Source organism: Dasypus novemcinctus, chromosome 2 (genome assembly GCF_030445035.2).
Source record: "Dasypus novemcinctus isolate mDasNov1 chromosome 2, mDasNov1.1.hap2, whole genome shotgun sequence".
NCBI lineage: Eukaryota > Metazoa > Chordata > Mammalia > Cingulata > Dasypodidae > Dasypus > Dasypus novemcinctus.
In genome coordinates this window covers 90,500,391-90,775,135 of record NC_080674.1, presented here as the reverse complement: position 1 = coordinate 90,775,135, position 274,745 = coordinate 90,500,391, and the positions used below count along the sequence as shown (strand labels likewise).

The following is a 274,745-nucleotide window of genomic DNA, read 5'->3' as shown; positions in this document are numbered from 1 at the left end:
TGAACCAAAGTTTAAGAAACATTGGTTTGGTTTTAGAGACAAGGTGAAAGAGAGGCAGCTCTCTCCACCTGAAGGCCTGTCTAACCCTGAATAGAAACACACAGTCAGCTTGTCTAGGCACTGACAACAGCTTCAGAAGCCAGTGCTGCTATTTTGCTGAGATTTCTAACCTAATCCTCCACTGGGGTTTGTGGAAGACTTTTGTTGAGGGTTGAAACTGAACATTAGTAGAATATTTTTACAGTTTAAGATACTATGAAAAACTGATTTATTTTGCAGAGTTCACCAAAGGAACATTTTTAAACTATCTGGACACATTGCACCAGGTTAAATTAAAACTGTTAAAAGAGGTGCCCCTGAATTTGCATTTTAAGAAGTACACTAAAACATATAGGGCAGTCAATCTATACATCTTTTTGTATTACTGGTTCACTACTCTTCTATACAATAAAAATTAGATGGCAGTTATTTAGCTTTTTTTTTTCCTACAACAAAGCATTAACCTAAATTGAGAAGACCAGATTCAACAATAAAGCATTTTATAACCAGAAAGCAACTATTTCTCAGATATTTTTTTCTTTAAGAACTCAAGTCTTCATGTGCTTTGTGCCCTTCCAAGCTATGGCTAATATTCAATATAACTTAAGAGTGCACAGTTCCATTCCAAAGAAAAACTTCATCACATCAAAACATTATTTGCATATTCATAAGATTCCACCTTCAGGCAGAGACATGAGCTCTTTTTCTTGCAAACTATTACATCAATAGAAATATACAAATAAGCATCAAGAAAAATGCGAATGAGAATATTAATGAAAAAATGTTCACTCACCAGTGCACAGTTTAATATCAGGTGGAGAATATGTTTGCTTGATTACAAAGTAAATTTTAAAGGGAAATAATTGTGCTCATTGTTCATATAAATATTTAATCACCATTATTACTAATAATTGCTAATACTGATGACTGTACTTCTGAGCAATTGTTTGAATTTGCTATAAAATATACTAACATGACTTTCAGAAAATATATTTAAATTTCACCTAAGGGCTGTTTTTTTTTTTTTAGTCATAATAACACACCAAGGCATGGTTGGCAGCACTTTGCTTTTTCGAAGTCTCTACAAACTCAAATGTAATCCAGAAACGACTATTTTCCCATGAAAATACAAAATATCAACTGCTTGAAACTTATTTGCCAGAAACCTGATAATGCGATTATTTTTCCAGTAATTAATAGTTATTTTTATGAGATATTATATTTCCTTAAATTTTTACTGTGAAGATAATTTTATAATCACTACCAGGCAAAAAGGAATTTTTCATCTTTTAAAAAAATTTAAATTTCTCCTTTCTTAATAGCATTTTCAACATATTTAGATGTATCTATACTTTGTCCTTCGTTAATCTACATCAGATATTTGTAAGTATTTCCTCCAAGTTAAAAGTGATTTTATTCATTCCAGCTAATACAAATCCTGGAAAGTAAGAAATACGTGAAAACAACTAAAATCTTTAAGGGCTTTGATTTGTTAATCCCTTAAAATACTTCCATCTGACCTCACTGAAGCAGTTACCATGTGGCATGAGCAATGCATTTTGAACATCCGTGGGACACAAAGCCTGCTACTGAGTGAGCCCTTCCTAAATCACTCTTTGGGTATCACACATACTAATTTGCTCATTCGGATGAACAGGATCCTTCATCCTGAAACAAAAATGTTGAATTTCTTAAACATAATCTTGCTATGCCATTTCAAGAATCCTATAAAGTCAGTTTGAGGTGAGGTTATCACAATTTCCATGAACTTAGAGTGCCTGAAGTTGTAGCTGGTTAAGAAACCAAAGAGAGACTGCTGCAGTTGGCAAAAATGCTGTGAAACCAAGGTCATTACTTATTGGTGTCTAGGCTTAGAGCTTCTCTAACTTTACACTGCAACCTTGGGGTGTCCTAAAGAAAACATTTTCAGGGTCAGCAAAGTCCTTTGGTTGTATTTTCATCAAAATTGAGGATCAGTAGGTGGGAATGCCATGCCCCAGCCTTGGAATACATTATAGAGTGGGCAGAGAGCACTTTTGCACAGCTTTTGAGGGCCTTTGCCATCAGGTTGTTAACTTGCTCCTTAGCCTCAGTGCACACCATACTGACTGTATTCTTTAAGCGGGCTCCTTGTGAAGCTGTGGAGTGGTTTTAAAATTCCATTCCTGACCCATAAGACCCTCGGTGATCCTGTGCCTGCACCCTGTGTAAGCTACTTTCCCCATTCATGCGCTGCAGGTACAAGTCCATTGTTCACATTTATTAACTAGACATATTGAAAAGGACTTTTTTTTTGGTACACATCTAAAACACTTCTCTCAATTTAAAGTTCTCATAGTTGTGCTAAGACTTTGATATATCAGGCCACAAGTGAGAAAATAGACTACATTTAACAAAATTAAATTCTTATTGTCATTCTCAAATACCAATTTTAAAGGAGTTGAATGTATCTGAACTGTAAATATTTTTAAAAATAAAATGACCAATTCACATGATATTTGAAAAAGAAAATGTCCAAACCTCTCATATTTATTTCAAAAGAAATATAGTGCTCTAGCAAGAGTTATTGTTGAAACTGTATTAAGGTTTAGTAGTTAGACCAAGTCATAACATGCTGAAAGTTTTCCTGTATGTCCTATATTTCTCAGCAAGAATTCACTTTTGCACAACAACTTTATTCTTAATTCACAAAAGAAAAATGGTTTCACCACTGATAAGTAAATTAAAAGTTAGCTTTAAAGGAACAGTAACCATTTCAAAATTGAAATGGAGAAATTTTCATATTTGGGTGTCAAAAGAAAAGTCCTACATGGTCATTTGCTTGCCTAAAATGCATAAAGTTGCTTTATGAATCTTCATATATGACACTCTATTATATCTCTTAAAATTGTGCTCTTTATCTTCCAAATTTGGAAAATGCCAATTGGTTTGGACCTAAGCACCACATAAGAGGATTTTGGTACTTTGGTGCTAGAAAAGAATGATTAATTGAAGAGGGAAGATGATTTCTGAAATAGATTAAATGTTTGTATGCATGTATAAGATGGAGCATATATAGTTATCTGTTATATTAAAAGAAAACACTGCTGACATTGATTACTAGCCTCTCATGCAGATGAAGCTGAAAAGATAATTTTGTAATCAATAACAAAATTGTCAGTATGTATGAGTGACGTTTTTTCTTTGGTTTGTGGCTATAGCTTCTTTTGTAGATCCTGCAGTTTGCTGTGTCTTTGCCCTTTAGGCTCTGTATATGGACAAAATATTCCAACCACCACCACCAATACCCATAAACTATCTCCAGGGCAGCAAGATTTGCAGAGGCCAGAGTCTTCATTTTTATTACTCTGCTGCATAGACAAACTGAAATGATTGGTTTGGTCGAAAGTTATGGTCAGAATTGTTCTCAAAATATCCTCTGACTTTGTATATGAAGCTATAGTGAAGGCATAGTTTGTAGCTTAAAGGACTAAGGAAAACTAATGTATTCCAGTTTTGCTGGGAAAAAAAGAATGTCTAAGAATTAGTTACTGAAAATATATTCCTAGACTCCCTAGAAGACAGTTGAACAGGGAAGAAAGCAGAAGACCTGAGTTGACTAATCTAACTTTATTAGGCACTTTTTTTATTATTGACCATTCCACTTCATGTTCAAAATTTAAGTAAATAGGTGGACCAATGAAAAGTGTTTGTACCGTCAGTGAAAAAGGCAGGGGTATACCAGTAAACGGTAAGTTACCTGAAAAGTTCTTTGGAGACAGGTCTCCTGCTTAGGTCCCTTTATTGATATGCTGTGCTTAATTTCCAAAATTGTTTAATTCAAAAAGGGAAAAAATAATACTTTTATGCAAATATACCCTCTAGTCTTTTAAAAATGTATTATTTAATTAGTGTCTTCTAAAAAATAATGTAATAAGCATGTGCAGAAGCACTACTCCAGACAAAAGATAGGATCATAGTGAAAACCTACTACAATTAACCTTGTGCTTCCCACCAACCCATCCCCAACTTGTGACAGCCATATCTTTCATCTTGTTTTATAATTCTTTTGTTTCCTTTTTTTTATATAGTACAGTGCATTTATAAATATCCATTAAAAATGTTTTATTTTGTTTTTAACTTTAAAAGGGTATCTTGCTGTATTATTCCCCTCTACTTTTCATACCAGATTGTATTAGGCAACAAGCTCTCTTCCTTGATGCTTCATTTGTAAGGGTAAGTAGGGTACAGAGTATTCAAAACATCCTTGCATCTTGTGCCTTTGGATGTATTCCCTCTGGTCCTTCAGGCACAGGGATCTTTCCCAGCACAATCAACAACTATGGGGAAGCGGATTTGGTTCAACGGATAGAGCTTTTGCCTACCACATGGGAGGTCCATGGTCCAAACCCAGGGCCTCTTGACCCATGTGATGAGCTGGCCCACACGTGGTGCTGATGCACACAAGGAGTGCCCTGCGACGCAGGGGTGTCCCCCACGCACAAGGAGTGCACTCCATAAGGAGAGCCGCCCAGTGCAAAAAAAGTGCAACCTGACCATAAGTGGTGCCACACACATGGAGAGCTGATGCAGTAAGATGACACAACAGAAAGAGCTTCCCAGTGCCATTGACAAGAATACAAGCAGACACAGAAGAACGCACAGCAAATGGACACAGAGAGCAAAAACCTGGGTGGGGGGGGGTGGAGTTGGGAAGGGGAGAGAAATAAATAAAAAAATAAATCTAATTTTAAAAACCCTATGAAGATAATTAGGAAAGAAATGTGTACAGGATTGCAGTTTATCTAGTCTGTTGTTGGTTTACAGAATCTTTATCGCAACAGCCAGGTAACCGCCCACTTAATCTGGATGCCCCTCCATCATCACCTTTGATGGGAATACTCATGAGAACAGCAAAACTGTGCAGTTACCTTAAATATAATTATTGTATCCTTTACAGCTTTTCATATTGCAGGCCACAGAAATGCAACTGAAAATGGCTTAAACAATATAGAGAATTTACTGGCTCACCTGATTGTAAGGTAATATCAATAGAAGGGGCTTCAGGACTGGTTTGATTTGCTGACTGACAGATAACAAAACAAAGTTTGTTTCTTTCTTTGAATTCAGCTTCATCCTAAGGTTGGCTTCTCTTGTGGCAGCAAAATGACTGAAGGAAGAAAAGGCTCTCTCTGGAAACTACCACAGAAAAGTCAGGAACCTTCTTCCTTAGAGGCCCCTAGGAAAGCTAATCTCATGTTTTACTGATTTGAATTAGGTCACTCACATTCCTTATCCAATATAAGAATCAGTGGAATGCCAAACACTGATTTGCTTAGACCTGAGTTACCCGAAGTAATCATTGTAGCAAAAGGGGTGGGATTACTTAAAATAATCAGAATCCACCCTTGAGCTGGGGGTGGGGTCATTCCTCTACCAAACTATAGGGAGGTGTGGAAGGGATGTTTGGAAACAACCATGCCATCTACCTATACATATATACAAATATTATGCAAAGGGCTTTATAAAAAAATGACCAGTTTCTCCCCAGCAAGGAACTGGTAGAGAACTCTAGACCAGGTAAGGTAAGACCACGTTTTGTGTGTGCACTGGTTCAGTCTGAATTCTTTTTCTTGTATTGTCCAAGTTCACATAGATTTCTTCTGTATGGTTTACACACAAAAAACATTTTACCCATGCCAGGCTATAATGGGATGTTGTTTTCTTGAGTTTTGGGGTCCTTATTACTGTTGGCAGAAATTTCTTAAATCTGATTCTAAAATTATTCCAAGTTCACTTTAAGTAAAAAGTCTTTATAATATTTTTTTTCCTCCAATATACTTTTCAAAATTCCTGTTATCAGTTACTTAATACCCCCAAACACCAACTCTTTTGACTTATATAACCCTGTCTCTAAAAAGTATACTCAGGGGAAGAAGATATGGCTCAACAGATAGATTGTCCGCCATACTGTATGGAAGGTACAGGGTTCAATACCCAGGGCCTCCTGACCCGTGTGGTGAGCTGGCCCACATGCAGTGTTGCCATGCTTGAGTGCCATGACACGCAGGGGTGTTCCCACATAGGGGAGCTCCACACGCAAGGAGTGCGCCCTGCAAGGAGAGCCACACTGTGTGAAAAAAATGCACAGCCCACCCAGGAGTGATGTCACACACACAGAGAGCTAATGCAGCAAGATGACACAACAAAAAAGAGATGTAGTTTCCTGGATTCAGAAGAACACACAGTGAATGGACACAGAGATCAGACAACGGGGGTGGGGAAGGGGAGAGAAATAAATAAAATAAATCTTAACAAAATAAAAAATAAAAAGTATACTCAGAATCCTTTAGCCAGCTTACCTTTGTGTTCTGCACACAATGATGGGAATTGTGCTTTCTACTGTCTCCTTGGCATGAACTTCCAAATGTGCTCCTTGCTAATTTTCCTGCCTTGGACAGGATATCATGACACTTCTAGTGTATTAGTGTTAAATATCCTCCCTAACTATGCCAATACAGGGTAAAAATGTGTTACTCCTTCAGTCTCACCATCAATATTATCTAAGCTTATTTCTCAATGAAACTCTGGATAAATATATAATATAATATGGGATGTGTTTGAGTTATATCTTCTGATATCCTTTGAATATAATGATTGGTCAAAAATCAAGACTTTTAAAGAGAATGAAGGATGAACATATCAAAAATATTTGTAAGTAATTCTTTGATTATTGTTTTTCCTTTGTTTTAGTTTTGCCTACTCAAAACAATGTATTATTTATATTTCTTTTTAGTTGGAATGCTTTTTGACTAAGTAGAAGAATATCAATATCCTGGGGTATATATCGCTCTAGCTGAGAGCAAATAAAGGCTTCTGGGTGCTATGCAGTGCAGAGCCAATACAGTTATCATAAATTTCACTTCTAACAAAAGACATCGGGGTTCACAAAATTGTTTAATTTGCTTAGGGAGGATGAAACTTGTGCCTCTGCAAATTATATCATGAGCTTTATGTTGAATAATGCTCTAGAGAGATACTTTTTTCTCCATTTATACCTGAGTAGGAGTTAGCTTCTAGTTTATTTCAAGTACATAATATATGTGAAAAAGTGCTTGCAAATTAGAGGAATTATTGTAACACAAGTCTGCCTTAAGACATACAGGCTCTCAAGTTAAACAGGAATTACATTCTTTAGCTAACAGATTTATGGAATGTAATGAAATTTTGCCAGTGAGTAGTAAGAATAGACTGCATAGTCTATTTCAATAGAGAATGGGAAAAAGTAAGTAGTAGACAGTGTTCAGAAAGTACAATGGAGTACGAGTCAGAAGCTTTGTGTGACCTTGAGCCACTTGGCTTCTCTGAACTTCAGCTATTTTTGTAATCTGTAAAATAGGAATTCTAGGTCATATTATTGTTAGGATCAAATTATATAATAAATGTGAATGCATTTTATGCCTTTCAAGGAGCTATAGTAATCTCAAGTACTATTAATAAGAGGTTATATCAGAAAATATGGGGGCTATCCTACCAAGGCAGAAGAAGTAGGGTGAGAGAAATTCTAGGTATATTAGGTAGGCTATGTTAATTAAGAAAGCCTTTGTTAAGTGTTTTATAAACACAAGTAAAAGTTCTAGGGAATGCTTAGGGGAAGTGTGTAGAGCAGAGTTTCTTAACCATGGTGCCCACGTGAATCACTGGATTTTGGTGCAAGTAACAAGGTCAGGATCCCACCCAACATATGTATTTAAAATAACAAAGTAGACAAATTATTTTGAGGGGAACCCTCATTTAAGAATCATTGCTCTACAACAGGACTCAGTAAACTTTTTTCTGTGAGATCCAGATGGTAAATATTTTTGCCTTTGTGGCCCACGTAAGGTGTTTGCCCCTCATCTTTATTAAAAAACAAAACAAATATATAAAAAAAGTACTTGCTTAGTTGTACAAAAATGATCCAGGGGCCCAATGAGACTCTAGAGAATGAAAGAGCTCACATCATCATAATTAGAAAATTAGTAGTACATGATACATATATAGTGTAATGTAACTATCTGTTTGGATGCTTCTCTTTCTCATTACTGTGAAATCTTTGAGTATAGATTCTTATCTTATTCATTTTTTTATTCCTAGAACCTGGAATATTTCCTGGAACTTCACAATCACTCAATAACTATTGAATGGATGGGTGGAAGAAAGACAGTCTATTAAAAAAAAAAAAGATTAATATCAAGGACTATAGCAGTTGGAGAATTTACCTCTTAGAAGGGAAGTGACACTTTCCCAGTTAATTTCACCAATGTAAACAGTAAAAATAAATAAATATATTTACTGTCCTGCCTTAATATATGTTAGTTTTGACTATGTTAAGCAGATAATGACAAATATCTCTTTTATTTGTTGTTTGGAAGAAACTTGGTCTTGACTTCATGGTAATTTTAGGAAGATGGAAACTCATGGGGGTGAGACTAGGAGTGTATTTCTGATGAGACCATAAGTTTGTCTATAAAGGAAAAACTTATTTGGGAAGACATGTGATCTCTAGAGTAAGGGTTGTACTGAAGATTTTGGATTTGTGCTGGGTATAATAACACTATTAAGTCTTAACTGCAACTACTTATATGAATGTATCATATAATTCAAAGCTATTGATACTGAGAATTTAACCATGGTGGTCAAGAATGACATAGTGGGTTTAAAGTCACCTAATTGGCTTAGAACAGATCTGTCTCATGTAGTTTTACCTCTTTGTCTTCTGGATATAAAATTTTAAGATCTTATCTCAGATCAAACTATCCCATTACTGGTACATACTGTGCTGATCTGGTTTCTACTTTGACTGTATTTCAGTCGAGTGTATTGTCTTCTTTAGTGAGTCTTTTCAGTGGGTTTATAGCTCCCATTGCTTAGATTTCCTTTACAACAGCCTTACTCCATCTCACAGGACAACATTTACCTGGGCATTTGACTACCACTCCTTCAGTTAAATGAACATATTTTTTTGAATTGCTGTAGTAGCTTTTTAAGAGTTACCTACCTCTTAGTGTCAATCACACCGATTTCTCATGTTCTTTGAATATGCCATGCTCTGTCTTGAGTCCTGCCTCAAATGCCCTCTTGATTTCCTTAATAGTGTCAGTTTTTATATTGGCAATGTTGAATTTTACCTGAGCTCTGTGATCCTGGAAAATAGCAATGATTAAAAATCCCTCACTCTCATTCATGTTCCAGGACATGACTTACAGCAAAGAATCACACTTCCCCATAGGATTCAGGTAAGATTCATGAATGCCCCCCTTGTTTACCTATGACAAGGCCGGACATGGACCCTCCAGTTCCAATTCTTTGTCTCATAAATGATTGAACTATTTGTAACACTGACCTATCTGGATAAATTGCTTGACTTGATCAAACTTTTCTCAGCCTTCTTTGCTTCTTCCAGCTCTTGACGCTTGGCCCAACTTGAAGCTGAAAAGCAGCATAGGCTCTCTTTACCAGCCTCTTCAGAAAATCATCTGACTGCAAGGAATGACATTCCTGGATCAACTCTCTGATCACATTGCCTGCTTATTTCACTACCCTATACCTGGAACGTTCTGTTCTTCCTATTGCGATGGTTTCCCACCCCTCATCACAATTATCAATTTGAACAAAAATCATTCCTTACCTAAGTCTGCATTTGTTTTTGTTTCATAATAGCCTTACTCCAGCAAGGTTTCCTACTCCCAGCATTGGTTTAGATACTCCACTGTGGGATCCCATAATGTCATGTGTTTATCTTAATTAGAGCAAACAAGGCTATATACTTGTCTCAATTCCTTACTAAAATGTGAGCTCCTTGAAGGGAAGCTCTGTGTCTGGTTTATCTTGTAGTCATGTCACCTTGAAGAGTTCTAGGGCAGTAGTAGAGATGAAATTAAAGCTTAAGTACCTAATTATTTAATTAGAAACAGTCAGATTTTTTTCCCTGTAAAGATGGTCTGAGAATGAATTTCTGAATAGCCACTTCCTTGGGTAAACAATCTGAGGTGTGTGGGGGGGTCAAGGTGAGGATTATATCTCTCCTTCTGCATAGGAATAACATTCATACCCAGAATGAGCCTTACTTCAGTTAATATCGGATGAATGTCTGGCAGCAAGCACTGCCATCCTCCCCTGTCCCTTATAAAACTATATAGGAAAGCAATTTTGATTATTGTAGAGGCCATCAGTTCTAGAAAAATATCTCAGAAGAAAATGTTTTTTAAAAATTCCTGCTGGCTCAAAAGAGTGACTTATACACTTCAGGAGAGAGAAGGAATACCAACTTCCATTTATCAAATACATAAAATGCTAACTGTGTTATTTTATTGAACCTTTATGACATGTATCACCATGATATGATTTATGCTGCTACATCAGAAATTCTGCTTCCTCATTCTCCACGCTAGCCAAGGGATCCAACCTAGCTTTGATAACTCCAACTGATGGCCTCAAGGTAGTTAACATAAGAGATTGATTCCTATATTCAGAATTAGTCCCTGACCTATGTTAAAATGTCTTTAGACCACCAAATTTTGTTTTATTTCTTCCCTCAGGGATGCACCATCTCTGTTATTCAGATTCCTTGTTTTAAGTTTCTGCTCCATTACTGATCTCCTCACCTACTTCGATCTCTGACTTTCTGATACCCAAACACTTTGCCAGGGTACCTGTCTCTGTCCAATCTTCTTTAGTGCTTTGTAGCATCTAGGCCTATCTAAATGCTTGCCATCAGACCCTTAGACACTACTCATCAATTTCTATATTCATCTATGTACCTCCAATCCATAATTTCTCTTCAACTGGATAATGGCAGATCTGGGTATGTGAGGTAGTAAGGCTTTGTTGGAGTTCTCTGTATGGGGTTTGTATTATTTTTGCAACTGTCCTGTGAGTTTGAAAGTATTTCAAAATAAAAAGTTAGAAATACATATGTCAATAGAATAGAAACGAGGAACAAGAAAGTCAATGGAGAGTACAATATGGAAAAAATAGGAAAAGTAATTTACAGCAGAGAAAACTGACAAATACTACCTTAATTAGGTGGTCAAGCTCAACATCTTCCCATTATATTTATGGGAAGCTACATGGTTTATTAAATTCTCTCAATATTATTTTTTCAGAATAACGGACATAAGAAAATCTCAGTTTCATTTTTTCCCAAAGCCTCCCTTATCTCCCTATATTTGCTTACTCTATTCCAGATCCACACATTAGTTATCATTCCAGAATTTCTTCGTTGCTCTTCTCAAATGGATTCCTTGTTTTCTGGATCAAATATCTCTTTTTTGGTTTATTTTCATGGAGATACAGACATTCTCTGATATAATTTCTCCTCCTTTTTTTTTTTTTTAAGGTTTTATTTTTCTCAACTGCATGCACCTAGTTTGAAGAGAAAAATATTCTACAAGGTATGTTAGGAAAAACCACAGTCTTTTTGTTTTTGATCCCTAGAAACCAGGTTCAAGCCAAAAGTATATGTTCTATCTTTGATTTTGGTGCAATCCTCAGGAAAACAATAGTGAGGGAAAAATAAAAGTAAGGGAAGGAAAGAGGGGAGAAAATTACAAAGTGTGCATTGCCTACCTGGTTTCACATTCTTGTTAAGTACAGAGGTTAGACGGTCTTAAAGGATGTCTTCCAGGAGGTCATAGGAAAAGAGTGAAAATTATCTAACAGTTCCTGTCTCCTCTTGGTCAAAGTTTACTCCACTGGATATCAACTTCCTAGCATTTCTAGATTGCCCAGGCAACTTCTGAAAAATTCAGAGCCCAGGAAAGGTGTATTAATATCCAAGGATTAAGCCACAGTGCACCCAGTGAGCCAGTGAGCACATCTGTGCTAATAGTACTCTACCTGCCCACCAGTAAGCTGAACTCTGTGAACCTTGCCAATCAGTAAGCCTGTAAGATTGCATGGGTGCTGAATGGATCTTCACTGGCAATAAGAATGACACCAGGGGGAGGTGAGATGACCTTTTCCCAAGGTGTATGGCAAAGAAATTTTGGATTGCTCCTATGAGCAATGTAAGAGACCAGGAACAGTTGCCTTATCAGATGAGACCAGGGGAGTAGGAAGAACACCACAATGACATGGTCTTTGACATGAAGTGGCCATGAGTCATGAAGATCAATAAACCTTCATTTCATGGTGATTAAAATCTTTGCCCTGTGACTTATGAGAATGCAGTTGGTGCCAGGTGATCTTCCTGAAGTGTCATCAGTAGCAGATGGCCAATGAATCCAGGGAGTTCATACATTCAATCACCTGTACACATACCTCACTGTTACTCCTCACATATACAACCACTTCTACCTTTTTAAGCTAATTATTTTCATATTTACTTCCCTTGTTGTAGCAGTTTGATATAATTGATGAATTCCAAAAGAAATATTGGATTATGCTTGTAATTTGATCCGTCCCTGGGCATGATTGAGTTATGATTAGAGCGTTGAGTCCCCACCCAGTCCCCACCCCTTGTGGGTGGGGACTCACAGATGAAAGGCATGGCGAAGAATAGAGTTGGGGGCTTTTTATGTTGGAGTTTTGATTTTGGAGTTTGATGCTGAAGACTTAAACTGGAGCGCTGGGAAGTCAGCATGCAGAGAAAAGTGAAGCCAGCCCCAGAAAGGAAGAAACCTTGAAGCCAGAGTAAAGCAAGCCCCAGGAACGTAGGAACCCAGGAAGCCTGAACCCTCACAGACATCGGCAGACATCTTGCTCCAAATAGACTTTGGTGAGGGAAGTACCTTATGCTTTTTGGCCTGGTAGCTGTAAGCTCCTACCCCAAATAAATACCCTTTATAAAAACCAACCAATTTCTGGTATTTTGCATTAGCATCCCTTTGGCTGACTACTACACTTCTTTATATGCTTGAATTGCCAATTCCTGATTTCTTTGTTTGGGGGCGCATTCTCTTGGCTTTCCACTAAAGACGATGAGGACTTAGTTCTCTTTCTGCACTTCGTGCATAACATGAAAACACCCTTTATAGCCCTATACTCCATCCTGCCACTACAAGGTAATTTTGGTTGAAAAACAATGAGTATTTACCTTATCATTTAAACATGATGGGGAAGAGAGGATTTCCATAATGGTGAAATAAGGACTTCTGGAAATCTTCTTCTCCATAAAAGTAAGGAGAACGCTGGAAAAAATGGTCAAATTCAGCCTTTTCAGAATTCTGAGAATTACCATAGGTGAGAAACCATACAAGGAGCATTTATCAAAGAACACCTGAATCTCAGTAAGTCAGTGAGCTCTGTGGCATTTTAACTTGCACTAGTCCCATTCTTCTCTCCCCAGCCTGTAGCAACCATGAAAGAACAGTAGCTCATCAGCCACCAAAGGAGATAGACCTGGTTTTTATCTCCTCAAAAATTCCTGTCTCCAAAGGATTTATCACTATTTGACCTGTGTCAGAGGTGACTCAGTAGGAAAAGTCCTATCACCAGGGCATTTGTCAAAAACAGATACAATTCTTTAACTTTGCAACTGTCTGAGGCAGTGATATCAATAGGAGCAAAGAAGAGGATAGCCAAAAATCCTAAAAGGAATATCTGGGAAATGAGATGTCAATAGCAAGCATTGAAAAGCAATGGCATATTCCTAGGAATACAGAAGGACATATCCATATGCAAGGTTATGTGCCTGCCCAAAAAAGACAACTAAAACTCTAATTTCTCACCTCTGGCTGACCTTGAAGCTCTGCATAAGCACAAAATGAAGGCTAAGGCAGAACTGTAAACAATCAGAGACCCAACACACACATACAGACCTTTAGCAAAGGTTGGAATAATTATTCATTTAAGGCATTTAAGAAAATTTATGTCCAATTATTAGTAGACAACCAAGCTAGCCAAGGAGAGATATCAGGGGCTGAATACAACAGAGCATATAGACTTTACAGAATTCAACTAGTAAAGTCATTAAACAAGACAAACAGCAACACAAACAACAAATAGCTGCAATAATAAACCCTGGGGCAGTGAAGGATCTGATTTCCAGAGTTGCCACATTATATTATTTAAAATGGAAAAGAAACAGGAAATCATAGCACATACATAGGTTAAAAACAAACAAACAGTTAATAGGAACTATTCTTGAGGAAGCCCAAGTGCTAGACTTACTATACAAATACTTTACATCAGCCACTATAATATATTCAAAGAACTAAGTCTAAAGAATTAAAGGAAAGTATGAGAAGGATGTCTTACTAAATAGTGAATATAAATAAAGAGACATAAATTATAAAAGAAATCTAAATATAAGTCTGGGGTTGAGAAGTACAATCAGAAATGAAAAATTCCCTAGACGGTCTTACCTTAGTTTCCCAGTTACTGTGACAAATAGCACACAGTGAGTTGGCTTAACAACAGTAATTTATTGGTTCATGGTTTCAGAGGCTAGAAGCCTTACTTTCTTCTGGGGTTGGTAGCATTCTGGCTGGCGAGTAATTCTTGCATTGCTTGGCTTTTCCATCACATGGCAATTTCTTCTCCTTTCTCTCCATTGACTTCCAGCTTCTAGCTCCTCCCCATGGCTTTCTCCCCCTATTTCTGAATTTCTTTGGTTTATAAAGGCCTCCAGTAATCTTGATTAAGATCCAACCTCATTAAATTGGGCCACAGCTTAACTAAAAATAATGTCTTCAGGATATCCTACTTAGAGTGGGTTCACATGCACAGTAATACACATTAAGACCAAAAGCATGTTTAAATTTGGTAAACAATTAACATTTATGAATCACCACAGGGTTCAATGGCAGATGTGAGTTTGCAGAAGAAAGAATCAGTGAGCTTGAAGATAGGTCAATTGAGATTATTCACTCTGAGGAACAGAAAGACAAAAGCATACAGAAAATTGAACAGAGCTTCAGAGACCTGTAGGACATCATCAAGCATCTAATATATGTGTAATGGGAATTCCAAAAGGAAATAAAAAAGAGAAAAGGACAGAAAGAATATTTGAAGAAATAATGACCAAAAGTTTCCCAAATTTGATGAAAAACATTAATCTACACATCTAAGAAGATCAAAAAACTTCAAATAAGGCAAACGCAAAGAGATGTACACCTAGACACACCCTTGAAAGATAAAGAAAGAATCTTGAAAGACAAAGAAAGAATCTTGAAATCGGTAAGAGAAAAAGGACTCATCATTTCTCAAGGCATAATCAGTAAGATTACTATCTGATTTGTCATAAGAAAATATGGAGGCCAGAGGGCAATGGGAAAACACATTCAAAATGGTGAGAGAAAAAAAAAACTGTCAACCACATCAAGCAAAGCTATTCTTCAAATATGGAGGATAAATCAAGGTATTGCCAAATGTGTTGGTTTTGTAGGGCTGCCATAACAAAATACCACAAAACTAGATGGCTTAAAACAGCAGATATTTATTGTCTCACAGCTCTGGAGGCTAGGAGTCCAAAATTAAGGTGTCAACAGGTCCACACTTCCTCTGATGTCTCTAGGGAATATCCATTCCTTGCCTTTCTCCTGACTTCTGGTGCTCAGTGACAATCCTTAGATTTCAATCTCTGCCTCAGTTGTCATATGGCCAGCTTCTCTTCTCTCTTTTTCTCTCTGTCCAAATTTGCTCTTCTTACAAGGTTTCCAGACATTAGCAGAATTGTCTTACAAGAAATAGTAAACAAAATGAAAAAACACTAGATAGTAACTGGAACTCATAGAAAAAACAAAACAAAACAGAGAGCACTGATAAAGGTAATTAACATGTAAGTTAATATAAAAGACAGTATAAATACATTTTTTGGTAACTCTTTTCTCCTAATTTTAAAGAAATATGCAAAAATCAATAACCATAAAACTCTGCCATAAATGTATAAAGATGTCATTTGTATGACAATAGTAACACTAAGTAGGAAAAGGAAACCAAGGTATTTTGGGAAAAAGTTTTTGTGTAATATTGAAATTAAGTTGGTATTAATCTGAATCAAGTTGTTTCAAGTTAACATTTAATTGTAATCCTATGGGCAATTAGTAAGAGAATACTTGTATAAAATAATAAAAGAAATAAGTGAATTAAAATGGTAATCTAGAAAATATTTAACACAAAAGAAGGCAGTTGCGGTGGTTTGAAGCTGTATGTTCCCCAGAAAAACATATTTTTAATTCTAATCCATTCCTGTGGGTATGGATCCATTGTAAGTAAAACTTTTTGATGAGGCTACTTCATTAATGTGTAACTCATTCATTCCGGATGGGTCTTAAAACTTGTAGTGGAATCCTTTGTATATGGGATGAATAAGTGAGAGAGAGAGAGAGAGACAAAGAGAGAGAAAAAGAGAGAGAGAGAGAGAGAGAGAGAGAGAGAGAGAGAGAGAGAGAGAGAGAGAGAGAGAGAGAGAGAGAGAGAGAGAAAGCCATGGAAGTAAGAAGATGAAAGCAATGAAACCCAGAATAGAAGGGAGAGACCAGCAGATGCCAGGAAGAAAGCATTGCCTTGACAACTTTATTTGGATATTTTCATGGCCTCAAAAATGTAATCTTTTAAGCTAAAATATTCCCATTGTTTAAGCCAAAACCATTTCATGGTATCTGCTTTCAGCAGTCTAGGAAACTAGAACTGATTTTGGTACCAGGAAAGTAGGGTGCTCCAATTGCAAATACCAAAAAAATGTAGAATTAAGTAATGGGTAGAGGTTGGGAGAATTGTGATGCACTTGATAGAAAAGGCCTAGATGGCTTTGAAGAGACTGCTGGTCGAAATATGGATGCTCAGGCTACTTCCGATGAGGGCTTAGACAGAAATTATGAATGTGTCATTGGAAACTAGAAGAAAGGTGACCCTTGTTTTAAAGTGGCAGAGAACTTAACAAAATTGAGCTCTGATTTGAACTTGGATACTTGGCTGGGGAGATTTCCAAACTAAATGTGTAAAGTGTAGCTTGGGTTCTCCTTGTAGCTTATAATAAAATGCAAGAGGAAAGGGATAAGCTGAGACCTGAACTGCTGGGCCCAAAGAAATCAGAAATTGATGGTATGGAAAATTCTGAACTTGCAGAAAGCAAGAATAGTGATTTGGAACCAATTCAGGGCAAGTCAGGTGTGGAAATGCAGTTATCCAGGAAGAATCTGTAGAAAGTCCTTCTGTATAATGGTTTGGATCCTGTGAACCACATGCAAAACTGACAAGCTTTTTTGAGATCTATAGGAATGGAACCACTGCCAGCCCAGAATAAAAGGAACAGAAAAGGGGCACATACAAGGAAAAGTCACTTTAAAGACAGGGCCAAGGAAGTTGAGGTCTAGACCAAAGACACCTAATCAGGCCAAGAAAGTGAACCCACCCATGTGTCTGGAAACGGTGAGTCTGGTCTGGCATTTTGAGAGTGTGGGGCTTCCGCCTCATTGTTCAGGAAGAGTGCCTACTACCCCACTGTTTCAGAGGATGGAGCCTATTCTCTGGGGATTGTGGAGAGCCTGGCCATCATCCCAATGCCTGAAGAATATGGAGCCTTCACCCATGTGTTTTGGGAGAACATGGGAAGGGTGGGGCAGTGCAAGTTCTTGGAAAGGGTGGGGTAGCCACTCTATTAGGCCTAGAGGACAAAACATTGTTCTGTAGATGACTCTCAGACCTTGAAATCTAGTGGATTTCAGAATTGTTTCTGAAACAGTTTTCAGAATTGTTTGGGACCCATCACCCCTGTTTTCATGCCAATGAGAATGGAAATATTTATCCTATTCCTATCCTTCCTTTGTATATTAGGAGCAGATAACTTGTTCTCTAGCCTTCACAGATCCACTGACTGAGGAGAATTGTGCCCCAAGAAAGACCACACCTATAGACAGGATGAAACTGTACTTAATATTGTTACTGAAATAACTTAAAGTTTAGGGGATATTGTGATGGAATAAATGTATTTTATGTGTAGAAAGAACATGTCTTTTTGGGGGCCCAGAGGGTGGAATGTGGTGGCTTGAAGCTATATGTACCCCATCAAAGCATATTCATAAATCTAACCCTTTCCTATGGGTGTGGACCCATTATAAGTAGGATCTTTTGAGGAAGCTACTTCAGGTAAGGTATGACTCACCTCATTCAGGATGGGTCTTGATCCTCTTACTGAAGTCCTTTATTAACAAATAAGAAAGAGAGCAAGAGCAAGAGTGAGTGAGAGTGAGCATGCAGGCCATGGAAGCAAGAAGATGAAAACAATGAAACCCAGAAGAGAAGGGAGAGACCAGCAGATGGTACCATATGGCTTGCCATGTGGCAGAGGAACCAAGGATCTAGCTGGTCTTTGGGAAGAAAGCATTGCTTTGATGATGACTTGGTTTGGACATTTAACAGAGTTAAAATTCTAACTTTGTAAGCTAATAAATTCCCAATTTTAAGCCCAAACCATGCCTTGGTATCTACTTTGAGTAGCCTATGAAATTAAAAAGCAGTAATGGACGAATAAAAGGACAAAAAAGATAAAACATATAGAAAACAAATATCAAAATGGCAGAAGTAAATTCTACCTTGTCTGTAATTCCATTAATATAAGTGGATTAAACTTGCTAAAAAAAAGGCATAGATTAGCAGAATGGATAAAACAACAACAAACATGATCTAACTGTATGCTGAATACAGGAGACATACTTCAGATTCAAAGAACCAAATAAATATAAAGTAAAAGGATGCAGAAAGATATACCATGGAAACAGCAACCAAAAGAGAGCTGGAGTGGTTAAATTAATACCATTTAAACACTATTTCCAGCAGGGTTGGGAAAGAAATCTTGATTACTCTTCCTTTCCTGCTTAACTTCTTTATATAGAACTAATAATTGCCTTTTTTTAATTGCCCAATTTTCCATGTATTTACCTTTGATTCAATCTCAACTCCTCACAAGTTTTCTAAATCTCCTCTCAAAATATTCAGCTGCATCAGATATTCCATCAATTTCATCTTTCTAAAGAAGTTTCTCACAGAATCTTCTGCCATGCTCAAATATGAATGGTTCCTTTCAATGCCTGAATTTTTCATCCTGATATTTCTCTCCACACCAGCATCATGATTATTAACTTTATCTCTCTGTTAAGTTGGTAATACTGTTTCTGGTTTGCCATGTCCACCTCTTTTTCTTGGTTTATTCTCTCATATTGATAGAACTCAGCCTCTAGTAGCTTCCTGAGAAAAGGGCACAAGAGAAATATATATTTTTTTAGACCATACCTGCATGAAAATGTATTTATTCTAACACAAATCTCAATTAAAATTTGGCTTAATATAGAATTTTAGATGAATTAACTTCTTTCAGATGTTTGAAGACATAGCCTTCAAACTTCCTTTACTCCAACAAGAAGTATGAAGTAATTTTGAATCTTGAATCTTGTATGTGATCTATTTTTTCTATCTAGAACACTGTCTCCAATGTGCTGAAATTTTACAGTGATATGTCTTAGTATGAGTCTAGCTCATCTATTCTCTGGACTTTTATTTCACTGAATAGATAAAGTAAAAATTTAGCTTACATAATAAAATTTGTTGATCAGGACAAGGAACACAGGAATAAAACTGAATTAGCAAAACTCAAACAGCTGCCAGCCACTGATCTAGAAACACCATAGAACAGCTGAGGCTTGGTTAACTCACGAAAGATAAGGAAGAGGTGTTTAACGCAAATGAATGGATTGTTTGTTTCAACAGGTATTCGATCCCAGTTGTAGTGACTAAGGCAAAGAGACAGGGACTGACATAAAGAAGTATTTGTATTTAAAGTTGGTAGTTCTGGGTCATTTTGAGGAAAAGTTTCCATTTATCAAAATAAAATAGAACATTGGCTTTAGCCAAAAGTTCTAATGTGTGATCGTCTTTCAAGCTCAGAATGCCTTTTATTTTCCCCAAGGCTACAGATTTCTGCCACTTTCACCACCACAAACATAAAACCATTTATTTTTGTGAGGCATAAGTTCCTTGTAAAATTTAGTTATATCTAAATATGATTGGAATATAAAGAAATGTGTTCTATATCAACAGTCTGTTGCTCAATTGTTTTGTTTTTGTTTTTTTTTCTTTTTCCTGAAGCAGAAATCAAACTATTTTCAAAACTTAGTGAATTTTAAAAGACAGCCACTAAAAGTAAAAAGAGATTATGGTGGATGTGAAGAAGGATAGACTGACTTGAGAAGAGGCAAATACTTTGATCAAATATAATTTTATTTGCAATATCATATCTCTATGTAAATCTTAAACAAAAGAGTGGGAAGGCAGGTAAAATATTTCAAGTCAGCTTTCAAAACTTACTATTTCCTCTTCTTCCAATCTGTGATGATTGACAAAGGGCAATTCACGAAGACAGAGGGCGCTTTTTTATCTTATCATGGTAAATGAACCTGGTAGACACACCTACACATGATTATTCTATTCCCAAATTACTTTAATTATTAGGATAAAAAATATTTTTTATTGTAAAATTTATGATGATCATATTTCTAGATTCTCAAAGGATATTCTTTTTTTTTAAGATTTATTTTTATTTATTACTCTCCCCTCCCCCTGTTTTCTATTCTCTGTCCATTCGTGGTGTGTTCTTCTGTGTCTGCTTGCACCCTTGGTGGCAGGGGGAAACTGTGTCTCTTTTTTGTTGCGTTATCTTTCTGTGTCAGCTCTCTGGGTGTGCAGTGCCCCTCCTGGGTGGGCTGTGCTTTTTTCACATGGGGCGGCTCTCCTTGCAGGGCACACCCCTTGCACATGTGGCACAGCACTCCTTGCACACAGCAGCTCTATGCACGGGCCAGCTCACCACATGGGTCAGGAGGCTCTGGGTCTCAAACCCTGGGCCCTCCCATATGGTAGGAGGATGCTCTATCAGTTGAGCCATGTCTGCTTCCCTCAGAGGACATTCTTGAACTATCTCTTATTCAACTCTTTGAAAAACTGTTACTTTTAAAATCGCAATAATGAATTTACTTGGTTAAAATAGAAAGGGAAAAAAAGCAAGGTGAACAAGAAATGAATTGGTAACTACTAAAGAAATTTGGGGAACAGAAATCACCAAATATTTGGAACTGCATTTTAATACTGAGCAGGTCAAGGAACAGATGTGAAGCTGGAAGTCCAACTGAAAAATATTTGTCTGAGTCACCACTGGTAACAAGTAATTTTGAATTGAGAGGGTGTGTACCTCTTAAGATTTCTTCTGAGCTTTGCCATTTATTCTCACATCTAAAATATTTTTTTAAAAAGTCAAGTTGTCCTGATCTTTTGGATTTAGCATTTATATCCTGAATTCCCACCATAGGGTACATGTTCTTCAGAGGAGGATAGCCCTACAGATTTAAGACTTTAATTTCTACTAAAAGTAGAGCTCTGACACTTTTCTTCCCACTTATCCCCTGATGACAGTATAGTCTGCAGTGACGTGCTGAGTGATGAATCATACAGGTCTAAATTAACTCAGTGATGCTTTTTAATGTTGACTTCTGACTCACAAAAGTACACTATCTTATGAGAGGCTCACACAACCAGGCTTCAAATAATCACATGAATAACACCTATTATGGGGATTTTATTAAAGTATATAAGTGGTTTGAATGGGCACATGCTCTTGAAACCTCTACCTCATGACCATAAATTAGTTAAAATAAATCTCCACGCTGCTACCAGGAGTGCAGTTAAAAACTGCTACGAAGCACACAATTGTTCCAGGTAGTATTCACATGAAAGTTGTTCTTGTCATGACATGACAAACACCAAATTCATTCATGAAACACCTTTCTTTGACAAGTGTGAAGCAGAGATAGAGCCGAAAGAGACACAATTGTATTTTATGTAGTTCTCTCCAATATTTTATGGTAGTCTTCAACTTACAGAAAAGTTCAAAGAACAGCATACTAATTTTATTTTTAAATATTTTAATTTCACTTTTGAGTTGATATGTTTTTATCCAATAACTCTTTATAAGCTTTCATTTATCTAAGTGTTTGAGTATTTGCCTGTTTAACTGACTATTATTAATTTTAAATATTATTGCATTATAATGAAAAAAAATGAAATTTGTAAAGGTTTTACTTAAAAAAATTATCAGTGTTTCACTCAAAAAATCAGCAGGCCAAAGAGAAATTGCAGAGAACTCAGTAAATATCTTGAGATGAATGAAAATGACAACACAACGTGTCAAAACCTATGGGACACCACAAAGGCAGTGCTGACAGGGAAATTTATAGTTTTCAATACTTATATTAAAAAAGAAGAAAGAGCTAAAATCAAAGACCTAACTACACACCAGGAGGAACTGGAAAAAGAAGTAATTGCAAACCAAGCCAAATAAAAGAAGTAATAAAGATCAGAGCAGAAATAAATGAAATTGAGAACAACAACAACAACAACAAAAACAATAGAGAGAATCAACAACACCATGGGTTGGATTTCAAAAAGATCATCAAAATAGAAAAATACTTAGCTAGACTGACAAAGAAAGAGAGAACATGCCAATAAATAAAATAAGAAATGGGAGGGGAGACATTACCACTGACTCCACAAAAATAAGAGAGATCATAAGAGGATACTATGAACAACTGTATGCCACCCAACTAGACAACATAGATGAAATGGACAAATTTCTAGAAACACACAAACAACCTACACTGACCCTAGAAGAAATAGAAGATCTCAACAAACCAATTACGAATAAAGACATTGAAACAGTCATCAAAAACCTCCCCAAAATGAAAAGCCCAGCACCAGATGGCTTCATAGGTGAATTCTACCAGTCACTCAAAGATGATCTAATATCAACCAGTCTTGCTCAAGTTCTTCCAGAAAATTGAACAGGAAGGAACACAAGCAAACTCATCAACCTAATACCAAAACAAGGTAAAGATACTATTAAAAAAGTAAATGACAGACCAATTTCTCCTATGAATATAAATGCAAAGATCCTCAACAAAATACTTGAAAAAAAAACAGAATACAAAAGAACATTGAAAGAATCATATACCACAATGAGGTGGGTTTTATCCCAGGTATGCAAAGGTGTTTCAACAGAAGAGAATTAATTAGTGTAATAAACCACTTAATAGATTGAAGAAGAAAAATCACACAATCCTCTTGATTGATACAGAAAAGGCATTTGACAAAATACAGCATCCTGTCTTGAAAGAACACCCCAAAAGAGGGGAATAGAAGGAAGTTTTCTCAACACGGTGAAGTGCATAAATGAAACACTCACAGCTAGCATTGTACTCAATGGGAAAAGACTGAAAATTTTACTATTGAGATTGGTAACAAGACAAGGATACTCACTGTCTGCACTGTTATTCCATATGGTACTAAAGTTCTAGCTAGAGCAATTAGGCAAGAAAAAGAAATCAAAAGCACCCAAATAAAAAATGAAGAAGTAAAACTTTTACTATTCATTGATGATATGAGCCTATATCTAGAAAATCCCAAAAACTCCACAACGAGTTTACTAGAACTAATAGAGGATTTCAGCAAAGTGGTGGGATACTAGATAATATGCAAAAATCAGTAGTGTATCTATAAATACTGATGAGCAATCTGAGGAGGAAGTCAGAAAAAAATTCCATTTATGATAGAGACAAAAAGAATCATATTCAGGAATAAACTTAACCAAGGAGATAAGAGACTTGTACTCAGAAAACTACAATTATTGCTAAAACAAAACAAAACAAAACCAAGGAAGACCTAAATAAATGGAAGGACATTCCATGTTCATGTACTGGAAGATTAAATATCATTAACATGTCAATCCTAACCAAAATGATTTATAGATGCAATGTAATCCCAACAAAAATCCCAACAGCCTTTTTTTTTTTTTTTTTGCAGAAATAGAAAAGCCAATTATCAATTTTGTTTAGAATGGTAAGTGGCCCTAAATAGCCAAAAATGTCTTAAATACAAACAAAGTTGGAGGACTCTCAGTTCCTGACTTTAAAGTATTTTACTTAGCTACAGTGATAAAAACAGTATGGTATTGACATAAAGATGGACAGATTGACAAAGGAACCAAATCTAGAACTGAGAAATAGACCCTCACATCTGTGGCCAAGTGATTTTTGACAAGGCTGTCAAGCCCATCCAGTAGGGCCAGAATAGCCTATTCAACAATTGGTACTAGAAGTACTGGATATCCATATCTAGAAGAAAGAAAAAGGACCCCTTTCTCACATTTTCTACAAAAATAACTCAAAATGTATCAAGGACCTAAATATAAAAGATACAACCATGAAACTCCTAGAAGAAAATGTGGGGAAACATCTTCAAGATCTTGTGGTAGGTGATAATTTCTTAAACTTTACACTCAAAGCACAAGCAATGAAAGAAAAAAATAGATAAATGGGATTGCTAAAAAAATTAAACACTTTTGTTCTTCAAAAGACTTTGTCAAGAAAGTAAAAGGCAGCCTACTAAGTGGGATAAAATATTTGAATTTATTGTAAAAGTGTGAAAATTAATAGAGTTGATGGTAATAAATTACAGTGAGTATAACTAACACTGCTGATTTAAAAATGTGATTGTGCCTGAAAGAGGTAGTCTGTGGATGTAAATGTCAATTGAAAGGAAGCTAGAGAATAATCTAGGGAGTATATAACAGTGATGTCAGTGGTGGATGCAGATTGTGGTTAATAGTATAAATATAAGAATGTTCTTCTTTTACAAAGTGTTAAGAATATCATGATATACAGGAAAATTACAACTAATGTAACCTATGGATAACAGTAATAGTGTAATATTTTTGAAACAATAGCAAGGAAGCTATATCAACTCTAAGGGACAAAAATAGGGGAGTACTAGGGAGTATAGGAATTTTCCCTTTGGAGTAATGAAAGCATTCTAAAGTTGACTGAGGTGATGACAGCACAACTCTGTGATGAAAATGAGAACCACTGAGTGTTCACTTTGAATAGATTGTACAAAGAATGGGACTGTATAACACAGGGAATTCAGTGATGGAAACAGACTGTGGTTAAAAGAACAAATATGAGAATGTTCTCTCATGAATTATAACAAATATACAATCCTAATAAAGGGCGATAGTATGTGGTTGGGTTGGGAGAAAAATACATTAAAGATAAGATATGGGCTATAACTAATAGTAATATTTTGACAATGTTCTGTCATAGTTTGTAACAAATATTTCACAACCATGCAAGGTGTTGGTGGTGGGATGAGGTAGGGGAGCCCTGTATGATGATGTGCATGCTTGTTTTTTGTTGTTGTTGTTGCTTATGTTTGTTTGTTTGCTTTTTAAATTCACAACTTTTCCCATTTATATATTGTTTATGTATGTTCATATATGAATATATACTTCAATAAAATTTTATTAAAAAATTGTCAGTGTTTTCTTGTGGTCTCAAAAATGATCCATTTTTTCAAAGTTCCATGGACTTTTTTTTAAAGATTTATTTTATTTCTGCTCCCCCTCATTGTTGCTCTTGCTGTCTGCTCTCTGTGTCTGTTCACTGTCTGCTCTTTGTATCTGCTCATCTTTTTTTTAGTAGGCATCAGGAAATGAACCCAGGATCTCCCATGTGGTAGGTTGGTGCCCAGCTGCTTGAGCCACATCCTCTTCCCGCCATGGATTCTTTTTTTTTTTTTTGCTTCTTCTTTTTTTTTTTTAATCTTTTTTTTAAAAAATACATAAATCACACAAAATGTTACAATAAAAAATATAAGAACTTCCCATGTACCCTACTCCCCACACCCCCCACTCCTCCCTCATCTACAACTTCTTTCATTAGTGTGGTACATTCATTGCATTTGATGAATACATTTTGGAGCATTGCTACACAGCATGGATTATAGTATATATTGTAGTTTACACTCTCTCCCAGTCCATTCAGCGAGTTATGGCAGGATATATAATGTCCTGCATCTGTGCCTGCAATATCATTCAGTACAATGCCAAGTCCCGAAAATGCCCCAATATCATACCTTTTTTTCCCTCTCCCTGCCTTCTCAAGTCCCAAAGCCACTGTCTTCACATCAATGATATAATAACTTCCACTGCTAGATTCACAATAATTCTATAGTAGAATACCAGTAAGTCCACTCTAATCCATATTTTATTCCTCCATCCTGAGGACCATGGGATGGCAATGTCCACTCCACCTCTAAATCAAGAGGGAGCTTAGTTCCCACATGGCTGATGGATGGAATTCTGCTTGCAGCTGTAGACTCTCTTGGTTCCTTCATATAGTGGTTGACCATCATCACCTCCCAGTTAGCTGACCTAGGTAAGTCCAACAAACCAGAGAATAGGTGTTGAAACTCTGCTGAAGCTCAGGGCCCAGCTGGCACATAGACCAGAGATTCAAGTTTCCTGAGCATACACCAACCCCAGTGCCAACCACTGGCTCAGTAAAAGTTACAGAAGAGGCAAGTGGAGAGAGGACATATCTGAGTCCAACTCCATCACACACAGGAGCACAAATTCCAAAGTAGGGCCCACTGGCAAGGCACTGAACTCTAGAGCCATCTGTCATAACCATAGGACCTGGGTGTCTCCATAGCCTTCAGGAGCACCACTACCTAGGGTTGTATCTACTTTGGCCATCCCTGAGTTCCTGCTGAGATTGTGCATAAGCACGACCCTGCTAATGACCTCTTGACTCATTTTGAAGTCTCTTAGCCATATGAACTCATTTGTCTTTACCATTCCCCCTTTTATTCAAGGTCTTTTTCTAGTTGCATCATCAGCTGGTGCTTGGCAGTAATCCCTCAGCACCAGGGAGGCTCATCCCCAGGAATCATGTCCCATGCTGGGGGAAGGTAATGCAGTTACATACTGAGTTTAGCTTAGAGAGGGGCCACATTTGAACAACACCTCTATGGATTCTTTTTTTTTTATTCTATGATCTCTTTGGGTTTTTTTTCAATGTTACATTTAAAAAATATGACATTCCCATATATCCTCCACCCCTCCTCACCCCACTCCTCCCACCTCTACAATCTCTTTCATCACTGTGGCACAATCATTACATTTGTTGAATACATTTTGGATTACTGCTGCACCACATGGATAATACTTTACATTGTAGTTTACACTCTCCCCAGTACTTTCAGTAGGTTATGGAAGGATATATAATGTCCAGCATCTGTCCCTGCAATATCATTTAGGACAATTCCAAGTCCTGAAAATGCCCCCACATTACATCTCTTCTTCCCTCTTCTTGACCTCAGAAACTACTGTGGCCACTTTCTCCACATCAGTGCTACAATTTCTTCTATCACTAGTCACAATAGTTCCATATTAGAATATCAGTAAGTCCACTCTAATCCACATTTTATTCCTCCATTGTGTGGACCCTGGGATGGTGATGTTCACTCCATCTCTATATTGAGAGGAGGCTTAGATTCCACATGGATGATGGATGTAATTCTTCTGCTTGCAGTTGTAGGCACTCTCAGTCCCTTGGTATGGTGGTTGACCATCTTCACCTCCCTGTTAGGTGACTTGGGTAAGTCCAACGAACCAAAGTGTAGAAGCTGCAACTCTGCTGAGGCTCAGGGCTCAGCTGGCACATAGACTGTAGAGAGATTCAAGTCTCCTGAGTATACACCAACCCTAGCGCCAACCACAGGTTCAGTAAAAGTAACAGAAGAGGCATGTGTACAAAGGTCACATCTGAGTCCAACTCCATCACATTCAGGAACACAAATTCCAAAGTAGGGCCAACTGATATGGCACTGAATTCTAGAGCCATCTGCCATGACCATAGAATTTGTGGGCCCCCATAGCCCTCAGGAGAACCAGTACCTGGGGTTGTATCTACTTTAGTTGTCTCTGGGTCCATGGATTCTTGAAAGACATTTATGCTCTGTTTATGGGGTACAAAGTTAAATACATATCTAATAACTTAACCTTAAAAATTATGCTGCTCAGAACTACATAAACATTAATATTTATCAATATTTCAAATACTAATAAAATTGATATTGTCTATTTCTTTCATATATCTTGTTAATATAAGTTGTCTGACACATTTTCATGATCTGCTATTATACTCACAATCACTTACATCTGTTAGATAAATATTCCTTAAAAAAAAAAAAATCATTGTCTTTTTCCGGTTTAATATTCTTTCCTTGCCTGGGTCTACTCTGACCAACAGTAATAATGTAATATTTACTCTTGTTTTCTTTTTTATCTTTATTTTTGGGGGCTTTGTCTGAAACATTTTAACTGACATTTTACTGTAAAATATTTTAACTTTCTTTGATAATGTGGCCCTTTGTAAGGAGAATATAATTGACTTTGTATTTTGAGTATCTGAGAATGTTTATTTTTTTAATTGAAAATTTTAACCCATTCAAAGTTATTGTTATTGCTGGCATCTTTGCACATAACATTTGTCATTTTGTTTTTGTGTTGTTTTCATATGTTTTTGATATTTCTATTAGTTTCCAAGTTTACTTTATGAAAACTAAAACTTACCTATTTCTTCTAGTGATTTTGCTGGTATCTGTTTTCTTTTTATCATTCTACTAACGTTTATCATCACATTAAGAAAATGAATCTGCTTCCTAAACAAATAAAACATATCAAATAAAACAGAATGTATAATAAGAAGAATTTAGGACCCCCATTACCTAACATCCTTAATGTCAAAAGAGTATATTTAAATACAAGTCACTTTTGTAGTGATATCTTTTCATTAATTTTGCTACCTATGGATAAGTCTGCTTGATCTATATATTCCAGTCTTTCTTCAGACCATAAATATTCTTTTATTAGGTCTGAAATTACTGTTTCATTTTCATTTGTTCTAATCCCTTTATCAGGAGCATCCATTTTAGTTCTCTATTCTCTGCTTTCCCTTTTTATGATCTTCTCTTTAATAATTTTCCCTTTTTCCATTATGATAGTGAGTCTTCCTACATATAATTTAAGCTCACTTTTGTAGCCTTCCAGATCTTTTCTGGTAGTTCCTGTCTAGTTAAATAAAAAGGCAGAACTGCAAGTGTGGAGGTGGGGAAAAATAGAGCCTGACTCTGTGCTACAGCATCCTGCAGCTAAATTTTAGAAAGTGAAATGTCCTTTTGACATCTGATATATCCTTGACTAAGATTACCAGTTTCTATACTACTGGCACACTGCTTCTTGTTATTTGTCTTTTAAAGGAAAGGTAGAGACAGATGAAAGCACAGGAAAAATAATTAGAAATACTTTCGAGGAAGGTTATACTTAAAACTTGAATTTTGATTAATCGAAAAGGATATAGATTTCCCTGTACTAAGTATAGCAGTCTACAAACAGTAATGACTAGTCATTAGTCAAACATTAGTTAGTGTAGGGTATAGGAAACTGGATGAAGTGGTTATAATTGGCATTTGATACAGACCCAGAAGACAAGAGAGAAGACTGAGATAGATTTAGGACTGACATATTCTTAAGAAGCTATATCTGACTGGAGGTTCACAGATTGTCTAGTGAAGAGGGATTAGAGTTACTACCAGAATAATGCAACATGTTACATATAGTTTGCTGTAATATTCTTGCTTAAATTATTTAGTTCATTTTACAGTCATAATAGTTTATTTTGGGTTATTACTAAAGCCCAATTAAAAGAATTCATGAGATATTTTTAACTTGAAACTAGTGGATCCCATTTATAAATGTCATCTAAATACTGAGACTATAAGATAGCAGTCCAGGTAGATAAAGTGTTCTTACAGTACTTACAATAATAAATTCTGCTTCTGTCTTCTTTGTGCACTGTGTTCTACTCTTACTTCATAATTGGTACAACACCTTAACTGGTAGCACATTATAACAGTGAATTCATGTAAGGCAGTTATTAACATCCAGGAGAGATTTGTTTAAAGAACTCTACAAATTGATCTAGACTTTCATTTAGTGGGTGCTTTGGTTTAAGTTTTCCAATTGAAACTTTGAAATAATAGGATAATATCTATCAAATTCATGCAAAGATAAGGGGCTTTAGTAAAGTATAAAATGATGAACTCTTTGACTACAATATTGTCATGTAAAAAGGCAGGAAGGAGATTTCTGCTTCCAGAAAGATAGCATAGACATGTTTGTCCCTATTTCTCTTGCTAAACACAACTAAAAACCCTTGTATATTATATATAAAACAAATATACTCTGAAGGGTGCAGAGAAGAGAGAAGACCAACTAGGAAATTTGTGTTTTGTTTATACCATCATCTAGTTGAGGTGTAGTAAGGCCTGATTCAGATCAAGAAGTGTTTGAAAGATTAATTTATATTCACAGCTGTCTCAGGAGAGGGCAGCACAATGGGAAACACTAGGATTATTCAAGAGGCAGAGAGAGAGCAAGTGGAACTGAGGAAGTGTCTTTACTGTGGTTTCTGTGAGAAGTATGCAAGGGTGGGCAAGAGTACCTTAGTGTGAAATTGAGTAGTGATATTTGTAAGTGGTGCTCCCATCAGTTTAAGGTTGTTTGCTTGCAAGCAGGCTGGTGGCAGAATTATCTAGGAGTAACAGATAAATAGGTAGGCCATGGCCACCTCAAGGTACCAATAGATGCTAAAGCATCAATTTACAGAAGCAAGAAAACGTGGTTAATAAACCTCGGTGCCTGAGGAATGATACGATGGTGGGTTCCAAGGGTTTTCTTCTTGCCTTATGTATCCTATACTTGAAGCTGAAGAAGACAACAACCCAGAAACTTCAACAGGCACATAAAAAAAAAAAAATTCCCCAATCAAAACCTGCAACCTCTGTCCAAAGAAAAACTGCAGTTTAGCAAGACAGAAAACTTTTAGACAATTAACATGCTACTCCAGCCAAACACAATAAAATAAATATGGCCCTACACTCACCGACTACAACATAGGTTAAATGGGGGAATCTAGATTCCATCCTTGCAATGTTGTAAATAGGTGCCCAACATCCCTAACAGGGTAGTGTCAGGCAAGGCAAGTGGGAGCCAAGACTTTCATCCCTGCCAAATGGTAATGGGCCTTCTCACTCCAATGGTGTCAGGGTAGACAACATGGGAGCCTGAACTTCCACCCAATGTGGGAGTAATGAGGTGCCCTTCTCCCTCCCCACTGGATGTTATTAGAGAATGTCTAGTGGAGAGTCAAGCATTCACCATCACACAGTGGTAATGAGAATGTTACAACCACTATGTTAGTGGAGACCATGTGAGTGCCTGGAATTTCAACACTCACCAGCAATAACAAGGAATATTCCCCCACTGGGTGTTAATGGAGACCAAGTGGGTAACCTGAATTTCTACTTGTACCTAGCAGTAATAAAGTGTGCCCTCATATTCCCATTTGGAACAGTTTCCAAAAAAAGTCAGTTAAAATAGTTTTCAATATTTTCCAGAGTTCCACAACATAATACAAAACCGTCAGGTTTCAATAAAAAATCACTCATCGTTTCAACAACCAGGCAGATCTCAAACTGAATGAAAAAAAATAGATGATTAACAAATGCCAACACTAAGATGACAGAGATGTTATAATTTTCTAACAAAGATTTTAAAGCAGCCATGATAAAAATGCTTCAGTGAGCAATAACAAATATGCTTCAAACCAATGAAAGAATAGAATGCTTGAGCAAAGAATTTGAAGAAATAAGTAAAAAACAAATGAAAATTTTAGAACTTAAAAATACAATAACCAAAGCACAGTGTATGGACTCAGAAGTGGAAATGAGGAAACAGAGAACAGAATTGTGAAGCTGATGATAGAACAGACTGAATAACAGTAACAGAGATAAAATAGACAAAAAAAAAAAAAAAAAAGAACAAGCCTCATAAACTATAACAAATGATCTAACATTTGTGTCTTCTGAGTCCTGGAAGGAGAGGGGAAAGTAGATGGTGCTAAGAAAGTAATTGAAGAAATAATGGCTGCAAATGTCACAGTGTTGGCAAAAAGAGATAAATCTATAGATTCAAGAAGTTGGGTAATTCCTAAGAAATCCAAGCTGAACCCCACAATAATTAAAGCTCTGAAAACTAAAGACAAATGAAAAAATTGTGAAGGCATCCAGAGAAAAATTACCACTTACTTAAAGGCAGAAAACACAACGAGAGTGCATTTAATATCAGAAACCAAGAACAGTAGGAGGAAATGGCACAATATTTTTTATGTGCTGAAATAAAAAAGAATTGGCAACCAAGAATCCTAAATCCAGTGAAAATAACCTTCAGGAGCAAAGGGAAAATCAAAACATTCTCAGATGAAGGAAAATTTAATGAAGGAGAATTTTCATCAGCAGGCACACCCTAAAAGAAATGTTAAAGGAAATTCTCAAACAGAAAGGAAATAACAAATAAAGTAACCTTAGAACATCAAAAATGACTAAAGAACATGGTAAAAACAATATAGTTTCCTTTTTTCCCTTGATTTTTCTAGTTTATATTTGACATTTGAAACAAAAAATATAACACTGTCTGATGAGGTTATAAATGTATGTAGAGGAAATATTTAATACAAGTATATTTTAAGTGCGGGAATGTTATGTGTTGAATTGTGTTCTCCCAAAAGATGTTTGTCCTAACCTCTGTCCCAGGAATATGATCTTATTTAGAAATAGGGTCTTTGAAGATGAGATTATTTAAAATAAGACCAAACTGGATTAAGACAGGCCCTAATCCAATAGGACTGGTGTACTTACAAGGACAGAAGAGTTTGGGCAGATAAGCAAGAGAGAAGATGGCCATTTAAGACAGAGACAGAGATGGGAATTATACTGTCAAAAATCAAGGAATGCCAAAGATTGACAGTAATAGCCAGAAGTATGAAGAGAGGAAGAAGGATTTTTTTTTATGACCCTTCAGAGAAAGCATGATTCTGCTGACACGTTGATTTGAGGCTTTTAGCCTTCAGAACTGTGAGGCAATAAATTTCTGTTGTTTTAAGCCACCTAACTTGTGGCACTTTGTTATGACAGACCTAGGAAACTAATATAGGGAAGGAAAAGGGATGTAAAGAAAGGTAACATGTTTATATTTCACTTGACCTTATAAAATGAGAGCACCACTAGACTGTGATGTTAGTATGTATCATGTAATACCTAGAGAACCACTGAAAAATCTATGCAAAGAGATACACTCATTATGTATTAAAATGGAAATCTAGAAAACATTCAATAACCCAAAGGAAGGCAGGAAATATAAAACAGACATTTTTTAAAAAGAGAGAGAATAAACAGAAAACAAAAATAAAATGCGGACTTAAACCCTAATGTATCAGTTATTACATTAAAAGTAAATAGTCTAAATACATCAATTAAAAGACAGGCACGTATTAAAACAAACAAACATGACTCAACTATATGCTGTCTACAATAAATTCACTTCAAATATAATGATATAGGCAGGTTGAAAGCAAAGATGTGGTAAAAGATCTATTAAACAAATATTATCAAAGGGAAAGTAAAAGTGGTGATATTATAATAAGATAAAGTAGATTTCAGAGAAAAAAAATTACCAGAGACAGAAAAGGATATACTATAATGATAAAAAGGACGATCTACAAAGAAGACATAGCAACCATAAATGTGAATGCACCAAACAACAAAGCTCCAAAATATGTAATGCAAAAACTGTAGAAGTGAATGGACTAAATCCACAATTACAGTTGTAGACTTTAACACCCCTGTCCTGGTTTGAGTTTTTTGTAATTCCCAGAAAATTTTGCTCTTGAGCAAATCCATTTTTGTATGTGTAAGTCTATTTTATGTAGGAGATTTTGGTTAGGTTTGGTTAAGGAACGTTTTGATTAGATCACCTGATCAGATCACTTTAAGACCTTTGATTGGATTATGTCAGGAAGGCATGACCCAGGTTGGGTCTCTGCCCTCTTGCTGGGATCTTATATAAACTGAGAACTGGAAGCAGAAACACACAGTAAAAAAGAACTCTGAGACTAGAATCAGTAGTGCACAGAGACATGGAAAGAGGCCCTTGGAAACCTAGGAGCAGCTCAAAGCTGACAAAGAAAGTGGCCTGGAGGAGAAGGCAGAGATCCAAACAGAAAGCCACTACTTTGCTACATCACATGGCAGGAATCCAGGATCCAGCAGCTGACCTTTGGTGAGAAAGCATCTCTGATGATGCCTTGATTTGGACATGTTCACAGACTTGGAGCTGTAAGATCTTATTCTAATAAATTCCCATTATAAAAGTCAACACATTTCTGGTACTTTGTATTGATGGCCTTAGCAAACAAAACCAACCCCTTTCTCAACAATTGATATAACTAGACAGAAAAGGATATAAAATGATATAGATGAATTCAACTTCACCATCAACCAACAAGATCTAGTCAGTATTTCTAGAAAACTCCAACAACAACAGCAGCATACAACAGCAACAGCAGCAACAACAGCAGAATACACATCGTTTTCAAGTTCCCATGGAACAGATACAAGCTTAGACCAATACTAGGTCATCAACAAAAACCTCAACAAATCTTAAAGGTTGAAATCATCCAGAGCATGTTCTCTGACCACAATAGAGTTAAACTAGAAGTCAATAACAGAAAATAACAGCAAAGTTTCCACAGTCTTGGAAACTAAATAACACACTTTTAAATAATCCCTGGATGAAAGAGGAAGTCTAAAGGGAAATTGAAAAATACATTGAACTGAGTGTTATAAAAAGATAACTTACCAAAATTTGTAGAACTCAGATAAAGCAGTTCTGAGAGAGAAATTAATAACACTAGATGCATGCCTTTTGAAAGAGGAAAAGTATCAGGAAGCAGATGTGGCTCAAGCAGTTGGGCACCCACCTAACACATAGGTTCAGTTCCTGGTGCCTCCTAAAGAAGATGAGCAAGACAGCAAACTGATATGACAAGCTGATGCAACAGGCTGGCGTGATGAGCTGATTCAATAAGATGACACAGCAAGATGATGTGATGAGGAGACACAATGAAGAAACACAATGATAGACACAACAAGAAGGGAGTGAATGTGGTTCAAGCAATTGGGTGCCTCCCTCCCACATGGGTGGTCCCATGTTTGGTTCCTGGTGCCTCTTAAAAAGAAGATGAGCAGACACTGAGAATACACAATGAACAGACACAGAGAGCAGACAGTAAGCACAAACAATGAGGGGAGGGACAGAAATAAATAAAATAAATCTTTAAAAAAAAAGAACAGTATCAAATCAATGTATAAGCTCCCACCTCAAATACCTAAAACAATAAGAGTATAGAACACCCAAAACAAGCAAGATATAATAAAGATAACAGCAAAAATCAATAAAATTGAAAACATAAAACAATAGAAAGAACTCAATGAAACAAAAAGCTGGTTCTTTGAAAAGAGCAATAAAATTTACAAGCCTCTAGCAAGACTTAAAATATAAAGAGAAATTACCAACAACAGGAATGAATAGAAGATATCACTACAGATCTTACAGACATGAAAAGAGTAATACAGGAATAGTATGGATGGCTCAACACACATAAATTTGACAATTTATATGAGATTGACCAATTCTTTGAAAAGCACAACTCATGAAATAGATCATTTGAATAGTACTGTGACTATTAAGGAAATTGAATTGATCATTTAATAACTCCCCACTTACGTGTGTTTTGAAGCTATATATATCCCAGAAAAACATCTTAAATTTAATCCATTCCCACGAATGCAAACCCATTGTAAGCAGGACCTTTTGTTAACGTTACTTCAGTTAAGTTGTGTCCCACCTCAGTCAGATGGGTCTTAATCCTCTTACTAGAATCCTTTATAAGAGAATGAAATTTAGACAGAGGGGGAGAAAGCCATGGAAGTAAGAAGGTTAAAGCAACAAAGCCCAGAAAAAAGCAGAAAGACAAATAGATGCTGCCATTGCCTTGCCATGTGGCAAAGGAGACAGGGATTGCTGACAGTCAGTCTTCAGGAAGAAAGCACCACCTTGCTGATGCCTTGATTTAGACATTGTCCTGGTCTCAAAACCATGAGCAAATAAATTCCCACTGTTTAACCCAACTCATTTCATGATATCTGCTTCCAGCAGCCTACGAAACTAATAAACTTCCCAGTTCATTTTATGTAGTTATTATTACCCTGACACTAAAATGAGACAATCAGACAAAGACAAGACAAAAAAGAAAACTACAGACCAATATTCCTCATAAATATAGATGCAATAAAACATTTAAAAATGATTAGAAAATAGAATTCAACAATATATGAAAATAATTATACAATATGAGCCAGTGAAGTTTATTCCATGGATGCAAGGCTGGTTCAATTTAAATTCACCATACTAACAGGCTAAAGAAGAAAACTCAACAGTCATATCAAGTGATGCATAAAAAGCATTTTATGAGACCCATTTGACAAAATTCAACACAAATTCATGATTAAAACTCTCAGAAAACTAGCAACAGAGGATAAATTTTTCAACTTGACGAAAATCCTCTACAAAAACCTTAGTTTCCATTACACTTAATGTTGAAAGAATGAACACTTTCCCCCTAAGTTCGAGGATAAGGCAAAGATGTTAACTCTCACCACTCTTTTCAGCATAGTGCTTGAAGTTCTGATGAGTGCAATAAGGCAAGAAAATTAAATAAAAGACATACAGATCAGAAAGGGAGAAATAAAACTCTCCTTATGTGCAGATGGTATGATGGTCTAAATAGAAAATCCCAGGAATCTACAAAAAAACTGCCAGAACTAATAAATGAGTTCATAAAGGCTCAAAATACAACATAAACACAGAAAAATCCACAATGAACACATGGACAATGAGATTAAAAATAAAATTCAGGGAAGTGGATGTAGCTGAAGTGGTTGAGTTCCTGCTTCCCATGTACAGGTCCTGGGTTCAATCCCTGGTACCACCTAAAAAATAAATTTAAAAGTAAAATAAGGGAAGCAGACTTGGCCCAGTGCCTAGGGCATCTGCCTACTATATGGGAGGACCGCAGTTCAAACCCTAGGCCTCCTTGACCGTGTGGAGCTGGCCCATGTGCAGTGCAGATGCTCACAAGGAGTGCTGTGCCATGCAGGGGTGTCCCCACATAGGGGAGCCCCACGCACAAGGAGTGTGCCCCATAAGGAGAGCCACCCAGCATGAAAGAGAATGCAGCCTGCCCAAGAATGGCGTCGCACACATGGAGAGCCTACAAAACAAGATGACGCAACAAAAAGAAACACAGATTCCTGGTGCTGCTGATAAGGATAGAAGTGGTCACAGAGGAACACACAGTGAATGGACACAGACAGCAGAGAACTGGCGGGGGGAAAGGGGAGAGAAATAAAGAAAAATAAATAAATCTTTAAAAAAAAGTAAAATAAAATACCATATATAATTGCTCAAAGAGAAATGAAATAATTAGGTATAAACCTAGCAATACTTGAATGGGACTTACTTGCAGGCAGAAAACTACAAAACATTGATGAAAGAAATTTAAAAATGATGAGATATACCATGTTCATGGATTGAAAGACACAACATAAGAAAAATATCAATTCTCCTAAATGATATATAGGTTTAATGCAATTCTTATAGAAATTCTAGTGAGGTTTTTGTAGGTATAGATAAGATTATTCTAAAGACTACAAAGAAAGTCAAAGAATCTAGAATAATTAAAACAATTTTGAAAATATTTAGGTAGGAGGAACCAGTCTACCCAATGACTAGATTTATTATACAGCTAAGGTAACTAAGAATGTGCGGTATTGATGGAAAAAATGGACAAGAACCCAGAGGTAGACCTGCACAAATATACCGAACTGATTTTTTACTAAGATGCAGAAGCAATTCAGTGAAGTAAATGTAGCCTTTTCAATGTATGGTGCTAGGGCAATTGGATATCCATAGGCAGGAAAAATCAACCTTGACCCATAATACACCCTATACAGAAATTAACACAAAATGGGTCCTGAACTTTAATGTAAAATGTAAAACAATAAAACTTTTAGATAAGAACCTATAAGAAAAATTGGCATCTAAAATGACACAAAAGTTCTTAGACTTGACACCAAACACATCATCCATAAAAGAAAAAACTGATAAATTAAACTTCATCAAAATTTTTGAAAATATTTGACCAGCAAAAGACCCTGTTAAGAGAATGAAAAGACATGCTATAGAACGGGAGAAAATGTTTTTAACCACTTATCTGCCAAAGGACTTGTATCCAGAAAGAGCTTCAAAGCTCAACAGTAAAAAAGCAAACAATCCAATTAGAACATGGGCAAAAGACATAAGAAGACGCTTCACCAAAGAAGATATACAGATGACAAATGAATGCAAGAAAAAATGTTCAACATCATTAGCCGTTAGGCAAACGAAAATTACAATGACAATGAAATATCACTAAGTACTTATCAGAATGGCTAAAATTTCAAAATAAAGGGCAATGTCAAAATCTGGCAAGGATGCAGAAGATGCATTCATACATTGTTGGTGGTGATGTAAAATCGTACAGCCTCCAATGCATAACAGTTTGAAAGTTTCTTAAAATACTAAACATGCCAGTACTTTCTGACCAAGCAATTGCCCTCATGGGCATTTATCCCAGAGAAATGAAGACTTAAATTCACACTAAAACCTGAATATGGATGTCAATAGTAACTTTAACTGTAACAGCTTGTGGTGGGTTGAAATATGTACCCCAATTTAGACATGTTCTTAATCTTTTTTTTTAAGATTTATTTTTTTATTTATTTCTCTCCCCTTCCCATCCCCCCTGGTTGTCTGCTCTCTGTGTCCATTTGCTATGTGTTCTTCTGTGACCGCTTCTATCCTTATCAGCAGCACCAGGAATCTTTTTGTTGCGTCATCTTGTGTAGGCTCTCCGTGTGTGCAACTCCATTCTTGGGAAGGCTGCACTCTCTTTCACGCTGGGCAGCTATTCTTATGGGGCGCACTCCTTGTGTGTGAGGCTCCCCTACGCAGGGGACACCCCTGCGTGGCACAGCGCTCCTTGTGTGCATCAGCACTGCGCATGGACCAGCTCCACACGGGTCAAGGAGGGCCGGGGTTTGAACCGGGGACCTCCCATGTGGTAGGTGGATGCCCTATCCATTGGGCCAAGCTCGCTTCCCTGTTCTTAATCTTAATACTTGTCCCTGTAGGTGTAACCCATTGCTAATAAGACCTTTTTAAGATGTTATTTTTAGTTAAACTGTGGTAAACTGAACCAGGGTTGCCTTTAATCCAGATTACGGAAGACTTTATAAAGAAAAAACATGGGAAGGAACCAGAAGCAAGAAGTCTGCAGGAACCCAGAAGAGAAAGGGGAGTATATCACCATGTGCTAGGAAACACCAAAGATTATCAGGAAGCCAGCACCAAAATGCCATAGTCTGCAGGGAGAAAGCAGGCCTTGCCAATCTCGTGATGTTGTACTTCTGGCCTCTGAAAACATGAGCCCATGAATGCTTGCCATTTAAGCCAACCCATTGTGTGATTAGCAATCTGGCAAACTAAGACATAGCTCAAAATTGGAAACAACCCAGATGTCTTTCAACAAGCATATAGTTAAAGAAACTGGTACACCCATATCATAAAATATTATTCTGCAGTAAAAAGAAATCAACTATTGATACATGCAACAAAATAGAGTAATCACCATAGAGTTATGCTAAGTGAAAAAAGCCAGTCCCAAAAGGTTACATACTGCATGGTTTATCTATAAAACATTCTTAAAAGTACAACATTTTAAAAATGGAAATGAGATTAGTGGTTGTCAGGGATCAAGGAGGGAGTAGAAGCAAGAGGGAAGTGGGTTTGGCTATAATAGGGTAATGATCCTTGTGGAATGAAAATGTTCTGTATCTTGATTTATCAATGTCAATATCCTGGTTGTGGTCTTATACTATATTGTGCTACATTGTACTGGCAAAATGTTACCATTGAGGAAATCTGTATAAAGGATGCACTAGATCTCTCTATTATTTCTTACAACTAAAATGTGAATCTACACATATCAAAACAAAAGTTTGATTTTAAAGTGTAACTAAAACAAAACAAAAACAACAGGCAGGATATTTGAGCATTTACCAACAAATCATAAAATATCCAAAACGGAAAGAAAATTTGGTAGGGGTGGGAAGCAATAGAAGACAGAGAGGAAGGTGAATCTTCCAGAAATAAAGAAACCCTCATGGGCAAAATTCATCCTTACACTAACATGTACATAAAGTACAGTGAAGTACTTGCTCTGGTGAAATTAACTGACCCAGGTCCTCTAGTTGTGGCTTACTAAAAGATCTTGTTCTGAGAAGAGGAAAAATAAAAGGTGAATCTTAAATTGATAACCACTCTTTCCAAGGCATGGCTTATTTACCTCAGTTTGAGACCTTAGAGTAAGATGCCCTCTGAACCTTCTAGGATTTAGCAGTGTCATCTGATTTTCTGAGAGGTCATTTATTTTGCAGTTCTAAACATATAAAGTGAAAATTGCTGGAAGTTGGGAATCCTGTCTCTTTCATCTCTTATTTGGCTGGTGCTAAACAACTATAACAGAGAATTTCCTGCAGTTTTTTTTATATAGCTTAATGGACAAATCAATGGCTTTTTCTTTAGCGTCTGCTGCTGTTCAACAACATTTCACATTATTTAATGCCTGCTCTGCCATTAAATTAGCTACAGTCTGAATATGGTTTTCCTAATATGATAATAATGGCTAATCCTTACAGAGTACTTACTACAACCCAGGCATAAGTCAGGCACTATTTAAAATTTTTTTTTTAATTAGAGAAGTTGCAGGGTTATTACAGAATAATCATGCAGAAGGTTCAGGGTTTCCATATTACCCCTCCCCATTATTAACAGCTTGCATTAGTGTGGTGCATTTGTTACAACTGATGTAAGAATATTATTATAATTGTACTACTAACTATAAGCCGTGCTTTACACTAGCATTCACTGTTTATGTTGTACAGTCCTATGGTTTTTTTTAAATGGTTATTCCAGAACATACAAACAACCTAAAATTTCCCTTTTAGCCACATTAAAATATGTAATTCAGTTCTGTTATATATGTCACGATATTGTGCTACCATCACTACCATCATTATCAAAACTTTTTCATCACCCCAAACTGAAACTTTGTACAATTTAAGCATTAACTCCCATTCCCTGCCCTCACCCCGGCCCCTTGTAACTTATACTCTAGTTTCTGACCCTAAGAATTTGCTCATTCTAATTATTTTATGTCAGTGAGATTTGATAATATTTATCTTTTGTGTCTGGCCCCTTTTGCTTAATGTGGTGTCTTCATGGTTCATCCATGTTTTCACATGTATCAAAATTTCTTTCCTTTTCATGGTTGAATAATATACCTCTATATGTAAATACCACACTTAGTCTATCCATTTATATGATAGACATTTGTGTTGCTTCCATCTTTTGGCAACTGTGAATAATGCTACTATGAATATCAGTGTGAAAATAGCTGTTCAATTCCCTGCCTTCCATTCTTTTGGGTAAAAGTCTACAAGTGAGTTTCCCAGGTCATATGGTAACTTCACTTTTTGAGAAAACATCAAACTATCTTCCACACTGGCTGCACCATTTTCCATTGCTACCATCAATGAATGAGTGCTCCTATTTCTCCACAGCCTTTTCAACACTTGCAATTTTCCATTTTTTAAATAATAACCAGTTTAGTGGGTGTGAAATTGTATCTCATTATAGCTTTGATTTGCATTTCTCTAACAGCTAATGATGTTGAGCATCTTTTCATGTGCCTTTTGGCCATTTGTATATCTTTTTTGGAGAAATGTCTATTCAAACCTTCTGCCCATTTTAAAGTTGGGTTGTTTGTCTTTTTATTGATGAGTTATAGGAGTTAATTACATATTCTAGATATTAAACCCTTATCAGACATATGGCTTCCAAATATTTTCTCCCTTTCTCTAAGTTGTCATTTTGCTTTCATAATGAAGTCCTTTGAAGCACAAAAATTTTTAATTTTGATGCAGTCCCATTTATCTAATTTTCCTTTTGTTACTTGTGCTTTAAAGTCAAAGAAACCCTTGCCTAACACAAGGTCTCATACACTATTTAAACACTTGATTAATTCATTTAATCTTCATAATGACCTTATGGGTTAGATTCTGTTATTATTACCATTTTAAAGATAAGGTATAGAACAGTGAATTAAGAAAGGTTCCAAGGACCTGGAAGAGGGCTGCCTAACCAGGAACATCCATGTTGGACAGTTGCTTGATAAAGAAATAAACTTATATTGTTTTAAGCCATTAAATTTGGCATTGTTCATTGTTAGCCAAACTTGAGTAAAGACAAGTCATTATTATTAGAATTACTGTCCAAGTTCACTTCTATTTTCAGTTCTTTTCCTTTGTTCATACCAGCCCAAGCCCTTTATTCCTGAATATTTTGTTCTCAGCCCTCTTGTCTTTATTCTATTTTATTACCCACCTGTTTAGTAATTTCACACTTCAACCATCAGTGCCATGTTTCTCTCCCTTTCTTCTCCCTGTTATAGAGGAAAAACACTTCCCTCTGTCTGCTGGCTACCTCTGTCTAAATGCTCACCTGTAAACCCTTCAGATTAGTCATGGTCCAAACACAGATGTCTTCTTCCTTCATCCAGATCCAACCATCCCTGCTTCTGTGCACCTAGTCTGGAAAGAAATCTTGAATTTATCTTTGACTCTTCTCTATCCTCATAATTCAACCAATTATCCTAGTATTCTCATTCTACAGCACCTCTAGTTTCCATGTGTACTGTCACTATTCATTTCTAGAGTGCATGTCTACTAAAATTTGAGATGTCCTCCTAAATGGAATTTGAAAATATATCTGCTTGACTGCAGTCTCTCTCTTTCTTCAAAAATCAAATCTCTCATTAAGTAGTGCAAAAGTTACTAATGGTTAACTGCTGCATTAATTTTAATGTCAGTTTGACATTCAAAGTCCTCAAAACAATTACAATAGTAGTAGTAGTACTATTAGCTTTGTCTCATTCTCTTACACCTCAATACATATTTTATGCCCCTGCTAAGCATTGCAACAGCCCAGGGCATTTTTAACTACATATCAGGATCTTGCTGTCTCTACTCATGCTATGTGGTTTATCAAAATAATGCCCTTTGCAATGGCAGGCACTTTCAGCCTGCACGGACTGGACTGTTGGACACTTGTGGATCTATCCCCAGGATAGGAGGGATCTGGTGTCCCGACAGCCTCTCTGGGCAATGGTGTGGGGGGGTACTTTTGGCCTACAAGGACTGCTGGCTGTTAGGTGCTTGTAGATCTACCCCCAAGCCCTAATAAGATAGGAAAGGGCTGGTGTTATCTCAGTCTCTCCAGACGATGGCAGATACTTTCAGCCTACAGGGGCTGAACAGTTGGGCACTGGTGGTTTTGTTCCCACACCCTAAAGGGCAGAAGCCTCTCAAGGCAAATGCAGGTATATTCGGCCCACATGCATTAGATTGTTGGGTATTCCAGAGGGTCCATCCCCACCCCCATCAAGGAGGGGGAGCTGGTGCTATGTCAGTCTACCTGGGCAAGTGCGGTCATTTTGGACCCACACAGCATAGATTGCTGTCCACAACTGCAGCTCCATCCCTGCCCAAGGACAGGGTGTGAAGCTTTATCAGTCCCTGGGCAACTAAAGACAGTCTTGTCCTCTACAAGGTTGTGGTTCTGTCCCTACCCCTGACAGGGGAGAAAGGTAGGAGAAGCTTCATCAATTCCTGGAGCAATGTGGGCAGCTTCACCTCCACAGATTACAGCACCAACAACAACCTAGGCCCCTAAGACATGACCAGCAAGGTAGAAAAGACAAGAAAGCCCTAAACTAAAAGGAGAAAGTGCACCCAGAATAAATACATCTAGTAAGCCAGATGCCAAGACACCAACAAAAAATTATAATCCATACCAGAAAGAAGATATGGCCCAGTTAAAGGAACAAGATAAGCCTCAAGATGACATAAAGGAGTTGAGACAACTAATCATAGATGTTCAAACAAATATCCTTAATAAATTCAATGAGATGGCTAAAGAAATTAAGGATATTAAGAAAACACTGGCTGAGGACAAAGAAGAATTTGAAGACATACATAGAAAAATAGCAGATCTTATTGAAATTAAAGGCACAATGAATGAAATTTAAAAATACCCTGAAGGCATATAACAGCAAATTTGAGGAGACAGAAGAAAGGATTGGTGAGTTTGAAGACATGGTCTCCAAATGTGAACATACAAAAGAACAGATGAATAAAAGAATAGAAAAAATTGAAAAGGGTCTCAGGGAACTAAGTGACAGTAAGAGATGTACAAACATACATGTCATGGGTGTCCCAGAAGAAGAAGAGAAGGATTCCCAACCCTATTGAAGGACACAGGCATCCATGTCCAAGAAGCATATCGTACTCCCATCTGAACAAATCTGAATAGACAAACTCCAAGACACATACTAATCAGAATGTCAAATGCCAAAGACAAAGAGAGAATTCTGACAGGAGCAAGAGAAAAGTAATGTATAACCTATAAGGGAAACCCAATAAGATTAGTGCTGATTTCTCATGAGAAACCATGGAGGCAAGAAGGCAGTGGTATGATATTTTAAAGATACTGGAAGAAAAAACTCCCTGCCAAGAACTTTATATCCAGGAAGATTATCTTTCAAAAATGATGGTAAGTTAGAATATTTGCAGATAAACAGAAACTGAGAGTTTATAAAAAAGGACGAGCTTTGCAGGAAATACTTAAGGGAGTATTATGGCTTGAAAAGGAAGGACAGGAGAGAGAGGCTTGGAAGAGGGTCTATAAATGATGATCGTATCAATAACAGTAATTGAAAGTGCCAAAAGAGTGTTGAAAATAAAATGACAGATAAAACCCAAAGGTCAAAATGGATGAAATAAGAACTCTTTTAACAGTAAAAACATTGAATGTTAATGGATTAAACTCCCCAATCAAAAGACACAGACTGGCAAAATGGATAAGAAAATATGAGCCATCTATGTGCTGTCTAAAAGAAACTCACCTTAGACCCAAGGACACCAATAGAGTGAAAGTGAAAGGTTGAAAAATCATATTCCATGCATGCAATAAACAAACAAACAAAAAAGCTGGGGTAGTTGTACTTATATCAGGTGACATAGACTTTAAAAGCTAAACTGTTATTAGAGACAAGGAAAGGCATTACATATCAATAAAAGGAGCAATTCACTAGGGGAAAAAAATCATAAATGTATATCCACCAAACCAGGATGACCCCAAGATATGAGGCAAGCACTGGCAAAACTGAAGGGAGAAATAGACATCTCTACAATAATAGCTGGAGACTTCAATACACCATTCTCAGCATTGGATAGACCATCTAGGCAGAGGATCAATAAAAAAGAAGAGAGCTTGAATAATATGATAAGTGAGCTAAACCTAATAGACATAAACAGAACATTATGTCCCCAAACAGCAAGATATTCATTCTTTTCAAGTGCTCATAGATCTTTCTTGAGGATTGACCATATGTTGTCAGAAAGCAGATCTCAATAAACTCAACAAGATTGAAATTATACAAACCACTTTCTGTGATCATAATGGAGTAAAGTTGAAAATCAACAAGAGACAGAAAAAGGGAAAATTCACATATATATGGAGATTAAATAACCAATGGGTCAAAGAAGAAATTTTGAGAGAAATCAATAAATATCTTGAGATGAATGACAATGAGAACACAACATATCAGAACCTATAGGATGCAGCAAAGGCAGGGCTAAGGGGAAAATTTATAGCCCTCAATACTTACATTAAAAAAGAAGAAAGAGCTAAAATCAATGAACCTAACTACACAGCTGGAGGAACTAGAAAAAGAACAGCAAAGTAATCCCAAGCCAAGGCATGAAATAAACAAAGATCAGAGCAGAAATAAGTGAAATTGAAACAAAAAAAAATAGAATTTTAAAAATGAAAGTTGGTTCTTTGAGAAGATTAACAAAATCAATAAACCCTTAGCTAGACTAAGAATAAAAGAGAAGATGTAAATAAGTAAAATGAAAAATGAAAATGGGACCATTACTACTGACACCACAGAAACAAAAGCAATCATAAGAGGATACTATGAACAACTTTATGCCAAAACACTAGACAATGTATATGAAATGGAAAAATTCCTAGGAATGTACATACAACTTACACTGACCCTAGAAGAAATAAAAGACCTCAACAAAGCAATCAGAAGTAAAGAGGTTGAAAGAGTCATCAAACAACTCCCCAAAATGAAAAGCCCAGGACCAGATGGTTTCACAGGTGAGTACTACCAAGCATTTAAAGAAGATTTAATAGCAATCCTACTCAAACTCTTCCAAAAAATTGAACAAGAAGGAATGCTACCAAAATCCTTCTTTGACACCAATATAACCCTAATACCAAAGCTAGATAAAGATAATACAAAACAAAGGAAATTATAGACCATTTCTCTAATGAATATGTTTGCAAAAATCCTTAATAAAATACTTGCCAATCTAACCCAGACATGCAAGTATGATTCAACACAAGAAAGTCAATGAGCCTAATACACCACATTAATAAAGAAGAAAAATCACATGTTCTTATTGATAGACACAGAAAAGGTATTTGGCAAAACACAGCATTCTTTCTTGATAAAAATACTATGAATGATAGGAATTAAAGGAAATTTTCTTAACATGATAAAGGCCATATATAAAAACTGTACAGCTAACATTGTATTTAATGGTGAAAGACTGAAAACTTTCCCGTTGCAATCAGGGACTTGACAAGGATGCCCACTGTCACCACTGTTGTGCAATAGTGCTAGAGATTAGGTAGAGCAATCAGGCAAGAAAAAAATAAATAGAAGACATCCAAATCATAAAGGAATAAGTAAAATTTTCACTATTCACAGATGATATGATCCTATATCTAGAAAACTGTGAAAAATCAACTAAGCTGCTAGAGTTAATAAACAATTTTAACAGTTTCAGGATACAAGATCAATATGCAAAAATCAGTGGTGTTTCTATACACTAGTGGTGTGCGATCTGAGGAAGAAGTCAAGAAAAAAAATTCCATTTACAATAGTATTTAAAAGAATCAAACATATAGGAATAAACTCAACCAAGAATGTAAAGCACTTGTATTCAGAAAACTACAATGCATTGTTAAAAGAGATTTTAAAAGACCTAAATAATTGGAAGAACATTTCCTGTTCTTAGATTGGAAGACTAAATATCATTAAGATGTCAATTCTACCCAAATTGATATACAGATTCAATGCAATCCCAATAAAAATTCCACCAGCATTTTTTAAACAAAAATAAAACACAATTATCAAATTTATTTGGAAAGGTAAGAGACCCTGAATAGCCAGAAACATCTTAAAAAAGAAAAGTGAAGTTAGAGGACTCTTCCATACTTTAAATCACATTACCTAGGTACAGTGGTAAAAACAGCAAGGTACTGACATAAAGATAGACACATAGACCAATAGAACCAAGTAAATGGTTAAGAAACAGACCTTGACATTTATGGTCAAGTGGTTTTTGACAAGCCTGTCAAACCCACCCAGCTGAGACAGGACAGTATGTTCAACAAATGGTGCTGGGAGAATTGGATATCCATAACCAAAAGAAAGAAAGAGAACCCCTATCTCACACCTTATACAACAATTAACTCAAAATGGATCAATGACCTAAATATAAAAGCAAGAACCATGAAATTCCTAAAAGAAAATACAGGGAAACATCTTAAAGACTTGGTGGTAAGTGGTGGATTCTTAAACCTTACACCGAAAGCTCGAGCAATAAAAGAATAAATGTGAACTCCTCAAACTTAAACACTTTTGTGTTTCAAAGGACTTCATCAAGAAGGTGAAAAGGCAGTCAACTCAATGGGAGAAAATATTGGGAAACCACATATCCAAAAAGGGTTTACTGTGTGGAGCTGGCCCACGCACAGTGCTGATGTGCAGAAGGAGTGCCGTGCCATGCAGGGATGTCCGCGTGTAGGGGAGCCCCATGCACAAGGCGTGCACCCCATAAGGAGAGCCACCCTGTGCAAAAGAAAGTGCAGCCTGCCCAAGAATGGTGCCATACACACAGAGAGCTGACACAAGGAGGTGATGCAGCAAAAAGAAACACAGATTCCCGTGCTGCTGACAACAACAGAAGCAGACAAAGAAGAATACACAACAAATAGACACAGAGAACAGACAACTGGGGTGGGGGGGGGGGGGAAGGGGAGAGAGATTTTTTTAAAATTTTAAAAAATTAAAAAAAAAACAAAAAGGGTTTGATTTCCATTTTATATAAAGAGATCGTACAACTTAACAATAAAAGAGCAAGCAATTCAATTAAAAAATGGTAGACATTGCTCCAAAGAGGAAATATGAATGGCTAAAAAGCACATGAAAAAATATTCCATATGGCCAGCTATTAGGGAAATACAAATCAAAACAACAATGAGAGATCATCTCACACCACATAGAATGGCAATTATTAATAAAACAGAAAACAATGAGTGCTGAAGAGGATGTGGAGAAATAGGAACACTCCTTCACTGTTGGTGGGATTTGTAAATGGTACAGCCTCTGTGGAAGATAGTTTGACATTTAATCAGGAAGCTAAATATAGAACTGCCATATGATCCAGCAATTCCTCTACTAGGAATATATCCAGAAGAACTAAAAACTATGACACAAACAGACAACTGCATACTGCTGTTCATCATGGTATTACTCACAATTGCCAAAATATGGAAACAATCCAAGTGTCAATCAATCAATGAATGGATAAGCAAAATGTTGTATATGCATACAATGGAACACTATGCTGCAGTAAGAAATGAAATTGGAACATGTATGATAACATGAATTAATCTTGAAGACATTATGCTAAATGAGGTAAGCCAGACACAAGAGGACAAATCTTGCATGGTCTCACTAATATGAACTAAAAGAATAAACACAGTGGAGTTAAAACCTAGAGTATCGTTTATTAGGAGATAAAAGGAGGGTTGAGAACTACTGATGCTTAATGTATGTAGAAGTTTTAATTAACTTGACTGTACAGTGTGAAAATGGATAGAATTAATGGTGACACATTATAGTGAGTAGCAGCTGGTTTATAAATGGGATTGTGGCTAAAAAGGGTAGCCTGGGCAAGTAAATGTCAATTGAAAAAGAGCTAGAGAATAATTTAGGGACTGAATAACACACTGAACCCAGAGGTGGATGAGTATTTGATGGTACAGATGCAAGAGTGTCCTTCTGTGAACTAGAGCTGATGTATATCACTACCTCAAGGTGGTTAGAATATGGAGAAGCATGGGAAAAATACAATTGGTATGTTCTCTGGTCTGTGGTTAATAGCAATACTGTAATATTCTTGCATCAATGCCAAAGATGTACCATATATTGTTTTGTTTTGTTTTCCAAATTCTACTCAATTTATTCATTTTTTAAAAAGACATTACATTAAAAAAATATGAGGTCCCCATTCGCCCCCACCGCCCCCACTCCACCACTCCCCCCATAATAACACTCTCCCCCATCATCATGTCACATCCATTGCGAGTGGTGAGTACATCTCTGGGCATCGCTGCACCCCATGTCCCGTGTTCCACACCATAGCCCACATTTTCCCACGTTCCATCCAGGGAGCCATGGGAGGACATACAACATCCAGCGATTGTCCCTGGGGCACCACCCAGGACAACTCCAAGTCCCAAGAATGCCTCCACATCTCTTCTCTTCCTCCCCTTCCCTGCACCCAGCAGCCACCATGGCCACTTTTTCCACATCAATGCCACATATTCTCGATTATTAACCACAATAGTTCATGAATAGAAATATCATTAAGTTCACTCTGATCCTTACTGTATTCCTCCTTCCTGTGGACCTTGGCTTGGTTGTGTCCATTCCACATCTATGTCAAGAGGGGGTTTAGATTTTTGTTTTAATAAGGGAGAGTATGGAAAAAGTGTGCCAAATGTACCCTATGGACCATGGTTGGTGATAGCAGTCTGATGATATTATCTCATAATCTATAACAGATATTCAACCATGGTGTGGTGTGTTGGTGAAGGGGTGTTGCATGGGACTTCGACACATGCGCATGATTATTTTGTAAGTTTACAACCTCTGTAATAAAAACATATTTTAAAAATCAGGTGGGTTGGGGGAAAATACACCAAATGTAAGATATGGACTATAGTTAGTAGTAATATTTTGATGATGCTCTTGCATAGTTTGTAACAAATGTATCACAACAATTCAAGGTGTTGGTGGAGGGGTAATGTGATGTATGGGACCCCTGTATGATGTTGTGCATATTTATATTGTAAGTTCACATTTACTACACATTTATTGTTTATGTATGTTCATATGTAAATGATATACTTCAATAAAAAATATATTTAAAAAAACAATGCCCTTTGTCAAGGTCCATCTCAAATGTCACTTCTTTGAATACTTTGTGAGAAATTTTTTTATTACAAAAACCTCAAATACATAAAAAATGGACAAAATAGTATCATGAACCCCTGTGTACCTATTATATAGCTTCTATAATTATCTACTCATGCCCAGTCTTGTTTCACCTTATCTCTACTCACTACTTTTCTTTTATCAGATTCTGCTGAATGTAATTACTCCCTCTTTTTTGTATATCTCTTATAGCACCAATGTTATTATAAGCATTTAATAATTATTCTTATGCATTTTATAGTGTCTCTGACAGTTGAAGTCCCTTGAAGGGAGGGGCCCATGGGTTGCTGTCCTGGAACACCTCCCAGCATAATGCTTTAAGCTGAATAAGTGTGCAACAAATACTTTTGAATTTTAATTGAAGTGCTTAATGCTATTGAAAACCAGTTATTTTCTCCAGAGTTAACAATTATATCTTCAGATGAAATTATCTCTATACAAAGCAAACATGAGGGAAGTGAATTTTGCTCAATGGATAGAGCATCCGCCTACCACATGGGAGGTCCAGGGTTCAAACCCAGGGCCTCCTGACCCGTGTGGAGCTGGCCCATGTGCAGTGCTGATGTGCGCAAGGAGTGCCCTGCCATACAGGGGTGTCCTCCGTGTAGGGATGCCCCATGTGCAAGGGGTGTGCCCCGTAAGGAGAGCTGCCCCATGCGATAAAAGTGCAGCCTGCCCAGGAGTGGGGCCACACACATGGAGAGCTGACATTAGCAAGATGACACAACAAAAAGAGACACAGATTCCCGGTGCTGCTGATAAGAATACAAGTGAACACAGAAGAACACACAGTGAATGGACACAGAGAGCAGACAACTGGGGGAGGGGAGAGAAATAAATGAAAAATAAGTCCTTAAAACAAACAAAACAAACACCCACACAAAATAAAGCAAACATGAGATGAGCACCAACGCTATTTTTAAATTTTCTGAGGAGATCCATGTGCTTCTTCGGTAATCCAATACCCTATTTGGATTATCTCAATAATCACTTAATTCTATGCTGAGCCTTAGCTCAGGGTGACATTGGATAAATCATGTGGAATTAGCATAATGAATATATTCTTTTTGCCTGTTTCCCTATTAGCAAATTGCATCTTCCCATGCTAGCTCACAAGAGAATTAGGAGATGAAATAGGGTAGTCACCTATTGATCATACAGGCTATGAACCATTCAGAATTTCTTTTTTGTCCTCTCTAGATCTTTTGCCCAATTTTATGTTTTTATTACTCACTAGTTCTTTAAGAGGGTGATGCAAAGAGAGAAAGAGGAAGTTAAGTTTAAATTATTTAGCAGAAGGATCAATAAAATATTTGACAAGGTGGAAAATTAAAGCCATTAACTAAATGAAGATCATCTGCCCTTTATTAACATGGATGATAAGGAATTTCAAATTACTTAGAAAAAGCCTTTACTTAGGTTTGTCTGTGTTTGTGTATCTGAATGTGTGTATTTTTAAAAAACATGGACAGCTTTAAATTGTTCAAATTGATATTTCATAGATTTAAGAACTTCATCATACCTTAAGAGGACATATAGAATTGATGTGAATGTCACAAATCCATTCACTATTCTTCCATAGTAATTTTCAACAGTGAGAATGAAGTTGTGTGTTGCATTTAGTTTCTATTATGTGTTCTATTAGGACGTTTTAGAGTGAAATACTAGATCTAATATTAAGCCAAAAATGGGTTATAGAAAAGACAATACTAAGGATTCTATAGGAAAAATTTCATTATTAATCTAGGTTGTTGTGGTAGAATAAGCCATGTAAGTAACAGGTGAGCCTAAGGAATTACCTGTACTGTCATTTCAGGATGAAAGTGTAGTTTTCTACTTATCATGTGTGTATTTACTCTTACAAAATAATAATATGCTGCATTTTGGGGGAGGGAGGACAGGAATATATACTGTGGTGCTATTGACTAATTTGAAGACTTGCCAAGGTCTAAAGATGTATCTTCATGAAAACCAGGTGCTTTATCATAGCTGAGGGAATAGAGAGAAACTGGAGAAGTCCCCCAGCCCACTTTGTATTGGGCAGAGCCATAGAATTGTGCAGAGATGCCTCAGGGTCACACTAAGACATGATGGTATCTCCAACCCCATTCCCAGGTCAACCAGCTCAGTTCTGCTTTCATTAGTATTAATGAGTTCTTGTGAATAGTTGCTTCATTTTTTATCTTTACATGTCAGTACTTATTATTAAAAGAAAAAGGTTTGAAAACCACTGACCAGGTTTTTACCACCACTCTCACTCAGCTCTAAGATTTCACTCGCATCTAAAAACTCTGATATATCAGTTAGAATCCCATATTTAAAAGTCCAATTACAGATTTTAAATACATTATAAATACAGTTTATAAATACATTATGAGTACGATGTTGTCTTTTTTTTTTAAGAAGGAACTGGGACCTGAACCTGGCACCTCCCATGTGGGAGGTAGGTGCTCAACTGCTTGAGCCACATCTGCTCTGACGCTGTCTCTTGAAGTCCTCCTTTCAAATATTTTAGTTACCAGTTCTTCACCCTTGGCAAATTATTGACCTCCTTTCCCAAGAGTTCATTTTTTTTTAATGCATAACTCTCCTTCCCCCTTAAATCGTCAGTTGTTCTTCATGGCTTACCAAATGATCTCTACAGCCTGGCATTTGAAGTTCTAGATCACATGGCTCCAGGTCATGTGGTCTCCACCAGTGCATGCTTCATATACCTTAGAAGGCAGCAGAGCTTCAGGGCCAGGACAATGTTTTACACACACTGTGTTGAATTAAGCCTCATAGAACAATATCAAGCACAAAGTCTCTGCTATTGTCTCTGTTATACTTCTCATTGTTAGTTCCAAGTAACTAATTTTTAACTTGGTTGAGGGAGAAAAGTATTTGATTTTTCTTCTCTTTAAAAAAAATGCTACTTACTTTTTGTGGCAAGTGAACATGCGTATTTCTCAGTTCCGCATTTCTTCTGTCTTTCAAGAAATGGTTTATTTCTTTCCCATTTAAGATATATTTTTCAGGTCTTCACAAAAAACAAGCAATGTATTTAACATTAAGCCTGAGGTAAACTGTAAGCATGGTAACAGTTAATAAATGCTTAATGAAACTTCTGAGAGCACTTAAGAAAATAAAACTATGATTACATTTTTCTTATAAATCTAGTACTTCTAAAAGATGCTAAATGAAGGACTGGAATTCTTCATATATCATGCAGGCAAGAGAAGAGTTCTATCATAGTTATTTATGCTACTAAATATTCTCTTTATTTTAGGAACACTTTAAAGGAGGTACTCTTCACATTTAAAACCAAGATATTATGTTTGAAATTTTAAATTAAAAGTTTAAAAATAATGTGGTACATTTTAATCTAAAATAACTACAACTATGTAAATAAGCCTTAATTGTTCTCTGTTTACTTCTATTCCTGGAAGGCATCCAAACCAGTCTTGGCACCCATTTTCTAGAGATAGCGTGCAGCTTATCAGCTTGCTTTCATTCACGTAACCATTAGGGCAATTGGATGCACTAAATAGAAACATGATATATGACAGATTCTGACAGTCTATGTAACTTACCTTAAATACTTTCTGTTGACAGTCTAGTGACTATATTTATATTTATGCATATTTATATTATATTTATGTCTTATGTATACTTATATATGCTTCATTTATATAGTTACATATATATGTATTCTTTAGAAACTATATTATAGTTTGAACATTATATGTCTTTAAATATAGTAGATAGTTTCCTCTTACTTGAATGACTGTTTACAGTTTAATATATGAGTTAGCTACACTAATCACAAACATAAAAACTGGTATTGCTTCTACATCTTTCATCCAAGTTGGGTAAAGTAGCAGAAGGAAGTGGGTTCAGAGGTTCTGGAAGCAAGGAGAATGCCAAGAAAGAATGCTGAGTTCTAAACACAGCCAGTGCTGAGTCCAATAGTTTCTTTAGAAACTGTAATACATTCCAGTTTTCCTTTGGATTTGGATTTGTAATTAGTTGAGGTTATGCAAATATTTTCATTAGTTTTGCATAGTAACTTTTCTTTTCCCATGTCCATTTCCTCATAATAAATGCATTGTCATAAAAAGAAATAAGTAAAGAGAAATCAATAATTTGCTGTTTTTGCTTCCTCTAGAGTATAATACCCAGAGTTACCCATATGGGAAGCAGCCAATTGTAAATCAACTGCCTCTTGGAGTTCCTGTACCTTAGAAGCCATTGCTTGTTTCTTCCCATCCACTGTGTTGTGATGCCTTTATCATGTCTTTCCTAGAAAGTAGTCATATAGACTTCTTATTGTGCCCTAATTTCAGCTTCTCTGAGAGATTATCACGTCTTGAAATCTTTAGTTTTAGTTAGGCCATCCCAAACATAACCTCAAATTTGGTGAAAATCAGTCTTGCACTTTCATATGATGTGTTGACAAACAAATAGAATGCATCTGATACACTATTCCTACAGTAAGAGTTTAAAGCATATATGATAGAAGAAAAGCCAGTAGGCCTGGTTCATTTCAACACCAGCAAACTTAAAAGTCACAGAATGGGGACTGGACTTTCATACCTACTCACTATCCCTGTTTGCATGTCTAATACACATCTAAAACTTAACATGTTCCAAATAAAACTCTTGATTTCATCCATCTCCATAAGCCTGTTCCTCCCTCAGTCATCTTTATCTCAGTAAATGGCAACTCCATTACATAGGAGAAAAATCAGAGTTCTCCTTGAGTGTCCTCATTTTACATTCCATAAGCAAACTATCATTTGGCTCTAAATGTGAAATATATTTGGAATCTGATCTGTTCTCACCATTTCCATCACTATTTCACAAGTCCAAGTTCAACATGTTTTGCTTGGTATCCCTGACCATCTTTGTTTTCTCACAATTTATTCTCCTAACGGTAGCCCGAAAGAGTATTTTAAAATAAAAGTCATGTCAATCATCTGCTACAAAATCTCCAATGACTTCCCATGTTCAGCATAATATCCAAAGTCCTTACTTTAGACTTTACATGATCTAGTCACTGACTATTTCTCTGCCTTCATTTCATTCACTCTCCCGTGTTGTTCACTTTGCTGTAGCCTTGCTGTTCCTCGAACACCAAGAGCAAGTAAGTCCTGTGAAATCAGGAACCTTGTTTATAGCCTTTCTCCTCTCAAGTAAGCTGCATGCGTTTAAACCTCAACACCCAGAAAAGTGCTTAGCATACAGTAGGACTCCAAAAAATAAATTACTGAATACTTGGTAGTTTTTTAGTGCTTTATTGCCATAACCCTGGGAAAACAGAGACAACAAAGAATGGAGGTCATTGAAAGAAAAAAGGTAGGAGCAGGAAAAGAGGAGTCACAAAATATATGTTGGTTAACATTTAAGTTAGGAATAGAATTCAAAGATACTTTGGTAAATTAGAATTAGGAATAATAAATAATGAAGTCCAATGTCTTGATTTTAAAATAGTCATTCAGCAAAAAGAATTATATACTGTAAGATAGCAAGACATAATATCCATAGAAACAGTAGAAGTAGTAGTAGCAGCCAGAATTGTTTTATACATTTATTTTGCCTAGTACTGTGCTGAACATTTTATTTATGTTACATCATTTTATTCACTTTACATTATTTATTACACTGAAAAATCCTATAGGAAGATATTCTTATTATTCCCATTGAAGCAGGCTAGAACAGGGACCTGAGTGGGAGAAGGGTGTTGTAGGAAAGAACTAAGGTGATAAAGACAAAACAGTCAGTTCTGTACAAAACTCCTGCTCTCTGTCGCCCATCTTTGCCTGTGCCTGACCGCAGAAAGTCCCACCAAAAAGGGAAGAGGTAACCGCCCTAGGCCAAATGCCTGAAGACAATAATGAGAAGCCCATCTGTACCCCTCCCCTGACTTCCACTCAGGAAGCAGACACTCAAAACCAAAGAAAATGTATTTCCAAAACTTTTCTGCATACTCAGAACCAATGGGAATGGTGTAGTTTACAAGCCTTCCATTTACATGGAGGAAAGAAGGGAGGGGGGAGACCAGCCTTAAAAAATGCTGCAGCCCCAGCCAGAGGGCACATCTCACCCTTGAGCACACCCACACTCAAGTCTCCAGTGTGTACTCTTGCTTTCTTTCCTTTCTCATTACACCCTTTACTTGCTTACTTAACCTATGGTCCATCTTTGAATTCTTTCTTGCAATATGGCCAAGAACCTGAAAACCCACCACTGGCAACATCTTTGGCGGGCCAACCAGGAGAACTGGTAATACTCCCCACCACACAATGAAGACTGGAGCCTAGGCTTTTAATCAGAACCTGTCTAAACTCTCTTTTATCTGTCCACCATTTCCTCCCACCATTTTCAGTCACTTCTTTTGTCCACTCACCTTTTCCTTGCACCATTCCCTCCTACCATTTCAAACGGGTTTCTGGATTGGCTTTCACATGATATAATCCCAGTCTACCCGGAGTGTTCTGGCTCCCTCTTCGGAGGTGGCAGGGGCTAGTCCCCATGCCATACAGATTCAAGGAGACTCTGGGCAGTGGGTGAAACTGTCCTTGGGCCTTGACTGGGGACAAGTCATGTAGAAGTCTGTTAGGAGTCTACCAGTCCCCAAATCTCTTCACCACATGGTAACATTCTCCACCCCAACTTTTGGTAGTTTCTGTCATTTCTCTTGCACCATCCCTTCTACAAGCCCGTCAGTTCTACCTCTCAAGTCTTGGTCTTATCTCCACAGGACATAATCTTGGCCTGACAAGGTTTCTTCCGTTTCTTCTTCAGAGGTGGCAGGGGCTAGTACCCCTACATGGAAGATTCAAGAAGAACCTGGGTAACGGGTAAAACTGCCCTTGAAGCCTGACTAGGCTTGAGGTCACCTTCATACCCTTCATTGTTCCCTCCTCCACTTTCCTGTGATTTCCCTATCATTTCCTTATGCCTTCCACTCAGAATATAACTACCACTTCTTGTGGCACCTCCTCAGGCCAGTAGTTGACCCTTTTAAATTAGGGTGCCATCAATCTTCTGACTACTGCTGTCCTTCTCATTGTTGGGTTTGTGAATGTCTCAGAAATCGAAAATGCATTTGTTAGTGAGGCTCCAAGACTCCCACCCTTGGACATTTTCAATGGTTTGTTTCTTCCTCAGTGCCTTGGAGGCCCTGAGATCCTTGTTAATTCATTACCTCCAGGGCCCCCAAGGCTATCCACCTGCAAGCCATAGAACAAGCAATCTTTGGCTTCTTGATGTCTGCTTTAACTGCAAACCTTGGTTCCTGATAGCAGCCATAAAATGAGTTCTGACTTCCAGTCCCTAGTCATTTGGTCAATCTCAAAGTCTTTCTCATGGCCATTTCCTAAGCCCACTGCAAAAGTGAGCTGAAAGAAGAGTCTCTAGTCAGCCCCTTTCCTAGGGAGGAAGTCTGGTATGGTAACTTTGGTCTGGGAACTGGATCCAGACATCTCCCAACACCTCAAGGGCCCTGGGGATACCCAGTGGCAAAGATTACTGATCCCTGGTACACTGAGATGGTGAGCAGTCTCCATTCAGTCAAGTCTAAGAGTGGGACACCACTAAGACTGACAAACGCAGTCACCCTCTCCTGGGATAACTACAATCCTATACTCCAGTTAGATCTCTTGTGTAAGAGGGAAGGAAAATGGCTAGAAATACCCTAAGTCCAGCATTTTTTAAAAAAAAGATTTATTTCTCTCCCCTCCCCCCCCCCACCGGTTGTCTGTTCTCTGTGTCTATTTGCTTCGTCTTGTTTCTTTGCTTCTGTTGTTGTCAGCGGCATGGGAATCTGTGTCTCTTTTTGTTGCGTCATCTTTTTGTGTCAGCACTCCGTGTGGGTGGCGCCATTCTTAGGCAGGCTGCACTTTCTTTTGTGCTGGGCGGCTCTCCTTACGGGGCGCACTCCTTGCGTGGGGTTCCCCTACGCAAGGGACACCTCAGCATGGCAGGGCACTCCTTGCGCGCAACAGCACTGCACATGGGCCAGCTCCACATGGGTCAAGGAGACCCAGGGTTTGAACTGTGGACCTCCCATGTGGTAGACGGACACGGTAACCACTGGGCCAAGTCTGTTTGCCTAAGTCCAGCATTTTTATGGCTCTATATCAGAATGAGAGCCTGAAGGATTTTTATCAATTGTACTATGCACAAGGCAAACCTTGAGCATGGGAAAAATCCCCTCCCAAAAAGAAAAAAGATAACTTAAATGATCCCTTTCTTAGTAGCCCAGTCCAGCAGGCCACAGCCAAAGCAGAGCCTCTTCCCATCCAATGAAAAAGCTTGCAGGGCCTTATCCCTTATGAGAGGTAGCTAATGGGGATGCAGCCCCCAGAGCAGCCCCAATTTGTGTCTCATCAGTTGCAAGTATTCCTTAGATCCCTCAGCTCCATGCCTAGCAGCTGCCCAGGAATTTCCCTGGAGGGCCAAGGCTGGAGGATCTGGGCAGGTTTTCTGCTGTGGGCAGACAGTGTATGGTTTGTGTGAAGATGATTCTAAAGTTGGGTCTTTCCATGTTCTAAGCAAGTGTGTAAAATTCTTTCTTCTTTTCTAATCTGTGCTTACTCTTAACTTTTCCATCTGCTTGTGTCTAGAAGCTTATAAATCATATTTAAGGTTCACCTGCTACTTTTGTACTTTGAGTTGTGAAACTCTAAGAATATATCGGCTATATCTTCTTAGGTTGTATATTGGATAACTGGTACAAACTTGGAGGGTACCCCCTTAAAAAAATAAATTAATTTTCTATTACCAAGTTGCCTAGTCATAGTATAATTGGATAATTATGTAAAATAACCTAAAAATGAGTCTTTAAATTTCAATGCTCTCTTGTAATAGATTTGTTTTGTAAAAAAGAAATCACAAATGGAGTTAGTTCAAGTGCTGGAAAAGTGGAAAAACTTAGCACATTAATGTTACTAATAAAATAGTTTTAGTTGCTCGGTTGATAAACATATGTGACCAATTTAGTTTTTTAAAAATTAATTTTAATATTTTATTTAATCTACTATATCAAAGATACTATGATTTCAACAATATAGAATTTAAGTTTACATTATTTTTTCATACATCTTCAAAATCTATTGTATATTTTACATTAAGAGAACATCTCAATTTAGACTAGCCATATTTCAAGGGTTCACAGCCACATTACCTAAACTGTCTGAAAAGACACTGGCCTATACTCTGCCACTGTCCAATACATCTACTTGAAGACAGAGTGTGACTGTCTGCCACCCTCCAAACTCTATGTCCTATCATAGATTTAGATCTAGATATACAACTAGCAGAATTTATTATAAAAAGCCATGTGAGGTCAGCATTGTCTGGTACTAGAGAAATGGCAACAAATACGGCTGACAATGGGAGTTAATTCAATCATTCATCTATGTGCAGATAAAACAATAGTAAGTGGACAATCTTTTTTTTGGGTAACAATTTCTAATTATTGTCTGTATTTTCTTTTATATATATATACTGTGTATTTGCATTTGTCTTTCCTATGACACTTGTAAGGGAAGGAACTACATCTACCTTGTTTGTCATTGAACATAGAGTAAATGATGAAATACTTGTTAAACTAGCTTGTCATTTCATAATCAGTGTTTTCCAAGTTTCTCAGTGAAAACTGAACAGCTGTTTTCTTTTCAGAAGTTTCTAATAGCCTAGCCCAATCATTAAAAAGTAATCTTGAAATTTCCCACTAGTTTGAATCACATTTATTCTATCTTTATCAGACTCTCTTCCTCCAACATACCTCTCAAGCAGACTGACTGAGGCTTCTTTGGCAGACCAAGCCAAGTTGAACACCAAAAATACAATACTGTTGTAGCAATGATAAAGGAAAACCTACAACTGGTAAATGTCCTATTCTAAAAAAGTGAAATAAAAGTGCATGCAATATCATGACTTATTACTCCCAAAACAACAACAAACCCATTCTCTCTAATGATAGGAATAACACTATTATAATGTCATCTTGCTAATCTTGAGATTACAGAAATAATTTCATTTAGTATATGATCTGAAAGAATTCAGGAGTCAAAGTCAAAAATGCCTCTTACCTTTTTATTCTTACATAATAGAATGACACTGTGATAAGATTGGTATTATCCTGTAGTAATTTATACTAAATTTTGTAATTTTAGCACACAAAAATTCCTAATCAAGTGTATCTCATTTCAGAAACTACTGGAATGCACATGCATTTCATATCATTTAAAACATTTATATATCTATTGTGTATAAATCAAACTTTCAAAAACTGAATCATGTTTAGAATGCACTTAGGAAAATTACTTTCCTCTTCTCTTTTTTTGGTAAGTGTTCTGAAATTGGGGTAACTTCAGCATCCTCATTATGTTTTTTTTTCCTTTTTTCTTTTTATGGTCACTTCGGTAACGACTGGATTCACTGCCTTGGAAAACTGGGTCTTAGTCCTGATTGTTCCAGTGCTTTGTCTTCTTTTTTTTCTTCTTTAGTTCTTCCTCCCAGAGGCCATCACATTATTACTTGTCTGTAGGTCTGGCTCTACCTTTGTGGTGACATCTGCAAAATCTTCTAGCTCTGCGGTACCATCTTCCACTTAATAAGTCTCCGGGTCTTCCCTTCTTCCTCCCTTCCTCCCTTCCTCCTTTCCTCCTTTCCTTCCTAGAACATTTATTGCACGACTAATCAATGAAATCCTTATGAACTGGATGCTACAACAGCTGCCCTCTTGGGTTTAGGAATCCATGCCTGAATCTGCGGTTGACAATTTTTAGGTGCCTCATTCAACCTGAACCAGTGGTAGTTAGTCTTTTAGCCTTGGCACTCTAAATATACTTTTCTCTTGCACTTGGCAATGTAGCCACATTTGCCACAGGTTGACATCTGAAAGAGGTAGGCCTTAGAGCTACAGTGGTGGTATAAGCTGTGCCTCTTAAAGCAACGCTTTCCAAATGATGATGTTCCCTTGGTATTCTTGTTTCTGTAGTTGAACCTAAGAGGCCAGAAAAGAAGGCACTTCCACTATCTCTGGGTCTTTTTTCGTTTTCCTTTGGAGATTTTTCAATAGCTTCTTCAGTGCTGGTTTCCATTACTTCTTTAGAAAGTTTAGAGCACTTGGATTGTAAACTAGTGATATTTAATTTTCTCCAAATACAGAATACTCCAGCAGCATCTGAGTCTAAATGAAATATTTCAAATTCTAGTTTGTCACCGACATTTATCTCTAGGATCTGCCACTGCTCAGCCAGCATCTGCTCAGGTTTCGGGGTGGATGCATTGAAACACCCCTGTATTAAACAGCCAATGTGGCTGGAAGACAGTTTATTAACTGTACCCATACGTTTTTGCCCCGGCTCAGGGCTGAAAATAACAAAATCTGCTTCAATGTTAAGATGAATGTGTCCTTGATCATCATAAATATCTCCCAGTTCACCTACTACTTTGATGTCATATGCAATGAAGACATCTAAAAGGTCAGGAAACACTCTTTTGAATTGCTAATTTCTGCCTGTGGTTTTCCCAGTGGGAACCATACTATCACTCTCAGAATAGTGCAGAAGCTCCGCATCCAGCTGTTCTTAATACCTGAGCATTTCCAGTTAAGTTAGCATAGTGACAACAACAACGTCATGTGCCTCCAGGGAGGTCCCGCCAGCAAGCAGGAGTAGCACCCCCTTACTCACTAGGGTGCAAGCTGCATTATAGGTTGACAACTCTAGACAAGGCAGGACACCAGCTGATCCCACCAGAAGCCCCACAGAAGCCACCTTTGGCCATAACGCCTCTGAGCAACCTGTAGACAAGCGGGTTGTCAAGCTTCTCTCCAATTTGTTTTTTTTTAAATTTATTTATTTATTTCTCTCCCCTTCCCCCCCTCCCCCATTGTCTACTCTTTGTGTCCATTTGCTGTGTTCTTCTGTGACAGCTTCTATCCGTATCAGCAGCACCAGGAATCTATTTCTTTTCGTTGCTTCATCTTGTTGTGTCTGTTCTCCGTGTATGCGGCATCATTCCTGGGCAGGCAGCACTTTCTTTCGTTCTGGGTGGCTCTCCTTACAGGGCGCACTCCTTGTATGTGGGGCTCCCCTACACGGGGGACACCCCTGTGTGGCAGGGCACTCCTTGAGCCTATCAGCACTGTGCATGGGCCAGCTCCACACGGGTCAAGGAGGCCTGGGGTTTGAACTGTGGACCTCCCATGTGGTAGACAGACGCCCTATCCATTGGGCCAAGTCCACTTCCCCCAATTTGTTTTGAAGTGAAAATTTACTAAGAGTAACTAAGAGTTTTTTAAAAATCATTAAATAGATGCCTTTATATTATAAAACAGCAAAAAGGATAATGTCTGAAATTGCTGAAACTGGCTAAATTTAGTCTAGATTTGCTATTGTGGTGGTAATTCTAAACTGAACTTGCATTTGCTTATGGTTATTTCAAGACTAGTCTCACTTTTGTGTATGCTTACCACATTAATGGTAATCCTAGACCAAACTTACCTTTGTTTATGGTTATTTTGAGATGAGCCCCACCCTTAGTAGACTATTATGATGGTAATTCTAAACTAAACTTTCCTTTGTTTATGGTTATTTAGAGACTAGCCTCACCCTTGTGTATGCTTACTATTGTGATGGTAATTCTAGACTAAACTTACCTTTGGTAACGGTTATTTAAAGACTAGCCCCACCCTGCATATACTTGCCATTGTGTTGGTAACTACTCTGCTCTCCTGTTTGAATCCATAGAAACTTCTGCTCCCCATGATTCATGGGAAGGCAGATTTAAGAGATCTGTCTCCCATCCTTTCACTGGTGTTAATAAACATGCTTTCTCTAGTGACCTTTGTAGCAGTTGGATATTATTGACGAGTTCCCAAAAGAAATATTGGATTATATTTGTAAACTAATCTTTCCTCTGTGCATGATTAAATTATGATTAGGACTTTGATTGGACCACCTCAGTAGGGCATTGAGTGCCTGCCTCTTGGTAGGCAGGGACTCACAGAGAAAAGACATGGCAAAGTACAGAGTTGGAGGTTTTGAACTGGAACCCAGAGAGTGAACACACAGGAGAAGAACACAAAGGAATAAAGATGACTCCTTAGACAGGACAAAAGCTCCAGGAAGAGAGACAGAGTCATTCACCTGAGAGTCTACAGCTGGCCTTGTGGAGAGAGCACAGCAGCTGAGCCCAGAGAGAAATAGAGCCCTGGGAAGAGAGGAACGCAAGAAGCCTGAACTTTTGTTAGACATTGGCAACCATCTTGCCCCAACACGTGGCAATAGACTGGGGGAAAGTAACTTAGGCTTTATGACCTGGTCACTATAAACTTCTATCCCAAACAAATACCCTTTATAAAAGCCAACAGGTTTCTTGTATTTTACATCAGCACCTCTTTGGCTGACTAATACAACCATCCTGGTGTGGACTCCAATTCATCTGCTCCAGACAAGAACGCAGAGGGACCCAGGAGGATTTCCTTTGACTTGGCACCCCAGGTGGGATCCCAGGACCTTTTTCAGAAGATTGCCGCCCAGTGGAATCTTTGATTCTTGGGGTTGGACATCTACTCTTCCAGTTCAGTAACCACAGTAGTCTTGCCATCTCGGAGAACTGGGGAGTGGGGGATCTCCCACCCATGTGCTGAGGATCCTGAAAGCAGCAGGTCATAAGAGAAACCAGTTTTCCCTGAGACTTCAAAGACCTCAGTGAGTACTTAGCTTTGGTAAAATGTACTGCAATTGGTGTTGCTTATCCAAGGTCTGTCAAAATCAAAATGGGAAATGAGCAGAACTCTGAAGTAAAGAAAAATGTTGTAGATTGCATTTTAAAGTATTGGGAACAATTTGGTAATAAGCCAAAGACTAAAAAGAACAAAATTTTTGTGCAAAATTGTATGGTCACAATGCATATTAGACAATCAGAAATAGCCTTCAAAGAGATCTTTTGAACATAATGTTATTTTACAGTTAAACTTATTTTGTAAGAAAATGAAAATTATAAGAAACATTAGTATTTATTTTTATACCTCTGGATGATAATATCAAATTAACAAATGAATATTCTTAAAAGAGTTCTATTCCAATTGTTATAAATTAAATAAGTGCTTATAGATATAAATAAATATACCTAGAGCCCAAATTAGAGAAGCTAAGTGGGATAGGACAGCATATAGAAATCTGAATATAAAAACTATTGGAAGAAGAAAAATTTAATCCTAAACATCTTGACCTATCCTGCCTTCCCCATGGTGTCTTTGAGAAAGCTATGGGGGAAAGGCTAGGTGTGATAAGATAGGGGAATGTAAATTAACCTTAAAACTGTCTACTAAGCTGTGAAATTAAGAATAATAAGGACAGAGGAAATGTTACAGAATAAACCCTGTTTTGCAGTTTGTCCTGTAATACCCCAGTTTTAGGGCAAATGTTATAAATTAAACCTTGGTTTGCATGGTTTACCATATTAACCAAATTTAAACCTTTTAACAGCCTTGGAATAAGAATAATTAATAATCTAATTGCCAAATTTCAGAAAGTAAAGAAAAAGTCCTTGGAAGCCACGGAAAGATTTTTCTAAATTATAATTAAAAACAAATTCAACAATTATATTACAGAATGTGGCATCAGTATGCTTTTAAGGTTATTCATAATTTTAGAATACTACTAAAAAAAGAGTTTTTTAGCATCTTGTGGAGAAGGGAAAAATAACATTTCTTGCATAAGCTATAATTGCTTCAATTTTATTTGGCTTGGGTATGATCTCCTTAGGTTTATAGGATACTAATAAAATAAATTAGCATTATATTTATTAAAACTTTAAAATGATGCAAATTGTAAGTTTGTGTTTAATGAAATTAAGTTAAAGAAGAAACACAGATCTGTCCTAAAGTTAAATGATAGAACAGAAAGAGGAATGTAAGACAAGACATAAATGGATAAAGTAAATTTCATTGGTTGCTAACTGTAATTTAATAAGCTTATTTAAAGGTGAAGTAACTAGTCTATGTGGTTATGGCTGGTTACAGGAAGTTTGTAAAAGGATTTTCTAAACTGAAGTATTTCAATAAATAGATAATTCCAGGAAGGCTTTATTAATTAGAAATCTGAATTGATATTGATAACAAAAAGTAACGTCATAACAGGGAAATCTGTGAGAAGCCACCTCAATCTGCATATTAAGGTGGTTGTAGGGGGATGATAATCTTGATTCCATTGGGAATCTTAGGTTTTCATAAAATAATTGAGAAAGTACTTTTTTCCTGTAAAATACCTGTTAATTAACATAATCATGGTAAGGGTGTAACACTAAAAAGTAAAATACTAAAAATAGTTAAGTGCATTTGATTTTAATGTTATAAATTGCATTGGAAGTATTTAGAAAGTGTATAAAAATCAAAAGCAATAGACTTCAGGGTTGACAAAGTCTCTTGTGCATTTAAACCAGGGCTCCAGTACTCTTCATGGTTCCTCCTCATTTGAATCATTGGCAATATTAGTTACTATGACCCCTAAAACAATAAAAATATCTACCAAATCTCCTGGTAATCCTCCTGAAGTAAATGGAAATACATTTCTGTTTCAGGCTCCAATGGCAGCCAGTGATGGCTCTAAATCACTAGAACATATTGCCTCCAGATTGGCTCTGTTTCATAGTGCCAGGGGACACTAAGAACCAGGCCAATGAAACACTGGAGCCTACAATTCCTGTTCACTCCAGGACCAATGGTGCTGCAGCTTGCTGCTTGTGTGATGGCTATAACAAATGGAGCAATAATTACTAGAGTAATGTGAGTAGAACCTAAACAGACACAACTGGCATTACAGCCTGCTCCCATGGAGAGATGACATGTATGGTATTGCAACCTGGAGCTTAATTATTAACTGCAGCTCAAAGAGGAACTATGCATTGATTAGTATTAAGTGCTGTACCTATACACCTCACGAATATTCTATTCTAGGTTATATACAGAGAGATCTTGAACATGTTAAAAGTCTTGTCAAACTTGATACATTTTCTAAGTAATTAATGAATGTACCTATAAGATGAAAGAATGACTCTCTTAAGTACTGTCATTATTTTGCTTGTTATATGCATGTCTTGTTATTGCCTATATTATTTTTGTGAGTTTATGCCTAGGGCATCCCCCAAAATTATATGAAGACTTTCCTGACCCCTAATCAGCAAGAAGTAACCACAGAAAATGTTATGATTAGGCTAATGTGTCAACTTGGCCAGGTAGTGATGCACAGTAGTTTGGTCAAGTAAGCACTGGACTAACTGTAATACAAGGGTATTTCAAAGACTTTAATCATCAATGAGTTGATTGCATAGGTGCTGGTTACCTCTACAATCAACTGAGGAACTTGTCATCAGCAATGAGTAATGTATTATCCAGTCACTTGAGGTCTTAAAAGGGGAAGTGATTTCAGCACTCAGAGAGAATTCCCATCTGTACTTCAGACAGTCAGCTTTTCCTGGGAACTCATCAACAACCTTCATTGGAGCTTCTGGTTTGCAGCCTGCCTAAAAGAATTTGGACTTGTGCATCCTCACAGTTTCATGAGGCAATATTATAAAACTTCATACTATTTACAGATGTCTCCTGATGGTTCTGTTTCCCTAGAGAACCCTGACTAATACAACTTGGTACCAGGAGTGATTCTTGAGAAACAGAATCTTAAAAATGGGATTTCTGAATTGGTTCTGTGATTTTTGCAATTGGCTTTCTACTCTTATTCAATTCAAGGGCACTAATGCTTCTGTTTCCAATAATCAAGAGGCCACTGACAGTCCATGGCATGAGTTGGCAATAAAGATACACAAAACATCACTATTGGATATGGTTACAGAAATGCTTATAAGAAGTAAGTCTCTGGGTAAGACTGTTTTTAACAACTAAACAGACTTTTGTGGAGTTAAAAGTTCAATGATGTTGGCTGGCTGTTCCTAAATATACTGGATACAGTTACAAAAGAAAGGGTCGAGTTGAAGGCTTCAAATTTGTAACTTAAGTGTTGCATGATGTGAAAATTTATCTGAAAGAAAATCTTGTTTTGTGTGGTCACATACTTGAGATCTCTGAAAACCAGACTCAGAATCTCATGGTAAGAGGAGCAGCGTTAGAAGGGTAAATAAAATCTCAACCTTGCAGGATGGTCTGCTGATTTGCAGGATGGCCTGCTGATAGAGTTAGGGCATTGATTGGAAAGAAGTGGAACCCTTAGGATTGGGATGATGATGATATCAATGGGAACATCGAATTCTGCCATGGACTTACTGAATGTCTTATCCACCACCATGCTATACCACACAGCATCACTTCTAATCAAGGAACACACTTCACAGCAAACAATGTGTGGGAATGGGAACATGCTCATGGAATTTATTAGTCTTACCATGTTCCCCATCATCCTGAAGGAGCTGGACTGATAGAACAGTGAAATAGCCTTTTAAAGATTTAGTTACAGTACCAACTAGGTGACAATACCTTGCAGGACTGGAGCTATGTTCTCCAGCAGGCTGTATATGCTCTAAATCAGCATCCACTATATGGTACTATTTCCCATGTAGCCAGGATTCATGGGTCCAGGAATCAAGGGGTGAAAATGGGAGTGGCACCACCCACTATGTCCCCTAGTGACCCACTAGGAAAATTTTTGCTTCCTGCCCCTGCAACCTTAAACTCTACTGCTCTACAGGTCTTATTTTCAAAAGGAAAAATGCTTCCATTGGGGATCACAACAATGATTCCACTGAACTGGAAAGTTAAGACTGCCACCTGGCCACTTTGGGATCCTTGTGCCTCTGAGTAGGCAAAGAAGGGAATTACTATACTGGCTAGGGTGATTAATCCTTATTATCAATGGGAAATAGGACTGCAACTACACAGTGGAGATAAAAGAATACAGGAGATTCCCGAAGTTGTCTCTTAGTACTACCATGTCCTATCATTAAAGTCAATTGCAACAACCCAATCCAGGCAGGACTAACAATGATCCAGAATCTTCAGGAATGAAAATTTGGGTCACCCCACTAGGTCACTCCAGCCAGCTGAGGTGCTTGCTGAGAGTAAAGAGCACATGGAATGAATAGGTAGTAGAAGAAGGTAGTGATAAATATGAACTTCGTCTATGTGACCAGTTACAGAAACAAGGACTGTAATGGTCATGAATATTTTTTCCTTGTTTTGTTATGAGTATGTTTGGACATGCACATAAAACAAGTATCTTTGCTGTCTTTCTTCCCTAACCTTTCCCCTTATCATATGAAATAAGTTGTATTAGTTTCATGTCATAGTATTTAAGGATGTCTAGTTTAAGAATGACTATTACCCAAGGACTTACACTCTATTCTAGAAGGATTTAGTGTGCTTCTGGTTGTATGCAAGACAGTTGAATATTTTTAGTGGAAATATATATATCTTCTATTTTTTTTAAAGATTTATTTTTTAATTATTTCTCTCCCCTCCCCCCCCCACCGCAGTTGTCCACTCTCTATGTTCATTTGCTGTGTGTTCTTCAGGTTTGCTTGCTTGCTGGGAATCTGTGTCTCTTTTTTTGTTGCATCATCTTGCTGCGTCAGCTCTCTGTGTGTGCGGTGTAACTCCTGGGCAGGCTGCACTTTTTTTTGCATGGGATATCTCTCCTTGTGGGGCGCACTACTTGCATGTGGGGCTCCCCTATGCAGGGGACACTCCCATGTGGCATGGCACTCCTTGCGGGCATCAGCACTGTGCAGAGGCCAGCTCACCACATGGGTCAGGAGGCCCTGAGTTCGAACCCTGGACCTCTTTATGGTAGGCAGACACTCTATCAGTTGAACCATATCCGCTTCCCTGCTATTGTTTTTATTTAGAGATTAAGTATGGTTTACGGTGAAGTGTATAACTGCGAAGTTGACAACGGGTGGACTGTGATGGTTAGGCTAATGTGTCAACTTGGCCAGGTAATGGTGTCCAGTTGTTTGGTCAAGCAAGCACTGGGCTAACTATAATACAATAGCATTTCGTGGACTTTAATCATCAGTGAGTTGATTGCATAGATGGCTAGTTACATCTAAAATCAACTAGGGAGCTTGCCATCAGCAATGAATGATGTCTCATCCAATCAGATGAAGGACTTAAAAAGGGAAGTGATTTCAGCAATCAGAAAGAATCCCCATCTCTACTTCAGATAGCTGGCATTGCATGGAACTCATCAAGGACTTTCATCAGAGCCTCTGGTTTGCAATCTGTCCTATGGAATTTGGATTTGTGCATCCCCAAAGTCATGTGAAACAATTAAATAAAATCTAATACTATTTACAAATTTTCCTGTCAGTTTTGTTTCCCTAGAGAACTCCAACTAATACAGAAGATGAAACCCTCACCCATTCTCACATGTGCTAGTACTCTAAACCATCAAAATGGAATTTTCTTTCTTTGTGGAAACAAGGCTTATCTCACCTTACTACCCCCTTCTCTGGACAGGCTTATGTACACTAGGGTACATCTCCTCTTCCATATCTTATGGACCCACCTACCTAGTCCTCCAATTCTCTATGTTCCTAACCTTTCTTGGCTCATACCACTTTTAGGTCCACTCTCAAACTTTCTCTTTATTCTTTTAATAAACCCTTGCGCATTTTTAAAGCCCTAATCAGGTTTTTTTCTTCCAGGTTGGATACTTAACAAAGCAAATTAATGATCATGTGAGATTTCCTACCAGTTCCAACCACCATCCCAAGCACACCTCCTCTCAGCCTCAATAGAATAGCTAGAGAGTTTTACACCCCATCAGGCAGGGAATACTGCCCCTAACCAGTAGGAAGCTGCTACAGAAAAATGACTATCGTCCTTCAGTTTCCCCTTGAGAATAGGGGAGTAAACTCTGAGAGGGGAGTTGAGGCAAGCTATAACTGGAACCTGAGGAGAAGAAGGGTGCTTAGGAAAGCACTAGGGCAATGAGGACAAAATAGGTCTGTGTAAATCTCCTGCTCACAGTCACCCATCTTTGCCTGTGCCTGACAGTGGAAAGTCCCCCCAAGAAGGGAGGGGACAACCACCCAAGGCCAAATACCTGGAGACAATAGAAAATGAGAGGCCCATTTTTACCCCCTCCCATAATTCCCACTCAGGCCAGCAGACATTAAGAACCAATAAAAATGTTGTGTTTCCAATCCTTCTGCATACGCAGAACCAGTGAGAATGGTATAACTCACAAGCCTTCATTTTCATGGAGGAAGGAAGGCGGGGAGACCAGCCTTAAATAAGGATGCAGTCCCAGCCCCAGCCCCAGCATGCATCTCACCCTTGAGCACACCTGCACTCAGGTCTCAAGTGTGTACTCTCGAATTCTTTCATTTCTCATTAAATCCTTTATTTGCTTGCTTAACTTGTGGCTCATCTTTGAATTCTTTCTCACAACATGACCAAGAGCCTGGAAACCTAACACCAGCAACATCTTCTTAAACATGAGGAAACTGAAGCTTAGAGAAGTTAATAATTTGATTGAAGTCAGGAATAAAATCCAGCTCTGTCAGAGTTCAGAATTCATGCCTTTAAGCATTGTACAATATTTTTCCAGGCCTGGAGGAACTGAAAATCTGATTACAAGAGAAAGAAAAAAATAAGAGAACATGAAATAATTAGCAAACAATAATACCTCAATACATAAAAGAGCTAAACGTTATAACTAGTCTTCCTACTCCAAAATTCAAACTATCAATTTTTAAAAATTATACATATTGGGAAAGTTAAGCATACCTAATGGCACTTTTAAGAGAGAAAACTTACTTACGACCTCAAAATCCAAGGGTTTGTTTTGTAATTGAATATATGAAAGTTACAGAGGTCAATCATTAATTTTAAAAGCTCTTCTTGAGTTTACTCCTTAGATCCATTGATCCTTACTTTCTGTATCTCCCAGGAGATCTTCCTCTTTCCTTCTCTTCTCTATGTACCACCCTCTCCCTTAGCACTTGGTCCATCTCAGCAAACATACACAAGGGTGAGGTTAAGTCTACAGTAACTATAAACAGGGGTGGGACCACTCTACCCAGTAATTCACTAATTTCAGGTATTAACCTTTTGCTATTTCATAATATAAAGGCACTTATGTCTTATGTAATGATTTACTAATCAGTTATTTGTTGATTATTAACACTTGGTTACATTATTGCTAGTGCTAAACATCAATTTTATAGTTTTGCATAGGTTTAATCACTAGAAAGAAAAGGATGGAGATATTTTGAAGCAGTGGTCCCAGTTTTACAAAAGAAATCATTTTATAATTTCCTGGACAGTTACGTAAAGCTAAGAATTCAAGACTGGAGACAAATGTCATGCTTCTCTTACTTTAAGCAAATATCCAAATTGCTGAACATGAAACAGTGGCACATGATTAAGTTCAGACTTTGATTGTTCAAATTATAAAATTTTCAGCAAAAATGACGGGAAAGAAAACATGCATAAGTATCAGCATCAGGCTTTGCTATTTGAAATATTTATCTACTTAAAACTCTATTCAAAGAATTATTAATATAGGATACAATCAGATGTGAAAAGAGAGTAGCACCTCTCTTTGAAGTAAAAAAAAAAATCCCTTGGTCCAACTAGGGAGTGCTGAGTTGGAAAAATTGGTAGCTTGACACTGTAAGAAATAAAATTGACATGAACAAAGGTTAAGAGGGATTATATTTGTCAAGAGACTCCTGGATGAACTGTCTGAGGGCAGTGGCATGTCACATCTTGTCTTGGACAGTTAATGATTGGTAATGTTGGAGGAATAGGTCTTTTGTAAGATCATTACAGCAGTCCTAGTTACAACTGCCTCAGGATGTAATGACTGGTGCAGATAAGGAGACAAAATACTTCAGGTGAAATAAGACTCAATCCAATCACCTTTTTCCTGATTAACAGAGAGAAGCCAAGAAGTTTTACCTAGAAAGCACTGAGGGTGAGCCCAAGGGCAAGAACACCAAAGTTGCTTTTGGTTATCAAAAAATGAGGGTTGAAGATTTTGCTTGGTCTCCAATTCTGTGCATGTATAGACTATACTGCTCAATTATGAACACAGCTGATTTTGAATTTACTTTTCTTATTTAAGCATCTTAGAAGAGTGAGAGGAGAAAATTAAACTGGTGACTTAAATGAGGCTACATGAAAGTTTTTATTGCTCCTGAACTAAATGAAATCTTTTTTGATCCTTGGAATAATGGATATGGTCCTATACAGTTTAGGTACCTCAAGAATGTCAGAAAGGCAATAGGAACAGCATCCTTTTCAAAGAGTGCCAGAGGTCAGATTTAATGCCTGGGTACATTGAAGGAGTATTTGTTTTTCTCGCATATTACTGCATACCAGTTATTGAAGTGTGTTTAGAGCTCATGAGTGTTAATCTAGAGAGGACACAGAAGAGCGCCTATTGAAAAAAAGAAAAAACACCAAGAGGATCAGTAGGATGGAAAATAAAGCTTTAAATTGCATACGTTTTACCAGTGAGTTTCAAAAATATTTTTCACTGGTTTAAAATATATCATAATTGTTGAAAAGGTGAAAGTGCCTAGCTTACTACACACTACTCTTTGAAAAGAATTAAAGTATGTTATTCCAATTATAGAGCAAGTTTATTATAGAAATTTTGGAAAATTTTAAAAAGTATGAAAGAGAAAATAAGTCACCTTATGATTCAACTATCAAAGATGAACACTTAAAATACAGTTTCTTCATTTTTTTAACAAATATTCTAAATATGGCCAAAAGTCATCCAGCAAAGTTCTTTTTATGCTTTTACCAGTAATAGATTTAAAAACTAACAATGAACCTATTCAAAAATTATTTTAGAAAGTCCTATGTGCAAACTGGAGACATCACTTAAACACCTAGAGACACTATGCATGTTGGGGCATTATAGTAGAATCGTTATAAGAATGACCTTTAAAAATGCACTTCTCATAATGAAAGAATAGCTCCTATTGAGTAAACTCTTTCACAGATAATAGTAATAAAATATACACACACACACAAAAAAAAAACCCCAACAATCTGAAGGCATGCCCAAAAGCAAGCAAAAATGGAGAGGAGTGAAAATTTAGATGAAATTAATTATACTGCATGGCTTCCTTTCTCTTTTTTTTTCTTTAGGTTTTTTTTTTTTTTTGTCAGCTGCCATGCTGTGTGACTAAAAACTTGATAGAAATCTGCAGTCTTACTGGCTTAAATAACTAGAGGACAGTTTGGGGCAATCACAGCTACTATAGTGTGCATATGTGTGAATCCTGGCAAGGATACAGCTAGAGAGGAAAAGTCTAAAGTTCCACATACAAACTCTTCCAAATTTTGGCTGACTTCTGAACTACAAATATGCAGGCCAGACTCCAAGAAGCCCAGATAAATTTAAAATAAATGAACAAAAGTTTCAGCTGCTGTCCAGTGCAGAAAGACGAGATTTGTAGTTTGAGTCAAGCCAAGTTAACTGTCCCCTAAAACAAAGAAATAAACACACAAAAAACATACTTTCCAAAAGAACAAAATACAGAGCCCCCACAGCATATTTTCACAATGTCTATGATACAATCCAAAATTACTAGACCTGTTGAAAAACAAAAACAAAAACAAAACAGAAAAATAGAACCTCTATACAAGAGAAAACACAATATATAGGGGTCAATACTAAGATAACCCCAATGATGGCATTAGCTAACAAGGATTTAAGAGCAGTTATTGTAAATATGATCAAGTGCAAAAAGGAAATTTTGATCATAATGGATAAGAAAACAGGAAATCTCAGCAGAGAAAGAGAAAGTATAAAAAGAAACAAATGGAAATTCTAGAACAATGGATGTTATATTACAGTTAAAAATTCATTAGAGGGAAGTGGATGTAGCTCAGGTGACTGGGCTCCTGCCTACCACATGGGAGGTTGCTGCTTCAAATCCCAGTACCCCCTAAAGAAGAAGGCAACCTGACATGATGGGGAGGTGTGGTAAGCTGACACAACAAGAGAACAAGAGGAAAAAAAAACACGATGAGAGGCACAATAAAGCAGGGGGCAGAGGTTCCCAGTGCTTTCTAAGGAAGACAGTGAGTGACACAATGTATAGGTATAGTAAGGTGATGCAACAAGATGATGCAACAAGAGATGCAGGGAGGAAAAACATAATGAGAGACACAACAAAGCAGGGAGCAGAAATGGCTCAAGCGATTAGGCACCTCCTTCCCACATCAGAGGTCCTGGGTTTGGTTCCCAGTGGCTCCTAAAGATGAACAGACATGGCAAATGCAAACTACAAGGTGGTGGGGGGAAATAAATAAAATTAAAATCTTTTAAAAAAATTCATTAGGTTGTTTAGACAGTAGATTGTAAATGATGGAAGTCACAGTGAAATTGAAGATCCATCAATAGAAATTGTACAATGTAAAGAAAGGAGAATAGAGGGTATTTTAAAAATTAATAAAGCCTCAGCGATCTCTAGAAAAATGTCAATATCTAGTGCATTAGAATCCCAGATAAGAGATAAAATTGAACATAAAAATATTTGAACAAATAATGGCTGAAAATGTCCTCAATTTGGTGAAAGACATAGATGTATAGATTCCAGAAGTTCAGTGAACCACAAACAGAATAAATACTAAAGAAACTGTACCTAGACATAACAGTCAAACTGCTTCAAAAAAATAAAGAAAAAACTCTTACAAGCAGCCAAAGAAAAATAGCACATTACATACAGGAGACCAACAGTAAAAATTAAAGCTGACATTTTTTTCTCCAGAAACAATGGGTGCCAGCAGATAATTGAATACAACTTTTTAAATAATCAAAGAAAAATATCTGTCAAATCATATGTGGTTTCAGAGTTCTTTACATAAAGAGACATATGTTAATTCTAAGTAGAATATGAAAAAAGTAAAGGATGCATATTGTTATCCCTAAACAGCCAGTAACAATAATATAAAAAGATACACCTAAAATCTAACTGGCAAATTAAAATGAAATTCTAACACATATTCAATTAACCTAAAACTTGAAGATAAAGAGAAACAGGAATACGAAGCTAATGGTACAAAAAGAAAACAAACAATAAATTTGGTAGAATTAAATATAACCAGAAAATAGTTTCTAGTTAAAACCCAACTACATGCTGTCTAAAAGACACTTTAAATGTAAAGACATAGATAGATTAAAAGTAAAAAGATGGAAATTATATAAACTGTGCAAAGAGTAATCAAAAGAAGATTAGAGTGGTTATATTAATATAGATGAAATAAACAAGACAACAAAAATTAACAGATATGGTGAGAGATAATTCATTAAAACAAAAGGGTCAATTCAACAAGGAGACATCATGGATATGTATGCACATAGTAACACACCTTCAGAACACATAAAGTAAAAAGTAACAGTTACATGTAGAAGTAGACAAATCCACAATCATAGGTGAAGATTTTTACATCCCTGTCTTAGTTTTCCAGGCTGCTATGACAAATACCACACAAGGTGCGGGGTTAGGAACAAGAATCTATTGGGGGAGTGGATGTGGCTCAAGCGGTTGAGTGCCCACCTCCCACCTGGGACATCCAGGGTTCAGTTCCCAGTGCCTCCTGAAAAAACAAAAACAAACAACAAGCAAAACCAAAAAACCAACTCAGGGAAGTTGATGTGGCTCAATGGTAGAACACGACTTCCTGCATATGAGGTCCCAGGTTCATTCCTCAGCCCTCAGTACATAAAAAAAAAAAAAAAAAAAACTATTGGCTCACAGTTTTGGAGGACAGAAGTCCTAAATCAAGGCCATGCCTTCTTAGCATCCTGGTGATGGCTCACTGTGATCCTTGGTGTTCCTTGGCTTTCATCTCTGCCTCCTAATACATAGTGATCTTTCTCTCCTGTGTCTGTTCTGTTTTCCAGTGACTTCTGGTTTTCTCCTATGTAACTTTATCAGATCTACTGTGTCTCAATTTCTTGGGCTTATAAAGGACCCTAATAATGAGAATTAAGGGTTACCTTGATTCAGTTGGGCCACAACCTAACCAAAAATAACATCTTAAAAAGATCCTATTTACATGAGTTCACACCCACAAGAATATTTATTAAAAACATCTTTGCTTGGGATACATAATTCTATTCACCATAATCTTCTCCTAGCAATTGATAGAAAGACTAAGAAAAAAACATCAATGAAGAGAAGATCTGGGGAAGCAGACGTAGTTCAAATGATAGAGCATCCACCTACCATATGGAGGGTCCAGGGTTTGATACCCAGAGTCTCCTGATGCTGGCCCACATGCTATGCTGCCATGCATAAGGACTGCCATGCCACACAGGGGCACCCCCACATAGGGGTGCCCCACATGCAGGGAGTGCACCTGGCAAGGAGAGCATCCCCATGTGAAAAAAGCACAGCCTTCCCAGAAGTGGCACTGCACACATGAAGAGCTGATGCAGTAAGATGATGTGATGCAACAAAAAGGAGATGCAGTTTCCCAATGCCGCCTAACAATGCAAGTGGACAGAGAGCAGACAATGGGGGGGGGGGGGGGGAGAGGAGGGGAGAGAAATAAATAAAATAAATCTTTAAATAAAAAAAGATAGAAGAGCTGAACAATACTATCAGCTACTTGACTTAATTGACATTTATAGAACACTACACACAACAGCTGCAGGAATATCCATTTTTTTTCATATGCACCTTGTATTAGTCAGCCAAAGAGGTGCTGAGGCAAAGTACCAGAAATCTGTTGGCTTTTATTAAGGGTATTTATTTGGGGTAAAGGCCTACAGTTACAAGGCCCTAAAAAGTCAGTTCAAGGTTGTTTTCTCACCCAAGTCAGTTGCCAGATGTTGAAGCAAGATGGCAGGTATTCTCTCTCCTACCTTCTTCCTCTTAAGGTGCCACAGGCCCAGCTTCTTTTGATCTCAGCTGTAGGTTGGCATAGGGCTGATTTCTCTCTCTGTGCCACAAAATCAAAGTTCTCTCCTCTTCTGTGTCTATGGAGCTCTCTCTATTCCCATGTAATCTTCTTCTGTGTGTCTTCTTGAGTGAGTGTCCATTTATACAGTCCACCAAGGGGGTGGGATTTAAACTGAATTATACACCCTAGTGATGTGGTCAAATCAAAGCTCTAATCTTAAGAAAATTTAATCAAACACATCTCAGCTGACTCTAATACAATCAAATGGTGTCATGCCCAGAGAAACAGATCAATTTACAAGTCTAATCTCTCTTTCTGGAATTCATAAATAATCTCAAACTGCCACATGCCTACTATGCTCAGAGGGAGATTATATGCTGAACCATAAGTCATGTCTGAATAAATTTTAAAAGACTGAATTCTTGCAAAGTATGTTCTTTGACCACAGGAATTAAATTAAAAATCAAAGAAAACTTAAATACTTGAAATTAACATTATACTCAGAAAAGAAATCACAATGGAAATTAGAAAATATTTCAAACTGAATGAAAATGAAAATACAACGTGAAAAATTATGAGATGCAGCTAAAGGAGTGCTTAGAGGAAAAATTATAGCCTTAAATGCTTTTATTAGTGAACAAGAAAGTTATAAAAAATTAATAATCTAAGTTTCCAAATTTAGAAGCTAGGAAAAGTGCAAAGTAAACCCAAAATAAGTAGAAAGAAGGAAATGAGAAAGATAAGAGCAGAAAGCAATAAAATGGAAAACAAATAGAGGAAATTCATGCCAAAAGTTGGTTCTTTGAAAGAATCAGAAAAGTAAGAAACTCCAAGATAGACTGGTCAAGAAAAAAAAGTAAAACACCAAAAGTGGTCAATGTTCAGAATAAAAAATAAAGATCATAAGGACATTAAATAGATAAGGAAACATTAGGAATAGCTTTACAAATTCAACAATTTAGAAGACAGGGACAAATTCTTTAAAAATTATAACTTACCATATTGACACAAAATGAAAACAGAAAATCTAAATAGCCTAAATTTATTAAAGAAATGGATTTTTTTAAAAGGAAGTACTAGAGATTGAACCCAACCTCATACATGGGAAGCAGGCACTCAACCACTGAGCTATATCTGCTCCCCTAAAGAAATGAATTTTTAAATGAAAAATCTGTCCACAAAGGAAACTCTCAGCCCAGATTATTTCATTGGTGAATTCTGCCAAACAAGTAAAGAAAGTAGAAATAACCCTTATCACCCACAGTGTATTTCAGGAACTCTTAAGAGGAGGAAATACATCTTAATAAATAAAATACAATGTACCTATTTTTATTTTTATTTTTATTTTTTTATTGACTTTGTAATAATATTACATTAAAAATATATATGTGAGGTCCCATTCAACCCCACCCCCCCACCCCCCCTCTCCCCCCCCAACAACACTCGTTCCCATCATCATGACACATCCATTGGATTTGGTAAGTACATCTTTGGGCACCTCTGCACCTCATAGACAATGGTCCACATCATGGCCCATACTCTCCTCCATTCCATCCAGTGGGCCCTGTGAGGATCCACGATGTCCGGTGATCACCCCCGAGGCGCCATCCAGGGCAGCTCCACGTCCCAAATACGCCCCCACCTCTCATCTCTTCCTGCCCTTCCCCATACCCATCGTCCACCATGTCCACTTTTCCCAATCCAATGCCACCTCTTCTATGTGGACATTGGATTGGTTGTGTCCATTGCACCTCTATGTCAAGAGGAGGCTCAGATTCCACATGGATGCTGGCTGCCATCCTCCCATTTTCAGTTGTAATCACTCTAGGCTCCATGGTGTGGTGATTGTCCTTCTTCAACTCCATCTTAGCTGAGTGTGGTAAGTCCAATAAATCAGATTGTAGGTGCTGGAGTCTGTTGAGGCTCAGGACCTGGCTATCACATTATCAGTCCAGAGATTCAAATCCCCTAACTATATCTTAAACCCCAACGTTAACTGCACCTCCAGCAGATTAGTATGAAAGTCTTATGAAGGGAGATCCCATCTGAGTCCAGATTCATCACACATAAACACCATTTCCAGAGAGGGGCCATCTGCCCTGGTAGTAAACCCCATCGGCCATGACCATAACTCTCATGGGTCTCTTTAGCCTTCATAGGAACCAATATCTGGGGGTTGTATCTGCTTTATCTGTCTCTCTGACTCTGCTCAGTTGTGCATGAGGGCAATCCTTCTGCCAGCCTCCAGACTCTTTTTTAGAAACTCGTAGCCATATAAACTCATTTCTCCTTTCCATTTCCCCCTTACTTTAGGTCAAACAGCATTTTAAAGTCATGTTATTTTATGTAGACATGGATATTCTGCTGATCCGCATTGAACCTTCCATATAAGGTCCTTTTCCAGTTGCATCATCAGTTGGTATTTGATAGTGGTCCCTCGTTGCCAGGGAGACTCATCCCCGGGTGTCATGTCCCACGCTGGAGGGAAGGCATTGCATTTACATGCTGAGTTTGGCTTCGAGACTGGCCACATTTGAGTAACATGAAGGCTGACAGGAGGAAATTCCCAGGCACAATGTTGCTCTAGGCCTTGTTCTTATTTTAGAATGTACCTATTTTTAAAGCAAGGCAATATAAATCTAAACTGAGAAAACATGTGAGTCTGCAATGAAGCAAGAAAGTATCTTTTCTAGTTTATTGATAAACAGCAGGAAAAGGTATAAAGTTAATGGTATGATTTAATATTTTAAGCTTTCCTTTTGATTTTCAAAATATAGCCTAATTATTTTTCTTTCTTTCATAAGCTGAATGTTATACAGGTACATGGTAAAGAAAATAAACAAATAAAATAATAGTAATAAAAACTTCAAAAGTTATAAGAGCATGGACAATAAAGGAGACATCTACCTTCTCTACCTTGTCCCCCATCTCTAAGACATCGTTCTTTCTCCCCAGAGGCAACTAGTTTTGTAATTGCCTTTTAATCTTTACTGTGATGTTCTCTGCATGCATAAAAATGACTATGCTTTTAAAAAACTTCTTTAAAATGTAAAATAGTTGAAACATTTAAAAAAAAATTTTGTTAAAGTAATTGGCCACTGTTTCCTCTCTGTATCCTCTCTATTTTACCTTTCCTCATGACAGGTAGCATTAGGGTGGTCATGGACATTTTTGGGATCTGGTGGTCAAGTTGAGGAACTTCTTCAGTTTAGGTTTGGAAGTGTATATTTAGGTGGTTCAATATATTGTTGTTGTAAAGTCAAGCAGAGCAATTTTTAATCATGTCATAGTCTCCCCACTTGTTAATAAATCAAACTGATGTTCCATCAACTAAATATAATAATTATTAAAACTAAAATACACATTACATCATATTTATGTTATTCTTTTTTATTTTTCTAAAGTTTCTGGATTCAAGTAACCATTTGTGTTTGTTCATAACATGGTACAAAATTTCAATGATCCAGTTAGGTTGAAAGAAAAACTACTGCATTAATTTTTCCAGGTATGAACAATTATACTTGCAGTCACAATAACTGTTCAATTGTGTGCCAGGAGAACCAAAAAGATCAATTATATCCACTCTAGAAATGGTCTTTGGCATGACAGTAGCAGAAAAATGGGGAGGGACTGCTGGGCTTTAATAAGGCTCCAATATAATATATGTCAACAAATGCTGCATATAAAATTAATGTATTTTTAAATAAACACAGTAAAAATATTTTTATAAATAAATTTACTGGAAAGCGGATTTGGCTCAACTGATAGGACATCCACCTACCACATGGGAGGTCCAGGGTTCAAACCCAGGGCCACCTGACCCATGTGGTGAGCTGGCCCATGTGCAGTGCTGATGCGCACAAGTAGTGCCATGCCATGCAGGAGTGTCCCCTGTAGTGGAGCCCCACGTGCAAGGAGTGCACCCCATAAGGAGAGCCACCCTGAAAAAAGTGCAGCCTGCCTAGGAGTGGTGCCACACACATGGAGAGCTGATGCAGCAAGATGGTGCAACAAAGAGAGACACAGATTGCCACTGACAAGAATACAAGTGGATACTGAAGGATACACAGCTAATGGACAGAGAGAGCAGACAACTGGGGGGAGGGGGGGGAGGAGAGAGAAAGAAATTAAAGTAAATAAATAAATAAATTTACTTACCGAAGTAATATATTTTAGTCTTTTCAATTTTGTGATTTCAGTGAAATCCTTCTACAACTGCAGACATTATTCCTTTTTTTAAAAATAAAGTTTTATTAGAGAAGTTCTGGTTTTACATAAAAATAATGCATAAAAAACAGGATTCCAAAACATCACCAACATTTTGCTTTGGTGTAGAACATTTGTTCCTATTGATGATAGCACTTTTCTGTAATTGTACTTTTTTTCATTTTGAAAACAATTTATTGAGGCATATTATTCATACATGAACATACATAAATAATAAGTGTATAGTAAAACTTATTAACTTACAAAACAAACATGTATAACATCAATCATGACTACCATACATCACTCCAACACAAACACCTTGCATTGTTGTGAAACATTTGTAACAAATTATGAAAGAGCATCATCAAAGTATTAGTAGTAAATACAGTCCCTATCATACATTTGTTGTATTTTCCCCCAAGCCATCCTATTATTTGTTTTGCTCATAAACCATACAATTTATCTAAAATGTATAATCAATGGCATTTGGTATAATCACTGAGTTGAGTTGTGCATTCATCACTTCAATCAAAAATCAGTATTAGAGCATTTTCATTACTTAAAAAACAAAACATAACAAAACCACTATCATACCCATCTGTTAGCACTGCTAATTTCAAATCCTATGAAGTGTTTTCTCCATTTCTATTCATTTCCAAACATTTCCAAACATCTTTTAACCAAGTCTAGACAGATTAAGCCTCATCCTTCCATTCTCTAACCACATTCTTTTCTCTGGTGACATATTTTAGCTATTAACACCATGAGTTTGCTCATTATATTTAGTTCATAATAGCAAAGTCATGCAATATTTGTCCTTCTGTGCATGGTTTGCCTCACTCAATGTAATGTTCTCCAGGTTCATCCATGTTGTCATATATTTTATGACTTCATTTCTTCTTACAGCTGAATAATATTCCATCATTTGTATGTACCATAATTTGTTTATCCACTCTTCAGTTAATGGACACCATGGGTTGTTTACATCTTTTGATAATTGTGAATAATATTACGATGAACATCGGTGTGGAGATATCTATTTGTGTCACTGCTGTCAGTTCTTCTGGGTATATACCTAGTAGCAGTATTGCAGGGTCACACAGTAGATTTATATCTAACACCCTAAGGAACTGCCAAAGAGACTTTCACAGTGTCTGTACCATTCTACATTCCCACCAGCAATGAATAAGCATTCCTAGCCCTCCACATCCTCTCCAAAATTTGTAATTTTGTTTTGTTAATAGTAGCCATTCTAGTAGATGTGAAATGATATCTCATTATAGCTTTGATTTGTATTTCCCTAATAGCCAGTGATGCTGAGCATTTTTTCACCATTTATATTTCTTCTTAGAAAAATGTCTATTCAGGGCTTTTGCCTATTTTTTAATTAGGTCATTTGTCTTTTTATATTTGAGGATCTCTTTATATATCATGGATATTAGACCCTTGTTGGATGTGTGATTTCCAAATATTTTCTCCCATTGAGGCTGCCTTTTAACCCCCTTCACAAAGTTGTTTGAGGTTTTATTTTGAGAAGGTCCCAATTATCTAATTTCTCTTTTGTTGCTCATGCTTTGGATGTAAGGTTTAAGAGACCCCCACCTAATACAAGGTCTTGTAGATATTTCCCTATGTTATCTTCTAGGAGTTTTATAGTCTTGTCTTTATGTTTAGGTCTTTGATCCATTTTGAGTTGATTCTTATATAGGGAATGAGATAGGGGTCCTCTTTCATTCTTTTAGTTGTGGATATCCAGTTCTTCCAGCACCATTTGTTTAACAGGCTGTTCTGTTCCAGAAAAGTGGACTTGGTAGATATATAAAAAATCAGGTGAACATAGAGGTAAGGGTCTATTTCTGAACTCTTAATTTCATTCCATTGATCAATGTGTCTATCTTTATGACGATGCTATACTGTTTTGACCACTGTATCTTTATAAGACACTTCAAGGTCAGGGAGCATGAGTCCTCTGAATTTACTCATCTTTTTAAGAATGTTTTTAGCTATACAAGACCCCTTTCCCTTCCAAATAAATTTGGTAGTTGACTTTTCTATTTCTGTAAAGTAGGCTGTTGGAATTTTGATTGATATTGCATTGAATCTATAGGTAATTTGGGTAGAATTGATGTCTTCATGATGTTTAGTCTTTCAATCCATGAACATGAATATCCTTTCATTTGTTTAGGTATTCTTTGATTTCTTTTAACAGTTTTGCAGTTTTCTGAATACAGATCCTTTACATTCCTGGTTAAATTAATTCTTAGATATTTAAGTCTTTTTGTTGCTATTGTAAATGGAATTTTTTTCTTGATTTCCTTCTCAGCTTGCTCATTACAAGTGTATAGAAATGCTACTGATTTTTGTGTGTTGATCTCATATTTTGCCACTTTGCTGAACTTGTCTATTACCTCAAGTAGCTTTGATGTAGAATTTCAGGATTTTCTAAATACAGGATTATGTCATCTGTGACTAGTGAGAGTTTTATGCCTTCTTTTCTAATTTGGATGCCTTTTATTTCTTTTTCTTGCCTAGTTGCTCTAGCTAGAATTCTAGCACAATGTTGAATAATGGAGGTGAAAATGGGCATCCTTGTCTTCTTCCTGATCTTAGCCAGAAAACTTTCAACTTCTCCCCATTAAGTATGATATTGGCTGTGGGATTTTCATGTCCTTCATTATGTTGAGGAACTTTCCTTCTATTCCTGTCTTTCAAAGTGTTTTTATCAAGAAAGGATGCTGGGTTTGTTAGATGCCTTTTCTGATTCAATCAAGATGATCATGTGTTTTTTTTCCCCTTGATTTGTTAATGTGGTGTATTACATTCATTGATATTCTTATGTTGAATCACCCTTGCATACCAGGAGTAAAACTCACTTGAGGGGAGCGGATGTGGCTCAAGAGGTTAAGCATCTGCTTCCCACATGGGATGTCTTGGGTTCAGTCCCCAATGCCTCCTAAAAAACAAAACAAAACAAAACAAGTAACAAGCAAACAAACAAAAAAAAACTCAGGGGAGCTGATGTAGTTCAGTGATTGAGTACCAGCTTCCCGCATTCAAGTCCTGGGTTCAATCTCCAGCCTAGGGACCTAAAAAAAAAAAAACCAAACAAACAAAACAACAACAACAAAAACCTCATTTGGTCATGATGTATAATTGTTTTTATATGCTGTTGGATTTGATTTGCAAGTATTTTGTCGAGAATTTTTGCATCTATGTTCATCAGAGACATTGGTCTGTAATTTATTTTCTTGTAATACCTTTATCTGGCTTTGATACTAGGGTGATGTTGGCTTCATAAAATAAATTAGACAATTTTTCCTCCTTTTCAATTTTTTGGAAAAGTTTAAACATTACTGGTATTAATTCTTCTCGAAATGTTTAGTAGAATTCACCTGTGAAGCCATCTGGGCCTGGACATTTCTTTTTCACAAGACTTTTGATGACTGATTTAATCTCCTTCCTTGTGATTGGTTTCTTGTTGAGGCAAACAATGTAGGTTGTGCATTTCTAGGATTTTGTCCATTTCATCTAGCTTGTGTCACTTATTGGCAAACAGTTTCTCATAATATCCTCTTATGATCCTTTTTCTTTCTTTGGAATCAGTTGTAATGTCCCCCCTTTCATTCTGATTTTATTTATTTGCATATTCTATTTTTCTCTTTGTTAGTTCTGCTAAGGATTTATTATATATATATATATAATATTTATTTTTATGTTTATTTATTTTTGGAGTTTCAGGTGTTTCAGTGTATCTTTTTTTTATTTTTTTAATCCATTTTTTAAAAATATTACATTAAAAAAAATGAGGTCCCCATGTACTCCCCACTCCCCTCACCTCACTACTCCCCCCATAGCAACGTTCTCCTCCATCATCATGACACATTCATTGTATTTGGTGAATACATCTCTGAGCGTCACTGCACCTCATGGTCAATGGTCCACATCATAGCACACACTCTCCCACATTCCATCCAGTGGGCCATGGGAGGACCTACAATGTCCAGTAATTGTCCCTGCAGCACCACCCAGGACAACTCCAAGTCCACATCTCATCTCTTCCTCCCATTCCTCAGACCCAGCAGCCACCATGGCCACTTTGTCCACACCAATGCCACATTTTCTTTGATTACTAACCACAATAGTTCATGAATAGAATATCAGTAAGTCCACTCTAATCCATATTCTATTCCTCCATCCTGTGGACTTTGGATTGGTTGTGTCCATTCCACATCTATGTCAAGAGGGGGCTTAGATTCCACATGGATGCTGGATGCAATCCTCCTACTTTCAGTTGTAGGCACTCTTGGCTCCATGGTATGGTGGTTGACATTCTTCTACTCCATGTGAGCTGAGTGAGGTAAGTCCAATAAACCAGAGTGTAGGAGCTGAAGTCTGTTGAGGCTCAGGACCTGGCTATCATATGGTCAGTCCAGAGATTCAGATCCCCTGGGTATATCTTAAACCCCAGCACCAACTACAATTCTGGTAAAGTAACAGGAAAGGCTTGTGAAAAGAAATCACACCTGAGTCCAGCTTCATTACACAGAAACACCAGCTCCAAAGAAGGGCCAACTGACATGGCACTGAACTCCATCTGCCATGACCATAGAACCTGTGGGTCTCTGTAGCCCTCAGAAGAACCAATATCTGGGGTTGTATCTGCTTTATCTGTCTCTGGGACTCTGCTCAGATGTGCATAAGGGCAACCCCTCTGATAACTTCCTGGCTCTTTTATAGAGACTCATAGCCATATAAACTCATTTGTCCTTTCCATTTCCCCCTTGATGTAGGTCAAAAAGCATTTTTAACTGCTGTTATGTAGACAGAGATATTCTGCTGGTCTGAGTTGAACCTTTTATTCAAGGTCATTTTCTAGTTACGTCATCAGCTGGTACTTGGTATTGATCCCTCGGTGCCAGGGAGGCTCATCCCTGGGAGTCATGTCCCATGCTGGGGGGAAGGCAACAAATTTACATGCTGAGTTTGGCTTTGAGACTGGCCACATTTGAGCAACACGGAGGCTCTCAGGAGGTAACTCTTAGGCACACTGCTGCTCTAGGCCTTGTTCTTTTTTCAGGTGCACAGTCTCACAAGCATAGCCATTAGTATCAGGGGCTCATTGTTAGACCTTCATTCTTTTTTGGTCTTTGCCATTGTACTTGGGGGATTGTTGCTGTTCCTTTAGGGACTGTGATAGAGCTCCCCTGGCTAGAATCTCAGCACTCCCTCAGTTGTTGTTTTTAATTGTTTCCATTATGAAAATATCCAAACATTTTTATGTACCCTGGATATATGCCCTGTAGAACTCCCTGCCAACCATGTGTCCTCTGTCAATAACATCCCACACTAGTATTCCTCCACTGCCCTTGTTGAACCTCTCTGAGATCCAAAACTTCCTGAAAGTGAAGCCCAATATATTGCCAGGTTCCCTTAATAGTAAAATGGAATATAGCAATGAGCTTAAAGGTTAGATATAAAATACATATTAATTTGGAAAAATTCTACATCCTATCTTTTTCTTTTCTTTTTTCTAATTATTAAGCTTATCTTCACAAGAGTCTTAGATCACAGTAATTCATATATACAATATACAGTACTCCCACATATCCAACATAAAACCTTTTCCCTTCCACAGCAATAATCTTTTAACATATTCATACCATATTTACTGAAACTGATGTACAGATATTGAGACAATAGCTTTCAAACAAGGTAACATTTGTGTTTACATTGTGGTTTATATTTTAGACTATACAATTTTCTAAATTTTTAGTTATCTTATGATTTACATTATAATTTACATTTTAGCCTATCAGCCCCTATATATTTTTAGTGTAATTCTACATGTCTTATATCCATCCTTGCGTACTCTTGTGAAACACTTCTATTGCCCACACAGTTACATTGGTTCCATCTATTTAATATTTATTTCCCCCTCCCCTTAGGGCCCACAGTGTCAGTCAATCTTCATTTCTTGAAGAGCCATGTTCAGAGATACTTGCAACATTGTTGAGGGCTTGACATGCTGAACTGCCCTAATGCCCTGGGAGCCACCATTACTCTTGAGAGATACAGTTCCCTCTACCTGATGGCCTCAGTCTTCCCCAGGATGTGGGTATACCTTCACCCTCATTATATAGGTCTCTACCCAATGATATAACCCACTCTGGCAAAATTATCATTCACATATTCCCTAGGAGTCTGTCCTGTGTCAGATTATCCCCTTTAAGTATCTTAAACAGGTAACTTTCCTTATTATATTTTTGAAAAGATTTTCTCAGCATTATACTCTCAACGAACACCTGACAATCTCCTATGTTTGTATGTTGCCCCACCCTCCCCCCAATTTCTTGGGCAATATTACCCGTCCTCCCATCCCTAGCCCCCTCAAGCCCGCAAAGGTCCACCCAAAGGTAAAGGGTTTATTGATTTTCTCAAAGCACCACCTTTTGATTTTGATTTGTTGATTTCCTCTATTTTTTTTTTTCAATTTCATTTAGTTCTGCTCTAATCTTTGTTATTTCTTTCTTTCTGCTTGCTTTGGGTTGGTTTGCTTTTCTATTTCTAGTTTCTCCAATTGTTCAGTTAGTTCTTTGATTTTGACTCGTTCATCTTTTTTTCATACAGGCATTTAGGGCAATAAATTTCCCTCTCAGCGTGGTCTTTGCTGTATCCCATAAGTTTTGACATGTTGTGTTCTTGCTTTCACTTGTCTCAAGATATCAACTAATTTCTCTTGCAATTTCTTCTTTGATCCACTGATTGTTTAAGAATGTGTTATTTAGCCCCCTGTTCTGTGACCTCCGCTGGCCACACCCTACCTCTCTCTGCCTCTTCAGCAACCAGCCCAGGGCAGTAAGGAGGGTGTTTGAGGCAGAAAATTATCTTTAGCTACCTGCCCGTTCTCTGAGCAAACAATGTCAAGTGTGTGACCCCTCCCTGGAAATGTGTGACCCCTCCCATGCAGCAGAACAAGTTCATTTGCCAAAATCTGAGTTTGCTATAGACTGTTTCCCTCCCTCTTTTCTTTCTTGGGGGACAGGATGCCTGCAACCCCTTTAGTCCATAGTCACTGAAATTTACAGCTACTGCAGCCCACCGACTGCTATTGCTCCATAGGTGGGGTGGGGAGGGCACCACTGCTGCTTTTGCAGCTCTACTCACAGGATTTTTTAGCCAACTGAAACTCTTTTTCTTCACCCCTCTCTCTTCTAGGTGGTGTCTTGCCTTCCCCTGGTGTTCTGAGTCCCAGAACAGCCCTCCAGACAGTCTCCACTTGTCCTTTAGCTATTTTTTCTGGGAGAGAAGTGATCCCTCCACCTCTCTCATCCTCCATCTTCACAGAAGTCCTTTGCACAAATTTTTAACAGTAGTTACCTTTGTTACAACTGATGAAAAATTATTAAAATAGTACTATTATTGATTGTCCATAGTTTATATTAAATGTATTTCCCCCATATACTTCCCTATTATTAACACCTTGTATTAGTGTCATAAATTTGTTATAATTCATGAAAGCACATTCTTACACTTGTACTATTAACTATCAGCCATTGTCTACATAGGGTTGTTATACAGTCCTATATTTTATCTTTTAATTTATATTCCAGTAACATATACAACCTAAAGTTTCCCCTTTTAACCACATTTACCTATATAATTTACTGCTGTTAATTACACTCACAATAATGTGCTACCATCACCACCATCCATTTCTAAATCTTTACAATTAATCTAAATGGAACTTTTGTAAAAATTAAGCATCAGCTCACCAATCTCTAACCCATGGTAACCTACATTCTAGATTCTAATTCTATGAGTATGCTTATTATAATTAATTCATATCTGTAAGATCATACAGTATTTGTCCTTTTGTGTCTGTCTTATTTCGCTCAGTGTAATGTCCTCGAGTTTCATCCATGTTGATGCATGCATCTGGACTTCTTTCCTTTTTACAGTAATATTCCACCATATGCATATGCCACATTTTGTTTATCCATACATTGATTAATGGACACTAGGGTTGCTTCCATCTTTTGGCAATTGTGTATAATGCTGTTATGAACATCAGTGTGCAAATATCTGCTTGAGTCCCTGCTTTCAAATCTTCTGGATATTTACCTAGCAGCAGGGTTACTAAGTGATATGATAATTCTACACATAGGTTCCTGAAGAACTGCCAGACTGTCTTCCACAGCAATAGTACCATTTTACATTCTAACCAGCAATGAATGAGTGTTTCTTTTTCTCCACATCCTTTCAAGCACTTGTAGTTTTCTGTTTCTTTAAATAGTAGCAATTCCAGTTGTGTGTATTAGTTAGCCAAAGGGGAGCTGATGCAAAATATAGAAATCTGTTGGCTTTTATTAAAGGTATTTATTTGGGGTAGAAGCTTACAGTTACTAGGCCATAAAGCATAAGTTACTTCCCTCACTAAAGTTTGTTGCCACATGTTAGAGCAAGATGGCTGCTGACATTCAACCTTCCTCTTCCTTTTAAGGCTCCCTGGTCCTAGCATCTTCCAATATCAGCTGTAGGCTGAGATAAGTCTTGTCACTCTCCAGGGGCTTGTTTCTATCCAGGCTCAGTTGTTCTCTTTCCACAAGGTGATCTGTAAACTCTCAGACAAACAGCTTGTCTCGCTTCCTTGGGCCTCTGCTGTGTCTAACGGAACCTTCTCTCTTTCCTCATGCATCTGCTTCCCCTATGTTTTTACTTCCTACGCCCCAGGATCAAAACTCCCAACTCTGTCCTTTGCCATGTCTTTTCTCTGTGAGTCCCTGCTCACCAAAGGGCGAAGACTCAATGCCATACTGATGTGGCCCAATCAAAGTCCTAATCATAATTTCATCAATTAAAAGTGATAACCTTTGATGGACCAGTTTACAAATATCCAATAACTATTTTTGGAATTCATAAACAATGCCAAACTGATACCCCATTTTAGTTTTGATTTGCATTTCCATAGTAGCTAGTGGTACTGAGAATCGTTCATGTGCTTTTAGCCATTTGTATATCTTATTGAGACAAGAAAGAGGGAAGCATATTTGGCTCAATTGATAGAGTGCCCACTTACCACATGGGAGGTCCAGGGTTCAAACCCAGGGCCTCCTGACCCTTGTGGTGAGCTGGCCCATGTGCAATGCTAAAGTATGCAAGGAGTGCTGTGCCATTCAGGCATGTCCCTTGCATAGGGAAGCCCCATGCACAAGAAGTGCACCCAGGAAGGAGAGCTGCCTCGTGCAAAAAAAGCACAGCCTGCCCAGGAGTGGGCACACACGGGGAGCTGACGCAGCAAGATGACTCAACAAAAAGAGGCACAGATTCCCGGTGCCACTGACAAGAATGCAAGCGAACACAGAAGAACACACAGTGAATGGACAGAGAGCAGACAAGGGTGGGGAGGGGGGAGAGAAATAAGTAAAAATTTAAAAAAATAAATCCTTTTTAAAAAAACAAGAAAACTTGATTCACTGCATAATAGGCAAGAATTAAAAAATGTGGCAAACAGATAAGATAAAATAAAATGGCAGAAATAATTCTAATCACAATAAATATAAATATGTTAGCTCCCCCAATAAAGCCCTCTTATCTAATGGGGCTTTTAAAAATCCAACTACATGCTTTTTTTTTAAAAAAAAAATGAAGGAAAATGGACTTTTAAATTATGCTCCTTGGAATAAACTCAGTATCAGAACTACTCAGGAACAACATTACATTAAAATCAGTGGGTAGACTTCAGAATAAAGGAATTTCCTTTTTTAAGGTCCTAGAAAATAAGCAGAAATGTTAGTGTATCTGGGCACTGATGATTGTAATTGCTTCTGGAGTAGGAAATGGAGTACTAGAGAACTAGGTAGAAGGTACATTTGCTTCTACTTTTCCATCATGTGTACTTTTATGCTTTATTGAACTTAATATTTTCATTTATTTGATTGTTTCTACCAATTGAATGTATTATTTACTTAATACATATTGTTTATTAATATGTTTAAAAAATATTTGGAGGATCAGCACATGTATGCAATTAGGTGATTTACAACAAAGGTGCATTTCAGCAAAGAAAGAATAATTTTTAAAATAAATGGTTCTAGATCAATTGTATATATACATACACATATGGAAAAAAATTAACCATGACACCTTCTTCCTCACATTATATAAAAAATTAATTCAAAAATAGATCAAATGCCTAAATGTGAAGGACAAAACAATAAAACTTCTAGAAGAAAATAGAATATCCTTATGTCCTTATGGCAAGGTTTTCTTAAATACAAAAAGCACCCACTATAATAGAAGAAGCTGATATAATAGACTTCATTAAAATTAACAACTTTCTATTAATCAATTATGAATAAGAAAACAATCCACAGATTAGAAGAAAAATGTAATAAAACTATTGACAAAGGACTTATATCCAAAACAACTACTGCAAATCAATTAAAAAAAGACAATGAAACATTTTAAAATATGGACAAAAGATTTGAATAGCCACTTCATAAATGTAGACATCTAAGTGGCCAAGAAGCATATTAAAAAGAGTTTAGGATCACTATTTATTTGGAAAATGCAAATTAAAACCATTATTTCATACCATTACATGCTAAAATTTTAAAAATCTTTGACTGCCACTACTACCACTCTCACACATTGCTGTGAAGTATGAATTAGTACAATCCTGCCCTTGCAGTTTCTCCATCCCTCATACTCACTAACACATTTTTATCATGTCACAAAATCCCTTTTGCTCATCACAATGTGCTAGCTTTTTCTTACACAGCTTTTCCTTTCCGGTTCTAATGGCAGATATCAAGCACAGAATAATTGCTAAATGTATATATAGCTCTGTACCAACCCCCTTCCTTATCTATTCATTCTACCTTCACTTTTTTTGCTTCCTTATCAAAGGCAGAGGTACCTATGTTTCCTCACTTATTCACGGAAGGAGCCTCAATCTATCATATTCAGTTTAACAGGTAAGAGATTTCTTAGTTAATTAGTGAATTTTTGGGGAGACAGGGCATATACTTTACCAGACTTAAGCTCCTCAAAGACAGAAAATTTAAAGTTTTGTATTTCCTCAAGTGGCTCTACATATACTAAGATCAATAACACTATATATAAAACGTTGATATGTTGCCATTATTTGAAGCTCCGATCCAGGTTAATGAGGGAGCCATACAAGTAACTAACTAAAGCAAAAAACTGATAGAGAAATGGTGGGTTTAGCTTTTTTTGATGCCTAAGCTGTGTTCTAGTAAAATGTAGATACAGAAAGGTTTGAGGTTATTTGAGCATCATTTAATACAAAGCCTGCTCCCTTTGTTTCCTTGTATAAGTAGTAATTACTAAATAATACTAGTGAAATGGTATTAACATTAGTATTCCATTAGTCGAAATTGGACAGTACAATAAGACATATAAGCTCCCCTTCCCAATTTGTGTCTTTGACACAGCTTCTTGTTTTCTTACATGGACACTTGCAATTCAGTACCTCCAAGGAAAGAATGATCTTATCCAAGGTACTGGTGATCATGGCCTAATTAATTAGCATGACAAAATAATGAATCATAATCATAATAGCAGCTGACATATATAGTACTCACTATGTGCCAGGAATTGTTCTAAACCCTTACTGTATATTAACTCATTTAATCCTTGCAAAACCCTATAACATAAGTATTATTCCCATTTTACAGAGGACAAGTCTGAGTACCAACCAGGTAAAGCTTCTTAAATTAACATTACATGGCTAAGAATTGCCAGAATTTGAACCTAGGAACTCTGGAACTCAACAATAGTCATAGCCACCTGAGCTCATTCAATTAGTCAATTAGTTATTCATTCTTTCACTAAATATTTATCAAATATGCATACTATGTTCTCATAACTGTGGTAGGCGCCAGGGCATAAAGATATGTTAAACCGGACACGGTACCTGCTCTCATACAATGTAGGATCTAGCAGTGAACACAAATATTAATCCAATGATCACACAAACAAATGTAAAATTGCAATGTGACAGATATACAGGAATGTAAGATGCTATGAGAGCCAATCATTGAGACTGGGGAAAGAACTGACATATATACTAGATATGAAGGATGGGCTATCTTGAACTAGACAAAGAGAAAAAGGAAGAGATTTCAAGGCAGTGGAAACATCACATACAAATCTGTGGTGACTGGGAACAGGAGGGAGTCCTAGAGATTGAAGGAAGGCCAGTAAGGTGGGATCACAGACAGTGAGAGGTGGGAATGAAAAGAAGTGTACAGAACCAAGCAATATTAGGTGGAAAAATCAATAGGACCCTTTTGCAAATTGATTTAAGCCAATTTGATCATCCATGACTATTTTGTTCTTTTTGGCAGATAAAAATAGCCACCAATTGTTATAGATAAGTGGAGATGGTGGTTATTGAACCACAGTTCAGCTATGAAGTTACAATGAAAGCAAGTCTCAAACCAAATCCTGTCATATAAACATTTTTTAAAAAATCAACAGTTACTAGCAAGGAGACATAAAAGAGTCCATATAGTCTCTTCTGTAAGCTCAATTAATTTTCAGCTTGCTGTCTTTTTATGGGCTATGATGTATTAGCTACTACTGCTGTATAACAAATCACCCCAAAACTTAGTCACTTAAAGCAACAATACATATTTATTTTCTCACAGTTCCTGTGGGTCAGGGATTAAGGAGCATCTTGGCTGGGTGGTTCTCATTCAGGGTCTCTCATGAGTCAAGATGTTAACTGGGAGGAAGAGGATGTGGCCCAAGTGATTGGGCTCCCACCTACCATGTGGGAGGTCCATGGTTTGGTTCCTGGTGCCTCCTAAAGACAGCAAGTTGCACGATGGGCAGGTGCAGTGAATTGACACAGCAAGATGACTCAACAAGAGACAGAAGAGGAGGACATGAGAGATACAACAAAGCAGAAAGCAGAGGTTCCCAGGGCCTCCTAAAGAGAACAAGCAGGATGGCAAGCTGGCACAATGGGCAGGTGCGATGAGCAGACATGACAAGATGATGCAACAAGAGACATAAGAGGAATAACATAATGAGAGACACAACAAAACAGGGAAAGGTGGTGGCTTAAGCAATTAGGTGCATCCCTCCCACATCGGAGGTCCCAGGTTTGGTTCCCGTCCTAAAGAAACAAAGAAGATGAACAGACACAGCAAGTGCAAGCAATGAGAGGGTGGAGAGAGATAAATGAATAAAATAAAAATCTTTTCTTAAAAAAGATGTTAACTGGGGTTGTTGTTGACTGAAAACTTGACTAGAGTTGGAGGATTTGCTTCTAAGATGGCTCACTCACATGAGCCTGCAAGTTAGTACTGACTACTATCAGGAGACTTCAGGTTTTCCCCATGTGGATCTCTCTGTAAGACTGCTTGAGTAGTCTTACATCAGAGTCACTGTCTTCCTCCAGAACGCACAGTCCAAGAGAGAACAAGGGGGAGTCTGTAGTGTCTTTTATGACTTAGCATTAGAAGTCATACAGCTTCATTTCCAGAACATCTTAGAGGTTACACAAATCAGCCCTATTTTTCACGGGAGGGGACTACATGAGGGAATGGATACTAAGGATCCTTGGTAATATGGATCATTGACTGACTTGAAGGCTGGCTACAGCATATGATACAACATTCATCAAAGTTTCACTTAAGGCAGGATTTAGAGGCAGTACTCAGGCAATCAGACTCCACTCAGTCAATAGCTGGATATAAGAATTTTAGGGAACAAACCTTGGGTTTCATTCCTAAGGATACAGATTATGGTACTTGCTAGATTTTATACACTATTCTGCAAAGGTGGAATACCTGAAATATATTAGCCAAACCACATATATTGGACACCAATAATTTTACCAACATGTTTCTTATATTCTTTATGCTAATTAGAAGACTTCTGGTATTGTTCAAGATAAGTATGGCTATAGCACATACCATAGCTGTCTCTTGAGCGTGTGGCCTTTTGATTAAATATCAGTTGACTATAACAGGAAATATGAATCCTTAATTATGGCAAGCAATAGCACTTAAGATGTAACCTAAATTAACACCCGTATACATCCATACCACATTATCTATGCTCAATTATTTTCAAGTAAATTGCAGATATCATAAGGCCATCCATGATTTAGAAGGTACAAACCTGGCCAACGATCATCACAAAATGGGGATGGCTCACATACTTAACAATAGAAATTACTGAATGGTCCTTAGCAAAGCATTTTTGGCATTGGGATGTGTAGCAGAAATCACTTACACTGATTTTAATTTTTGAGGACAAAGTATTTAAGATTATATTATACAGCATTTTAAGAATTAAATGACTTAATACCTTCAAAGTATTTCAATACTGAAGGACTTATTCTCCTAGCTGCTGGGAGTGTTATTGGCTAATGAGATGTCATCTCCACCCAAAAAGTATCCTTAGCCTTACCCAAGGATATGTTCACTTCCTGGGGGCAGTGTCCATGTAGAGAGTGGTCATTGATGGGTGCCTATACAAAGGCCTAGCCTCCTTGACTCAACTTGGGACAACTCTGAAGTGTCACCCCAGCTTCAGAACCATCTACATGGTAGGCTTAGGTTTTGTTGTGACTGTATGACAGCCCCACTTTCTCCCTCTATCCAAGCCTATATTTCACCATGTATTGATTCCAAGAGTATTCCCTAATAAATTTCCTTGTATACAAATCTCAGTGATCACAGAGTCTGCCTTCCAGGAAACATGACTTGAAACACCAATGTTATTTTGTAAATTAAAAGACTGCATAAACAAATGTATCCTTTTTTATTGACTGGCAATAATTAATATAAGGTATAAGATTGAGTTAAAAGTCTATATAATTAAAAATATTACAGCGCACTTAAATTAGAAATTTGAGATCCTAAGTTGGTGCTATAGACTAATAGGACAAATTCTTCATTGAAATGTTTATCATATTAAATAATTTCTTATTGAAAAAACTGGCAATGTATACATAACTTCTCATCTGATGTATGGAAAGTACAAAAGGCCATGAAAACTTTTAACATTGGCAATGTTAATAAGCAAATTCTATCTGTCAAAGTAGGCTAGGTAAAGCTGTGATAGTAAAATACAACAAAATCTTAGAGGTTTATCACATGGAAGTTTTCTTAAGTTTTAAGTCCCAGTCAAATCTGCTGAGTGTTCAGGAATTTCTCCAGGAGAGCCCTTCATGTAGTAGTTCAACATTACAGATTGTTTCCTTCCTCTGTTATCTCCATCTCAATGTGATGCCTTAGGGTTCTCTGTGCCAGGAAAAAGAGAGTGGTGACTTATGCACTGACACTTAACAGCTTTGGCCTGGAAGTGACGCATGTCACAGGTCACTGTCATTAGCAGAACTAGTCACATGGCCCTGTTCAATTTGCAGAACTAGGAACTGTAGTCTTTTACATATCCAGAAAGGGAAAGAGAACTGAAAATATTGGTGAACACTAGTGTATTAGCCAAAGGGGTGCTGATGCAAAATACCAGAAATTGGTTTTTATAAAGGGTATTTATTTGGGGTAGGAGCTTACAGATATCAGGCCATAAAGCATAAGTTATTTCTCTCACCAAAGTCTATTTTCATGTGTTGGAGCAAGATGGCTGCCAACGTCTGTGAGGGTTCAGGCTTCCTGGGTTCCTCTCTTCCAGGGTCTTGCTTCTCTGTGGGTTCAGGGTTCCTCTCTTCCCAGGGCTTGCTTCTTCCTGTGCTCAGCGTTCATCTCTTCCTGGGGCTTGCTTCTCTTTCCTCTGTGAGCTTACCTCCTGGGTCTCCAGCTTAAGGCTTCAGCATCAAACGCCAACATCAAAACTCTGTCAAAAACCCTCAACTCTTTGCTTTGCCATGCCTTTTATCTGTGAGTCCTCACCCACCAAGGGGTGGGGACTCAACACCATAATGACATGGCCCAGTCAAAGCCCTAATCATAACATAATCACGCCCAGGTACAGACCAGATTACAAACATAATCCAATATCTATTTTTGGAATTCATAACCATATCAAACTGCTACAACTAGTAATGTCAGCCACAAGGATAGTCTTCCACTATCCAAAGGAAGCCAATCTTTAGTAACCATAAGGATCTTTTTTAAGAGTGTTTCACCTTTGAGACAAACCCTCTGCATAAATCCAGGGAAGGAATTAATTTTAAACTCCTATGTTTATTATGTAATTTGAGTGGAAGTAAATTTAATTAAGTATGAACAGAGATAACCAGCAACTGAACTAGAACTTGGCAGGGCATGTACAGTTTCTTCAATCATAAGATAAATAGGAAAAAACAGACCAAATTTGGGTGAGTTGTGGAAATTTAGGCAAACTTTTTTTCAAGAAGTTTCCTTGAAAAGATGATTATGATATTTAAAAATAAGAATTAAATATTTAAAAAGTGAACTTTGCCTGAACTTTTCACATTTGACCATTTACTCCTCTAAAGACGGATAAAATTATTTTATTAAGTAAGTACTCTATACGTCCTTACTTCTATGGCATTCTTCAACAGGAAAAGTGTTTCATAGGAAAAATATTTAATATTCTTGATTATAAGACAATTCATAGCTAAATCTGGAATGACACAATAAAAGAAAGAAGTGAAGGAAGATATAATTTCCTTGCTTTCCAGAAATTCAAAACAAACATTATATATTAAAAAATTTGGTATATAGTTGTATGAAATTTTATAACATATATATTGTTCATGTGTGACCATCACCACAATAAGGGTACAGGACTGTTTGATCACCCCCACAAAACTCCCTCATGCTACTCTTTTATATTTATATCTTCCCCAAATCCTAACCCTTCGTACCACTGATTTGTTCTCCATCATTATAATTTTGTTACTTTGAGAATGCTATATAAATGTAATCATACAGTATATAATCTTTTGAGAAGGGTTTTTATTACTCAGCATAATGACCTTCTGATCCATGCAAGTTGATGAATGAATCGTTAGTTTGTGCCTTTTATATTTCCTTCCATTGAAGGAAATCTGGGTTGTTTCTAGTTTTTGGCTATTACAAATAAAGCTGATATGAACATTTATGTACAGGTTTTGTGTACACATAAATTTTAATTTCTCTAAAGTAAATATACAGGAAGGAGTTAGATTACTGTGTCATATGGTAAATGTATGTTTAATTTTACAAGAAACTGTCAAACTGTTTTCTAGAGTGTCTGTACCATTTAACATCTCCATCAGCAAAGTATGAGAGATCCAGTTGCTCTGCATTCTTGTCAGCACTTGGTATCATCAGTATTTTTTATTTCAGTCATTCTAACAGTTGTGTAGCAGTATCTCATTGTGGTCTTGATTTGCATTTCCCTAATGGTCATTGATATTGAAGTATAATGATGTTTTGCAATTTCAAAAAGAATGTTTTAAACATCTCAATTATTACAAGTAAAATATGATATATTTCAAGTGATGAAAACTCAAAGTCATGAAAATCTGGAAAAGACAGCCAAATGGATTTATGGCAATGCAGAATAAAGAAAACTTTAAATCCCAGAAGAAATGTGGAAGTGGTTTTGTCAAACTTCTCCATTTTACAGAGAACTGAGTACCAAAGAGATTAAATGACTTCTCACAAAGCTGGAATCATACCTAAAACCATACTTTCGCTGCTTGGAATCTCTTCTATAATGTCCCATCAAGCAGGTGGCAATTGGATGCTTGAATCCTCCAGGTGACTGGCAATCCCCTAATTTTTTTGCACAACTCTGTTAGGAAATTCTTTCCAACTTTGAGCTAAAATGCCCTATCAATAGCCAAGTATAAGTGTTTTCACATTGACCTGAAATGGCTTACTATAGCGTCTGCCAATGGGTCTAGATTCATCTGCTGAGAACTTCCAGAGGAAGTAGACTTCCACATGGCAGTACTTCAGATCCCTCTTCCACATGGCAGTACTTCAGATCCTTGAAGACAGCCATTATGCTCTCACACACACAATCCAGTCTAAACATTCCCACTTTCCTTCAACCATTACTGCTATAATGAGCTTCTTCACTATCTTGTTTGCTTTTATGTGAGGCAAGCCTAGATTTTCTCGGGTGTATAATATTGAAAAAAACTTTTCTATTAACACAGCCAGAGTCTATATATTTTCTAATTACATATATCCACTTGGAAAATAATGAAAAGTATAAAGAAAAATGTCAATAGGGCATAATCCCACTTACCAAAGAAAGCTACTCTTATGCTTATTTTTAAAATCATGATTATACTTCATGTGCAATTTTTATCTTGCCTTTCAAGTAATATGAGTATTTTCTCACATAATTAAAAATATTTGTAAATGAATTTTTTTAGATTCTATGCTAAATATTTTATTTTTAAATTATTTTTATTTTTTTGGATGTGTTACATCTACATGGTACAAAATTCGAAAAGTCCAAGAGGATTCACAGTGAAGTTATAATCGCCAGTTTGTAGTTACCTTTTGTGTAGAAACCACAATTACCTATTTCCATGTGATTGCCCAGAGATTTTCTTTGAATACAATAAAACATATTTCAGACACATCATTACATATGATTATGAAAATCCCATCACATGATTGTACCCTATCTTTAAAAAAAACATTTTAAAATAATTTCAAATGTGTAGGACAGTTACAAAAATAATTCAACCCCCGTATAGAGAATTCCAACATACATCTCAGTACCTCAGATACCCAGATCTGCCAATTTTAACATTTTGCCACAATTGTTGTATCATTCTATTGATCTATCTATAAATCCATTTTCTGAACACTTGAATGTAGGTTGTATATATCATACTCCTAAACACTTTATAATAACAAGGATATTCGCTTATGTAGCCACCTTATATGCAGATACCAAGTTCAAGAAATTTAACATTGATATGAAGCTTACAGAGTATATTTTAATTATTTCATATGTCCCAGTAATGTCTGCTTTTGTTTCCCAGCTGCTAAAACAAATACCAGGGAAGTGGATTTGGCTCAACTGATAGAGTGTTCACCTACCATATGGGAGGTCCAGGGTTCAAACCCAGGGCCTCCTGACCATGTGATGAGCTGGCCCACAAGGAGTGCTGTGCCACTCAAGGATATCCCCTACATAGAGGAGCCTCATGTGCAAGGAATGCACCCCTCATGGACAGCCACCCCATGTGAAAAAAGCACAGCCAGCCCAGGAGTGGTGCTGCAACATGGAGAGCTGACATAGCAAGATGATGCAACAAAAAAGAGACACGGATTCCTGGTGCTACTGACAAGAATGCAAACGGACAAAGAAGAACACATAGTGTATGGACACAGAGAGCAGACGATGGGGGGGGGGGGGAAGGGGGAGAGAAATAAATAAAAATAAATAAATCTTTAAAATAAAATAAAACAAACACCATACAACAAGTTGGATTAACAATAGGAATTTATTGGTTCATGGTTTCAGAGGCTACAAGACTTGCTTCCTTCTGGGATCAGTTGCTTCTGGCTGACTAGCAGTCTTTGGGGTTCCTTGGCTTTTCTGTCACATGGCAATGCATAGGGTGGCATCCTCTCCTTTCTCTTCAGGGTTCCTTTGACTTCCAGCTTCTTCCTTCCTATGCCTTTCCCCCCCTCCCCGCTCTGTGTCCAATTCCTTCATTTATAAGAATTTCAGCCATATTGGATTAAGGCCCATCTTCATACAGGTTGGACATCTTCAAAGGTCATCCTTACACCCACAGGGCCAGGGATTAGGAACTGAACATGCCTTTTGTGGGGCAAATGATTCAGTTCCCAATAGTCTGCCCTCTGGACCCCAAAAAGACATGTTCTTTTCACATGCAAAATACATTCATTCCATTACAACATTCCAAAAGCTTTAAGTCATTTCAGTAACAATGCTAAGTACAAAGTCTCAGGAGCAAAATTTCTTACAAATGTACCTTCAAAATCCATAAAACAAGTTATCTGCTTCCAGTATATAATGGTGGGACAGGCCAAGGATAAACATTCCCATTCCAGAAAGGAGAAGTTGGAAGGAACACAGGGGTCACAGTCCCAAACAGGTCCAAAACCGAGCAGGGCAACTGCTGGGTTTCAAGTTCTGAGAGTCTTCTATGAATTGATGCTTTGACCTCCAGACCTGATTCAGTGGTAGCCCAACCTTTCCAAGTGCTTGTGCAGCTCAGTGGTCATGATTTAACCAACACTGCGGTGAAGGCCCCTTTCAAAGCATTGGTATTGTGGTACTCTCCCTGAACAATGGGGCACAAACCCTGCTCCCTCCAAGCACAGGGGAGGACCCACCATTTCCACAAAAGGGGATGGGTTCACTCTCTTGGCCCAAGGAGATCTCATTGGATCAGATCTCAGCTTCCATGGTTCTGCCTTTGAAGTTATTCATCCTTCAAGTTATCCCTTCTCTGTTCCTTTCAGTCCAGGCTGGAAGTGGTCCTACTCATACAAATTTTGAAAAACACCTTCTTGGCTTTGTATGCAGTTAAAGCAGGCCCAACCATTAGACAACAGAACTTTCCAGAGATACTTTCTGAATAAATGCATTTTCAACCCTGACGTCCAATGAAATGGGTAAAAGGATCTATGATCAACCACATCCTCTTTAGCAAAAGGTTTTTCAGTTGAACCTCCACATGGACCCCTTTCCTTTGAGAAGTCACTTCCAGAAAGTTCAGGTTGAGCCTTGATAGAGCCACTTTTGCCTCCAGACTCAGAGCACACTATCTGGATAGGCTCAGAATTTTCCAAATCATCAATTGCTGGTTTCTTTGTGCTTAACAGTTCAATCTTCAATTTATCTCTTTCCTTCATCATTTCACTAAAAGCTGCAAGGAGAAACCAGGTTTCACCTTCCACAGTTAACTCGGAAATCTCCTCAACTAAATATCCAAGTTCATTGCTTTCAAATTCTGCCTTCAAGCCAATATCAGAACACAATTTCGCCAAATCCTCTGCCACTTTAAAACAAGGATTGCCTTTCCTCTAGTTTTCAATAACACATACATCATTTTCTTCTGAGGCCTCATCAGAAGTACCTTTAACGTCCATAATTCCACTAACAGTCTCTTCAAAGCAATCTAGGCTTTTTCTATCATCACCTCACAATTTTCCCAGCCTCTACCTAATTCTGAAGCTGTTGACACATTTTTAGGTATTTGTCATTGTAGCAACTCTCTTGCCACTACCAAAATCTGTTTTAGTTTCCTAGCTGCTAAAACAAATACCATACAATGAGTTGTCTTAACAATAGGCATTTATTGGCTCATGGTTTCAGAAGCTTCAAGGTTTCCTTCCTCCCAAGGTCGAATCTTCTGGCTGGATGGCCATTTATTGGCTCATGGTTTCAGAAGCTTCAAGGTTTGCTTCCTCCCAAGGTCGAATCTTCTGGCTGGATGGCCATCTTTGGGGTTCCTTGGCTTTTCCATCATGTGGCAATGCACATGGCAATATCTTCTTCCTTCTCTTCTGAGTTTTGATGACATCTAGCTTCTTGCTTCTCCCATGGCTTCTCATTCCATGTCCAATTTCCTTTCAAGGATTTCAGTCATATTGGTTAAGGCCCACCCTTAAGTTTGGGCACACCTTAACTAATAACATCTTCAAAAACCTTATTTACAAATGGGTTCGCACCTATAGCAACAGGGTTTGGGGCCTGAACAATTCTTTCATGGAAGATATGATTCAATCCCCAACAATGTCCCTTGGAGCATTATTCTTTCCCTTCCTGATCCCATCTAGGATGATACATTGCATTTAATTATCATTGTCTCTTTAGTTGCTTTCCTTCCCCTGCCCCCATTGTGGGAATATATATATATAACACAAACTTGCCCATCACAACCACTTCCGAGCATAGCATTTAATGGATTAATCACATTGACAATATCATAGTACCCTCATCAGTTTCCAAAACTAAAACTTACCCATTTTCCAAAACAGAATCCCTAAGGTCATTATGCATTAACTCCCCATTTCCTCTGCCCCCACCCTTGACAACCTGTATTCTGTCTTGATGAGCTTCCATATTCCAATATTGTCTTTTCAGTTACAAAGGAGCTTAAATTTAGCTTCCAACATGTATGACAATCTTGTTTACTTTGATACCAGCTTAACTTCAAAAATATACATAAACTTTATTCCTATATGTTCTCTCCACCTTTATGTAGTTCTTGTCACAAGTTAAATGTTTATTCATTATTAGTCCATAATCACTGATTTCTCATTACATTTCATGCATTTGTCTTTTAGATCCTGTAGGAAGTAAAAAGTGGAGTTACAAACCAAAAATACAATAGTACTGGTATTTGTATTTAACTATGTCATTCCCCTCACCGGAGATCTTTATTTCTTCATGCATCTTCAATCCATTATCCATTCCTTTCAACCAGCAGAACTTTCTTTAGCATCTCTTTTGGAATGTTTTAGTGATGACAAACTCTAAGCTTTTGTTTATCGGGGAATGTCTTAATCTCTCCATCATTTTTAAAAGACAGTTTTGGCAGGTATAATATTCTTGGTTGGCAGTTTTTTGCTTTCCGCATGTTGGCAGGTCATCCCACTGCCTTCTTGCCTCCATTGTTTCTAACGAGAAACCAGCACTTAATCTTATTGAGGTTCCCTTGATGTGGCACACTGCATTTCTCTTGTGGCTTTCAGAATCTTTTTTTTATTGCTGGCATTCAACAGTTTGATTAAATATGTCCTGGCATAGGTCTATTTGGGTTTATCCTTTTAGGAGTTCACTGAATGTCTTGCATGTATTTATTAATATCTTTGGTTCAGTTTGGAAGTTTTAAGCCATTATTTCTTTAAATATTCACTTTGCTCCTTTTGCTCTTTCTTCTTATGGGACTCCCTCAATGTGTATTTTGGTGTGCTTGATCATGCCAAAGTTTTCTCAAGGTCTTTTGATTTTTCTTACATCTTTTTTCCTTTCTGTGCCTCAGACCGAATCATGTCAATTGTCTTATCTTCATGTGCTCTGATTCTTTCTTCTGTCAGCTTCAATATGCTGTTGAACCCCTCTAGGGAAATTTTAATTTCTGTTACGTGGTCTTCAGCCCTGTTTGGTTGCTTTTCATAATTTTCATCTTTCTAATAATATTTTGTGTTTAGCTATTTTTTCCTGATTTCCTGTAGTTCTTTGTTCAGTCTTCTTTTAGCTCTTTGAGCAGATTTTCAAAAGTTTTTGGTATGTTTCAAGTCTGGTCCTCATCATCGATGGCTGCTAATGTCTTAATCTCCTTTTCCTGTGTCATTACTTCTTTCTTTGTATGTTTTGCAATATTTTATTGATAATTACACATTTTTAATGTGTTATTTTAACGTGTTATTTTAATGTGTTATTGCTGGAATTTATACTTTGAGGCATCTGTTCCTTAAGCTTGAATCCAGCTAGTGTTATAACAGACTTTCTTTGATGCCAGGAGTTTTAAAATATATACAAAAAAAAGGAGATAAAAAAGAAAATATCTTTCTCCATATTTGCAGGTTGACCCATGCAAGTGCTCTCCCTAAGGGCTTATCCATAAAATGAGTTCAAGAAATAGCTCCAGTCCAAAGCATAGAGGGCTCCCTAATTCTTTCTGTACATGTGTTTTGTCTTGGGTATTAACATGTGGCCCTGAGAATTCCCTATTCATGGTTCAAATGTCCCCTCTTCTCTAGGAAATAATTTCCTTATGGTCCTAGGTACTGCACTGTATGTCCTACAGTCAGCAATCCCTTGCCCCAGGCAGCACAACCTGACCGATCTCCAATTGTGTTCTGTAGAAGAGTTTGGCGAGCCACCTTCTATACACAAGACAAGTTCTTGTTTGAGCTATTTCAAGAGTAAGAATACTAACTTACTGCATATTTGTGGCAAGTTTTATTTTTGCAGCTTATTAATCACTTAAAGTTCTTTCACACATGCTAGTGCCAGTCCATCCCATGTAGTTGAATGCAGTTAATTATTTTAAAATTTTTACTAAATGTAAAGCCTTACAATTTACATTTATGTTGCAATATATTTAATCCCTTGCAAGTCTGGTTCACTTACCAGACTGTAAACTACTGCAATCCAAGGACCTTAATCATCTTTCTAAAGGCTAATATAGATGTTGACATTTTGACATTTAAATGAGTAAATACATTTTAAAATCCCTATTTTTTATAGGTTGTTGGACTCTGCTTATGTGGTTACAGTCTCAAAATTTTATTAATTCTATTTATGAATTTGTCCAGAGTCAACAATTAGCTATTCTAAAGGTTTATACACTATCCTACTGGTCCCAACTTTGAATCAGGTGAAAATTATAATTATGGGTTCTATGTCTTTATTTAGTCAATGAATCACAGTGTTGACCCATATAGTGAATGTGAATCTACTCTAGAAACCTCTGGAAAGGCTGACTGCAATACAGGAGTTAGCACCCTTGGGGGTTTAAGTCACTCAGTCATTTGCCAGTAATGAGTTCCCTGAAGATACTGTCATTTAGCCCTTTTCCCCCAAACCTATTCACAAATGTATAATAAAAAATGTCACAAAATGCATTGTTAGGCCCAGATAAATATTGTCTACTGCATTTTATTAATGCACTAGACAAGAACCCTGTTAGGAAGGAAATAAAATTATATTTAAATACATTCTTGTTAGCAAAGCCGTACTATATTTGAATGACTACTGCTTTCTCCCAGTGCCTCCTTTTAATAGTTAATTTTAAATTATTTTCTAGGATCAACATGGTCCTAGGTGGGTGGGTGGTAGGGTTAAGAGTATTGGGGGGAGGGCGGCGGACTTGGCCCAGTGGTTAGGGCATCCGTCTACCACATGGGAGGTCCGCGGTTCAAACCCTGGGCCTCCTTGACCCGTGTGCAGCTGGCCCATGTGCAGTGCTGATGCGCGCAAGGAGTGCCGTGCCACACAGGGGTGTCCCCCGCGTAGGGGAGCCCCAGGCGCAAGGAGTGCACCCCGTAAGGAGAGCCGCCCCATGCGAAAGAAAGTACAGCCTGTCCAGGAATGGTGCCGCACACACGGAGAACTGACGCAGCAAGATGACGCAACAAAAAGAAACACAGATTGCCGTGCCGCTGACGACAGAAGTGGACAAAGACGACGCAGCAAATAGACACAGAGAACAGACAACTGGGGGGCGGGGGGAGGGGAGAGAAATAAATAAATCGATGGACCTGGGTTCAATCTCTGGGCCTCCTGGTGAAAAAGAAGAAGAGAAAGCATGCCTGTGCAGCAAGCCAGTGCCCACATGAGTGTCCATGTGATGAGCCAGTGCCCTGCACAGGTGACTCACACAGCTGGATGATGACGCATCAAAAGAGAGACAAGGGGAGAGTCAAGGTAAGGCTCAGCAGAAACCAGGAATTGAGATGGCATAATTGACAGGGAACCTCTCTCTCCATCAGAGGTCTCCAGGATCGAATCCCAGTGAATCCTAGAAGAGAGAAAATGAGAAGACAGCACAGACACAAAAACAGCAGGGCAGGAGGAAGGGAAGGGAGGGTATGGAATAAATAAATAAACAAATCTTAAAAAAAAAAAGAGTGTTGGGGAATCTCAATTAGGTGAATAAAGTTCCAACCAAGCAAAGACTGGTGGGAATGAAGATTTACATTCCATATCACTGGAACATTTTTGGGTTGCCCATGACTCTTCCTCTATTTCTCAGGGTTCATAACTGTCCAGGAATTATCATAAAAATACTTTTACCTATGAGTAGTTTGGAAAGGATTGAGTAAAGTGTCTGAGTACAGACAGCTGTTACTTCTATAGATCATAACAGTGGGGGTGGGAAACATTTGTCAATCAATTGGAGGCCTTCTCTGATCATATGGAATACTTTTTGAGGGAGTCCTTGGGCATTGGCTTGACTGCCATGTGGCTTCCTGGCCTTTGGCAATGCATGGTAATCCTATAAGATCCTTTTCAAACCCTGACAATCACTGTTAAAGCTGAGTCTGTGTGTTTTGTAATTTGCTAATTTCACTTTGGTTCACATAGTCCCTTTAAGGAGTCCATGGACCTTTCTTACCCTCCACCATTCACTATCGTCCCCCATTTTCTTCAAACCAGGAAAACCTAATCTACTAGAGATCTCCATAGTTTCTCTCTAAACTCTTGTCTCTCCAGAGCTGCCATAACCAATTTACACAAACTATGTGGCTTAAAACAGCCCACACTTATTATCTCAAAGTTCTGAAGCCAGAAGTCTGAAATCAAGATGTTAGCAGGGCTATACTTCCTTTGGAGGTAACTGGGGCTGAATCCATTCTTGCCTTTTCCAACTTCTGGTGGTTGTTGGCACTCCTAGACTTGTGGCCACATTACCCCTGTCTTTGACTCTGCAATCATATTGCCTCCTCCACATCTCTTTCTGCCTTTTTAAAAAAATTATAAAAAATATATTTAACTGTAAACCATATTTCAAATGAGGAAGTAGACTTCTAAGGACCAGCATCCTAACAAATATCCCAAGTTTCCTGAATCCCAGGATTCAAGAGGCATCTAAAGGCAACCATATTCCTTTGTTTTTTACGAATAAAATTAATGAGATTCCACTTTCTAAATTCCAATTGTTTCTTTTTTCAGGTCTCACTCTACCCACCCTCTGGCTCCTTCTTCACAGCTATATAAATATCAGTCTCTAAATCAGAGCTTTCTGCAGAATTTTAGACCCATGTATCACTATAACTGCCACAACCAAATGGAAATTGGGACAATCCTTGTGGATAGTCCCCTGTGGATCCTCACAGAGCTGACCAATACCAGCAGGTACTGCATCAAACAAAAACTGAAACCCACCTGCAAGACCTCTAAATTACTCAGTTTATTTATCAATGGAAAGAACAGCAAGGTAATTTCCAAGCCACAACTACATTCAAAAGGAGTTGGGTGATTTAGGATCAATGTTTTCAGCACACTTCTTAGAAAAGGTTGTCTTTCTCTCTTTTAGTGTATCTAGGAGAAGCACAGGAGACATGGGAGCTTGGATATGTCCTTCCTCCCCATCTACACAAATCCAGTATCATTAAAAATCTACCTCTAAGCCATTTTTTTCCTCCTTTGCCTTCCTTCCTCCCCTCCCACAACCTTCGCTTTTTCTCTGTCATCTGATCTCATCCATACAGCTACTCTTTCTCCCTTGTCCTCAGGCTCTTTCAAGGTGAAGTTTTCCAATAGCACAGCTGGCTCCACCACCTGTGTCTGATTTTGAAAGACAGTGGTTGCCAAATCTCGCTGATTTTCAGAATCGCCTGGGGAAACCTTTCAATTTTATTCATTCCTTCCCATTGTCATTCTCAGTCCATTCAGGATATCCAAGTTTAGGCCTGGATATCTGTTTTTTTTTTAAATTATACTTTTAAATTGAATAAAGAAATTAGTAAGGTAACAGGAAAGGAAGCATTAACTGTACAATGGTTAAGTAAGGAAAGATGGCCAATGACATGATTCAAAGAATGAATTAGGGGAAGTGGATGTGGCTGAAGTGATTGGGTTCCTGTGTACCATACAAGAAGCCCCAGGTTTGATTCCTGGGGCCACCTGGTGAAGGCAAGCTGGCCTGTGTTGTGCAGAGCTGGCGCAGCAAGATGACCCAACAAAGGTAGAAAAGCAGAAACAAAAGAAAGTGCATTGAATGGTAATAGAGAGTGTGCATGGCAGGTGTGGGTGAATAATTAAATCTTTTTTAAAAAAAGACTAAATTAGTGGAGGATCAAGAAAAGCTCAGAAAAATAAAAGGAGAAAGAGAAATATGGCAGATTCCTGTATTTTGTTACTATTTCTGCAAGAGGCTCCATCATAAAACTGAATTGTAAAAGTATATTTAAAATGCAAAATGAATTTTTTGAAAATTTCAGTAAATTTTTTTGTTATAAATTACTTGAATTTTATAAACTAATCTCCCCTAACTTGCATTTTGTTTAAAGTAATAACTTTATATCATACAAATACATTCCAAGCATGAAAAGTGCATTATTGCAATAATACCTCTTTGTAAGTCCAAATTTCTTGTTTATAATAAAACTGTACTGTGAAAGAGGAAAAAAAAAAGAGTAAAACCCCCAGTGCCATCTATTGCAGAAGTCCAAAATTCTCTTAAAATGTTCCTCAACCAGTTGCAGAGACATATGTCTGAAAGCAACATAAAATGGAAAAGAAACTACTAGTGTTTTTACCATTTTACATTATTATTGTCTCTAATATTTTCTTCTTCCCAAATAGAAATTCACAGCTTCTATAATGTTGCTCTTGAGTCAGTCATTCTGTGCAGTTGCTACTTGCATGTTTCCAAAATCATCATTTTCTTCATGTGTTCTCTTCAAACTGCCTATGGTACCAGAATAGACAGATAATGATTTTTCTATCTGTAATAGTGACATCATTTGAATTGTTAATTTTGCTTCATATTCCTTAAATTGAAGGACAAATTCAGCATTAGGATTAATACAAAATCTTCTTTCTTGAACATAAGCAAATGCATCTCTGTACTTCATTCCAAATGTTTCCATAATGTACGCAATAACAAAGGCAGCACTCCTGGAGATTCCTGCATTTCTACTGAAAAGAACTTTTCCTTCAGTCTGGAAGCTTTCATCAATAAATTCTTTAGTCATGGGGAAAAAATATTATATTTTCAACTGTATTATCTCCAATGTCCAAGACTAAATATCTAAATAATTGCTGAAAGTTTGGTTTAATGAAGTTTGCTTCAATAGTTTGTCTTATGCATAGTATATGGGTTATTTCATGTTTCTGCACTATAGGTACCTTGTTTTTCATAGCAGAGGAATATGGGCCTAAAAACAACCCAGGTAAAATTTTCTGCATCTCGTCTCATAGGATATGTCCATGTCTCTGCATCTTCTTTGCACTGAGGGAGGGTGGGGAACTTTAGCTTCACATCCTCCATGGTCCTAGCCCTCGAGCCTGTGGATGGGGTAAAAGAGCAAGTTACCTGACTGGCCCACCCTCAGGGAAGGCAGTGGCACCACAATGGGGAACCAGTGGACTGGAGGATTGGCCAGAGGGCAGCAGATTTACAATTTACATGCAAACTAAAGGATCCCTGTGACAACCGACCACGTGAAAAGTAGGGTTGGGTGGCTGGTAACTGGGCACGGTGCTGCTCCTGTCTCCCTCCCACCATGTCTCTGCACCTTCTGAATATCCAGTTTTTTATAATGTGCTCATCATTTCTCACATTTGAGAACCACTGTGTTGGGGCCAAACTAATTTCAAAAGAGGTACTCTCAAAAGAGGAAGTCTGTATCAATCTGCCAAAGGGGATGTTGATGCAAGTACTGGAAATCTGTTGACTTTTATAAAGGATATTTATGTGGGGTAAAGGTTATAGTCCTAAGGCCATGGAAAGTCTAATTCAAGGTGTTGTAAGAGGTACTTTCTCAGCAAAGTCAGCTGCCATGTGTTGAAGCACGAAGACAGGCTATCTCTGCCAGGTTTCGGTCTTCCCCTCTGGGCTGCTTCTTTCTCCTCTAAGGTTTCATGGACCCAGCTCCTTCCTTATCTCAGTTGTAGACTGGCATAGGGCTTGTCTCTCAGGGCTTCTTCTCTCTCCTAGCATATGGCTTATATCTTTCCTGGCCTTCTAGTAATATATCAGTTTCAGCTGTTCTGTTTTCTTCCCAAGGTATGCTGCAAACTATCAGGTGAATGGCTCATCTCTCCCTGGGGCCCCAGGATCAAAAATAACAACAGCTCTCTCTCTTCCTGTTTCCCAGTCTGTTTTAGAAGGATAACTGTCATTTGATTTAGGGGACCACTTGAATAATCCAGAATGATACCCTCTCAAAATTATTAATTTACTTACATCTGGGGAAACGGTTGTGGCTCAACTGATAGAGCATCCACCTACCCACATGGAGGGTACAAGGGTTCAATACCCATGGCCTCCTGACCCGTGTGGTGAGCTGTCCTAGATGCAGTGCTGCCGCGCACAAGGAGTGCCATGCCATGCAGGGGTGTCCCCTGTATAGGGGTACCGCACATACAAGGAGTGCATCCTGCAAAGGAGAGCTGCCCCACGTGAAAAAAGTGCAGCCCACACCAGGAGCGGCACCACACACATGGAGAGCTGAAGGAGCAAGATGATGCAACAAAAATGACAGTTTCCCAGTGCCACAAGACAAGAAGAACACAGAGAGCAGACAATGGGGGGGGGGGGGGGGGGGGGGAGAAAAAGAAATACAATAAATCTTTAAAAAAATTCACATTTGTAAAGACCTTTTTGACAAGGTAACATTCAGAAATTTCTGGGAATAGGATATGGGCATATCTTTTGGGGACCACCATTCAATCCATTACATCTTGTTTAAGGATAGACTTTTTTCCTTCTTTCAAGTTTGGATCTTGAAGCTTTGAAGAAATTCAAGAAACCCATTCTTTCTTCATCATTTGAACTTTCAAGACTTGTGTCTCTTACCTTCTTTGGAAAATTCAATTCATAACCTAGTTCCAGTTGTGTCTTTTGGGATTCTTCCTTCCCTGAGGCAAATGGATGGGAAGGAAAGTTACTGAAACAGAAAGGAAATAATTTAAGATTTAATATCTCAACTTTCACTTTGCATCTGGACATTTGCCCATGTTTAGTGTTGTAGCACCTCTTCTGTTTCCTACAATTCCTCAATTATGGGACAGTTGTTCTCAGATTTCATTTGTACCTTTTTCACCCAAGTCTGTACTATAAACTTTTCTTATCAGACAATATGCTCTAAATTAGAACTATTAGGTACTTGCAACTTAGAATTTCTTTATCCTATTGGGAATAATATTGCTTCCTGTCAATATTTATACTAATTAAAAATGACCATTCTGTAGAACATGAAATAATATTGCATTGTCGCTTAGATTAGCTTTGGTTGTAAGGTCCAAGAAACTATCACTACCTCAAGATCTTGTAGATGTGTCCTTATGTTTTCCTCTAGGAGTTTTAGGGTTCTAGTTTTTATATTTAGGTCCTTGATCCATTTTTATATCAGGTCTGAGATAGAGGTCCTCTTTCTTTCTTTTAGAGATGGATATGCAGTTTTCCCATCACCGTTTGTTGAATAGATTGTTCTAACCCAGCTGGGTAGGTTTGACAGCCTTGTCAAAAATCACTTCATCAGAGATGTGAGGGTCTATTTCTGAACTTTCAATTTATTCCATTGGTCAATCTATCTATATGCCAGTATCATGCTGTTTTTACCACTGTAGCTGAATAATATTCTTCAAAGTTGGGAAGTGGAAGTCCTCCAACTTTGTTCTTCTTTTTAAAGGCATTTTTGGCTATTTGGGAGCCCTTACCCTTGCAAATAAATTTAATAATTGGTTTTTCCAATTCTACAAAGAAGATTGTTGGAATTTTTATCAGGATTGCATTAAGTCTGTAGATCGGTTTAGGTAAAATTGACATCTTAATGATATTTAGTCTTCTAATCCATGACTATGGAATGTCCTTCCATTTATTTAGGTCTTCTTAGGTTTCTTTTACCAATGTTTTGTAGTTTTCTGTATACAGGTCCTTTATATTCTTGGTTAAGTTTATTCCTAACTATTTGATTCTTTAGTTGTTATTGTAAATGGAATTTTTTCTGACTTTCTTCGCAGTTTGCTCATTAGTAATGTATAGAAATGCTATTGATTCTTGTATATTAATCTTGTACCCCACCACTTTGCTGAAATTATCTATTAGTTCACTAGTTTTGCTATGGATTTTGCAGGATTTTCTAAGGATAGGATCATATCATCAGCAAATTGCAAAAGTTTTACTTCTTCATTATTTGGGAGCCTTTTATTTTTCTTGCCTAATTGCTCTAGCTAGAATTTTTGGCACAATTTTGAATAACACTGGGGACATTGGGCATCCTTGCCTTGTTCCCATTCTCAGTGGGAAAGTATTCAGTCTTTCGCCATTGAGTACAATGTTAGCTGTGGTTTTTCATATATGCACTTTACCATGTTGAGAAAGTTTCCTTCTATTCCTATTCTTCAGAGTGTTTCTTTAATTAAGAAAGGATTCTGTATATTGTCAAATGCCTATTCTGCATCAATCGAGATGATCATTTAAGTTTCTTGTATTGAACCATATGTGATACAAATCCACTTGATTATGGTGTATAATTTTTTAAATGTGCTTTTGGATTTGGTTAGCAATTATTTTCTTAAGGATTTTTGCATCTATATTCACTAAAGAAATTGGTCTGTAATTTTCTTTTTTCATAACTTTTTTGGCTTTGGTATTAGGATGATATTGGCTTCATAGAATGAGTTTTGTAGCATTCTTTCTCTTCAATTTTTTTGGTAAGATTTTTAAAATTGATTTCTACCCCCTCTGCCCCCCCGCATTGTCTGTTCTCTGTGTCTATTCACTGTGTGTTTCTTCTGTGTCCATTTGCATTGTCAGTGGCACCAGGAATCTGTGTCTCTTTTTGTTGTGTCATCTTGCTGCATCAGCTCTCACTGTGTGTGGCGCCACTCCTGGGCAGGCAGTGCTTTTTTTGTGTGTGGGGCAGCTCTCCTTATGGGGTGCACTCCTTGTGCATGGCGCTTCCCTCTGCAGGGGACAACCCCGCATGGCACAGCACTCCTTGTGTGCATCAGCACTGCACATGGGCCAGCTCACCACACAGATCAGGAGGCCCTGGGTTTGAACCCTGGACCTCCCATATGGTAGGCAGATGCTCTATCAGTTGAGCTAAATCCACTTCCACTGTTCAATCTTCTGTTTGAAGATTTTGAGTAAGATTAGTATTAGATCTTCTCTAAGTGATTGGTAGAATTAACATGTGAAATCACCTGGTCCTGAACTTTTCATTTTTGGGAGGTTTTTGATGACCATTTCAATTTCTTTACTTGTGATTGGTTGGTTGAGGTCTTCTATTTCTTCTAGAATCAGTGTAAGTTGTTCATGTGTTTCTAGGAATATATCCCATTCATCAGCATTTTCTACTTTGTTGGTGTACAGTTGTTCATTGTATCCCCTTATGATCTTTTATTTCTGCTGGGTCAGTGGTAATGTCCCCTTCTCATTTCTGATTTTATTTCTCTTTTTTGTGTTCATAGTCTCTCTCTTTTTTTCTTTGTTGATTTTGTTGATCTTCTTAATGAACTAACTTTTGATTCTGTTGATTTTTATTCTCCATTTCATTTGTTTCTGCCCTAACCTTTATTATTATTATTATTATTTTCCTTCTGCTTGCTTTGGGATTGGTTTGCTCTTCTTTTTCTAGTTCCTCTGGTGTGCAGTTAGGCCTTTGATTTTTACTACAAGTGCTGGAGAGGATGTGGAGAAATAGGAACACTCCTTCACTGCTGATAGAAATGTAAAGTGGTAGAGCTACTGTGCAAGATGGTTTGGCAGTTCTTCAGGAAACTAAATGTAAAACTGTTGTCTGGTTTGGCAATCCTGCTACCAGGAATATATTCAGAAAAACTGAAAGCAAGGATGCAAACAGATATTAGCACACTGATGTTCATAGTGGTGTTATTCACAATTGCTAAAAGATGGAAACAACCTAAGTGTCTGTCAACTGATGAATAAACAAAATACATACAATGAAATACTATTCAGCTGTAAGAAGAAATGAACTGGGGAAGTATATGATAACATGAATGAACCTTGAGAATATTATGTTGAATGAAATGTCAGACACAAAAGGACAAATATTATATGGTCTCACTGATACAAACTTAAATACAATGAGTAAATTTATGGAGTTAAACTATAGATCATAGGTTAGTAGGAGACAGAACGTGGTCTGAGAAGGGGTAGCTGAAACTGAATGTATGTAGAATGTTTAAGAAGGTCGATTGTAAGTATGTAGTAATGGATGAGTTGATGCAGCACATTATAATCAGTATATCAAACACTGATGATTTATAAATGTGATTGTGGCTGAAATGATTGTGAATTGAAAGACAGCTAGAGGATAATGAATGACTGTATAACAGTGATTTTGGTGGTAGATGAAGATTGTGGTTAATAATACAAATATGAGAATGTTCTCCTACAAGGTTTTTTTAAAAATCTATTTATTTATTTCTCTCCCCTCCCCCCCAGTTGTCTGTTCTCTGTGTCTATTTGCTGCATCTTCTTTGTCCACTTCTGTTGTTGTCAGTGGCATGGGAATCTGTGTCTCTTTTTGTTGCATCATCTTATTGCGTCAGCTCTCCATGTGTGTGGCGCCATTCTTGGACAGGCTGCACTTTCTTTCGTGCTGGGCGGCTCTCCTTACAGGGCGCACTCCTTGCGCATAGAGCTCCCCTATGCGGGGGACACCCCTGCGTGGTATGGCACTCCTTGGCACGCATTAGCACTGCGCATGGGCCAGCTCTACACGGGTCAAGGAGGCCTGGGGTTTGAACCGCGGACCTCCAATGTGGTAGATGGACACCCTAACCACTGAGCCAAGTCCACCGCCTCCTACAAGGTATTAGGAATATGGTGCTACATGGGAAAAACTGAACTAATGTAACTTAGAGACTAGAGTTAACAGTAATATTGTGATATTTTTGTAGCAAAGACAAAGAACATATTATATCAATGTAAAAGGTTAAAATAAAGAATATTCGGTTTAGTTTTATGAGATATGAATATGATTAAATATTTTTTTTCTTTATTTTCATTAACAAAGAGACCTTGGTCATGTCATTTAACAAATCTGTGCTCATTTATGTATCTTTTGGAAGACTGGAGAAACAATTGAGGGTTTTTTTTTTGGTTTTTTTTTTTAAAGATTTATTTATTTATTTAATTTCCCCCCCTCCCCTGGTTGTCTGTTCTTGGTGTCTATTTGCTGCGTCTTGTTTCTTTGTCCGCTTCTGTTGTTGTTGGCGGCACCGGAAGTGTGGGCGGCGCCATTCCTGGGCAGGCTGCTCTTTCTTTTCACGCTGGGCGGCTTTCCTCACAGGGCGCACTCCTTGCGCGTGGGGCTCCCCCACGCGGGGACACCCTTGCGTGGCACGGCACTCCTTGCGCGCATCAGCACTGCGCATGGCCAGCTCCACACAGGGCAAGGAGGCCCAGGGCCTGAACCGCGGACCTCCCATATGGTAGACGGACGCCCTAACCACTGGGCCAAAGTCCGTTTCCCCAATTGAGGGTTTTTTTGGGGGGGATTAAATGATATAAATGTGCCTGTATAGAATTTGTTTAAGTAATGCTTCCGAAATTTGTTAAGCTGCCTTTTGTCTGTTTTTTTATTTTTGATGTTGAAATAAAGTTTACTTTAAAAAAAAAAGTATGACTTCATATTAAATGAAATTTACTGCATATTTTAATTAAAATTTATAAATTAAAAACATATTTATACTAATTATTAAATTGCCTTTTATTGAGCCACTACCATGAACTTGGCTCATTGCTGTGTGCTTTGGATATGTTACTTCCATTACTCAGAATAACCTGTATGCGAGAAATACTTATCAGGCTCAGAGTACTACTAGTAAGTGTTGAAACAGGAAAGTAAACCCAGGTCTGTCTCACTCTTACACCCATTTTCTTTCTACTAAATCAAACTATTTCTCAAGTGTTCTATGTAGAGAATGAAACAAAGTAGCAGCTAGGGAGTTCAGCTTTCTCTTTCAGTTCCAACTGACCTTAGGCCAGAAGCTACAAAAGGGTTTTTCCCTTCCTCAGTCACTTTCTAGCTTCGAAATGAATATGAAAATACCCATTTTTGTGTTCTCTTAGCTGTTTGTGTGTGTGTGTCCAAGTGTCACTTCATTTCTGGGTTTTGAGTTTCTTGACACTATCCTTCAGAGCCCATATTACCTTCTTATAATTATCCTTGGTGTGTGGTTGCTTTCTTCCAAGGTTTCTGCCACTTCCAATTAACCAAGCAATTCTTCCTTGTTGCTCAGCATTAAGTTCTTCAGTTGTTCCTGCTACCCACTGGGACATTAAATCATGAGAAAGGCAAGTCAATAACTTGCCAAATGTTTTGTTTTTAACCCAATGAAAGTTCAAAAAGTGTCTAGCTATTTGAATTTTCATTATTCTTTTTTTGATTGCTGTTATTGCTATAGGTATTGGCAAACAGTACACTATAGGGCACTGTGGTATCAGTAATGAATTCTTATGTGAAGAATTGCATGTGACAATACATGTTTGGAATCAGTTTCAAGCCTCTCACATAAAGCTTTCTGAAGCAGTTTTGAGCTTCACATTGTTTATATGTACACTTGGTCATTCTAACACATTCCCCTTTCTTGGCCCACACTCAAGTGCATCACATGGAGAAGTATCCAGAATTATTTTGTAAATCTCATTTTAAGCTGTAATCCTAAACGAGAAAGTGGTGGATGGGGTAGTCATGACCTCTCTCTAGTAAAACATACACATTAAAAAATTATACAATTAAGGTCATGGAGCAGAAGATCTATGAATATGAAAATACTATAGCTTAATTTTTGCTAACCTCTAAGTAAAATTTAGCATTTCCTTCTATTGTGAATATATGAATAAACTATATTGTTATTAGCAGTACTGGTAACTTCTCAGCAGTAAAAATCACAGATATTTTTCTATCAAATGATTATAGTTGTAGATATCTCAAAATGCAATTTGTATTTACTACATTAGACTTTCCACTAGATTTTGTTATTTGGTGCATTAATAAAAAAGTACATGTATAAAACACATTTGTTAACTATTTGACTACTGTATTTTAGTATAATTCTAAAATAGTATTTACAATACTATTTTTAAGTTTTATGCATTATAAGCATTACTCTGAAAAAGGCTCTATAAGCTCCACCAGACTGCTAAAGGGATCAATGGCACACACACACAAAAATGGCTAAGAATGTCTACTATGGACTCTGGCATTGTGGTTAAGAGTATGTATTTCTGTTGTCATACTGCACGGGCTCAAATTCTATTCTGACACTTACTGTACTTCTTTAATTAAGTTATATACTCTTGGTACAGATTCTTCATCTGTAAAATGCACATAATAATACCTACCTAAAAGTCTTGCTATGAAGATTAGTGAAAAAATATTTTTAAAGAGTTTAGTACAATGCTTGGCACAAGGTATGTTATTTATCTTTATATCCACTCTGACAATAAAACTTCATTAAGATCCTATTATTTACATTTATCCTTCATACAAAGATTTTTTTACTGCATTGTCAGTAGCTTCATTTAAAAATTTTATTAGTAAATATTGAGTAGTGTCAAATGAATATTTATAAAATACATGTGTGATATAAAGAAGAATGATACATTGATGAAGACAAATATATATCCTCATACCAGGTTAAGGGAAAAAAGTCACTTTAAAAAGAATGAAAATATAATTTATTATTCAAACTGAAACACTTTTTAGAGCAAAAGAGGGTGTTATCATTATACCAGGAATACAGGCGAACTAGGACTGTCCGAGGTAAACCAACATTTATAATCACCCTAGTTTTAAGTCTCATGTGCCCCAACATTATTCCATCCCCTTCCCTTTGTGCAGAAAATCACTCTCTCGAATTCTGTGGTTATCATTCTTTTCCTTTCCTTTTAATTTATAGTTTTATTTCTTATGCTTATATACTTAAACAAGATACTGCTTACTCTTTTGGTTCTTTAATTTATACAAATGGAATCCTACTGTAATATTCTTGGTTAAATAGCTTTTTTACTCAATATTTTATGATATTCATCCATGTCCATGGACGTGTAAATCACTTTCTCTCACTGCTGAATTCTAGGGTATGAGTATTACATTACACCCTACTGTTGATGGACACTTGGGTTGTTTCCAATTTTTACTGCTACTATGAATATTGCTATGAACCTTCTTGTTCATGTCTCCTGGTACACATTTCTCCTGGGTAACAAAGATGCACATCTTCAAGTTTACTAGATAATGCCAAATTATTTTCCAAATTGATTATACCAATTTATACACAAACCAGATATGTATAAGTGTTCTGGTGATATTGTCACACTTTTACTTTTCCGTTTATAATAAACTTTAGAGAAATTTTATATTACAGAAAAGTTACATCAAAAGTATAGGAGAAGTTCGATGCCCAAGGCTGCAACTTCTGCAGCTCCGCCGAGCGCTGGGACCCGCTGGCCCTGGGAGCCAGGGCGTTTGATATCTAAACCAATCAGAAAAACCAGTAAGATGGCGGTGGAGTAAGGTGCTCCTAGAGTTAGCTCCTGCTACAGAGCAGTTAGTAAACACCCACAGCTATCTGGAGCTAGCTGAAGCACCTGTTTGGGGGCTCCAGGAGACCAGAAGAGCATCCTGCAACGTCCTTGGGGGAGTGGAAGGAAGAGACTGCCCATCTGCAGAGAAGACTTATAAGTAGAGTGCTCCACACCCTGGAGGCTGGTGCCCAACCGCCATGGGAGGCACGAGCCGCTTCCGGAGCTGTTCCACGGCTGGAATTGAAAGGTCCACTTCTCCAAAATGGGAGAGGAAGAGACGGTTGGGCACCAATTTCAGATGTGATGAGGAAATTCAGTGGGCTACAGTATGATCCTGAGAACAGCTAAGGTTTGAGCCTGTCCAGGTCAGAAAGAGGCTGGGAGCCACCATCTTAACTCTGCACCTGGCATGAAGGGAAGTGGGGTGGACTGAAAATCCCAGCACTGGTGGGGACCGGTTTCTTCCCATCCATATCATATTGCAGGTCTAGCCTAGGCCCCAGTGCCACCTCCAGCAGGGAGGAAGCTGTGGGGACCTGCACCAGCCTCTCTGGAAAATTACCAGCCAAGCCACAGAGGCCAGTAATCATCCTACTCTGGCAGGACAAGCCGCCCCAGGAGCTGGTCTGTGATGGGAATTGGAAGCTCCATTTCCCAGATAGAGGGGAGGAGGAGATGGTTGACTGCTGATTTCAGCTACTGATTGGTAGACTCAGGTGGATAACAGATAACCTTGGGAACAGCTGGGATGAAAACTAGCCCAAGTCAGAAAGAGGCCAGTAGCCACCATTCTGACTCTGCCCCCAGCCCGAGGGAAGCGTGGCTGACAGTTTCTTTCACACAGATCAACCTACAGCCTGCCTAGGCTTCAGCTCGGCCTAGGCTTCAGCCCCGCCTCTGGCAGGGAGAGGCTGAGGAGCCCAGCACCAGGCTGTACAGGTATCTGCAGGGAACTGCAGCTGGAGTAGACTGAAAATCAGAAGCCCAGGGCAACTGTGGTCATCTTAGGACCCGCACTGCATAGATTGCTGCCCACACCTGCAGCTCCATCCCTGCCCCAGGTAGGGGAAAAAGGGTCAACTACAGTCTAGACCTGCACATGGATTATTCCACATAGCTATGACTCTATCCCTATGGCTGGCAAAGGAGAAAGTTGGAAGAAGCTTCTTTGGTTCCTGGTGCAATGAGGGCAGTTTGAGCCTCCACAGCTTATAGCACCAACTACATCCTTGGCTCCTACTGTGAAACCAGCAAGGGAGAAATGATAGGAAGCCCTAAACTAGAGAGAAAAACTGCACCCAGGAAAAATACTCTAGTAAGCCAGGTGCCAAGACACCAACAAAAAATTATAATCCACATTAAGAAACAGGAAGCTATGGCTCAGTTAAAAGGAACAAGATAAGCCTCCAGATGACATAAAGGAGTTGAGACAACTAATTATAGATGTTCAAACCAATCTCCTTAATAAATTCAATGAGATGGCTAAAGAGATTAAGGATATTAAGAAGACATTGGATAAGCACAAAGAAGAATTTGAAAGGATACATAGAAAAACAGCAGATCTTATGGGAATGAAAGGTGCAATCAACGAAATTAAAAATACACTGGAATCATATAATAGCAGATTTGAGGAGGCAGAAGAAAGGATTGGTGAGCTTGAAGAAATGGCCTCTGAAAGGGATCATACAAAAGAACAGATGAAGAAAAGAATGGAAAAAATTGAACAAGGTCTCAGGGAACTAAATAACAGCAAAAGACGTGCAAACATACATGCCATGGGTGTCCCAGAAGGAGAAGAGAAAGGAAAAGGTGCAGAAGGAATATTTAAAGAAATAATGGTAGAAAATTTCCCAACCCTATTGAAGGACATAGATATCCCTGTCTAAGAAGCACAACGTACTCCCATCTGAAAAAATTCAAATAGACCAACCCCAAGACACATATTCATCAGAATGTCAAAGGCCAAAGACAAAGAAAGTATTCTGAGAGCAGCAAGAGAAAAGCAATGCATAACATATAAGGGATATCCAATAAGATTAAGTGCTGATTTCTCACCAGAAACCATGGAGGAAAGAAGACAGTGGTCTGATATATTTAAGATACTACAAGAGAAAAACTTCCAGCCAAGAATCTTATATGCAGCAAGACTGTCTTTCAAAAATGAGGGTGAAATTAGAATATTCACAGATAAACAGAAACTGGGAGAATTTCTAAGCAAGAGACCAGATTTTCAGGAAATACTACAGGGTGTGCTACAGCCTGAAAAGAAAAGACAGGAGAGAGGGGCCTGGAAGAGAGAATAGAAATGAAGATTATATCAATAAAAGTAACTAAAAGTGTCAAAAGAGTGGTGAAAATAACATATGACAGATAAAACTCAAATAGTCAGGAATAAACTTAACCAATGATGTAAAGCACTTGTATTCAGAAAACTGCAACTCAGTGTTAAAACAAATCAAAAAAGCCCTAAATAACTGGAAGAACATTCCATGCTCATGGATTGGAAGACTAAATATCATTAAAATGTCAAGTCTACTCAAATTGATATACAGATTGAAAGCAATCCTGATAAAAATTCCACCAGCATTAAAGAAAAAATTGAAAACATGATCATTAAATTTATTTGGAAGGGTAAGGAGTCCTGAATAGCCAGAAACATCGTAAAAAGGAAAATTGAACCCTCATCTCCAGTCTTTAAATCATAACATGTACCTATAGTGGTAAAAACAACATGGTACTGGCCTAAACACAGACACAAGAGACCAATGGAACCAAATCTATGGTTCAGAAACAGACCCTCACAGGTATGGTCAAGTGATTTTTGACTAGCCTGTCAAACTTACACAGCTCAGGCAGAACAATCCACTCAACAAATGGTGCTGAAAGAATTGGACATCCATAGCTGAAAGAAGGAAAGAGGAACCCTATCTCACACCTTACCCAAAAACTAACTCAAAATGGATCAAAAAACTAAAAATAAAAGCAAGAACCATAAAACTTCTAGAGGAAATTATTGGAAAATATCTTCAAGACCTGGTGGTAGGTGGTGGATTCTTACAGGAGATAAAAGAAGGACTGAGTGTACTACTGATGTTTAATGTATGTAGAAGTTTTAATTAGCTTTACTGTTAAATTGTGGAAATGTATAGAGTGGATGTTAACAGACAGTAACAGCTAGTTTATAAATGGGGATGTGACTGAAAATGGTAGTCTAGTTATGTAAATGCCAATTGACAGAATGCTTGAGAATAATCTAGGAACTGGATAGCACAGTAAACCAAGAGGTGGGTGAGAATTGTGGTTGATGGTACAGATGCAAGAGTGTCCTTTGTTAGCTAGAACACATGTATATCACTACTGCAGGGTGTTGGGAATGTGGAGAAGCATGGGAAAAATACAGCTGAAGTGACCTATGGACTGTGGTTAGTAGTAATAATATACTACTCTCACATCTATGCAAAAGATGTACTGTGTCGATACTGAGGCAGTATGGAAAATGTGAGCCAAATGCACACTATGGACATGGCAATAATCAGATGATATTATTCTATCTGTAGCAAATGACATACCACATTGTGGTGTGTTGATGGAGGGGTGTTGTTTGGGAATTCTGCACATGTGCATGATTGTTTTATAAGTTTACAACCTCTGTCATAAAAAATATATTTAAAAAATAATAATATGGTGGTTTGGGGGTAAAACACACCAAATGAAAGAAAAGAACTACGATTAGTAGTAAGATTTTGACAGTGTTCTTTCATGGTTTTGTAACAAACGTCTCATGACAATGCAAGGTGTTGGTGGAGGGTTGATGTATGGGACCTCTGTATGATATTATACATGTTTGCTTTGTAAGTTCACAACTTTTACTATACAATTGTTTATGTATGTTCATATATAAATGATATAAAGATAATAATAATCGGATTGGCTAGGGGAAAAATTGTTTAGTAGTAATATTTTGACAATGCTCTTTAATCATTAGTTTAAAAGTTTTAAAAACAATGCAAGTTATTGGTGGTATGGTGAGATGTTATATATGTTTGTTTGATGTTATATTTGTTTGTTTTGTAAGTTCACAGCTATTATACATTTATTATGTATGCTTATGTATGAGTGATATATTTCAATAAATTAAATAAACGAGTAAAAAATAAAAGTATAGGGGATTCCCATATAACTGCCCCACCCGCCCCCACACACATATACACCTGCATACACATTTTCCCATATTTTTAAAAAAATTTCTCTCCCTTCCCCCAACCCCACCCTGGCTGTCTGTTCTCTGTGTCTATTTTGCTGCATCTTCTTTGTCCACTTCTGTTGTTGTCAGTGGCATGGGAATCTGTGTTTCTTTTTGTTGTGTCATCTTGTTGTGTCAGCTCTCTGTGTGTGCAGTGGCATTCTTGGGCAGGCTGTACTTTCTTTCGCGCTGAGCAGCTCTCCTTACGGGGTGCACTCTTTGCACATGGGGCTCCCCTACATGGGGACACCCCTTTGTGGCACGGCACTCCTTGTGCGCATCAGCACTGCGCATAGGCCAGCTCCACATGGGTCATGGAGGCTCGCAGACCTCCTATATGGTAGATGGATGCCCTAACCACTGGGCCAAGTCCACCGCCCACATTTTCCCTTATTATTCACATCTTATATAGTGGTATATTTGTCACAGTCAAAGAACCAAATTGAAGCATTTCTTCAAATCAAAGACAATACTTTATGATTTACACTTTGTACTGTACAGTTTTATAGACTTTGACAAATATATGTCATGTACCCGTCATTGCACTATCATACAGAACAGTTCCAATGCCCTAAAAATGCCGTGTTCCATCTGTTCATCTCTCCCCCTACCCTGTGAATCATTATCTTTATATCAGCGTCACAAGGTATTCCATTACCACATGATAACACCTACAATAAAAATAATCTACATTGGTCCATAGTTATCCTCCCTCCCTTTGTTTGTTCATTTCTTAATCTTGAGAAATTTGAGATGATGTCTGCTCTGACTGCTTCAGATTGAGAGGTGGCTTAGATATTATGGGGCAGAATGGACGGAACCATTTTGCTTGCAGTTGTAGGTACTCCTTGTTTTTGGGGATTGGACTTCATCATCATCATCATTTTGTTAGTTATCCTCTGAGTAAGTCTGAAGAAGTGGAGAGTAGGTGTTGGCCACAGCTCTGCTAGGATTCAGGGCTCAACCAACATATGAACAGTCCAAAGAGTTAAGTCTCTGAGACATATATTTGACGGGTATAGTGATAAATATAGGTTCAAAAGAAAAACGCAGTAGAAAAATCATGATTAGGGAATTATAAAGGAGTCTGTTATATTGGGAAAAGATTATCAAATATTTCCAAACAGGGCCTGCTGAAGGAGTATTGGTTTCATATGGCTGTGTGCCTTGCCTATAGTATCCAGATTTCCTACAGCCCTTGGCAGCCCTTTAGTTTGAGATTTTGTTTACTGCGGCAGTTAGTGAAATCTGCCTGGGAACTGCATAAGTGTAACCTCCAGAATGACCTCCAAACTCACTCTGAAATCTCTTATCTGTAAGAGCTTTTTTATTTAATCTGTCTCCCTTTTGATCAAGGTCTATTTCCCCATGTATTGCTGGTTAGTGCTTGGTAATAATCAGCACCAGGGAGGCTCATTCCTGGGAGTCATATTGCACATTGAGGCAGGGAGGTAGTAAATGTATTTGCTGAGTTTGGCTTAGAGAGTGGCCACATTTGAGTAACAAGAAGGTTTTCAGGAAGTAACTCTTGGGCATTAATTATAATTAGGCTAAGTTTCATTTTTATAGGGATAAGGTTCTTAAGTACAGACATTGAAATTGAGGGCTTGGCAGACTGGCCTGTTTTCTTTTATTAGGCACTGAATATATGTTTTAGAGATTTTTGCCATTTTATTTGAGAATGTATCTGGACTCTCAAGATGCAAGTTTAATATTTTGTTATCTATTTCTGGGCCTCTATCATAAAAGCATACCTATGACAGCACAGATACATTCATATTCCATAGGAGTATGCTTTACCTGCATTTTCCCCTTACATAGCACTCCAATATTGACACCTGGTAATACAGACTTTTAAATGTTTGCTTATCTGGTGAGTGTGAAATATTTCCCTGTGGTTGAAACTTCATGTTCCAATAGTAAAATTAGGAAATAGCTCTAACTGAAGAACAAATCCAGGGTACTATAAGGAAAACAAAGTTGAGAGAGTAGTTATAAAGTCTTTTGCTAAGACCCCAGAAAAATCTGATGATGTCTTAATGAATTTTTAGTCAGATGTAAAATGTATACCTCATAGAACCTCTCAGTCAAACCCCAGGACTTTTAAGAAGTTTAAGGATGTTACACATAAGCAGAAGCCTAATGTAGAGAAGGATTTATATGGAAGAGATTTACAGTGTTGCTCTTGTCTAATGGAGTAAACAAATATAAGATTCACAGGAGACCTATAACATTTCTAAAAGTATAATATCAGCAGGAACAATGTCAGTATGGACTAAAAGGGACAGAGAAAGTATGACATGAAAAGAAGTTTTTGATCAACCAAGTTTCCATAGGCAGATAGGGAATAAATACTACATGGCTGTAAACATGGAAAATCCAGGATAACTCAGGGTGGATCCAAGAGCCCAGGAAACAGTGCTGATCTATGGAGAATTATTTCCAGGAATTGCCAACCTGGAACTCCCCAGCTGGAGTTCAGAATTTCTGTGAAACTCTGTGCTTCTAGTTTCCCTCATCTCCATTTTAATATGAGTGTATGTAGTGTTTATCACATTCATTTTATATTGGGTGTGTGAGGTACAGATAATGGGTATCTTTAGTTTAAAGGAACTCTATTTGAGGAGCTGTACTTAAGGAACTATGCCTGAGAAGCCTTGGCCACACCTGTACCAGTCCCCTCCCACACTGTATCTGTGGGACTAATGGAAAACAGCAGAAATGATGGTATACCACTTTAAGACATTGTTACTTCTGCCTCTCCCTTGGACCACTTGCTCTAGAGAAGCCAGCTGCTGCATTGGGCAGACACTGGGCCAACTCTTATGGGAAGGGTATTTTGGCAAAGAACTGCATACTTTGTCAGACAGTCATGTCAGTGAGCCAACTTGGAAGAGGATCCTTCAGCACAGTCAAGCCTTCAGAAATTGGAGTCCAGCTAACAGCTTGACTGCAAACTCATGAGAGACTGTGAGCCAGTACTACGAAGCTAAGTCACACCTGGATTCCCAGCCCTCAGAAACTTTATGAGAAAACAAATATTTTGTTAGTTTCAAGCTTTTAAACATTGGGATAAACTGTTACATAGCCACAGATAACTAATACAATTCCATACAGTGCTATTGGTTCATAGGTCTTTTAAATGTCTCCTTTCAGGGAGCTGAGGTGTCTCAAGCAATTGAGCACCTCTCTCCCATATGGGAGGTCCCAGGTTTGGTTCCCAGTGCCTCCTAAAGAGAAGATGAGCACACAGCAAATGGACACAGAGAGCAGACAGTGAGTACAATACAACAAGGGGAGGGGAATAAATAAATAAAACAAATCTTTTTTAAAAGTCTCCTTTAATTTAGTTTCCTCCTCCATCTAATATCTCCCTCTGTACCTCTCACATATTTGTTGAAGTTAATTTGTCCCACAGTTTTCCATAGATCTAATTTTGCTGATTGCAGGGCTGTAGTGTTTAACATATCCTCCATATTTCCTGAAAATTGGTAGATGGATTTAAAGCCTTGATTATTATCAGATTCAAATTTTTTGGCAAAACTTTTTAACAGGTGATAGCATGTTTCTCTGTTAAGAGGCATCTAATGGTTCCTTCTCTGTCATGTTAGCAGCTATTGATGTACAATGATTATTTTATTCACTAGGAATTTGAAAATGGCAACTATCTAAATCTATCATTTCTTTTTCATTTGTCAGCTGGAATATACATATAAAGAGAAACTCGCCCTCATCTTCTTTTTAGTTTCCAAGTGGTACAGTTCACGTAAGAAAGGCAGGATAAATGTCTGATTAATTACATAAACCATTATGGTTTATGTAACCATGGACAAATTAATTTTTCCATGGTTACATAAACCAGTATCATATTATCCTAATTACTATAGCTATTGAAAACCTTTTTATTAAGATATAATTCACATGCCATAAAATTCACCTATTTAAAGCATATTATTCAGTGGTTTTTAATATATTCGGATATGTTCAACCATACCATAGTCAATTTTAGAACATTTTCATAACCTCAAAAAGAAATCTTGTACTCTCCATATCCCCCCATCCCACACTTACCAGCCACAGGCAACTACTGATCTACTCTCTAGCTATAGAGTTCCCTATTTTCCATTTCATATGAATGAAATGATATAATATATGGTTTTTTTTTTAAAAGATTTATTTATTTATCCCCACCCCCTCATTATTTGCACTTACTGTGTCTGTTATTTTCCTTGTTTCTTTCGGAGGCACCAGGAACTGAACCCAGGAGCTCCGATGTGGAAGGGAGATTCCTAATCACTTGAGTCACTTCTATTCCACACCTCCATTATATCTCTCATTATGTTTTTTATTCTTGTGTCTCCTGTTGCATCATCTTGCTGCAACAGCTTGCTGCACCTGCTGTCTGGTCAGCTTGCTCTCTTGCTTGTCTTCTTTAGGAGGCACCAAGAACCTCTGCTCCCTGCTTTGTTGTGTCTCTTGTTGTGTCAGCTTGCCAACCTGCCTGTCATGCCAGCTCACTGTCTTCTTTAGGAGGCACTGGGAACCAAACCTGGACCTCCCAGATGGTAGGTAGGAGCTCAATTGCTTGAACTACATCCACTTCCATATACGCTCTTTTGTGACTGGCTTCTTTCAATTAGTATAATGTTTTCAAGGTTTATCCATTGATGCTTGCTAACAGTACTTTATTCCTTTTTATGATTGAAAAGTATTGTATTGTACGGCCGAAGCACGTTATGCTTATCCATTTGTCAGCTGATGAGCATTTGGGCTCTTTCCATATCTGTCATTATGAACACCTAATTACTTTAGTTTTATTATTATTCTTCGTATTTAACATGTCAATTCTCTTCATATTCTATGTTATGCTTCTGAAGTCTCTTGAATTAACTAGACCCTTTTCTCTTTCATACAGACTTTAGAATCAGCTTATCAAGTTCATTGAAAAACTCCTTAGGGATTTTTATTATAAGCACTTTGATTGCTTAGGGGAAAATTGCTATTTTAATTCTAGAGTCCCTTACTATTTGAACATGATATATTTATTTGTATTAGGTATTATTCAATATCTTTAATAAAGTCTTATGATTTTTTCCATAAATGCATATGAATTTTTTCATGAAGGTCTTTGATATCTTTTGTTATTCCTAAATAATTCAATTTTTAAAAGGATACAGTAAATGGTATCTTTTTAAAATCATTTTCTAATAGTTCAATTCTGCTTCAGAGAAATGCAATTAATTTTTGCATAATGATATTATATCTATAAACACTACAAAACTCTTACTTAAATAATATGGCTATAGAGTCATAAACAATGGCTCTTCTTTCCCAGTCTTTATATCATTTCTTTCTTTTTCTTGCCTTATGATGTTGGCTAGTGCTCCCAATATAGTACTTGTTCCTGATTTTAAAAGACTGCTTCAACCATTTCACCTTCAAGTATGTTTGATTTCAGTTTGTTGGCTGAAAGCTCTATCTATGCCTATGCTAATTTTTCAAAGACTTTTTTCATTTATTAAGATAACCATACGATAACTAGAAACCATAAAACAGGATCAAGTAAAAATGCTTGAAGTAACAACAAACAAAAAGATAATACCAAATAATGCTTCAACAGATATGTTTAACAGGAGATTAGAGGTTATTTTAAAACAGAAAATAGTGAACCAAAAATATAGCTAAGAAGAACTGTCCAGAATGCAGCATAGAGAGACAAATGGACAGAAATAAAAGAGACATAGTGAAAGATCTAACACACATATAAGAGCAATAACAGAAGGAGAGTAAAGTGAGAGACTATTGCTGAGGTAGTATCTGATAAGACAGTAGCTGAGAATTTTCTAAAAGAGACAAAGGAAATCAGGTCCCAGATTCTAGAAGCATTACAAGCCTTAAAAAAGAAAAAAAATAATACAAAGAAAATGACATGTAGTCACATCACAATAAATGACTTTACATGAAAACTAAGATAAAATTTTAAAAGCAAATTAAAGACAGACTGTTTCCAAAGAAGCAAGAATAAAATGGAAATTATTTCCCTGAAGAAATAATGGAAGCCAGAAATAATAGTATGTGTCTTCAAAATGATAAAGCAAACAGGTGCCAATTCAGCAAAAATGTCCATTGAAAATGAAGGTGGAATGAAAACAGTTTTAGAATACAAAATCTGACAAAATTTGTTACCAGCAGACATTCATGAAAAAGACCTGCTAAATTATATCCTTCAGGAAGAAGAGACATAACCCCAGAGGGAAACTTAGAGATTAATAGTCATGAAGACAAATGGTGTCTGGAGAACTGGATAGCCATATGTAGAAGAATGAAAGAGGATTACCATCTCACACCTTATACAAAGATCAACTCAAGATGGATCAAAGACCTAAATATAAGAGCCAAGACCATAAAAACCTTAGAAAGCAGTGTAGGGAAACATCTACAGGACCTTGTAATAGGAAATGGATTTATGAATATCTCACCAAAAGCACGAGCAGCAAAAGAACTAATAGATAAATGGGACTTCCTCAAAATTAAAGCCTTCTGCACCTCAAAGGAGTTTGTCAAGAAAGTAAAAAGGGAGCCCACACAGTGGGAGAAAATATTTGGCAATCATATATCCGATAAGAAACTTATAACTTGCATATATAAAGAACTCCTATATCTTGAAAATAAAAAGATAAACAACCCATTTAAAAGATGGGAAAAAGACTTGGACAGACACTTCTCCGAAGAAGAAATACAAATGGCAAGAAAGCACATGAAAAAATGTTCCACATCTCTAGCTATCAGGGAAATGCAAATCAAAACTACAATGAGATACCATCTTACATCCATAAGATTGGCAGCTATGAAAAAAACAGAAGAACACAAGTGCTGGAGAGGATGTGAAGGAAGGGGAACACTCATCCACTGCTGGTAGGAATGCAGAAGGATCCAACCATTCTGGAGGACAGTATGGCGGTTTCTCAAAAAACTAGCCATAGATTTGCCATATGACCCAGCAATACCACTGCTGGGTATATACCCAGCAGAACTGAAAACAAGGACACAAACCGATATATGTACACCAATGTTCATAGCAGCATTGTTCACTATTGCCAAAAGTTGGAATCAACCCAAATGCCCATCAACAGATGAGTGGATCAATAAAATGTGGTATATACACACAATGGAATACTACTCGGCTGTAAGAACAAACACACTACAAATACATGTGATAACATGGATGAATCTTGAGAACCTTATGTTGAGTGAAGCAACCCAGACATTGAAGGACAAATACTACATGACCTCAATGATATGAAATAAACAAGCTGCCCCAGATAGCAAGAGACTGAACGATAGGCTTACAGGAAATCGGAGGGTGGAGGAAGGATATGAGCCGATGTCTGCAGGGGTGGAATTTAAGACGAGATGGTGGTAAGTATGAACACAAAGAAGAGATAAAAGGGGGGCAAGGGGGTGCCTTTGGTTGGGGCTTTGCGGGTTTGAGGGTGGCTGGGGAGGGACGGATGAGTAACGTTGCCCAAAAGTGGGGGGAGGGAGGGGTAGCATACGAACACAGGAGAGGGTCAGGTGTTGGTGGAGAGTAAAATGCCGAGAAAATCATATCAAAATATAATAAAGAGGGTTACCTGTTTAGAATGCTCGGAGGGGAGGGTCCGATGCAGGACGGGCTCCTGGGGAATGTTTTCTAAATGCTCATTCTGCCAGAGTGGGTGACACCATGGGGTAGAAACCCAAGTAGTGAGAGTGGGGGTGGACCCACATCCTGGGGAGGACTAATGCCATCAAATAGAGGGAACTGTATCCCTCGAGAGAAAGGGTGGCTCCCAGGGCATTGGGGCAGCTGAGCAAGTTAGGCCCTGAACACTATTCCATCTATATCTGGAAGTGGCTCCTCAGGAAACGGAGGTTGGCTGTCACTGTGGGCACCAAGGTGGAAGGGAAAATGGACGTTAAATGTGTGGAACCAAAGTAAATGGGGGGTAAGAGAGGAGTTTCTTGAGAGTACACAAGGATGGATATAAAACATGCAATATTACACCATAACATATAGGAGATGACAGACTGATAATGTAAACCATAATGTAAAACATAGGATAACTAAAAATGTAAAGAACTGTGTATCCTAAAGTATGCACCATAATGTAAGCACAGATGTCACCTTGTTAGAAAGCTAATGTCTCAGACTCTGTACATCACTTTAAGTAAATATGATATGAATAGGGCGTAAGAGTATCACTGTGGAAGGGAAAAGGTTTTCTGGTGGATGTGTGGGAGTGCTGTATATTATATATATACATTGCTGTGGTCTAGGACTCCTGTGAAGAAAAGCTGAATAATTAGGGGGGGAAAAAAAAAAAAAAAAAAGATAGGATGTGGAATTTTTTCAAGTCAACATTCTTTATCTAAGCTCTTTATCTAACTTTATCCAAGTTCTTTATCTATCCTTTAAACCCATCGCTATATGCCATTCCCTAGTAAGGGACCATGACATTATATTGGGCTTCAAATTTCGGGGAGTTCTGGATCACAGAGTGTTTCAACAATGGCAATGGAGGGATACTGGTATGGGATACCAATGACAGGTGATATATGGCTGACAGGGAGCTGTACAGAACATATGTCCAGGGTGCATGGTAATGTTTGGATATACTCATAGTGGCAACAATTAAAAACCACAGCAGGGGGGGGTACTGGGTTCCTGGCCAGTGGTGCTCTGTCGTGGTCCCTAGGGGAGCAGCGACAGTCTCCCAGGTACAGTGGCGGGGACCGGGAGGGAGTGAGGGTTCAACAGTGAGCCCCTGATGCTAATGACTATGCTTGTGAGCTGATAAACCTAAAATAAGAACAAGGCCTAGAGCAACATTGTGCCTGGGAATTTCCTCCTGTCAGCCTTCATGTTACTCAAATGTGGCCAGTCTCGAAGCCAAACTCAGCATGTAAATGCAATGCCTTCCCCCCAGCGTGGGACAGGACACCCGGGGATGAGCCTCCCTGGCAACGAGGGACCACTATCAACTACCAACTGATGATGCAACTGGAAAATGACCTTATATGGAAGGTTCAATGCGGATCAGCAGAATATCCATGTCTACATAAAATACCATGACTTTAAAATGCTGTTTGACCTAAAGTAAGGGGGAAATGGAAAGGAGAAATGAGTTTATATGGCTACGAGTTTCTAAAAAAAGAGTCTGGAGGCTGGCAGAAGGATTGCCCTCATGCACAACTGAGCAGAGTCAGAGAGACAGATAAAGCAGATACAACCCCCAGATATTGGTTCCTTTGAGGGCTAAAGAGACCCATGGGAGTTATGGTCATGACCGATGAGGTTAACTACCAGGGCAGATGGCCCCTCTTTGGAAATGGTGTTTATGTGTGATGAATCTGGACTCAAATGGGATCTCCCTTCATAAGACTTTCATGCTAATGTGCTGGAGGTGCAGTTAATGTTTGGGTTTAAGATATATTTAGGGGATTTGAATCTCTGGACTGACAATGTGATAGCCAGGTCCTGAGCCTCAACAGACTCCAGCACCTACAATCTGATCTATTGGACTTACCACACTCAGCTAAGATGGAGTTGAAGAAGGACAACCACCACACCATGGAGCCTAGAGTGATTACAACTGAAAATGGGAGGATTGCATCCAGCATCCATGTGGAATCTGAGCCTCCTCTTGACATAGAGGTGCAATGGACACAACCAATCCAATGTCCACATAGAAGAGGTGGCATTGGATTGGGAAAAGTGGACATGGTGGACGATGGGTATGGGGAAAGGCAGGAAGAGATGAGAGGTGGAGGCGTCTTTGGGACATGGAGCTGCCCTGGATGGTGCTTCAGAGGTAATCACCGGACATTGTAAATCCTCACAGGGCCCACTGGATGGAATGGAGAAGAGTATGGGCCATGATGTGAACCATTGTCTATGAGGTGCAGAGGTGCCCAAAGATGTACTTACCAAATCCAATGGATGTGTCATGATGATGGGAATGAGTGTTGTTGGGGGGGGGGAGAGGGGGGGTGGGGGGGTGGGGTTGAATGGGACCTCACATATATATTTTTAATGTAATATTATTACAAAGTCAATAAAAAAAAATTTAAAAAGTCATGAAGAACAATAGGAAAAGTAAATGTTTGTAAATGCATGTTAACTGTATTAAAAACAATAATGCCTTGACTTAAAAAATATATATGAAGAATACACAATGTATATAACACAGAGTGGGGTGGTGAGTGAAGTTAATGCATTCTCAGTCATTACATTGTGTAGGAAAAGGTACAAACCAAATTATTCTAGAAGTTCAAAAACCGAGGTTTCATGTTATAATATCTGAGGTAAACATTAAAAAGGATACGAAAAAAATATATATATAAATGTATGCTTATGGGGTAGAAAAAAATGGAATAACTAAATATAATTTAAAGAAGGCAAGAAAGAAGAAAAAAGGAACATAAGAGCAGTGGAACAAACAAAGAGCAAACAGTATGACAGATTTAAATGCAAAAGATTAGTAATTATGTTGTATGTAAGTAGATTAAATCCCTAATTACAAAAACAAATACTGATATGGAGAAGTGACACCATTGACATGGTGACATAAGGCATTCCCAGAAAAAAACCTCACCAGAGATTCAGTGAATATAAAGACAAATTTAATTGCTTAGAACTCTGGAGGACATTAAAGACTGGAGAAGGACTATACAAATGCTGAATTGAAGAAAGAGGAAAATAGCAGTTATGAAACTTCTGTCCTATACTGGCCAGTCTTCTTCCCCTCCACCTCCCCCTATCCTATACAAAGCTTGAGAGTTCTTCAGAAGCAACTGGTCTTTGTCCCTTCCAATGGGACAGACAAGAGAGGAACTCACAGCAATGAGTAGGAACCCCATGCATATCCAGGCATAGGGACCCAAGTTTGCAGAAATCCAGTGTGGAACACAAGTCACTGAGGACTGCTGCATACAAAAGGGTCCCCAGGGGTGGGCAAAAGAGAAAAACTTTGCAGAACATTAGAAGCCAAGTACATTCATTCAATTTAGTTACTGTGGGTGGAAGTCTGTACATGCAAACTGGACTTTTCTGGAGAGACTCACGTTTCTAGATAGAACACATCTGGCTCCTAGGGTGAGATAACTTAATAGGAAAGAAACTGGAAGTAGAAAAGACAGAGGAAAAAAGGGTGGGGGTTTAAACTGAACTACTGTAAGATAGGGGTGTCCCAGAACTGCAAATTGCAAGGAAAATGGGACACTGACTTTAGGGAGAAAAATTAAACAAATCACAGGATCTGGGGAGAAAATTTAGGACAAAACAACAACAACAACAAAATAGAACAGATCAAGATTCCCAAACAAGGAACAGAGGAAAGGAAGCTTTCTTCAGGAGGTGAAACAATCTTGAAAATTATACTGCATATCCAGGGTGAGGATCAGATGAATAAAAGCTGAGAAAATATGATCAAAGTTGAACTATTCTAATGGTCCAGAATAAGTTGAAGCAAGCATCAAAGAAGAGCCTTAACACAAAGCCAAACAAAAATATAACCCTAGGCAAAAGGAAGAAACTGACCTTCAGAGTTAACTCATCAAGATAATCAGATGCCTAGACATCAGCAAAAAATTACAAGCCATACTAAGAAAAAGGAAGATACGGCTCAAGCAAAGGAATATTACAAATTCCCAGATGAAACACAGGATTTGAGACAACTAATCAATGAAATTCATACAAATCTAAATCAAACCAATACGCTGAAAGACAATATAGCTAAAGAAATAAAGGACATCAAGAAGACACTGGACTAGCACAAAGAAGAATTTGAAAACCTGAATATGAAAATAACAGAACTGGGAAGTGGATGCAGCTCAAGTGATTGGGTTCCCATCTACCATATAGGAGGTCCAGGGTTCGATTCCCAGGGTCTCCTGGTGAAGGCAAGCTAGCCCAAGTGGAGAGCTGGCCTGCACAGAGTGCTGGCCTGTGTGGAGTGCTGGCCCACACAGGAGTGCTGTCCCATGCAGGAATGCTGGCGAATGCAGAGTGCTGGTTGCATGGAGAGCTGATGCAGCAAGATGATGCAACAAAAAGAGACACAGAGAGATAAGATACACAGCAGACCAGGGAACTGAGGTGGCATGAGAGATTGAGTGCCTCTCTCCCACTCTGGAAGGTTCCAGGATCAGTTCCCAGTGCCACTTAAAGAGAAGACAAGCGGGCACCAAAGAACACACAATGAATGGACACAGAGAGCAGACAGTGAGTGTAAAACAATGGAAGGAGTGTAACTAAATAAATCTTAAAAAGAGTAACAGAACTTATGAGAATAAAATATACAATAGGTAAGATTAAAAACACAATAGAACCTTACAACTGCAGACTTTAAATCATAGAAGAAAGAATAAGTGATGTTGAAGATAGAACAGCTAAAATTGAAGAAAGAAAATAATGAAAAAAATTGAGCAGGGACTCAAGAAATTGAATGATAACACATAGTACAACAACTACATGTCACGGGAGTTCCAAAAGAAGAAGAGAAGGGAAAAGGGGGCAGAAAGAGTATTTGAGGAGATAATGGCTGAAAATTCCCAACTCTCATGAAAGAAATGTCCAAGCAGCACAACATACTTTAATCAGAATCAATCTGAAAAGACCTATTCCAAGACATATACTACTCAGAATGTCAAATGCCAAAGAAAAAGAAAATTCTGAAAGCAGCAAGGGAGAAGCAAACCATAACATACAAGGGTCACCCAGTAAGACTTAGTGTAGATTTTTCATCAGAAACCATGGAGGTAAGAAGACAGTGGTATGCTATAATTAAGAAAATGAAAAATAAAACTTGCCAACTGAGAATTCTTTACCCAGCAAAATTGTCTTTCAAATATGAAGATGAGTTTAAAATATTAACAAATAAACAGAAACTAAGAGAGTTTGTAAAAATGAACCTGACTTTGTAAGAAGCACTAAAGGGATACCTAGAGCCCAAAAGGAAAAGACAGGAGAGAGAGGCTTGAAAGAGTGTAGAAGTGAAGACTATCAAAAGAGTAACCAAAAGGATAAAATGACAGACAAATGAAAATAAGATATGACATATGAAATTCAAAGAATAAAATAGTGGAAGTAAATAATGCATGTACAGTAATAGTGTTGAATGTGAATGGATTAAACTCCCCAATCAAAAGATATAGCCTGACTAATTGGATATAAAAACATGAGACTGTTGTGAGACTGTCTGCAGGAGTCTCAACTTAGATCCAGGGATGCAAATCAGCTGAAAGTAAAAGATCAGAAAAAGATACTAGATGCAAACAGTAGTCAAAAAAGAGGAGGGACAGCTATACTAACAGCAGGCAAAACAGACTTTAAGTGCAAAATGGTTATAAATATGAGAAGGCCATTATATATTAATAAAAGGAACAATCCACCAGAAAGAAGTAACAATCATAAATATCTATGCACCTAAATCATGAGCCCCAAAATATATGAAGCAAACTCTGGCAAAACTGAAGGGAGAAAGAGACATCTGTACAGTAAAAGTTGGAGACTTCAAAACACCACTCACATCAATAGATAGAACATTTAAACAGAAGCTCAGCTGGGAAACAGAGAACTTGAAAAATATGATAAACAGGCAAGACCTAACAGACATATACAGAATGCTGCATTCCAACTCAGCAGGTTATACATTCTTCTCAAGTGCTCATGGATCTTTCCCAGGATAAACCACATCTTGGGGTACAGCAGAGCTTTCAATAAATTCAAGAATATTGAAATATACAAAGCACCTTTCCATCTCCAATCTATAATAGACAGGAAAGGGGAAAATTCACAAGTGTGTGGAGGCTAAACAACACACTCCTAAACAATTAGTGGGTTAAAGAAGAATTGTAAGATAAATTAGTAAATATCTTGAGACAAAGGAAAATGAGAACACAATTTATAAAAACTTATGAGATACAGTGAAGGAACTGCTGAGAGGGAAATTTATAGCCCTAAATGCTTATATTGAAAAAGAAGAAAGAGCTAAAATCAAAGACTTGCCAGCACACCTGGAGGAACTAGAAAAAGAACAACAAACCAATCCCAAAGCAAGCAGAAGGAAAGAAATAATAAAGATAAGAACAGAAATAAATGAAATTGAGAATAAAAAAACAATTCAGAAAACCAACAAAACCAAAAGCCAGTTCTTGATAAGATCAATAGCATTTACAAACTCCTAGCTAGACTAAAAAAGAAATAAAGAAAGAAGATGCAAATAAATAAAATCAGAAATGAAAGGGAGGATATTATGACTGATGCCATAGAAATAAAAAGGAAAAAAGGATATTAGGAAAAACTGTATGCCAACAAATTACACAATCTAGATGAAATGGACAAATTCCTAAAAACACATAACCTACATTGACTCTACAAGAAATACAGAAACTCAACAGAGAAGTTACATTTATAGAGATGGAATCAGACATCAAAAATCTTCCAACAAAGAAAAGCCTAGGACCAGATGGCTTCACAGGTGAATTCTACAACTATTTGTAGAATAATTAACACCAATCCAGTTTAAACTCATCTAAAAAAATTGAAAATAAAGGAAAATTACCCAACACATTTTATGAAATCAACATCACCCTAATATCAAAGTCAGGTAAAGATATTACAAGAAAAGAAAATTACGGACAAATATCTCTAATGAACATATATGCAAAAACTCTAATCAAAATATTGAAAATAGAATCCAACAGTATATTAATAAAATCTTACACCATGATCAAGTGGGATTTATTCCTGGTATGCAAGTGTGGTTCAACACAAGGAAATCAATTAACATAATATATCACATTAACAAACTGAGGGGGAAAAAAAGCACATGATCACCTCAATCAACACAGAAAAAGTATTTGACAAAATCTAGCATTCTTTCTTGATAAAAACACTTAAAAAGATATAGAAGGAAAGTTCTTCAATATGATAAAAGGCATATATGAAAAACCCACACTCAACATTGTACTCAATGGGGAAATGTTGAAAGCTTTCGCTCTATGATTGGGAAAAAGACAAGGATGTCTACTGTCACCACTGTTATTCGAAATTGCCCTAGAAGTTCTAGCTAGAGCCATTAGAAAATGAAATGAAATGAAAATGAATCTAAATAGGAAAACAGGAAGTAAAACTCTTTTAACATTCACAGATGACATGATCTTATATTCAGAAAATTCCTGAAATGTCTATAACAAAGCTTCTTGAGCTAATAAATGAGTTCAGCAAAGTGGCATGACATAAGATCAACACAAAAAAATCAATAATGCTTTTGTACACTAGTATAGACAATCTGAAAAAAAAATCAAGGGAAAAATTCCATTTACAATATATGTGTTATAAAAGCAAATTGCTGTTATCTTGGTTCTAATAAATTAATGTTTCAAAGAATTTTTTAAAAAGGTTAAACATTCTTTTATATTTACTCATAGTATTAGCCTCTGTTATTCTTCATTTACTATGTTGTTAACTTATTTCTGTATAAACAAGCTTCAGCATGTGACAATAAATATTTACCTAGAAAAAAAAAAAAAAGACTCAAATACCTAGGAATCAAGTTAACCAAAGAAGTACAGACCTATATGCAGAAAACTATAAAACTTGGCTAAAAGAAATCAAAGAAGATCTAAACAAATGGAAAGACATTCTGTATTCGTGGATTGGAAGACTAGATATTGTGAAGATGTCAACCATGCCCCACTGATTTACAGATTGAATGCAACACCAATCCAAATCCCAACAATTTGCTTTAAAGAAATAAAAAAGGCAATAAAAAGGTTTAATACTGCTTGGAGTGATGAATGTACAACTCTGAGATTATACCAAATATCATTAATTGCTTGCTTTGGATGGATTGTATGCTTTATGAGTATGGATCAGTAAAACTGATTTTAAAAGTACAAATCTGCACATAACAGCAGATTTGAACAGGCAGAAGAAAGAATCAGTGCACTAGAAGACAGGACAATCAAAATCATGCAGTCAAAAGAACAGACAGAGAAAAGAATAGAAAAAAACAAGTAATGTCTCAGGGATTTCCCAACTTTTATGAAAGACCTATATAGACATGTCCAAGAAGCATGATTTATTTCAAAATGAATTTATCCTAATAGACCTACTCCAAGATACATATCAATCTGAATGTCAAACACTAAATATAAAGAGAAAATTTGGAAAGCAGCAACATAAAAGTGAGTCATCACATGGAAATGATCCTCAATAAGACTAAGTGCTGAGTTCTCATCAGAAACCATGGAGGCAAGAAGGCAGGAGTACGATAAATTTAAGGTCTAAAAGAGAAAAATTACCAATCAAAAATTCTTTATCCCACAATATTGGCCTTCAAAAATGAGGGAGAGTTGTAAATATTCACAGGTAAATAAAAACTGAAAGATTACATCAACAAAAAAGCCTGCCTTACAAGAATTACTAAAGGGAGTTCTGGAGGTTGAAAGGAAAAGATGGTAGAGAGTGACTTAGAATAGTTTGAAGAAATGAAGACTCATTTCTTTCTGAATAGGTACACTATTCAAGCTAAACTATTACCTTTCAGATTAATAGATTACAGAAGTATGATTTACAATATAAACCCCAGGGGATCACTCAGATACATAGATACATGACAAGAGAGTATACAGAAAAGGAGGATGCAATAAAGTAAAAGAAAAACAAAAACAACAAAAAGATATGACATATAAACCAACGGGTAAAATGGCTGAAGTTCTGCAGTTCAGTAATAACAGTGAATGTTACTGGATTAAATTCCCCAATCAAAAGGCACAGATTGGCAGAATGTATTTAAAACAAACAACAACAAAAAAATATGATTCAACCACAGGTTGTTTACAAGAGACTAACCTTAGATTCAAAGACACAAACAGGATGAAAGTGACAGGTTGGAAAAAGATATTCCATGCTAATAGTAAAAATAAATAAAGGTGGGGCAGTTATACATATCAAATAACATATATTTTAAGTCAAAAGCTGCCATAATCTAAAGCTTCTTTAAAAATAAAATTAAAAATTTTTAAAAAGCTGCTATAAGAGACAAAGAAGGACACTATATACTAATAAAAGGGGTAATCCACCATGAAGAAATAATAATCATAAATATTTATGCACCTAACTATGTATCCCAAAATACATGAGGCAAACACTGGCAAAACTGGAGGGAGAAAAATACACCTCTGCAATAATAGTTAGAGACTCCAATACACAATTCTCATCATTAGATAGAACATCTAGACTGAATATCAATAAAGAAATGGAGAACCTGAATAATATGATAAACAAACTAGACCTAACAGACATATACAGAATATTGTATCCCAAAACATTGGAATATTCATTCTTCTCAAGTTTGCATGTATCATTCTCCAGCATAGACCACATGTTGGATCACAAAGCCAGTCTCAATAAATTTCATTGAAATTTGATTGAAATATACAAAGTATCATCTCTGCCTATCATGGAATGGAATGAAGATGGAAATCAATAACACAGAACTAAAAAACCTGCAAACATATTGAAGTTAAATAACACTCTTAAGTAATTAGTGGGTCAAAGAAGAAATTACAAGAGAAATGAATAAATATGTTGAGACAAATGAAAATGAGAACACAAAATATAAAAACTATGGGAAGCAGTGGAGGCAGTGCTGAGAGGGAAATTTATAGCCTAAATATGTATATTAAAAAAGAAGAGAGAGATAAAATAAAAAACCCAACAGCACATGGGGAGAAACTAGAAAAAGAACAACAAACTAAGCCAAAGCAGGCAAAAGGAAGGAAATAACAATTAGAGCAGAAATAAATGATATTGCTAATTTAAAAAAACAAGCAATAGAATTAAGAAAACCAAAAGTTGATTCTTTGAAAAGATCAATAAAATTGACAAACCCTTGGCTAGGCTGCCAAAGAAATAAGCAGAGAAGATGCAAACAAATAAAATCTGAAATGAGAGGGTGGACATCGCTACTGACCCCGCAAAGTTAAAAAGGATCATAAGAGAATACTATGAACTAATGTATGAAGTAAATTAGAGAACCAGATGAAATGGACAAATTCCTAGAAACACACAAATAACCTACAGTGATTCTACAAGAAATAGAAAACCTCAACAGACCACTTACCAGTAAAGAAATTGAATCGGTCATCAAAAACCTCCCACCAAATAAAAACTCAGATGGTTTCACAGATGAAACCTGACAATCTTTCTAAGAAGAATTATTACCAATCCTGCTCAAACACTTCTAAAACAACTAAAGAGGGAATACTACCTAACTCACTCTATGAGGCCAACATTGTGGCAATAATAAAGCCAGATAAAGATACTACAAGAAAAGAAAATTATAGACCAATATCTCTTATGAATATACATGAAAAAATCCTCAACAAATACTTGCAAATTGAATTCAATAGCACATTAAGGCAGGTGGTTAGGGAGTCCGTCTACCACATGGGAGGTCCACAGTTCAAACCTTGGGCCTCCTTGACCCATGTGGAGCTGGCCCATGCGCAGTGCTAATGCACGCAAGGAGTGCCCTACCACGCAGGGGTGTCCCCCACTTAGGGAAGCCCCACGTGCAAGGAGTGCACCCCGTAAGGAGAGCTGCCCAGTGCGAAAGAAAGTGTAGCCTGCCCAGGAGTAGTGCTGCACACACGGAGAACTGACACAAGATGAGATGACACAACAAAAAGAGACACAGATTCCCGTGCCGCTGACAACAGAAGCGGACAAAGAAGACACAGCAAATAGACACAGAGAACAGACAACCCGGGTGGGGGGGGGAGGGGGGGGAGGGGAGAGAAATAAATAAATCTTTAAAAAAATATAGCACATTGAAAGAATTATATATCATGATCAAGTGGGTTTTATCCCAGGTATGCAAGGGTGATTCAACATACAAAAATCAATTAATGAAGTACATTATATTAACAAAATGAAGGGAAAAAAACACATGATCATCTGCAATTATGCAAAAAAGGCATTGGACACAATCCAGCATCCTTTCTAGATAAAAACACTTTAAAAAAATAAGAAGAGAAGAAAACTTCCTCTATATGATTAAGGTAATGTATGAAAAATCCACAGCTAATATCTTACTCAATGGTGAAAGACTGAAAGCTTTCCCTCTAAGATCTGGAACAAGACAAGGATGTCTACTGTCACTACTCATTTTTTTCTGAGTATTTAAAATGGATTTATCTTTCAGAGTTAAAAAAAAAAAAAGGCACTGCATAGAATTCAAAAGGTCTTTTTCTTAATTGACTGTATAGGCAATGTCACCCACTTTAAAGCGTTCAACTACCTTATGTCTTTTTGTTTTGTTTTAAATTTCATTGAGGTGTTTCATACATACATGAACATTCATAAACAATAAGTATATAGTAAAATTTGTGAATTTACAAAACAAACATGCATATCATCATACATGGCTCCCATACATCTCCCCATCACAAATACCTAGTATTGGAGTGAAACATTTGTTACAAACTATGAAATAGTACCCTTAAAATATTACTACTAACAATAGCCCATTTCTTACATTTGGTGTATTTTCCCCCAACCTACCCAATTATTAACACCCTGTATTAGTATATGATACATTTATTACTGTTCAGTAGAAAATGTTCTCATATTTGTCTTATTAACAACAACCCATCTTATACCACTGGATTACCTGTGTCATACAGTCAGTCCCATGCTGTGTCTGATCCATTCAAAGTATACACTCTGTGGCTCCCATTTACATCACAGAGTTGTGCTGTCATCACCTCAGTCAATTTTAGGATGTTTTCATTACTCCAAAAGGAAAAATCCTAACTCCCTTTTACCACGACCCCCATTCTGTCCCTTAGTATTGTAATATCTTCTTGCCATTTCTGTAAAATATTACAGTATTACTGTTATCACCCATAACTTACATTAGTTGTAATTTCCCCATGCATAACCATATTCCTAGACCTTTGTAAAAGAAGAGCATTCTTATATTTGTACTATTAATCACAATCTTCATCCATGACTGAAATCACTGTGATATATTCCCCAGCTTATTCTCTAATTTCCTTTTAAGTGACATTTGTGTCCACAGACTACCCCTTTCAGCCACAATGGCATTTATAAATTAGCAGTTACCACACTTATTTAACATTGTACTGGAAGTTCTAGACAGAGCAGTTAGGCATCAAAAAGAAAGAAAACACATCTAATTTAGAAAGGAAGAAGTAAAACGTTCAATATTTGCAGATGAAACAATGCTTTAACTAGAAAGTCCTAAACAATCTAGAACAAAGCTAGTAGAGCAAATAAATTCAGCAAAGTTTTGAAGTGTAAGATCAACCCACCCTTGACAAAAAGGGGGAAATATTAAATGCAAATGAGGCTTTATGGCTAAGAGATTTCAAATTGCTCAGGATGTCATTCCAGAGGTTACACTTACGCACTTCTCAGGAGGATCTCACTGACTGCCACAGTAAACACTACTGAAGCAGGGATGCTCCAGAGAGCTCCAGAGACATCTGGCACTACAGGCAGGGCAGACAAGCCCAGGAAATCAGCATCCCATTGGTTGACCTTACTCTGGAATATTTGATAACCTATCTCCCCAATGTATCAGAGTTAGACTCATTTATAATTTTCCTACACATGGTTCTCCTGCCCCTTTTATTTGAACCTATAATTTGCACTATATCCTTTAAGTATATGTCCCAGAGATTGAAGATTTCTTTAGTCTGTTCATATGCTGGTAGAGCCATCAATCTCAGCAAAGTAGCAGCCAACACCTACTCTTCAGTTTATCAGACTCACCTAGGACAACTAACAAAAGGACGATGATGGACAATGTCCATTCCCAAAACCAGAGAGTATCTACAACTGCAAGCAAGACAGTTCCATCAATCTGCCTAATGGGATCTAAACCCTCTCTTAATCAGAGGCAGAATGGGCATCACCATCCCAAAATTCTCAAGATTAAGGAATGAACAAACATAACAGGGGATTACAACTATGGACCAAAGTAGACTTATTACTATTCTAGTAATGGAAGAACTTGTAACATAAATATAAACATGATGATCACCAGAGGTTCTGAGGGGAGGAGGAGGGAAGAATAAGTATAACATGGAGCATTTTGGGGACATTAGAATTGTTATGCATGATTTTGCAATGACTTATACAGACCATTATACATTTTGTCAAAACCTATACAATTATGCAGTGCAAAGTGTAAACCATAATGTAAACTACAGACCACGATTAGTAGCAATGCTTCAATATGTGTTCATCATTTGTAACAAATGTACCACACTAATGAAAGTTGTTGTTAATGGGGGACAGGGAGTGTGAGAGGTGGAGGGGTACAGTTTATGGGAATCCCCCTAATTTTTTTTTTTTTTTTTTAGGTACTGGGACTGGGGATTGAACCCAGGACTGCATATGTGGGAAGCTGGTGCTGAACCACTGAGCCACATGGACTTCCTTGAGCTGGTTTTTTCTTTGTTTTACTTGTTGTTTGTTTTTGTTTTATCAGGAGGTACAGGGAACCAAACCTGGGACTTCCCAGGTGGGAGGTGGGCACTTAACAGTTTCAGCCACATCCCCTCCGATGTAATTTTTATGCAGTCTAAAACTTCTTTAAAAATAAAGAAATAAAAAGATCAACCCACAAAAATCAGTAGTGTTTCAATACACTAATAATAAACAATCTGAGGAGGAAATAAAGAAATAAATTCCTTTTACAAAAGCAACTAGGGAAGCAGTTTTGGCTCAACGGATAAAGCATCTGCCTACCACATGGGAGGTCCAGGGTTCAAACCCAGGGCCTCCTTATCTGTGTGATGAGCTGGCCCATGCACAGTGCTGATGTGCGCAAGGAGTGCCGTGCCATGCAGAGGTGTCCCCCACATAGGGGAGCTCCATGCGCAAGGAGTGCACCCCATAAGGAGAGCTGCCCTGCGTGAAAAAAGTGCAGCCTGCCCAAGAGTGGGGCCACACACACGGAGAGCTGACACAGCAAGATGATGCAACAAGAAGAGACACACAGATTCCCAGTGCCACTGACAAGAATATAAGTGGATACAGAAGAACACACAGTGAATGGACACAGAGAGCAGACTACTGGCAGAGGGGAGGGCAGGGAAGGGGAGAGAAATAAATAAATAATAAATCTTTAAAAAACAAAAACAAAAAAAACCCAAAAAACCCAAAAGCAACTAAAGGAATGAAATATCTAGAAATAGAATTAACCAAGGATGGAAAGGATTTGTTCACAGAAAACTACAAAACATTGCTAAAAGAAATCAAGGAAGACGTAAATAAATGGAGGGCATTCTGTGTTCATGGTTTGGAAAGTTAAATATCTTTATGTCAATTCTACCAAAAATGATTTACAGGTTCAATGCAATCCTAAGCAAAATCCCAATAGCCTACTTTGCAGAAAGGGATAAGCCAATTATCAAATTTATTTGGAAGGGTAGGGACTCCAAATAGCCAAAAACATTTTGAAAAAGAAGACTGAAGTCACACTTCTTGACTTAAAATATATTTCAGAGTGAATATATCTCAATAAAACTGCTAAATAAATAAATGTGCAAGAATAGCCAGAAATAACAGCTGTGTATACCAGGGAAAACAGAGATTGAGGTGAAGGCTTTTCTTGTTTGTCTGTTTTTTATTATTATTGAAATAATGAAAATGCTCTGATGATGATTGAAGTGCACAATTATGTGATTATATTAAATACTATTGATTGCATACTTTGGATGAAATACATGCTTTATTAATTTGTATCATTAAAATTGATTTGTTTTATATATATACAAATGTTTTATATATATATATTAAAAAAACAGAGCTACAGTGGTCGAAACAGCATGTTAGATATAAGGAACTAAATATATTGTGTAAACTTGTGGAGTTAATAATTAGAATATAGGTCCACCAGAAACCAGAAGGAGGGTAGAGAATGGAAAGCTAAGAGTTCATCAGTGCAGAATTAGTAAAACGTTTGTAAATCTTTGGAAACGAATAGAAATGGTTAAAGTATATCATGGTGTTTGTATGCCACTGGTTGAAAGGGAAAGTTTAAAGTTATATATATTACTAGAAGGAAAGATAAAAACTGTAACATGGGACCATATAAAACAGTAAAACCTCATGTAAAACATGAATATGGGTGATATTACATATATGATGACTGTTTTTACAATATATAAATACAAATACAGTGGAGAGAAGGAAAAAGAATAGCAGCTCTATATGGCAGGGGAAGCATAGAGAGATTGAGAGGTGATGAGTTTTGTTGGTTTTTATTTATTATTATTGGAATAATGAAAATGCTCTAAGAATGACTGAAGTGATGAATGCACAAATATGTGATTACACCATATACAACTGGTTGTACCTTTTGGATGGATTTATGCTTTATTAATATGTATCAATAAAACTGATTTGTTAAAAACAACAACAACAACCAAACAGCATGGTAGTGGAACAAGAACAGATATACTGACCAATGGAACTGAGTTTAGAAATAGACCCTCACATCTGGCCAAATGATATTTGACAAGACAGTCAAGACCACTAAATTGGAAAGAATAATCTCCTCAACAAATGGTGGTAGAAGAACTGAATATGTATATGCAAAAAGAACGGAAGTGGACCCCAATATGACAACATATACAAAAATTAACTCAAAATGAATCAAAGACCTAAATAAAAAAACCAGGACTATAAAACTCATAGAAGAAAATATAGGCAAGCATCTTCAAGATTTTGACTTTAGCAATGATTTCTTAGATTTTACACCCAAAGCATAAGCAATGAAAGAAAAAAAAAAAAAAGATAAATGAGACCTCCTCAAAATTAAAAGCTTTTGTATATTAAAGGCTTTGTCATCAAAGTGAAAAGACAAACTACTCAATGGGAGAAAATATTTTGAAACCACATATCCAATAAGGGTTTAATATCTAGAATATGTAAAGAAATCCTATAATAGAAAAATAAAAAGACAACTCAATTAAAAAATGGGCAAAAGACATGACTAGACTTTTCTACAAAAAGGATATACAGACAGTGGCCATGGTAGTTGCTGATGGCAGGGAGAAGTAAAAGGTGTGCTCTGGGGGCATATTCGGGACTTGGAGTTGTCATGTATGATATTGTAGGGACAGATGAGGGCATTATATATCCTGCCATAACCCACTGAATGGACTTTGAGAGAGTGTAAACTGCAATGTAAACTATAATCTATGCTGTGTAGCAATTCTTCAAAACGTATTCATCAATTGCAATGAATGTACCACACTAATGAAAGAAGTTGTTGATGTGGGAAAAGTGGGTGTGGGAAGTGGGGCATGCGGGAACCTCCTATATTTTTTAATGTAACATTTTTTATGATCTATGTATCTTTTAAAGATAAAAATATATATATATATTAAAAAGGATATACAAATGGCTGAAAAGCACATGAAAAGATGCTCAACATCCCTAACCATTAGGAAAATGCAAATCAAAACCACAATGAGGTATCATTTTATACCCGCTACTAAAAAAACAAAACAAAACAAAAACTAGAACATTACAAGTGCTGGAAAGGATATGGAGAAAAAGAAATACTCATTCATTACTGATGAAAATGTAAAATGGTATAGCCATTGTGGAAGACAGTTTAGAAGTTCCTCAGGAAACTAAATAGAGAATTCCATGACTCTGCAATCCCACTATTAGGTGTATATATATATACCCAGAAGAATTTAAAGCAGAGACTCAAACTGATATATTTGCACACCGATGTTCACAGTAGTGTTCAAAATTTCCACAAGATGGAAGCAACCCAAGTGTCCATTAATTGGTGAATGTATACACAAAATGTGGTATATACATACAATAGAATATTCCATAAATGGAATGAAGTGCTGATGTATGGAACAACATGGGTAAACCTTGAGGACATTATGATAAGTGAAATAAGCCAGAATATGAAAGCAGAAATATTATATGATCTCATTGATATGAACTAATTATAATAGGTAAACTCAAGAAGTTTGAATCTAAAAATCTAGATTACCAGGAGATAGATTGGTGTTAGAGAATGGGGAATTGTTCCAGTCATGCAGGCCTTGTCTTGATTCCTGAAATATTCTGAATTAGTTCATGCCTTATTGTTTTGTACTATTGTTCCCTGTGCAAGAAATGATTTCCCCAATTTTTATTAAGTTGAATTCTTTCGTCAAATAGAAGTTTAAATCACACCTTCAGGGAGGCTTTCCTTGATCACCTAATCTAAAATAGTCATCTATTTGAATTTTCTGCATAGCAGTTATCACTATCTTGTATTTTATTTGTCTGTTACCTCTAAAATATAAATTCCTTGATAGTAGTGATCATGTCTACTTTATTTACCACTGTTCCCCATACAATAAATATTGCCACACACACATAAAGTTATTTTAGGTTTAAACATTATTCCAGTCATGGTATAGAAAACAAATTGACTATTTGCTATTAATAATGAACCTTTTACCTGAAACTCCTAAACCTAATGGGACTACAGGAATGTTACCGGATACTTAGTCTCCCATAAAATTTTCTTAACAAAGGTTTAAACACAAAGCTTTTTAGAAAGAGACTGTTTCTATTATTGGGAGCAGTATAATAAGACTTGATAACTAGCTAGTTGATAATGGAACAGAAATCTTACTTGGTGCTATCAGCATTTATTTAAAGTTATTCTTAAGTGTGGTTGCATCAAGTGTGGTGGCCTCAGGAAGCAAACACAAAAAAGTGACCTCCTCCTCCTGAAATAAACAAAGATGTAAACAACTGAACTTTTGAAAGCTGGCACATGTGGATTAAGATTTAAATATTTAATTGTATTGAAAGTCTGTTTGGTTAACAATGTACTAGTTGTGATTTTTTTTTTCCTGAACCTTACTATACTTTTTGTGAGACTCAGGTTTAAAATTTGACAGTGTGGAAATAGAAAGCAATTTAACAAAATTCTCAGCATTACTGAAGAATTATGGTAAAAAAATTTTACATTTAGTTTCAGTGCATTTTTTATTAACTAGAATTGCATTCAAATTTATTACCACACAAACCTACACTAAAATATTATAAACTAGAAATTTGGGCCCTAAAGCAAAACAATTAAAGGACCTTAATTATGAAATTAACATCTCTATACAGCTATCATAAAGAAACTTCAATCATGTTAGGCCCATGAATAAAGAAAAGGGAAGGAACTAGCCTTAAGCTTTCATCAGTTAACAGGTTTTACTTTGCATTCCTTTGCATTTTGCAGTTTTCTATAGAAAGTAGTTACCAACAAATTTTGAAAATCTGTATGGTAATTCCAACAGATTTAGTGTATATCTTAGGTAAATTAAATAAAAGATACTCAGTTTGCATGAAAAAAGGCAACAAAATAATATCAGCATCATCATACAATAAAGCTGGATTATCTCTTAGAACAAAAAGGCAACTTCAACTGGAAAAAAGCAATCACTAGCATATTAACTGTTTGCTCTCCAATTATCGTATAATAATAAAATAAACTTGAATAATGTCCAGTACCCAGGTGGCTTTAAAGAAACACATTCTGTTCAAGGTAGGGAAATACTGAGTTCAAGAGGTTTAAAAAAAAATTATATATATTATATATATATATAAAACAGAAACCTAACAATAACTTGTTATAGGATAAGATGGAATTTCACTCAGAGGAAAAAAAAATAGACACACACGTTATGATTCCTTTATTTTATTTTATTAATTTATTTTTTGATTTTGAGAAGGAAAAAAATGATTTATTAATGGCCAGCCAGTCAGGAGTTTCCTGTTTCAAACCAGAGGCGATTCATTTATTTTAAAGCTTTTATTTGAGCGAGTAAACTTAGTCGAATGGGAGAATTGTTAAAATAAGATTAAGATGGATGAATTTGCAATATCAATTAAGGAATACTTTGCTAATGTGACACACTAAGCTGGATGAATGAAAGTTTGAATTGAAACCATCCGAAAACTACCTCTAAACATAAAGAAGTAAATTTTTAGAGAAGGGGGAAAAAGCCAGTACTATGAATGGAAGGTTTGGCTTTTTCAATTAACCAAAGGAACATGGAAATCGTAATGGAACTATCACAAAGTACATCCTATCATTGAGAAAGTGTTCTAGCTAACTCTGTGGGTGAAGGTAGGGAGGTACCTGATAGGTTAGTTTCATAATGGTTTTGTTTGTTTATTGCATCATTATTGTAATGATGGTTTAAAGAACGTTTTCCTGATCAAAATGTGTAAATTATATCAAGATTCCATTATGTATGCTAATTCTTCTTGCAAATGTGCACTGTACAATTTGTGTAAAATTTGCAGGGGTTATTTCATGAGTTAATCAGATGTGTGGTGTAGTCCCAGATACAAATATAGTAAGCAACATGCAAATAAAGGAAAAGGTCCAGAAGAAGGCTACTGAATTATTTAAAGGTTTTAATACATATCTGAAGAACATGTTTTTCTTCAGATTAGAAATATGAGATTACAGGTAAATGCCAAAAAGCATAATTTTGAAAAAAAGTTCCTGTCATCCATTCTTCACTTAAACAGAAGAAAATAAATTTAAAAAATAAATCCTCTCACCCTCTTGTAGAAAAACCTGGCAAATTATATATATAATAAACCATTCTTGGCATTGCCAATCTTTTACATTTTTGTAACTTCCCTTTTAATATTTTTTCTATGCTTAGCATTCTTCTTTTTATGTAAAAATTGATGGTACTGGGCATCATTTTGTATCCTGCTCTTTTAACTTAAAAAAGTAACATTGGTATTAGAAAGACTAACCTAAAGACTTTTAAAAATAGATATTTCACTCAGCATATATGGCAGAAGTTGACTATTCTCTTATTATTTTACAAAAGATTATTCCTAATATTCACTATTATAATATTCCTACAACTAACATCTTTGTCCACAAAACATCTTAAGGGTAATTGAACTGAGTGATCTTCTCCACAACATTTATTTACATGGTATTTCTAGAGCAGATGTTGGGGTGGGGGCAGTGGGACGCAACACAAAAACAAGATCCCAGCTTTCCGGGCATTCATGGTCAAACAGGGAAAGCAATATATATTAGGAAAAAACAACAATTACAAGGCACTGTAATACAAGAAAGCATATAATAAGCATATTCATTAAAGATAAAAAAAAAAGTAGTGAAAATCTCTTAGAGAAGGAGCCAATCAGAAAAACATTTTGTAAAAAATATGGAGCTGGACTTTGAAAAAGTGATAGATCTTAAATAGTTTTCCAGGTCAACAGGGGTGTTCAAGGAGGTAATTTTCTGTTGGTGTTTGTATTTGAGCATGGTTCTCATTCAACTCATCACAAAGCCCTAAACAGCCAAGGATTTTCACAAAGTCTAGACTCCTTTGCCAAAACTACTGAACTTTAAAAATCTTTTTTTGTTTCTTTTTAAATTTTTTATATTTTCATTTATTCTTTTTTTTCTTAATTTTTAGTGATTTTTAAAAAATTTTTAATTTTTTAAAAGATATTTAGATTACATAAGTATTACATTAAAAATATAGAGGATTCCCATATGCCCCACTCCCCACATGGCCCACATTTACCAACATTAACAATATCCTTCATTAGTGTGGTACCTTCATTGCAATTAATGAACACATTTTGGGGCACTGACACTAAGCATGGATTATAGTTTACATTGTAGTTTACACTCTCTCCCACACAATTCTGTAGGTTATGGCAAAATATATAACGGCCTGTATCTGTCATTGCGATGTCATTCAGAACAATTCCCAAGTCCTGAAAATGCCCCTGCATTACACCTGTTTTCCCTTTCCCTGACCTTAGAACCTCCAGTGGCGACTGCCTCCATCCACATCAATGATATCAGTTCTTCCATTGCTAGAATCATAATAAGTCTGTAGTAGTATACCAGAAGTCCACTCTAGCCCATAGTTCATTCCCCAATCCTGGGATGATGATGCTCACTCCACCTCTAATTGCTTTCTTTTTAATTTCATCCCTTTCATAATTCTCCTGTCTTCTCTCTCAACTATAGAATGTATCTTTGTCAAAGACCCCATCTATATTAAATAATCAGAAAAGGCAAATCCACTTACTTCAAGGCACGTATCTAATACAAAGTCTTACATTCTATGGAAATTAAATAAGACTGCAAGACACTGCCTTAAAACATATACTGTATTCATTTTCATTTTTTAAAAACATTACTTGCACAACAGGTTTTTCACAATAGAAACAAGTGAAACAGAATATTAAAACTTTATGAATTTTCTATATTCCAAATTAGTAACATAGAACCATACTCTATTAAAAGTGATATGCAGATAACGAATATTGACTGTGATTTCATTTTGTGGCTTTACTTTCCCAGGAATTCTACCCTGATCATAATTCCAAACTTACTGTCACATAGAGATGCTTTATGAATCTCAATGAGGCTGCCAGTTTGGGGTTGATTTAAGAACCAGTGTCAAAAATGAGAAAAAGACTTCACAGGATATATTTTTACCAACAGACTGATAGTCACTTTCCTTCTCCACCTTTACCTTCAAAAATAGCAGCTGCTTCTGACAGACCAGCAGACAACCCCAATCCCTGGCTACCATATTTACCATCTGCAGATGCCCAAGGGTTGTGTGGACTTAGAACCTTGTTCCTACAGAGCAGAAGAGGAAACCATAGGGAAGTTGTGGCTTCATCTTTAGCAGGATCGTTTCACAACCTGCTTCCCAGACCCACCCCACCTGTCTCTGATGTCGGTTCTTAGGATTCCTTTCTTCTCACTTTGCCACGCTATTTATCCCTCCACAAAAATTTAAGGTAAAAACAACATAACCCATACAACCAGTCGCTACCCCTCTTTCCAATATAAAGTAAGCAATCTCCTTTTGGGTGTCTCAGCAATCTAATGGTCTTTGGGCCATTTACAGGTGGGATACCATGTTCTGCCGATACTCTGCGAAGGAAAAGACTTAATAACTTAGCCACACCTGCCTCCCCAATCTTTTACTTTTGAAGCTTCCTTAGTTTGCCTTTCCAATTCCAGTTTTATGACAAAACTAGACACTATGGCAAAAAGAGATCCCATGGTTGAAACTGCTGCGACAGCCAAGACTTAATTAAGGTTTCCCAAGTTGTGAGATTAATCTCTGGTTTGAAAGTGCTTTGTATACCCATTCCAAAACTACTATATCTCGTATAGGCAAATAAAAAGGCAAAAAGAGTTGACGGGCGCAGATTTCAAAAAAGACAACACAGATTAAGACGTATATGGATGTTTCACTTCTTTCCATCCGATACTTTTTTTTTTTTTTAATAAAAGAAAACCGTCCATATTGGAATGTATTAAATGGGCAAAAGTCTCTTCCCGGTTTCTCTGCCCTTCGTAGATATCGTTCTGGCCTCAGGTGATTATCTGTGAATAGTGAAGAAACTTCACATTCCACTGCTCTGGGAAGGGTAAAGTAGGAAGACCCACTAAGGCTAGAAGCAGAGACGACAGAGGGGCAGTTCTTTGGAGATGAGGAAGGGCTCCAAGGGTCCGAGTCAGGAAAACGAGAGAGTAAAAAGAGAAAGGGCATGGCTGAGCTGCTGAAGCAATTACTGTATTGTCTCGGCACGAACGCAGCCTGTGGTCTTCACCTTCCCTATATCCGCTGGGTGTGGGGTCTGCTGTCACCCCAGTTTCCACCCTGTGCCTCCATCGCCTCCCACAGAGAGGATGCACTCCTACCAAAAACACCCAACCTACCTTTGAATTGCCGCAGGCGCTGCGAAGGCGTGTCAGCCCGCCCACCTACCTGAGCTGCGCCTGCGCCTCCCCTAAGCACACTCTCAAGGTCAGCCCCGCCCCCAGCCCCTGACCAAGCGCCACGGAAGTCGCTTTAGAGGACATCCTGCGTCTCCTCACCTCTGCGTAGCGTGGGGTCGCCGGCGTTCAGGAGGGAGGCGGAACTTCCTGTGCCGTGCGGACAGAACTTCCGGTAGAGCCGGAAGATCCTTTCCCTCGCGGCTCCAGGCTGCAGGACTGGGAGGGGAGATTCAGGAGTTTCCCGGCGATTCCAGGGCGTCAGGTTTCACGACCTTTCGCAGAAGCCATGGTGAGTCCTCCTGTGAGGTCTTGGATAATAGTAATGGGAAGGAAGGGACCTGGTCGGGGAGCCGGGCGGAAGTGCTGGGATGATACGGAGTACTGGGGTCGCTGAGGAAGCAGCATCTGTTCTACCTGTGAGACTCCGGCGGCGACGCGGGTGACGGGGAAATTGGGAGTACCGAGTAGGTAGGTCGCGTGTTTCTGGTTCATTCAGTGTGTATGGCCTATGGCGCCAAGTGGCCTCAGTTGACCTTCCCTAGATGATCACCTCCTCTCCCTCTTTCCCAGTAGCTTTCTCAGCTACAGAACAGTGGTCAGCAACTCCACATCTTAGGAACGCCTTTAGCCTCTCCATGCTGGGTCCCCTTCTTGTAGAAGGTCAACCCCTGTCCTTAAGGGAATGGTAAAGTGAACTTAACCTTTCAAACCCATCCCCTTTGGAACTGGAAAGGCTATGTTAAGTAAAAAACAAGTCCAGACTTAATAAGGAGAGACTATTCGGAAGGATTATTGTAAGGGATGGGGAGGACTATTCCAATAGGGAGCCTGCTCTGACGATAAGATTTACAAATCTCTCTCAAAGCTTACTAAAAAGATTTTTTTCTTTTATAGGAAGGCGTAAACAAGGGACGAAAGAACCGGGTATGGGGAAGTGGGATGAAAGGGTGGTATTATTTTATTGTAGGTCAGAAAATGTTTTACCCTGAGGCTATCCTATTCGCAGAGGGGCTGTTTAGGAGGGTTTGTATGCTGGCTCTAGCTGAGGGTGGAGGAGTTAGTTAAGGGACCTGGGAGATTCTTAACCAAAATTAAGTTCGAAGCATTTTGTTCCGTTTATCTGTGGGTACATGCAGTTCAGCTGGTTGTTATTCAGGCAAAGAATGGGAAATTGGAAGGTCTGTGACCGACCTTGTCTTAGGTAAACTTAGGAACAGCCTCCTGTGGAATTTTAAATCCAAGTCACATAGGGAAGGATGATACCTTGCAGTCGCCTTTTCCTGGAATACAAAAGGGCAGGGGGATTTCCAGGTTCACAGGGTTGTGGTAAAGTTCAACATTGTTAGTTACTTGACTGTATAAAGGGTTTCAAATCCTCAACTGCAGGGTCTTCCCTCTTGGACTTTAGCTTCAGTTTGCCAGACTTTTTCAGGGTCAAATGTTGTCAGTGTTCAGCTGTTGTGTGTGGTGATTGACTTTATATAACTTTGAGACTTACCTGTGTGAAACCAAAGAACTTCAAAGTCATGTGGTATATTCCTGATGCACTCTGCCAAATAACCTACTTCTCTTTAAGCAGAATGATTGTTTAAACCTCAGTGAATGATATGGTTTGTATTGAGTTTTCTTCCTTTTGTACTAATGAAATTAGACATAAATAGGGAACAGTAGAACTGGAATGAACCAAAGATAACTGACTTGGTCCTTCCTTTTCCCATTCTTTCCCTTCCCTCTGACAGAAAGAAGAATATGAGGTCAGGAAATTGACAGTGATTTGCCTAAGGTAGCAATAGTTCGGCACAGCTTGTATTAAAACTCAAGTCTTCATTTCTTAAATTTAAGTTCAGTTTTTTACTTCATAGTTTGAAAAGTTGAAGCTAGAGTGTAATTAATATCCTTAAATTCATAATAGTCACAGAGAAGCTGAATGTGAGCTTGTTTCCAGGATTCTGGAATACTAGAAATATAAATACTCTTCCCCTATCAGCTTAATAGAGGTACTTAATGCTTTTAGCTAATGTAAAGTTATGCTGTTTTCAGAATGTCACTTAAGTACTACCAGGGACAGGTTTACTCTGTCCACTGTGGCATTGCTTGTATTTCTGGATCAGTTACTTGACTCAGCTTTACCTTTCCTAGCTATGAGATTGATAACATCCTTCATTTGTATATTCAAGTATGGTCAGTGCTTTGACTACTTCAAAAGAAGGGGTAACCATTAAATAAAGTGAACTTGGGCTGAATTTATTTAGGATTCGGCTTGGTGGAATTAAGAACTTTTGCACTGCATGGACCTCATGATATAATGAAAAGGAGACTAGACTTGAACTCAGAAAACTCAGATTCTTTCTATCATTAGTTACATGAATTTGCCAAAGTCACTCAACATAGATAAGAGTTCCTGTTTCCTCCTAGATAAGAGAAGAGGGACTTGATGGGGAGCAGACTGTTACATTTATGATTCTTTGACTTCATTCAGGACTTTTTCCAGAGTAAGTCCATATTTCTGATTAAATAAAATTTAACCTTTTTCCACTGTTTTTCCTTGTACCTTTTGTTTCTCAAGTTTGGTTTCTTTTTTCATTTCCTTTTTCATTTTTTTATACATCGTGTGCTTGTAACCTTTGCCCATATGTTTGACCAAGTATTACCCTGTGTTCTTAAATATTACCCAAAGATGGAAAGCAACTCTTGGGCCATCTTGATTTTTATTGTCATTTTAATCCTCTCTCATTGTCTGACACATTTTATAGTCCTAAACTCAGTAGTTACCTATACATGTAATAGGCTTTTTAGATTGTGTGCTAATGACAACAGGATTGTGGTTTGGGTCAAAATTACTGAAGATTCACTCTAGTTTTTATTATTTCAAGTTGTGAAAATGGATCGTCTGTAGAAAATTTACTAAAGGAATAAAACTTTCTTCTATTGTACTTACCCTTTTGAGAATTACAGAATAGCTATAATCAAGTAGAAATCTTTCCACCATTCAGGGTGATTTGGAAGCAACTAAACTGTCTTGTTAGGAGAAAAATGTTGCATACTTCTGCCCTAGTTATTTGAGTTAATGAGAAAATTTTCTTTTGGAGAGGGGTGGTACAGGTTGGGAAGATATAATATAGTAATTGCTATGAGAAGTACAGACGCACCCTGGAGATATTGTGAATTTGGTTTCAGGCTATTACAATAAAGCAACTATCTCAATAAAGCAAGTCACATGAGGTTTTTGGTTTCCCAGTGCATATAAAAGTGATGTTTATACTATACTGTAGTCTACTAAATGTGCAAGAGCATTATGTCTAAAAAACAATGTACATACCTCAATTAAAAAATACTTTATTGCTAAAAATTGCTAACCATCTGAGCCTTCAAGAAATTGTAAACTTTTTGTTAGTGGAGATCTTGCCTTGATGTTGATGGCTGCTGGCTGAGCCGGGTGATGATTGCTCAAGGTTGGGGAGGCTGTTGCAATTTCTTAAAATAAGACAACTTTGACATTTGCTACATTGATTGACTCATCTTTTCACAAAAAATTTCTCTGTAGCATGTGATGCTGTTTGGTAGTGTTTTACCTGCAGTAGAAATTCTCTCAAAATTGGAGTCAGTCCTCTCAAACGCATCTGCTTTACCACCTAAGTTTATGTAATATTCTAGATGTTTTATTGTCATTTCAACAATGTTCACAGCATCTTCACCAGGAATAGACTCCATCACAAGAAACCACCTTCTTTGCTCGCCCATAGGAGCAATTCCTCATCTGTTAAACATTTATCATGGTATTGCAGCAATTCAGTCAGATCTTCAGGCTCCACTTCTAATTCTAGCTCTCTTGCTATTTCTATCACGTCTACAGTACTTCCTCCACTGGAAGGGATCTTGAACCCCCTAAATCATCATAACGGTGGAAATCCACTTCTTCCAAAATCCTGTTCCTGTTGATTGTATGATCTCCTCCAATGAATAACAAATGTTCTTATTGGCATCTAGAATGGTGTATCCTTTCCAGATTGTTTTCAGTTGACTTTGCCCAGATCCATCCAAGGAATCACTATCTGGCAATTATAGCCTTACAAAATGTATTTTGTAAATCCTGAGTCTTGAAAGTCAAAATGACTCCTTGACACATGGGCTGCAGAACAGATGTTTTGTTAACAGGCATGAAAACAACATTAATCTCAGTGTACATCTCCTTCAGAGCTCTTGGATGACCAGGTGCATTGCCAAGAGCAATAATATTTTGAGCAGTATGTCTCAACAGTGGGTTTAAAATAGTAAACCAATGTTGTAAACAGATGTCCTGTTATCTAGGTTTTGTTACTCCATTTTTAGAGCATAGGCAGAGTAGATTTAGCACAATTTTTTAGGGCCCTGGGTAGAATTTTTGGAATGATAAATAATCATTGGCTGCAATTTCAAGTCACCGACTGCATTATCCCATAAGAGAGTTAGCCTCCTTTGACTCTTTGAAGCCAGGCATTGTCTTCTCCTCTCTAGCTGTGAAAGTTCTAAGAAGGCTTTTTGTGTACATTGAAAATCTGTTATTTAGTGTAATGACCTTCATCAATTATCTTACTTAGATCTTCTGAGTAATTTGCTGTAGTTTCTACATCAGCACTTCCTGCTTCATCTTGTACTTTGATGTCACAGAGATGGCTTCTTTTCTTAAACCTCATGAACCAACCTCTATTAGCTTCAGACTTCAGCAGATTTCTCCCCTCTGTCAGCCTTGCACTAGATGAGGCATTGGTTTAAAGGAATGTTGTAGCTGGCTTGATCTTTTTTCCAGACCTCTAAAACTTTTTCCGCATCAGCAATAAGGGTGTTTTGTTTTCTTACCATTTGTGTATTCACTGGAGTAGCACTTTTGATTTCCTTCAAGAACTTTTCCTTTGCATTTACCACTTGGCTAACTCTTTAGCACAAGTGGCCTAGCTTTCAGCCTATCTCAGCTTTTTTGTTGCTGCTGCTGCTGCTGTTTTTTCTTCCTTTTATCTCAGCTTTTGACATGCCTTCCTCACTAAGCTTAATCATTTCTAGTAAGAGACATGCAACTCTTCCTTTCACTTGAACATACTTAGAGGCCATTGTGGGGTTAATAATTGGCCTAATTTCAGTATTGCTGTTTCTTGGAATATGGAGGCCCATGGATAGGGAGTAAGAGGGAGGAAGGTGGAGCAGTAAGAACACATACAATATTTATTGATTAAATTGGCCATCTTATTTGGGCATGATTTACAGTGATAACATCAAAGATCACTGATCACAGATCACCATAACATATAATAATAATGAAAAAGTTTGGACTATTGTGATAATTACCAAAATATGACCCAGAGACATGAAGTGAGCACATGCTTTTGGAAAAATAGCGCTCTTTGACTTGCTCGATGCAGGGTTGCCACAAATTGCCAATTAATAAAAAGGTGCATTTTCTGTGTTTTTATTAAAGTGAAGTGCAATAGAATGAGATATGTCTGTACGTGTAATATGCTTGAAGAGTGCAGAGAGGAGAGAGTAATTCTAACTTGATGAGGGTAGTCATGTAGTAGGTGACATTTCAACTGAGTTTTGATAAGTGCGTTGGGATATTAGTTCTCAAACTTCAGTTTTTTCCTGGTTTGAGGCTTTTGTGGATTCCAGAAAATCCTCTTCTTAAAGGAAACACATACTTGTGCCTGTAAACCTGTTGTATGTGGTGGGACCTTTTGGTTAGATTTAGTTAAGGGTCCTTTGATTAAATTTCTTTACTGAAGAGCTTAGATTAGATTGTGGGATCCATTGAATTGATTCAGTTGGGGGCCTTTGGTTGGAGTACATCAGTGAGGCATGACCCAGGATGGGTCTTGGCCTTCTTGCTTGAGCCATTCGTAAACAGGAGAAACATGTAGAGAAACACAGGACAGAGCTGCTGTATTACCCCCTCCCATGTGGGAGAGGCCTCCAGGATTGTCTTCAGCCACAGAAAGATGAAGAAACTCCTAGAGGTTGAGAGGCTAAAGCCTGAAATCAGAGGGAGCAACTTGAAGCTGAAAGAAACAGGCCTGGAGGTGAGGGGAGAGGTGAGTGGGTCGCCATTATGCCCTGTCATGTGCCTGAACTCAGCTGCAATTTGGTGAGACAGCATCTCTGACGATGTCTTGATTTGGGCATTTTCACCACCTCAGAACTGTAAGCTTTTAGCCTAATAAATTCCTATTATAAAAGCCAATCTGTTTCTGGTATATTGCTTTGGCAACCTTTAGCAAACTAAAGCAAGTTTACAGAAGAATCACCTGTGATGCTTGTTAAACATTCTTATCTGGGCCCCATTTTGGGGATGGTAGTGAATTTTCTGCAGTTAAGTCTGAGGAACCCTGTATTAGAGAATTTGATGTACATAATTGAAAAGTTACTTCAGTTAAGGTCAGCTGAATCAGGATGGTTCTTAATCATATTACTGGAGAACTTTTAGAGAAGATCATAGAGAGAGAAGCCAGGGGGAAAGAGCTAGAATCAGGAAGTCAGTGGTATCCAGGGGAGAAGGGAGAATTCATCGCCATATGTGTTGATTGCCATTTGACAGAAAAGCTAAGGACTGAGGCTTGCTGGCAGCCAGTCCTAGAATACCACAGTCTTCCAGGAAAAGGCATTGCCTTGCTGATGCCTAGATTTGAGGCTTCTTCTGGCCTTAAAACCATGAACCAGTGCACTCCTGTTTTTTAGGCCAACCCATTGCATGGTATTTGTTTTAGCTAGGCTACCTGAGTGATAACCAGACATAGAGTTTGAAGGATGAGTACTGGTCAAGTTTCATCAGTTAACCACAGAGTGGCAGAGATTTGGGTTTTTTTCCTAGTTCTTTTATTTTCTTCTGATTTCTCTCCTTCACTACTTCTTTCCTAAAAATATTTGGTTGCAATAATATGAGAGATTGCTCTCTTGGCTAACATTTGGTCGTAAGACTGTGACTTATTCTTTGGGCTTTGGTTCGTTTTTTAAAAAAAGATTCTTTTGTTCTTGGGTAAACGCTTAAAGCTTAAGTTCATGTTAAATTGATTTTTAAATATCAGAAAATATCCTAAAGTGTTCATTTCTAAGAGATTTATTTTCTTATGATCTTGACATGGTTTTGCCCATGTTACTAAGTTAAGAACTAACACAACTTTTCCCAAAGGAACTTTCCAGAAATAAAATACTTTCCTACTTTTTCTGTCCCACCTATCCTTCAATTACAGAAGTAATCTTTAAAGTTCTTATGAAATGAATATTCTTAGTTTTGATTTAAATGATTGTAACTTTTGTTTCACTAGACAAACATTTTAGAATTTGTACTCTTATTTCAAAGGTATTTGTTCGTTCATTCATTCATTATTAAATACCACCTATATGCCAGGTATTATTCTTTGCAACAGGGATATAACTGTTTCTGAAACAGAGAGACTCCTTGCTTTTATGGAGCTTAAGTTGTATTGGGAAGGTCTGATGAATGATCAGATGATGAGATAGATGCATAATATGTCAGCAGTGATGAATGCCACAAAGAAAGATAAAGCAGAATAAAAAATGTAAATAGAAAATGATTGGGTTGGCTATTTCACATATAACATTTGGGCAAGGCCTCAATGATGTAACATTAGAACAAATTTGAATTCGTTCATATGAATATATATATTCATCAACTTCTGTACTTGGTACCAATGAGTACATATTTGTGAACTATATCTTTGGGTATTGAATCATGTCCTCCACAAAAAAAGTATGTTCAGGTCCTAATCCCTGGCCTTGTGGGTGTGAACCCATTTACAAACAGGACTTTCAATATGTTAAGGTGACAGATGCTGGACATTGTATGTCCTTCCCTGGCTCACTGAGTGTGCTGGGGAAGAGTGTAAACTACAATGTGGACTGTAGTCCATGTGGTGCAGCAGTGCTCCGGGATGTGTTCACCTGGTGCGGTGGATATGCCATGATGATGAGGAGGGTTGTTGATGTTGGAGGAGTGGGGTGGGGGTGGGGGTATGTGGGAACCTCTTGTGTTTTTTGATGTAACATTTTTTGTGATCTATGTATCTTTAAAAAAATGCAATAAAAAAATGATGAGGTGGGAGGATAGGGAGTGGGGTATATGGGAACCTCTTATGTTTTTTAATGTCATGTTTTGTGTCATCTTTTAACTCTAAAAAAAAGATAATAAAAATAAATATTTTTAAAAATAGTTAAGGTGTGCCCAAACTGAATGAGGGTGGGGCCTTAATCCAATATGACTGAAGTCCTTATTATAAGCAAAGAAAATTGGACATAGAATGAGAAACTATAGGGAGAAACAAGAAGCTGGAAATTTGTGGAACCCAGAAGAGAAAGAAGATACCACTGTATGCATTGCCATGTGATGGAAAAAAACAAGGAATGCCGAAGATGGCCAGACAGCCAGAAGATACCAACCCCTGGACCAAGCAAACTGTGAACCAATAAATTCCTGTTGTTAATCCAACCCATTGTATGGTACTTGTTTTAGCAGCTAGGAAACTAAAAAAGGATTAGGATTGGATTCATATATATATGAATATATATTTTTCATGTATATATATGAAAAAGTGGACACAAAGCTCAAGTTGTTTTCTAAATTATTTATAAATCTTTTAATGAATTTGTATATTGTCACTTTACTCAGCAGTGAACAGAAAGATAATAAAAGTATTTGAAGAAACAAGCCATATATAGTAAGTAATATTAAATTTTGTTTTAATAGAGTGCATTTTTGCCATATATTTAAATTATTGCAGTTATTGAGAAAATATAGCTTATTTGCTTAAAATATCCTTATTTTATACCCATATCTTTTATGTATGAGATAGGCAGTGACTTTGTTGTTAAAGTTGATTAAATATCTCTTAAATGCCTTTTGTGTTTTGACCATAAACTATAAAATTTGGAAAATGTCCTGAAATAATTTAGGTTTTGTGGTTCTTTGACATTGATACGCAGAATCTTAATATCTGATTATAATGTATTTTTAAAAATATTTAATCCAGATATTACTAAAATCAATCTGCTCATCCTAGGTATCTAAAAATAACTTTGGGAAAAGTACAAATAAACACATGGCATGAAAGTCTACTTAAACAAGAACTAAATGATCTCTGGTTTGACTGGTAAGATTTTATGATTATGAATATGAGAATTTGTGAATATTTTGAATATTTTAGACTTCAGTTTATTTGAGAAACATTTATTGAGGACTTCTGTTCCAAACTTTAAGTAAGGCACTAAGGAGAAAAAAACCTAAGTAAGATCCTGTTTGCTTTGACTTCAAGGAACTCAGTCTTGGAGGAAAGACTGATAAGTAATTAATATATTAATAGTACATTTAGTTCAATATAAATTGGGACACAGAGGAGAGATTATTCAATTTGTATGACATTCAGGAAGGGTTTTGCAAAGAAGTCCTGGTTGGACTAGATCTTTAGGGGTGAGTAGAAGTTTGTCAGATGAATAAGAATTGAATTTTACTTTTCTTCTATAATATTAGCTACATTTATTGAGCAGTTAATATTTATCAGAGTTCTAGACTCTACATTAATTCGTTTAAATTTTTATGAAGTAGCTAAATCCTATGAAGTAAGTTTTTGTTTATTTTTATCTACATTTTACTGATGTAGTAATGGAGGTACAGTATGATAGAAGTAACTTGTCCAAGATCACACAGCTAGTAATGGTGGAACTTGACTTCTAACCTATGCTATTTGGCCACTGTGTGTTGTGCCAGTCTGATTATTGGTTATCTTTGATAAGTTTCAGTTGATAAAATGGTTGCATATCAGAAATTTAATCCAGTGTTTTAAATTCAAAAACACATTTTTTCTAGAAATATTATAATTGTTGATTATATTTCTAAATAATTCCTTCAAACACATGTAATGCCTAATGGAGCATCTCATACACTATTGGAGAAATTAATTCTTGTCATGCCTAACAGTCATGATTGACATTTCTAACTCTCATACCCAGTACATCTGCCACTGCTGTAGTCAGTCATAATAAGGATTCTTCATATCCCTTCCACGTTAACTGCATCTAGTTAAGGCATTCCTCCATACCGAAAGCATTGGTATCCTTTAGGCCTAGGCCGGGGATAGAGCCTTAGTAATGCTGATGAGGCGAGGAGCAATTTGAGAAATGGGGATGAGGAGCTGTGGTTCCAAGCCTTTCTCACAGTAATCCCATTCCTTTTCCTCCCCTTCTTTTCCACTTGGACTACCTATTGCTTGCAACTAGGCCTTTGTTTCTTCTCTGAGTTGTAAAGAAGAATGCAGTCTAGTAGAGTACCTTGCCTTGTCTTGCGTACATTCCACAGAGACAGTCTAAGGTTTTCCAGTGTTACTGTTACTTCTTCCTATCCATCAACTGTCTTACCTGTCTGTTTACCTACCCATTTATTTACTATTTATTTCTATAAAGATCCTTTAGGGGGAAAATACAAGTGTTAGGTAATAATGATGGATCTTTGCAATAAAAATTGTTGAAAGTAAAGGTTTGTATGGTGAAGAAGACAGGAGATGGAAATTTTAACAGGCTTTTCCATCTGTAGTAATACTTAGGAAGAAAGAACTTCAACAAGCTATTCTGCTCTGTAATATAAATATATGTTTATAGACATCCAACAGTTAATGCCAGAAATACATGGCACTCTTAGTCTATGACTGTTTTTCTTTCTTAAGTAAACTTAATACTTTTATCTTTGTGATAAGTAGTAGAAGCTTTTTGAAATACTGATGTTAGTTGCTTATTTCTTTATATAGTTATCACGTCTACCCTTTAAATAGTGTTCAACTGATTTTTGTCATGTTTTACCTGGTGTTCGCCACTGTTAGTCCCAATGCAATGATCCACTTAGAAAAAGCAATGTCATAGCTTCCTGCTTTCTTTTAGGAAAGTGATACTGAAGGAGTCTTTTCCATTACAGCTAAAACCTCATTAATTTGAATGCTTATAAAGTATTTTTATCATTTCAGAAGATTTTTATGACGAGGATAAATGATTGATTAGAAAATAATTTCAATTCATTATAGTTGGGTAGGGATAAGTAATTAAGTGCACCATGACATGAAACATTTGTTTCTGGATTCAGTCTTGCTCATAAAAGAAACCATGACATTTTTTCTCAGAAGTTTTGCTTTTATTAGAAGTTAAGTTCATTCATAGAATTTTACTTGGTAAAGTTGATGCTTACTGCCCACCCCCTTCTCCTATTAGATTAATTAACATTAGGACCATGACACTTCATTGTATCATTTATTCCTATACAGTTTAGGTGCCTGGGAAGATCAAGAGGGTTCATACTGAATATACCAATCTTAAATTACGATCTTTCTTTAAGACAAAGTTTGTAGAAAAGCATCTGGATAACAGAATTCGAATTGCCAAAGAAGATAAGTGTTTTCTGGTCAGTAGGGACCAATAGGAGAGCTTTGGAAACATTCGTTGTAATGTGGGTCATAATTTTAATCGAGACATTTAATTCTTTAAGATTGAAACATTTTTTTTCCTTCTTTTTTTAAAAACTTGTATTGACTAGTTTTTTTGTGTGTGAGAGAGGTACTGGGGCTGGGGATTAACCTTATTTCGTATGTGGAAAGTGGATGCTCAACCACTGAGCCACACCAGCTCTACTGGGTTGATTTTTTCATTTTGCCTGTTTGTTTTTTAGGAGGCACTGGGGACCAAACCTGGGACCTCCCGTGTGGTAAGCATGCACTCAGCTGCTTTAGCCACATCCACTCCCCAAAGCTATTTTCTAATTTGATTTCAACCAATATTTATTGAGTGCTTATTCTTGATTTTTATAGTTTCCCAATTAATCATTCATATCAGAAGTGTTTAAGATCATCATAGTTCTTTCTCTTGATAGCCACTGAAAGAAAAAGTTTGAGATCATAAAGCAAATGAATACTTCAAGGAGAGAATTGCCAGGTATCTGACATAGATTTTAAAATCTTGATACCAAAAGTCTTTCCTGAGAGAAGTTCCCACTAACCACTAGTTGAGGTGAGCATGCTAGATGGTGGCTAGCTCTCCTGCTTTAAAGGAACTTGGAACTGCATTCCTTTCATGTTTCTTATATTAGCTTATTTAGTGCTTATGAGGAAGGGATTATTCATCATCATTAGCAATAACTATACATCATAGCTTTTGATGGTGGTTTAGAAATGGTAAGTCTGTGAATGCCAAGGATCTATTGTATATTAATCTTTAATTAAAGTATCACAGTAACAGATAAGATTTACCCAGGATTTTAGATACTTGCCAACTCTTGTCAATTTATAGATAGAAACACATCCCAGAGGGGTTTGTCTTAAGTGATGTGTAGTTACTTATTGGCAGAGTGCTTGTATCCTGCTATGCTTATTTAACCTATTCATTGTAGTGTGTCTAACATGGTTTATGTTAACACCAGAGGTACACATTACATTTTCTTGGCTTTTGTATATGGCTTAAAATTTGGAGTTAAACAGGAATTTTTATTTTAAATTTGTTTAATGAAGCTTTGTTATTGTACTTACCAAAGTTATAATTTTTAGTTTGTTTAGAAGAATTTGTTACACAGATACCTACTGCATTCAACTGAGAGGATTATTTTATTAAAATACGTTGTGTGGAAAGTACAATACATTGTCTTTTGATTTTAAAATGAAAACTTTTCTTTATGCTAAAAATCAGTGCTTGACACAGAGTAGGAGCTTGAAAGGACTGAAGAACAGTGGACAGATTATGCGCTATCCTTTATTTCATCCAAAAGATAAATATTGTTCAACTTGTATTGAAAACCTGCCATTTCAGGTATTTTGCTGGGGTGAGGTGAGACGGCAGAAATTATATGAAATGCAATTTTAGTGGGGGAGATAGCCTTAAATTAGCGGTCATACTTGATTTAAAGCCTGTTTTGGAATTATATACATGTTTTTTAGTAGATGCGGAAAGTCAAGGAAGGTTTTATAGAGGAAGTCATTGTTGAAGATTGAATAATAATTGGTTCGAACAAGGTGATTTATAAATTTCAGTTATGTCTTTTAATTTATTAATTTTGGCTAATAGCTCCTTTGAATATATACCAATGGGGATATTGTCTACAATGTTAGAAAATACTTACAGTTAACTAATTGGCAGAACGTAGGGATACCTTCTTCCATTGAACTTTTTGTTACCTACCATTACTTATAATGATACATTTATGGGTTCCTTGTCTAGAGATGAAGTAGCTTATTAACGTCTTTAAAACTATTTCATTTTTCATCAACATTTTAATAATTATGGTATTGCCTTATATGACATACTCCATAATTTTTTCAGCTTATTACAATTGTGGGAAATTATATTTTAAAATGAACAATTTCAGCACCAATTTATTAAAATAGCTTTTGAAGCATGTTTAATTAGAATGCTCTCTATTCTTATATATTAAAAAAGCATCTTTATCCTTCTTGTTGGTGGTCTTCCATTTTGCCCTAATTTAAATATAGGAAAATATTTTCTCTTAAGTTTATTACTAAATTTAATCAGATTCTGAAAATGACTATACTCTCATAGTAACCAGAAAAGTCTGGAGCTGCTGTTTTGAATATAGTTATGCCAGGTTTATGCATTCTACTTTGTTGTAAGTTTAATCTTTAAATTCAAAGCGTATTTAGGGATTTTGTTTAGGATTTTTGCTTTTTGACGTTAATTTTTAAAATTCGTTAAATTTCCTAAGAAATTTTTGCTAGTACTCTTTTCTTTAGAGAAATTAAGAACACATTTTGGGGGGAGGAGGGTGGGGGATATATGGGGACCTCATATTTTTTTAATGTAACATTAAAAAAATAAAGACAAAAAGAACACATTTTCTACTGCTGAACATTGAACAGACAAAACTAATTTTGTAAAATTTGAAAAGCCATATGCTTGAGTTCAAATTGTAGTTGTTAATAATTGTGTTTTAAATTCCCTTTCTCTCACTTTACCTTCTTTACATACTCTTTTTTTATAATACACTTTTTAATTTTTTTTAAAGGATACTTTGATTACATAAAAGTTAAATAAAAAATATAGGGGATTCCCTTATGCTCTGCTCCCTACCCATCCCACATTTTCCCACATTAACATCCTTAATTATGGTGGTACATTTGTTAAAATCGATGAACACATTTTGGAGCATTACCACTAAGCATGGATGGTTTACATTGTAGTTAAAAATTTATGACAAGATATATAATGGCCTATAGCTGTCAATGCAGTGTCATTCAGGACAATTCCCAAGACCCAAAAATGCTCCTGTAATTACACCTATTTTTCCCTCTCCTTCCCCTCAGAACCTCCAGTGGCCACTGCCTCCATATCAATGATAAAATTTCTTTGATTGCTAGAATCACAATAAGTCTATAGTAGAGTAATAGTAAATCTATTCTAGTCCATTGTTCATTCCCTAATCCTAAGGATTCTGGGATGGTGATGCCCACTCCACCTCAAATTGAGAGGAGGCTTAGATCCCATGGGGCAGATGGAAGGGATATCTTGCTTGCAGTTTCAGTCTCTCTCTGTTTCTTGGAATGGTAGTTGTCCATCATCATCTCCTTGTTAGTTGTCCTGGGTGAGTCCAGTGAAGTGGAGAGTAGATTCAGGCCCAACTCGTACATGGGTAGCGCAAAGATTTAAGTCTCTTGGACATAAACCTATCAGCTCTAGTACTAACTATAGATTCAAATAGAAGGGGCAGAAGAACCATGTGTAGGGAAAACACAACTGAGTCCAACTCTGTGACACTGGGGAGCATAAATTCCAAAGTAGGGCCCACTGGCAGGGTGCCAGACTCCTGAGCTATCTGCCCTGCCTCTAGTGTTTAGATGTCTGTAGAGCCTTCAGGAGCCCGGCTATTTGAGGCAATATTTACTTAGCTGTCAATGAGATCCTGCTGAGACGTGCTTAAATGTAACATCTGGAATGACTTCCCGACTCACTTTGAAATCTCTTAGCCATATAAACTCATTTGTCTTTACCCTTTTCTCCTTTTGGTCAAGGACTTTTTCCAGTTGCATTGCTAGATGGTGCTTGGTAATAATTCCTTGGTGCCAGGGAGGCTCATCCCCGGGAGTCATGCCCCATGCTGGGACAGGGGATGGGGGTGAAGATAATGCATTTATATTCTGAGTTTGGCTTAGAGAGAGGCCACATATGAGCAACAAGAAGGCTCTCAGGAGGTAACTCTTAGGCACTCTGTAATAATAGGCTAAGTTTCACTCTCAAAAGTAGTTTCTTAACTACAGTCATCAGTCAGTTTCAAGGGCCCATCATTGGTCCGTCCTTTTTCACTAGTCACTGCCCCTGTACTCAGGGGATTCTTGCTGTCCCATTAGAGAATGTAGCAGAGCTTCCCAGGATGGGAATTTGATATTTTTAGCATTTCTGTGTGAATCTCCACCCTTTGTGAAAATACCCCATGAACACTTGAACACATTCATATGCCTTGTAGATATGTCACAGGTGAACCTGTTCCGATGCATCCCACATCACTGACACTCCATATCAGTGATCCTCCACAGTCACAGTTGTAACTCTTCTATGATCTAAAACTTCTTCAAAAATAAAGCCAACAAAATAACCAAGTACAATTAATAAGAAAATGAAGTAATGATGGTTTTAAAAATGAATAAAATATAAAAATTTTAAAATAAATTTGAAGTAATAAAAAGTAAAAAAATATAAAGTTAAAATATTTTTGACATTGTCGTTCATCACTGTAAGATCTGTTGTCTTGTATGTACGGTGACATTTTCTTCCGTTTATTCCCCCAGTGTCTTATTTTTTTTTCATTTTGTCTTCATAGAATCTTTAGTTTACAGAAAAGTCATGTACAGAATATAGCAGATAGTAGATTCCCATATACCCAACATCTTCCCCCTCTTCTCCTTTCTCCTATTAAAAATGTTTTACCTGTGGATGGTACATTTGTTACAGTTGAAGTACAAATACTGAAAAATTGCTGTTAACCATGGTCAGTGATTTCTGTTATGATTTACATATCGTACCATATGCTTTTATAAATTTTGATGAAGTGTAACATGGCCTATATCCATCATTGCAAGATTATGTAGAAAAATTCCATCTCCCCCCAAATGACCCATGTTCCATCTACTCCCCCCACCCCCCACTTCCATTCCCCTTGGAACCCACAGAATCCACCAAGTTTCACTCCTTGAAGAACAAGATTCATAGTTATTTGCAACAATATTGAGGGTGTGACATACTGGCCTGTCCTCCCCTATTAGGCACTGCCTATGCTCTTGAGAGACTCCTTCCCCTCTATTTGAGAACATAACCATCCCCAGGATGGGAGCCCAACACTTTCCCGCTCATTATGTAGGTCTCCACCCACTCATAGAATGAACACACACACTTTTGCCCCAAATGCACCCATATCCAACCCCCTAAACCAATAGCCCTCCCCTGCCATATTGCCAAAAGAACATTCCCAATGTTGAAGAGTCAGCCACATATCTGCAAATCCCATAGTTTACCTGCTCCCTCCCCCAATCCTCCTCCCAGTTCAATGGACAGTCCAACCCACCCTCCCTACCCCACCTCCCTCACAAACCGGCACTGCCCAACCCAACAGTATCACTACACCACTGCCATGTCCATCTACTGCAGAACTACACACTTTATCATAGATTTTGTCCTTATGGGCATTGACTCACAACCTTCTTGTCCTTGTCTCCCGTAAACCTTTCTTCCAGACTCTAGCTCTGTGAGTCTGCTCAATTTGCTTAATTCATATCAGTGAGGTGATGTAATATTTGTCCTTCAGTGCCTGGCTTGCTTCACTCAACATAAGGTCTTCGGGATTCATCCATATTATCCTGTGTGTTAATACTGCATTCTTTCTTATAGTAAAGTAATATTCCATTGAATATTCCATTGAATGTTTATATTACAGTTTGTTTATGCATTCACCTATTGATGGACATTTGACTTGGTTCCAGCTTTTGGCAATAGTGAATAATCCTCCTGTAAACATTGGTGTGCATATATCTGTTTGTGCCCCTGCTTTCAATTCTTCTGGGTATATACCCAGCAGTGGGATTGCTGGATCATATGGCAGTGGGATTGCTGGATCATATGACAGTGGGATTGCTGGATCATATGGCTGTTCTGTAGTTAACTTCCTGAGGAACTGCCAAATTGTCTTCCACAGTGGTGCTCCTTCTACATTCTCAACAGCAGTGGATAAGGATTCCCATTCCTCCACATCTTCTCCAACACTTGTAGTCCTCTGTTATTTTAACACCACTTTTATGGGTTGGGTGTAAGATTATCTCTCTCTGTGGTTTTAATTTGCTTTTCCTTAGTAGCTAGTAATGTTGAACATCTTTTCATGTGCTTTTTAGGCATTTGTATTTCCACATGTAATTCTATTTGTAGTAAGTTGAACTGTATAAAATTGCTTTTTTTTTTGGTAGGTCAAAACAGTTAAATATCGTGATTTTTATATTGTCTAATGAATAAATCTAATAAACTAAATGTCAGTATGTGATCTCATTCTTGTTCTTCAGCTGATTTCCTATCAAATCTTTCTGTTATTTTCATTTCAGACTTTGTGTAGCCTTCCTTTTCTTAATTTCAAGCCAGTTTACTGTGTATGTAAGGGTTGGAATTATGTTATAAAACCAGAAAAAGGCCAAGATAGCCCATATAATCAATCCCAGGATACTATAGATGGTCCATTCTTGTCTATTCTTTTTCCTTTTTTCCCATTTTGAAACATTTATAATCTTGGTTTTTATCTCATGGTGTGTTTTTTTTTCTTTCTTTCTTGGGTTATTCTTCAAAGTCTTTTCTCCAATGTTTTCCACTTCAATGCTTTTTTGGACTATTTTGATCTAACAATTACCTTTTCCTATCCCTGTAACTCCCATTGGACCTAGTTCCAGATCAGTCCTTTTTCTGATGTTGTACCTGAGCTGCTGAACCATGCAGATTGTGATTGTTAGCTAGTTAATTCCTATGTTCCTTTTTAGTCAAAATTCTCACAATAACTTTCAGTTGCCTGCTCCCCTCTCCTCTTTTTTAACTCCTTACCTCATTCTGGTTCAAAGAACTTTGAAATCATCTTAGTGAGCTTTCTAAAATATCTATATCTATTAGAAATGAGAACCCTAGAATCTTGTCCTGGTATTTCCTATTACCTCTGACCAAGTTCAAGTAATATCTGAAAATCTCACTTTTCCAATTTACTTTTATCACCATATCTAATTGTGCATCTGTTCATTAGGATGATGCCTCATAAGGTTCTACTTTTTTCTTACACCTTTAGCGTCATCTGTTTCTGATCCTTAAGTGACTATATTCCCACACCTAACTCCTTTCTAGAATATTCAGCACCACCCCCCATATTGGTTACTTGCCTTTTGCCTTTAGCATGTATATTTTTCTCTTTATAAAAATATATTATTATATTTGAAGGATTCTAGTAACTCTATAAAATTTTCCTTTTATTGCTTCTTTTCTCTACTGCATAATTATATCCATTATTTCCATTTTGTCTTTACATAATCATCTGGTTTTTATCCTTATCTATTGAAGCTTTCCTTGCAGAGATAATTACTAATCTCATGCCTAATTTCTTTTTTTAGGTTCTAAATATCCTCTTAATTCTTTTTTATTTTACTCTTGTTTTTGAAGTTTTTGTTCAGGTTCTTAAGATTGTTGCTTGGACTTTCAGTGGATTTATCTAATTATCTCCTTATTTCCAGTTACTTTTACTGCTCCAGTTTATTGTTCCACTGTAGAGTTAGACTTATCCTTCCAAAATATATTTGATTTAGTTATTCCAGACTTAAGATCCTGGTGTTACTGTCAAGTACCTGTAGAAAAGTCCGTTGTGTGTCTCTCCCCTTCCATGGTTTAGCCATGTGATGGAGCTTCTCATTATTTCAGTATCATGCCATTTGTTCTCTTTGTACAGGTAAGTATTTCTGCCTACACTTCTCCTTATTCTGACAAAGGGATACTTTTTTAACCTTGAAGACTGGTTCAAATGTCACCTCTATGGACCAGTCTTTCCTGTATAGATTATATTATTCCCTTACTTAGAGTACTCCCATTGACATTGGGTACTGACCTCTACTATACTGCTTATCACATTTTATTTATAGGTGGCAAACAAAACATTTTATTTGTAGCTGATTTGGCTAACATGTTGAGAGCTTGATAAATCAACAACATGCTGGAAGAAATGAGTTATATCCTCTCACCTTGAACTTAGGTATGGATTGGTTCCAAGGCCTAAGGTAGACTAGATTGTAGCCAAATCAGTGGTATTTACATTTCAAAAGTTAGAATAATATTTAGATAATTTTATCTAAACAAAGGTTGTATGAATAGCAAGGTAGTTTAATCAGTGGAAAGCCTAGAAAAATAGTTTAAATAGCCAGAATTGAATTGATTTATGTTCTAGACAGTGTTCTGTATGTTTTGTCAGACTTACACACTGCCTAAATGAAATATTCCTCAGTGATATCTGTGGGGGTTTTTTTGCTCGAAATTGCTTACTAAAAATGTAGGCTACTTATAATTTGGCTTCCAATGTAGCATTAATTCTAGAGATCACTTGGTGAACTTGAGCCAAATGACTTACGTGGTAGATCCGTGTGGTAGAACCACATGGTAGATGTTTCACTCTAAAGTGATTGATAAAACGCATACAAATTTGATTATTTTGAATCTGTTCCTATAGATTTATCATTCTTACTGTACAAACAAAAGCATTTTTCTATGTATTTTAAAAAGCTGAGGAAGCAGCCATGGTACTATCCTTGGGGCACCTGTCAGAGGCTTTCGCCCTCCTTCTTAAGTTGCCTTCAATCTACAGTTTTTCTATCAGTGGTTCTGGTAGTCTCCAATCAACCAAACTAAAATATCCTGAAATGACTTGACACATTCCTCTGTTTTATTCTAGTTGTTTTCATTCCTGTTGCCTTCAGGTTAAAGTCTAAACCCCTTAGTTTTGTCCCTCAGTATCTGGCTTCTGCCTGCTTTTTCTATCTTATCATCCCATATGATGCAGTTTATCACTGATGGTTCACCCAACTTTGAGCCCATTATGTCTTTTTTTTTTTTTTTAATTTTTCTCCCCTTCACCACCCCCCCCCAGTTGTCTGCTGTCTGTGTCCGTTCACTGTGTCCGTTCACTGTGTGTTCTTCTGTGACCACTTTTATTCTTATCAGTGGCACTGAGAATCTGCGTTTCATCTTGCTGGGTCAGCTCTGCCTGTGCGGCGCCATTCCTGATCAGGCTGTACTTTGTTTCGCGCTGGGTGGCTCTCCTTACGAGGCGCACTTCTTGTCCGTGGGACTTCTGGGTGGAGCTGGCCCATGCACAGTGCTGATGTACGGATTTCCGTGCCACTATGTCTTGATTCATGCCCTTTCCCACCTATTTGCCTTCAAAACCTTCTCTCCTTTTGGTGTGTTTACAGAATCCTCTTTTTGTCCTCTCATCGCTTTGTATGTATTATAGTATGTTTACTCCCTTAGTGGACTGGTTGCTCATTGATGGCAGAGACTATGCTCTTTCTCCTTGCTAGCAGAGTATCTGGCACTTGAAGTTTGTTGCTTAAATTCTCATTGAATGCATTAAATAGACTAAGTGGGAAAAAGCATTAGGTTGAAAATTAGGGGTCTGGGTCCCATATAAATCTATAACTAGATTGTTCTGTGATTTCGGTTGTTTGGACTCTGGTTTTCAAATTTGTAAATTTTTCAGATTAAATGTTCAAAGTGGGTTCTAAGATTTATGTTAACCTGGATTGAAATGATGAAGTTTACACCTTTTGGAGTATAAATTATTTGAGCATATCTAAGAAGTCTGTTTCAATATGTCTCACTAAAACATCTAAATAGTTAAGAAACAAAAAATAGTAAGGTCATTGGGTAAGAGCCTCTTTCCTTTTCTTCTACTTATTCAGGAAGATGATAATTGAAACCATTCGGGGTGGTTTGAGTCTCAAGTATATATGCAAATATGCCTTCTATTGGTAAACAACCTATTCTTTGTTTCAGTCTCTTTGTCAGCAGGAGAGCTAGTTTAATGAAACATAATAAAATGTCAACTCCACTGCGGTTGAGACAGCCTCTGAAGTTTGAATTTTAAAATTGCAACATATTTGTATTTACATTTTGGAAATTTTATTTTCAGTATTGACAAGGTAAAATACTGCTGTTTGTTATACTTTTTTTCTTAGAGATTGGTTTGATTTTTCTTGGTAAGAATTTTTTTAAACCTACCCAGAAACTATTACTGACAAAAACTGAAATGGTCATTCTTCTCAAGACCAAAGGCAAATCACTTTCTTGCTCTTCATGGCCTCCAGTTAATAGATATGGAAAGGTTGAAACCTAAGTTGCCCCAGTATTTCACCCTTCTTGGGTGCTTATGAACTATTTCATAAATGACTTTCCTCAGTTCCAGTTAACAAGAGAATCAGGGCCTAAGGGCAGTGAATCCAGTCAGGAACCATCTCTTCAGTAGTTATTCTTTTGAAGCATTAAAAAAAAACTGTTTAGACCACTTGAGTCCATGACCTATATGGTTGTGTGTTTGAGACTATAACCCTGATGGACTTCAGTAGCTTTGCTGCATCTCTCTGCCCAGTTTGAGTCTTCTGTTGTGAAATTTATGTTAAATTTTTCAGGTAAATTTATTTTATTTACCATTAATTAGAAGTAATTGAAAAATATTCAGGAAATTTGACTTAAAAATTAAACAGTTCAGAAATTCTGCTTTTGTATAAACTTAGTTATGCAGAGATGCTCAGTTATGTAGTGAAGACAGGATATTAGAATAATTTGGTCTGAGTTTTAAGTGGTTTTGCCTCTTAGTGAATTTGAGGCTTTGTATTTTAAGATCTTAATCCCTGACATGTACATTGTATTTGTCAATTGTGTAATAATGTCATAAATTGACCTAAGTATGAATAATATATTAAATTAATAACAGATAATTCTGGAAAATTATTGCCATTTAAAAATCTATTGCAAGGACTCCTTCCTAAACATTTATAAAAAAGGATAGCTTTGGCGAAATATTTCTACGTAACTTTTAAATTATCTCTGCAGAAGATTATATAGATTCCTGTATTAGGATAAAGTGGCCTATTTTCCCTCAGCACATTTGTAGTTATTTTTCACCTAATAGCAGATACGTTCCAGAAAAGATTTATTAACTTCTATTAGAAAGTTGGAAGAAGGCATCTATTAGATAGTAATGTATTTAGCACAGTTTTTAGATGAGATTTTGGGAAAGCATGTCCACCTTCATTTAAAAAGAGGCAAATGGCATAGTGATGGAATGGAATGAGGCTAACTTTTACATTGAACAGTTTTTAGTCAAACATTTATGACAATAACAAGAATGTTCCAATTGTACTATAGTGTTTGTCTTCCTTGGGATTGTTTTCTTTAACTCCTTTGCCACTATATGTGTTCAGTAGCTCTAGAACTCATTTCTCTCTTGGGTACCAGAGCTACCACTGTACTTTAGAGTTTCATTATTTCTGGTCTGGATTATTGCAGAAATCTAATTGATATTCTTAATTCTTATCATTCCAGTCTGTGGATTGATTTTTTTTTTTAAGATTCATTTTTATTTATCCCCCCCCCCACCCCCCAGTTGTCTGTTCTCTGTGTCCATTTGCTGCGTGTTCTTTTTCTGCTTCTGTTGTTGCCAGCGGCATGGGAATCTTTTTTTTTGCGTCAGCTTGCTATGTCAGCTCTCCATATGTGCGGTGCCATTCTTGGGCAGGCTGCACTTTTTTTCGTGCTGGGTGGCTCTCCTTACGGGGTGCACTCCTTGCGCGGGGGGGGTACCCTTACGTGGCACGGCACTCCTTGTGCACATCAGCACTGTGCGTGGGCCGGCTCCACACGGTTCAAGGAGGCCCGGGGTTTGAACTGTGAACCTCCCATGTGGTAGACGGACGCCCTATCCATTGGGCCAAGTCCGCTTCCCTGTGGATTGATTTTTAATTTGTTTGTTTTTGCTTTTACATGGTTTACATCCTTAACCTGGGCCTATCAGGAATATCACATTATGCTTAGTGGGTTGGAGGAACGGGAGAGAATTGGATGGGGTGTCCCTCCTTCCACAGTTTTATCACATTCTGTCATATATAGCTGTCTGATCAATCTTTCTAAAATACCGTTTTGTAGTTGTGACACTTTTTAGATGTTACTAAAATATAATTCCTGGTGTTAAGGAGTTTACACTTTATATGTTTGTGAGAGATTGCACCAGGTTCCATTAAATTCTGTGATACTATCACTTATATCTTTCAAGGCTAAGTTGAGGTTTCCTTTGTCCATAAAACTTTCCCTAACTAAAACCCAGTCTTTTGCTTCTAATCTCAAATGGACCAACCTTCTGACATTCATGCTAATATATTTCTTGGCTTTGTTCTATCTGAAAGAGTTCTTTGTAATGGTATTCATTGTATAGAGATTGAAGAACTTCTGTGACAAACCACACTGAGAATAGGCTAGTAAAATCAAGTGCTAGAAATGTGAAAGAAAAAGGTTAGAATGTGATCTTTGATTTAGGTTAATACAAAAAAATGGGATGAAGCTTAACCAACTGGTAGGAGTTTAAGGCATTAAAATATCCACAGATAAAACCGTGATTGAGGCAGGTTTGGTAGATATTTTAAACATTACTATTAAAGACTGCTTTTAGGTGTGTGTGTGTGTGTTTGTTTTAGCCTGTCTCTTTCTCTTTCCTTAACTAGGCAGTTGATCTTTCACTGATTGTTGGAAGCTGTCTCTTTTATACTGTATAGCAAGTAAATTTTCTCTTTGTGGTATGAATTGCAGATGCCTTTCCCTCAGTTAGTACTTTGACTTTATATTGTTCTATGTAGTTTTTTTTTCTAGTTGTCTTTTATGACTTGAGATTGATGTTATTTTTAGAAAGTGCACCTCTGTTTTTGAAATTATATTTTTTAAAATGTCTTCTAATAGTAGTGATAGCAGTGACAGTAACAATAAATAGAACCAATATTTATTGGCTGTTTACTCTGTACCAGGCACAATTCCTAACCACATCTTAGTGAGATAGGTGGAATTATTACCTCCATTTTATAGAAGAAAAAATGGAGGTATAGAATGGTTAAATAACCTATCCAAAGTCATACAGCTATAGATGGCAGAGACCAGATTCTAACCTAGGCAATTTGGGTCCAAAGTCTATGCTCTTAAACCAATATGCTGTACTGCTTCTTTTAAAATGTTTTGTATTTTATTATGTACTATTTTGGCATGTTAAGTTTGAAGTAGGAATCCATCAGGAGGCAGGTGGGGCCACGTAGTTCTAATGCCTTGGCCCTGGAGAGCATCTGGGTGGGATCCAGGTGAGGCCTGCCTCCTGCCCCTCCTCCCCCAGCTCACTTGCAGTGCCTGGTCCTCACTGACTGCTGGACACCATCCTGTGGCCAAGAGGTAGTGCAGTTGTGCTTGCTCCCCATGGCACATGTGGGGAGACCGAGGTACAGAGAGGTATAAAGCCTCTTACAGTGTGGGGGGGCTTGCTCTGCTCGTGGGCCACATCCTCAACCCCTCTGACACCTGCAGCCCCATGGTCTATTTCTTCTCACCACGTTACCCTCCGGGGTTCAGCTGTAGCCCCAGCCTTGATAAGCCCTCCCAGGTTTTGACCTGCTTGGATAGAGGAGTTCAGCAGAAGGGACCATAAAATAAGGTTCATCAAGGTGGGCGTAAAGCAGGGGAGAATGGTTGATCATTTAGGATACTGCTGAGATTTAAGATGAAGACAGATAATTTGAAAATATTGAGTGATTTTGATATTTCCGTGGAGTAGGTGGAGCAGAAGTCAGAGGGGAGCTGTATAGTGATATGAGAAAATAGGAACAGTGAGAAACAAGTCTTCTGAAAAGTGGCTACGAATTTGAGGAACAGACAAGGACTGTAGAAACAAGGGAAAATGTATCATATTTAGATGAAAAAGATTTGGATAGTTAAAATGCTGATAGATAGATTTAAATAGAAAAGAGGTTGAAAAAGATACAAGAAAGAGGTTATTCTGATGGTTGAGGTTCCTGAGCATCAAAGAGAAGATGGGCTCTGAAGTGTAGGTATAGGGCTTTGCTTTACATAGAAGATGCTCTGTTGTTTCAGATGGTGTGGAAAAGATGGATTCAAATACAAGTGGTTGTAAGGAAATTCCCAGTGATGGTGTCTATTTTCTCTGTGAAGAAAATGATGATGTCATCTACTGAGTGGAGACTTGGAGCTTTGAGGGAGGTTGGAGGTGTGAGGAGAGGTGAAAAGGTTTGAATTAACTGTCCTGGAGAGTAGGGAAGGGGATTGATGAGAGAAAACAAAGATTTGTTGGAAATTATTGAAGGCCTACTGGAAGGGTGTGATAACAGCATGAGTCGAATATTCTTTTCTAGTGACTTTTCAGACTGTTTTACCATCACAATACTCTAATGCTCTTTATAATTCACTTCCAGACTAGAATTAAAAGATAGGCATACTACTTTTTTTGTTTTAGTCTTTTATAAAAAGGTATGATAATGCATATCATCATAACGGGCTCCAATACATCACCCCATCACTGACACCTTGCATTGTTGTGAAACATATGTTACAAACTATGCAATAGCATCCTCAATATATAACAGTTAATATTAACTGTAGCCCATATCTTATATTCAGTGATTTTTCCTCCAACCCACCCAATTGTTAATACCTGGTCTTGGTATTATTTATTTGTTCATGAGAGAACGTTTTCATGTTTGTTCTGTTAACCACAGACCATCTTCCAGCACTAGATTTCCCGTGTTACACAGTCTTGTGTTTCATGCAGTCCATTCAAAGTGTATATTCAGTGGCTCTCATTTTCATCACAGAGTTGTGCTATCATCACCTCAGTCAGTTTTAGAACATTTTGTTATTCCAAAAGGAAAAATTCCATACCTTCTTTTATCCCCTATAGTTGTCTCTTAGAATTGATGCAATACCTTCTTTCCATTGCTGCAAAATATTATAATATTACTTTATATAAGGGATTCCCATATATCCCAACCCTCCCCTTCTTTAATTTCCCCCTATTAATAATGTCTTACATTATAGTGGTATATTTGTTACAATTGATGAACAAATATTGGAACATTCCTATTAACCATGGCCTATAGTTTACATTATGGTTTACGCTTTGTACCGTATAACTTCATAGGTATTGACAAAATATAATGGCCTGTATCCATCATTGCAATATCATGCAAAACAATTCTAATGTCCTAAAAATGCCTTATTTTCCTCCTAGTGTCTGCGTCCTCCACCAACCTCTGTTAACCACTATATTCGTATCAGTGTTAAGACATCTTTCGTTATCACAATAATAGCGTGTCCTGTGGTCCATGGTTTCATTCCCCCCTTATATTTGTTCGTTCTACAATCTTGAGGATTTGGGGTTGTGACACTTGCTCTGCTCCTGATTGAGAGGGAACTTAGAGCATATGGGGCAGATAGAAGTAACTGTTTTGCATTAAAAGTAGTATGACTATGAGTAAGATTCAACTACTGTTGAGTAAACTGGAGAAAGATGAAGAAATCGCTACTTTTCACTTCATTTTGTTACTCTTATGCAGGGTGTTTCTTGGAAATAGATTTTGAATGTTTACTAATCCATTGAGTTTTCATTCACATTGATGTGACCCTTGGATAACTTGTAGAGGATGAAATGGTATAATATTTTAGGTCTTGAATCCCAGAATGATATATATATATATATATATATTTAATAATAAGCTAAGTTTTATTTCTCTTAAAATGTAATTTTCAAAATGTATGGAAAGTTTTCCAACAGTGTCCCAAATCCAAATTGATTCATTGTTGAACTTTTTTTGTTTGTTTTGTTTTTACACAGGGTATAATAGGTATACAGCTGGTTGTTACCATGGTGATGGCCAGTGTCATGCAGAAGATTATACCTCACTACTCTCTTGCTCGATGGCTGCTCTGTAATGGCAGGTAAGGCAAGGATAGTACAATTATGACTATGACAAATCTGTTCAGTTTACTGGGCTGATAGAAGTTAAGTGCTAATGCCTATTTCTCAAAGTATGACAAAGCTATGAGAAAAATCTAACTTCTTTATTTCTCTTCTTTGAGAAATTAGTAGTTTATGTGTTTAGCACAAAGGTGGTAATAAGATCCTGGTAAAGAATTTTGTCTTCCCCTTTTCCCCCCAACTTTGTTCTGTCCTTGGTCACCAGAAATGCTACATGTCTTTTCTAGTTACCTTTAAAAATAAGCTGGTCAACAAGGGAGTGAGAAATTATATATTGAGGTACTTAAATTTTTATTGTTTTTGAAATTAATGGCTGAAACCATATTCCTGTTGTTGGTGACTCAGTTGAAAGTTGGGGATTCTTTGTTTTACTGCAAAGAATTTTAAACTGTGTAAATTTAGCAAGGAATAGGGAAAAAATTTTTGTGGGATTTTAATTTTTTTTTAGTCTATTGCACTATAATTTTACTTCTACAAAGGAAATAAGTTGTCTTGTTGAAGTGTGTACAAAAATAAAGGTAAATAAGGTAAATATAGGTAAGATAGACAAAAGCAGGAAAATTCTGTACACAGAAATACATGCCAAAGAAACTGAAATTATGAAAGATAAGTGAGAAATTTGGTGCCATCACTATAGTTTTACCATTAGTCATTTCCAATAAACAGATTCTTTATGCTTTATATGTCCATTTTCTTTTGTTTAGACCTTTTGAAGATAGAGTAAATTGGATAGCTGTTGTTCGACTAATGATTTCATATACTGTAAGACTAATAAGCCTTTAATTCAGGAGTGTTCTATCTACAAAGCTTAAATCCCTTTCATGGGATCTATTTTCTGTTTTTAATTTTTTTTTTTCTTTAGGTTTTTATACTTTTTCCATATTGATGTTTAAATATAGAAAAATATTACATTAAAGTTATTTTAGAACATGATTTATTCGAACACATACATACACATAAATTATTTATGATTGTGTGCAGGAACAGCTGTTCAAAAACATTTATTAGTAAAAATAAAGTGTTAAGAGTTGAAAATCTGTCAAACGTATTTAGTAAGTGAAAATTGATCAACTGTAACTAGTTTTTTACTATGGTTGATGTTGACTTTGAAAGAGTTGTCTTTTTAAGTAGGTTTAAAATGCTCTCTGTAATCTGGTTTATTTATTTTGCTTATAGCAAAACCCTTTTCATTGATATGAAAGGGTAAACATCAGCTGGACATACTAATACTAATTTTAAATAAATGGAATCTGAATTAATAACACTAGATGTAATACATAAAGAAAGTGTAATTTGTTTTCCAGTGAGAATTATACATTTCTAGACTTATTGTTTTTACTCTAAAGAGACTCCCAGATCTCTTTGGCTGCAAAGATCTTGGCAGTGTTCTTCCATTTTAGTCTATATGATTTTCTGTGTTCTTACATACTCTGCTTTGCATTTGTTTCTATAAAACTTATATTCACCATTAAAAACTAAAACTTTAGAGATTGAAAACCTGATTTTCTTCCCTTTGCTAATATTGAAATAATGTGTTATAAAGTCTTTACTTTTTCGACAAGAATGTGTTATATGTCTTAGTTTGCCAGGGCTGCTATAACAAAGTGCCACAGACTAGTTGGCTTAAACAACAGGATTTTATTGTCTCACAGTAATAAATACTGTGTTTTTATTAACAAAATGCCCATCATGATGCCCATAGGATCACGCTTCCCCTGAAGTCTGTATCATTCTGGTCATGGCTTGCCCGCAATCTATAACTCAAGTCTGTGCCTCTGTAGCATTGCTGTCTCCCTGTATGTCTCTTCACTGTGTCCAGATTTCCTCTGCTAATGATGTCAGTCATTACTGGATTAAGACCTACCAGTTTTGCATCATCTTAATATGATCCTGAAAGAGTCTATTTAAAAATGGGTTCACATCCATAAGATAGGGAATTAGGACTTGACCATGTCTTTGTGGGGGATACGATTTCAATCCATAAACAGTATATACTTATTTACTAATTGGTATGGGAGCTCAGCCTTTAAAAATAAATATGAAGTTGACTTTCTTTGTGATCCTTGACTTGCTTTTGTAAACAGATGAGTTTTAGCTATGGCTACCTTTAATGCCAAAAGTAAATTCCAAGGATGCCAATCAAAAATTTCTAGACTTGGTTGCTTTCCTGTTATTGATTAGTTCATTTCGTCCCAGTTTTGTTTTATTTTATTAAAGAAGATCAAGTTTCTTTCTTTAATGTTATTCCTGAAGATTTTAGATCATGAAAGTCAACTTGCTGAGTGTTGTCACCTAAATCAGTGGGCTAAGATCTTCGATTTTACCCTTGTGGGGTAATTATTGTTTACCAAACATTCTGTGATATGAAATGATACTGTTTTAATATTGAAAAAAATCTAAAATCCCTTTATTGCCCATTTGTTGATCAGAAATGGCAGTTTGCATTATGAACTGGAGGAAGAGAAAAATTTGAGGGCATTCTTTAAAGTACATAAAATGCTTACAGGAAGAGGCTCATGAAGACTTAAAAAAAACTATCAATAGTATAGTATACTTAGTGAGTAACTATACTGAATAGAACTAGTCAGTGGAACTATACAGATGAATAGAGGTACAGATAACTGTGGCAGGTTAATGAGTATGACAGAAGCAGCTTGCTTTTAGTTTCTGTTACATCACCTTACTATTTATTCATTCCACTGATATCATAACTTCACATTGTAAATAAGCATCGATATTTTCCTTTTAAGTTATGGCTTTCTTTTTTTACGACACGCTAGTTAACTCTGTTCCTATCATTTGTCAACTTCTGTTCCTTTTGAAATGAAGGGTCTGAAGTAGCACCAGATTTAGTATGTTGACTTATTGAGTAAGCCTGCCATTTTTCTGAAGGAGTCAGTACCTTAAATGAATAAGCATTTTTTTTGCTGATAAATTAGCAGCCTATTGATTTTGCGTTTATATTTTATATTTGATTTTATATCTAATATAAACATTAATTGCCTAATTTTCTGGCTGTCATTAAAATAACACTTATATATTTCTATTAGTATTGTAGAGTTCTTGGTTTTTAAAAAGACTATGTAGTCTTTAGCCTGATTTAATTCTATTAATATTACCTCTCTATTTGTATAAACTTTCTATTGATGCAATTTTTATATTTTCTCATTTAGATCTGTACACCTTGAGCTAGGGAGGACAGAAGATGTGTTTGGTGCATGTTATGACCTCAAAAAGTCTCTAAGTGTCTGAATTTAATAAAATTTTCTCACTCTATCAGACTTGAATAGGAGTCACAATTAGATGGTCGTTGGGCAGTTCTCTAGGGAGGAGGGCCTGCACAAAATGGTGATTTCAAGGTTTCAGCTGTCCTTCAAATGGAATGACTCAGGAAACTAGACTTCTTTCATCTTGTGACTTATCTTTTCTCCTGCTATCTTGGAGCTCTCTGTTAGATACTGTGCCAGTTGGAAGTGAAGAGAGAATGGACTGGGATTTTACAGAAGATTCTAGGGTTCAAGTTTAGAATACTTCATTTCTGCCCACATTATACAGTCTGTGGGCATATGATTAATTTGGGCCAGAGTACATGGGAGACTGAGAAACATGATTTTCATTGTATCTAGGAAGCAGAAGCAGGAATGGTATTTGCCTAGTCCTTCTTTGCCATACGTGACATTATCTCCATTTTTATACATGAGAAAACAAGTTTTGGGTTATTTTATCCAAATTTACATACTGGAAAAATGAAATAGATTGAAGCTTCTTAACCTAGAAGTCTGTTCTCAGTCTAGTATTTATTTGATTATGAATGCTCATCAACTCCAGACCTTGCCCTGAAACTTCTACTCGAACAGAGTTTTGAATATGGTGGGGAGACAGGTGTAAATTTTCACAACCACTGTGATTTCTGTTGTGAGTTTACAAAGTGATTTAATTAAGATTATTTTCTTTCTATCTTTTTATTCCTTGCTATACGTTACCTTTCAGAAGATAGCCTCTTAAGGTTATAGGTAGTGTATGGTTTCTCTTTTCTTACTGTGTTCTCTTGGATTCTCTATGATTAGATAGCTACCTTTTATTCTAAACTAAATTAAAAGGCACATTAGCATTGATTTTGATTACCAAAAGCATGCTAAATATGAATTGTCATCTGTCGTTCAAAGTATACCTTTCGGAAAGCAGATGTAGCTCAAGTGATTAAGTACCTGCTTCCCACCTATGAGGTCCTGGGTTCAATCCCTGGTACCTCCTAAAAAAATAAAGAAATGAAAAAAACCAACTCTCATTATGGAGCTGATGTAGCTCAGTGGTTGAGTGCCTGCTTCCCATACACGAGGTCCTGAGTTCAGTCCCCAGTACCTCCTTAAAAAAAGTATACCTTTCACCTCCCCTTTGAGATGAAATTTATTCCACATTTTAAAATTATAAGTATTTTGTATCCATTTTTCCATTTTTTAATAAATATTCTTCTACAAATGTTCTTAATCATGCATGCTGTTTAATATGATCATCAGATTTTATTGCAGGGATTTGTGCTTTAACAAGAACTTGAGTAGTAAGATCTCCTGTTATTAAGCCATGAGCATGTATTCTTTAGCTAGGAAATCTCAATTATGAAGAGCCTTAGGACTCTCAGAAGTTTCCATTCCTCCTCTCCTATCCCAAAGGAATAAAAATCCTGGGAAGCTGCTTTCTCTGTACCTTTAGTGTGAACTGTTTTCCCTAACATAAGGATCCATTTCTAACAGTTGTTCACTTCACCACTAGATGTTAGTTCTTTATCATGTCTAGTACACTGCTAATTTGTAGCCAAAGTAGTGTCTGCTTTCTCTTGTAATTAAAGTTCCTTTTTGTTTTGAAGTTTGCTTGGCTCTTTTCATGGAGAGGTAAGTGATAGGTTGCATTCTTTGTACATTTGAATAGTGGGTTTTGCATGGAAAGTGGATATCGCTTTTGGTCCCTAATAGCTTCCTAGCTGAACTTTTCCTGATTATTCAGCTCAATCCTCATGCATTTTTCTCTGTGCTCTTCACTTTGGTCTGCTACTTGCCTCCATATGTCCCTCAATGAAAATGAATTATTTTCAGATTTAATGATTTTGTCTCATCCCATATTGGGTAAAGAGGGTGTTAAAACACTTTCTTATTCGTAAATTACTCTTAATTCCTTTTGCCTGTTCTCTTTTGCATGTTGCCTGGTATAGGAACCTGAAAGTTCCCTTTGGTGAGAGAAACCTACTATTCAAATGCACAGTAGGTGGGACCTATGACCCAAGGGAAAGGTTTAAGCCTTCAGCTATTGCCCCTATGGAATGCCTGAGTCCTTGCTCTTGCTTTAACGGTCTTAACTACAAGTTCCAGAATGTTTGATAATCTATTAAAATTTCCAGCAAATATCAGGAAGCTATATTTATTGCACAATTTTCTAGCTAATTATGCTGAACAGGTTTCTCTAAGATTTTTAAGTGAGAATTTGTTTTCTGTGTTTTGTTTTTTTTTGTCAAAATGTTGGAAATTTAAAATGTAGATTTAGGCTGTCTCATGTCCTGTGTTGCATACCCCATGAGTTTTGTATGATTACTTATATATTAGTATTTTTTAGATTGCTCTATAAATACAAAGCTTTTCTATATTTGTTCATTTTCAGATTTACATTTTAAATTTCTTTCCAAAAACTTTTAAGTAGCTTGCTTTAGAATCCTTTAGGACGTGCTGCTTAAAATCTAAAGTGAAGCCTAGATCAGTACATTCTATATTTTCTGTATACATTCTATATTTTCTATGTTCACTGACATATCATTTTCAGTATTGTTGAACTCTGGTAGGCATGGTAGTAGTCTGAGGTGATTTTATGTAAGAGCTTATACAAGAAAATCATTGAAAAATTGTTTGAATGATTTAAAGGAATATAACACCAGATTGGCTTTATTGTATAAAACATTGCTGACAATCCAAACATAAAAAAAAGCCATTGAGTAACCAAGGTATATGTCATAAAGTACACTGAAATTAATGTATTTAACTTAAATGCAAGAGGCTTAATTTTTTTAGTCAGATTCTATTACTACTTTATTTTTAAAATTTATTATTTTTATTACAAAAGCAATGCATGCCTGTGACATAGAAAAAGATGATGAATTAATAACGAGGAAAACGAGGTGATGGACTATATTCCTATTACCCAAAGATAATCACTGTGAAATTTTGTTGTTTCTTTCTAATCTTTTCTATTGATATTTCCCCATGTGGTTGTGATTTTATTGTATTGCAGTTTTATATCATGTTCCTTTTTCTCAACATATTAACATAAAGCATTTTTCTATTGTATTTTTGACTGTTATTAACTGCGACATAGAATCTAAATCTAATAAGCTTTTATATCTCTCTTGCAAGCCCATATTAGAAAGGCATAGTGTAGTTGTTACAAGTAAGCAGTCATTTTACTGATAGCCATATCAACTAACAGCAAAGGAAAAGACTGAAAATTGAGACCAGTACTCAAAGTGTAGCAGATGGGAACCATTCGATATGGAATCAAACTGTTCACTGACTGTTGAAGAAAATCATGCAACATACTTCTAAATTTTTATTTTGTATTCACAATCTCAGACCTTAGTTGGCCACTCCATATTGGCAATTTTTGTACGCTCCACTTCTCAGACAACTTTTCAACAGGAATTTTTTGTCCTCAACCTCCCGCCTGCACCGGTCTCTGCCTCACTCTAAGCTGCTGAACCCAGAGCCTGTCATTGTCTTCACACCACCAAACCCACAACTCTAGGTACATATGCATTGTCTCTTATTTTTTATGTATTTTAACTTTGCCTATAGAGGAAGTGTCCTGCCTGTCACAACCCAATTCCTACATTTGTGCTCTGGACCCCATTCCCTGTCTCCTTTGCCCAGACTTTTCTTCTTTGGCCATTCCTTTTCTCTTCTATGTCAACAGTTGCTCTTTTTCTGTCAGATAATTCCTGTTAACACTTTTTTTTTCTTTCTTTTTTAAAGATCTCCCATTAAAATTAAAAACAAATTAATAGCTGTCACAACCCAACAAATTCCCTCCCATATCTGTCCCTTAGTTGTTGCCCTGTTTCTCAGTTTCCCTTTCTAGCCAAATTTGTTACATGAGTTGTCCAGACAAACTTTATTTCTCATATCCCCATTAACTGTTTAGCCTTCTACCATATTTTATTTTCTCCTTAGGTGATCTTATTAATTCCCATGTATTTAAATACTACAATTATGTAATGACTCTAAATTATTTCTGAGCTTTTGTCCTTCTTAACATGTTCACTTAGTGTTTCATAGGCACTTTAAACTCATCACATTTAAATTCTTTATTTCTTTCTCCTCTTCTCCTTCAACTAAAAAAATGTACCATCTTCCTCAAATCAGAAACATAGACATCAGTTCCTTACTCTTTTTCACTTCCTGCTTTCAGTCCAACAGCAGGACCTTTTGATTTGACATCTAAAATAAATGTCCCTGTTATTCTTGTTTTCCTCTCATTCACAGAGTAGCAAAATGCATCTTAAAATGTAAATTGAATTATTTCTCTTCCCTGCTTTGAAACCATTATTTTAGCAAACACTCTAAACTCGTTACCATGATCCATGAGGCTTTGCATGATATGTTCCCTGCTTCAGCCTCCCTTCATGTGTTTCTCCTTGTGTATGTTGCTGCTGCTTCAATTAGCCCATTAGTTAATGAACTATTCTATGCTCTTTCATGCCTCTCTGCTTTGGACATGCTGCTCTCTGCCTGGAATGCTCTTACCCTCTATTCTTATCCTTTGGGTTGCTCCTTAAATGCTGTATCAAAGAGAGATTTTTCTCACCTAATACCTGAGAATTATCTCTCTTCTCATTTTCACCACTTGTTTCATTCTTTTGTGTGGTGTCACAGCTAATAATTTTTTGTTTTATCTTTTTTTAATTGGTTAGAGTATGTCCTGCAAACTATAATATAAGCATCAAGAAGTCAGGGACTTTGGCTTTACTGTTCGGGATTATGTATCTCCATTGCCTAGCAGAGTATAGTGAACTCTTCACAAATGTTTGATGAATGAATTAATAGGTAGATGGTTGAGTAACAGACTGAAAGTGAGTGGCCCTAAAAGCATTCTTAGATTCAGCTTTGAATAATAATTGTTATCAAAGTAACCCTGAGGTATCCAGTAAGAGGTATAGTAAATGTAATCCATTTTATACAAATGAGTCCACAAAATAAGATTAAGCAAGCTTGAGTATATTTAAAAAGGAAATGATTTCTAGAAGATTTAAGGGTCTTTAATAATTATAGGGCAATGGTTGAAGGTGAATCTGGAGAATTAGGCTATGGTCAGATTGTGAAAGGCAGTGGAAGCAGGTCACAAGGCCTAAAGACATTTGGGTCTTGTATGTGTATTTCAACTTTTTTAAATGGAAATTTTGATATATATATATATAACTATGTGTGTGTATATATATATTATATATATATATAGTATAGACAGATTAATATAATGAACTTAGCACAGTTAATAATTCATGGTCAAATAATTTCATCTATACTCCTCTTTATCCCTTCCCAACATATTATTTTGTATGAAATCTAAATCACTTTATTATTTCATTCATAAATATTTTAGTATCTTTAAAAGACAGGAGCTTTAAAATTCCTCACTTGCTGCTTTACTCATTGCTTTATCCTGTGAGGAGCCATGAGAGAATTTAAACAGGCATATATCTTGATAAGGTTTGCACTATGGGAAGATAACGAAGGGTGCGATGAAGAATGGATTTGATGAGGAGAGTATCCGAGGGAAGGCAGGAAAAAAGTTTTGCAGTGGTAGCCAAAGTCAAGATATGCTAAACTAAGGTAATTGGGTAGAGCAGACAGATTTAGAATTTTAAGAATTAAAGAACAAAATATATGATAAGATGTGGAGAGGACACATTGAAGATCTGAATATCAGTTTTAGGTGACCTAGTAGATAGAGATGCCACTAAGTAAGACAGGAAATCAGAATGAGCATGTCAGTGCTGAAGAGCAGTAGATGGTTTGTTTGAATGTTTTGACTGTGTGGTGGAACCGAACACCTCCAGTAGTATGTTGGAACCATAACTCTTGAGGACTAAACATAGTCAGAAGTAAAGGGTTTTGTAAAGACAACAATTTACTCTTAATTCTTATACCCATAAAGTTTGAGACCTCTCAAGTGGGAAAGGGAATGAAAGACTTTCCTCCTATAGATGTAAGCATTCAAACAGATCTGTTTTTAAGATAATTCTGAGCAAATGACCAATGGTTAGAGTTTTTAATGTTTACCCACCAGCTTGCCTGCAGAGTTTACCCATTTTCTTTTGTTAACAAGATTGCCAGCTGTAAGAAATGTATATTTCTACTTTACAGGGCCTGGCATCTAGCAAGTGCTTAGTGTTTGATAATTTTGATAAATTTGATAATTTTGATAAATTTGAACCTAAATCCTTTTTAAGTTAGCTTAAGGAGTGGTATCTGTTTTAGATTCAAGATTTTCACCTGACATTTCCCAGCAGCGGATTCACAAACTGGAAACTAAATAAATTTTAATAGAATAAATAGTGATTCTCATAATTTTAATTGCTTTATTTAAGAGAATTCTCTTTTTCTTAGTCTGAGGTGGTTTCAACATCCTACGGAAGAAGAATTACGAATTCTTGCTGGGAAGCAGCAAAAAGGGAAAAGTAAAAAAGACAGGTGAGTTAATGTTATTGCACTTGTAAAATGTTAATTTTTTAATACAATTTGTATAAATATATTTTTGTGCTTTGGTGAAAGGCCTGTTTACCGCATAAGCAATTGATAAGTTTGAGATCAAAACCCATGATCTAAAGTAATACTGAATCATCCTTTAAGAAAACCTGATAAGAATTTAAATCTAAATATATAAGCACAAAACAGTGATTATTTTACTGCAGAATGAATAATTTTATTTAAATTGTGAAAATAATCTAGCTATCATATTAAGGGAATATTTAGGAGGGAATGAATGAGGGAAATGCCCCTTACCCTTGTTTTTACCTTACAACTCATTGAAAGGTGTTACTTCGTTTGGGTTCTTTTCCAGGTTTTGCCATTACTTAGTGTTCTGATGTTGAGCAAATTTAAGTGCTTTTGGGCTCAGTTACCTTATCTTTATATAAAAGGGGTGGGCAGTATAGTTTCTTAAGTCCCATTCAGCTCTTGAGTATTACATCCGTGTTTTAAGTTTGTGAAAAAAATTTCCTGCTAGTTAACCTCACTGACTAAACCGTGGTAGTATCATCTGTGAAATGAAGGAACTGGACGTAGGTATTTTGAAGGACCCTTCTACATTTAAAACTTCATAATCGCCCTCTCTCAATCTGAAGCAGGAGAAGCAATCACCATCCCCAAATCCTCAAGATTGAGGAATGAACCAACAAGGGGAAAAAGAAACCTTGGACCAAAATAGACTTGTTATTATTGAAGTAATGGAAGAACTTGTAACATTGATATAAAGATTGTAGTTCCCAGAGGTTCTGAGAGGAGAAAGAGGGAAGAATAGGTGGGACATAGGGCATTTTTTAGGGTATTGGAATTAGTCTCAGTGATATTGCATTGATGGATACAGGCCGTTATACACTTTGTCAAAACCTTTAAAATTGTACTGTGCAAAGTGTAAACCATAAGGTAAACTCCAGAACATGGTTAGTAGCAATGCTTCAATATTTGATGATCAATTCTAACGAATGTACCACGTTAATGTCAGGTGTGATTAATAAGGGAAAATGGAGGGGGGAGGGGCAATATATGGGAATCCCCTATACTTTCAATGTAACTTTTCTGTAATCTAAAACTTCTTTAAAAATGAAGTTTATTATATGGAAAAAGAAAAAGAAAAACCTTCATGATCTATTTAAATGTAATTCTCAGAAAACCTACACATTAATTAGCCTCTCTTAATGGGACTCAATTTTCTTAGATGGATAACTAAGAGGACTTCTTTGGGTCCTTTTTGACAGAAATCATGATTCTAATGCATTATAAAAATGCCAGTGACAAAAAATTGTCACACAACTTCTCACGTATGTCATAAAAACTATATTAGCTCAGCCTAATGCATTTGTAGATGTTTAAAAAGTCCTTAACATTAGTGGTAATTTGGTTTGATATTGGAAATTTGAAAAGATTGTCTTTTTTGATCATACTACCATCTTTTTTTGACTTACCATTGCAAAATACCTGGAAGCTCATTGGAATATTTATTGTAAGCCCTCCTACTTGTTATTCTAAGAGTTATGTTCTTTAATAAAAACAGTAATAAAATATTCCTGCCTGGTAGGAATATATTGTTTCCAGGGCACTTTATACACACAGTTTTACTTAGTCCACACAACAATCTTGAGTAATAAACAGTAATATAATTTACATTTATTCCCCTTCTACCAGTTCATGGCTGCCATGTTCAACATATGTAAAATTTAGTAATGTACTATAGTATTCATTTTACAAAGATTTAAATTCTCAAAAATTCAATAATTTTATTATTTTATAATAAACTCATATTGAACATGCTTTAGATATAAAAAAGATGAACTAATGACACTTGTCTTATTGCTAGTAGCAATATATGACTTATTAAAATAATTTTTACTGGGAGTTTTCAGTTTATATATATTCAAGAATAAGTGCAATATTATTTTCTAGTATTGTAATTAATGTTGTTGAAACTTAGCTTACTACTTTCTACATTTGATTATCTTTAAAAAATTAAATTCTGAAATGATACGTATTCACCTGAAGAGTTCTTCAGTTTTCCTCAATCTGTGATTCTTAATAAAAGCAACTCTGAGTTAACCTTTCATGTATCTGAAATTCTCATGCACATAAATCTTAAAATTGTTCAGCTCTGACTTGTATAAAGTAACGGATCTGTTTGTGTGTGCCTGTGTATATATAATTTCAAAGAGAAATGCACTTTTCATTTTCTTTTACTCTTGTTCCTGAATAAAGTTTCCATGAAGGTGTTAGGTTGTCTTTAAATCTATAGAAGAGAGACTAGAAGAAATGAGTGTGTAACGCTAAAGTAGCAACTGAGATTTTATTCCTGTCACTAACTTAGTTAGCTCTTTCCCTGGTACTCTATATAGTCACATAATCATCTGTGTCCACAATTCATAGCCCCTTTTTAAAAAAAAAACTACTTTTGAGTATCTTATCTCCTTTTTGATGAAATATTAGAATTTCTGCTTCTCTTTTTCACTGTGAAATTTAAAATTAGTAATTAGCTTGATACAAGCACTTGGATGACAGTGTAGGTAACTTGTCTTTTGTGTCACTTGTCTGATTTTTATAGGAAATATAATGGTCACATTGAAAGTAAGCCACTAACCATTCCAAAGGATATTGACCTTCATCTAGAAACAAAGTCAGTTACAGAAGTGGATACTTTAGGTAAGGGAACTCTTGGTAAAGAGTTCTGTAAATCTTAGTTTTATATTATGCTAGTGAAAGTACTTAGATTTTATATGTTGTGGCTAGTTTTTTTTGTTTGTTTTTGTTTTCCTAATCATTAAGTCCACTATGCAGAATATACATGAGATCTTTCTAAGAACTTAGGAGCTCAAAATTTCAGTTAAATTTTTTAAAAAAATTTTCTATTAACCTAACTGATATTAAGCGTTATTTCCCCCATTTTTCAGAAGAGGCTGACTTACACAAGTTTGTTATATAGCTCCTGTCTTGTTAAGATTGTAGTCAGGTTTTTATCATCTTGAATTCTAGGTATCTTTTTTGCTTTGCCAGCCTGCTGTTTTTATAATGTGGTTTGCAAAAAATGCATTTGTATGTTTGTGTTAACTTACCTATATTTATAATAATTCAATTTTATTGTCACATTTGGTAGAAGGGGAAATGGTTTTATAATAATGAACTGGATTAGGAGTCAGAAAACTTCACTTATTCAAGATTCACTTTACCCATTGTAAATAATTAAGCCATTTAATTTCCCCCCTGTATCTCAGTTTCTATGAATGTATAATGATTAATGATTTTTAGTTTAAAATGAAAATTTATATAAAATTATTTAAATCCTCAAAGGGAAAAAATCTAAAGTGATATTTTTAAAAATAGTGTTTTTCAAGCCTGGCTATACATCAGAATCACTTTTGAGGAGTTCTTTAAAAATAGAGATTCTCTAATTCCACCCTTGGAATATGAGTTCTAGGAATTTGTATTTTTAAAAGTGTTCTAGGTGATTCTGGCCTGTGACTAGGCTTGAGGACCACTGGTTTACACAATAAATGAGGAAATAAAATAATATGGTTCTTTAGACTTTTAACAATGTTAGTATAAAGGATCATTATGTAATTTGGCCCTTTTTGGGTTGAATCACAGCACCCTAAAAAAAGCTTACAGATTTTCTAGTTTTTCATATAGAATTGTTTTGTGATACAAAGTGACTTCAGTGTATTTCGGAGTTTATTCTGTTACTACAAAGATTACATGTATATGGAAAGAATCTAAAAATGTCAGTGAGAAATAATATAAATCAAGTGTCTAGTGTCAAAACTTTTAAGACTGGTTATGTCATTTTTCTTGTTTTTCTTTTTTCTTAACTATCTTTTATGCAAAATTAAACACATTTAAAAACACACTTCTCTGTAGTAGTTGTCACATTTGTTTTAATAATACTATTTGCCTGCTTTAAATGTTCACATATAAAACCAAGAATATATATACATATATTCTTCCTGAATTCTAGTACAGCTTTTGTCATTTTTATTAACAGCTAATATATCTTGAGTATTTATATCAGGCATTGTTATAAGTGCTTTACCTGTATTTACTCATCCTCACAATTAAAAATATTTTTTGAATCTTTTTTTAAAACTTTATTTTGTGCATTTAATAATTGAAAATATAAACAATAATTTAAAAATAAAAAAAAATATAGTTGAATAAAAACATACATTTCTCAAATGTACTGGATACATATAAAAAAATTTTTGAATCACACAATATATTATACAATATATTTGGTTCATAGTAACGCAGTCCTACAGTTTTTGTCCTTTTGTTCTGGCTTGCTTCGCTCAACATAATGTCCTCCAGGTCATCTTCACAATTTTATGAGGAAGATCCACTGTTTTTTGTGTTTTTTTTTAAACACATTAAAAATCTGAGACACAATGAAGTTATATAACTTGGCCCGAGTTACACACCTAATATGGTAGAGCACACCTAATATGGTAGAGCCCAGTTAATGAGAAGTAGCCTATTTTGATGAACTTGAAAACTTGAAATTAAGGTCGTAGAAAACAGTTGCAACCTTAATTAGCTTCAATGTACTGTTCATTCAGAATTTGGTTTTACTTGTACAATTATAAGAACTAGTTGCAAATGGTGCTAGTTTAACAACTGGTCTTACAATTTCAAGAGCATTCCAGTTAACCAGAATAACGTTTTTTTTTTTTGAGGTGTAATTTGCTAGTCATTTGTAGTGTTTTGTTAATGTGTGTTGTATGTATATGTGTTTAAGTAAAAGTAGAGGGTTTTTTAAAATAGATTTTAGGTACCTTTGAGAGTTTAATGCAAAACATTGGGCTATATGAGCTCTAAGATGGCTTCTGTCTTCAAGATTTTATAAAAAAGGCACATAAAAAATTATGTTGTTAAATAACTAAAGAAGAATGTAATACAACATTTTGGGTTAAATATATTGCCAAGAATATATATAATTTGTACTTTTGTTCTAATGTGTATATTATTGATACTCCAATAACCGTTTCACAAGTCTTGCCTCCATTTGTATAAGCTATCTATTATAAGAACCTCTTAAAGAATATATGGGTATTTGAATGTCACTTGGCAGTTTGGTCTGAGTCCCTGGTAGAAACCTGTGTGAGTGTGGACAGCATGGAGAATAAGAATTCTTACATTGATTGTCGTTAATAACATTTTCAAAACCTTTGATAAATGGATATTTGTTTCTTCTACCCGTCTTCCCTATCTTTCTTCTAGTTTAGGTTTGGGGTTGGGGTGGGGTGGAAGCCTGCAAACACTTTAGGTTAAATCTTTTAAATTCTAGTTTAGAAGCTATTAAATAGATCTGTTAACAACAAAAATGCTAACATTTAAAATAACTTAAAGTCAATGAAAAACTTACCCAATTACAAAAAAGATTTGAAATTTTCAAAACCTTGCTGTGTGATGTCATGGAGACGAAGTAAGTTTGGGTTAGTTTGCTTAGATATTTTAAATTGAGTAGTGTTTCATTTTTTACGTACCTTTTCTATAAGAGTATGATTTTAAAAATCAGTTTCCCTGTGCATGATTGTATATTTTACAAATTAAACGTTTCCAAGGCATTATAGATTGTTTGGTTATATGCCAGCATGAGCATAGGAGTTAATAATATATAAATGTGAGTTACTTCCAAATTTTTAAGAGGTCTTCTCCAAAATTAGATTGATATTTTGGACTATACTGTGGCAGAAGGAATTGAGAATATATCTATACCTTATAAGAAGTTTAAGACAATTCTGAGACAGAGAGGGAGATGAATTATATTTACTTTCAGAAGATGCTAATTTTAGTGTAAATTCTTAAGGATGGAATAATCTGAAGGGGTGTGGTTTTATATAAAATAGGCATTGCATCAGCTTTTCTTGAAGAGCAGAAGAGGAAATAACTGTTTAATTTGTTATTTTAGTCTGCAGGAACTCACAGTATTACTAATTTTCCATTAGTACAGTTAAAAACTAGCAAAGTTATATTCTTTTACTTCACAGAAATAAAGGGTAAAAGTAAATTCATTTTATCCTAGACCTGGTATTCTGAAGTTAAGATATCATAGCTTAGATTCTTAGAAACAAACAAGAAAACTTGATTAATAATTTCTTTAATAACTAAATCAGTTAAGAAAATACCAACACATTGTAGTAATATATTTTAGCATAAATTTAAATGTACTTGTGGTACTCATTTTGAGTTTATTTGAATTATTTAATTTGTGAGGTATTAAAGTTTAATTTTGGATGCTAACATTTTTTAGCCATTTTCAGCATTGCAAATAGAATAGTCTACTGTGTTTAAAGATGATCACGCCTAAGTACTTATAAAGTTTAAGAAAAACTTTTTTTTTTTTAACCTTTATTTTTCAGCACTTCATTACTTTCCAGAATATCAGTGGCTGGTGGATTTCACAGTGGCTGCCACAGTCGTATATCTAGTAACTGAAGTCTACTACAGTTTTATGAAGCCTACACAGGAAATGAATATCAGCCTAGTCTGGTGCCTGCTTGTTTTGTCTTTTGCAATGTATCCTTCAAAACATCATTAATATTAATTTATGAATTTGTTTTCCTTTTGTAGCTGTAGCACCATAAGAGCCCATCTCTGATTTGAGAAAGATTTTAGGTCATTAGAAAATTATTCTTTCTTGAAATCTTCTCTATTTAATTGAAACATTTTTCAAAGTAATACAGGTAAATGGTTTTCAAAGTGAAATATAAGGAAAGATGTTGTTTCTTGCCCTTCTTTATCTCTTAAGTCTCATGTCACAAAAGTGGCTCTTTTTACCTTTTAAAGTATTTCTTTTGGGATTTCCTTCTATATTTTTAAGTGTTGTGTGAAACTGCTGTTTCTTTTAATTTTAGATGTTATTTTACCTTTCTTCTTTCCCTTCCCCTTTCCTTTCCTTCTCTTCCTCCATTCTCCCAGAATAGTTATGAGACTTTTTTTTTTAGTCAATTAGTGGTTAGTTTTACCTTGCTAGACTGATGAAAATATTATTTATAACTGAGTACAGTACTGTGTTGTTACATTTCCTTTCTTGACAAATCTTTTATTTTTGTTATATAGAAACAATTCTTCCACAGAAATCTAACTTCAGTAGTTCAAATACATCATTTCTATTTTGTGTTCCCATGGAAATGGCTTCCAAGACCCCTCAGTTCTCTAACCTTCTTCCATAGCTGTTATATTGGGACTTTCTTCATTATCTTCTCAGGAATTCCCTGAACCTCTTTCTGAATCCCGTGATATTCTCTTCTTTGGTTTCGGCAGAGTGTATTCTTCTGTAATGTCCTTTGAAAGGGTGGGAAATTTCTTTTGAAATCTTACATGCTTGTAAATACCTTTATTTTTCCCTCATACTTGATTGATAGTGTGACTCAGTAGAAAATTCCAAGAAAGAGTTTTCAGAATTTTGAGGCTCTTAAGAAATCACGTTCTTATTTGCTCTTGGTGTATGTCTCCTTTCCCCTTTAAACATGTTCTCCGTGACTTTTTCTTTTATCCTTCTCTTATTCTGAAGCTTCACAATGACATGAGCAATTTTTATCATATATTGTGATAAGTTCTAGGTTGACCTTTTAAATTTGTAAATATATCCTTTACTACTATGTACTATACTTGGTTTATTTGTCTTTTTTTATTACAACTAAACGTATACTCCCACTATCTCCCCACCTTCCACCTCTGTAGAGGCAACTTCTTTCAACTCCTTAGTGTGATGTTTGCCATATACTTGTAAACCTACTGCTTGATTTTACTTTAGGCATCAGTTATTGCCTTTTCACTCTGGAAATGAGAATTTATCACCTGTCCTTGTGCTCTCACCTACCCACTGATCATATCCCATTCATCTCATCTCCCACATATAGTGATGTCATTTTTTGAGCAATATTCAGTGTTTATGTTATGATAATGTAAACATTGTTTTCTTTGACATATTAATTCAACCCTAAACTCTTCTAGTTACTTACATCTCTATGTTCAGAAGCATTAGGTACTATGTCAATTTAATCTTCTTGGAGAGCATTCTCTTGTAGTCTTCAGATAGACCCCATTCTGGTTTGGTTGACCAGTTGGGAATACCATTATCATCATCTTCCTGGGGATTCTTTTTGCATCTCTCTTATATTCCATGTCTTCCTATTACAGAACATATCTTTGAGATAACGCGGAAAGTTTGCATGAGAAGTACATTTCTTGTTACCACACACACCAGAAATTATTTTTACTGTACCCTGAATTAATTGATGTATTGACTGAGAATGGAATTTCCTCAGTAATTTTGAAGGCATTATTTTGTTGTTTTCTAAGTTCTATTCTTGATCTTAAGGATTCCAGTCGCCATTCCAATTTCTGATTTTTCATGCGTTCTATTTTTTTCTATGTGAAATCTTTACTGTCTTTTCTCCAACCACCTACTTGGGTGAAATTTTTGCTGATGTGCCTTGTTTAGAGTCTGTTTTAATTCATTTTGCTAGGACTTCACTAATTTGAAAACTCATGTTTTGAGTTCTAGAAAATTTTCTTGAATTGTTTTATTGGTGATATCTCCTCCAATTTCTCTTTTCTTGTTTTCTGGGATATATATTTTTCAGATTGGGTCTCCCTACATTGGATCGCTCTGTAATCTTATCTCAAATATATGTTTGTTTATATTTTTCAGTTTTCTTAACAAAACCAACGAAGGTTAGGGTTTTCAGCCTTCCCAATCTTTTGAGTTTTTAGTTTCTGCTATAAATTTTAATTTTCAAGAGCTTTTCTTCTATTTTAATAGAAGACTGCTTGTTTTGTGATTGCATTATCTTCTCATGTCTACTTGAGATATTGATGGGAACATTTGTTGAAATTGTTTTTTCTGCCGAGTATCTTTTTGTTCCAGGTTGCTTTTTTTTTTTTTTTTGCTTTATTTGATTTGGTTACTGTATTTCATGTTAAAGGCTTCTCTCAGAGATCTCTAGTGGTCCATGTTTGCCTGCTCCTATATAAGTGTGAGGCACTAAAAAGCTGAATGGAACTTCTAATCACATGGTGAGTGAGGAAGTTGACTGTGGCTTTGTCTGATGAATCATCTAATTGAGCCACTGATCATCTTTTTTATGCTCTCAAAGCATAAATCTCCAGACTTCCATCAGGATGGGAGAGGTTAGACCTGGTTACTTAATAAAAATAGTTATTTTTAGTACTTTTAAGTACAGTTGGTTCCATCATCCCCAACACACATGTTGGCACTTGCACTCCAGTATAGAGAATTACATGGAATCTGGCCAATTCCTCACCCTTTCTGGGAATTCTGCCTAATAAATCAGACTGCTTTTCAGCTTTCCCCACAGCTGGCTTAGATTCAGCTTCCTCATTCTGTTTAGTCACTTTGCACATATATATCTACCTGCTTTTTAGCTTCCAAACTTTGTTTTTTTCCTTTTCTCTTTTTCTATATTTATATACTTAAAAAAAAAATCCCTTTGCCGTTATTTTAGTGGGGTTTATGGAGAGACAAAAAAGTGAGTGGATGTATTCAATCTGCTAAAAATTTGTTATTGTTTCTTTGGTAAGGTCTTCTATTTTCTCCTTTTTGAGGAGCTCTTGTTAGTCAGATGTTTGGTCTCTTGAATGATTTCTTTTAATCCCTGAGGATATTAATATTTTTAAGATTTAATTTACTCTTTACATTGTTGTATTTTCTGAGTTCTTTTCCTCTTTTTTTGCCTCAATTACTGTCATGCTAGAGGTTCTTTTTCCCCTGTAAGGTACCAGGGCCAGGGATTGAACCTAGGACCTTGTATACGGGAAGCCGGCACTCAACCACTAAGCCACAGTGGCTCTTCTGAGTTGATTTTTTCGTTTGCTTGTTGTTTGTTTTTGGATTTTTTAAGGAGACACCAGGGACTGAACCCAGGACCACCTATTTGGCAAGCAGTTGCTCAACCACTTGAGCCCCATCCGCTCCTCTTTGTTAGAGATTATTTTCAGAAGTCTGGTGATCATTGAATATCTGTTTATGTTCATGAAGAATCACTAAAAAATTAGATGGATAGATGGTTGCAGCTTGTTGACTGGTGGGCATTTTTGTGGATAATTCAGAGGGAACCTGGCATTAGTTTGGGGGTTGCACTAAATATGAGGGTCTACAGGTTAAGGAAATGTCCTTTACATTTCCTTTTTCTCCAGAGAGGAAATGTCCATTCTCCCATCTGTAGGGTATAAGGCTAACAGCCTGGGTTCTAGTAGCTGCTTGAGAAAGATGTCTCAGAGTCTCACCATTCAGTGCGTAAACATTTACTTAATCCCTACTGTTTTCAGCTTCTCATTGTCACTCTCAGTTTTGTATGATACCCTAAAGCCCAATCTTCTGTGGTTCATGTTTTTGGATAGTAATTCTGGCACTGCCAGAATTGAGGAAGAGCTATCATTAATCTAACATGATTAGGTAAGACTGAAGACCTGAGAAGTTTAATTATTTCTGATTTAGCCTTTAAACCATTTTTCCTATTTTCATCCATCCTACAACCATACCTTCAGAGGTGAGTCCTGACTTTTCCAGGGCTTCTGATAAATGACTTGGCATTCTTACTGGTTTTTTTCCTTGTAGACACTAGTGAAAGCTGAAACCTAGGTCAGTTATTTCTTGTCCATCCACTTGTTGTCTTACAAAATTTTGTTAACATCTCTTTTCTGCTGTAGTCCCTTCTCCTGTTATTTATTCTTGAGGGTTTTTACTTTCCTTCTTTTATGACTTATTTTGTTAGATTTTGGGAGGTAATAGTAAATGCATGTCTTACATTTTATATATTTAACTGGAAACCACTGAATCATCTATAGTATTAAATATGTGAAAATCCCATTCAACCAAAATAAGGAAACATGGACAAGTCATATAAAACTAAAAATATATTAACTTGATAATTAGCACTAGTTGACTGAATATCACATTACTTGCTTTAATGATTTTTTATATTCTCTGGAAAATTGTTCATTTCAGCATCTTATACTTGTCTCCTTTTCATTTTGTGCAGTTTATACACATGTTAAAATATTATTTATGGTGTCTGTTTGGGAATGTATATTTTTTATATGCAGTTGTATTTAATGTAATATAGCCCTTGATACCTAACTAAGAGAAATTAGAAAAATGTACTGGTTAATAGCAACTCAAATCATTGTTTATGTGAATAAATTTTATCTCTCATTACATACACTCAGCAGTGCCTAATAATGTGAGAGAAAAGGTCCCGCACAGACTTCAGCACTAAACTTGCTCTGCTTGGTTTTAAGTAGTGCACTCATGAAAGTCACTAGACAATAGAATCTCTGCAGGAATCTGGTAGCTAGCTGTATCCCCCACCCCAGAGAGGACAGAAAGTGCTGGCTTTAGAATAAAAGCTATGCATACATATGGTTTATTTTGCCAGCGTTGACCCTCCATAAAGGAGGAGAAAGGAAGAATAAGGAAAGTAGAATTGTGTGTATGTTTGGGTACATGATTTTCCTTTGAACCCGTTGATATAAGAAAATGATCTCCTTCCTTCAACGGTGAGCAGAATACCAGAATTAAACACTAGATATCCAGATTAACACCAAGAAGGGGTTTGTTTATTGCTTATGTTTATTTTAGTTATAATATTTGGGATGGCTTTCACACTCTTTGAACAGAGTTTAGCTGAAATAACCTCTGTTTAGCTTCTTTTTTCCCCTTATTGTATGTGTCTACTTAATAGTCAAACACGTCTCCGTTGGTTACATAGGACAATAGCCCACTTAATTCCAGAGTCACACATAGATCAGTTAAATCAGAAATTCTCTGCAATTGTTACTGATAAAATGTCTTTTGTTAAAGGGATCCCTAGATTGGTTATATGCAACTTAAAGTGAGAAAGAACGTTGTTTTTCCATGGTTCATTTTGTCTCTCCCATCCCCTACATTTACTAATGTAGAACCAGCAATTATTAGGTTGGTGCAAAAGGACTTGCGGTTGAGACCATGAATTTTAAATCATTATAACTAGGCTCAAACACGTCTTTACTAGTCAAAATAGGAACCATAGCATTCAACACATTTTTGCCAGTGAGAAATAAGTTTGCTTATTCCTGCAGTGTAAAAATCTGTGCTTCAGGCTTCAACAAACTCTTGGGAAGCATTTTCTGCAACCTGCTGGTTGTGGAAGCATTTTCCTTGCAAAAAGTTGTCAAGATGTTTGAAGAAGTGGTAGTTGGATGGTTAGAGGTCAGGTGAATATGTGAATGAGGCAAAACTTAGTAGCCCAGTTCATTCAACTTTTGAAGCATTGGTTGTGTGCTAAGCGGTCAATTGTTGTCGGGGAGAAGAATTGGCCCTTTCTGTTGACCAGTGCTGGCAGCAGGCATTGCAGTTTTCGGTGCATCTCATTGATTTCATGAACATACCACTCAGGTGTAATGGTTTCGCCAGGATTCAGAAAGCTATAGTGGATTAGACTGGCAGCAGACCACCAAACAGTGACCATGACCTTTTTTTGGTGCAAGTTTGGCTTTGGGAAGTGCTTTGGAGCTGCTTCTCTGTCCAAGCCACTCAGTTGGCCATCGCCAATTGTTGTATAAAATCAACTTTTCATCGCATGTCTGATGGAGAAATGGTCTGTTGTTGCATAGAATTAGGGAAGATGACACTTCAAAATGATTTTTTAAATTTTCAGCCAGCTCTTGAGGCACCCACTTGTCTAGCTTTTTCACCTTTCCAATTTGCTTCAAATGCCCAACGACCATAGAGTAGTTGATGTTCAGTTCTTCAGCAACTGCTCTCATAGTTGTAAGAGGATCAGGTTCAATGATTGCTCTCAGTTGGTCGTTGTCAACTTCCGATGGTCAGCCACTACACTCCTCATCTTCAAGGTTCTTGTCTCCTTTGCAAAGTTTTTTTTTTTAAAGATTTATTTTTATTTATTTTCTGTCCCCTTCCCCTGCCCCTGCCTCAGTTCTCTGTTCTCTGTGTCCATTTGCTACGTGTTCTTCTTTTTGTCTGCTTCTGTTGTTGTCAGTGGCACAGGAAGCTGTATTTCTTTTTGTTGCATCATCTTGTTGTGTCAACTCTCCATGTGTGCGGCGCCATTCCTGGGCAGGCTGCACTTTTTTTTGCACTGGGCGACTCTCCTTACGGGGCGCACTCTTTGCACGTGGGGTTCCCCTACATAGGGGACACCCCTGTGTGGCACAGCACTCCTTGCGTGCTTCAGCACTGCGCATGGGACAGCTCCACACGGGTCAAGGAGCCCTGGGGTTTGAACCGCGGACCTCCCATGTGGTAGACAGACACCCTATCCACTGGGCCAAGTCTGCTTCCCTGAAAAACTTCTTGAACCACTTCTGCATTGTACATTCGTTAGCAGTTCCTGGGCCAAATGCATTGTTGATGTTACAAGTTGTCTCTGCTGCTTTATAACCCATTTTGAATTCAAGTAAGAAATAGCTCAAACTTGCTTTTTGTCTAACATTTCTATAGTCTAAAATAAACAGCAAGTAATAAGTCATTAATAAAACAACATAAGGTGAGAAATGCACATTAAAATTATTTATAACATAACCACATTTATTTAAGAATGTATGCCAATATCAAACAGCAAATCTCAACAGTGTGAAACTGCAATTACTTTCGCACCAATCTAATATGATTCTACAGAAAATACACCAAATGTAAGATAAGGAATATAGTTGGTAGTAGTATTTTGACAATGCCCTTGTATAGTTTGTAACAAATGTTTCACACCAATGCAAAGAGTTGGTGGAGGGGTGATGTATGAGACCCTGTGTGATGTTATGTATGTTTATTTTGTAAGTTCGCAATCTTTACTATACACTTATGTGTTTATGTGTGTTCATGCATGAATGATACACTTCAATTAAAAAAAAAAAAATATATATATATATATATATATAGGAAGCGATTTTGGCTGAAGTGATTGGGCTCCTGTCTACCATATGGGAGGTGTCCTGGGTTTGGTTCCTGGGGCCTCCTGGTAAAGGCGAGCTGACCTGCCCCGCAAGCTGGTCTGCACAGTGAGCTGGTGCAACAAGATGATATAACAAAAAAGAGACACAAGAAAAAGAAATGAGAGACAGAACAAACCAGGGAGCTGAGGTGGCTCAAGCGATTGAGTGCCTCTCTCACACATCAGAAGGTTCCAGGATCAGTTCCCAGTGCCTCCTAAAGAGAGGAGAAGAGAAGACGATCAGACACAGAAAAACGTACAGTGAATGGACAGAGAGCAGACCGCGAGTGCAAGAGGCAAGGGGGGAGAGTAAAATTAAAAATACATCTTAAAAATATCTATATCTGTCTATCTATCTATGACATTAAAACCTTGAACCATGGAACAGAAGACTGATCTTTTGTCATCAGCTCTGATTTCTGCTTTGACCGACTTGTACATTCACTCAGTTATCACATCTCTTCTAATCTCAGTCCTAAATCCTAACTATTCTCAGCTTTGCTCTTTTTCCCTTTTGTAATTCTAACCACCTTCTTTAACCAAGTCTACATGTTCTAATTCCATTTATGCCAAGTTACATGGTATGGAAAAGATAGGGGATGAAGAAAGCTTTGCAGTGAGGACAGAACAGTTCTCATTATTGTCTTTCCTTTATGTTGGTCCATGAAGAGTCATTAGAGAAATGCCTACTGATTTTATGAGTGTGAAGCATCTCATTTTCATTTATGAATAAAGGAAAAGTAAAAAGAAAAATGATGCTGCAAAAATTCCAGAGGTCCTTTAATGGAAATAAAACTTTTAAAAATTAAAATGGTCTAAGATGTAAAGATTTTTTTAAAAGAACCTTTTCATGTGAATACGCTGCAGCACAGGGAGTAATATTTAGTTAATTATGTGAATTGAGTGAGAAGAAACCTGTTATATAAAGAATGATAAAGCTTCTCCACGGTCCTTTTTTGTTTGGTTAAAGGACTGGATCATTGGTCACATTTCCATGGTGCTTGTATTTTACAGTATGGATGGTTTAAGGTACAAAACCTTATTATGTTTGTTTTCATGGCTTTGTTTTAGATTTTTAATTTGCCTTGGTTGCCACATGCAAATTTTTTAAAAAGTAAAAAGCAGTACATGGTTTAAAATGAAGTAAATGCTAAGGGAAGAGGGCTTCTATGTGTAGATTAAGATGAAAGGTCTGCACATTAAAGTACTGCATTTGTTGTAGGAAATAGACATCTACAGCAGACTAGCGCAACACCATTTCTAAATGCTATAAAAGATTCTAAATTGCTGCATTCTCAGTTTTTAAAAAATGTTCTGCTTTAGATTAATATGAAAAAAAAGAAACCCTGAAGTAGCCTGCATATGATAAGAAGTTTCTCAGTGAGAAAGAAACAGAGTTAAACTTTTCAATCTGAGGCAAGGTACTTGTTCTGTCTTGAAAATGTTTATAAAGCATATTGTGTCAAACTTGTTTCTTTTATAAACTTTTGGAACTCTTCTCTTACATTAATGCTGCTAAATTACTTAGCTTTGAGGTCAGGAACCTAAATATACAGGGTTCTTGGTAATAGGACCCCATTTCTGTTTATTAATGTAAAAATTGAATCTCACTTTTTTTTTTTCCTTTTAGTTGGGAAGTGATAATCAAAAATATAAGGGCGCCTTCTTTTATTTTAATCCAGAAAATTTGTTAATTGAGTTTTTTGGGGGTTTGGATTTTTCCTTTATAAAGCTTGTGTTTTATGCTTTCAAAAAGTTTCATTATGGGGGAAGCAGATGTGGCTCAAGCAATTGAGCTCTCATCTACCTTATGGGAGATCCAGAGTTCAATTCCCAAGGCCTCCTAACGGAGGCAAGCTGGCCTGCGCAGAGAGCTGGCACAGCAAGACGACACAACAAAAAGACAGAGGAAAGACAATAAGAGACACAGCAGAAAAGGGAGCTGAGGTGGCACAAGAGATTGAGTGCCTCTCTCCCACTCCAGAAGGTCGCAGGATCGGTTCCCAGTGCTGTCTAAAGAAAAGACAAGCAGACACAGAAGAACACACAGTGAATGGACAAAGAGCAGACAGCAAGCACAAAGTCGCAGTGGGGGGGTATGAATTTTTAAAAAATATTCATTATGGAAAGTGGATGTGGCTCAAGCGATTGAGCTCCTGCCTACCACATGGGAGGTCCGTGGTTCAGTTCTGGATGCCTCCTAAAGAAGATAGCAAGCTGGCATGATGGGTAGGTGCTGTAAGCTGATACAACAAGAGAGAGGAAGAAAAACATAATGGAACAAGAAAGCAGGGAACAGGTTCCTGGTGCTTCCTAAAAGAAGATGGTCAAGACAGCTGACGCGACAGGCAGGCGCAGCAAGCTGACGCAGCAAGAGACAAAAGAAAAAAACAAAATGAGAGACAAAACAAAGCAGGGAACAGAGGTGGCTTAAGTTATTAGGTGCCTCCCTTCCACCTTGGGGGTCCCAGGTTCAGTTCTTGGTGCCTCCTAAAGAAACAAAGAGGATGAATCAACACATCTAGTGCAAACAGTAAGGGAATGGGGAGAAATTAATTAATTTTAAATTTTTTAAGTTTTATTATTTCTCTCTACAATCTGGTTAGGTTGAAGCTGTTTTGAAACATTTTGTAATGTTTTGTTGTAGGATGGAGTTTTAAACATGTCTGGTAGTTTGCTTATAGCTGAGAAAATTTTATAAAGTAATTGAACTTTCATACCTAAGAAAATGAAAAATAGTTTAAAATCATCCTTTTTTTTTTTAACTTGGAAGTCAGGATCAGATTATTATTTTAAAGGGTTTTATTTGATAGGTCATAAGACTGATGTATTTCTTGCGAGGTTTCAGTGTGTATACTGTAATGGTTCTTCGTATAGTTTCTAGAATTCTTTGCATTGTAAAATGCACACTGTAATGTGTTTTGAGTATTTTAGTGCCTTATGGGGAAATAGATGTGGGAGGTTTAACTATTTAAGTAGGAAAAAAAACTAGGAGTTCTTTTTTTTTTTTTTTAATTGTTATAGCAAAAGCAAGATTTGTCCTTACTGTCCCATGAAAATTGCTTGGTTGAATGGAGATACGATCTGTTTTAAAAATACTGTCATGGAGGCCTGTCCCGATTAAGATAGTGGAGATGCTTCAGGACTATATCCCTCCCAAATGCTTTGAACAACAGCAGGAACTAACAGAGACATTTTTCTCAGATCTCCAGAAAACAGTTAAAGGACTGGGAGCTACTGCAGGAGGTGTGTGTGGAATCAAGAAAAAGACTAATAAAAGCAGTAGATTCTCATGGCACTTTGGCTGGCTCCTCCACACCCCTCACCAGCTCAGTGCAGAACCAGCTCCCACTTCAGGTGCACTTCTCTGGTTCCACTTTAGAGAGCAGAGTAGCCTTCATGCATATACCGGCCCATTCTATCCTGTGGCGACCTGAGGAACCCACTTTCTCAGAACTTGCCCTACATGTAGAAGGCAGCTCGGTGAGTTCTACAGCACACTATGGGAGAGCAGTCAGGTTTTGCTACCCAGGGCAAAGAATTTATGGCTGTAGGACATATAGTGCAGGGCTTACCACTGTGAGGTACTTAAATGTGGCAAATAGGGGAATTCCCAAGGCCATATATGCATGTCCAGGATAAGACATATGCACAGACAGGATCAGGAAGGCCATATGCTTTGACCTGGAGCTAGTTTCCAAACTCCTATGAATGGACCCTGAAGGAGAATACTCTCACAAGCAATCTGCAAGGCTCCTAACATTCAATGAAGGCACTGTCATAACACTAGCTGGATACAAGCTTAAGGAACAGATACCTCAGAGTCTAATTTCAGAGTCTAAATGTCTAGATTTAAATAGTTGCAAAACATACAAAGCAATAAGAAACAATGGCACAGGCAAAGGAGAAGATTAAAGCATTAGAAGCCATTAGTGAGAATGACCAGGCCTGGGACATAATGGCTAATTATGCTCAAAAGAACTAAAGGAAATCAGGAAAATGATAGATAAACACAAAAACAATATCAGTGGAGAAATGGAAAGGAATGAAACAGAGCTGAAGGCCATAAGGACAAAAAGTAAAAATTGCCCACTAAAGAAGTTCAACAACAGATGGGGGTGTCAGAAGGAAGAATCAGAGAACTTGATAAGATTATTGAAATTACTCAGTCTGAAGAGCATAAAGAAGAAAGAATGAAGAAAAGTGAAAAGTGTATGCCAATATATACATCATAGGAAACCAAGGAGGAAAAGAAAGAAGGGCAGAGAGAATATCAAATGAACAATGCCTGAAAACATTGCAAATTTATCAAAAAACACTCAGACTTCCAGCACAAATCCAAATAGATCCACACTGTGATAATATTTCAAACTGTTGAATGCCAGAGGTAACGAAAGAATTCTCAAGGCTACAAGAGAGTGTCTTGTACAAGGAAGCCTCACTAAAATGTAGTGCCAATTTCTTCTCAGAAACTTGCGAGGCAAGAAGGCAATGGGATGACCTATATTTGTTGAAAGCAAAAAACTGTCAGCCAGGAATTCTATATCCAGCAAAACTTTCAGAAATGAGGGAGAGTTTAAGACATTCCTAAACAAAAGCTGAAGGCGTTTTTCACCAGTAGACTAACCCTAAAAGAGATGCTAAAGAAAGTTCTATAGGTTGAAAGGAAATTACAATAGACAGAGGACCCATGAAGAAATAAAGATCTCTGATGAGGGTAATGACATAGGTAAATATAAATGTCAGTACTATTGTATTTTGGTTTGTAACTCCACTTTTTACTTCCTACAGGATCTAAAAGGCAAATGCATAAAATGTAATGAGATGTCAGTGGTTTTAGACTTACAATATATAAACATTTAATTTGTGATAAGAATTGCCTAAAGGTAGAGGTAGAGAGGCTTGTAGGAACATAATATGAATATACCATTGAATTTAAGTTGATATCAAAGCAAATGAGATTATAACAGATTGAGGATGTTAAAGTTAAACCCCATGATAACTGTAGAAAATATCAGAGAATATGCAAGCTTCATAGAGACAAAATTGGAGTTCTGGTTGCTAGGGGTATAAGGCAGGGGGAATGGGGAGTTAATTCATAATGGGCTTAGGGTTTCTGCTGGGGGGATGGGAAAGTCTTAGTAATGGAAGGTTGGTGAGAGTACTGTATTGTGACTGATTAACCCGATTGAAATGGTATGCTTGGGAGTGGTTGAGGTGGGAAAATTTGTATTATATACATGTTTCCACAATTTAAAAAAAAGAAGAGTAATTCAAAGAGACAATGACAATTAAATGCAATACATGATTCTCCATGGGGTCTAAAAAGCAAAGGCTTAAACGGACATTATTGGGATATATGAAAAAGTTGGAATATATACTGTAAGCTTTATGTCAGTGTTAATTAAATTTTTTGAGCTTGGTAACTGTACTTACAGTGGATATATATAAGTGAATATCCTTGTTTTTAGGAAATGTATTACTACAAGGTGGTATTGTCAAGGAGCGTGATGTATACAACCTATATTCAGATTTTCAGATAATGGGTAAATAGATGGAATGATTTGACAAATGTGGCAAAATCTTAAAATTGGGTGGATTAGGGTATCTGGTAGAGGGGATGGGTAGGATTACGTTGGAATTCTCTGTATGGGGTTTTTATTATTTTTGTAACTGCCCTGTAAGTTTCAAAGTATTTACAAATAAAAATTTTTTTAAAAACAAGATAGTCGTAAATTTTATGAAAAATTTTTGTGAAACATCTACCAAAACTTATGTTTTTTTTCCTTGGGGTATCTACCTGATTTGTGTGTTGACAACAAACTATTTCATTTTAGAATATGTTTTTTTTTTCTTTCTTTTCTTTTCCAAAAAACATTGGTTAAAAACTCTCTGAAGATTTTCAGGATAAGTTAAGATATATGACACATGTTTTCTTATATATTGGGCCTTTAAAGTAATGTGAAAACAGCGGCGGTGGGGTCTGGGGAAGGGGCGGCAGGCGCCATGTCTGGCCGCAAAGGTGGCAAGCAGCAGCTCCTGAAGCAGCCCAAGAAGCAGGCCAAGGAAATGGACGAAGAAGACAAGGCGTTCAAGCAGAAACAAAAAGGACAACAGAAAAAACTCGAAGAGCTGAAAGCGAAGTCTCTGGGGAAGGGCCCTCTGGTCAAGGGTGGAATTAAGAAATCTGGCAAAAAGTAAGCTGCGCCTTAATGTGCCCGAGGCCATCAGGACTGTAGCTTTCATTCCTGTTTAAACATCCAGATTCCCTACTGTAACATCTTTTGTCCCCTGTAGCTAGAATGAAGTTTTGTCTTGGAGGCTATTGTACATTTAAGAATAAACTTTTGTAGAAAAAAAGAAAAATAAAGTAATATGAAAACAAACTAAGTTCAAACAGTAGTACCTTGATAAATGTATGTTAATTACGTTGTTATGCTGATGTGGCAGAAATTTTTGATTTTAGATCTAAAAATTAACCTCCTTTCCCATTTGAAAGCTTTACTACATCTTGAAGATAAACATGTTTTAAATACTTCTTGTTGGAGACAACCAGCAAGATGGCGATGGAGTAATGAACTCCTAGAGTCGGTTCCTGCTAGAGGGCAGTTAGTAAACACTCAGAGCTATCTGGAACTAGCTGAAGCACCTGTTTGCGGGCTCTAGGAAGCCAGAAGAGTATCCTGCAACATCCTTGAGGGAATGGAAGGAGACTGCCCATCTGTGGAGAAGACTTGTAAGTAGAGCACTCCACGCCACGGTGGCTGGGGCCCATCTTCCACTGTAGACACAAGCCGCCTTGGGAGCTATTCTGCAGCTGGAATTGAAAGCTTCCCAAAAATGGGGGAGGAAGGACAGTTGGGCACCAACTTCAGCTACTGATGAGTAAATTCAGTGGGCTAAAGTATAATCCTTAGAACAGCTAAAGTTTGAGCCTGTCTAAGTCAGGTGAGCTAGTAGCTGGCATTTTGACTCTACCCCCAGCATGAGGGACAGCCAAGCTGACCGAAAATTACGGTGATGGTAGGAACTGGTTTCGTTCACTGTGTTCAGCCTGCAGCCCCAGCATAGGCGTTAGCTCCACCTCTGGCAGGGAGGAGGCTGGGAGGCCCTGCACCAGTCTATCCATATAACTGAAGGTACATTTAAACTGAATAATCAGTAGTCTACTGGAACTGCGGTCATCTTGAACCCACACTGCAGGGATTGCTGCCCACACCTGTAGCTCTATCCCAACTCCAGGCAGGGGAGAAAGGGGCATGACGCTTCATCCATCTCTGGGCAACTATAGTCTAGGTCTGCTTAACTTGGATTATTCCACACAGCTGTGACTCTGTCCCTACCCCTGGTAAAGGAGAAAGTTGGGAGAGTTTCATCAGAACCAGGGGTAATGAGGGCAGCTTGAGCCTCCACAGCTTATAGCACCAACTACATCCTTGGTTACTACTACACAAACAGCAAGGGAGAAGTGGCAAGAAGCCCTAAACTAAAGAGAAAAACTGCACCCAGAATAAATACTCTAGTAAGCCAGATGCCAAGATACCAACCAAAAATTGCAATCCACATCAAGAAACAGGAAGATATGGCCCAGTTAAAGGAACAAGGTAAGCCTCCAGATGACATAAAGGAGTTGAGACAAGTAATCATAGATGCTCAAATCTCCCTAATTCAGTGAGATGGCTAAAGAGATTAAGGATATTAATCAGACATTAGATGAGCACAAACAAGAATTTGAAAGCATACACAGAAAAATAGATCTAATGGGAATAAAAGGCACAATAAATGAAATAAATAAGTGGAATCATATAATAGTAGATTTGAAGAGGCAGAAGAAAGGATTGGTGAGCTTGAAGAAAATGGCCTGTGAAAGTGAACATACGAAAGAACAGATGAAGAAAAGAATGGAAAAAATTGAGCAAAGTCTCAGAGAACTAAATGACAGCAAAAGACGTGCGTGTCCCAGAGGGAGAAAAGAAGGGAAAAGGGGCAGAAAGAGTATTTGAAGAAATAATGGTAGAAAATTTCCCAAGCCTATTGAAGGACATAGATATCCATGTCCAAGAAGCATAACGTACTCCCATCCGAAAAAATCCAAATAGACTAACTCTGAGACACATACTAATCAGAATGTCAAATGCCAAAGAATCCTGAGAACAGCAAGAGAAAAACAATGCGTAACATATAAGGGATATCCAATAAGATTAAGTGCCGATTTCTCACCAGAAACCATGGAGGCAAGAAGACAGTGAGTAGTGTGAAAAATTTAAGATACAAGAGAAAAACTTCTAGCCAAGATTCTTACATCCAGCAAGATTGTCTTTCAAAAATGAAGGTGATTTTAAAATATTCATAGATGAACAGAAACAGAGAATTTCTAAACAAGAGACCAGATTTTCAGGAAATACTAAAGGGCTAGAGCCTGAAAAGAAAAGAAAAAGGAGAGAGAGACCTAGAAGAGAGTCTAGAAATAACGATTATATCAATAAAAGTAACTCAAATTGTGAAAAGAGTGGTGAAAATAAAATCTGACAGCTAAAACTCAAATAGTAAGGAATAAACTTAACCAATGATGTAAAGCACCTTATTCAGAGAACTGCAACTCAGGGTTAAAAGAAATCAAAAAAAGGCCTAAATAACTGCAAGAACATTCCATTCTCATGGATTGGAAGACTAAATATCATTAAGATGTCAGTTCTACTCAAATTGATAGATTCAATGCAATCCCAGTAAAAAGTCCACCAGCATTTTTTTTTAATTGAAAATGATTATCAAATTTATTTGGAAGGGTAAGTATTCCTGAATAACCAGAAACATCTTAAAAAGGAAGAACAAACTCTGCTGTCTAGACTTTAAATTATTATATCACTTAGCTGTAGTGGTAAATACAGCATGGTACTGGCATAAAGACAGACACAGAGACCAATGGAACCAAATGGATGGTTCAGAAACAGACCCTCACCTGTTATGGTCAAGTGATTTTTGACTAACCTGTCAAATCTACACAGCTCGGGCAGAACAGTCCATTCAGCAAATGGTGCTGAAAGAACTGGGTATCCATAGCCAAAAGAAAGAAAGGGGACCCCAAAAATTAACTCGAAATGGATTAAAAACCTAAAATAAAAGCAATAACCATAAAGCTTCTACAAGAAATTGTAGAAAAATAGCTTCAAGACCTGGTACTAGGTGGTGGATTCTTAAAGGAGATAAGAGGAGGACGAGATGGACTACTGATGTTTAATGTATGTAACAGTTTTAATTAACTTTACTATAAAAGTGGAAACATACAGAGTAGATGGTAACTGATAGTAACAGCTAGTTCGTAAATGGGTATGTGGCTGAAAATGTAAATACCAATTAACAGAATGCTGGAGAATATTCCAGGAACTGAATAGCACAGTAAACCAAGAGATGGATAAGAATTGTGGTTGATGGTACAGATGCAAGAGTGTCCTTTGTTAGCTAGAGCAAATGTACATCACTGTTGCAGGGTGGTGGGAATGTGGAGAAGCATGGTAAAATACAATTGGAATGACCTATGGACTATGGTTAGCAGTATAATATAATATTCTGGCATCTATGCCAAAAATGTACTGTGTTGATGGTGGGGCAGTATAGAAAGTATGCGCCCGATGTACCCTATGGATGACGTAACAATCTGATGATGTTATATTATTTGCAACAAATGTTCCACCACAGCATGGTGTTTTGGTGGAGGGGTGTTGTTTGGGAGTTCTGTACATGTACATGACTGTTTTATAAGTTTACAACTTTTGTCATAAATATATTTAAAAAGTAGTAGTAGGGTGGGTTGGGGGAAAGATAGACCAAATGTAGGATAAGGATTGTAATTAGTAGTAAGATTTTGATGATATTCTTCCATAATCCGTAACAAATGTCTCATGACAATGCAATGTGTTGGTGGAAGGTTGATGTATGGAACTGCTGTATGATGTTATTATGCATGTTTACATTGTAAGTTCACAACTTTTCCTATACACTTATTGTTTATGTATGTTCATGTATAAATGATATAAAGATAATAATGGGGGAGTTGGGGGGAATACTTTGGTTAGTATTAATATTTTGACAATGCTCTAATGCAAGGTATTAGTGGAAGGGTGAGGTGCGAGTTCTGTATGATGTTATATATGTTTGTTTTATAATTTCATAATTACAACTGTACACTTGCTTTTGTATGTTTATGTATAAGGGATATACTTCAATAAACTTTTTTAAAAAGTTACACAGAAAAAAAATACTTTCCTGTCTATTGTGTTTGCATCTACAAGTTATGGGCTAATTACAATTGAGAAAAATCTTTATATTAAATTAGAACTTTAAAAAAATCATGTATGTGTCAGGAAAAAAGAGTTCTCCCCCTCTCCTGATATTGTCTTTATTTCAAGGGTTGATATTTTGAAATAAAAAGCAAACAAAATTAGCCTTAAAGTAGGTGGTTCAGAAGGAGGGGGAGAGGATCTTCATTTGAAATAAAAGAAAATGCCTGCATCAGTAGTTGTCCCTAGACAATTTTGTGTATTTACTAATAAAGTATTTTCTAAATTACAAAATGATCTTAAAATAATAGGGGCATAGGTGGGGAGAATTTACTCATAGTGAAGATACTTGAGTTATTGTTTTCATTGCTTATGCCATAAATTGATAAATGCCATTATTTTAACCTGTTAGTATTCTTCTGTTGTTGGGCATTTCTGTAAATATAGAAGCCTAGTTTTTGCATTATCGTAATTGTATTTCCATTACCAGATTGTATTTCCATACAAAAGAGCAAAGCACATCTGATTTACTTGGAAGTTGTCAATTTATGAAGATTTACTGTTTTAAAGGAAATAGCTCTTATAAAAGCTTTATTTTTTTAAAAAAATCCTATAGTAATTTATGCATAGTTTATGACTTATTTTTCTGTATGAATATTTTATTGTTAATAAGCATATTCATGGAATGTGAGCATATAAGAATTTTTCTTCCTTATTTCAAAATAATTTGTTTTATAGGTGTTAATTTGATAAATAACTCAAGGGAAATTTTATTACTGCCTTAGCTAGTAGAGAAATTCCCTATTAAATTATCTCCAAATAAAAGTTACCATAGTTGTCAGTAAGGAATTTGATCTTCTCCTTTATCTTTAAAAAAAAAAGCCAGGTTTATATTTTGATATGTCTAATGCTAATAATAGTCATTTTAAGATGTTTTATTTGCTCTGCTATTACTACTGCTTAGGCTTATTAAATATTAATTTAATGGAATATACATTGCTCTAAAGGTTTGTTAGAGGAAGCAGTTGAATTTTCAGTTGAAGCATATAAAGTTCTGCAAAATAGTATCTCTTCGATCAGAATTCCTGTATTCATGGAATCCCAGAGTAGGCTGTCATTGATTCATCAAATCTCTGATTAACTCTTCTTGGCCAGGAACTCTTAGGCACTAGGATTATTGCTAGAAAATACTTAGGGTTTTGTTTCATTTGTTTTTCTTTTTGAGGCAAGGGTATAAACTTTAGAAAAGCTGCCTGTTTATGTCTCATAGATTTAATATTTGTTCTTTTCTGTGTATATATATCGAGTTTTGCCTTTGAAGGACTAGGTTATATTGAAATTTTAAGACAATGGGTTAATACTACTTGATCATTATGAGCTTTTGTGTTTAGGATCTGGAACTACTCTCATACGTGAGAGTCATATGGTTAGTAAAACATACACTGTGTCTTTGTATTAGGTTCTGTTACTATCTAGGATGTAAAGTTTATTACTTAAGTTTATGTCTTACAAGTGAGGGTAAATTATGGATCAAGATTTTATTAAAATCTAGATAGAAATTTCTAAAATGTTAAATTTTAAATCAAATAATATATATACATAGTTTGTAAAGTCAAAGAATTCTGAAAGTGTTGTAATAAAAACCAAGAATTCTCTTCCCCACACTTGGTTCTTCTAGTCCTCTTTCCGCTCTTTCTTCTGGCTTTGACATATTGTATTTCTAAATAGTATTCTTATGGTATTAGCTCTTTAATAAATTCATCATTTATGGTAGGCGTTAATTTTTTGCTCTTAAATGATGCTATCCTCTCTGCTTCCTCTCCTTATCTTAATATAATTATTTTACAGTTTTTGGTAAGATCAGTGTTCAGTAATTATTATCCCTATGTAAATATTCATAAGTGAGTATTATCAGGCAATTAATTTTTTGCATTTCTCATCAATCGTTTTTTTTTTTTTTTTATTAATGTCCTTTTTTCTGGCACTTATCTGGACTGATTGCTCTTTAGACCTGTTGCATAGCCGCCATCCTGGGATTTGTTTTCATTGTTATCCTAGGAATTCCCTTTGCCACTCTCCTTCATGTAATATTGTATATCCATTATTCAGTGGTTTATGCTTTCTTTGTTCAGATAATTTGGTGGCACTTTCTTCCAAAGTGTGCATAGGAGGTAAATATTTTTAGACTTCGCAGTTTTTCCAGTGTCTTTATTCTGTGCTCTCACTTATTTGATTGATATTTTGGTTAGATATAGAATTTTAGGTTATAAATTTTTTTTCGTTATTTTTATAACATTGCTCCATTGTTCTCAACCTCCAAAATTTCTGTTAAGACACAAAAAGTCATTATGATATTTAATCTTGTATATATGACTGGTTTTGTTTTTTTCCTTAGGAAGCTTTTATAATCTTTATTTTTCTGGTTCCTGAAAGTTCATGATGATATACCTTGTTTGGAATCTTTTTTTTTTTGTTCCTCGTGCTGTGCATTTGATAGGCTTTAAATTTACAAACTTACATTCTTCAATTTTGGAAATTTTTCTTTTCTTACGTCTTTGATTTCTTCCCCTTGCCTTTTTTTAAAAAAAGATTTATTTTCCCCCTTCCCCTCCTCCTGCCCTGCTGTTTTTGCTGTCTGTGTTGTCTTCTCTTCTCATTTTCTTTCCTCTAGGATTCACCAAAATTCAATCCTGAAGGTCCCTGATGTGGAGAGAGGTTCCCTGTCAATTGCGCCACCTCAGTTCCTGGTTTCTGCTGCACTTCACCTTGACTCTCCCCTTGTCTCTCTTTTGATGCTTCATCAGCTTGCTGCGTGACTCACTTGTGTGGGCACTGGCTCACCACGCAGGCACTTGGATGGGCACTGGCTCACCATGAGGACACGCTTTCTCTTCTTTTTCACCAGGAGGTCCCAGGGATCTAACCTGGGTCCTCCCATGTGGTAGGCGGTAACTCCATCACTTGAGTCACATTCACCTTCTCTTCCCCTTTGCTTTTGTTTTTGCTTTTTTTTTGTTCACATGCTCTTTTTGATATCTAACTATTCGTTTTTCATAACATCTTGTTCCTTTCAAAGATGTGTTTATCTTTGCTTAGTTTTATGAGATACAGATACATCATATTTTGTGTGAAAACACATGTATATCTGTTTATATGTATGTAATTTTTTAAAAAACTTTTTTATTCTGCTTCTATCATCAGCTTTCTTTTTTCTAGGTTTCTTTTTCCCTGTTGTTAATTTTTACCTTTTGTCTTTTCTATGAAATGTTATGCTTTAAAACGGGCTGGCATATTATAGACTGCTGTATCTGAGCTGTAGCCTCTTATGGTACAGCTCTTGAGCCAAGATAGTTTTGACATTTTTAATAGCATGGTTAAAAAACACACACACACAGAAACAGAAAACCCAGAATTATAATATGCTGCCAAGACCATAAATAGCCCAGAAATTCTAAAATATTTCTTGGATGCCTCTTCTAATATCTGGGGATTCCTGGCTTTCCTTTCATATTTAAGAGTAAGACACTAAAAGCAGATTGGAAACTATATGTTTAGGGCTTTGTTGGACTCACTGAAGAATAACTGTTTTATGTGGAAGATGGTTTTATTTTAGGTATTCCATAAAGTCATTGTTTGTCAGTTTTTTCTTTGAGAACTTCTGGTTTCTCTAGAGGAGAATCTAATCTGCCTGAGAGTGTAAACCTGCTGTGTATGTTTCAGAGATGAATACACCTTAGAAGTTTGAGACATTCACTTAATCATCCTGTTTTCAGTGCAGCTGCTTTAATCTAAAATCTCCTGTGCCTCAGGTTCAGTTTTTCCAGAGGCTAAAATCTCTAGTCTTCTGCTGTAGTCAGAGTGGGGTTGTTTCACCTGGCTGCCCCGATAGTAATGGGGATTTGGGCCTCCAATCCTTAAAAATAGATCAACCCATACCTTTATTTTCAGCTCTTACCACTCTCCTAATTTACTTGCTTCAAAGAAGAAACTTTAGTATTCCTATTTATTATATATCAGGTTTTTTTCTTTTTGATTTTCACACTTAATCTGACCTCCAAATCTGTTTCTAAAGTGATGAATAGCACATGTTGATCATAAATTAACTGATGTTATGATTAAGATATTTCATAATTTTAAAATGTGATTCGTAGTAGACTCTATGTGAAACATTGTTTTCTCCTAGGAGGAGGAGTTGGAAAGTTCAAGCAGAGGAGTATTGATTTCAGAGTATGATTTCAAACATTGTGGTGTGTTTTGTGTGTATAATTCTAAATGAAAATTGTTCAATAAACATACACAATAAATATAGTTTCCAAAGATAACCCCTACCTTGCTTTCCATGACTGGGAACCTATTGCATAAAATTACTGTAGTAAACTCTTACTAAAATTTGAGTCAGATAAACTAGAAATATATTCTTTCCCTAATTGCAACCTAAGATGTGTGTGCACTTCTCATTAATCTAAAAATGTTATAAACTCCACTTAATTTGTTTTGTTTTTCTGTCCTATTTCCTGGAAAATTATTTCAGATTTTCATTAGTGTTTCACTTCTTTCCAAAGGGTACATGAGGCTACCCTTCTGTAGATAAATATGTTGTAGAATCAAAGCAAATGTTTTAGTATATTTTTAGTTCAAGTCCTATAAAAATGGTTGTGTTTAACTCCCACAAAGGTATTTGTGTTTTTTCCTGAACTTTTCCTTCTGCAGCAAAGTTCTATTTTCATTAACTACACACTATTTTAAAGTAGAAGATGGTGGTGAAAGATCAGTTTGTGTCACCTTTGGATTTTTTTTCTTTGTCAAAGCAATGGCAGTTTTGATTGTAACAGAAAACTACTTGGAATTTGGACTTGAAACAGGTAATAATGTCAAAAAACTTTACTTTATATTTTATTTCAATTTTTAGGTATGTTTTATGTCTGATACTTTTTAAAATGAGGTTTGAGGTATATATTCTGCAGTGTTCTAAATTATTTAACTTTATTAAATAAGATCTTTCTAGATGGTTTTAACTAAGTATATTGTTTACCTTTTTCCAAAAGTACTGCCCCCCTCATCTTACAGTTAAATAAGTTTCTGTAATGCTAAAGCTTACTCAAATAGTAAAAGAATTAATGCAAATTTTATTCATACTCATGGAATGTACAAATATCAAAGGAATGTTTTCAAAGACTGTTTCTGCTAATAACCAAATTTTATTGCATTATGGCATACTAATTAGCACATGAAAGAGCTAGTCACTTCAGAATTTAAGATGCTGTTTTGTAGCATCTATATCCAAAGAAAGAGTCTGTATTTTACCCCTGTGATGAGTAATTTTTTCTTTCTCTGCAGGCTTTACAAATTTTTCAGAGAGTGCAATGCAGTTTCTTGAAAAACAAGGTTTAGAATCTCAGTAAGTTTTTGAAAAATTATGTATTATTTAAATATCATAGGTGAAAATTTTAAATTTTCTGTTTTTAGTGGGGCAGATTTACTGTAAGTTCTTTGTTTTTAATTAGTGTGAGTTTTAAGGACTGTAACTTCTAGAAAAATACTCATAATTATTAATCTATATTAAGTTAATATCTTTGATAGAATTCTTACTTGGATTTGCTCTTATTTTCTTTAATTCTCTTTTCTTCCAAAGATCAAACCAAATTTATATCTAAGTCAAGAATCAATTCTGTTTTGAATATAAGGTTGGGTTTTTGTGCCTGTGATTGAAGAGATAACTGGTTTATTTAATGTTGAAATTTACAGTTCACCGAGATCTATAAAACGTGTAGTTGAATAAAAGTATTCTTTTTGTAGAAATCTTACATTATTTGTATTATTATTATTGGGCTTTGTAAAGTAATTGATTAGAAGAAAGGAAATTTTAGAATGTTAACTTAATCAGCTTTTTGCCTTTTTTTTTTTTTTTAAGGGGTCCTGTTTCTAAACTTACTTTCAAATTTTTCCTGGCTATTTTCTGTTCACTCATTGGGGCTTTTTTGACATTTCCTGGATTACGGCTGGCTCAAATGCATCTGGATGCCCTGAATTTGGCAACAGAAAAAGTTACACAGTAAGCGGAAAATGTGCATAAGCACATGCAGATAAATATATGTTTTCCATCTTAATGAAGGTATATTATTGTAATGAAATCATAAATTATTGTATTGAAAATTAATAATCAAATAAGCATTTGATGTCACAGTACTTCCTCTTTCTACTATAAACAAGTTTCTTTTATTCACTTTCAAGTTTTAAGTCCTATGTTAAAAATATATATATACCGTTACTAAATTTGTTTTTCCTGTTAAAATGAAAATATCAGCATTCATGTTCTTTTGAATCAGAAATCAATGCTTTTGACAGTGCATTCCCTACAATGGAACTGAGAATCTATGGGAATTTTCCTTTAATAGAAGCCAAAATCCTTTACTTTAAATTATTTTATTTAGATAACTTTATTTGAATAATACTTTTATTTAAAAACTTTTGAAAGTAGAAGCTGTATACAAACGAGGAGTTTTTTTGAATCTGTTAAGACTCTTGTTAAAGTAGTGCATTATTTTATTTTAGGATTGCAAATACTATACAATGTTATATATATCATAGATTACTTTTAACTGTCAAATTCTATTTTAGTTCTCAAATGGAGAAATATTAAATCTCTACATATATAATTCAAAGCCTATTTGCTATATTTTTTGGTTTTCAGATTTTTTTTATGTAGACATTGGCAGATAGGCAGGCTTACATTTACTTCACTCATATCCAAATCCAAGTTCCGATCTCGTCCTTTTGCTTTGCAGTGGAAACTCATGTTGAAAATAATCCATTTTGATATATGTATTTATAGTCATTAGGTTTATTTCAGTAATCATATTTCCTAACATTTTTTGCTCTTCAAAACTATATTAATTACTCTGATTCCACAGTCTTTTCATAGAAGGATGATCATTCTTACCTCTTGTATCATTTTCCTTTATTTTAATTTTGACGTTCTTTTCATTTATTTCCCTACCTCCATTTTTCTTCATTTGCTTTGTGCATGTATTTACTTACTCCCACTTCCCATTACACACGCCTTCATCCTCTTTTTTTCCCCCTCCTTTCTACTTAGCATGCTTTTGACCACATCCTGCCTTTCTCTTACCACCCATCTCTGTAATGGCTTTTTTTTTTTTTTAAGACAAAACCTGGTTCTCCCCCTCCTCACTATACACACACTTCAGTCCACTAACCCCAGTGTTATGATTTAAATAAACTGAAAAGGGTGGGTGGACTGGAGCCCTTCACAAGCTACTGAAACCGCTGTGGACTGCTCCTTGATAGTAGAGTGTTCCCTAGCAACACTGCATAACTAATATTGCTTCTTTCTTCCCTCGCACCCAATGGTTTACCCAGGCAGCCTGTGGGATAAAAGAATCACTTTATAAAAACATTTGAAACATTTAGTAGGGTTTTGGGGGTGGGGGTTGGGGTCACCTTTTAATGTCCTCTTCAATACATGTGATTTCTTTTAAGAATTATCTCTTTGGAGATTTGGGGTTTGTTTTGTGTTCATTTATTGTAGTCCCCCCCCTCCCCCATTGTATTATAGCACTCTGTCTTGATACAAGGGTATGGGCAAGCTAGTTCTGTTGTGAGAGTAGCCTAACTGGCATAAAGAGCAGTATTCATCTCACCCCCTGGGCAGGCACCAGTATTTGTCTAAATGCTAGGTTTAGAACCAGAGTTCTACTTTTCCCTGTCAGGTGTTAATGGTTTCCTGAGCCAGCCCTGTTTCCTTACACAGATCACTATCATTTGCATTTGTTGTGATATTTTTTAATGTATTTATGTATTTCAAACCCTTCTGTTAAGCCCTTCAGCACTATTGATAATGAAAATAGTACATGTGTAATAATTAGTCTGAAGAATTTGCCTTTGTTCTAGAACAAGAAAAATCTTTATCAACCATCTGTCCCTTTAGGATAAAAACTTGGAAAACAGTTAACAAATGAAGTCACAGCTAAGATCTGAAAGTCTTTGCTATGTTGGGTATATTGCCTTGTCAGGAGGAATATAAATTTCCTTGATTTGTATAGGATGGAGAAATTAATTTCAGCTATGTTCATAGTAGTCTAAGAAGAAGTAAAAATGTATGAATCACTTACGATTTCAATAATGTGATTTAAATATTATACATGATTAGTATATATTGAAAGTTTCCTTTCAGTTTCAGTAAGTTTTGCCTGCCATATATGTTTTAGTATTATGGACCTTGCTAATCACCATAACATAAAAAATGAGCAAATGAGGAGGGTATTTCATTTCATCTGTACTGAAAAGTATCAAAAGATGACTCCCCATATACTGAAAATCCATTGGGTTCATTGATTGTATTAAGATAGAGAATCATTTAAGTTTGTGTTCATTGAATTAGGAATATAGTCCTAGTTCTGCCTCTAACCTGTAAAGGTGTCTCAAGCAAGTCGTTTACCCTTCCTGGATCTAAATGTTCTCATCTGAAAAATTAGGATAATGACTGTCATTCTTAATATCTTATACTTTTGCAAGGGTTCAAAATAGTGTTTAGTGATGATAAATATAAAATAATGATGACAGTAGTACTTTAATATATACGAATTATATATAAATTATATATATATAAATTCCTGCTTTCATCTTGTACAGAACCAAGTTTCTGTGGTTTATTAGTATATTTCGTTTCTGGATTTTTATGTGTATTTCTTACATATTTTCAGAACATTACTTCATATCAACTTCTTGGCACCTTTATTTATGGTTCTACTCTGGGTAAAACCAATCACCAAAGACTACATTATGAACCCACCATTGGGAAAAGAAAGTGTCCCTTTGTAAGTATGGGTATTTGAGGACTAATTTTTTTTTTTATTATATAATCAAATGGTTTTCTTAAGTGTTATGTACTATATTTAAGTTTTTAATGATAAAATTAGGACACCTTTTCAGTCATTAATAGAAATGTTAAAAGATGTGTTATTGAAGATGTAGGGTACCATTTCATCTTTGTGATCTTCATAAATGAATGTTAATGATTACTCTCCTACAAAAATGTGATCTTGTACACTTGTTTTTCCTTTTCTTCACTTAATGTCCAGTTGTCATCTGTCATTTTCTGTTGTCATTATGCTTGTTTTGTAGATAACTTCTGTAATTCTTTTATTATTTAATTGTGAAAATTCAGAGGAAAAAAGAGCAATATAAATGAAAATTCATATACTTGACCTCTATATTTAACAGTTGTTAACATCCATATTTGTGTCATCCTTTTTTGGGGCTGTTTTTGCATTTGATGAAGTGCTTTTCAAGAAAAATAAAATGTAATATTTTACCCCTAAGTACTTTAGTGTTCATCTCTAAAATCTAAGGACATTTTTCTGTGTGACAACTATATTATCCCACCTAAAATATTTTAAATGATGCTCTAACATTATCTAGACCATATTTCTTGTTAGAACACTGCATTTTAACAGAAGAAGAAGGTAAGGAAACACAAAGTTTATTAAATGGCATTAATAACTGTGCTTTATATGTTACCTCATTAGCAGGGTAGAGTTATATTAGTGAAGAATAGAAAAGATTCAGACAGAGGTGATTCAAACCCCAACCCTGATCCTCACTAAAACTCATTTGAGGCAGATTTTTAAAATTTGCTGAGCCTCTGTTTCCCCATCTGGAAAATGGAGATAATATCAACTATTTTACAAGGTTATCAGAATTAAATGAAAGAGCATATGCAATGCAAACAGCTGGAAGTAAGTGTTTAATGCTCCTTTCATTTTGCCACATCAGAATTAAAATAGAAAAACTTAACTAGTCATGGCCTCCATTGGACATTTTAAATTATGTACTTCCTTTTGATCTTCATTTTGATCTTGGAACACGTTTGTCTTACAGTATGTAATCCATGAAAACCATGGCAGTTAATCCTGTTGAACAAGGGGTAATATCCACTGAGCTAGTAATTTTGCCCTACAAATTTGCCTTCATAGTAATTTTAACTTGACACATTCACTGTGTATTTAAAAGTAATCCTGAGGGTCTGGTGGGTTCTAAACAGAATCTCAGGGGAACTTCTAATTCATGTCTTTGATGCTGAAAGCATTCCCAGTTCTTTCTTGAACTTGGGATATAGAACTTGGGTTTCATATTCCTGTAATTATATTCTCTGATTTTATGCTTACCTAAGTTAAATTTAGGAAACAAGAATACTGCCATTTATGCTACACTAGTTAGTATGCTAGGTATCAATACTTTATATACATTTTGACTCAGAAATATGAGAAACGAAAAGAGACCATATAAAGAGAAGTCCAGAATGAATTTAGGAATTTTGGGGGGAATTTCTTCTGCTTGTTCTTTACCCATACATTTTACCCTGAGCTCAGACTCCTTCCTCAGTTACGTACCAGATCAACTTTATTAAATCTTTATGAAGTTAAGTAATCTGAATTAGAAGGTACCATTGAAAGACAACTATTCTAAAACCTGAACTCCTCTGAAATTTCAAAGATAATGTTTTGATTAAAATGTTATACCTTTATCCTTCTTAAGCAGTAGTGCTTTTCCATTGGAATTTTATGTCCATATGCATTCATGACCCTGTGAAAAGAAAACCGAAAGAGAACACGCTAAATAAATAAAGCCTTTGTCCCAAACCCATTTCTGACTTCTGTTACAAAAAGAGTTCAAACAAAACTATACACTTTCACCTCTTCTCTGCCTTTTCTGTTTCCTGTACTATTCTTAAACTTCATTTCCCCCAGGGAACTTTTCCAGTATTGCAGTTTTAGTTTCTTTCCTGGCTTCCTATTACTGGACAGAAGGAAGGGGGGTGGGGGTGGTAATGGAATGTGTTTTGGGGAGAAGCGTTGTAGGGTTTTTATCTTTTCTCATTTGATCTCGTGTCCATCCATTCTATCCTCATGGTCTTAAGATTTTGAGGAACACCTGTGCAAGTTCCAGATCCTATCTGGGAGATCAGTACTCTCATTTCAACAGTCGTTTATTTAAAGTGCCAGATAAGTTCTAGAGATTAGATGCCGTAGATGGTTGGGCCACCACTTTCAAATTTCTCACAGTGTACTCCTTTACCAAAGCAGAAATCATGGTCCTTTTAAAACATTAAACCCCCAAAAGATATCAGAAATTATCAAGGACTTTCTAAAGTCCTTGAAGGAACCTTCACCATGGTCTTGTTTCTGAAAATCTGTCCCAAGAATATCTTGTCTTTCTTGAAATCCTAACTTTAGCTCTTATACTTCCGTGATACATTTAACTGTTGCCTGTTATGCAAAAGAAAATATTATATAGTTAAGTATGGCAGAATGGGATTCTTTAGTTTAATATTTACAACTGTAGTTTAAGTAATAGATTTTCTGTGTCTTACATGGTGAACATTAATATATGTAACTAATATGCTAGCATACTGTGGTCTTTGAGGGCACCTTATCTAACTTTTTGATCTGTAGAATGACAGAGGCTACATTTGATACTCTGCGACTGTGGTTAATAATCCTGCTGTGTGCTTTGCGATTGGTCATGATGCGTAGTCATCTGCAAGCTTACTTAAACTTAGCTCAGAAGTGTGTGGATCAGATGAAGAGAGAAGCAGGACGGATAAGCACAGTTGAGCTGCAGAAAATGGTAAGTTTTATACTGTAGTCAAAAGGAAAAACAGCAAATATTGTATTGCAAAATAAATTTTAAAAAGAATCTGATTTTCTTTAATAGATAGTAATTTTATCCCATAATATTCTTATTGTAAATAAATGAGACATCTTAAGCTGACAGATATCAAAGAGACCTTTATCTAATTTTGGTGCTAAGTAAAGAAAGGATCTCAATTCACCTTCTTTCTACCTTAAGTGCTTTAAGGGTCATACAGTTGAATGATGTAGAGCTGTGGATCTATATAGTTGTTAAATGGGACCCCTCTAATTGATTTGAAAGATATTACAATATATTGTCCAAACTTTATGGCATAAAGGGTAGGAAATAGGTTTAGTGGCTAAATTCATTTCTTTTAACAATTGCTACACATACTTATGCCTGAAACCTAGGTATTTCACTTAAAGGATTCCAAAAAAAGTTTTAGGAATTCATCCACCATTATAGTGAACCTATAATTTTATGATGTCGTTTATTTGGTGCTTGGTCATCTATTTTTGACATTTAGGTCTTCTTTCTTCCATAGTAAGGAGCATTAATCAAGATTCACACAATTTTAAAAAAAATATTTGTTCTTTCATGTATTTCCACGTTTTCACAACTTGACTTCAATCAAGTATATTCATATTGAATGGGGGTTTAATGATTTTATTTCTGAGGCATTTATGTTCATAGAAGACTCAGTCTATTGTTATTTATTTCGGTGTTTTCGATGGTTGTCCTTAGATATTTTAGCATTTTGTTTCATCTTTGAAATGTAAGTGAATGTATGACATTTGAGTTTCCAGGGTTGTTTTCTTCAATTTATACTAATCACTTAACTAGTCTATCTTTAAACTTAAGAAAATGAGAGCCTTTCTGAAGTTAGAGTTTGCGACATTTATAATGAAGTGAAACTTATTAACATTTAGCTTCCTTCCTATGAAAGGATTACTTGTCTCTTAAGCATTTCAATTTGACTGACAATTATAGGAAAGTTTAATTCACTCATAACATATTAGCCATATTAGACACTTAAGAATGTTGTTGGTTGCAGGTGGCGCGAGTCTTTTATTACCTTTGTGTCATTGCACTGCAGTATGTGGCACCTCTGGTAATGCTGCTTCACACAACTCTGCTTTTGAAAACACTAGGTAGGCATGCCCTGTCACCTGGGATTCATGTTGTTTTGCTTTTTACTTCTAATTAATAATGATTTTTGTTACCTACAAAGAAATATACCTCAAAATGGTTTCTCTCTTTGAAAGCTCTAAGATTAAGCTGGGGAAACTGTTTGCTGCACAAGTTATTAATTCTCAGGCCCACATGGTTTTATAATGTTATACTTAATTTATAAGAGTTGTTTACTAAAAGTCAATTCCTAAATCATAATTTACTGAGTACTTTAGTGAGGGCTGTTGATCTTCCTTACTTTCTTGTTGTAAGATTACTTTTAAAACATGAGTGTTTTAAGATTTTGTTAGTACCTAAATTTAAATTATTACAGGATACTCACAAGCTTACTTTAATTACAAAATCTCCCTTTAAACTCTCCTTTGGTGAGTTCAACTCTTTATGGTGAAATAAGGATAAAGATTTTTCAGTGAAAAAAAACAAAGTTCTACTAGTCTATCTACTGAACTATCAAGTCTCTGTGGTGTTATTCAAGAGCTATCCATTATTGTATTGATCATTTCCCTTCATTTAGATTAGGCAGTCTGCCAAGGTGGAGGTTTAAGAAGGACTCATATCCTACCAACGTAGGAAAGTATATGATGAAAAAAATTCTGGAAGCTATTAATAGTCTCTCACATTGAAATCATAGACACTTTCTGAGAAAGAAATTTATTCTGATATTCAAAAAGTAAAAAGAATTTCTAAGAAGTTATTGAATCTTTCCCTGTTAATCTAGTTAGGTAGTTGATTCATGTCTTCTACAAGGAAAAAAATGCTATTATTTTACCAGATTTTAATGCAGTTAATTAAAAGTAATTCAGGGGAAGCAGATGTGGCTCAACAGATAGAGCATCCACCTACCATATAGGAGGTCCAAGAGTTTGATACCCAGGGCCTCCTGGCTTGTGTGGTGAGCTGGCCCACGCACAGTGCTGCTGTGTGCAAGGAGTACTGGCCCTTGCAGGGATGCCCCTGCGGAAGGAGTGACCCCTGTGCAAGGAGAGCCACCCCGTGTGAAACTGCAGCCCACCCAGGAGTGGTGCCACACACACACACACACACACACACAACAGCTGATGCAGCAAGATGATGCAACAGAGAGAGACACAGATCCCCAGTGCCGCCTGATAAGAATACAAGCAGGCACAGAAGAACACACAGCAAATGGACACAGAGCAGAGAAGGGTGAGGGGGAGGATAAATAAATAAATCTTTAAAAAAATAAATTCAGAGTTTTTGCTTTTATGTGTGCCTTTACTGATTAGACCTGAATATAGTCTGCTCAAGTTAAGTGAAATTCTTTACCAGATATGTAGAAACATTGTTATTTTATTTTCAACATATAATGATTTGTTGTGCCAGTAAACTTTTTATTCTTAATTGAAAATACGGGCTAAAGAATTTTATTTTTAATAAAGTTTTAGAATTAGTTATTCTATAAATTTAATTTATGTTTTGAATTTTTTAGGTAATCATTCCTGGGGGATTTATCCAGACTCCATCTCTACTTTGCCAGTGGATAACAGTCTACCCTACAATTCCATTTATTCTGAAATACCATCTGCTAATGGGAAGGTAAAAGTAACTGTCACACAAATAACCGTGGCTTTGAGCAGCTTAAAAAGCATTTTCACTCCTCTGCTTTTTCGAGGACTTTTGTCTTTTCTGACCTGGTGGATTGCTGCTTGCCTCTTTTCTACAAGTCTTTTTGGGCTTTTTTATCACCAATATCTGACTGTGGCATGACCCTCAGTTAACAAAGAAGGATATCCAAGTCACAAGTTAAATTTAAATATTTGTTGCCCTTGAAGGGCTGAAGAAAACCAGAAGAACACGACACAAAAGGAAAAAAAAAGCATATCAGAATACCTTGTTTTAAATACTTCCTCTGTATTCTCAGGGTGAATTAATGTTATAATATTTAAAATTACAGAGTAGATGGTTAGCTGTTAATACTGTGGCATTGGAATTTTAACTCTTTGTATTAAGTGATGTGAGGGCTATTTACAAGGGAATACTTCTCTAATTACCTTGTTCTACAGAAACCTCCTGCAGACTTTGCAACTTCTCACATGACTCCAGTTATTGATTGATTGCTCTTACTGGTATTTAGGTACTGTTAATACTCATAATGGCCACCTATAGAACAGTCTTCAAACTGAGCCATGCTTTGGGGGAGGGAAAGGAGCAAAAATCTCTTCTGTTGGTAATGTATTAGTTACTCTTCAAACAGCAACAATAAGTCCAACAGAAAGGAGGAAATCGCTACTGTATATTACAGTAAAGAAAGCTGCATAGTTATTTTAAATTTAATGGAGATGTACATGCATAATATCTACAAGTATTGCTGCTTGAGAATAGCAAGAATATTGTTTTAAAATGTAGTCTATCCAACTGGAGAGTTCTTTTCTAATGATTGGCCATATGAACATTTTTAATCTTGTTAGGTTTGGGCCACCCATATATTATTTTTTTCTGTGAACCTAAATAGCTCCTTTTAATAGTCTAAAAATATTTATCAATAGATCAAAAGTAAAAAAATGACTTTGTAATCCTGCTGACTACATGTATTATATGTATATTATATATTAAATATATAATATATTGAAATTGTAAAAGGTGAAACTATTGAATCCTTATAATATTTTAAGTTGCTGAATGTTAAAAAGTGATTGAATGAAATGTATTTGTATCTAGAAATTTTCTTTCTTTTTGGAATGAAATTAAAATAACATTTTGAAAGTTCAGCAGAACAAGCAATTTATTTGTATTACCTGTGTGGGAGGGTACTTCAGATTTTGTGACTATTTAGGTGGCTTTTCCCAAATTACAGTTCTTTTCTGTCATTTAAAAAAATCAAAACCTTTTCCTCTCTAAACAAATCTACAGGTATCATTTAAATGTTTGTTAAATAGGACTTGTTTAACTGTAGCTTCTGGTATTAGAAATAAGTTTTACAGGTTAGCAATTTATAGATACATATTGGAAGAAAAAGAGGTAAATTTCAATGTGAAGCTTCTTACATTTAAAACCCAAAATTAAGGGTTATGGTTGTGGTATAACAGAGTAGTTTTTTTTTTTTAAGCAAACACTAGATTTATAAATAAATGTTTATCCACAGAACTATCTTGGGAGGCTCTATATTATGTTTCATTGCTACTGCCATTGAAAAGCATTGTTGAAACTCTTCTTTTGGAATTACTTTCGAGACTTGTGGTTCATATACATTTGAATAATCTCAGCATAGCACATTCATGTATTTTAGGTTAGATTTAAACATTTTAGGAAAAAGATGGATAAATATGATAGTTCTTACATGTTTGACTTAAAAATAATCTCACTTGATATCTATCGCCATTGAGATTCAAAGGTTGTACAGTGGAATGTTTTGCATAGAATGTTTTGCATTTGTGGATGCAAAAACATATTTATAAAATTATTTTGAATCACTGCTTTTAAACTAGACTTGCCGCTAAGTATCCTATGAACTTTGCACAAACTTCATATTATTTTAAGTAATTGGTTTGTTTTTAGTGTTCTTTCAATCTTTCCAAACAAATTTTAAAAGAATGATGGCTTTACTAACTGGTTATTTAAGCATCTCGTCTTTATACCAGCATTATGTTAAGTCCAGAAGGGGTTGTACTTCAGTGTAAACCAAATTCTGTTTTAATATCCACAAATTAAAATGGTGTAGTTCTCTTTTTTTTTGCACTCTAGTTCATATAATATGCTTCACAGTTCAGTTATTTTTATGATATGTGAGTGCTACATTAACTAGGAACTCTGATAATCTTGCTTTATATGATTTATGGAATTTTATTTGACAATCTGTTGATCCCCCCTCCCCCTTCCCCATTGCTCTGTTAAAATCAGGGTCTTTTTCTCCGTTCTTCTCCTTGATTTGTATGAAATGAAAAGCATATAATTTTATCTTAATATCTCTCTCTGTATTTTATTATCTGTGGTATTTCCCCCACAATTCCAGTTGCTTTGCATAAAATGACCAGTGCATCCAAGCAGAATAGGCTTATTGTCTTATTGTTTCTGATATTAAATATCAGTGGTAAAATAGTGGCATTGCTTCTTGACTATGATTCAGAAGAGATATTCATCTATTAATGGAATTGATAGATCCAGGAAGCCATTAAGTACTACTCATTATGAAATCTATAATTGGAACTTCATTGGATAGATTTTGTTCTTTCAAATCAAAGATTAAATTCTCAGTACTGCAAAGCATAGGTATCAACATTCTCTGAATTCATACAGACTTTCTGAGCCATCTCCTAATTGAAAATGATCTATCATGCTATATAGCTCTATTCAGCAAAATAAAACTAAGTGACTTTTTAATATGGATCATTCTGTGTCTTCACAGAGCTTTAGGTGGTTTAAAAAATCAGAGTTAAAAACACTCAAGATCGTAGGGCTTGAACTCAGTGTCTCAAATTGTTGTACAGTCTCATCTTTTAACTCTCACTCATTTATGTCCATGCCTGGTGTTATAGCTGGTTACAGACCATGAAAACTATGTCATGGACACTAAGGATGGTCATAAAGCTGATGTCAACATTTCCCTTATTCAAAATGGTAACCATTTTCACTTCCTTTTGTTTTCTTCCTTAAAAAAGGGAAGAAAAATAAAACAAGTATAGCCTTTTTATATATTTGGTTTCCATTTCTGTTGGTCTACTTTTTTGGTACAAACTAACTTTATTTTATTTGGTTGGGCCTATCTTTAATGGGTCCAAGAGTATATTTTTCCATCCCATTGGGTTTTTCCCTTTTAACCCCTTAATATGCTTACTCCCTTCATTTTCCCCCATTTGGTAAAAGACAATACATTTTATTAAGTAACATAATTTTGTGAAAAGAGTACTAATTTAAGAATCAGGAAACATTTTGTCCATTTCTGCTTCTAATTGTTTTTGCTTTTATTAGACATTCAACCCATAATTAAGTAAAACTGAATTGTCACCATCATTGTTGACCTCAGTTTTTTTATCATTTGTAAAACGAAAAGTTTAAAGTAAATTTGTTGTTCTTTATTTCTATATTCAGTAATAAATTGCTTTTTTGTTAGCATTAGAAAATTGTGGAGGTATTTTTCACTTCAGAATGCATTATAGATCTTAGTTAGAGATTATTCATTTATGCATTAGTTTAAAATAACTTCATAAAGGGAATTTTCTCCAGGAAATGTTGGTTTGTACTCACTTAATTTTTATTATCGAGTGCCTATAATGTACCAGAAACTCTTCCATGTGCCCTAGATAAAGTAGTGAATATAACAGCCAAATCCTTGCCCTACAGAAGCATAGATTCTAGTGGGGGGTACAGACAGTAAGCAAGGTGATGAATCAAGTATAGGACATGTTTGATAATGATGAGAACTAATGAATGGAGACTAGATCAGGGAAGGAGAGAATATAAAATTGGAGTTAGAAGTGAAGTTAAAATTTTAAATAGGATATCCAGAGAAAGCCTCATTGAAAAGGTAGATTTCTGGATAAGACTTGAAGGAAATGAGGATCATTATAGTGTTCTTAAATTGCTGTGGTTCATTGATAGACAAAACACCTATATTGCAGGGACTTGGGTAATTATAAGGTCACTAAAGAAAAAATTTTAAAATTAGGCATTATATTCTTCCTTAAGTGTATTGTACAGTAAGGGTTATAGTCATTGAATTAAATACTGAGTCTTTGCTAATACATAGTAAAGCATACAACCAATATTTCCTGAGTTCACTTTTTACAATTTGTTTACTGCCTTTTGACTTAATTTGGACATGTCTATATTTTATTTCAGTAGATTTTGTAAAAACTCAAAGAATTGTAAAGTCTCAAAATATGGCCAGCTGGCAGAAGAACTTTACCCACAGTTCTTTTAATCTGTCAGTAATCTCTTACACAAAGATAATTAATTACACAAAGGGTAACATGGCTGTGGAGAAATTTGGATTGATACATCTTATTACAATTTTAAGTTAAACATAATTTTAAGTGTATAACACACTTTCGGTATGTTAAATAACCCATGCTGAAAATATTAACGATAAGGCAGGTATTTTTTAAAATAGTACTCTAAAAATTAGCTTTGACATTTGTTTATTTGAAATGCATTCTTCTTTCTATAATTCTACAGTGAGATGATTTATATATGTTTAAGAATATTTCTGGAAGACTAAAAGTGAAATCATAGTACTGGAATTATTGTTATTGAGGTTCTGTGTATTTACTTGAATGAGTTTTCCTTCCAAAAATTAGCATTGATGCCATTTGTTCCAGCTATCTGTTTTCAAAACTTAATGGCTTAAAACAACAGCATTTCATTATATAATTATTTTGTGGGTCCATAATTCAGATAGGACATAGTGGGTGATTCTTCTGTTGTACATGGTATAGACTATGATTAGTAAATGGTATTCAGCTGGTCTAGTCTGGGGGTTCAAAATTAGTTCCACTTACATGCTAATGACTTGGTAGAGATAGCTGGAAGACTGGTCTCAGACCCATCCTCTACTCCATTTCTCAGGTCCTTTTCATGTGGTCACACCAGTCAGACTAGCCACATAGTACAGGGTTCCTAGAGACAAAGGTAGAACCTGCCAGTCTTCTTAGTGAGTAGCCCAGTTTTTGGTACCATACTTTATTGGTCAAGGTAGTCAAACACTAGCCCATAGTAAAATAACCCCTTCTCTCAAGGGAAGAAAAGTCAATAAATTGGTAGCCATCTTTAGTCACCTGTATTTCAGTGGTTCTTAAGAAAACTTTCCATATTGTAGTATTGTATTATTGAAGGCCACAGTTTACTAAGTGGCATTTATATGTCATAAAAAAGGCTACCATATTGTCAGTACAGATATGGAATATTTCATCATCAAATAAAGTTCTAGTGGATAATGCTTTGTATACTCATAAATCTACAAGAATGGTTAGTGGTCCTTTCCCTAAAAAAGATCAAAGTAGAAGTTAGTTTTCTAATAAAAATACTTCATAAATATATGAAATTGCAGAAGTTGTGATCTTAGAAAACAATCACACACATGTGGAATTTCCATACAATAACCCTTCACCAACACACAACATTACTGTGGAACATCCATTACAGATTATAAGATAATGTTGTCTTACTATTACTGGTCCACAGTGTACATTTGGCAAAGTTTTTCCCATATCCCCATGGTATAATACAATAACATCCTTGGCATTGATGCAAGGATAGTAGAGTATTGCTGTTAACTAAAGTTATTCCACTACATTACAATTATTACATTAATTGTGTTTTTCCCATGCTTCTCCACATTCCCACCACCCTTCAATAGTGACATACATCCATTCTAGTTCACAGAAGGACATTCTTGTATTTGTACAATTGTAACCACAGTTCTCATCCACTTCTGGGTTCACTGTGTTGTTCAGTGCCCAGATTATTCTCTAGCCTTCTTTCAATTGACACATCCCTAAACTACCCTTTTCAGCCACAATCTGGTTTATATACCAGCTGCTACTCACTATAATGTGTAACTGTCAATTCTATCCTTTTCCACACATTTACAGTCAAGTTCATTAAAACTTCTACGTACATTAAGCATCAGTACTCCTTCACAGCCCTCTTCTTATCTTCTAACAACCTATACTCTTAAGTTTTAACTCCATGCATTTATTTGTTGTGTTTAGTTAAAATTAATGAGACGGTGCAATATTTGTCCTTTTGTGTCTGACTTATTTCACTAGCATAATGTATTCAGGATTCATCTGCATTACCATATGTGTCCCAATTTGATTTCTCACTGCAGCATAGTATTCCACCATATGTATATACCACATTTTGTTCATCCATTCATTAGTTGATGAATACTTAGGTTGTTTCTATCTTTTGACAGTTATGAAAAAACGCCACTATTAACATCGATGTGCAGATGTCTGTTCGTGTCACAGTTTTCAGTTCTGGATTTATTCATAAAAAAGGAATTGTGGGGTCATACGGCAGTTCTATATATAGCTTTCAGAGGAACCACCAAAACTGTCTTCCACAGAAGCATCAACATTTTACAATCCCACCAACAGGAAGGAGTGTTCCTATTTCCCCATATCCCCTTCAGCACTTAGACTGCTTTCTGTTTTTTAATAATGGCCATTCTGTGCAGTGTGAGTTGATATCATTGTTTTGATTTGCATTTCCCTAGTAGCTAGTGACACTGAACTTTTTTTTTTCATGTGCTTTCTGGCCATTTGTATTTCTTCAAAGAAATGTCTAAGTCCCTGGCTGTTTTGAGCTGGATTGCTTGCTCTATTGTTATTAAGTTGAATAATCTCTTTATATAGAATGGAATTCAAACCCTTACCAGATATGTGGCTTCCAAATATTTTCTCCCATTGAGTGGGCTGCCTCTTCATCTTCTTGACAAAGTCCTTTGAATCACAAAAGTGTTTAAGTTTGAGGAGTTCCCATTTATCCATGTTTTCTTTCATTGCTTGTGCTTTCGGTTAGATTTTAGAATGTACCACTTACCACCAGGTCTTGAAGATGTTCCCCTACATTTTCTTCTGGGATCTTTCTGGTTCTTGCTTTTATATTTAGGTCTTTGATCCACTTCGAGTTAATTTTTGTATGAGATGTAGAATAGGGGTCTTCTTTCTTTCTTTTGGCTATGAATATCCAGTTCTTCCAGCACAGTATGTTGAATATACTGTTCTTACCCACCTGGGTGGATTTTTCAGACTTGTCAAAAATCACTTGGCCATAGATATCAGAATCTGTTCCTGAAACCATCAATTTGATTCAGTACCAGTACCAGTACCATGCTGTTTTTACCACTGTAGCTAGGTAATATGACTTAAAGTCAAAACATGATAGTCCTCCAGCTTCTCTTTTCATTTTTAAGATGGTTCTGGCTATTTGGGGCCCCTTATCCTTCCAAATAAATTTAATAATTGAGCTTTCCGTTTGTTCAAAAAATGCTGATGGAATTTTTTACAGAGATTGCACTTAATCTAGTGTATCAATTTGGGTAGAATTCACATCTTAATGATATTTAGTCTTCCAATCCATGAGCATAGAATGTTCTTCCAATTATTTAGGCCTTTTAAAAATTTCTTTTAGCAGTGTGTTTCATTTCTGAATGCAAGTGCTTTACATCCTTGGTTAATTTTATTATTAAATATTTTATTCTTTTTCTATTATAAATGGAATTTTTTCTGACTTCCGCCTCAGATTGCTAAAATTCCATTCATAATATTCAGTTTTCTGCATACAGTATCTTAAATCCTTAGTTAAGTTTATTCCTAAATATTTGATTCCTTTAGTTGCTATTGTAAATGGAATATTTTTTCTGACTTCCTGCTAAGATTGCTAGTGTATAGGAACACCACTGATTCTGCATATTGATCTTGTATCCCGACAGTCTACTGAAATTGTTTATTAGCTCTAGCAGCTTTTTTGTAGATTTTTCAGGACTTTCTAGGTATAGGATCATATCATCTGCAAATTGTCAAAGTTTTACTTCCTTTCAGATTTGGGTGAGTTTTATTTATTTATTTTTTCCTGATTGCTCTAGCTAGAACCTCAAGTGCTACATTGAACAAGAGTGGTGACAGTGGGCATCCTTGTCTTGTCCCTGATCTCAACAGGAAAGCTTTCAGTTTTTGACTATTGAGTACATGTTAGCTGTGGGCTTTTCATATATAGCCTTTATTGTGTTGAGAAAGTTTCCTTAAATTCCTATCTTTGTGGGGTTTTTATCGAGAAAGAATCCTGTATTTTGTCATGTCTTTTCTCTGTCAGTTGATTGGATCATTTGGGTTTTTCTCTTTGATTTATTAATGTGCATTACACTGATTTTCTTGTGTTGAATCACTCTTCTTTGGGGCCAGTGGAGCATTTGTCAGTCTAGCTAAGCGTTTTTCAATTTTGTTTATCTTTTTGAAGAACCAACTTTTGGTTTTATTAAGTCTCTCCATTTTTTTTGTTCTCAGCCTCATTTATTTTTGTTCTGATCTTTTATTTTATTCCTTCTACTTGCTTTGGGAATTGTGCCTCTTCTTTTTCTAGTTCCTCCAGCTGTGTAGTTAGGTCATTCATTTTATCTCATTCTTTTTTAATGTAAGCATTGAGGGCTATTAATTTCCCTCTCAGCATTACCCTCACTGCATCCAGTAGTTTCTGGTATGTTGTATTCTTGTTTTCATTCATCTCAAGGTATTTATTGATTTCTCTCACAGTTTCTTTGACTCACTGACTATTTAAGAATGTGTTATTTAATCTCCAAAATATTTGTGCATTTTATTTTTCTACCTCTTGTTGATTTCCAACTTTATTCCATTATGATCAGAGAAGGTGCTTTGTATACTTTCAGTCTTCTTGAATTTATTGAGATATGCTTTGTGACCCCAACATATGGTCTATACTGGCTAAAGATCCATGAGACTTGAGAAGAATGTATATCCTGTTGTTTTGGGTTACAGTGTTCTCTATATGTCTATTAGGTTTATTCTATTTGTCATATTATTCAGTCTCTCTGTTTCTTTATTGATCCGCTGCCCTGATGTTCTATTCCAATACTGAGAGTAGTGTATTGAAGTCTCCAAATATTTTTGTAGGGTTATCTATCCCTCAAGTTTTGCCAGTGTTTGCCTCGTGTATCTTCGGGCATCCTGTTTAAATGCATATACATTTACATTTGTTATTTCTTCCTGGTGAATTGCCCTTTTTAGTATTATATAATGTCCTTCCTTGTCTCTAATAACAGTTTTAAAGTCTGTTTCATCTGATAAAAATATAGCTACTCTAGTTTTTTGTTTGTGTTTTTTGTTTTGGTTACCACGTGTGTAGAATATCTTTTTCCAGCCTTTCATTTTCAGTCTATTGGTATCCTTAAGTCTAAGGTGAGTCTCTTGTACACTTGATGACATCATATATTTTCTTATCCATTCTGCCAGTCTGTGTCCTTTGATTGGGGAGATTAATCCATTAACACTCAATGTTATTACTGTAAAGACAGTTCTTATTTCACCCATTTTGACCTTTGGGTTTTATCTCTTATTTTCACCAATCTTTTGACACTTTTAGTTATTTATACTGATGTAATCTTCATTTATATACTCTCTTCCAAGCCTCCCTCGCCTTTTTTTTTTTTTTTTTTTTTTTTTAACTCTAGCACTCTCTTTAGTTTTTCCTGCAAGACTGGTCTCTTTGTTACAAACTCTTTCAGTTTCTGTTTATCTGTGAATATTTGAAACTCGCCCCCCCTCTTTTTTTTTTTTTGAGGTACCGTCCTCGTGAGTTGAAGCTGGTGCTCAACTACTGAGACAGGTCATGGCTCCCATGAGTTGATTTTTGTTTGTTTGTTTGCTCTTGTTTGTTGTTGTTGTTTTTAGGAGGCACCGGGAACTGAACCTGGGACCTTCCATGTGGGAAACAGGTGCTCAACAGCATGAGCCACATCCACTCCCCTCACCTTCATTTTTGAAAGACAGTCTTGCCGGATATTAAATTCTCAGCTGGAAATTTTTCTCTTGCAGTATCTTAAATGTATCATACCGCTGCCTTCTTGCTTCCATGGTTTCTGATGAGAAATTGGCACTTAATCTTATTGGGTTTCCCTTACATATTATGCATCATTTTTCTCTTGCTGATCTCAAAATTCTTTGTCTTTGGCATTTGACTTTCTGATTAGTGTGTCTCAGAGTTGGTTTATTTGGATTTATTCAGATGGGATTATATTGTGCTTCTTAGACATGTATATCTATACCCTTCAGTAGAGTTGGAAAATAGTCTGCCATTATTTCTTCAAATATTCCTTTTCCTTCCTCCTCCTCAGACACCCATGACATTTGCATTTGCATATCTCTTGCAGTTGCCTAGATCGGCTGAGGAAACACTAGCCCCTTCATATCCTATGGGAGGGAGGGCAGGGGAGCAAATGAAATTAAAGGTACTCAACAAACCAGTTCATACGGGCTGAAAGTGCCTGTCTTTGCCCGGAGAGATTAAGGAAACACAACTCCCCTCCTGTCCTGTTGGTGGGTGGGGATAGAGCTATAGATGTCCAAGTATCCAGTTTGTGCAGGCCAAAAGTGCCTGCAGTTGCCTAGAAAGGCTGAAGAAAAAACTTCTATCCTGTTGGGCTGCAGGGATGGAGGCCCAGCTGTCTGACTAGTCAATCTGTGCCTGTTGAAAGTGCCTGCAGTTACCTGGAGGGTCTGGTTCAGGTCCCACCAGCTTCCTCCCTGCCCAAGGTGGGGCTGGAGCCTACGCTAGGGCTGCAATCAGATCTCTGGGTGGAAGGAAACCACTCCCTTCCTTCACTGTGATGTTCAATCAGCCCCACTTCCCCTCATGCCAGGGGCAGAGTTAAAATGGCAGCTCCTGGCCTCTTTCTGACTTGGACAGTTTCAAACTTCAGCTGTTTTTAGGATTATACTTTAGCCAGCCAAATTTACTAATCAGTAGCTGAGGTTGGTGACCAACAATCTCTTCCTCCATTTTTGGGAAATGGAGCTTTCAACTCCAGTCACGGAATAGCTCCCAAGGTGGCTTCTGCTGTCACTGGAGGATGAGCACTGGCCTCTGATGTGGAATGCTCTCCTCATGCATCTTCACTGCAGATGGCCAGTGTCTTCCCTCCAGTATTTCAAGGATGTTGCAGGATGATTTCTGGTCTCCTGGGCCCCCTACACAGGGCTTTAAATAGCTCTGAATGATTACTAACTGCCCTGTAGGATGAGATGACTCTTGGAACTCCTTACTCAGCTGCATCTTGCCCTTCCCTCAATATAAGTACTTTTAATACTGAGGCAGCACTTACTGGACTCATTAAAGATCTATGTTCTGGTAATTGTGAAAGTTGTATTTTCTGACCAGGTTTCTGTGGTGCAACTTAACAGCTGAGCACAACTGAGCACTTGTATTTGTTTGTATTATAATAACTGGTATACTTAAAAGAAAATTTAAATTTAAAATTAGCTCACCATAGCAAAATAAACAGAATGTTGGTCAAAGAATGCAAAATTTTGAGATGCATCCCTAATGGCAGAATGGATCATCTGTGGTTATATATGTTCTACCTCATGGTGATAGTTTTAAACCCGGAATGAATGCCTAAGTTATGTTGTTTCAAAATTATCTGCACTGGGGAGCTGGTGTAGCTCAGTGGTTGAGCATCTGCTTCCCATGTACAAGGTCCCAAGTTCAATCCCCAGAACCTCCTAAAAAAATAAAAAATAAATAAATAAAAATCTGCATTGAACTAGTGAAATGGCTATCAATCTGTTACCATCCACCAATATAAAAATAAACCTTTAAGGAGTATCTTTGGATATTCTTTTTTACATATAAGTTAGCAGAAGAAGCTATAGACTTGAACACAGTCTATGCAAAATGTAAATGTTAGTTTCCTTTCTCCCTGCCCCATTAAAATTTCAATACCAGTATTACTACTAAGAAAATAATACTAAGTAAAGTTCAAGATTTCTAGGTATTATGTGTGCATAATTGTGTCTTGCTGTTGTTATCCTTTTAATAAAGACAGCACACAAGGACAGTTTCAAAATGTACTTGAAGTGAATATGGTTTCTTATTTTCTTTCCAGTTTTCAATTTTTTTCTAGTTTTTAATTTTGAGGTTTGGGTTTTTAATTTTTATTTTTGAACATATAAAACATTTACATGGTTCAAAACGCAAGATTATACAGAATTCAGGAAAGAGGAGATCTTTTTCTAAGTGTGTTTTGAAATAGGATATATAATGTAATTGTGTACTAACAATGGGATTAGGGAATAACCTAGTTAATTCATTACTATACATCTTGTCTAATCACTCTAAATGTATTTAGACATATTTTGAATTTCATTTAAAAAGAAATTAATCATGAATCTCTGGATAGGATATATTTGTTACCTACCAATGTTCCCTCTTAACAGCTAAAAATAGGCAAATCAATTACAGAAGTATATTTTAAATGTATAAAACACCTTGTAGAAGCAACAAAGACTAGATGAACACATTCTGGAAAGGGAGGACCATTCCAAAGTGAGCTGGGAGTAACCAGCAAGTGTTCCCTTTGGGTGTATTTCTGGGCATGGGCTTGGCTCAGACAGGGAGCGGGGGCACTTTCTGAAACTCCTAGCAGCTATGTAGCACTGTAGTCACAAATTGGAAACTTAGTATCAAATGCAGATTTTCCTCAAAATGTTTGCTGAGTTCTGGGGCTATGCATAATTCTCAGGAGCAAAGCCAAAATTTCTAAAAGATTTGAATGAAGTCTCCCAAACCATGGTGCTTGGGAAACATCTCCCTAACGGGGAAGAGCTCTGTCAAAAGAACAAACCTGGTCTCTCCCTAGAGATTTGCCAGATTTTGAAACTAGTTGGAAAGCTGGAGGGCACGCATCTGAAGGACAAAGGTTTATCTCTCATTGTCAAGCATGAAACCCACCAGTATGAGCCAAATCAAAAGCTTAGGAATAAAATAAAGTTAAAACTGTAACTCAGTCCCAACCCAATGGAAACAATGATTGCACTTAGGTGATGAGCTCCTTATTCTGCTTAATAAAGGAAAGGAGAACCCTTCTCTCATGGTAAAAATATCATCTGGACCCTTCACAGTCTTTACGAACACAGTGCTTAGCTTAGAATATAAAATTATTTAGCGTGTTGAAAAGGCAAAAATTGAGAAGCATTCAATAGAATTAGAAAAGAACTTTAACATAATTTTGATTACTATCAGGGAATGGGGTGGAGAGAGGGGGATGGACAAAATACAAACTATAGGAAACTGGAGAAATTCACAAGATTTTAAAAATTCGAATTAATAATTAGAACTGAAAAAGACAATCAATGGATTGATTTACAGTAGATTGATCACACCAGGCCATAGGATTAGTGCACTGAAAGATGGGTCGATGAATACCTGATCTGAAGCACAGAATAAATAATGGTGAGAGACGTATTGAATGTTCTCCAAAGATTAGAATTCAAGGAGAGAAGAAAGAATAGGACAGAAGAAAGGACCAAAATTTTATAAAGTTAATGCAAGAAGAATAAATTCCAAGCAGAATAACTTAAGAAGAAAAGTTCACCTAGGTCCATGATGATAAAACTGCAAAAAACCAAAGACTGAGAGATTATCTTTTAAAAAGTCTGAGGGGACAAAAGACTCATTGTCTTAAAGGAGCTGCAATAAGACAGCTGACTTTTCAACAGAAATGTAAACTGTTTACTTACAGACTTAAATATAACAGTTGTAACAAATGTACTACACTAAGGTAAGATGTTAGTAAAAGGAAAACTCTGTTTGTGGGTGGGGGGCTTAACAGCAAAATACTTTTTTTTTTTTTTTTAAGAAAGACTGAGGGAATTCATTGTCAGCAGAATAGAAAAATGATCCAAGGTGAAACCATGAAAATGCAAAAGGGAATATAAGACACTATATGTGACTAAATGTTGACTTATGCATAAAACAATAATTGAAGGTCTTAGAGGTTTTGCAAATTCAGTAGAACTAAAAATTCATGACAACATCATGCCAAGGGGTGTAAATGAAATTAAAAGTTTCTAGCAATTTGAGGAAAGCAGTGAAAGTAATAATTTGTATTTGTGATAAAAGAAGGATAACTAAAATTTCTAAGGTAGTCAGTAAACGAATTTGTAACAAGTAAATAGAAAATTGAAAAATATTCATTCAAAACAAGGAAAATGAAACATGAGATGATGCAATATCAAAAATATTTAGAAATAATCACAACCATGTCTATAGTTAAATGTAGGACTAAATAACCCAAGTAAAAGTATTTTCAGATTGATTAATAAAAACAATTTTATATGTATAGACAGTTTTTAAGAGGCAAATGTAAAGTAAAAAGGTGCAAAAGGCTGAAAGTAAGAGGAAAAAGATGTGCCCTGGAAGTACTAAGAGAAAGCTAATATTAGAACAAAGTCTGCATTAAGGCATGAATTTTATCAAAGTGATATTTTTCATAATGATAAAAGAGGTTATTCCAACTGGAACACATCACAATCCTAAATCCAGTACCCCAAACATCTTTATTTTTTATTTATTTATATTTATTTCTCTCCCCTTCGCACCCACCACCCCTGTTGTCTGTTCTGTGTCCATTTGCTGCGTGTTCTTTGTCCGCTTCTGTTGTTGTCAGCGGTACTGGAATCTGTGTTTCTTTTTGTTGTGTCATCTTGTTGTGTCAGCTCTCCGTGAGTGCGGTGCCATTCCTGGGCAGGCTGAACTTTCTTTCGCACTGGGCGGCTCTCCTTATGAGGTGTACTCCTGGTGCATGGGGCTCCCCTGCGCGGGGGACAGCCCTGAGTGGCACGGCACTCCTTGCACGCATCAGCACTGTGTGTGGGCCAGCTCCACACAGGTCAAGGAGGCCTGGGGTTTGAACCGAGGACCTCCCATGTGGTAGGTAGATGCCCTATCCACTGGGCCAAGTCCGCTTCCCCCAAACATCTTTAAAATATAAAGAACAAGAATTGACAGAAGTTAAAAAATAGAAAATTTCACAATCATACTTAAAAGCTTTAACAGGTCAATAGCCATGATAAAACCACAAAAATCAATAAGACTATGGAAATTTTTAACAACTCAAATAAGTATTCCTTTCAAATCTGTAATTTCAATCAGTATCCCAGGAGATATTAATGTGTAAATTAACAGGTTAATTCTAAAATCATATGGAAGTGCAAAGGGTCATGAACTGTCAATGCTATCTTGAGGAAAGGAGAAAAACTTGGAGAATTTACACTGTCAGACCAATCTATTCTGAATCTCCACTAGATAAGTCAGCATGTTATTGATAAAAGGTTTAAGGAATTTGCAGCCAATAGAACAGACTAGAGAGTGCAGAAACACAAATACAAACACCTGCTTTCTGAAAAAGGTTATATTGTGATTAAGTGCAGAATTTAGTTTTTCATTAAATGGTGGAATCAGTTGGGTATTCATATGGAAAAAATATCTTGACCCTTTTCTCAATCCATACACAAAAATCAATTCCAGATGGATTATAGATCTAGTCTACATGTGAATTTTGACTAGGCAAAGTTTGGTTAAATTGGACACAAAATGTGCTAATAATAAGAATAAATTGGTAACTTGGATTATATTAAAATTAAAAATATATGCTCTTCCAAATTGCCCTTAAAAGAATAAAACAGCAGCCTCAGAATGGGATAAAATATTCTCTGTCGATATTTCCAGAAAAGACTCATATTCAGAATATATAAAGTGCTTTAACAAATCAATTACATATTTTTGAAAGACACAGGGAAATAGAAAATAAGCATTTCACAAATGAAGATACCTGAATTGTCAATAACATGAAAATGTGCCTGACTTCATCAGGAAAATTAAAATTAAAATAGCACACATACACCAAAATGGCTAAAACTAGAAAGATGGAAAATACCAAGTGTTGGCAAGAATGTAGAATGTTACAACTCTCATATAATGCAAAACATGCTTGTAGTTAGTACAATCACTTTGAAAAACTGTTCTGCACCAACTTCTAAGAATGTTTTCTTATGACAGCAATTGTTTCAAATATTCCAAATTTCTAACAGTCCAAAATGAAAACTACCCAAATGCCTAGCACTAGAATTGATCAATAAATTGTGGTATTTTCACAATGCAATATTATATAGCAATGTGAGTGAATATTCAAAAACACATGCAACAGTACAGTTGAATCTCACAAACATAATATTGAGGAAAATAAATTTCAATGAAAAATCCTTTGCAATCCATTTACACAAAGTTTTAAAACAGACGAATTACATGTGCTGCTGGATACCTGGAAGGAGGCAATGAGGATAAGGTAGTTTGACAGGGGCTTCTCAGGTGCTGGTAATGTATAGCTTCTTTTTTTTCTTTTTTAAGATTTATTTATTTTTTTCCCCTCGCTCCCCCACCCCGGTTATCTGTTCTCTGTGTCTGTTTGCTGTGTCTTCTTCTTTGTCTGCTTCTGTTGTTGTCAGCAGCACGGGAATCTGTGTCTCTTTTTGTTGCGTCTTGATCTGAGTGCTGGTTACATGACTGTATTCTGTTCGTGAAATTTGAGTTTTATAATTGTGTGCACTTGTCTATATGAAAACTCTTTCAGGAGAACAGTTGGAAATTGATGATAGGAATGTTATGAAATTGTGCATGAGAATATTTTACTGGCAATATATTTTGAAATCTTAATTCTATCACAGCCTCCTCCAAAAAGAAAAATCAAAGCTATTTGAAAATTTTGGTTTTAAAAGATACTACCTAAATCATAGAGAATCTGTAAGATCAAAGATGAGTAGTTATTTTAAATGTTTAATTGGCAGTTTGTTTACATTGTTCCTCTAAAATATATAACCTGGTTCTTCTTAGCTTCTTGCATATACCTTCAACAAAAAGAAACACCATATAATCCTTCAAAGCATGGCACTTAGACTATTACTGGCTTAACATTGAAGCTTTCCTAATAAAGTCAAGGGTTAGAAGCAGAAAGTATTCTATTGCTGCCTCTGCTTGTGTACCACATTGGCATTAATGCTTAGTCATAAATAAATAAGTATATATATAATAATGGTGAGATATCACTGTATACCTATTAAAATAGCTAAAATCCCAAACCTCACAAAACCAATTGCTTGCAAGGGTATGGAGCACAGGAATTGTCATTCATTAATGGTGGAATGTAAAATGTACTGCAACTTTGAAAAAGTCTGGCAGTTTCTTACAAACCTAAACAAGTCTTACCATATGATCCAGCAACCATGCTCCTAGGGATTTCCTCAACTGTTTTTTGTTGTTTTTTTTAAGATTCATTTTATTTTATTTCTCTCCCCCCCGTGCCCCCTCGTCTGCTCTTTGTGACCATTCACTGTGTGTTCTTCTGTGTCCACTTGTATTCCTGTCATGCAGGACCAGGAAATTGTGTTGCTTTTTTTGTTGTGTCAGCTTGCTGCATCAGTTCTCTGTGTATGCAGTGCCACTCCTGGGCGGGCTGTGCTTTTTTCGTATAGGGTGGCTCTCCTTGCAGGGTGTACTCCTTGCGCCTGGGGCTCCCCATGTGGGGGATACCCCTGCGTGGCACAGCACTCCATGCGTGCATCAGCACTGCGCATGGGCCAACTAACCACACAGGTCAGGAGGCCCTTGGTTTGAACCCCGGATCTCCCATGTGGTAGGTGGACGTTCAATCAGTTGAGCCACAACCACTTCCCTACTCAACTGTTTTGAAAACAGAATGTTTATAGCAGCTTTATTCATAATCACCAAAAGCTGGGAGCAATCAAGATGTCCTTCAGTAGGTGAATGGACAAACAATGGTGGTATATCCATACAATGGAATACTTTTGAGCAATGACAAAGAATGAGTTATCAAGCCTTGCAAAGATATGCATGATTCTCAAATGCATGTTGCTAAATGAAAGAAGCCAGTTCGAAAAGGCTATACACTGTATGATTCCATGTAGTCAGTTCTCATTATTCACTGATTATTGTAGCATTTTCCCAGTGTTTTCTTAGCGCCTTCATGAAACTTTCCCAGTCATTTGCAGACCTGCACAGGACAATGAAAAATTTGAGTTGCCAGACTTGTACATTCCAGCTGAGATGAAGCAAGGCAATGCTCTGCCTTCTTGTTTCATACTGTAAATAAATGTCTTTTTTGCAGTAAATTCAGTGCCCTATGTTTTGGTATTTACATGCTCTTTGGTGATTTTGCTGTTTAAAGTGGTCCAAACATAATGCAAAGTGTTTCTTCAGTTCTTCTAAACACTTGTAGTGTTTAGGACTAGTGTTCCTAAACCCATGAGGGATGTGATGTACATTATGGAGAAAATACATGTGTTAAACAAGCTTCATTTAGGCATGTGTTATAATGCCCTTGACCTTGAGTTCAATGTTGTTGAATCAGTACCTTATTTAATGATCTACAATTGTCTGTCCTCCCAATGGGATTTATGATTAAACTTGCTTTAATTTATGTACAGACTGTATAGGAACAGTCTCTAAAATTTTGGTGAAATAACTTCCTAATGAATTATGGTATGCAAATTTAAGAATAAACATACAAAAACAAGGACAAATGTTGTATGATATCACTTATGTGAAATAATTAGAATATGTAAAGTCACCAAGTCAGAAACTAGAATACAGATGACCAAGGGTGGGGGTAGGGAATATGAAGTCAATGCTTAATTGGATGGCGTTTGTGTTTGGGGTGTTGAAAATGTTGGTAATGGATGGTGGTGATGGTGGCACAACATTGTGAATGTAATTAACATCACTGAATGGTATAATTAAAAATGGATAATATGGGAAATTTTGGGTTGTGTATGTTACCAGAATAAAAATTTTTTAAAAACCAACACACAACTATAGAACTGAAGACAAAACAAAGTTATGTATTAATTATTTGACAAAATGTTGTGAACAAAGCCTGGCAGGAACCTAAACCTATATTTCCCCCAGGGGCAGTGGCATGGCATTTGCTCATTCAGTGTTCACGATGACTTTACAGACCATAACTACTACAAGTAATGAGAATCAACTGATGATTGATGATGAGAATGACATTTTGGAAACAGCGAAACTATACAGATAATAAACAGATCATTGGTTGCCATAGATTTGGCAGGGATGGGGAGAATAGGAGTTGAATTAATGAGGCATAGGGAATTTTTTAGGGTTGTGAAACTATTCAGTATGATACTCTAATTGTGGATACATAACACTATGCATTTGTCAAATTCCATTGAACTTTACAACACCAAGAATGGACCGTAATGTATGCAAATTAAAACAAAAACATTTAAGAGGTCAGTGGGTCCCAGGATTGAATGTAGACTGTGACAAAATATATTTGCATTATGCGTGTATGAAAAACCCTCACTGAAGAGGCAATGGAAGAGAGTGCTAACCTAAGTAACTTTGGAAATGTATGGAGTCCATAAGACCAAAGGCAAAATGTAATGTGCATAAGCACTGTATTCTAGTTGATCAAGTTGTTTCCTAATGGGTTGACAGTTATGAAAGCATTATACAAGTATACTGAAATTGAACAATTAAGTAAACAGATGGCAGATGGTAAAGCCAAGTTTTTCACTTTTGGAGTAGGAGATTACAGATAAGCAAAAGATAAGGCTAGAATGATCCGTTTGGTAATGAATTAGCATTAGAGACATCAGTATTGACTCATGTCCCACTCTCAATTTGAAGCAGAGTGGTTATCACCATGCCAACATCTTCAGGATTGAGGAATGAACAGACTTAAGGGGGAAATACAACAATGGACCAAAGTAAACTCATTACTATTGTTGTAACAGAAGAACTTGTAATATTGATATAAATATAGTCGTTACCAGAGGTTCTGTGGAGAAGGGGAGGAAAGAATGGGTGGGGCATAGGGTATTTTTAGGGCATTGGAATTGTTCTGCATGGTATTGCAATGACGGATAGAAGCCATTATACATTTTGTCAAATCCTATAAAACTGTGCAGTCAAAAGTGTAAACCATAACGTAAGCTACAGACCTTGGTTAGTAGCAAGGATTCAATATTCATCAAGTATAACAAATGCACCACACTAATGTAAGATGTTTAATAGGGGAAAATGCAGGAGGGGTAGTGGGTGGGGTATAAGGGAATCCCCTGTATTTTCAATATAACCTTTATGCAATCTAAAACTTATCTATAAATAAAGTTTATTATATGGGAAAAATTATGAACTCATGTTTAGCTTAATATAGATATAGATGGATACATAAAAAAATATGTATAGATATGTCTATATACAATGATTAATGTATACACATGTATTTCCTTGTTCTGTTAGCTGAAAGGTCCTAGAAGCAACAAACACACCAGTAGTAGTGAGAATACCTACCACCAAGATCTTGATTTCTAATACTTTGATATTAGGAATGAAGGCTTCTTGGAGAAATGGCTGATTTTAGGACAGGGGCAGGAAATATAGAAGATGAGCCCAGAGCATCTTTTAGTGCCAGGATGTAAGGAAGTACTCAGGACAAAATTGAAATTAAACTGAAAAACAAAAATGAAAAACATTAAAAAAAAAACAAACACTCCATCACATTCAGAAAATTTGCCTATGAGTCTATGTCAAAGGGACATAGGAGTCAACTGAAAGAGCTCCCAATTACCAAAATGAAATATTCTGAGCAACACAATAAAAAAGCAGTATTGGATTGTAACCCAAAGTTTAAAATAAATATCCATGAATCCATACTGATATAAATAAATGACTGAATAAATAAATAGGGGAGAATACACAATTCTGTGCAGAATTTCATATAATTTATGTAGCTACCTCAACCTAAAGTAGTAGAAGTATAACTCTGTACTCCTTAAGTTTGAGCTACACACAGTAACTTCTTCCTAAAAATTGCATTGTGGAAAAGGGAACAAAGAGAAACTTTACAGTGAAGAAACCTGACAAACATCTCTTAGATGTAGTGAGCAAAGCTAACATCAACAGTGACAAATCATGTCAACAGAACATACCTTCGATATGATGTGATGAGAATGGCACTGTTAATCTTTGGTCTTCCCCTCCCAAATCCATAACCCCAGTCTAATCACAAGAAAAACATCAGACCAATCCCAATTGAGGGGCTTTTACAAAATACAAAAACTAGTATTCCTATTGTGAAGGTCATCAAAATCAAGGCTCTTGTCAGACCTGACAACTAAGTGTGTCCTGGATGGGATCCTGAGAACAGAAAAAGGACATTAATTAAAAACTAAGGAAATCCAAGTAAGTAAAGAGGTCAAGTAATAATAATTCAGAATTGGCCCATTAGTATATCCATACTAGTATAAAATATTAGTAATAGGGAAACTTGGATAGGTGGTATGTGGCTTTTTCTGTACAGCCTCCATAATATTTCTGAAAATTCAAAAACTATTCTAAAATTTAAAGTTTTATTAAAAACAAAGGAAGTTTAAAAGTTTTAAAAACAAATATTAGACAAGGAATGCAGAGAGTAAGCAGAGCTCACAGGTTTCTGAATATGATGGAGTGTTTTTCTTTTCTGCAGCAAGACAAGGAAAATCAGGATAATGTAACATGTTTTTCATAAAGCTAAATTGGTACAATTTAAAAGATTGTTCTTTATTTTGATTTTTTTTTCCCTAGAGTTTGTGATGTTAAAATATCTTTCCCTTTGAAATGATGCTAATGGTAGATTTCGTCTACTACAAAACAAAGAGTTGATTGTTGGTCCCTAAATTAAGCAAGTCTGAGAAGAACTAATGCTCTGGGTTTTACCAGCCTTTAGCAATGCAATTCCTAATAATTCTTTTAGAAATTTGCTCCTGCTGGATAGAGAAAAAATACTACTGCTTTGTTTTTTTCTGACATCTTTTTTGTTTTTGTTTTTAGTCTAGATGGATATCTCCTACTTTTCTAGCACCTTTGAGCAAAGGAAATGAAGGCGCAAGTAAAATAAAAGTAAAGATTTCTTACAAACTCACCTGTTGACCTGGTTACATGCAACCAGTGGTAGAATGAAATGCTAGGATCTTCCAATGTTCAGAATCCAAGAAAATAACTCCTTTATCAACTCTTTTCTTATTATTGAAGAAGAAAATGGAGACTTTGGAGAATATGGCATACCAGGGTATAGATGCAGAATGGAAGTGATAGAAAATGTCCATAATGGAACCAGAGAGGTTAAGTGTGGGCTTTCATATTTTAGAATAGAGTACACTGTTTTGTTTTGTTTTGTTTTCCTTTCGATTACAAGGTTTGGAAGTTCCACTGACTATCCTTTTGAGGTTAGCTGAAAATATTTTAAACATCTGTCAAGTTTGACAACTATTACCCTGTATGGTAACAAACCTGATAACAATTAAATAGGAAAGCAAAAAAACAAACAAACAAAAAACCCTAGGCAAATTCCAGGTGTTTTCACTGATAGACTTACCTCTTTATAAACCGAGTGTGTGTTTAGTGATGTGCATCTTTCATTCAAATATGTATTGGTCTGTCCAGCAAACATTTAGTAGTTACTATTTTACCACTATAAGGTGTGCTGGACATAGAAAGATGCACAAGATAGTTTTGCTCTGAAGGAGATATAATTTAGTTGAAAGGCATTATTATAATTCGGTATGATAAATACTTTACTAAGGATTAGTATAAATTTGATTTTTAGAAATCTCTTCATCGAGGGAAAGAGCTGCCTGGCAAGTTGGATTTTGTGTGACTGGGTGTTAAGAAAAGGCAGAATATTCGAGACAAGCTTTAAACTTAGCAGTTGGAATTTATTGAAATGATAAGATATTTTCTAGAATCGAAGATGGGAAGGGGAATAACACTATGAAATATTATTTAAGCCACTGTATTAGAAGTCTGGGAATCTGAATTATAAATATAAACCTGTTCTGAGCAGGATTCCTTATCCCTAAGATGAAGAGAATGAAATCAAGAACATGCTGTAAATCTAGAGAGTGTATTTTTATTCAGTGGCGTTCAGATTAGAGAAAGTGGAGGAAGGCATCATTCTTTGCTGAAGGGAGGAGAGAGGCAATCTTAAAGGAAGATTGTCTTTCCACATCCAGCACCAAGGCAAAGACCATGTGCAGGTTTCAAAAGAAAACACTAATTTGTTACTAGACAAAAAAAAATTGTACCAACTTCTCTTCGTTCTTCCAACTTTGACATTGTCTGTAAAATTTGCACTTGTTTAAGATGTCTAGCTCCACTCAGGCTTCCCCTTTATCTGGCACAGCCACTGAGATTTGGTGATGGAGGTCTGGGTCAGTCAGCTAAAAGAAAATTAAATTGCAGATACATCTAGTTTGGGTTTAGTTGAGAATGTTTTTGTGATTTTCAGTCATTTTCATGTATAGTTAAGTACTTGCTGGCCATCCAAATATAGGACTGACATATATTCTAACTCCCACTGTGCTGACTCATCCAGCGTCATGCTAGGCCAAAGGTGTTCCCAGATACTAAAATAATAAAAAATACTATGTATTTTTCTGAATTTTGTGATGTTGGCTTTATTTTCCAGTGTTTTAGTCATTGCAATATCATGGGAGTTTTCTAAGTACATATTCACTTTTTAACCTAATTTTGTATCATAATTTTATATTTTTATTAAAGAGGATTCCCCCAAATTGTTTATGTTTCAAGTCCTACAAAACCTGAATCACCCTGTGCTTAACTCGTCTAATGGGACTTTGGTTCATATTTTCTTCTGTTCTAGTAATCAGTCAGCCAAAAAACAATAACAACAGAAATAAATTTGTTCATTTGTCTACTAAGGTAGAGAATTACAAGACAGTAAAATTTTTTAATCCTTTTTTTTGAGGTACCAGGGCAGGATTGAACCTGGGACCTCCCGTGTGTGAAGCACTTGAACCACATCTGCTCCCCTGACAGTAAAGTTGTTTTTTCACATTTAGACATAAAAATCTCTTTAAAACAAATTGAGTTTCAGGTTGTTGAGTTTGTGTGTATGTGTGTGTGTTGTTTTTTAACCCTGTTTTCTTTTAGTGCAAGTCCATAATGAATAATCCAGCTTTTTTTATTTTTTATTTTGAGGAGGTACTGGGGTTTGAAACTGAGATGTTGCACATGGGAAGCAGGCACTCAACCACTGAGCTACATCTGCTCCCCTGAGTTTCAGTTTTGTTTAACTAGTTATTCCAAAAGCCCATCACACTACTATTTCATTCCTTCCTTGTTTATCTGAGAGAATAGAAAGTAGAGGAATGGTTCCAGAGATGAAGATGTACTGTCACCAAGGTGGGACAGACAGAGGAGGCTAAGAACTTAGAAAGTCAAGCCTTGGGAATCCCTATTTATCATAAGCATACTAATGATGGAAGCTGGACAAAAGAACTGTTTCTCACTGGGGAGCTTTTAAGAATAGCTTCCAATGGCTCTAGAGGTTAGACTAGTTTTTAGGAAGCTTCTTCCAGAGACCAGATAAAAAAAGGCAGCTATTAAGTTTCTAATTTTCTGAGCATTTTCAGATTTGGCAGCTTCCCCCACCTTGATTTTTCTCAGGCAAATGGGAAAATGGTTAAAAGATTTGGCATGTGGACAAAGCGGATTGGATGGATGAAGGCTGAATGTAAGACTTTAGGCTTAGGTGGGAGGGCCATTTTGTAGGTTTTAATGTGCACAATGCAGGTGAAAGGATTCAGGGACGGCAAGACTAATAGATTCAAATCTCAGTTATGCTACTTGGTATGATGGTACCTTCCAAACAGGGTTGTCTTAAAAATAAAATTGAGATAACCAATCACTGACACACAGTAGATCTTAGCCTGTAAGAAGGGAGGGGGCTCAGCAAACTTGAAATTTCATACAAATATTTCTTGTGTGTGTGAACATTTTGAGGTGGAGTTGGTTCATAACTTTTATCAAATTGTCAAAGTTAAAATAGGTTAAGCATCACCGAATAGGAGCACAATTATGCTTAAATTGCAAAGGGAACTGTCAAATTTTCTAAAGGTGGAATAGTCATCAAAAAGTCAAAGGGCTGGGACAGAAGAAAAATAAATTGAGGTTATAGTGGGGTAAATATTCAAGTTAACTTTGATTAGATTAAATAATACTGGATTTGTACTGAATACTCAATACTGTCCTTGCTTTGTAAATCTCTTTTTGTCTCTATGCAGAGAAAAGAGCAAAATATTTTCCTCATTTTCATGCCATGAAGGTAGGAACATGGCTGATGTATTTTCAATGCAAGTAAGTAAAAAACATCAGGCTAGGGGATTAAAATTGAGGACATACTCTAGGCCCTTGTATTAGCCAAAGGAGTGCTGATGCAAAGTACTAGAAGCCTGTTAGCTTTTATAAAGGGTATTTACTTGGGGTAGAAGCTTATAGTCACAAGGTCATAAAGTGTTTAAATTACTTCCCTCCCTAAAGTTGCCATGTGTTGGAGCAAGATGACTGCTGGTCTCTTTGAAGGGTCAAGCTTCCTCTTCTCCTAAGGCTCCCTGGTTCCAGCTCCTTCCTTTCTCAGCTGTAGGTTAGTATAAGGGCTGTCACTCTTCCCAGGACTCATTTCTTTTCTGCACTCAGCTGCTCTGTTCCCTCCACAAGGTCAGCTGTGGACTGTCAGGCTCCTTTCTCTTCCTGGGTTCGTGTCTATGGAGCACTCTCTTCCTGTGTATCTGCTTCTGTGTTCTTCTGTTTGTTTAATTCCATGTGAGCATCTGTTTTATCCTCAAGGGGGCTGAGACTCCACGCTGAGTCACATTCTAACACAGTGGTTGGATCAGAGCCCTAATCTTATTATATTAAACACACATCTCAGCTGAATATTTCTAATACAATCAAAAGGTCATCACACCAGAGGAACCAACCAGTTTACAAACATAATCTATATTTCTTTTTGGAATTCATAAATAATATCAAACTGCTACAGTCCCTAATACTTTAGTATGATTTTTTTTTTCTGAGCAAGGATATTCTCTTACACAGTCACAATATAACCATAAAAATCAGGATAATCAGGATATTGATCCATGATTTGCCATAGTCAAGCTTCACCAATTATCCCAATCATGTCCTTTAAGTGCAGAATCACTCATTGAATTTAGTTGTCATGTCTCTATTCCAGTCTTTCAGTCTGGAATAGTTTCTTTATCTTTTCTTGACTTTTATGGCCTTAATCTTTTTTAAGTTTACAGGACAGTTATTTTATAAGATGATTCTTCGTTTAGATTTGTCTGTTTTCTTATAATTAAATTCTGGTTATTCAACTTTTGCTGGAGTATCAGAAGTGACATGATGCTTTTCTCATTGTATCCTATCAGCTGGCACACAATTACTGATGATATTCCCTTAAACCCCTTGATTAAGGTGGTATCTGTCAGGAATCCCCCTTATAAAAATAGCCTTTATCCCTTCATAATTAAAAAGTATTTTGTGGAGAGGTACTTTGAAACTATGTAAATACCTCAGTCCTCATCCAACTTTCTATCTGTCTATCATCTATCACTTATTTATTTATATCTCTACGGACTCACATTTATTCAATAGTGCATCATCTGTTACTATCATTATTTATTTGATCCTCAAATCATCTGAGATTTGGCCAGTGGAAGCCTCTACAAGTTTTCTCCTGTGTCCTTTGTGACATGTCCCCATTATTCATTGAGCACTTACTACCACAGCAAGATATTCCAGGTTCATCTTGTAATTCCCCTACTCTGGAATCAACCATTTCTCCAAGCAATCCAGGTTTTCTTTTATGGGGAGTGATATATAGAAGCCATGATGTGGGCACTTGGGGTGGTCATTGCCCTTGGGTTGCATTGCTCCCAGACTCTTTCAGTGGACATTGGACAGAGCTATGGAATATATATGTATACCCACACATACATATAACAGATACAAACATGCATGCCTATACACATTTACATTCATATTTATTTTCATCTCCATCAATATATATTGACAACTGTGAGTTTATGCCAATACATCTTATCACAAATCAGGGACACAAGATAAATTTGTTCTTTCTACTTTTCAAAATATGTAGCTCCCATCTTTGACAAAGAAAAACCTGGCTGCTGTTATGCTTAATGCATATTTACTTATTTGCCCAGTCTTCCTGTTTGTAACTATTTTCCCATAGCCACCACCTCCTCCGCATGGATGCCCTCCATGTCACATCCAGGCTGGGACTCCTGTGCAGGACTAATGCTGCTGATGCCCTGTGCAGATGCCCTCATCACTGGGTCATTCCTCAGCTGTCACTGTCCCTTCCCCACAGGGCGGATGCCTACCTTGTTCAGCCTACCCAATACCTTTAAGTTGGAAATGCTCAGGAAGAGGAAGGGACCAAAGACTAAGTTTTACATATATGAGTAAAATTTAAGTCAAGATGTTGTTGACTTGTTTCAAGTTTCTCCAACCACAAGATGGGTTTTATCTCTTCTTCCAGATTAATCTGCTGTTCTCTGAATATATGACATAGATACTTCTGCTTCACTGCAAAAGGAATATTTAAAAAGAACCATTGCTTTCTTACTTTTATTATAGTTTTTGTATTTTCACTTGTTTAGTTCAGTATTTCTTAACTGGAACACTACTGACATTTTGCGCAGGAAATTATTTATTGTAGGTTTGTCCCATACACTGCAAGATATTTAATATACCTGGCTCCTACTATTACCACTATGATTCATACAGTCACACTCACAATTGGGATAACTGAAAAACAAAAACAAAACAGCACATTCCTACACATTTCCAACTGCCTCCTAGGAAAGCAATTTGTTCCTTGGAGCTCTTTGCAATTTGTATGAAAGCTATTTCCTAATATATTCTTAGATTCCAACATCTTCTCTTAGAAATTCACTTACCTGGAACAGTTTTATTGCCTCAGTCTACATCAGGTTTGTTAACCTTGTTAAATCAATGCTCCCTCTTTTGATCAACAAAAATTACATTATTCTTGACTTTGTAAGTGTCTCCTAGTGGTCCTAGTCTAGGTTTAGGGTCCCATAGCCTCATACAGCTTTGTAAAAGGATTTTCTGGAGTGAAAGGTTGTAGTTACAAGGCTCCAAAGAGTCCAACTCAAGGCTGCTTTCTCACCAAAGTCCGCTGTCATGTGCTGAAGCAAGTTGGTCACTGATCTTTGCTTGGTCTCTTCTTCCTGGGCTCCCTCTTCCTCTTAAGTGTCCATGGGCCCAGCTTCTTCCCAATTTCAGCTGTAGGCTGACACAGGGCTTGTTTCTCAGGGCTTCCTCCCTCTCAGGGTCATCTCTCTCTGGGGCCCCAGGATCAAAAAAGACAGCACTCTCTCTCTTCTGGTGTGTCTTCTTGAGTGAGTGCCCATTTACATGAACCCATCAAGGAGGCAGGAACTCAACCTGAGTTACATCTTACTGATGTAGCCCAATTAGAAGCCTTATATTGATTTTATCAAGTCAATTTTATCAGCGGCCCCTCACTGAATCCAATATAATCAAAGGGTATCATTTCCAGAATAGATTAGTTTTCAAACATAATCTTTCTCTTTTTAGGATTCATAAATAATCTCAAACTGTCACACTGGGCATGGTGGATTACTTGTGTTTACACAAGTCAACTTCTAGTTAAGAATCGGAGCTACACTCATCAGGCCTTATAAATATAGAGGGATAAAATGTCTTTCTCTAGGGCAGCCTGAACTTGTTGTGTCTGCTGATGTGCTGAAGGCAGTGCTGCTCCCCACCCATTTGGACAAGGGAGAGCCATGTTTCTAAAGGACCAAAAGACTGTTGGAAAAGCATCATACCTCTCCTCAACCTTTGGTATGCACAACAGCTTACCTAGTATGGGAAGAAGCAATAAACTTTTAAGTAGACACTTCAACTAGAGATCTACTTCTTTCTCACAAGGATTCAAGAGAATGGGAGCTTGCTGGTGTTTTGCCCTTATCCTATGAATTTGGGTAAAAAATATCTGCTCCTAGTTCTACCACCTGTACAAACATAGGAAAGGGAAATAAGGTTCTGCACACTATGTTTGAAAAAAAATCATCTTAGACTTGAAAGTAAGCTCGTACGAATATACGGTATGATTGACAGTAATTAGTGGGGTGTGTCTGCTCTATTTGGGTAGAACCTGTGGTAGAGATATTTACAGCTTGCCAGATATACAAGTGCTCCCCCCCCCCCCCCCCCCCACCTCCACTTCCCAGCCCTCTTGCAGAAAGGCAGGGCAATGTAACTAGTTTTGCCAACTCGTGTGAGAAAGAGCTGTGAGCAAAAGTGAGGCAGGTCATTTCTGGGCTTTATATTGGAGAGCCATGCCTGATCTTTTACCTCTTACCTAGCCACAGACATCTGGAAGCCCTGTGTTGAGATAGCAGCATCACAAGATTGAAGTAGTCTGGATCTTTGAGTAACCACATGGAGGACAGTTGTCCTAGAGAATTACCTCACAGGTATCTAAAGTGCATGAGCAAAAAATAAACTTTTTTTGCTTAAAACATTGAAAATTCAGAGTTTGCTACTGCAGCATTACCAAGTCTCTCCTGGCTAGTAAAAATCCATCTGTACTTTGGCCTTTGGGTCTGGCATTTAAAAGGGACATCTCAATAGGTTATCCCATGATTCTTTGGAAATTGATTTATATCAAAATTTTTCTTAATGTAGAGTTATTTTCTTTGCTGGTTCACAATAGGATCAGTTCTGTTATATAGGATATCCCATTATGTGTTGTTTTTGCTATTAGACTTGAAATAATGAAAGTTTGGCTATTTGAGGGGGAAATATGTCTACTTTTGACTCGTTTCATTTTAAACATAAGACTATTATGGAAGAGTAAATTATTGGTGAGGCTCAGGGTTTTAAAACAGTTTTCCCTTTTAAAATATGGGGGGCCTGAAGCTTAATCAATCTGGGAGTATCCTTAAAAGAAAGAATACAAAGTTTTAAACACAAAATGCTTACAACAATTCCAACACTATCCAAACCAAGGGGAAATGTGAGAGAAGGCAGTGGCGTGAAAAGAGACTGCCATCTTAACTGATCACAGGTAAACTATTTTACATTTGCTAATTTTATGAAAACTATGACCATCTGAGCCCATTGCTCGAGATTCTCTTGGGCCCATGAATGAGAAGCTTAAGCTTCAATATTTGTACCTCAAGTATGAAGTTTCCTAATTGTCAATCTTTTTAAATATATATATATATATGGTTTTTTTTTTTAAGCTATCACTCACCTTTCCCAGTCTGAGAGCATTGCCAAAGAAACCTAGCTCAGCAACCAAAAGATTGAATTTCAAAATAATTCAGTTCTTTCCTTGCATTTCTCAAGTATCAGGAAAGGCATAAATAGGCCTCAGCAATAATTCTTTACTCTTCCTCTTTCCCCCACTTATCTCCACAGCTTGCCTCCTGCTCTCAAGGGCCTAAAAGGATAAAGAGTGAGACATTGAGCAGAAAATTTCCATAAAAAGATTATCAAAGTAATTCTAAGCTTACTTGAATAATTAACAAGGGAGGAGTCAAGAGAGTCATAGCCCAGCAAAATGGAGGCTGGGACTCCATCTGTATAATATCCAGAGGTACACCTCCCTTGTATGTACCAAGGACACACGATTACATGTCCTGCTTCTAACCTTTGGCTTCAGGATACTTTGACCAGTTTTTTTTTTTTTTTAATGACCAGTTCTTATATCTTATTTAGTTTGCTACCATTTCCTTGTCTCATTTGTATTCCACCTAGTTTTGCCATGTTTGTTCACCTATAGAAAGAAGTAAACTATAGAGAGACTTGTGCAAAAAAACCATTATGTACATGCGTGTGCATTACAGCATTACTTATAACGGCAAATTACCTGGCTCAACATAAATTTTCAATAATAAGAGTGATAAAATAAATGCATGGTCTTCCCCAACCAGTGGCATAGTAAGCTGTCATTAAAAATCATCTTGTTGAAAAAAGCAAACTGCAGAGGTATGTGTAGTATGCAACTATACATGTGAAGGGGGAAAATAAGTATCTATATATCTGTATATCTCTATCTCTATGTATACACATGTATTTGCTTGCATGTATGTTTGAAATTCTGTAAGGATGCACGAGGAACCAATACCATGTCAGTGTGTCAAGAGCTGGGATTAAGTAAGTGTAAACTACATAGATGAAAGTCAGAAGTGGGAAAGATATTTTTTTCACTATATATCTTTTTATATTTTATTGTCCAATATTTGCTATTCAGAAAATTAAATTAAAATATATAGTTAAAAATTAAAAATCATCATGAAAAAATATTAAGAAATAAGGGATTTTTTTCACATTCTATTATTAAGTGAATAAAATAGTTAACAATAATTTTTGTGGCACTGGGGGCCAGGGATTGAACCCAGGACCTTGTATGGAGGAAGTCGGCACTCGACCACTTAGCCACAACAGTTCCCCTGCATTGGTTTTTATGTTTGTTTTGCTTGTTTTTTTGTTTTTTTTTTTTCCTAGGAGGCACTGGGAACCAAATGTAGTACTGTCCATGTGGGAGATGGGTGCTTAACTGCTTGAGCCACATCTACTCTCCTACACTAATTTTACACAACAAAACGAGATTTATGTTTGGCATAAAATGTTATTGATTTTTCTGAAACAGTGACATTATGGGTGACATATATGTTCTTCGTTGTTTTCCAATTGTTCTACTATATACATATATTTCTTTTGCAGACACAAAAATCTGCAGCCTCAAATTTGTGAGGAAATATTCTTTATATGCACACTTTCACATAAATTAAATTTGAGTTGTGCTAAAATTGGGTATAGCTTGTCTCTGTTAAGATAATTTCCAGCTGTCCCAGGAAATAGAAGACATCATTGTACTAGTCCAATACGTTCATTTAGAAAGAATGTTTGGGATTCAACTATCAAAAGGTAAAAATGAACTTGGAAATTGTGTCAGTATGACAGCGTCTCAGTTCTCCCTAGTTGTGGTTTAAATTTATTTTAACTAAAAAAATTTTAGCTAAAAAAAAATCTTATCATCCGTTGGAGTGAAAAATCCATTTCCCTCTCTGTCCCTTCTCTTACTTTCCTGGAAAACATAGTGCACGTTATTTCAAGGGCATTCCCAAAGGCTTGCATCAGCAGAATTTTCTTTGCAACTTTGTGTGGCCTCTTTCAGTTCATTTAGGATGACACACACACTCCCCTTAGGGAACCCTGTCTAAAATAAAATATTTCTTCATCTGAGAATTCTTTAGAATTTTGATTACTTGGTGCTGTCAAAAATGAAGATTTGTACATTATTTTATACATTGTGTCCTTATGACCATTTTTTTTTTGTACTTGGTGAACAACAAAAACAAGGAAGAAAAACACAGAACAATTTCACACCTAAAATTGAAGGAGTTGATTACTGTCATTTTGATGATGTGCCTTTTATACGTTTGCAGTGGTTAAGAAAGACTTTATGGTTTGGAGCATGAGCACTTTAAAGTGATTCAAAATTATTGAAGAGCTACAAATTTTATAAAGTGCTTCAATTTGTTGCTGACTAGAGCAGCAGTGGAATGATTCGGCAGAGCTTTTAGTACTATGTACAGCCTGCAAATGCTCTCATAATCTTCCCAGGTGTCTCTGCTTTACAGGTGGGGGCTCTGAATGCTCCTGCCCAGAGATGCTGCTCCGCTAAGCAGCACAACTTCTGCTCTGGAGGTCTGCATGCCTCAAAGACAGCACTTACATGTGGGTATAATTTTGGCAACTCTGCAAACTCTAAAGCAGCCATCCATCGCTATTTTGTGTTGCCAGAGGGAAAAAGCTATTGGTCTAAAACATGATCAGAGTTTTGGTGACTTAATTTGGTATCTGGCTGGATGTAGGTATGTGGGGAGCATAGAGGAAGTGGGATAATAATGGATGAGGTGGCATAGACATGAAAAAAGGAGAAAATGATCTTTAAATTCCCTTGAGATACGTAAGAGAGTAACATTAAGAAAGTTGGTGCTTTTGAGAGAGGCTGAAACTTTGCACAAGGAGGTTTTAATGCTTTCTTTCAGCTTTACCATTAGCTGGCATTATATTTGCGGGCCTTTGATTTGCAGGTTTTAGTGGAACAGTAAGCCCTGCTTATGTAAAATAGGAAAAATAAGGCATATTTTTAGAATTTTAAAGTGCCCGGATGGTTTAGATATTGGCTGGTGATATGGGGTTCCACTAGAGGGCTTGTATAATTTTGCCTTTTAAAATGGATTTACACAGCTGAGCTGCATCACAAATAGTACATGGTTCATTCATGTGACGGCTGTAAATGGCACAACATTTTATTTCTTTAGAACTATAGTTGTAGAGCTCAGCTAGTTCATTAAGGAGAGGGCAAGCTTAAATCAAAAGAAAGCTAATGGATGAACGTCTATTCAAAAGCATAACCAATTCTGGGGGAGTTCACAGGTCTCCAGCATGTGAGTGAGTGTCTGGCAACATTGAGTATCTGGGAAACCTCTGTCTAGTGTGTTGATTTTTTTTTTTTTTTTTTACCAGAGCTGATCTCACCCATGTCCTTTTTACTACCATACAGCAGATTATTAATTCCATTGAATGGCATAATGAACTCTTTTGGAAGAGGATTCAACATGTTGGAAAATAGCATATAAATAATTAAAAAATATAAAACATTCTAGCTTTTGTGCACTAGAAATATAGTATTTGCTGTATCTATAGTATTGATATTTGTTAACACCATTAAGTTGTGTGCTCATTGCTCAAATCTAAAGGCACCAAACATTTCATCCCATCTGATTTGTCTTGGAGGAGTTTCTAGTATATATCTCTATAAATGCCTCTTTTATTAACTAAACTATGAAACAAGACTGATTTCTGACAAGATTCAAGATTTCAGTGTCACAATATAGTAAGGCAGAGAGTCCAGTACATTATTAGGCAGTCTTTGAAAGTCCATTGTTTAAGTAACTCTCTTCGCAGGGAGAAATTTGAGGAAACCAGGCAAGTTAAAGTACCTACCTGAAGTAACTGGTGAGTTTGAAATAACCCTTGAGTGTTTCAGGCTGAACCGGACCTTTGAAAGTCCTGAGTAGATGGTTTGAACCTTGGTCTGAAAGGTCTTCAAGACTTGGAAAGACTTGAGAGGGGCTGGATTCTGTACAACCTTCCAGAAGCAGAGCATATCAGAGACACATAGGCTTCCAAAGTAAGAAGGATGGACCACCTCATGCTTACCTGGATTTTGCCCTACTGTACTTGATATTACTTTGCACCTTGTTGGTTTCTACAACTTTTGAGCTATTTTTAAATAATTTACAAAACAATGCCCAATTTGCATACTATATATAGACAATGATTTCAGAAAATACTATATGTTTGTCCTGAGAACAAACCTCTTACAATTATAAATCATTCTGATCTAAATGCTATTTCCAAATGCCCACCAAACTTCCTCAAGGCAGAGAGTGTGAAAATTGTATGCCATTTTAAAATCAGAATCTTCTAAGAAAATCAATTAAGTTTTCTTCTCTCCCTGATTTCCTTTTTTTCTCTTCTTAAATAAGTTTATACATGTAAAGAACTTAGCAAGCCTATTATTACCATTCTTATTGATTTTATTATTAATTCTTCCTCTTCTTTTCTTGCTTATGTTCTTTCTCCAAATAGTCATGTGTATCCCTGTCTTTGCCAAAATGCTGCTTTTAAATCAGGAAAATTGGAATTGATGGTGAATCCCAGCTTTCCACTCTGAAGGGGGCCCCAGATGACATAGTTGCAGATGTGTGCACTGACCCACCACCCATCACCCAGTGTCATCATCTGTTCCAGGCAGAGCTCTGATGGGGGAATTTCAACCAGGTTCATTTACTTCTGCATGATCTACTTTGTGGTATAATGGTGTATTTGATTAAAGTACAAGCCAGCTGGGTATTTGTAAACAGAACAGTAAGATATCTAGGCATTCTGTTTTTGTTAAGAAAATCTAAGAGCTATGAATTGAAATTGGCAAAATTTAGTGAAATAATCAGGAGTGATATTTGTCCTTATTTCCTAAGCAGAAAATCAACGTTAAGTACAGGACATTTGCATATTGGATTAGTAGTGTATTTTGATTCAATTCTAAAACCAAGCAGACGTGGCATGAAATTCTCTAACCTTGCCTTAAGAATGTGGTTTTATACCAAAATGATTATATCCAAATGTTCAGTAAGTATGCTGCTCTAGAGTTGATCTAAGAAACTCTGATCTGCATTCAGTGCTTCTTAATGAAACTGTTACTTTTGAAATCTGTAAGCCAGGTTTTTGTTCTTAAGTGAAATATACTGAGTGAGTAAAACATTTTAAGTAGAATATTATCTTGACCTGAACCCTTTATGCATTGTAAATCTCTTCCCTTGTCATTTCTATCAAAATCTTAATTCCTCATTTACTGCTGGATTTCTAATCATCCTGGCTTAAAGTAGTTTTTCCTTCCTTTGAATGCCTCTTGCACTTGCTCAGGTGACCCTTATGACATTTGTCACCTGCTGCACACTCTCTTATTCCTAGGACATTTTCGTACATCTGATTTCCCAAACCTGTTTATCAGTTTCATAACCTTGTTGAGACACAGAGGTCATTCAGTGTTTACTAGATGCATGTTTGTCAATTGACCACAATGTGCAAGAGCTGCTGTAGGCACTAGAGATGCAGTGGTAAATGACACCAATAGGATCCCAGCCCCCAGGAAGCTCATCTATAAGGTGAGTATATGAATTAAGATCAAGTATAAAGCTATGACCAGAGTGAGGTGTATTGAAGATACTTTTGAGGAAGGATCTGAAATTCATTTTTTTGTTGGTAAGCAAACTTATAACCACTAATGGAATGCCGACTGTTGATTTGATGGGGGAGCTTTTGCTACAGGTAGCATTTTCTAGTTTCTTCAAGACACTTTGAAAAGCCATGTGGTGTAAATAAATTTTAATAAATACAAAATTGTATTTTCTAAGCTCTTAACACCAAGGATCCCTAGAAATAAACACTGCATATCTGTTTCACACAGCAAGCATAAGTTTGAAGAAGAGTCATGTTAAGTAATTCAAATCATCAAAGACTGTCTTAGAACTAACTGATGTTTCCAATTTATACTGTAAATTAAACTCAGATTGATGTTTGACTAAAAATAGCCAGTAAACACCTTGTCAGTGGGCTTTAGTTTGGAATTTACGCTCCCCAGTGTAACAGAGCTAGACAGACTCATTTACAGGTTCCCTATTAATGGCTCTTCTGCCCCTTTTATTTGAACCTATAATTAGCACTATACTTGTTAAATATATGCCCCAGAGATTTAAATTTTTGGTCTCTTCATGTGCCAGTTGAGCCCTGAATCTCAGCAGAGTTGTAACACCTACTCTCCAGTTCATTGGACTCACCCAGGACAACTAACAAGATGATGATAGACGACACCCATCACAATGAGCAGAGCAGTCTGCAACTGCAAGCAAGATAGTTCCCATCCATCTGCCCCATAAGATCTAAGACCCCTCTCAGTTAGAAAGAGTGGGCATCACCATCCCAAAATCCTCAAGCCTGGGGAATGCACAATGGACTAAAGTAGACTTATTATTATTCTATTATAGACTTTTTATTATTCTAGCAATGGAAGAGCTTTTATCATTAATAAAGGCTGTGGCCACCAGAGGTTCTGAGGGGAGAGGGAAGAATATGTATAACATAGGGACATTTTCGGGACATTGGAATTGTCTTGTATGACATTGCAGTTATGGGTACAGACCATTCTATATTTTGTCATAACCTACAAAATTGTGTGGGACAGAGTGTAAACTATAATGTAAACTGTAGTCCATGGTTAGTAGCAATGCTTCAATATGTGTTCATCAATTGTAACAAATTACCACACTGATGAAAGATGTTAATGTGGGAAAGTGTGGGAAGGGCAGGCGGTGGGGCATATGGGAATCCTCTATATTTTTTACATAATATTTATGTCATCTAAAGCTTCTTTAAAAATAAAAAAAAGCCAGTAAAAATAGGAAATCAGGCATAGTATGCAATAATCAAAATATAAACAATATGAAAAGGTTTAAAAAAATTTTAAGCATAAACTTCTGGTTCAATATGATAGTCTGATCCTCCTCAGAATTAATAAATAATAAAAAACTATTTTTAAAGTTATGGAACAAATCAGAGGCTATTAGCAAAAGAGAGGATTTGAAAAAATTCTGGGAGTTGAAAAATGGATGGAGGAGTGGCAACAGATGGACCAGGGCAGTAGCAGTCAATACTTAGAATGCTTGTAGAGGTCACTACAACTAAAGAGGGGACCAGTCTGCCCTGTGGAATACTGGAAGTCTCAGGACTCAGAAGTATAGTCATGAGGGATTTTGGGAGTGAGAAGTGTGACTGAAAACAGGCATTTAACTGTCTGTATATGAAACCATCAAAGCCTCCGCCCAGTGTATAGAGTTTAGACAATTGTATCCAGTTCCCAGGCAAATATAATAGAGAGTTCTTCTGTAGAGAAATTGCCCAAATGGGACCAGGGCATCTTGTGCAGTTACTTGTCAATACCAACCTCCTCCAAAATTATGCCTCTGAATTATGGCATTTATGTTTTTTTCAGGAAAACAGTTTCCCAATTGTGTTTCACTTATTGCAAGCTGAAGTAAACAAGACCCCACCCATGTTTAGAGAGCTGCCAGTCATTCTTTTTACTATTTCCTGATTGTAAGCAAAAACCAAGTAATTCTCTAGTCATTTGAGGAAAGTCAGCAATATGAAAGAGAAAGGCCAAGAAAAACAGTCATAGCAAAAGAGAGAAACAGAGGAGACAATGATATTTTGTAGAATAATCGAGGAACAAAAGGCAACTTTAAAAATTCTAATTCTTACCATAGAAAGATTAGAAAATATATTGCATCAGGAAAATAGGAACAGGAAGCTATAAAAATAGAATGTGTGAAAAAGGTATGATTATAGATCCAAGAAGGTGCTCTTTTTAATTAAAAATGTGCTTATCAGACTAAAAAATCAATTGAATGGTTGAACAATAGAGTTAAGTAAATCTCAAGAAAAATAAAACAAATAAAAAAAGAACTGGAAAATATAATGGAAATGCAAGGGAAAGAGAGGCTTTATCTCAGGGGCCAACTTTTAACTAATAGGAATTTCAGAAAGAGAGAAAAAAGACAAATAAAGAGAGGAAATAGACAAAATACCAGGTTTTTCCCCCCTCACAGCTGAGGCGTATAACTGCATCCACTGAATGCTGAGCACAATAAATAAATGTAGACCTGCATACTATAAATATACCACACTAAGACATAGAAAAGTCCCTAAAATTTTCCTTGTTTTTCAGAGAGGGAAAATATCCTGATCTTCTACAAAGGAATGAGAATCACGCTGTATCAATCTTCTCTTTAGTCATAGCAGAAGATAGTGATCAATGTCTTAAAATTTCTAAGGGAAAAATATTTTAAAATTAAAATTATACACCAAGGTAAATTATCAATGAAGTTAGAAAGTTGAATAAAGACTTTACTAGATAAGAAAGGACTAGAAAAAATTGCCTCCCATGTGTTCAACCTTAGGGGTTCCTTGAGCAAAGTGGAGGATGAGGGAGGAACTAATTCAAGAAAGAATGACACGGGATGAAATACAGGAAACAGTAGCTACAAAACAGTGAAGTAAAGAAGGGATGTCTCAGCCTGCCTATTGTTCAGACAACCTGCAGATCAGTCAGTCAAGATTGGAACAGAAAGGGAGGAAGCACATGGAAGGAAGTATTTAGAAAAACAGTGTGTTCCAAGGATTTGATATCATCTTTGAGAATCTGCAAACCTTGTGGTGGCAACAAAGACAGAGAATTCAAGAAAAAAGAAAGGCAATAGGAGACTTCAGGAAAAACAAAGCCATAAAAGAGGAAATATAATTATGGCTATGAAATAATATTTACATTATCACAAAAACTTAAAAACCTTATTAAATTTCAATTTTATGTTCAAAGTATAAAAAAGCACAGAAGACAATTTTATGGACCAAAAAACAGAATGTAATGTTAATTTTGGTAAGATAAACACAAAATACAAAGAATACATTTGGGTAGTGACAGATGGAAAGAGAGTTAAAGTGCAGAATTAAGAGATCCTGTCTGTGGTCGATGGATCAAGAAATACATGTGTAAATGTCTTATTTAAGATTTTACAATGTAGAAACTAAAAAGAGTGATTTAACTACAGTGCAGAAAGGTATGGGGAGGGGTATAGGTAAGTTGTATTCGCATCTCCTCCCATCACAGGAATTTTGCAATAATTTTGAAAACTAATATGCCCAAAGATACATGTATAAATATATTACTTAGCAATATGGTAGCAATCACCAGAAAAAATAAAATAAAAAACTTTTAAAAGCTTTTATTTGTTTATGAGGAGCTGTAAGGGAAGTGGAAAAAGAAAGTTGGGGCAGGACACTTGCTTTCATTGTAAGTCATTTATACTATTTTAAAAATCACATATATGCTTTACTTTGGTAAAAATTAAAAATAGTAAATAAGTGTAAAGTGTTACGGACAGAGAGAACTCATCCTGAAGGAAAATTAACGAGCAGCTCAAGACTGTCCACTTTCATTTCAGCTCTCCATGCCCCTGGACCAGCCTTCCTCGTATTCCAGGCCTCCTGCAGCTGAGATAGAGTAACACCTCTGAGACAGTCCTTTGTGTGTGTGTGTGGTGGGCATGGGGGTGGGATAGGGTTATTGCTCACAGATGTACTTCTGAAATACCAAAGTACACAACTGTGTAGTTTCATCTAATTAGGACAGAAAAGTTCTCTGAGAGAGTGCCAAATCCTAACTATTGGCCAACCAGGGAAGAAAAGTTTTCTGAAAATACTAGGACGATTAGAACAGAAGTGGGGATTGTTTGGAAACAGTTAGGCCAGCCTACCCTAACTGAATAGCAATATTTCAATTTTGAAAATATAGTCATGGCTGTTTCAGATGACAACTAGGATACAATTCAATGCTATGATCTATGTCCAGCATAATTATTGATATTTATTATACCCTTATTATATGCCAAATACTTTGTATACATTATATTTGTTAACAATTCCACAAGGAAGGTATTCTTACTGCTGATTTACAGTGGAAGAACTAAGGCTCAGAAAGCTTAGGGAAATTTTCCAAGATCTTACAGTCAGTAAATGGGGTTTGGTCAACTCTGTAGTCCCTGCTACACTGCTATTCTGTCTTTTGTAGCCATTAGCAATACGAGCTTAGTCCTTGGATTTTTGGAAACACCTGGTAATTTTCAGAATATTTCAATAATTCCTGGGCTTGTGTACTTCTTTCAAGAAATTGTATGAACATATATTTAACTGTTATTTTTTTGTGAGGCACTTCCTAATAGACTAAAGTTCTCTCTGGAACCAGACTTCCCCCATTTGAATCTTGGCTCCATCATATACCAGTCATGGTCCTGAGCAGTGAGTTAACCTCTCAGTGATACCGTGTCCTCACCTGGAAAATGGTGATAATATTCCATGCCTCAGAGAATTTTCCTGGGGATTAAGTGAGATAATTAACTCTAAGAACAGTGCCTGGCATTGTAATCTTCTGGTCTTCCCAAGTTAGTTTGGTTTTTACTTCCTCCCCATTTCTATTGATTAGAAGATTTTTTAAAAACAATTTTATGATAATGGACTGCTTGGCAATTTTATTTCAGATATATGGCACTTAATAATTCATTGTGTTCATTTTGTATTTTTCATTTAAGAGCACCTATGACATAGGAGCCATGCTAACAATCATTAAAAAGCTGCCACTTATCCCAGGGGTCCAAAGAATCAAATAGACATCGGCCCCTTGCATATGTACTCATTTGTTTATTATGTCTTCTGTAAGCCATGTGCCAGGTATACTGATAAGAATAAGGAGAAGACACATCCCAGTGTCCAAACTGGTATCTGATCTTCTGTCTCGTGTATATGCTAGTTGTGGTAGGAATTAAGATAATGAATACTGGAATACTGGAATACTGAATGTGCTTTGTTAAATCACTTGTAATATGTTAACGTTTAACAATTACTTGGCTGTGGACTAGTACAGAAGAATGGTGCCAAAATCCTGTCAATGAATGCATGAAGATCTTAAGCAGCTTATTGAAATAAAAAAGGTAAAGTTTCAAAAAATGGTATTCAGCTTTTATTCTGTGATGGAAGAAAAATCCAGGGCTTTAATTGCAAACATGATTTCCTAAAGCATTCCAAGTTTTCCTTGGAGACTTTCAGGGCCAGGGATTGACTATCCTTATGCCTGCTTGGATAGAAAAGGGTTTGATAAAAGTGCTATATCTGCTAGCACACTTTAATCACTTAATACCTTTTTCCGATTGAAAATATAACCCAACCTCATACAGATGATGGAGCATCTATACTTGATCTGTCTATGGCTTGTGCAGTCACTGATATTTTCAAGGGAGTATTTGTGATTGTAGAATTGGAAATTAATTTCATAGACCTGGAGCTGAAATGAAAAAAAAAAAAAACATTGTAAGCCACTGGTGAGGATTCCTGGAAAAGTGACTCACACCAAATAAACTCAGACAACCTGAAGAATGGGCCTTGCTGGGGGTTGGGGATTGGGAATAGAGGTGGCTTGAGTAAGGGGTGAAGATTCTGTTACTGGTGAAAAAAACAACTTCAAAGACAATATCAGAGAGCAAATTCTCTGTATAATTCTTGATTCTTATAACCACTGAAATGAAACAGCTGTTTTCCAGAGAAGGTTATAAAATTATCAAAGGCAAATTCACCAACTTCAATAGCTGGGGGGGAAATTTTATACTGTATTTGGAACATACAATTCTTGTAGATAACACCATTCCTGGGAACTCCTTTTCCTGTAACTAAAAGGAACGCTATTGGAAAAGTTCACCTAGCATTTGGTGTCCTTAGATTACTTTAAGAACCAACTGGTTCATCAGTGCAAAGGAGGAGTTACAATAAAGTGCACAAAAGATCATGAAGAAGTGTAATTTATGGCATAGACTTCTGCCTAGACTATGGGCTTATCATGTTTGCTTTGAGAAACACTGAATAACCACAGACCCAAAGGCTCTGAACAGTATCTAAAATTTCATGGACTCTTAGGACTAGATGGTCTTTTGATGTTCATCTGATTGTAAATGAGGGCCCAGAGAGAGGGGTAAGACATCCCTTCCAAGGTCACTAGATATTTAGAAGAAGACCCAGGACTAGAATCTCTTCATACCTAGTTTAGTGAACTCTCTTGTAGTATGCATACTGGGGTGTCTACAGAAAAATTACCTGTTTCCAAAATATAAAATGCACTGATTGCTGGGATAGTTTTTATTCTCTCACTTAGCAATGGTTCTTAACCTTTTTTGAATCATCTGTCTCACTGGAAATCTTGTGGAAGCTATAAGTTCCTTTGCAGAAAAATAAATATATACATAAAGGGTGATGAATCAAGAAGTCATTGTAGCCCGTTAAAAGTAGTAACACAGTCCTAGTAGTGCTAATTATATAAAATTTGGCAGAAATATTTTCATTTTGAGATTATTGCCTTATTATTTTTATGTAAATACAAAATACACTAAAGTAAAATATTTCATAAAACCTTACAATTTTTAAACTGTAAATTTAGTTTAGTCTCCCAAATTAAGGAAGCTGAACCCAGTGTGGATAAAAGACTTAATCAAGTTCATCCAGCTAGTTTATATCAAAGAAAAGGCTGTGTATGTTGTATATTATGTTTAGAACTGCTGTATGAGGAGATTTAAAGAATTAATTTACTTTTAAAAGGGTATATCACCTGTCAATATTACATATTCTGATTTCCACCCCAGCATATTAGGACATTATATGACAAAAGGAGGAATTAAATTCAGAAATGCTTATACCTGTGTTTATAAAATCAGAAAGCTTCATTAGCATAAATATTCTTAATGCTTCTATCTTTAAAAAAATGGTCCTCTATTTCTAGTGTGTGAAAAAACACAGTATATTTATGTTTTCAAAGATTTCTGGAAGAATTCGTTTTCATGAAGGTTTACAGTCAAGAAGAAATTTCAAAAAATTTTTTCAGGAAAGATTATTCAAAACGGTAGAAGTATCTTTTGAGTTGATAAATCAATGAATATGTTGTAAATCAAATGGTTTCAGTTCATGAATCAGGTACAAACACTCAGAACAAACAGGGAATAAATTAGGTGCTATTATGATGGATTTTGATGTTGCAATATTATCGCAGCTTTGTGGGAGGACCTTTCCTAAAGAATCACCTGGGGGTGGAGAAGGGCCCTGGGCCGGCCTCTGCTTCCGTGGCAATTGGTCTGGGGCTCATGCTCTGAGAAATCAGACCTTGATCCTCAGCGTGTACTGTTGAGGCAGCTCTGAATCCCCTATTGTTTTGAAACAACAGTAGCACGTCTTGGACAAGAGTCAACCCCCTTCTGCACTCATCCTCGACCCCGAGAAGCTTTTGGGAGGGAATGTTGTTTTGACCTTAAACCTCTGACAGAAGACTGGGTTCTGAAAGGGGGTTACTGTCAGGTGATTAATTCCCACTTTGGAGGCGGTCAGCCGCCTGGACACAGCTGGTGTCTGTCTGCTCTTGGAGGTCAGGGGCGATTTCCTGGCCCCCTCGCTGCCCTCTGCCACCCTGAGCCCAGAGCCCGTCCCCGCCCCCGCCAGGGTGTCCAGGATCAGGTTCTAGGCTTTGAGTACATTTCACTTTTAGAGAACTTTGATCCACGTGGCAGGGAGATTAAAGGGTCAGGACCCGGTTTCAGGCCCTGTAGGAAGCTCGGGGGCTGGCCCTTCGTTTCCTGGAAGTTTGGCCAACTTTCTTTTGTCCATTTCCCAACGGCTCTCTTGGGAGGGATCTGGAGGCTAAAATCGCCTCTCAAACTGCTCTTCTCGGAAGCACAGGCGTGTGGCAAGGGGAGCGGCACGGGTGTCCGCCACTCGCGCGCTCGGACCCTGGTTCCTGACCTCGTTCAGCCCTTAGCTTGCCCGGCGGCAACGCGGGAAATGAGAATGACATTCTCGCTTTTGCGCTTCTGGGGACATTACCTGGGGTCTACTTTTTGCTTTGTTTTCCGGTTTTTAAAATTGTTACTCCTTCTGTTCTATTTGGAACATGCCCCGGGCTTTTATTTACCTCTTTTTCTGCGCACTCCTATCCCCGAAGGTGAACGCGTGTCAGGCGCTAACCTAACTTGCCTCAAGTAACCGGAGCCCACCTCCTCAGTACTCCGGACTCTCCGACATCCTCAGGGTCACACGACTGGATCCCAGGAATGGGGTCCCTCCCACTCAGGGCATCACTCTTGGGATCTTTCCTGCCACCACGGATGGAAGTACGTTAACCACTATCAAGAGTGCTATAACCTCAAGGGTGTGAGAAGCCCGGAAGCCCGGGAAAACTCACCGAGAGATCCTGTTTGGACTAAAATTCTTTTTAGGGACCCTTGTCCCTTTTCATCGAACTTTACA

The 274,745-nt window shown here is 36.5% G+C and overlaps 1 protein-coding gene, 1 long non-coding RNA gene and 2 pseudogenes across 5 annotated transcripts; 1 reads left to right on the top strand and 3 right to left on the bottom strand.

Moving 5' to 3' along the window:
• Nucleotides 1-60,637: 60,637 nt before the first annotated feature.
• Nucleotides 60,638-63,844, bottom strand: LOC101434683 (DNA-directed RNA polymerase I subunit RPA43-like; annotated as a pseudogene).
• Nucleotides 63,845-64,992: 1,148 nt separating this feature from the next.
• Nucleotides 64,993-154,838, bottom strand: LOC139436183 (uncharacterized). The gene is made up of 4 exons (XR_011646200.1): nucleotides 154,760-154,838; nucleotides 84,399-84,478; nucleotides 81,475-81,546; nucleotides 64,993-71,009 (listed from the first exon to the last, which is right to left on the bottom strand). It is a non-coding gene; the product is annotated as an uncharacterized lncRNA (long non-coding RNA).
• Nucleotides 109,703-112,039, bottom strand: LOC101411265 (serine/threonine/tyrosine-interacting protein pseudogene; annotated as a pseudogene).
• Nucleotides 154,839-154,961: 123 nt separating the features above from the next.
• On the top strand, nucleotides 154,962-231,511 carry TMEM161B (transmembrane protein 161B). Of its 4 annotated transcripts, none has more exons than XM_058275719.2 (13): nucleotides 154,978-155,108; nucleotides 157,235-157,311; nucleotides 181,770-181,873; nucleotides 191,555-191,638; nucleotides 194,259-194,356; nucleotides 198,067-198,223; nucleotides 220,647-220,798; nucleotides 221,274-221,334; nucleotides 221,848-221,988; nucleotides 224,660-224,773; nucleotides 227,411-227,585; nucleotides 228,646-228,742; nucleotides 230,233-231,511. In XM_058275719.2, exons 3-13 carry the CDS (start codon nucleotides 181,800-181,802, stop codon nucleotides 230,508-230,510), a joined length of 1,431 nt encoding a protein of 476 aa, XP_058131702.1. In that variant the 5' UTR covers nucleotides 154,978-155,108; nucleotides 157,235-157,311; nucleotides 181,770-181,799; the 3' UTR covers nucleotides 230,511-231,511. The 4 variants fall into 4 exon arrangements, with proteins under 4 accessions (XP_004470671.1, XP_058131702.1, XP_004470672.1 ...); XM_058275722.2 differs by lacking the exons at nucleotides 154,978-155,108; nucleotides 157,235-157,311 and adding exons at nucleotides 163,470-163,518; nucleotides 163,861-163,950 and having other exon boundaries at nucleotides 230,233-230,633; XM_004470614.4 differs by lacking the exon at nucleotides 157,235-157,311 and having other exon boundaries at nucleotides 154,962-155,108.
• Nucleotides 231,512-274,745: the final 43,234 nt, after the last annotated feature.

What these genes read in the sequence shown, in the direction of transcription:
- TMEM161B (XM_004470614.4), top strand. An exon ending in TGGCTGCTCTGTAATGGCAG is followed by an intron (nt 181,874 to 191,554) that starts GTAAGGCAAGGA and finishes TCTTTTTCTTAG; the next exon opens with TCTGAGGTGGTTTCAACATC. An exon ending in GGAAAAGAAAGTGTCCCTTT is followed by an intron (nt 224,774 to 227,410) that starts GTAAGTATGGGT and finishes TTTGATCTGTAG; the next exon opens with AATGACAGAGGCTACATTTG.